The 283,117-nt window shown below is 54.3% G+C and overlaps 2 protein-coding genes and 1 pseudogene across 9 annotated transcripts in view; 2 read left to right on the top strand and 1 right to left on the bottom strand.

Annotated features, from left to right (window-relative positions):
* The window catches only part of PEX14 (peroxisomal biogenesis factor 14), a 146,692-nt gene extending 100,119 nt beyond the window's left edge, over positions 1–46,573 (top strand). For both annotated transcript variants that reach the window (XM_081225850.1, XM_081225849.1), the window contains 6 exons: positions 18,577–18,705; positions 35,563–35,648; positions 38,962–39,064; positions 40,230–40,327; positions 43,544–43,635; positions 45,373–46,573. In XM_081225850.1, the coding sequence (XP_081081976.1) occupies positions 18,577–18,705; positions 35,563–35,648; positions 38,962–39,064; positions 40,230–40,327; positions 43,544–43,635; positions 45,373–45,820 (956 nt within the window). In that variant the 3' untranslated portion in view covers positions 45,821–46,573. The remainder of the gene's footprint in view (positions 1–18,576; positions 18,706–35,562; positions 35,649–38,961; positions 39,065–40,229; positions 40,328–43,543; positions 43,636–45,372) is intronic.
* A 6,245-nt stretch (positions 46,574–52,818) lies between these two features.
* On the bottom strand, positions 52,819–202,737 carry CASZ1 (castor zinc finger 1). Of its 6 annotated transcripts, XM_081220862.1 has the most exons (22): positions 202,604–202,737; positions 169,562–169,716; positions 120,442–120,493; positions 108,289–108,327; positions 79,978–80,454; positions 76,233–77,067; positions 74,768–74,836; positions 72,683–72,773; positions 71,740–71,904; positions 70,651–70,823; positions 69,542–70,389; positions 66,966–67,101; positions 66,663–66,726; positions 65,177–65,331; positions 64,912–65,034; positions 63,619–63,957; positions 61,907–62,105; positions 60,951–61,122; positions 58,958–59,109; positions 58,662–58,803; positions 57,742–58,029; positions 52,819–55,923 (listed from the first exon to the last, which is right to left on the bottom strand). In XM_081220862.1, exons 4-22 carry the CDS (start codon positions 108,302–108,304, stop codon positions 54,818–54,820), a joined length of 5,550 nt encoding a protein of 1,849 aa, XP_081076988.1. In that variant the 5' UTR covers positions 108,305–108,327; positions 120,442–120,493; positions 169,562–169,716; positions 202,604–202,737; the 3' UTR covers positions 52,819–54,817. The 6 variants fall into 6 exon arrangements, with proteins under 6 accessions (XP_081076988.1, XP_081076989.1, XP_081076986.1 ...); XM_081220863.1 differs by lacking the exon at positions 108,289–108,327; XM_081220860.1 differs by lacking the exons at positions 120,442–120,493; positions 169,562–169,716; positions 202,604–202,737 and adding an exon at positions 108,766–109,068.
* A 67,507-nt stretch (positions 202,738–270,244) lies between these two features.
* LOC308612040 (large ribosomal subunit protein uL18-like) lies at positions 270,245–271,459 on the top strand (annotated as a pseudogene). The gene has a single exon. The product of its transcript is annotated as a large ribosomal subunit protein uL18-like (transcript).
* The last annotated feature ends 11,658 nt before the right edge of the window (positions 271,460–283,117 follow it).

The following is a 283,117-nucleotide window of genomic DNA, read 5'->3' as shown; positions in this document are numbered from 1 at the left end:
CCCTTGATCATTATGTAGTGTCCTTCCTTGTCTCTAGTAACGTTCTTTATTTTAAAGTCTATTTTATCTGATATGAGTATTGCTACTGCAGCTTTCTTTTGATTTGCATTTGCATGGAATATCTTTTTCTATCCACACACTTTGAGTTTGTATGTGTCCCTTGGTCTAAAATGGGTCTCTTGTAGACAGCATATATATGGGTCTTGTTTTTGTATCCATTCAGTGAGCCTGTGTCTTTTGGTTGGAGCATTTAATCCATTCACGTTCAAGGTAATTATCGATATGTATGTTCCTATTACCATTTTCTTAATTGTTTTTTTTGGGTTTGTTTTTGTAGGTCCTTTCCTTCTCTTGTGTTTCCTGCCTAGAGAAGTTCCTTTAGCATATGTTGTAGAGCTGGTTTGGTGGTGCTGAATTCTCTTAGCCTTTGCTTGTCTGTAAAGCCTTTGATTTCTCCATCGAATCTGAATGAGATCCTTGCTGGGTAGAGTAATCTTGGTTGTAGGTTCTTCCCTTTCATCACTTTAAGTATATCATGCCACTCCCTTCTGGCTTGTAGAGTTTCTGCTGAGAAATCAGCTATTAACCTTATGGGAGTTCCCTTGTATGTTATTTTTCGGTTTTCCCTTGCTGCTTTCAATAATTTTTCTTTGTCTTTAATTTTTGCCACTTTGATTACTGTGTGTCTCGGCATGTTTCTCCTTGGGTTTATCTTGTATGGGACTCTCTGCGCTTCCTGGACGTGGGTGGCTATTTCCTTTCCCATGTTAGGGGAGTTTTTGACTATAATCTCTTCAAATACATTCTCGGGTCCTTTCTCTCTGTCTTCTTCTTCTGGGACCCCTATAATGCAAATGTTGTTGCGTTCAATGTTGTCCCAAAGGTCTCTTAGGTTGTCTTCATTTCTTTTCATTCTTTTTTCTTTATTCTGTTCCGCTGCAGTGAATTCCACCATTCTGTCTTCCAGGTCACTTATCTGTTCTTCTGCCTCAGTTATTCTGCTATTGATTCCTTCTAGTGTAGTTTTCATTTCAGTTATTGTATTGTTCATCTCTGTTAGTTTGTTCTTTAATTCTTCTAGGTCTTTGTTAAACATTTCTTGCATCTTCTCGATCTTTGCCTCCATCCTTTTTCTGACGTCCTGGGATCATCTTCACTATCATTATTCTGAATTCTTTTTCTGGAAGGTTGCCTATCTCCACTTCATTTAGTTGTTTTTCTGGGGTTTTATCTTGTTCCTTCATCTGGTACATAGCCCTTTGCCTTTTCATCTTGTCTATCTTTCTGTGAATGTGGCTTTTGTTCCACAGGCTGCTGGATTGTAGTTTTTCCTTTTTTTTTTTTTTTTTTTTGTGGTACACGGGCCTCTCACTGTTGTGGCCTCTCCTGTTGCGGAGCACAGGCTCCGGACACGCAGGCTCAGCGGCCATGGCTCACGGGCCTAGCCGCTCCGCGGCATGTGGGATCTTCCCAGACCGGGGCACGAACCCGTGTCCCCTGCATCGGCAGACGGACTCTCAACCACTGTGCCACCAGGGAAGCCCTGTAGTTCTTCTTGCTTCTGCTGTCTTCCCTCTAGTTGATGAGGCTGTCTAAGAGGTTTGTGCAAGTTCCCTGATGGGAAGGACTGGTGGTGGGTAGTGCTGGCTGTTGCTCTGGTGGGCAGAGCTCAGTAAAACTTTAATCCATTTGTCTGCTCATGGGTGGGGCTGGGTTCCCTCCCTGTTGGTTGTTTGGCCTGAGGCCACCCAACACTGGAGCCTACCTGGGCTCTCTGGTGGGGCTAATGGCGGACTCTGGGAGGGCTCATGCCAAGGAGTACTTCCCAGAACTTCTGCTCCCAGTGTCCTCGTTGTTCTCACGGTGAGACACAGCCACCCCCCGCCTCTGCAGGAGACCCTCCAACACTAGCAGGTATGTCTGGTTCAGTCTCCTATGGGGTCACTGCTCCTTCCCCTGGGTCCTGATGCACACCCTACTTTGTGTGTGCCCTCCAAGAACGGAGTCTCTGTTTCCCCCAGTGCTGTTAAAGTCCTGCAATCAAATCCCGCTAGCCTTCAAAGTCTGAGTCTCCGGGAATTCCTCCTCCTTTTGCTGGACCCCTCAGGTTGAGAAGCCTGACCTGGGGCTCAGAACCTTCACTCCAGTGGGTGGACTTCTGTGGTATAAGTGTTCTCGAGTGTGTGAGTCACCCACCCAGCAGTTATGGGATTTGATTTTATTGGGATTGCGCCCTTCCTACCATCTCACTGTGGTTTCATCTTTGTCTTTGGATGTGGGGTATCTGTTTTGGTGAGTTCCAGTGTCTTCCTGTTGATGATTGTTCAGCAGTTAGTTGTGATTCTGGTGTTCTCGCAAGAAGGAGCGCAAGCATGTCCTTCTACTCGGCCATCTTGAACCAATCTGTGAATTTTAAAAAATATGTATCTAGCCATCTCATTAAACCTTTTTATGGTTTTGATTGATTTTTTTAGATATATAGTCATATTGTCTACAGTTGATTATTTTGTGACCTTCTTTCTAGTTCTTAGACATTTCAATTTTATGTCCTGCCTTATTGCATGGGATAGAACTTCAGAAATAATGATAAATGTTAATGGTAAAAGTGATAATGAGTTTTATTATAAATAAGTCTTTTTCAAAAGAAATAAAAAGGGTTGTCACCAATTGTTACAAGTACCTCTTTCGAGTTACTAAAAATCTGCAGTCTGCTAAAAACGAATATGCTTTATTCACACTTACATAATGAACAGATACTCATGTGTGCCATTTCAAGTCAGTCAGTGTTTTAGGCTTCGGGGGAAGCTGCAACGAATAAGGCAGACAGTGAAGTTCAGCAACATTAGAAAGCTGTACGAGACAAAAGAAAGGTTACAAAGCCATCTGTGTTTGACAACCAGAGAAATATTATATAGATAGTAATCACTGTAGAAAAATGCTTCTGGCTGGGGTGATCAGAGAAAGCTCTGGTGGTGGAAGAGATAACCCAGAACAACTGACAAGCTCCGAGAAGCCCTGGGAGAAAGCTACTGCAGTGGGTGGAGCCCCAGGGGCAGAAGACTGGAGAGTGCAAAGCATGTCATGGGCTGAAGAACAGAAGAGTGTGCCTTAGCACAGGGTGAATATATGGCAACAGTTTGTATGCTCTTTTCTGGCGCTCCTTGGAGGTTCTAAAGAGATGCTTCAGGGGCAAAGAGGGGATCAAGAAGGTGGGACTCTGGGTTTTCTCCATGCTCTACCTGGCTCTCCCAAAACCTTAGCAGCATTACTTTTATGTGTTTTGGATATCAGGTTTCTATTTATTTATTCTTTCTACATAGTTTTATTGAACATCTGCCAAGTACTGATAGAACCTGAGCACTGTTCTAGGTACTGGGAATATAGCAGTGCATAAAATCACCTCAAATCCCTGTCTGCATTGAGCTTACATTATAATGTCAAGGAAGAAGAGAGAGAGCAATAAGTAGAATAAAAGGTAAATCGAGGAACTTCCCTGGTGGTCCAGTGGTTAAGACTCCACACTCCCAATTTAGGGGGCCTGGGTTTGATCCCTGGTCAGGGAGCTAGATCCCACATGCCACAACTAAAGATCCCGCATGCCGCAACTAAGACCCGGCACAGCCAAAGAAAGAAATAAACATTTAGCAAACAACAACAAAAGGGAAATCGAATCTAAGTGGAGTAAGAGCAATAGCGAGTTCTTGAACGGTTGCAGTTTTAAATGGAGTGCTCTGGAAAGGCCCTACTAAAATGAAATGTGAGGAAAAACTTGAGGAGGAAGCAAGCCATGTAGATTTCTGGGGAGAAAGAGTTCTGGGAAAAGGGAACCATTTGTGCAAAAGCCTAAGGAAGGAGCGTGTCTGACAAATTCTAGGAACAGAAAGGAGGCTCGTGTGTAGGCAAGGTGGGTGGGTCATGTTGAGAGGTAAGGTCACAGCGTGGACAGGAAGTGAGTATTGATCCATGTGAGAACTTCGGTTTTACTTTTAGTAAAATGAGAAATCATTGGAAGGTTTTAAGCAGAAGAGTGATATAATCTGATTTAAGCTTTAACAGGATCACCCTGGATGCCCGTGTTAAGAATGGACAGTTGTAGAGGCAGGGTCGGAGCTGGGAGAAGTCCTCAGATCCCTGGATGTTATTTGGAACATCCTGATTTGTTAGATCTGGAGCCTGAAAGAGAAGCAGAAGTTAAGGATAACTCCAAGGTTTTTGGTGTTGTGACTAAAAGGATGGAGTTACCATTAACTAGGAATGGAGCAGTTTGGTGGAGCAAGACTAGGAGCTCAGTGTTAGACATACTAACCTTGAGATGGCTATTAGACATCCAGGTGGAGGTATCCGGTGGACACATGGATTAGTATGAGGAGAGGTCTGAGTGACAGGTATAAATTTGACAATGTTAACTCCCTGATTTTGATAATTATACTGTGATTATGTACGAGCATGTACTGCCCCCTCCCCAAATCAGGAAAGGAATACTGAAATATTTAGGGGAAAGGGGGCATCATGTCTGTAACTTAGTCTCAAACAGTTCAGGGAAAATAATTATATAGACAGACTGATAGAGAATGATAGTACAAAGTGATAAGTTTAAGATTTGAGGAATCTGGGTGAAAGATATGAGAGTTCTTTCTACTATTCTTGCACTTTTTCTCTAAGTCTGAAATTATTTCACAATAGAACACTTTTCAAAAGTGAAGGATACATTTCTAGATAAACAAAACTGAGAGAATTCATGGCCAGCGCATCTGCACTGAAAGAAACACTAATGGAGTTTTCAGTCAGAAAGAAAATGATCCTACATGCAGACACAAATATAGGAAGGGCAAAGAGAAATGAATATAGGCTGGTGAAAGGGCAAAAAGAAATGAATATAGGCAGTGTAAAATAATGTTTAAAATACATGTATGATTGAAATGTATGGCAATAGCACAAAAGGTGGTAGGAGGGAGTGAAAGTGTTCTGAGTGTTAGAATTGTTGGTGAAGTGGTAAATTTCTCATTTATATGGAACTTCAGTCAGGGATGTACGGTGATACCTAGGGCACTGCTTCTTACACACCTTAGTCTCAGGACCCCATTTACTCTGAAAAATTGAGGGTCCCCCATCAAATACCACAGTAATTATCACTGCAGACCAGATCATCTACTGACGTGCTAAAATTAGAGGGTGAAAGTTCGAAGAGAAATAGCCAAGTATCTCCCGCCTCCAACCTATCTAACAACTACAAAAGGGAAGGTAGTAACTTGACGGTGGAGAAATCCATCAAAACCCACCTCAACTACAAGCTAGTAGAGGGAAAAACTGAATTTTAAAAGGTTGGCAAGAAGAGCGAAAAGAGGACATTAAACGGGTCAAAAGGAAAATGAACTGTAAGATGAAAGATATAAACTTTAAAATTTTAATATTCACATTAAATGTAAATAGACTTAATACTCCATTAAAAGCAGAGTTTGTCAAGATTGGATTAAAAAAAACGCAAACAACTAAGCTCCATTCATCAAACACACCTTTAATGAAAAGACAAAGGGTTACAAGTAAAATGATGGGGAAAAATACCATGCAAACATTAACCAAAAGTAACCTGGTACTAATATCAGACAAGATAGACTTACACGTGGAGTGAGAAATAAAGAAATTTCAGAATGGCCAACCACCAGGAAGATTTAACATTTCTACGTCGGCTTGTCCCTAGTAACGTAGTTTCAATATACACGAAGCAAAAATGGACAGACTGAAAGGAGAACTAGACAAATCTATCATAATGGAAAGTTTTAAAACATCATCCTCAATAATCGGTAGTACAAACAGACGAAACAATCAAGATTCTAACAATCCAGTTAACAAACTTTCCATATTATATATAGGTAAATATACCATACTTATATGGTTGTATATAAATATTATACATACATATATATAAAAGACACTGTACCCAATAAAAACAGTAAATATAAAAAAAAAGATGTTCAACCTCATTAGTCAACAGAGAAATGCAAATTAAAATCAGAATGAGATAACACTTTACACCCACCAGAACGGCTAAAATTGAAAAAAAACTGGGAGCTTTGGTGTTGGATGTACTCTTGGTCTAAGTGTGAGTTGGTGTATCCACTTTGGAACTGTTGGCAGTATCTGTTAAAGCTGATAATATGCATACCCCCTATGGTCCAGCAGTTCCCCTCTAAAATATATGTATAAGGATCTTGATAGCAGCACTAATTATATAGATCGTTCAAAACTGGAAACAAATAGATAAATTGTGGTTCATTCTTATCCTATATAAGAATACGACACAGTAGTTAGAGTGAAAGAACCATGGTTGTGTGCAACAGCGTGGATGAATCTCTCAGGCATAATGTTGAGTGAAAGAAGCCCTTTGTAAAAGACTGCTTCCTGTGTTATTCTATTTATATAAAGCTCCAAAATAAGTGAACTTGACCTGTGGTATTAGAAGTTAAGTGGCCACTGGGAGGGAACAAGAGGAATGCACCTGAAGGGGTTCTAGTTTTGATCTGAGTGGTAGTTACATGGATGTTTCACTGTGTGAAAATTCATTAAGCTGTACACTTAGCATTTGCATGCTTTTCTGTATGTTTATAGAACACCAAGAAATGTTTATTTAAAACTACAGTGAGAAAAAAATAAAAATAAAACTACAGTGAGACCATCTTTTTACCTTTCAGAATGACAAAGATAAAAAACTTTGATAAGATCACGTAGGCAAAGTTGTAGGAAACAGACGCGCACACACTGGTGGGAATGTAAGGGGAGATAACCTCTAAGAAGGGCAGTTTGTCAATATTTATCAAAATTTAAACGGCACCTGTCTGAGTCTACTTCCAGGGACATACTTGCACATGTACAAATGGCACATACAAGCCCTTGTATTGGGGCTTTGTTTATAACAGTAAAAGTTCAATAAGGGACAAGTTAAGTTGTGGTACATCCATATGATGGAATACCTTTTAGCTGTTAAATAGAGTGGGAGGGCTCTATAGATACTAATAGTATGGAATGCTCTCTAAGATATAGTAATTAACAATAGCAAGGTGTAGAGTAGTATTTATACCATGCTATTATTTGTACTAGAAATATATATGTATACACATAAATACACACATACGCATGTATAATATATAAAATATATGAATATATGAACGCACTTTCATATTCATGGACTACCTTTAGAAGGTATATAAGAAACTAGCAGCAGTGGTGGCCTCTGGAAGATATAACTAGGTGGCCTGGTTACAGGAGTGGGAAGGAGACTTAACTTTTCACTGTTGTGCATTTTAGAATACAGAATTGTACTATGGGAGTATATCTATTAAATATTAATTTTTAAAAGAATGTCCAAAATCCCTTAGAAAGATGTGATGCGGGGGACTGGTGTATTACCTTTCAGTAAGGCCAGTGTAGCCACATTTTCCTTCACAGTGAACTAGACCTTTGGTTTGACACCAGATGAGATGGCTGGCTTTGCATAGGGGTGCCAAGATGTATGGGGAGAAAACACCCTGCAGCAGGGTGCTCAGACCGCCAGGGTGCGTGGGAATGAGCTGATGAGTGGACAGTGGATTCAGACCTCCTGTCTCATGCTGACTTGAAGACACAGCACGCGTTGAATGGCAGTGTGGACCCCTCTCCACGGCTGATAGTGTAACGTTTCCTTCACTCCTTCCTTCTGAACGGTATAAGTTGAATTCAGATTAAGTTAAAAATGATGCAAAACTGCTTCCTTTTGTGCTTTTTAAAAAATGTATTATCATTGAGATCATGCTATGAATATAACAACACCTGCTTTTTTATGTCTTAATGTATCAAAAGCATTTTCCCATGCCATCAAAAGTTGTTCATATGACTGTGAGCATTTGAATAATATTACGTTACTGAAATATGTCATAATTTGTCTAATCATTCCTCTTTGGACGTTTACGTTGTTTAAATATTTTGCTGTTATTCAAAATATGGTGACAAGCCATCTTCGTATATTAGTCTTACACTGTGTTACATTATTATTTCTTAGGAGTAAAATCGTCAAAGGGTGTGAACATTTTTAAATACTCTTGAGATCGAGTGCCGAATTGTCTTCTAGGAACTGCTCAGTTTGCTCTTCCACAGCACCCTCGCCAGCTTTGGGTATTCTCATGCAAAAATCATTTTTAATTTGAAAAAAATTCAGTCTTAATAACTTGACCAATACATGTGAGTGATATGCTAGAGGTCAGGGATATCAGTGTCCCTTTCAACTGGAACAGAGATTTGGACTGTTTCCTCTTGAGTTGTGTGGAGTTGTGAGGAAGAACTCGGGCTCTGAAGCCTGCTCCCCGCCCGTGGCACCAGGACCTTCGGGGAGTGACTTTACTGTCCGTGCGCCTCGCTTCCCCATCTGCAAGGTGGGGAGAATAAAGCACTGTTGCCACTTGTGGCCACTTGGGTTATGAGCTGCATGGGTCCACGATGCCACAAACACAGTGGTGTGGGGCCTGGAGTTGTGCATCTCCATGGCCCTGCAAAGGGTAGTGTTGGGATTCAAAGAGTTAAAAATGTTAAAAAACTCCTCAGGAATTCCCTATCCCGTGGTTAGTGGTTAGTGGTTAGGACTCGGGATGCTTTCACTGTCGCGGCCAGGGTTCAATCCCTGGTCGCAGAACTAAGTTCTTGCGAGCTGCACGGCACACCAAAAAATGGTGAAAAGCTCCTGAAACTCTTTGACACTTGGTTTTAGTCAATTTTGGCTGTTATTATGGTTGGAGAGTGGAACTATGAGTGATTTTTAACTTTTCTCTATGCTTTCCTTTATTTTCCATTTTTTCTGTAGTTGATGTGCTATTTTTATCAATAGATAGATATATCTGTGTATTATATATCATATGTCTACATATCATAATATTACATGTGTTATATTGTACTTAGAAGATAGACAAAGTACTCATCCAATGGGAGAAATTGGGGCAGAAGAGGGAAGCTGCCATTTAACAGGTCGAGAAGATGAGGTCTTGGCTCTCTCACATTGCCTAGCAAAATAAGCACTCAAATATTTATAGATATGGTTGAGTACTTAATATTTATCTCTGCACTAATAATGTTGACAATAGCAACCAATACCAGATTCATTTGGAGCTACACAAATAGGCGGTCACAAAATAATGTATTGACCTATTAGAACATAACATGTTTTAATGTGTTCATATCAGATTAATATGAGGACTTTAAAAAAAAATCTGATAGCTGCATGGTAATTTAAAACTTCAAGAAGTAAGTTGAATGCCAAATAAAAAACCTTCTGATCATATGTTTAAGATTCAAGATGTAAAAGAAAACCCCACACGAACATTGAACTTTTGTAGCATTCAGCTAAGTGACAAAGCGTACCTTGGTGCGTGGAACTCTTGTGACGGGGTTTTCTTTAAGGAACAAAAATCTCCACCTAGGTTTGCATCCTACAGTAGGGTTGTTTCCCAAATCAGGCTGTTTCAAGTAACATATGAAACGGCGTATGGCTGTCCCTACCATCCCAAAGCAAATGTTTGTTTTGTTGCAGTGATGGAAACATTTCCATTGGTGAAGCAAATATTTAGAGCTGAAAGAAACATTTGGGCAGCCAGGATGTGTCAAAATAGAACAGATGCCTGCCTTTTAAAAACACAATTAAAAAAAAAAAAAGCCACCTTGTACTTGGCTGCTGGTGGTACAGCCACAGTGGGTTAAGCAAGAAATTAGATACTGCGGATGTCATTCTAATCCCAGCTCCTGGGTACGTCTCTGCACCTATTTCTGTCTTGGTTTTTCTCTTCCACAAAATGGGGATAACCATTCTAAGTGATTTTGTTCACGATTAAGGTTTTTTTTCTCCCTCCACTTTATTTTCTTTGTTCTTAAAAATTAACTTATTCTTTTGAATCAGAAATATGTTCACATCAGGGCTTCCCTGGTGGCGCAGTGGTTGAGAGTCCGCCTGCCGATGCAGGGAACATGGTTCGTGCCCCGGTCCGGGAAGATCCCACATGTCGCGGAGCGGCTGGGCCCGTGAGCCATGGCCACTGAGCCTGCGCGTCCGGAGCCTATGCTCCGCAACGGGAGAGGCCACAACAGTGAGAGGCCCGCATACAGGAAAAAAATATATATATATATGTTCACATGGGACACAGTTCATAAGAATATACAGTGAAAAGTCTGCCTTCAGTCTGTGTCCCCAGCTACCAGTCTCCTCCCACCTGGGACCAGCATTACCTGTTTCTTGTCTGTCTTTATTTTATGCACGTACACACAACTACATAGATGTGTTTGTGTGTGTGCATACATAGATTCTTTTATTTAACACAGAGGTCCCATATACCCTTCACCTAGTTTTCCCCATGTTCCACATGTCCTTTTCGTTTTTCCTCGTCTTTGAGGTGGTTGGTTCTAAGAGTTTGCTTATTTAAAATGTGCTGTGTCAGGTAGCAGAGTGGGGAGCAGGCATGTCAGGCCACCCTCTCGGGATCCCTCCAGAGCAGTAAAAAGAGTGCTGTGTTGGGAGTCGGGTTCTGCCCCTGGGCTCACCATGGCTGAGTAAAGTCAGTGCCCCTCTCCGTGTTCTCTTATCTTGATCTGTAAAACAGAAGGAAAGGAAAACAAAAAGAACAGGAGATAGACTAGATGAGCTTCAACTTTTCTTTCAGATCTGAATTACTTTGGTTGTCAAAGGTGAATTTTTCTTTTTCTTTAAAAAAACTTCACTGCCTCTTCTAAAAGGAGCAAGTTTCAAGTATAGTTAAAGGTATCTATTTACTTGGCTTTCCCACATACGTACAACCATACGTTTGGCTTTCCTGGCCTTTGGCATTCAAGTAGCAGTGATTCCTGATTATCCTACTCCTCAGTCTTTAAGACACAGCTCCTTTCCCTAGGGCTTGTTCACTGCACTGTGGGAAGTGCTGACTTCCCCGCCTGTTGCCAAGGACCTTGCAGGGTTAGACGCTGCTGTCCCGGACAGCCAGCAGCAGTGTTTGTCGTGCCTTGGAATTGATCAAATATGAGGAGCAACTCCTCTTTGTTTTTGTTTTTAATTTAGCAGAGAGGGATTAAAAGGAAAAAAAAAAAAAACCTTTAGACTATAGATGTAAAAATAGACATCACAGATGCTGATTGGAAACCCTCCCAGTCTTTCACATGAGAGATCTCAATTTGTGTTACACAGAGGGGCAGCTCACTTCTGTCTTGTTCACCAGTTATACTACTCCCCAGAGAAGCTCAATAAATTTTATAGGGAAGTTTCCTCCTTATGCGGAAGGAGCTAAGCTCAGTGAGTGTGGCTGAAATAATTTAGGGATCCAAGGGAGTCCATCTACCTTGTAGAGTAACGTATTGGAAGTAAATGTGCAAAAACTTTTGATCTTGGTTGATTTGACCATGTCATTGATAGTACTGGGCCCTGGCTTCTGTGACCCCATCCTGTCTGACTTGGAATAAAACTGCTCCCTAGAACTTGCATTTAGTTCTCTGCTAAAATCGTCCTTCTGCGCGCTTCACTGGTAGTGGCTGCGGAGCTTGCCTGCTGATGTTCTGCCGTTTTCACCACTAACCCTTTGAAACGTGGGAACTCAGACTTGGCTGAGTTTACATCTCTCTTCTGCCTCTCTGAGCGGCACAGAGATCCTCTCCCACTGACCTTAGGAAAGCAGAGCTGCCTTCTCTTTCAGACTGATGGTGGACCAAGCCTGGCTGGTTGCTCAGTCTCTGGGCTAGCACTGCAGTACATTTTGCGCTGGCTTTTTACTCGGTGATTTATACTCCACGTGGCTGGGTGATATCCAGTGTCCTTTTGTCTTTGTGTTTATTTTTCTTGCACATTTAATGTATTTAAAGGATATAGTGTCTTTACGGTCCCCTGGGATAAGGAGGGGTTGGTGCAAGTTTTAATGAGAGGTTCCTGGCTTTCTGTGTTGAGATGAGAATTATATTCTTTTTTTGTTTGTTTGTTTTGTTTTGTTTTTTGTGGTACGCGGGCCTCTCACTGTTGTGGCCTCTCCCGGCTCTTCCAGGCTCCGGAAGCGCAGGCTCAGCGGCCATGGCTCACGGGCCCAGCCGCTCCGCAGCATGTGGGATCTTCCCAGACCGGGGCACGAACCCATGTCCCCTGCATCGGCAGGTGGACTCTCAACCACTGCGCCACCAGGGAAGCCGAGAATTATATTCTTGATTAGATATCTTTCTTGCCTTAGGTGGCAGGAGGCAGTGTTTTGCTGCCTTTAAAATTTTAATTTATTGATTGATTGATTTATTGGCTGCGTTGGGTCTTCGTTGCTGCACGTGGGCTCTCTCTAGTTGCGGCCAGCGGGGGTCTATGCTTCGTTGCCATGTGCAGCCTTCTCATTGTGGTGGCTTCTCTTGTTGCGGAGCATGGGCTTCAGTAGTTGTGAGGATGGGCTTAGTTGCTCCGCGGCATGTGGGAGCAACTAAGGGCTCGAACCCGTGTCCCCTGCATTGGCAGGCGGGCTCTTAACCACTGTGCCACCAGGGAAGTCCCTGCTGCTTTTTGAAATAGCATTTCTGTCTAACGATTTTTAGAGGACATTCTGTTTCAGGGCATCATCAGCAACTTTTTCTCCTGTTGTTTGAACTTCCTTATTTAAGGAGAGGGGAGAGTGTCAAGTCTTGTTCTTGAATTTACATATCAACATCCAGATGGTGGGAACAGGGCCCCACCATCAGATCAATTTTTATAAAAACTCATTCAGGGTGATGATATTTGGAACTGGTTTTCTCAAAAATGGTTTTTCCCGCTTGGGAAGAGTCAGTCAGCAGAGAAGAAAGCATTTGGCTTATTTGCTTAATATTTTAACCAAGTGAATTAGGTTGGGGGGCTGGGGGGAGGGGATAAGAAAGTGGGTGGGGGAGGCCCCATAAACAAGGTGATATATAATATTTTTTTTGTTCTCCTTTTAAATAAATACCGATCAGCTTTATGTTCAGAGACAATAGGAGCCGTTGGCTTAAATTTGCAGTTTACTGTATTTATGGCTGTAATATCAAGGTGCTGCCGTCGTAATTTCATGCCCCAATGAGAAGAGCAAGGTCGAAGCAAATGCTTCCATCGGCATCTGCTAACACACTAACTCATAAACAAGGCCCGGCTGGATCAGGTGGCACGGAATAATACAGGCTAATGAAATACAGCACAGCTTTCCATTACTGTTAGTTTTTACAGTGTCGTCATTACGTGTAATTTATGTTTAAAAAATTCAATTTTATACAAGGCACTGGGAAATAGGGGTCTACAGGTCATCCAACGACTTTTAGAGGCTCTGAGAGTCCTTATTGTACTCCACTGTTCCAACAAAATGTTAATAAAATAAAATCAAAATACTTTTTCCCTTTCTCCTCCCCTAACCTTTTCTGAGAGAGTTGATTTTTCTTTTAATTTGGGGAGTATTTTTAGCCAGCTGTCTTCTCTGCCTCATCTCCTCCCAGAGTGCCTGGGTAGATAACTAGCTGTGTTCCGAGAGAGGTGACCCTGCTCAGTCTCCCTGCGTCCCAGATGAATCTCCCAAGTCCTGTACATAGAGGGACTGCGACGGGGCGGGGAAGGAAGACGGCCGAATGGCCAGCCCATACCTGCTGCCCGTTGCCACTGGCCCTCTGGCCCTGTTCCCTAGTCCCCGTCAGACTTCACATTTTTATTATAATACTCGGACTGGGCCGGGAGGTGCTGTCAGGCGTTCACTACCTTGCTTATATCCACACTATTCCTAACCCTGCTGTCCTGGTGGTGGTTTGACCTGAGGGATACGGAGAACACTGCTGTCTGCTGTGATCTCTCTTTCTTCTTCCCCTGCGTGGAGCCAGGCCCTGGGGCAGCGCCCAGCGGTCACTGGGGAGAGCGTTGAGGCTCCTTATCCTGAGAAGCCCTTGCACCCACTGCCAGTCCCCCAGAAAAAAGTCAGCCCTTCCCGGTGCCCGGTTTGTCTGAGCTGAGTGGTGGGAAAGGACCCAGCGGCACTGTGAGCCAGTTGGCTGCAGCTTACACAGTCGACTGGTTTGGTTTTGTTTGCATTTTAATAGAAATCTTTAAACAATTTTGTTTATCTTCTGAAGGATAAAAATAAGCAGGTGTGGCAGCCCCGAGGCTGTTGACTTCAGCTGCTGCAGCAGTAACACGGGGCTTTATTAATCAATAGAATGTAGCTCTCTTGTTTCTGTTCTCTTAAAAGAATCCCACCCTGGAGAAAGTGATGGAAGAGAAGTCCTTGGCGTGGCATCTACACAGGAGCAGTCTCCTGGGAAAGGGAACTGTTTGGAGAAGTAGATTCCAGAGAACCGAGGGAACTAGCAGTCCGTCCTGGCTCCTGGTCTTCGTCTGCACGGCTTGCTTTGAATTGAGCGCAGCTTTGCAGATCAGGCAGCTGTGGTCTTAAAGGTGAAATGATAGAGGCAGGCGTCCTGCTCCGTCTGGTCACCTTGGACAAGTCCCTTCGTCCGTTTCTCCTCTTGAGTAAAGCTAGTGAGTGGATGGAATAACCGAGCAGGACTTCCTTAGTTTTGCTCTCTATCAATAACAGTTTCATTGTCAGTGTCACAGGCTGGGGGAGGGGCTGGTAGCTCCTGGAATCACCAAGTAGTAGAGGTGAAGTTACCGAGAGAACATCTAAATGCAAAGTGCTAGTGCTAAAAGAAAAGTTTAGGCTTTCTTAAAATTGGCTAATTCTTCCAAAGGCAGCAGCTAAAGGACATGTGAGGCAGGGATGGGAGGGGAGGAGGTTTGCCTGCCCCAGGACGGTGACACTCCTGTCTCTTCTCTCCTCAGCCCTTGCTCAGTCCCTCTGCGGTTAGATTGCAGATAGCAATCAACTGGAAGGAAGTATGTGTGTCTAATTTGCATGAGATTATTTAAAACAACAAAAAAAAGGTCTGCATTAGTCAGGGTGATGGTAAACAACGCAGAGCTGCCTTTTATAATATAGCCTGTGCCTCAGCTTTCAGAGCCAAATATAATTCACTTACAATTGGCAGTTTCCTTTATTATTCCTTTTAACCTTTTGGATTCTGCAAGGTCTCAATCTAAGTTCTCCACTGTTTATCTCAGTGGGGGTGGGTGGGAACCTGGCTGTCTTATGTGTGGGCCCTAAGGCAGTACCCCATCCCTAAAGGCAGGGTCCTTTCAGCGCCAGGAGCTGGTGAGGGGTAGATACCTGCTATGTTCTGAGAGGAATGACACTCCACCCCACCTCCGGCTCTGTGAGTCCCAGATGAATCACTTGAGTCTTGTAGAGTCAATCTTCCCAAAGCTGGGGACACTCCAGAGGAAAAGGCCACTAAGGGAAGCGTAGGCACCAGTCTGTGAGAGGCCTTTGGATTTATTTGATTAGAATATTAGAAGGAGATGAGGTCGCTCTATCCTTGTCACTCTGGTAGTGTTCAAACAGTTGTCCAGGGGTCATTTGCAAATAGGACCCAGGTGTTAGGTTCCTGTGTTGTTTTGGGATAGCCCCCAAACAGCATTCACTGGCTCTTACCTATGGATGGGGTGCCGGTGAGGGGGGGTGCTGGGGGAAGACAAGTTAGTCCTCATATTTTCTTTAACACGATTGAAGACTTTAGACATCATTTTGATGTGTTGTAACTCTGTGCTGTAGTGGGAAGTCACCAGGCTGGGGTTTCATCTGGCATCACCAGGCTTTTACTAGTATGATTTGAGACATAGTTTTCACCCTCCTTAGCCCTCAGTTTTTTGCTTTTTGTTTTTTAATCTGTTAAATAAGGGCAATGGCTAGGATAATGGCCCAGCTCTGAAATTATCTTATTCAGTGAGATCGTTAAAATGCTTATTTTTTAAAAAAAAAGAAGAAAAGTGATTCATTTTCTGTAACTAAATCAAAATCCTGACTCTCCAGAGAACTAGGGATATCAGAATTCCAGCCAATGTAAATTTAGAGCATCAAATGATAAGGTCTGTGTAAAACAAGAGCTTGGAAGGAAGTGCTGATGCCCTTTAAACCGGGGCTTCACTAGTGGGCTTGGCTGCAGTAATGCAAGGAACATGTTTTATTAGGAAAATAGGCTTCGTAAAAGCTCAGGGCCAGAGGGCAGGACAGTGGTCAGGGAGTCCTGTCCCTTTAACCAGCTCCAGCTCTCAGGGCTGCAGCACAGCCTGTAACTTGCTGTATATTTCCCCAGCGTTAAACATTATCGTACTTGTTTATATTTGAAAGAGCCAAAAGGGAAAATGAGAATGCAACCGAATGCTCCTTTTGGGAAAATTATCCTCATTTGCAGCCAGTGGCTGACAAGGCACACGAACCACCAGCTTTATGAAGTCCCATTGTGTACCAGTGACCAGCAGCTCGTGCTGATGCCGCGTGTGCCACTGTCTTCTTTCGTGGCTGATTATGACTGGTTAAAACCGTGGCTTTCCTACTAGAACTCTGAAAGGGGTTCCCCTTTCTACCGAGGAGTGACTGGCAGTCAGTACCTGGGCTGGAGCCTGGGAGGTGCTCGCTCAGCGAAGCGTGTTCTCTGGGTTTGCCCAGCTCGTCTGTCTGTCCTGCCCCTGTCCTTGGGAGGTGACATCACAGTAAAGCGGTCCTTTTGCAGCAAGCTGGGGGCTTAGAGAGGAGGAACGTCCCCTGGCTAGCGCCACGTATTCAAATTCAGCTCTTGTATTTGAAGGTGCCAAGCGCCAGTAAATGATCCTCTTTGCCCCCTGCCAGCCTCTGCTCTGCCCCGTCAGTTTGTTGAGAGGATGGTGTGCTTGCTCGGGCGACCCAGCAGCACTGAGACTCCACGGAGGTGTGGCCTCGCCCCACCACTGGCGGGCTCTTTCGTGTGCTGAGGGCAAAGAGGGAAAGGGATGCAGTGTTAAGTGGGGAGGGACCTCGAGTGCTCGGTGCAGAGAGGAGAAGAGAGGGTCCAGGGCCATTTAGAATAGTTCAGGAATTCTCTCTTGACCACTTGTGGTGGGGCATGAAGAGTTTGAGGGGCGGCTGCAGCCAACTCACATGCCAGCGTGGTGTGGGGCAGCACTGTGCTTAGAGCATTAATGGGCTCCGCTGGCTAGCCCCTTGGCACAGAGCTCGAGGCACCGTGCTTCGGGAGGTGCTGACCCTCAGAGCCTCCTTGTACTTCACCTCCCCCACGGACAGATGGACCACGCTGCGGGCCTCCGATGGAGAGCTGCCGGCCCGATGTGGAAGAGCTCTCGGCTCTAGTTTAAAAGTTCTGTGTTGTGGCTGGACTGGATGTCGGGATTCCCAGAACAGCTCGGGCCGGCCAGAGTGCTCTTTTGCAAAGACTAGCAGTGACCTCCCACCTGCTTCTCCCAGTCGCAGCACTTGGAGCACTTTTGTGCACACGGTTGCTTCCCCTGCGACACAGAGCTGCCCTGTGGGGAAGTCTCTCTCACACCTGTGAGCCACTCCTCGTGCAGATGCTTTGGATTGGTCAGTGCCCTCGTCCTCTCCCCCGAGAGCCGGTGTCCCCGGTCTGCCTCCGACCTGTTGAAATATTCCGGCTGTGCGCCCACTGGAAATGTCGTCTTCCTGGGTTTTTCACTTGCCTTTTATTCCTCCTTGGGCAAAGCCTCTCCACATGTCATAACCACTGCAGATGGCGCCCTGCAGTTTCCTGATGTCCCAAGTGCACTGTGGTTTAGAGTGTTGGGAGGATTTAAAAAAGAAAAAGGAGGGCCTCCCTGGTGGCGCAGTGGTTGAGAGTCCGCCTGCCGATGCAGGGGATACGGGTTCGTGCCCCGGTCTGGGAGGATCCCATATGCCGCGGAGCGGCTGGGCCCGTGAGCCATGGCCGCTGGGCCTGCGCATCCGGAGCCTGTGCTCCGCAACGGGAGAGGCCACAACAGTGAGAGGCCCGCATACCGCAAAAAAAAAGAAAGAAAAAAAAAAAAAAAAAAAAAAAGAAAAAGGAAAAAGAAAAACTAGCCAAAGGCGATATAGGCAGCCTGTGATAGTCTAGAGTAATAATCATCTGAAAGTTTGGGCCTGGCCTTGTTTTGATCTGTTTTCTTGTTTTATTTTCTTCTTTACATTCTATATCCCATTCATACTAATCACAGTCAGTCCTGATTTTTCTTTTTATTTCTGCATTTGTCATAAAATAAAGCAAATTATTCCCGTCTTCAGAAACGATCTAGACTAATTAGTCGTCTCACCCAATAATTAGTTTTTTGTTTCCCTGTCTGTTTTCATGCATTATTGTTAGTTTTCCCCCCCCTTTTTTTTTTTTTTTTTTAACACCATTACAGATTAAAATGAGCCACATTTGCAGTTGATGGTATCTGTTTTCGGGGAAGAATGGAGAATTGCAGTGTGGAGAGACTTCAAAAGCAGCAATAAACTCAAGGATAAATTAAGGAAATTGAATGAGCCACATTTGGAAGCAGTGTTGAGGCTAATATTCTGTCGCTTAAGGTTAAATTGCAGCTGAGATAGGTTCCAGAGAATCCGAAATCAGGGAAGCAACTTACCAGGATGCTAGGCGTCCTATGACTCTAAGGTCTTTTCTCAAATGATTTCGTTGCAGCCATGGACGGTGGCAAAAGGTACTCACCTGCAATTATGTCCTCTTCTTCCCCAGGGCTGACGGATGAAGAGATTGATTTGGCTTTCCAGCAGTCGGGCACGGCTGCCGATGAGCCTGCGTCTTTGGGCCCAGCCACACAGGTGGTTCCTGTCCAGCCCCCTCACCTCATTTCGCAGCCATATAGTAAGTCACCCGCTCAAACTCTGGCTTTAACCTTGACTGGGATTCAGGACTCTGGCCAAAGGGCAGCGCTTCACGTCTCCCAGAGTCAGCAAGCGTGGCAGGGGGGGTACTGGGAGTAGGAGATGGCTCTTGGGTTTTTCCAAAAGAGTGTGACACACCCAAATCCTCTTCCAGACGAACTTTTAAGTATGTGACAGAGGTTTAAGACACAAGGTACCAGAATAAATGGGATTATTGTATTGTTTCAAGTATTTTGGTTTCAAGCAGGAATCTGTAAAAGTATTTATTGGTTCAGTTTCCGTTTTCTTATGTCAGTGCTTTTTGCATGTTACTGTTTCACTAATAAGAACATAAACATCTGATTTATGGGTGCATTCTTGTTTGGTCACTGAAATAACTTGTCTCCTAGTTTTATCTTTTAAAGTTAATATTAGTAGATTTAGGCTTCCTCGCCCCACCCTCCTTTTCTTCCTTCCTTCCTTCCTTGTCCTGGCTATACCATGTATATTTATGTAGTAGTGATCTGTTAGAGAATTTCACATTAAATGTGAAGGTCCTTTTTGAATGCAGCTTTTAATTATTACATGAGAACATGACCCATGAGAGGTTTTTGTTGTTTTTAAATGAAAGCTACTTTTAGCAATAAAGCTTCTTTAAGCTAGTAATAAATGTACACTTCCAAAATATAGGCAGAACTCCTTCTTTAAGTCACTTATGAAAAACCTAAAAAGGTTAAAATTGACTCCGAAGCAATGGAAAATTGCTCAGTTTTGTGTGTTTAACATAAGACTTCAGCCTTGGATCTGCTGTCTTTCAAAATGCCTTTTCTGTAATTGTCTTCATTTTAATGGTCTATCTCGGAAGTTTTCTTTTTTTCAAAACATGATTTTAAAGTGTCAGATATCAGATTTTAAAAGGCACAATTTAAAATGCCAGACTTGTTTTGATCCCCACCACGTGGCCTGGAACTGCCTTCTGGCCCCCACTTTGCCGTCCTTCCCACAGCTAGGGAAGTGCAGTCTTCCGTATAGACAGCGCGGGGGCCAGGCAGCAGGTTAGAATCTGCTTTGTGTGTCACAGGTCTCGTTTAGATATCACCTTTCTTTTGCTCTCTGGAAAAGGCTGAATGGGTGAGGCCAGGTAGCACGAACTCAAGTTGATCTCATCCATGGTCATCTTGTCTAACAAACCACTGGTGTCCTGTGACCTCTGAGACCAGTGCTCAGTGATGAGCCTTGTACTGGGGCTGCTGAGTCAGTGGCAGCTATTTGTCAGCCTGGGACTCATTCTCGGTCCTGGCTGACGTTCTTTTCGATCCATTGTGTTGCTTTGGGTCACTAAACATAGTCTCTGTGTTTCTTTTAAACCAAAGGCTAAGTCTCCACACTTTTTCTTCAGGTGTGTCCCTGGGCCCAAGGTTTGATGGGATTTGTTGAGGACGGGCAGTGGCAGCTGGGGTGCAGAATTTTCTAAAATGCACATCTGTTCTATTCCAGCTGTTTCCTCCATGGCTTAATACCAAACAGGTCTCTCCGCTACTTGGAAACTTCTTGCTCAGAACAAATTGTTCTGTTGGTCACAGAGTTGGCCTAAAGCATCATGCGTTTGCCTACTTTCAGTGGGCACAAAGGGTTAAACTGCTAGTCTTTCTGAAGAGGCAAAAGAATGGGTCTGGGAGGGGCGATTCAGTCATTTAAATCACTCTCCTGCCCAGATCTCTCTGAGAAGAAGCATTACGCGTTTAGGTATTTAGGTAGGAGTATTTTTAAGAGTCTCCCAGCCCTAAAAATAAAATACATCTTCTTAGAGACAGACTCCTTCCTGCTTTGACGCTAGTATAAAAACAATGGTAATGGTAATTTTAAATACCTGGAGTTTTTTAGTTGTCACCCTCGAGCTTCATTCTTCTTGTACCGTTACCCCACTCCTCTCGGCTTGGGGGTGACTCCACCGCTTCACTCCTGTACTTTTGCCAAGAGGTGTCAAAACTACTCCAAAAAAAAAAAAAAGCTTGATTTTGATTAATATAGAGAAACAAGACTTTGCCTGACTGATAATAAAACTGATAAATGACATTTGAATTACTTGTAGCGGTAATTTATTACATAAAATATCTTTTATTTGACATGCGATTAGTTGCTGGAAGCATCACTCAATCTGACTAGTTTAAACATGCTCTAAAATGAACCCCAGTAAAAACCAGGGCTGTCTGCTGCTGGCGTTATGAAATATACTAATCCTGGAGTGAGGAAAAAAATCTGACTTTAAGTATTTAAATGATTAATTGGGTTTATATATTTTTTTTTACCTTTCTAACCCCCTTAATTACAAGCAAACTCAGGGGAGTTTCTGAACTAGGTGTGCAATCTGCATGCTTATCACCGAGGCATTGTCTGCGTCCTGGGAGGGATTTATGGCCACCATTCATGTGTGTTCCTGCAGATTTTACATCTGGAGCTCGGGCAGCCCTTTCCTTCCCATTTCTTGGCTTTTTAAAGACATTCCATCTCTGAGCCCAAGCCTAGAAAATGGGATTTTCTGGGCTCAGCCCCAAATGCTCAAGTCTCCAGGAAGGGTGGCTTTTCCAAGACCACCCCTGGGAGGCCAGTGCTCGGGGATCGTCACCTCTGGACTTGCCCGCCCTCCTACTTGGTGGCAGGTGTCCCACTCGGTGCCTCTTTCGATATCTCTGCTTTTTGGTGAATGTGGTTGACCTTGAGATGTTAGTGAATGCCAGCATCAGCAAAGAGAACATGGAGACCTAGCAGAAATGGTACCAGTTCATCACTGTTTATTAAGAACCTGCTATTTGCTCAGTACAGTATCATGAGAGATTCAAAACATGATCTTTAAGAATCTTACAGGCTCTCTGGGAGAGATAAGATAATCTCTTAAGAAAAAGATAATAATATAAGACATTGTGATTTAATGCCAAAATTAATTATACAGACAAGAAACTCCACAGGAATACAGAAAAGAGAAAAATTAATGTGGGCTCGAGAAGTCAGAGAAGGCTTTGTGAAAGTGGGAGGAGGTTGACACCAGGGGAAGCTTGGTGTCACCTGGTGTGAGAATAAACCAGAGTAGTCAGCGCTTAAAAGAAAGTCGGGTAGAGCTCAGGAAAAGTCAGGCCGGGATGCAGGAGGAATGCAAGAGGAAATTTGACATCTTCTGTTTCTCGTTTTGGTTTCTTTTTGTTCGACTTTGAAGCAGGAATCAGTGTGCGTGTCTATGTGCAGAGCCTAACGCAGTCCTGAACTAAAGTCCTTGTAAATGCTTGACTGATTCATTCATTCTAAGATGACTTTTCTTCTTTCCTTCCAGAGAGACAAGAAAGCAAGGTAGCTTTGAAATACAGGCAAGGCCAGTGTGAATTTTGTACGATAATAATTTTTCTTAGGCTTAAATATTCCCCCCCCACTGTCTTTGGTAAACAATTTAGGCTTTTTCAAAGACTGACCTACAGCTTCAGTTGCCTCTTCTTAAAATAGGATGTAAATGTCTGAGGTTGGTGAAAGCCTTTGACATTTCATTAGAAATCCTGAGAGAGTGTTGTGTGTTCTTTCTCAGTTTGTTTCTCTTCTGGCCCTGTTTAGTAACATAAACTTTCCCTTGATTGTCTTAGGTCCCTGAGGGAGCATTGATTACTGAATGCCTGCTGTGTGCCAGGCACTGTGCCGGACCCCTGGGATGGGACGATTAAGGCCTGGCTGGTCTCTCTCTCCAGCCCTCCTGTCCAGTAGGAAAGTCAGTTAAGGGAACACAGCAGTGCTATGAGGTCAGCCCAGGATGGTGGCACAGACAAGGTGAAGGGACACCTCAGAGAGCGGGAGATGCCTAACTGGACCTGGGGCATGATTGGTACAGTGACCAGACAGGATGGACCGGAGCATCCAAGCTAAAGCAAAGCCACATGGACGTGAAACCATGTGATGGTCAGAGCGGCTGCAACACGGGATAGGAATGTCAGAAGAGACGACCCGAGGGAGTTGGCCGCCAGGTCATCACCCTGACGGAAGACAGTCAAAATCACATGGCTTTTTTACTTTGAAATGCATTGTGTAATTATTTTTGAGGCTGTATTACCTATTTGACTGTATTATTCTTAGACTATTATTAAAATTATTTGTACCATCGGAGCAGATGCTGTGTGGGGAATTAGAGAAGACATGCTGGGCGTGTGCTGGCTGCGACAGGGGTCCAGATGCTCTGCCCTTAACTCCCTTTCAAATGCCTCTATTCCAACTGGGATGGAGGTTCCCCTTGCCTTGATCAGCCCCCTGCTCGCCACCACACTACACTGAAATATTTACTTACTTCCTGTTAAACTGTGAGTTTCTTGAGCTCAGAGGCTTTTTTTTAAATCTATGGCCCGAGGTTCTGACTTAGCAGGTTTTCCAGAAACACTTGTTGAATGAATAAATGATGGTGGACGTGTGCTTGAGAACTGCAAGGCTGCTGAGTAATACCATCAACTCTTGGGGTTGATGCCCAGGTAGCCAGTCAGTGAGGCCTCCTCTGTGTGCTCTGTGTGGAGCAGGCCGCGGAAGTCGGGGACAGGCCTTGCCTCAGGAAGCCCCGGTTTAATGTAGAGGGAAGCCCCATGCTTGGGGCAGGACAGCAAAAGCTAACCCATGCCATCTTGTATGGTGTGAATAGTGAGAGCTTTCAGGAGTTAAGAACAAAGAAACCCCCAGGGTGCTGATCTCAGGCCAGGCCTTCTGGATGAAGCAGGTCCATGGAGACACCTAGAAGCTGGGGGGGGGGGAGGGTGTAAGTGACTCTGGAGGTGAGTGTGAACGGAGGTGGCGCTGTGAACAGCCTCTCTGTTCCCACCAAGAACTGAATGGGGAGGGGAAGAATCTCTCCCGTTTCTCTCTCTCTTTCTCTCTTCCATTCCTCTGTCGGTTTAGCACACAAATCTCACTTTTTGCTACATAAAAGTTACTGGTTTATATATGAAGGAAACATTTCTCTAATTTTGAGGCAATGGTACTTTTCTTCTTTTGTCCATGTGACTGGTTTGGAATAGCAGCTCGTCAGAGGCCAGCACCTGTCCGTTTTGTTTGCTTTGTAGAATGCCCAGTGTGATGCCTTGTGGCTGCTGAATAAATGCCATGTGTGGATATTGAAGAGGGCAGGCGTTACAGTCTGAGTGGAGACATCCTTACCTTAGATTTCTTAGACCATTGAAAGAGCCTTTGGTGTTGGTGGTAGCTAGGATCATGGCTGTGCTGACAGTGCAGCCTGTGTTGGTTGTATAAGATTCTGCAACAAATAACAGTGGTTTAAACAAAACAAAGGACTCTTTTTCTAAGTAAACATAGGCAGTCCAGGCTGCCGTACTGGCCCTGTGGTCCTCAGGGACCCCTGCATCGCTCACACCTGGCTGGCATCCAGCTTGTGTTCCAGTGTGACTGCTCCAGCACCAGCTGTCCTCTCTGCTGTCCAACAAGCAAGAACAGGGAGAAGGAAGGAAAACGGCAAGTCACCTTCTAAGGACACCTCCTGGAAATCGCCCACATCCCTTCCCCTTTCTCCCCATTGGCTGGAACTCAACCATGCGGCCATACCTGTCTGCAAGAAGGCTGAGAAATGCAGTCCTTGTTCTGGTGGGCATGTTCCCAGCTTTTATATCCCATAGAAAGTTTGAGTTGGAATTAACACTAAATTCAGGTTAATGGTTACCTCTGAGTGAAGAGGAAGATGTGGCTAGTTTCCATGGTATTTGGAAAGTTTTAACCGGTAAGGTAGGTGGGTTTAGGATTGCATCTTATTATCATCTTTCGTAACTTATCTAAATGTTACATTCTTTTGTAACTATCAAATAATACAGGGTCCTTTAAAAAGTTGAATTAGAAATCTTACCTCTTGCTTCTTCCCTTGGTCTCAGCTGCTTAACTGAGCAGAGAGAAAACTTAGAACCCACCCTGCTGGGTATTGTTCTCAGTCACTGCTGACTTCTTTTAGCTCTCTGTCTTCTTTTAAAAAAAAAAAAAAAAAAAAAATCTGGGCTTCCCTGGTGGCGCAGTGGTTGAGAGTCCGCCTGCCGATGCAGGGGACACGAGTTCGTGCCCCGGTCCGGGAAGATCCCACATGCCGCGGAGCAGCTGGGCCCGTGAGCCATGGCCGCTGAGCCTGCGCGTCTGGAGCCTGTGCTCCGCAACGGGAGAGGCCACAACAGTGAGAGGCCCGCGTACAGCAAAAAAAAAAAAAAAAAAAATCTGAACAGACTTTAAAAACAACAACAACAAAAAAACAGCTTTATTGAGGTATATTTTACATAAAGTAATGCATCCATTTTAGTTGTACAATTTGAGTTTTAACAAGTGTACACTGCCCTGTAGCCATCACCATTGTAGAACATTTCTGGCACCCCAGAAGATTCCCCATGACCTGTTCCCAATCAGTGCCAACCTGCCCTGACGCTGGGGCAACTCCTGGTCTGCTTTCTGTTGCTGCCCATTAGACTTATCTTTCCTAGGGTTTTGCATGAATGGTACAGTATGTCCCCTCTCATGCCTGGCTTCTTTCACTCAGCATCATGTTTTTGAGCTCCATCCAAGTTGTGCATATCAGAAGTTGCCTCCTTTTTATCACAGAGCCGTATTCCTTGGTTAGGACGCGCTGTGGTTTGTTTATCCATTTACCAGTTGATGGGCTTCTGGCTTTGGGCTGTTCCCAGTATTGAGCTGTTACGAATAAAGCTCTTTTAAACATTTGTGTACAAGTCTGTGTCTGTTTTTATTTCTCTTGCGTAAATGTCTAGGAGTGGAATTGCTAGGTCAGAGGTTAAGTGTAAGTTTCACCTTAGAAGAAACTGCCAACCTGTTTTTCAAAGTGGTTGTACCATTTTACATTCCCATCAGCAGTGTATGAGTTCTGGTTGCTGCATATCCTCACTAACGGTTGGTATTCTCAGTCTTTTTAATTTTAGCAGCTTTAATGTGTGTGTAGTGGAGACTCAGTCGTTTGAGTTTACATTTCTGTGAAGACTAATAATGTTGAGCATCTTTTTATGTGCTTATTGTCCATTTACATATCTTCTTTTGTGAAGTGTCTGTTCCAATCTTTGTCCTTTTTAAATTATCTTCTTATTATTGAGTTGGAAGAGTTCTTATATATTCTAGATTCAGGTTCTTTGTCAGGTGTATGCATGGTTAGTATTTCTTCCCAGTCTGTGGCTAGCTTTTTCTTTTGCTTTACGTTGCCTTTTGAAAAACAAAAGATTTTAAAATTGATGACATCCATTTATCTTTTTTTTTTTTTTTTAACAATTCATGATTTTTGTGTCCTACATGTGAAGCCTTTGCTTACCCCAAGGTTGGAGAGACTTTCCCCTGTGTTTTCTTCTTGAAGTTTTATAGTGTTAGCTTTTATGTTGAGATCTGTGATTCACTGTCAGTTAACTTTTGTGTGTGGTGTAATGTGAAGGTCAAGGTTCATTTTTCCCTAATGGCTGTCCCCTGTGCCACCACCAGATGTTCAAAAGATTATCCTGTCCCCAGTGAGTTATGTGTCCCTTTATCAAAATGCAATTGTTTATATATACATGGGTCTGTTTCTAGCCTTATTTAAAAAAATTTTTTAAGCTATTGAAGTATATTTTACATACTATAAAACCCGCCCATTTCAAGTGTCCAATCAAATGATTTTTAATAACTTTACTGAACGATGCACTCATCTATCAGTTTTAGAGGCCTGTCATTCTCCAAATAAGATCCTTTGTGCTCATTTACTGTTAATCTTACCTCCAGCTCCAGGCAACCACTAAGCTACTTTCCAGCACTGTAAGTTTACCTTTGCTGGGCATTTCAGGTAAATGGAATCATACAGTATGTGATCCCTTGTACCTTCCGTCTTTCACTTAGCATGTGTTTGAGGTTCTCCATGTTGTATCATGTAGCAATACTTCCTTCCTTTTTATTGTTGACTAGTACCCCTTGTATGGATGGGCCACATTTTGTCTGTCAGTTCACCAGTTGGTGAACATTTAAGTTGTTTCCAGTTTTGGCCACAGGGCTCATGCTGCTGAGCATGTGTGTGGGCAAGTGTGTGGACGGACGTTCTCATTCCTCCTGGGTAGCCATCTAGGAGTGCGATTGCTTGCTCATATAGCAGTTCTATATTTCTGGCTTCTTAATTTTTTTCTTATCAGCTTTTTAAAAAATTTATTTTATTTTTGGGTCTTCGTTGCTGCACGCAGTTTTTCTCTAGTTGCAGCAAGCGGGGGCTACTCTTCGTTGCAGTGCATGGGCTTCTCATTGCAGTGGCTTCTCTTGTTGCAGAGCACGGGCTCTAGGTGCGTGGGCTTCAGTAGTTGTGGCACATGGGCTCAGTAGTTGTGGCTCGCAGGCTCTAGAACACAGGCTCAGTAGCTGTGGTGCACGGGCTTAGTTGCTCCGCGGCATGTGGGATCTTCCCGGACCAGGGCTCGAACCTGTGACCCCTGCATTGGTAGGAGGATTCTTAACCACTGCACCACCAGGGAAGCCCTCTAATCAGCTTTTTTGAAGTATAATTTATATACAATAAGATTAATCCATTTTAAGTGTACACTTTGATGAGTTGTACATACTGTAACTCAACTCGTGTAACCAGTACTATAGTTTCATGTACTATAACGAAAGACGAAAATTTCATGTGAATGGGATCATACAGCACATAGTCTTTGGTATCTTAACGTAATGCTTTTGAGATTGATCCAGGTAGAAAATATTTTAGACTTTGTGAACTACATGTTTCTGTCACATATACCCCCCCACCCCCCATCCTTTAAAAATATGAAAGCCATTCTGAGCTCACAGCTGAAAAAAAAGCAGGATGAGGTGGGACTTGGCCAACTGGGCAGAGTTTGCTAACTCCCGTGACTCCGATGTACGGTTATTTCACAATTTGTTTATCCATTGACCATTGGTGGCTGTTTGGGTTGTTTCCAGTTTGGGGTTATTATGAATAATGCTTCTATGACATTCATGTACAAGAAGTCTTTGTATGCACAGATATTTCCTTTCTTTTAGGTAAATACTTGAGAGTGGAATGCCTTAGTCACATGTTAGGTGTATGTTTAACTTTGTAAGATATTGTATACCTATTTTCCAAAATGGTTGTGGCATTTCATTTTTTTAAACTTTTTTCCTATATTATTCTTTTTAAAAAAATTATTTTTATTTTTATTTTTTGGCTGTGCCACGAGGCATGTGGGATCCCAGTTCCCCAACCAGGGATCGAACCCTCGCCCCCCTGCAGTGGAAGCGCGAGTCTTAACCACTGGACCACCAGAGAAGTCTCCTGGTTGTGCCATTCTACATTCCCATCAGCAATGTGTGAGAATTTCAGTAGCTCCACATCCTTGTCAACATTTGATATTCTCAGTTTTTAAGTTTAACCAGTCTAATGTGTAGGTAATAGAATCTCATTGTACTTTTAATTTGTGTTTCTCTAATGACTAGTGATGTCAAGCATATTTTCATGTGTTTATTGGCCATTCATGTACTTTTGTGAAGTGTCACTTTTAAAAATCACCTTGTTTGTCTTTTTATTATTGAGTTGTAAAAGGTCTTTGTATATTCTGGTTACAGGTCCTTTATCAGATATATGTTTTGTAGATGTTTTCTCCCAGCCTATGGAGATATTTTCTTGACAGTGCCTTTTGAAAAGCAAAAGCTTAAAATTTTGATGATGTCCATTTTGTCATTTTTTTTCCTTTTATGGTTCATGCTTCTTTTGGTTTGTTTATGTTTTGTTTTTTAAAGATTTTTTGACGTGGACCATTTTTTTTAGGTCTTTATTGAATTTGTTACAATATTGCTTCTGTTTTATGTTTTTCGATTTTCTGGCCCCGAAGCATGTGGGAGCTTAGCTCCCAACCAGGGATCGAATCCGCACCCCCTGCACTGGAAGGCGAAGTCTTAGCCACTGGACTGCCAGAGAAGTCCCTGGTTCATGCTTTTTGTATCTTAGGATGTGTTTGCCTACCCCAAGGTTGCAAAGATTTTCTTCTGTGTTTTCTGTTTTCTTACAGTTTTTTCTTTTTTGTTTAGGTGTGTGATCTGTTTTGAGTTAAGTTTTATGTATGGTGTAAGGAAAGGGTCAAGGTTCATTTTTTACCCCCCTACAGATATCCAGTTGTCCCAGCACAATTGTTGTGAAGATTATCCTTTTCTCATAGAACTGCCTTGGCTTCTTTGTCAAAAATCAGTTGACCACACAAGCATGGGTCCATTTCTGGACTCTTCTGAATTCTTACAGTTTCATTAGAGCTCATATTTTTTAGTCTGTGAGTGAGGATATGGATATGCCTCTCAGTGTCCTTCCTGCCTAAAGATGACACTGCTGATAGCATTGCAGCCCATGAGAAGTGGAAAAGATCGTCTTTCACAGGACGTTCATGTGAAGACAGGCCTTGGGTTTTCAAATGTTACTTCTGTTGGGCTGCTGTGGTGCCTTTGCCTTCCAGGCTGTGCTCTGGGTCGGTTTGTCTTTCTGGCCGCCGCCAGCCATCCACAGCTCAGCCTGTGGTACCTTTCAGCTGGTCACCAGTCTCCCTGTGCATTTAGCCTGGCAGTCCTTTCCTGTAACAAGCACTGATCTGGCGGACTGGCTTTATTCCAGTACCTCACTGTGGATGAGCCTGTCTTATCATTCAGTTTTCAGCGTGCCTTGCGAACAAAGCTGATGGGATGATTTGAGAAGCTGCTGCTTTGTGGAGTCACGGCTCCAGCCTTGAAGAGCCTGGAGGGGACCGCAGCTAGGCTTGCCCAGTGCCTGCCACTGCCCTGCCCTGTGCTCAGGCTGCCGGCCTCCCCAAGGACTTGATAGTGTCTCCCTGTTGTCAGCCGGTACATCACTGGGTCCAGATCGTCTCAGCAGGATGATTTCATGACAGCTTTCAGCTCTCTTTTGTTGATGATTCTTTACTGGATTGTGGGATTTCCTTGGTGTCCGAGAGCCCCTGAGTCGGTGGTTTCATGCCGTGTTGTGTGCGCGATTCCCACTCCACATGTGTGTCCTTATTTGGTGATGTCTGTTCTCGCCTGCTAGGTGAGAGTCTCTTGGTAGGTTGAGATACAAATAAAGGAACTGAGTAATGTTGGTTTAGCTGGTGTTCAGTGAAGGGTTAGGGAGCCCTAGGGTTCAGCTTTCCTGCCCCTGAGGCGGCTGCCATACACCATGGATTCCCCGGAAGCCCTAGCCTTTTGGGCAGGCAGGGCCTGTGGGCACTGTCAGAGCTGAGGCTAGTTGATGGAGTCCTTGGGAGGGTAAGGAAGGCGTTGAGCTCCAAGGAACCTGACGCTCTTCCCCCTACAGTCGTCTGACCTCTGACCTCGTTGCAGCCTCAGACGCGAAGGCAGTCCCAGAAACGCGCAGCTGTGCAGGATGAGAAATGCTGCCGCAGTCGACTGCCTGTTCATCCTCAGGAGAGGCCAGCCATGAGGTGCCGGTAAAGTGCTGGGCCTTTCGACGAGTTGGCGAGTCAAGCCCGTTGGGCGAGTGCTGGAGACAATTGGAATCTGAATGACAGTAAAAAATATCATTGTCCCTGGGTTCTTCATCTTTTGTTTTTTATGTTTTGGGGATTTCAGTAAATTTTTATTTAAGTGGCCAGAAGTATAGAGAGTGGTACTTGAATAGAGTTCTACCATTTCAAGGTCCTTTGATGATAAATGTGTAACAGTGGAAAGTGTGCTAGCTTGGGATTCAGAAGACCCAGGACCTAATTTGGCACGGACTACCTGTTAACCTTACAGGCATGTACATAATATCTCAGAGTCTTTGTTCCCCATCCGTCCCTTGAGAGATTTGGGCTAGAAAATCTTTAAGACTCTTGATATATCTGATGAAACTTGAGTTGTCTTTCTTTTCTACCTCATCGAGATAGGCAAGGGACAAGATGTAGAGAGATTATTCCGGGCACTGAATTGCCACAATTATTACCAAGACAAGAGAAGTCAAAAAAGCCGTCCTGTGAGTGAGATTACTGATTCTCTTCATGCAGTGATGCTGACAGGTAGGCCTGGGTAAACGGTGTGAGTTCACAAACTTGTTTATTTACCTTGTTGTTCCTAAGCCTGTGGGAAAATGTAGGCAGGCACCCAAGGCAACGCATTCTGTATGTCCCAATTTCAAGGCACCCTTTTTTGCTTAAACCCTTCTCTGTATATTCTAAGTCATTTTTCTCTGCCCGTACACCTCCCACACTTCACTCAGGTTCTTCGCTTTCTCTTGTTGTCCTCAGAATGTCAAAATTATTGAGTCTTTTCATGTTTATTATGCTGGTGTCTCTGAGACACTCGCTGACAGACACCTGTTATGACTGATGTATTAATGTTCACTGTCCCTGGGTTCTTTAAATCTAGCAAAGCTCTGCCGCCTTCAGTCAAATGGTCTGTGCTTGATGAGAAGAGAAAACTGTCTTTGGGACCATCTGGTGGTGGTGTGGAACCAGGCCTCTTGCCAGCTTGGCCCCCAGTCTGCCTTGTCTGCAGGTGGGCGTCTTTGTCAGGCTAGAGGCTCTGAAGCTTTTGAAAAGCCCATTCATTCCACTTCCCTTGCCTTTGAGCTGGAGCAGAAGAACGACTGGCCCTATCTTCTGCCTCGACTGTATTTTCTGGACATTCAGGAGCATAGTGACAAGAGGCTGTAGCTCCGAGGTGCCCTGGGTTCCCTCATTGGGGGTCTGCACTGGGCTTGGAAAAAATTGGCCCCAGGGTGGGCAGCGGGGAGGGCTCCAGGTGGTCGTGGCTGGGGTCTGAGCTAGTTTGGGGTCATGCCGAGTGCTTTCTCAGTTGCCCTGGTCTGTACCCCTTGAAAGGCGTGCCACGGATAAGAGTTAGCTCCGTCTTAGTTTTTCTCTTTTTTCATTTTGCCACAAGACAGGATTGTATCACACATCTCCAAAACGAGTAAAATGGCATTTCAGCTTCTTGTCTTTATAGACTCTCTGAACTTTAGGAAAGATCATTCTGGTCCCTTTTCATTAATAATGAAAACCAGGGGGCAATAAAATGTTCTTAACGTGAGCACGGCAGAAACAAGGAGCGGTGCGGGGGTGAAGGTGCGGCTGGCAGGGAGCCACAGGTGTTTCTTGGTGCTTGAGGAGGTCAGGCTCCGGAGAGCGGGGAGCAGCGGTAGGAGGGGTCCTGGTTCTTGGACCCTTGACCTGCCAGCATCTGCTCAGCCTCGGCTGTGTTACCCGGAACGAGAGGCTGCACTTCTCAAGGCATGCACTGTGTGTTTGCAGGAAAGAAGAAGGATGCAGCAAACTCTGGGTTCTGGTCCAGTTTTCAGGCCAGTTGCAACTGTTTTCCTGTAAGATATTTAGTGGGTATTTGAGAAGTCACTGGTGAGTAGAACTTTCTGGACATGTGCCCATTTTGAATACTGGGGATTTTCGCAGCACAGATGGATGTTCTGGGTGTGGATTGAAGCCCCACGGAACAGCGTGGGGCTGCAATCCACAGCGACTCTTTTGAAAAGTGGCAAGGTTACTCTGTCTTTGATTTTTCCTCCTAAAAATGAACTTGCACCAGATGTTGGAATCAAGGCAGTCAGAGCAGAGCAGGCGGAGCCAAGAGAGGTGCCTGCTTGGGACCTGGAGCCTCCTGGCTTCTCACCGTCACAGTGAAAGGTCTACCTCAGTGGTCTCGTCTCAGAGTTTTCCATTTCACGATCAGCGGTCGCTTCTCTGTGTCGCTCCGCATCGGATGGGGGTGTTCACTGCAGGTCAAAGCAGCAGAGCTCCCTTCTGGAGACAGTGTGTAGACGTGAACCCTGAGTGTCACCGTGCAACCGTGGAGAGGAGTGGGGAGTCTTGGCTCGCCGTGACCCAAACCCCAGAACCTGTAAAAGAATAGATCGATATGTTTACGTAAACATGAAAACACTCTGTGCCACAAAAAGTAGACCATAAGCAGAGTCAAAAGAAAAATATACTAGGAAGAATTTTTACAACTCCTTTCACAGACAGAGGGCTAATTTCCCTGTTGTATAAGAAGTTTCCATGAATTGGGGAAGGAAATTAATAAAGAAATTGAGTAGAAAAGTAGGGAACATATAGTATACCAAAAAGGAGATGCAGATGAAAAGATTGTTCAGTCCTCACTTGTAATAAGGTAAATGCAAATTAAAGCTAGAGGGAGGTACTGTTGTTTTGCTCTAGTACTGGCAGAAATCTGTGCGTGTGCTTAACCCATTATGTTGGGGTGGCTGTGAGGAAACAGGTGGGAATGAACTGGTTCAGCCCCCATGGAGGACAGTTTGGCAGACTATCTCAGACTGCTCTGGCCCAGCCTCCTAGGAGTTCACGTTTACAGATGGACTTGTACATGTACATGAGATGCCATATGTACAGGCTCACTGATGGCAGCGTTGTGTGAAATAGGAAAAGACTGGAAATCATCTAAATGTCCATCATTAGGGAATTGGTTTAATGGAATATTATGCAGCATTAGTAAAAAAGAAGAATGAGAAATGGGGGAAAAGAGAAGGAAAATGATGCCCATGTGTGTTGCCTCATACTTGCATAAAAATTCTCTGCAGGAGGGCTTCCCTGGTGGTGCAGTGGTTGAGAGTCAGCCTGCCGATGCAGGGGACACGGGTTCGTGCCCCGGTCCGGGGGGATCCCACATGCCGCGGAGCGGCTAGGCCCGTGAGCCATGGCTGCTGGGCCTATGCGTCCGGAGCCTGTGCTCCGCGACGGGAGAGCCCACAACAGTGAGAGGCCCGCGTACCGCAAAAAAAAAAAAAAAAAAAATTCTCTGCAGGATAAAGAAGAAACTATTAATACAGTGGTTCTTGGTGGTGGAGGAAGCCTCTTTGCAGTAGACTGACGTGTGCTGTGTGATGTTTAGACCATGTGCGTGTATTACCTATTCAGAACCTGTAAGCTCAAGAAGGGAGTTGATCACAGTCTGTGCAGGAGACTCCGGGCTGGGCCACATTGGGAAACTCGTGTGGAATCCACAGGCAGGGGCAGGGTCGGGTGGCCAGGGAGAGACACTCTTCCAGGCTCTCCCATCACCATCGTCTCTGCCTCCTGAGAGCCCCCTTCAGCAGCTCAGGGAAGAGGGAGCATCCTCCCCGCCCTCTTGGAGGTCTTTGCCACTTGGATCCCCGATCAGACTGCATGCCAGCAGCCCCTCCTCCCCATGTGCTCACATCCTGCCAAGGACTTTAAGAACCGCCCCTCTCCTGCTCTCCTTTGGTCATGAAGCGCCAGGACGTGGCCAGTACCTGCAGGCCCAGGGGAGGGGGACGGCTGGAGTCACAGGCGTCCGTCTTGGAGGAGATGAGGCGCCCGGCCGCGTGTGGAGTGCGGTGGCTCTTCCTCCCTCACCTTCTCTCATAGATCCACTTCCAGATCCCAGGTCCTTGTCGCAGCAGCGTGCCTTGGGTGGGTGCCTTCTGGGTCACTGTCCTGGCACCTGGTCTGAGTCCACAGACTGGTGGTGTCCTGCACCACGGATGGTTCTGGAAACAGTGGCCCACGCACCCCTCCCCCCGCCACCCCCTGCCCAGTGGCTGGTCCCTTGAGAGGAGGCAGCTGGGTGGCCTGGACGTGGCTGCTTCAGGTAGACGTTCCAGAAGGAGCTCACGTGCTTTCCCGTGTGCCTGACAGAATCGCTGGGCGTCACATCAGGTTATGGACATGAAAGCCCTTGTAAACAGTTCGTGGGGAAGTTTATGAAGTAGAAAACTCTCCTCTCCTCCTCTGGCAATAGAAGTTCATTCAGGGGTTGGAGGGGACTTTGTGTTCCGAAGGGCCTGATCCTACATGAAGACCAGCTGCCTGTGTCCGGATCCCCTGAGACGGTCCGTCCTGGGCTCAGTCCCTCTTGCCTTTGGAGGCCCCTTGCGGTAGCCTCTCCCTGCTTTCTCGCCTCCACGGCCTCCCACCTGTAGCTGCTCTCGGTGCTCCCTGATGTTCTCCCAAAACACAGAGCTGACCATGTCACTCCCTGATTCAGAGCCTTCAGTGACCCCACTGCTTGTGAAACGATGGGCAGGTTCCTTGGGAGCGCTCACCGCCAGGCCAGCCTTTCCCACCTGCCCCCCACCCCGCTCCCCCCACCGCTCCCCTCTCTGCTCTTGCTGTCTCTTGGCCAGCAGTAACCCCGTCACCCTGGGTGAAGCCCACGGGCTCCCCCGTCTGCTTGAGCACAGGTCAGCCTCAGCCTTTGCACTTCTTGTCCCCTGCCTGGAGCGCCGTGCCCGGGACCGCACAGGTCTCGGCATCCTCCTCCGAGGCCCTGCCATCCGCACTCTCTCCTGGTCCCGTTTGGTGTTCTCGATCGCTGTCCGGAGCCACCTCGTTCGGTTGTTGGTAGGCTGTCTCCTCTCCACCAGGCTCAATGTGAGAGCAGAACAGGGCAGGGGTCTCGCCACCACTGTAACCCGTGCCTACGGCACTGTCGTGCACCCTGTCAGGGCTTCATCAAGTTGAATAAACAGGTGATGCAGACTTTGCCCTGCTCTGAGGTGGCTCCAAGCTCACGTAAGAGGGTGTGTGGGCGTGTATTCGTGCACACCTGGGTGTGGTCATGGCAGCCTCACTGGATCCTTTAGTCCTCGAAGTGGAGCCCCTGCCCTAGGTCTTCAGATCGCCTCTGCCGCCCACCTCCCACCCCGGGCCTCAGCCCGTCTAGACACCAGCCCACGGCAGCTGCACAGTCCAGGGGCCTGGGAGGAGGAGGGAGACGCAGCCCAGCCGCATCCTGATGCTCACCCCCCATCTGAGCACGAGACACACCCCCCGGCTGAGATGAGGAGCCTGAATCCACGTGCTCTCCTGCCTCAGGGGGGTGAGTGCCAGTGCCAGTGCCTCTTCTCCTGACATGCCTTTTCCCCCGACCTTAGGCCCTGCGGGTTCCCGGTGGAGAGATTACAGCGCCTTGGCCATCATCATGGCAGGGATAGCGTTTGGCTTTCACCAGCTCTACAAGGTAAGCTGCCCCTCCCTGCACTCCCTTGGCGCTGCCCTGAGCCCGGGGGCAGCAGTGGCCTGCCTGCAGAGGCCGAGCGCCCTGATGATCTCGCTCGCTGAGGGGTGTCCAGGTCAAGTCCTGGTCCTGTTCCCACCCGGGTGGGTGCGCTTGGCAGGTTCAGACCCGCCTCATCTACTGGACTCGGCACCTCCCCTCCAAGTCCCTGCTGCACAGGGTGATGAGGCCCGTCGATCAACGAGCCACATCAGATACTTAGAACAGTGCCTGGCACTTAGTGAGCAGGCCAGACCTTTCTGAGAGACAGAATGACGTGTGGTTAAGGGCACGAACGCTGGGGCCCAGCTGCCTGGGTTGCACCCTGGCTCTGCCACTTGGCAGCTGTGTGACCGCAGGCTCAGCGGTTCTGTGTGTAACATGGGGACAATAGTACCTACCTTACGAGGCTGTTGTGATGCTGAAAGGAGTCAGTGCTCCCCTGGAAGGTGCTCTGTGCCCAGCACACAGGAGGCGCTCTGTACGCTCTTGAGAATCTCAGTACAAACGTATCTACAGGATCTACCTTCTCCCCCTGTGTATTGTGTTGGCATCCGTGTAAACCTAGGGCTTTACATGGAGTACGTAGTCAGCCCTCAGGATCCCAGAGTTCATTGCTTACAACGGAGCTGCAGGCGTGAAGTAACGTTTACTTCCTTGATACCAGATACTAATCAGATACTAATGACCAGCTACTAACTTTGATTTGAAGCAAGTTGAGTCTTTTTTAGAAGTTGCAGAGCCAGGGTAGGTCCTTAGAGACAAAAGGTAAAAGAGTGGCCGGCGGACTTACTCTCTGCTGGTCCTGGAAAGAGAAGCCCCCTTTCCTTCTGAGGCCACCTGCGACTCCATCTCTGATTTGGAGATTTTTAAAAAAGAATCTGAATGACTATCCAGACTCATGTTGTACCTTTTTTTTTTTTTTTTTGGCCACGCCACGCAACTTGCTAGATCCTAGTTCCCCGACCAGGGATCAAACCCGTGTCCACTACAGTGGAAGCACGGAGTCCTAACCACTAGACCGCCAGGGAAGTCCCCCCATGTTTAACTTTTAGCACATGAAACATGTTTCAGCATTGTACTCTGGGATTCTTAATTTTTCACATAAGTGCAAAAGCTAATGACAGAGTTGTAGCAGAATATAATCTTTTCAGTGTAGCATTTATTCTTGAAGTTGGGAATCTCCACGTTAGAAATCCAGAAACAAGATGTTCTGGGTCCTGGGACTTCTCCCTCTGATGCCACTGTGGCCTGAAAGCCTATTTCCAACCACTGACTGCGTACAGTCACCAAGAAGAAGAATATGCTAAGACAGGATTCTCACATCAATGTCCCAGCTCTACTGAGCGGTACCTGATAGTCACATGGCTCCCCTTGGACGGCCTGTGATCTGGTGGAGACAGAAAGCATAGCTCCCCTTGGAGCAAAGCAGAGATATTATCAGTTGTTTTCACGAAGCTCTGATCTTTAGTCTCTACTTTAAAAAAGAAGAGACATTGGGGTTTCCCTGGTGGCACAGCGGTTGAGAGTCTGCCTGCCAATGCAGCGGACACGGGTTCATGCCCCGGTCTGGGAGGATCCCACATGCCACGGAGAGGCTAGGCCTGTGAGCCATGGCCGCTGAGCCTGCGCGTCCGGAGCCTGTGCTCCACAACGGGAGCGGCCACAACAGTGAGAGGCCCGCATACCACAAAAAAAAAAAAAAAAGAGAGAGACATTGAGAGATCAGTCACGATGGTGACAAGAGAATTTAAAAAACATCTGCTAAATTAAAAAACAAAAAGGAGAGGTAAGCTGTTACCTTGTTTTATAAATATGTAAAGATTTTGGCTGGGGTAGTGTATGTGTTCCTTTCCTTGGCATTTTTGATCTTAAAAATGGAATTTTTAGTCCATTACACATGTAAGAATTTCTTGACTTTTATACTTAGGAAATTTTCAACCTGGAATGTAAGGCTCCATTTTATGAGTTTCAGCTCAGCTGTGGGTAATAACTCACACGATGGTTGAAAAGCACTTTGCAAAATAGAAAATGCTCCTATACGTATGCTAAATGGTGGTCTTCACTTAGGAGTTGCTCTTGAAGTGAGTTCTCTGACAGGCCCCTTGTGAGAGACCTCCTATCTTCCCCAGTACAGAAGCCTTAATGGAGAAGTTGCTGTCTTTTCCCCTCTGGGGCCCGAATGGAGTAAGAACCAAAGTCTCCTTTGGTCACACCTGCCAGTTATGACACCTGCCAAGCTTGCACTGTGCCACCCCTGGTGCCACCCCAGTAAAGTTGGTGACTGGTGTCACGCTCCTAAGATGGGGGGCTCCACGTCCAGAGCTTTTGGAGTTTGGAGCCCATGTTCTTTTGTCCAGCTCTCCCAGCGGGCACCTTGCCGCCCACCTCTCTCTATCCCTTCACACCTCCAAGCAGGCAGTCAGTTACCAGCTGCGCCCCGTCTGCCTTCCTCCCGAATGTTCCGAGGTTCTCAGAACATTCAAGATTGCCCTGCAGCATCAGCTTCCTTTTCCCCCACGGTCAGTCTCTCCTGGTTCTGCACCTTGCTCCCCCTCTGCCCCATGTCTCAGTTCTGGGAGGGTCTGGCTGCATTGAACTCTTATCTGAAGGAAGCTTGTTCTGAGGATTCAAGGCTTTTCGAAGAAGAATGGGCGTGACCTCCTTAGGCAGCCTCGGAATACCCATGTTATTATCCCCTCCTAGTGGAAGAGCCAAAGGTCCCACAAATCTGTTGTGGATTTTGATCTTGTTTCTTGAATAATTTTTTTGTTTATTTTTACTTGTTTGTTTCCGAATGGAGAATTCATTCACGTGGTTCAAGACGTTAAAGGTTCAGAAAAGTGTACAGCAAACTTCCCTCCCACTCCCCCCTGGAAGCCACCAGTGGCATCACTTTCTTGTATAACCTTTTGCATTTTTATGATATACAACTTTTAAAGTAGAATTTTGAGTATTTTTGGACACAGAAGTATTGTATACAGCAACATTTAAAAATCTAAAAGAACCAAAAAGTGCTCCATCATAGTGGGTCAAATTGATTTTTTGTGTCCCTGTTCCCTGGTTCTGGTCCTGATTCAAACAGAGTTTTTTTTTTTTTAATGTGGTTGTAATCACAGCCTCATAATTTTCGGATGTCTTGTTCATTTACGGTGTTGGCGTAGGGTTTCCGAAACCCAGGGTTGATGGAGAGAAAGTTGGTCGGCAGAATTTGAGAGGCTGTTGAAGAGTATCCCAAGTACGTACCCATTGCTCACGTGCACCCTGCTTCTTGCAGAAATACCTGCTCCCCCTCATCATGGGCGGCCGGGAGGACAGGAAGCAACTGGAGAGGATGGAGGCGAGTCTCTCAGAGCTGAGTGGCAGCGTGGCACAGACAGGTAAAGATTAATGACTCCACCAAGTCACCCCTCAAAGCCTTCTCCGAGCAGCCCCTTCTTTGCCCCCTCCCCTCTCCCCTCCGTCTCCACTTTATGTGGTGACTTCATTTATCTGCTCTGAGAATCTGTTCACATTTGCAAATGAAGCCGCCGTCATTTCGGTTTAATTTGAAATTGCTTGTTTACTGTCGGCGCGGCCTCAATTAATTATGTTTTTACGGAAAGGCTCCCAACCTCAGAATATTAATAAGGGGAATAAAATGACAGCCTTTCTAAGGGCTGTAAAGTTCATTTTTAATTTCTGCTTCTATGAGGTTTTCAGGGGGGTTTTCAGCAATTTTCCCCCTTCCCTCTAAGAATCCAACACAGGGTCAAGAGAGGCTGTAATTACTGCGGCTCCAGGGACCCTGGCCACCTCCTCTGTCATCGACTCCACGGGGCTCACGTTCATTACCCGGTGCCCCAGTGATGGCCCAGATTAGCTGGGACCTGTCGCACCGGAGGTGGTTTTCTCCTTTATAAACTTGTTTACTAGATGGAGCCTCTGAATCTAAAAACTCTGGCAAACTAGAGAGCTGCCTATCCCAGGCAGGAGTCTGTCCCTCGGGGGCATGTTTGTGAAGCCCTCGGAAACCCTCTGGAGCACATGCCCTGCTGGCATGTCTCCTCGGAGGCTGACGGTGGGCCGGGAGCTCCAGCAGCCTCTGGGTTGGGTGGGGAGGACAGGAAGGAGCGTAAGGAAATGGGATTTGCAGTTTGTAACCCTCTGGGCCGTTGTGGACTGAGATGTCTCTCTCCCAGGATTGGAGACTTTCCATGAGATCTGCAGTGGCGTGGGGAGGCCCGGGAGATGGGGGATGCAGGCAGGATGGAAGTTGCAAGAGCCAAGCGAATCATAAACAGATAGAATTAGAGGGGAGAGGTTTTGGACGGACATACTGTTGACCACGGACAACTACACAATAGAAAGATAAAGTAGAAATACTAGAGGTGAGATACAGTGCAGGTAGATGCCCCAGAGTGCAGATGAATTATGTGGATTGCACGGGCTGGGGGGGCGGGGGGGAATGTCTGCAGATAAATTAGATGCAGCAGCTTATAGGTGTGTGGACAGAAGGAAGAATCTGTATCACTTAACAGAGATGCACCTGCTCTTTCCTCCCAGTGACTCAGTTACAGATGACTTTAGCCTCTGTCCAGGAGCTGCTGATCCAGCAGCAGCAGAAAGTCCAGGAGCTCGCGCACGAACTGGCCACAGCCAAGGTACTTGTCCCCGACCCTCTGGTCCCTCTAGGTCCGGGTCTGCCCTGCACGGCTCTTCACTCCTGTCCTTTGTGCCCAGGTCACGGCATCCGCTGGGGTCTGATGTTGTCTCTTCTGACACTGGTGACCCTGCCCTTGTAGAGACAGGAGGCGGTCACCGTGCTGGTGGTGTGGCATTCAGGGACGGAGGCTGTCCTTTCTGTCTCCGTGTCACCTCCCAACAGGAGGGAGGAAAAGCAGCTCTGTGCCTGTGGCCCTCCCGTGGCAGCACACGCCCCAGATCTGGTGGTGGCCAGTGTCGACCCGGGGTGGTCTCCACCGCAAGTTAGGTCAGAGGTCCCGGCGTTGCCGAGAGCGATCGCAGGGAACAGGGTGGGGGGAGTGTGAGCCCAGACCTAGGCTGAGGTGCTGCCGTGGGTGGGTGCCCCAAACCCAGGCCTCGGGATCCGGTAACCCCCAGAGGAGTGTAGACCCACCTGGGGTCGACTGAGGCGGCTTCCGTGCCTCACTTCGCACACCTGGAGCTGTCTTGGCAACATCAGACCCTAGGATCAGACCACCGGGGTTCAGGCTCTCCTGTGCCCCGTGCTACCTGTGTGACCGCAGACAAGCGACTTGCTGTCCCCTCGTCTGTAAGAGGGAGCTGTACCGCACCTCCCTCGTTGCCTGTCCCCACTGAGGACGGAGCCTGGCTCCCGTCAGCCCCGGCGTGGCAGGCTTTGGGTCTGGGTTCTGTGCGTGTGTGACCGGGTGTTCCCGAGACAGACTGGGCCCGGGAGACAGCGGTCCAGTGGCTCCGGGGCGTCCACTGCCCTCCCCACTCCATCCCCGCCTCCCGGGTTGCCTTCTGGCTGCTTCCACGCCGCCGTGCTGTAAAGGATCTCGCTCCGAGCAGCTCTCCCAGAGGGAGCCCCACCCCAGTGCGCGACTCCGTGTGAGCCGGCCCTCCCGTGAAGAGGGTCCCCGAGAACCCTCTCGTGGGGTACCCCACCCACGGAGGCCAGCGGCCACCGCCAGCCACCGCGCATGCGCCCCGCGGGCGGGCGGGCGGCCCGTAAAGCAGCCGAGGAGGCGGTCACGGGCTGCGACCACCTCTCCTCCACTGTCTTCCGGAGCGGCAGCCTGCCAGTGGCCAGAAGCCTTTCCAGAAGTTGGAAAACTGTTTTCAGACCTTAAGCATTAAGATTAAGACCACATGTTGCATTTTAGGAGGGGTGGGGGGCCCGGGGTAGCGTTTGAGCGCCGCCTCTGAGGGTGTCTCGTGCTTGTTTTTCTGATGCCCCCCCACCGCCCGCCCCCAGCCCCTTTCATTCTCTGCTGTGCTGAAGCCGTGCTCACTGGTGTCTAAACCCATCTGTGTGAAGGCTTCGGTTACCCCATAAACCAAAGACTCAGAGCTGTGTTTTCTCAGCTGTAATGTAAGTTTTTATATCTGGCTTCCAAACCCCTACTGCAGCACTGTAAAAAATTAAAAAGAAGAGCATTCAGTAATTAAAAAACCTACATAAAACTGAAGGCTGGGAATTTTCTACAACTGTTTTTTAGAGACTGGCTAAAAAGCCCCAGATGTCAGATTTTATTTCTAAATCCTGGCATCTGGCACCATATGCGTTTGGAAATTTGAGTCCTTTGTAGGCCGGTGAGTGGAAATTGCTCCCTTGTTAATGGGCTGCTATAGCTTTCAAGGTCTCAGAGAGGCCAGAGCAGTGGCTCCTGGGTCTGCGCTGTCTGGTGGTCTGGAGTGGGGACCCCGAGGGGATGTGTGTGAGGGCGGCCGAGCGCCTGTGTGCGCTCAAACCGAGGCTGCCCGGGGTTTCTTTCCTGAGGCCCGCAGCCCCCGCGGGGGTGCTTCCCGCTGCGGAGCCGGGCTGGGCTGCCGGCCGACGCGGGACCCATAGCACCCCTCACCCCACCTTAGAGCCCCGCAGGCTGGTGGGAATGTGCGGGGCCCCTCCGCGCTGCCAGCCTGGGGCTCCCCACGCTCTCCTGAAGTCAGGGCCCGGGTGTTCTGTGGCAGGCGGCGGGGGCCTTGTACCCGTAGGCAGAGGCCCACGCACCCGAGGCCATCACACCTGGGACTGGCCCGTAAACACTTCGCAGGCAGCTTGGCTGAGGCAGCTGCCGTTTGGGGGACCTCCTCTCCATCTGTTCCAGCAAGATTGCCAAAGAAAGGTGTGGTCGTTTGAAGTTTACAAAGAAAACAGTGTCAAAGGGGAAGGTGTGTGGGGAAGGGTGGCGTTTGTCTGAGGTTCCTGTGGCTGCTTCCCCTGTGGGCCCTCCTCCGGGACGTCTTCGTTCTCCCTGCTGAACCTTCAGGGTCATCCCGAAGAACAGCTGCAGATGGGCGGCCTGGCCCTCGGCTCCTGGCTGTGCAGACAGCGGGGCCCAGTGCGTGGCCTGACGTTACAGCTGCGTGGGGAAGGGTATCCTGGGCGAAGCCTGCCTTCTGGGCATGATTGAGAGTAGAGCTGGGGGATGGGCCAGGCAGGTGCTCAGGTGTCTCCCTTGACCCTCCAAGGTGGCTCCAGGTGCCAGGCTCCTGGTACCTGTGGTTGAGGTGGCTGCCTGTCCCAGCCCTAGAGTTCCCGTGTGTGTGTGTGTGTGTGTGTGTGTGTGTGTGTGTGTGTGTGTGAGATCTCTCTGCAGGGAGAGGGACTTAGGTGGAGGGAGTCGTTGTTGTAGAGATGGAATTTATTTATCTTAATAGTTTTGTTTTAATGGAATGTTTCAAATACATCTGGAAATGGGGGGGCTGCACAGCAAGCCCACACGTTCTGGCTACACAGCTGCAGCCGCTGCCTCGGGCCCGTCCTGCCGTACCCCTACCTGCAGGTGATTTTGAAGCACATCCCAGAGAGCATATCATTTCATATTCAGACACTTCTATAAAAGATAAGGGCTCTTTTGTTGTTGATGTTTTATTTTACATAACCAGGATGCCACTATCACACCTGAATGCATGTCATGATTCCCTAATATAGTCAGCTATCCAAATAGACTTGTGGGAATGTTTGTTCTAAGGGAGTCGTCACTTAAACAGAGATCCAGGCAGGCAGACCCCTGAATGGGCCGCAGCAGAACCGTACCGAGGGGGTTCCCGGCTGGCACTCAGGACACGGAATCCCCCTGGGGTCTTCCTTGCCACCCCAGCAGTCTGAGCTCCAAGGGGTGGGAGGAGGTGCCGCTCTGATCCCCTGTCCCCTGTGTGACTTTCAGGCCACCACTTCCACCAACTGGATCCTGGAGTCCCAGAACATCAATGAACTCAAGTCGGAAATTAACTCCTTGAAAGGACTTCTTTTAAATCGGTAGGAACTGAAAAGGCGCGGGCTTCTGTTCTGCTCTCTGACTTTGACTTGGGGGAGGGAGCTCTTGAGGCCCATCCAGCTGCCAGCCATTGGGGGTGGGGGGGCACGTCTCCCTGGGGGGCCCCTGTGCATCCCACCCCAGATTGAGCTGCATGATTCAGGCATTGAGTTTGGGAATCTCTTGCGCTTCCACCTTCCCTCCCTGGTTGGCCTCTCCCTCCCCGCTCTAGGGGTGACAGCCTGTAGTGCCCACGAGTTTTGAGATACAGTCACTTGGTCCTGTCAAGACCCAGTCAAGGGCAGCTGGAGCCAGAAGCAGGGCCTTGAGCAGAGGAGAGAATCCCCACCCCTCCAGATAGGGCCATCTCCTCCCCTGTCCTCAGCCCCGGCTGGACCTCTCAGTGACGGCTTGGTCCCAGAGAAGGTCCCCCCAGGGGGCCAGGCCAGGGGTCTCTGTTCCTGCTCAGTTTGAAGAGCCCTACGATTCAAGGCAGAGGCAGATGCAGTGCCCGCCTCCCCACACCCCGGCTCTTGTGGTCTCACTCTGCTGTCCCTCCGCAGGGACAGCACCAGCGCAGCCCTGACAGGAGGGTGACCAGCTTGTCCGGGCTTGCCTGGGCCCATCTGTTTTTAAAACTGAAAGTCCTGTGTCCTGGGCCGCCCCTCCTGCAGGGCGCCCGGGGGGTTAGTGGGGGCTGAGCAAGGCGGGGGCCTTCACTCCAGGTCAGTGATGGGGGCTGGCAGTGTCTCGTGGTCCCAACCAGAGGACCCAGTTCTCCAAGCCACCCACTTCCAGGCTGTCTGTGGGGAAAAGGGCACGGCTGAGCTCGGAGCACCAGAGGGCTGTCCGCTGGGGACGCGGTGAACGCCGAGGCACCGACTGTGCGCTCTCCGTGGCAGGGTCTGAGGTGGAAGGGCTGTCCGGGGCCAGAGCTGGTGCTCTGGTGGGCAGCCCAGGAGGCGGCAGACCTTTGTCCTCCCAGCTCAGGCAGGGGTGATCCCGCCTGTCCTCGAGCTTGATTTCCAAGCCCTTGCCAAGCGGACCTGACATCCCAGGTCTGGGCTGGGCTGGCTGCTGGCCCAGGACCCAGGGCAGGGACGCAGGAGTGGGAGGGAGAACTGGCTCTTCTGTCAAGTGTCGAGCTCGGAGGTTTTCTAGAAAAGTGCTAGTTCACCAGCCCTTCTGGTTCTGATGTCTCTGACCCCGAGACCAGTGGCCAGGCTCTCCCACAGCCCCTGCCTTTGCCCAGGCCACAGGCAGGTGAGAGTGGAGGCCCAGGGGTCTTGGCTTCCCAGGCTTCTGGCTCCCCACCGTTGCTCGCTGTCCCTCCCAGGCCTGGAGGCTGGGACAGTGCTGTAAGGGTGGGAGGGAACGGGCGCCAGGGCGTGGCAGGGCCCCCGGAGCCAAGTGTCCAGCAGCTGCCAGGGAGGGCGGGCCTGGCCCCAGGCAGAGGGGACCCCAGGAGGCACCCTGAGTGGACTGGGGGCTCTGCAGGCAGCCCTGGTGCCTCTGGCTTCCGTCTCAGCTGCTCCCACCTCAACGGGCCAAGAGGCCTTGTTTCCAGAGGAGGGGGAGGGAGGGGAGGTGGGCATGGGCCGCGGAGCTCCAGCCTGTCCCCTGGCCCTGTCCCCTGCTCAGTGGCCCTGGGGTGGCTGCTCAGCCTCCGTGAGCATTCTGGGTCGGGAGGGTGCGGCTCTTCTGTGGGTGACCCTGCCGTCTTCTCCCTCCTCGGCCAGGAGGCAGTTCCCCCCTTCCCCTTCGGCCCCGAAGATCCCCTCCTGGCAGATCCCGGTCAAGTCCCCGTCACCCTCCAGCCCCGCGGCCGTGAACCACCACAGCAGCAGTGACATCTCGCCCGTCAGCAACGAGTCCACGTCGTCCTCGCCCGTGAAGGAGGGCCACAGCCCCGAGGGCTCCACGGCCACGTACCACCTGCTGGGCCCCCAGGAGGAGGGCGAGGGGGTGGTGGACGTCAAGGGCCAGGTGAGGATGGAGGTGCAGGGCGAGGAGGAGAAGAGGGGGGATGAGGAGGACGAGGAGGACGAGGACGTGAGCCGCGTGGACGAGGAGGACCGCCTGGGGGTGCAGAGGGAGGACCGCCGGGGTGGGGACGGCCAGATCAACGAGCAAGTGGAGAAGCTGCGGCGGCCCGAGGGCGCCAGCAACGAGAGCGAGCGGGACTAGGCGCCGGGGTCAGGGTCCAGGTGCAGGGCGTGGCCTTGAGCCCCGCGGGGGCAGGGCTGCCGCAGCCTCGCCGGCCTGGGCGGCATGAGGGCCGAAGCCTGTCCACCCCGCCCACCGCAGACAGACAGGCCTCTGACCTTGTTCTCATGTCAGGCCGAGGGCTCCGAACTCTCTGGGCGCAAGCCCCCCCCCCAGCCCCCTCCCAGGCAGACGTCCCGTCCAGGGGTGTCTGCTGGGCTTCTTAGCCAACCTAACGCCGTGCATGACAAGAGGTAGTTTTATTACCTGACTCCTGACCCTCTGGAGGAGGAGCCGCGGGGCCTGGCGTCTGCCGTCCCTTCCCTCCGCCCCGGCTCCCTCACTGCTTCTCACCAGTGACCAAGGGGGCCGCGCTCTCGTGATCCCCAAAGCAACGGCTCTGCGCTCCCCTCTGGGTGAGGGCCCCCCGGGCCCCCCAGCCAGTCCCTGCCCGGACGATGCCACCCTCATGTGCCCGTCACAGCCGCAGCCCGTCGTCCGCCACCCACGACATCACGCTGCTCCCGACCGTTCGCTTGCCGCATCGTGGCCCAGCTACTGCCGTGGCGAGATGTGGTCCCACCTCCACTAGGAGCCAGGCACAGGGCCTTCCTGTCTGTCCCCTGCCCCGCCCTGCCCCCCAAACACGTGTTCTTTTGTGTGATCAGGTATAGGTTTCAGAATATAAGATACGACTGTATATAATTGTAATAAATATGAGTTGCCACTATTTAATTCCTGCCTGTGGCTCCCTGTCTGCTCACGGCACCCCGTGCCCAGGGGTGGATCTCGGCCAAGGCCGCACCAGGTGGGCCCGGGGAGGGGCCGCGGGGGTGGCGCCCGGCAGCCCTGCGGTGGGCCTGATGGGGGCAGCCCCTGCTTCCCTCGGCCAGTCTCTCCCCTAAGGCAGGTGTCGCAGCCGCTCACCCACAGCTGGAGGGTCTCGTCCTCGGTCCTGAGTGGCTGCTGGAGGGCGACGTTCTGATCCAGGAGGAAAGGGACCTCACGCTACTGTATATAGACCTGGTGTGGAGTGTGATGAGCTCACCTTCCTTAAATGGATGCATGTGCTCCCAGGAGAGTGTGTCTCGTTCCCTCGTCCTCCCCCGTCTCGTCTCCCTCTCACCCTCCCTGTCTCCCTTTACCCTTCACACAGCATTTAGCTAAACCCAGAAAAACGGCATGGGACGCTCCTTCCCGGGACCACTCGGCCCCCTCGAGCCCCCAGTGCTGTGGCCCAGTGTGCGGGGGTCAGAGGGCCTGGTCCCGTCCGGTGCCTCGTGTAGACACGGGCTTTGGAGACAAAGTGCAGGCACCCTGGCCGCCGCGGAGGTGGAGCTGCAGCGGGTATGTACCCTCCGGGGAGGCCCCGGCCTCCTGACCGCAGCGCTGGCCTCCCACCCGCCCGGCCCTGGGGAGGGAGGAGGCCGCTGGCCGAGGGTGAGAGACTTGGCATGGGGGCTGTTTTGTCTCAGAAAACATTTCCACGCCTGCCCAGGCCCCTTTTTCGGGCTCCCGCAGTAAACTCCTTCCTGGCTCTCAGGCAGGGGGCCCTCACCCTGACTCTCTGAGTATCTGGCCCTCCAGCCTGGTTTCCCAGGTTTTGTCTTTGATGCTCATAACCTCACGTGATGTCCCAGCTCATGCTCCCTAGGGACAAGCAGAGACCCACCCCCCACCCCCCACCCCCACCCCGTCGTTGAGTCACCTCTGCCTCTTGCCATCCCTGAAGAAGCCAGGTTTCTCCATCCACAGGGGCTCCCAGCCTGGTCTGGACGAGGGGCCCAGCGTCCGGGAGCCAGGCAGGCAGACGGACCTGGGATGACAGGCAGCGAGAGGGCTGGTGACTCGGTTGGAAGCACCCCTGGGCCTCGGGGGCCGGAGACAGGGTTGACCTGCTCTGCCCTCCTCAGGGAATGGAAGCCCGGGTCTCGAGTTAGCCGTCTCAGGGTGTCCCCCTCTACTTGGTGACTGTTTCTCGCGGCCTGTAACTTTGCAGAGGTCCCTCCTGCAATGGGACCAGACTGGGGCGGGGGGGTGGGGGGGCAGAGGGCAGGTGGCCTGGGACGGGGACGCGGCCAGAGCTGCTAACACGGGGCAGCGGACACTCGGGGGACCTTGTGGGGCGTGTCTTCCCCAACCTGGGGTTCGGTTGTCGCGCAGGTCCCCGGACTCACTGCGGGAGAAAGGGATGAAAAGCTGGGCCCGGGGGCCTTTTGCCCTGCGGGTCCTGAGCGCCCGATTTCAGCTTTTGAGGACAGAGAGTCTGGCGTGATTCCAGGGAGGGAAAAACCCCTCCCCAAAACGGCGTGACTGCTGCCTAATAAAGGCAGCTGCTGGACGGAGGGAAAACAGCCCTTTGAAAAAAAAGCCTTTCATTAGAAAAATAATGCATTTCATCCAAATAAGGTAAAAATATTTGGAATGGGGCAGAAGTGAGCAGCAGGCAGCGCCTGTCAGGCCCTTTCTGGAAGGGGGAAGATTATTAAACTCAATGACAAAGTATTTTTGTAAAGTGTCTTTAAGACAGAACTCGCCCAGCGCTCGGAGGCTGCAGGATGGCCCTCCGGCCCCCGAGGGCTCCCAGCTGGCCCCGGGAGGTCCTCGGGCTCTGCCTTGGGCAAGGTCCTCCCTCAGGCAGCCCCAGCTGCCCTGCTCTTCGAGACGCCCCGGAGTGCAGCGGGAGAGGCTGCTGCTCCATCTGCCCGGGCCGGGTCGGCCTCCTTCCGCAGGAGCCGGGCGGGCGGTGTCCTGGGACACCCTGGCGGGGAAGGGCGGCGTTGTGGGTCGGGGGAAAGGGATGCTGAGTTTGTAAATGGTCTTTTTTCATACCGTGGGAGCACATATCAGTAGTTTAAAACATCCAATCGCTGTTGAAGGGGCTAGAGGATACAGAAGTCCTCTCCCACCTCCACTCGGTTCACAGGTGTGCACACGTCATCTCTCTCTGTCTCTCTCTCTCTTTTAATAAAAACGGGAAGTTCCTCTTCAGTGTTGTGTGACTTGCTTGTCTCACTGAAAGTAAAGCGTGTGTCCTCGGGGGCCTCACACCAGGTGGGAGGAGAGGGGTTCTCTAGAAGGCGCCTCTCCTGGCCTCCCCCTGTGCTCAGCCAGGACAGCGAGGTGCCGGTTCTCGGCCTGGCCCAGGACCTCCCTCTCCTCTGGTGACTGTCCCTTCCTGCCCCCGGCTCAGCTTCTACCCCAGCCTCAGCCCCGCCTTACACCACCCCTGCCTCAGACCCAGACCGGCTCTGGCCAAGGTGGAGGGAGAGCTGGCCGACAACCTGATTCTCAGGACTTGACTTAATCCTTAGTGTTTCTTCATCTGTTTGCTTAAAGTTGCTTCTGCCAAGGCACCCAGAGAAGAGGGTCGGAGTCTCCACACAAAGCAAGCGAGGAGGCGCCAGTGAAACCCCAAAGGTTGCCGTGGCTCCAGCTCACCTGAAGGTGGACCCAGTCCTGGCTGACCCCTCCCTGCCCGGATGCCTCCCTGGCCCCTGCTCCTTCAGGCTGCACAGGTGTTTCCCACCCCGGGGATGGGCCATCCCCCCCCAGGGACAGACACCTCCAGGGTGCCCACGGTGCTGGTGGGTGACCGCCACGTCCTCCACTGAGAGTTGGCACGTCCTTGCCCCCCCCTCCCCCCACCCCCGGCTCCCCAGCCCCGCCCTGGGCTCCAGGCACGCGCTCTAACTCAGAGAGGAGTTTAAGTGTCCTGTCGGGTGCTTTTCTCTGAATGGTGAACAAACCTTAATAGTTTACTTCCATCAAACACTTTAAAGCTCATTCTGCTCTGAAAGAGGAGGTGAGATTTTATTATCATTTCATGAGGACGCCTGCAGCCTTTCCTTGCCCAACAGATCCTAGGAGGATCTTCTTTATAGTGAAGGGGTCACATTTTAAAACACATCTTGGAAACTCAGGTGCCCAGCCCTCCACGTCCTGGCCCGGCAGCTCTGGGAGGATGTTTCCAGGGCATTAGTTCCAGGGCCCCCTGTAGATCCAGGGTGTGGCAGCCGGGCCTCAGGGAGGCTCTGGGCAGGGCCTTGGGGCCCTTTGATGGGGAAAAAGCCTTGGACTCTCCGAGGTCCCGGTGTCTCCCCGGAGTGGCGTGGGTGCAGGGCTCACAGGAAGAGAAGCCGCTGGGTCTGGCCCTGCGCTGGCTGTGCACCCCTGGGAGGTGCTTCCTGTCTGCCTCCATGCAGAGGGTGGGGTGGCTCCTCCCGGCGAGGGTGGCACAGGCCTGGCCCTGTTCAGTCCCGGCCAGGTCCCCAGGACTCCAGCTGGTCCGAGGGGCCCTGCTTCCTGGAGGCCTTCCTGAGGGCAGCAAGCAGCACTTCCACTACCCCTGTGCCCTGGGCCAAGGCCGTCTCTCGTGGAGGCGTGCAGAACGACAGGCTGTCTGTGCCCGGGGTGACGGGACATTGTGGGCCACGCTGCCCGGAGGGCACTGCCCTGGTGCGGTGGGTCCAGGTGGGTTGTGAATGCCGAGGCCCAACTCCCTTGGGTGACTCAGCTGCTGGTAGCACCCAAGCCGGACCAGGTGTGTGGGAGGTGGGCAGGTGACTGAGCTCAGCGCGAGCCTGTGCGCGGGTTCGGGCCCTTTCCAAGAGGTTGCCAAACTCTTGAATTTGCCCCAGTTGGGGCGTAGGAGCATCACACCACCACAGCTAATTAAATTCCCGAGTGAAAACATGTTTTACCGCGATTCCTACCGAGCCCAACAAGCCACAGGGAGCAAGCACGGTGTGGCCTGGGCCCACTCCGCACCCCTGGGGTGGGGCACGGCCGCCGCTGCGGGCCCCGCCCTCCTGGGGTCGCAGTGGGCTCCGGGGACACGGAGAGCTACAGGCTGGCCTGCACAGCGTGCTTACGTGTCACAATCCCTCGTCTCCCTGAGGCTCGGCTGAGGGCTGCCCTGAGACCCAGCACCCCCTTCCCTGGGCCCCGTCTTGTCCTGAGCTGAGCCTGGAAGCTGGCCCTGCCCTCAGCTAGGCTGGGCCTCCTGTTTACCACGTATGGGTCCGCTGAGGTCCATCCGGCCCCAGAAGGCCTGGGGGCTCCTTGGGAGGGGACAGTCTTGGGGGTCTCCCTGGCCCTGCAGCAGTGCCCAGAGGGAGCCCTGTGTTAGCACCACCCACCCAGCCAGCGGTGGAGGGCTGCGCTCTGGGCCTGGCTCCCTGCCTCCCCTCAGGCCCTGCGGGAGGGCCTGGGAAGCTCCAGTAATGGTTTTAATTTGTTGAACTTGTGTTTTATCCCATAAATTAGTCACCGTTTTATTTAACAGAATCGAGATATCCACAAACAATAGGCGAGTTCCAACTTGAACATTTTAATGAGACAGAAAAGAGTATATATGTTCGCGTCTGTTACAAACATATTTATGTAAATAGCCTGTGGGCTGCGTGCCAGGAGGAAAGAAGAAAGGGAAGGGCCCTCTGTGCTGGGGGGGCGGGGGGGCTGGGTTAGAAAAGAGGCTTTTGTGGTGGAAATGACATTGAGCAGGGCCCCGGGGAGCGGTGCAGCCCCTGCACCCGCTCGCGCCCACTGCTGTCCCGGCGGTGACACCTGGGGCGCCGCTGGTGGGACTTCACCTCCCCAGCCCCTCCCCAGGAAAAAGGGGTGTGCTCCTTGTGGGGATGTGACATCCAGTGAGATGCTCCGCGAGGTGGTGGAGGGTGCAGGGCCCGGCACACACATCTCCTCCCCAAGGCCCTGGGCCACCTGGCCGCCTGGAAGGAGGTTAGCTCAGGGCAAGGCTGGCAAGATGGCACAGATGAGGAGGTCTACTGAGGAGGGGGTCACCACCTAGAAGCGTCAGGGCAGACGTGCGGCCTGCACTCTGGACGGGGCCTGGCTGTAGTGCGAGCCACCCACGTTTCTGAGGGAGCCCCAGCCGTGGTGCCACCGGGGTCGGCAACTCTGGCAGGCCCGGGGCTGGTGGCTACGGACCCAGGAATTGGCCCCCGCTGGCTCTGCCCCTGCGAGCTCCGGGCAGGAGCCGAGCCAGCATCCGGATCGGATCCGGGTACGCGCCGTTCCCAGCCCGGGCAGGTCCCTGCAGGAAGGAGGAAGGAGCCGAGGGAGGAGGCAGGGGGATGACCCTTGCCAAGCGCCTGCCCAGTAGCCCTGGCTGCGCTGGGAGAGAGCCGGCCGGGCTGGGGGCCTCTGGAGCCCTTGCTGGAGGCCGGAGGCGTCTGTGCCAGGCGGCTCCTGAGCCTCCGTGGGGCCTTCAGGCGGGGCAGGGGCGGGAGGCCGGGCGGGGCCCAAGCCCCCTACCATCTGTTCAGGAGGACGTGGCCCCCTCCCAGGGGTGAGCCCTGTCTGCCCCCTTCCCTGCCAGGGCTGAAGGGTGACCGACACCCTCCTCCCCTCCCTGCCTTGGCACATGGAGCCCGGCTGGCCATGGCGGCCCTGCCACCCTGCACAGCTGGGTCCCCGCCAGCCGCTCAGGACTGACTTTAAAAATAAAAGATAACTTGATAGATTTTTTTCCAGTTTTTATTGAGTGAAAATGTCAAACCTTGCATCAGTCATGCAAAAAAAAATCAAATAAATAAAACACATATATTAAATTTCTAATAGCACTAAATTCAAGTGGAAAAATATTCAGTTCTTAATAACCAGGTGCCGAGGAGACCAGATTCAAGTAATCAGAGCACACGCTGTTCAGTTCGGTTTTCACGTTCTGCGTTTTCGTCTCAAAACCTTTCTATATATCTCTATATATCTATATATGTATATACATATAGATATATACACACACATATGTGCATACATATTATTTTATATTTATATATATACACATACATAGTTATAAAACATTAAAAAGAGCATTGGTGGATCAAGCATTGTTTCCCCCACAGAAAGAAAATAAAACAAAAGTTACACATTAAAATTTAAAATGAGCTAGCAATGGCTTATAGTCCTAGTGTGCAATATGAAGGTTACAAAAGGCTAGACTTCGCACTGTCGGCATCTTCTTTTTTTCTTTTTTTTTTTTGTTTGATTTTGCTACATTGAAAAAAAAATTTTTTTTTTTTTCCTTTACAAAACTCCTTCCACAGACTCCCCGGTTCTGTGGTCGGGCACAAAGTCTGGGCGAATGCTCAGCAGCAGCACGTGGTGCCCACAGAATTCAGGAGGCTCTGGTAGGGGCTGTTCTAGAAAACCATTTGTTTCCTGCTGAATCAGGTACACTCCTTCCGACCACTCCTCCCTCCTGCTCCCTCTCCAGTTCAGATGGTCCTGGCTTTCTGGCTGTGGGCAGCCAAGAGGACAAAAAAAAAAAAAAAAAAAAAGAAAGAAAGAAAAGAAAAAGTAAACCACTGCCCCCTGCAGCTGGTCAGGATCCCCTTGGAGACCTCTGGGGAGGAGGCTCTGGGTGACGGCCCCTCCCCAAGGCTGGGCCTCGCGCTCTCCCTGTGGCCATGTCACAGGGCCCAACCTGAGACGGCTGGTGGCCCGGCCTGGAGTGAAGATGAACAGGAGCGGCCTTGGGCAGCCTGCCCTCCGTCCCTGTCGCCCTCAGAGCCATTGGCCGGGCACGTACCTGCCAGGTGGGGCCCGGCTGGCTCTGGGCTCGGTGACCTCATCGCTGAGGGAGGGTGGCAGGGGTGGGGGGCTGGGATTTGCAAAAGGAACCAAATCCGGGTGGGTTGCACCAGCAAAGAAGTATCCCAAAGAAAATAAAACAAACTGGGAAGAAAAAAGCCCTATAAAGCCACACGCATAACCAATAGAGAAAAACTCAAATGTTAAATTAACTACAAACTTGTATCAGTAATAAGTCCTTTTTTCTTGTCTCTACGAAATTCAAGTTAAAAGTTGGAATCACGCAGCTCCCATCAGTGCTAGTGTAAAGACGGACAGCCTCAAACTGGTAAGGCCTCTAAACGCTAAACAAAACCCCACGTGAGCAATTGCACTCGGGTCTCCAACCTCAGGGCTGGTCCGGAGGCGGTCTGCGCTCTAGCCGCCCGCCTGCCTTTTTTTTTTTTTTTTTCTTCTTTTGTTCTATGTAGAATAACCTTTACAGGAAAAATACTGTACAACTTTCTCGTATTTTTTTCCATGTTGACTATTAAAGCCCCAAACAGTCGCATCCTTCCTGTTCTCACCACCTGGGTGGCAGAGACGCCCTGCGGGCCCAGCAGCCCAGCACCAGCGAGCAGACGCACCCCTTCCCAGGCCCCAGCCATCGGGACGGACACCCAGACCAGGCCCCGCGCTGGGGGCAGACTGACGCAGAATGACCCGGAGCTCCCCGCTCCGCCGAGTCCAGGAGGTTCCCTCCGCGGTCCCTGTAGTGTCGCCCGCCGGACGCCTCCTGCCCCGCCCTCCCCCAGGACCGGGAGGGAGGGTCTTAGCTGCACGAATGGGAGGCCCTGCCAGGTGCCACAGGTGCCGGCCCGCCTCTGGTGGTGAGGGGCGGGGGTCGCGGCGACCCCCGGCGCCCGTCCCAGCCCTGAGCAATGAGGAATCCCACCGGCGTGCTCGGGGGGCCCGGGGTCCGGCGCGGGGAGGGCGCGTGGGGCAGCCGCCCGGGGTCGCCGCCCTCCTCGCCCTCCGGGCCTCCTGCCCCTCGTTCCCACCCCGGACAAGAGCACCTTCTATTTCCCTGAAGAAGATCCCCGAACTGCGGCTGAGGAGGGTCCCGGGCAGCCTCTGTCCTTCCGGCCGCCCAGCTGCCGCGCGGGCGGGGCGGGCGGGCACGGGGGCAGCCCCGGAGCACCAGAGGGAGGCCCCCGCCTCTGTCCTGAGACGGACTCGGGGTCCGGAAGCACCGGCGGGGCGGCCCCGGGCCCGGAGCGCCTCCCGACGCCGGGGCGCGGCGAACACCTAGCTCTGTACAAGGGAAGCTTTACATATAAATACCGTTTCTTACAAAATTGATAATAATAACAACAATAGAATAAAGCGGCGAGAGCCCCAGGGCGCCGGGCGCGGCCGGCCCCCCACGCGCCACGGGACCCGCGGCTACGGGGAGGCGGCGGCGGCAGGCGCGGGGCCGGGGGGCGCGGGGGCGCCGAGGGCCGCCAGCTCCAGGTTCCGCGCCCCCGGCCCCGCCGCCGCCGCCTCGGAGAGCGACTCCTCCGAGTCGGTGCGCAGGTCCTCGTCGTCGTCCTCGTCCTCGTCGTCGTCCTCGTCGTCGTCGTCGTCGTCCTCGTCGTCGTCCGCCTCCTCCTCGTTCAGCTCCAGCTCCTCCTCGTCGTCCTCCTGCGACGACTCGCCGGCCGCGGGGCCGGGCGCGGCGGGGCCGGCGCGGGGCCCGGGGGCGTCGGGCGGGCGGGGGTCGCCCGCGTCGTCCGCCCCCCGCCCCGGGCCGGGCAGGAAGAGCAGGGCGGCGGCGGGCTCGGCGGCGGGCGGGGGCGCGCAGTCCAGGCTGGCGGCCGGGCCGGGCGCGGGGCCCTCGGCGCCGGGGGAGGCGGCGGCGGGCGGCTCGCCGCGCTCCTGCTTCTCGTGCTTGCGCTTGTGCGAGTCCATCTGCGACATGCCCACGACCGTATGGCGGCAGCCAGGGTAGGTGCAGTGGAAGTGCGAGCACTTGAGCTTGTACTTGCAGTCGGCCACGGCGCAGTCGGCGCTCGAGCTGAACTGGCAGAAGCCCGCCGCGCTGATCACGTCCTGCTTGCCGTGGTGCTTGCGGTGCGCCGTGACCTTGGTGCTGTCGGTGCAGCGGAAGCGGCAGCGCAGGCAGTGGAAGTGCGTGCTGGTGCCCGAGAAGGGGCAGTCGGCGAAGTGGCAGCTGAGCGAGGCCTTGAAGCGCTTGAAGTCGTCCAGCACGAGGTTGTCCACGCGGTCGTGGTGCTGCGCGTGCTTGTACATGTGCGTGCGCCCGCAGAACTTGTAGCCGCAGTTCTCGCGCGTGCAGTGGTAGTGGGTGACCTTGAGCGAGAACTGGCAGGCCGCGTCCTTGCAGTCCTCGTAGAGGTCGAAGCGCCGGAAGCCCTCCAGCATCATGCCCTCGTCCAGCATCTTGCGCGAGGAGGCCGTCTTGCGCCTTTTGCCGAACGGCGACATGTCCTCAATGATCCAGAAGCGCTTTTTGGCTCCGGAGGCTGTCGGCATGGAGATGGTGTTCCCTGGGGAGGGGGGCTTGGTCAGCGCCCACGTGCGCACCCTACCCAGGATTACACCCACGCGAGGTCCCCGATCTTGGCGCGGTGGGCAGGAGGGCGGGCTGCCTTCGGGGACAACTCCGCTTCCCGTCGCTCTGGGGGCCTCTCCCATGACCACCCCTCCCCCCCCCCCAGGATAGCTGGGGAGCCCCAGGCTTCCCCCTTCGTCATCCGCATCTGCAGGCTGACCGCACCGGCCTGCCCTGGTGGGTGGCGGAGCAAGCAGCTCTGGGGGATGTGGGTGGGAAGTGAGGACACGTCCTGGCGCTAATTGAAGCTGAAGGGGGAATCTAGGTCGCCAGAGTGTAATTACCCAAGTTGGACGGGGGCCAGGACGCCATCACGCACCCGCCTCTAATGAGGGACAGGCCGGCTCCTTCTCCCGGCCGGCTAACCAGTTTCCCGGGCTGCCGGCCTGTCTGCGCCTGGGGCCAGCCTACTCACAACAGGGATGCCGAGCGCCCTGGGGCTGTTGGGGGCTGTGACTCCCTGCCCGGAGGCGCGCCTTCTCCTTGGTACCAGAAGGTTCTTTCAGGTCTTGGGGTGTCCCGCCCCCAGTGGACTGGGAGAGGGCAGCTCTGCTGCAGGGCCAGGACTGGAGCAGGGGCTCGGCCAGCGGATGGGCTCCATCTGTGCCCTCCCCCTCCTGGTCCCAACTGCTTCCCTGGGCTTAGGGTGCCCCGTTGCCGGGGCCGCTTAATCCACTGCGTGGTTGTGCTTCCCGTTACTCCCTTTCTGCACAGGCAGCTGGGGAAGGGGTGGCCGTCCCGGGACTCCCTGCTCCACGCCCCAGGCCTAGCCCTCCCCAGAGTGCGGGGTGGGCACCCTCTGGGCTTCTCCCACGCGCTGACCCTCCCGGCCCTCCCAGAACCTGCCGAGAAGGCTCAGCCCAGGCACCAGCCTGCTGTCCCATCCACCTGGGGAACAGACCTAGTCCCCGCCTCAGCACGCGGAGAGAACAAGGACTGTGATGGGCTGGGGTACCCAGCAAGGGGCAAGGAAGGGTCTGGGGCCTGGGGATGCAGGTGGGTGAGGAGTGGCTGCTTTGGGTCGGAGGTCACAGGGCTCTGGCTGGTTATGCCAGCGACAGAACAGGGGCTGAACTCCCTGAGGAGGAACCCTCTGCCTTGCTCCCTGCCATCCCCCTGGGCTGGCCCAGTGCCCGGCATTCGGGCAGAATGTGAGGTAAGAATGCCTGGAAGGAGAGGCGGAGCCGAGGTGGTGATGGCACCAAAGGGCAGGGGAGGGCAGGTCCCGTGCCTGCCAGGCGGCAGGTACAGGGTGGGGCTGGGAGGCACCTCTGCCGTGGAGCACTGCCCGCGGCCTGGGCCTCTTCCTGCTTGGCTCCGGGGCTGGGGGTTCAGGCTGGTGTCAGGATCCTGCAAACCTGCGCGGGTCCCAGGCACCAGCAGCTTTCCCAAGAACATCTCTGCCCCGGGTGAAGTCCTCAGAGCAGGAGGACAGGCTCTGCCTTGCCGCAGGGTTAGGGGGGTGGGGCGGGCACGGCCATCTTGGGGCTCGGGCCAGTCGCTGAGCTGCAGTGAACCCCAGGGAGCCCTGGCAGTGATGTTCTGGCCTGCCCAGTGCTGAGCAGGGGCCGAGAGGAACTGTCCTTGGGACAGGGACCAGGCTCTCTGGTCTCGGCGGGGGCTGCGCTGTGAGGGGTGCAGAGTGGCCCTGTCCTTGACCCAGCAGGCCACAGGAAAGGGTCAGGTCCTGGACCGTGGCCTCGAGCCTCGGCCAGGGTGACAGACAGCGGTGGAGAAGGCATGTGTGAGTTACCTGCGGCGTCCTGAACTAGGGGGGCGTCACTTTTTACTGGAGTTGGAGTGGCAGTGACGGGCGGGAAGCTGGGCGGGCTGCTGATGGGGTGGGCCAGGCCCCGGGTGGCTCCGAGAGAGGCACTGAGCAGAGAGTATGAGAGACAGGGTGGAGAAAAGAGGCATGGGAGGGAGGGGAGGGGCGCCCGGAGCACGGCCGCAGAGAAGGATGGGGTCAGTGGGGGCTGCGGAGCCACGCGGGCGGCCTCGTCAGCGGCGGCGGCAGGAGGAGGAGGAGGAGCCGGGCAGCCTGGAGAGGGCGGGGAAAAGCAGAAAAAAAAAACCAAAACAAAGAACAAACAGAAAGAACCAAAATGAGAGACCCAATGGCAGAAGCGAGTATGATATGAAAATCCGTGGACAGAGAAGGAGCGGACGGATGCCACGAAGAAGAGAGGGGAGGAGGGCCAGAGCAGAGCGAACGGGAGGGCGAGGCGGTGCAGGGCGAGGGCGAGGCGGGCTGCGCAGGGCCTGCGGCGGAGCCCAGCCCGCGGAGGACCCCGCGCTGGGGCCCGGGGACCGTGCTGGGGACAATGGCAGAGGGGCCGGAAGAGGGACCAGGGCTGGGCGGGGCCCACCTGCCCCTCAGGCTGGGGGCTGTGCTGCTTTATTCTGTAGCTCACAGCTCAAGCCCGGGCTCTCTCCTGGAAACGGAAGCCGAGGGCAGAGTGCTGGGGAGATGGGCAGGGTGGCAGCCGGCGGGGACCCACGTCCCACAGAGCAGCCAGCGCGGCCACACCCTGGCCCGTCCTCCTTTGAGGCCACTTGACCATCAACCTCCTGTCCTAGGCCGGACCCAGCACTGCTGGGCCTCGGAAGGCGGGGCCTGTCCCAGGCTGGTGCTCCCGGGCCCCCGCTGACCCTTCCTGGCCGCCCGCTCACCTGCCGCGGTGCTCTCGTTGCCCACAGGGGTGCTGGAGCAGCTTCGGTCCATGGTGGAGGACTCGGAGGACATGGCGCCCGGGCTGCAGCCAGTATAATCCATGTACTCGTCTGTCTCGGTGTCCATCAAGCTCGGGGGGCCCTGAAAGGAAGAGGGGGGACCTGAGGAAGCTGGGCTGGGGGCTGTGCTGCCCACAGGGGCGGCCTGGCCCACCACCTGGAAGCAAGAGCGGGACACGAGTGGTGCCCTCTTGCCACCCCGGGTCGGGGAGGGGCAGCCTGCCCGCCAGGCTCACCTGGGAGGAGGGCACACGATCGAAGTTCTTCCCCAGCATCCTCCTCATGTGCTTTCGGGCGTGGGAGGTCATCTGGTGCTTGAGGAGGAAGGAGAACTGGCAGCCCTCCCGGATGCAGTGGAAGTGGCTGTTCACCTGGTTGTACTTGCAGCCTGTGGACACAGCCCCGCTCAGCCGTGAGCCTCCCCCGCCGGCCAGTGCTCATGGCACCCCCTGCGTGTCGGGCACTGTTCTGGGCACGGGCCTACGTGGCCAACCAGGCAAATGGCTTCTGGGGAAAGGGCGCGTCCCCTGTGGTGGTGTTCCCGTGAGGAGGGCTTCTAGCAGCCTCTCACCCCAACCCCGGAAAGTCCCAGGCCCCCTGGCTGTCCAAAGCCTGGCTCTCGCCTCCAGCCTGCATGCCCGGGACAACAGCAGGCTGGCCCCCGGCCCCTGCTCCACTGAGAGGTCCCCGGCCCCAGGGCCGGGGACCCTAATGACCTGTCCACTAGATCAGCCACCTCCCAGCAAGCCACCTGGCCCCACATCTTCTCTGCCTGCCCCCGGACCTGGTCAAGATGGCTGCGAGCCGGCTGGCCCTCTGCCCCGCCCCGCCCCACCCCACCTCGGCTTTGCTCTGGGCGGAGAACAAATAGAGCAGCCGGCCTGAAATGGCATCAGCAGAGGGCAGGTGAAGGCCTGCCCGTTGCCATGGCACCTGAGCCGGCCAGGTGTCTTATATCATCCCCCAGCTTTGTTTGGCCCCAGCTACCACCCAGAACACCCAAACTGAGTAAATAACGGCGACTGCGGAATACCCTGACACCTGTAAACTGAGCCCAGGGACAGCACAGGCCACCGAGGGTTGACATCGGTTGCCGTGATTCCCAGCCCTCTCTCAGGCCATTAATGATTTCTGAATGAATTCTTGAAGGAAAGGTTTGTTCCCGTTCTTTTCCGGCAGTTGACTTTTGACTGCCTCATCCTCCCCCTATGCAATGGCTGGTCGGCTGCAGGCAGCGGCCCCACCTCTGCTCTCCCTGGACCCTGCTGCCATGACCACCTGAATCACAGCAGGCCTTAGATGCAGCCCAGGTTGTCTGCACCCAGCCTGCCTGGCTCCCACCTGCCTTCCGGCTTCTGGTCTCCTCGTGGGCAGACTCCTGCCCCACATCTGCAGGCCCGTAAATGCGTGGCTCCATCCTGAGGCGGGAGGATGGGCTCTGCCCTCTGTCTGCTGGTACCGGAGCCCCCTCCCCACAGCATCCCCAGGGCAAGCTGGGGCCAGCAAGCTCCTCGGGGAGGCCTTGTTCCAGGGCTGGGGGGCAGCTTCCCTACCAAGGGCTCAGCTCTCAGCAGCAGAGTTAACTCCGAGGCACCTGCCCCTGAGCTCAAGGCCACTTCCTTGCCCCGTGGCCACCTTCTTCAGGTCACCCCAGGTCACAGATGCTCTGGGCTGAGCCCACAATGTACCTGCTGGTCCTACCAGATCCCCAGCACCAAGCACAGTGCTGGCCACAGTGGACGCTCAGAAAAGACCATAGCTTCCACTTCTACCCGCCCCTCACCTCCTGCAACAGCACAGAGCCTGGCACACGGCTGTTCCTCCATAAACGTCTGCTGAGTGAATGAATGAACAAATGAACAGACCACGGTCCATTTGGGATAAAACCCTAGTAACTTCAGGAGCTCTTTAGACTTACCTGCAAGGCTCTCTTGAAAAGAAAAGGAAAAAAGAACCAGGCCTGGGTGCCAGAGACGAGGCTCCGGGCATTTTCACTGGGGTGGGTGCAGTCCTGGGAGTCACCCTCACCCCTTTTCCTAGGCTCGGGGGGTTCTGACTGTTCTCCTGGTTTGACAGTGCCTGGCCTGTGATATCGTGACATTTTCCAAAAAAAAAACCAACATGGAGCCTGATGTGCGGGGACAAGAAGTGGGTCCCAGGGCCTCAGGCGCCAGAGCCGCGGCCCTGCCACCTGCTGCAGCTCCCTGCCCCCAGCCTGGCCCTCGGTACCTAGCCTGCCGCACTCCTCACGCTTGGTGAAGTACTTGAATCCGTTGGCTGCCCGCCGCTCAGCTTTCTCATGCTTCTTTATGTGCCACGGCAGCTTGGTGGTGATGTTGGTCACAAAGTAGCAGCCGGTCCTGAGACAGTGGTAGTGCCCGCGCATCCGGAACTCGCAGTGCTGCAGGGAGGGACAGGAGTCAGGGCCAGGCAGGCGACTTCCGTTAAGCTCCCACCTGCTCCAGGCCTCTAGAGGGCTGTGGCAGGCGTGCGTCCTTCCACGCTCAGAATCAGCAAACACAACTGTGTAAAGACCTTTCACGTGTTAAAAAGCAGTAAGTCCCTTCTGTCATTTGATTAAAACATCCCACCTGGTATTGTTTCCATCTCTTTCTAAACCCACACCCAGCACAGACATCACTAATCTATCTGAGCACTCTTGTCTGTGTGCCCAGACCTAGGCAGACATCACTAATCTATCCCAGCACTCTTCTCCGTGTGCCCAGATGGAGGCTGACTCCTTCTCAATGCACTCTGCCAGGCAGCCCCTACAAGTCTTGGGAGTAGGCCTTTATAATGAATCTGACCTGCCCTTCCTGTTTGGGTCATGGACAGTTCAATCTCTTTATCTGTCTAATGGGCCTATTTTAAAATCCTAGGCCTCTGGGGAAAGGGAGCATAGCTGTTCCAGGACACGCAGAAGGATGCCAAGTGCACAGTGGCTGCCCAGCATACAGTCATCATTGAGGGTTAGGATGAAATGACAGACCTCACCAACTGAGCACCAAGCTGAACTCCTGCCTAGGGGTCTCCAGGGACCTAGGGGCAGATGGTGTCCTTTCCAGACTCTGGAGGAGGCCACTTACAAAAGGGTGTGAGACACGGAGCCTCGGCCAGGAGGAGCTGGTCCAGGGCCCTGCGCCTCCCTGCCCCCGCCCAGGCCCCACCCTGCCCGCGTTGCTGACCTGGTTAGGACAGAGGCACTGCAGGGAGTAGTACGCAAACTGGTCTCGCACGTTCACCAGGTTGTTGTTGGGATTGATGTGGTCCAGGCAGTGGGACTCGGCCTTGCCGGAGGTTTTGCAGACGTACTTGCAGTTCCCAAAGAGACAGTGGAAGTGGAACTTGTTGGCATACTTGCAGTCCGTTGCGAGGCAAGGATCGCTGGAATGAAACCACGGCCCAGAAGGTCATTGGCATTCCTGGTGCCCTCCCCGCCGGTGTCCTGACATTTGCTCATGTTGGGGTTCCGCTCCCCACTCCCCTGTGGTGTAATCAAGAGGAATGGCCCCTGGGCTGCCCTCCTGCTCAGCAGGATGATTCAGCCAGAGACTACAGATCCCAGCATGCAGTCTTGCCTTCTTTTTAGAGCTCTGATGGTGGCCGGAGGGACTGAGGTATGCAGGCTGCCCAGAGCACTGCATGCTGGGACACGTAGTTTCCGTGGCCACACCCCAGGATTACAGATAAGGATGGCTGCAATCACTTCATGGATATGAAAATGAGCGATGGTGCTGCCAGGCCTGGTTGATGTGGCATGGGCAGTGCCCTGGCTGTGGCCAACTGACAGGGTGCAGATGGGTGGGCAGCCCTACCAGGAGGCTTTGCCACCACGGGGCCTCGGCCAGTGGGAACGTGTGCCTGGCTTCAGGTCCTGCTGAGGCTCAGCTGCTGGGGCTTCCAGGGTCAGCTCGGGGCTCGGGGCTGCCACCCACTCAGAGAACCTCACAAGCCAGCTGAGTGGTGGGGCGGCTGGGGTGGGGAGGGGTGCTGGGCGAGCCCCCATGGCTGGCCTGCCCCGAGCAGCAGCCCCGGCTCCAGAGCTCTGCCTTCCAGGCTCCAGGCAGGTGCGGAGGGGCTGCACCCGGCTTCTGCCCTGGCTGACAACACAGCCGCCCCCGACATCCACACTGGACCTGGGGTGGGAACTCCGACCAAGGCCAGGATGCTGAGAGGGCTGCCACTTTGGGGAGGCGAACAGAGGAAGGGAAGCTGGGAAAGGGGCAGAGAGGAGCGCAGGTCCCCTTCCACGCCGTGGGCCCAGCCCCAGGTGCTCAGAGAGGGAGGACAGCTGCCACTCAGGCGGTGTGTGTTCACGTCCAATTTATTACTTTTATTGAGAACAGGAAGCCGCACGTATCATGATACAGAGTCACCGTTCTCGCCGCAGGGAGACACCACCATCCAGCAAGGAAGGGCCCTTCCACCCCTGAGAGCTCAGACCATTGTGCAGGTGTCGGGGGGTGGGCGCCAAGAGGAGAGGGCCTAGCCCCCTCGCCGCCCACCTGTGACTTTGCTTGCCCTGCAGAGACTCAGCCATGGGTGTGAGCCAGAGAAACCAACAAGGGGACCCGGAGGGAGACGCAGCCCGCCTTGCCGGGCGAGGACCACCACTCCCAGCCCACCCAGGCTGGTCCTCGCAGCGTCACCACTGGCCTCTCTGGAACAGTGGCCACTACCTCCACCATCTCCCCCCACCCCGGCCACCTGCTCCGGGAACAGGCAGTGAGGTCTGAGCAGCAGCAACTTTGGCTAGAAGGACATCACCCAGTGACCGTGTCCCAGGGAGGCTGGGGACAGCCAGGGCTACTGCAGGGGAAGGAGCAGCTGCCCTTACTAGCACCTACTCCCGAGACACACGGGGGACACAGGACTCCCGGCTCATCGAGGGACTCACTTCTCCTGGAACTGGAGGAATCCGGGTTTGACCTGGGGCTTGGCGTTTTCTAGAGAAGTCGTTGCCAAGGGCGAAGTGGGCAGGTGAGGCACTGACGCTGGAATCTGAGGCATCTGGGGTATGGTGGAAGCCAGCTGCTTCCAGGCGAGCAGGGTGGGGCTGGAGGGCACGGCAGCCAGGCTGGGAGTGGGCCCCTCGAGAGAGGAAGCCGTGGCCGTGGTGATGGGAGGCGCTGGAGGGGATGAGGGGGCCAAGGAAGGTTTGGTCTCAGCAGCCGAGGTCGGGAAGGAAGCCTCCGCATTTCCTTTCACTGCTCCTCCCTCTGTCCGGAAGTGGAAGCTACGAGAGACAGGAGAGGGGTCTCAGGTAGGGGAGGAGAGAGCCCTTCCCTGGCACGCCTGCCTGCCTGCCTGCCTGCCTACGTATGACCCCATCACAAGCCTAGGGGCCCAGCGTCCCCATCGCATCTTCAGTGCCAGGTGCCAGAGGCCTCCCACCAGGAGGGAAGGACTGAGAACACACTGCTTTGTCCTCTGATCTTGAACTTGGGCTCCTGGCTCTGCCCTAACTACACCTTCCTACTCGTGACCTTCCTGATGTGCTGTCCCTAGCTCCTCCCTACTCGGGAGGGGTTGCGTACAGCAGGTCCTGGCTCAAGAAGCCCGTCCTTCCGGAACCTGCTCCGACGTTTAAAGGGGGGGGCTCTCAGACCAGCAGCTGGGGCTGCCTACGCAGTGAGAAGAGCCTGACCGGGGGCTTAGAGAGCGGTGAAGATCTGCTGTAAATGTTTACCAGTTCTGGGTTCAATTACAGTAGGCGGCTGGGCTTGCTGCTCAACGAATTGTACAAATTAATTTCATTATTTTTAGGTCAGAGAGAATCTACAAATGCAGTACTGTGGCTTGGAAAAGCCTTCACTTAGGGTCCCTGCCGGGGTCAGAGCTGGGTCTCTCCAGCTGCCTCTGCAGGAGCATCTGTGGGAGGGAGGGCTGAGGGCTGCATGGGCCCGGCGGCGGGGAGAAGCAGCTCTTACTCGAGGCGGGGCCTGGGTGGGCTCAGAGGACCCGGCTGGGGGCTGAGCCAGTGGGAGATGAGGAAGCCTGCCTTTTGCCAGGCAGCACCTTCTGAGAAGCCAGCTCAGCTTCTGAGGTCTCGTGGGAACCGCACACAGGTCCTGCTTGGAAGGCTGCTAGAGGCCTGTGCACCCCCCAGCCCCACCCCGGCCCACCCAGCCCCGAGCCAGGCTGGGACAAGTGGGGCTGGGTTTAAACGGGCCCCCGGACCCCCACTCACTTGGCGTGCTTGATGGCCCCGTCCAGGGTGCTGAACAGCGCGCCGCACTCCTCCACCACGCAGTGGAAGTGGGCCTTGTGGAGGAAGTCACACTGGGCGTTGCAGAAGTCCTTGGTGCCAAACCTGGCAGAGGGGCCGGCTGCTCAGAGGAGACCCTGGCGCTCTGGCGAGGCTGGGGGCACAGCCTCGTGCGGGGAACACGTGCCCCCGGGACGAGTGGGCGTGGCCCTTCCCTCCCCCTTTGCTCACGCGGCAAGCCCCTCACCTGCGAAGGTAGACCTTCCAGGGCTCTGACAGCTTCTCCTGAGCCCGCGCCTTCACGGCCTCGCCCAGGAAGGGCGAGGACTCCCCGGCGGGGCTCCCCTCCGCTTCTGTCTTGACGTTCAACAGGCCGCCGAGGCTGCGGTTGCCCTGAGACATCTGCGAGGAGGACAGGCCCGTGCTTCAGGCTGGGGACCTCAGGACACCTGGCCTGACTGCCCTGGGAGGCGTGGCAGCTCTGGGCCGCCCTGGCCTCTCCAAACTGACCAGAGCATCGCGGTGCTGGCAGCCGGGAGGAGAGGAGGCCCGACCCCACGCGGCTCTGGCTACGGAAGAGCCCTCACTGAACGGACGCTGCCGCGGGCGGCCTGCAGTGCTGCCCCGACCCCATGGAGCTGCCGGGGCTCTGCCACACAAACCCCGTGCTGCTCGGAGCCACCACTCAATCTGAGGCCGAGACTCAGGGCGCACACTCCAGCCCAGCTTTCCCCAGACTAAGCGGCTCCCTGGTTATTCTCCTGCCAGGTTTTCAAAAGAAGTGCAGGAGGAGGAGGCACAGGGTGGGGGGGGGGTGTGGAACCCACACGAATTCCTTGAGAACAAGAGAAGGACACAAAAGGAGCAGAGAGGGAGGGAAGGAGGCTCACGGGGTGAGGCCGAGGCAGGCTCGCTGCTGCTGGCAGAGGAGGGGGCGGGGGAGCCTGCGGAAAGGCTCGACCGACCCACGTGGGGTGTGGGTCTCCGACAGGAAGGAACAAGGGGGCGCAGGGAGCAGTGACCCAAGAACGGAAAAGGGGAGCAAGAGAGCGAGCAGGGGAGGGCGGAAGGCAGAGGGCACGCGCACCGACCCGGGCAGAGGCCAGTGGGAGGCCGTGGGCCCAGCAGGAACCCCACTCCGTGAGGTCCGGCCCGGGCCCAGCGCCCTCCTCAGTAGTCACTTGTGTACGGTAACCTAATTAATCTTGCCGTAGTCAAATTTATCATGTGAAGGGGGAAAATATATTTGCGATGATGAATAATTTACAAAGACCCTGCATTATTTAAAATAAATATTCTGGAGCGACCTCTGCAGAAGGCGTCCGAGACCATTACTCAACCCGAAAAGTGGAAATTGATGCTTTGCTCCCACTTTGGTCTCCCCCTCCACCTCTTTAAACAAACAAAAAAATATATAAAATTAATAAAATTAATAACCAAGAGTGAAAGAAGTTCTCTGAGGGCTCCAGAAACGCTTCTGGAGCCCTCCATCTGAAGGGAAAAGAAGGGTGTCAGAGGCTGGAATATATTTCTTCAGCCAGTTCATTAAATTAATTTGTAAGCAGTGGCTCTGAAATTATATCCGATGAAAAATGGCCTCAAAATTTAAATGGTACAAACTCATCTTATTAGAGGCAAAACATTAAAAAACAAACACATCCCCCCCACCCCCCCAGCACAGCTTTAATTTCTCTGGGTGGGGGAATGGGAGGCGTGTGATGGATGGTTCTTACCTTATTCATAAGCGAGGATAAAAGAGATGAATTTGCCGGGACTGCGTGGCCATTTGATTCATTACTGGAACACACAAACCAAGGGGCTTTAGCTCAGACAGTACGTGGGACCGGGCCCAGAGACTCACCCCCCCCCAGCCGGCCCCTGGGGCTCTGGCCCCGCCTGCTACATCTGCCTGGACGGGAGGATGACCCCGTGTCAGGAAGGGTTGGCCCCTGGCCCCATGGAGTCTGGCTCCGAGGGTGCTGTCCCCAGAGCCTCCTGCAGGGGGGCAGAGCTGGGAGGCCTGGGCCTCGCCTCACCTGGGCTCCTTCAGAGTCAGGTCTAAACTGCGGTCCTGGGAGGCCTCGTGGGGACCTGGGGCGCCAGCACTCTCACCGGGCTCCTGCTTCACCGGGGCTGGGGGGAACCTGGCAGGGGTGGCCTGCTGCCCATTTCCTAGGGGGGAGGGGGAGGGAAGATGGCGTTAGAGGGACCGAGGGCTTCATGTGGGCACAAACCGGAGCCCCCCGAAGGGAGGGCAGCGGGCCGGGTGGGCTGGGGTCCCTGGGGAGCCCTGGCTGCTGGTCAGTGGTCCTCCCCACTGACATGATCGCTTGTGACGCTTCCCCCCGTGTGGCAATTCTTCAAGTGATAATTATTGCAAAATTATGTCAAAGTTGTCCTGGCTCAGGGCCTCCTGGAGGAGACGGGCGGGAGGATGGGGAGGGGGCTGGGACGGGGGCGGGGGCCCTTCCTCTTCTCCACTGACTGTCACAGTCAATTTGTGGAGCTGCCGCTTAGGCTTTTATTAAAGACTCTGTTAATGCTGAGGGAAAGTGGCAGATCGAGACTGGGAGCTGCGCCCCCTCCGCAGGTCCCGTCCCCACTGTTGCCGGGGCGACAGCCCTGCCTTCCACTGAGCATGCCCAGGAGGGGCATCTGCTGTGTCAGGGCTATGGAAGCTGACAGCCAATCAGAGCGGTTCAAACTATGTGACCTCGCCCGTCAAGCTGTCCAGGGCAGGGATATGAGGCCCACCCTGGCCAGGCTGGGCTGGACGGGGTGGGTGGGGGAAGCTGGCGGGGTGTAGGCATGGCGGGGAAAGGCTGGAGCTGAGCGGGCAGAGGATTCGGGAGGCCAAGCAGAACAGGGCAAAAGAAGTTGCTGACAGGAACATGTCCACCGAGCCTTTCCCCACAATCCCCAAGTGACTGAAATATTAATCTGCCCCAAGGCGCTGCAGCTGACGGAGAGCTGCTTCACAGACAGCAAGTGGCATTTTATTAAAAAATAAAGGGAAATGGCCCCCTTCCCTTCACTTGACCTTTCTTTTCGGGGAAGGAGCTTTTTCTAAAGAAAAGAAAGTACTTGACAGTCTGGCCACGGAGCCCAGCGTGGTCCCAGCCTGCAGGCACCTCGCCGGAGGCGCGCGGCCCGGGCAGTCAGGCCTGACACCCACACTTGGAGTGGAAGGTGGGTCAAGCTGATAGGAGCGTCCCACTGGGAACATGACATTCAGTTTTCAGAATTCAGAGTCCACATTCCAGGAGCTCCCCAAAGCCACTTGCCCAGGGTCCCTAGGGAAACAGGGCTCTGACCCTCCTGCCAAGCACTGGTCTCTCTGGGGGCACTGTGCAGAGCCCTGGGTGGGCTGCAGGGACCCTCAGTCTTGGCGGGTCTCGAGACAGTCTCACAGAGGAGCAGGGCGCCCGGGCTCAGAAGCCAGCTGTTGAGGTCCAAGTCTCGACTTGGCCACCTCCCAGGGGGTATACTTGGGGACAGACTATGCCCCACACTGTTCCATCAGCTCCACAAGGCAGGAGTTTGTCTGTCTTCTTCCCTGCCGTGTCCCCAGCACTGGCTTGGTGCCTGGCCCACCAGCAAGCTGCCTTCAGTGAGCACCAGTGGTTGATGGATGGATGGATGGATGGATGGAAGGAAGGAAGGAAGGAAGGAAGGGAGCCATGTCCCAGATGGGAGCCCAACTCTTCTTAAGGATCTGACTAATACTAATTACCCAGATGGGGGAAAACAGAGGGAGAGAAGTGAGGGAAACAGAAAAGCCAAAAAAAAATCCAGAGAAAAAGAGTAAAAAATTTTTTCAAGAGCGGGAAACTTGGGAGAAAGGAGAACCTCTCTCCACGATGAGCCAGAGGAAGGACACAGATGTGACTTGGCGACTCTGACATGGCAGCCAGCGGCCGGGTCTGGCTCAAGTGAAAGAAATTCCAGTTGAAATCCAGGTCCTGGGTCACGCTAGCCAATTTCAAGCACTCAACAGCCATGTGACCCGTGGCTACCACATTGGACAGTGCGGAACAGAACGTTCCCACTACCACAGAAAGTGCGACTGGAAAGCGCTGATGGACAGGGAGACCCTGGGAGGGCATCCTTGGCCTTGACGGGCTGTCCAGGCACGAACCCCCTGAGCATCCCTGTACCGCGGCCACCCTGCCACTCGGCTGGACTCACACGCCCTCCCAGTCACCTGGAAGAGGTCCCAGGGAAGCCTGGGACTCTGGGACTGTGCCCACTAGGGGCTGGACTAGTGGGAGCCCCTCCTGGTCCAGGGTGGCACGGCAGGGTGGGGGGAGCCAGCGGTTGCCCCGGGATGCACAGGTACCCCGGGAGGCCGGGACTACTGCTTCCCCTTCACAGATGAAAAAAAACAGAAACAAGAGTTGCCTGGGGCGGGTGGGCCAGAAAGAGGGGCCCCAAATAGGAAATAAAGAGGATGGAGGCAGAGGCCAGGCAGAGAAGGGGGCAGGGGTCTCGGGGCGGAGAACAGAAGACACTTCTGCCAAACAAACACCCGCTGCTCCGCTCTGCACCGAGGCCAGAGAGCTCCTGGGGTGGGAGAGGTGCTCGCTTCCCAGGCAGGGCCCAGCCTGCTCACCTGGGTCAAAGGTGGCAGAGGGCTTGAGGGCGGCCGCAGCCAGCCGGGCCATCATGGGCGAGATGAGGCCCTTGCTCGCAGAGATCCTCTCCATGATGGAGGCAGGGGGCACCGGGACAGGGGCAGCTGCCGCTGCGGCCGAGTCGCCAGCTCCCGAGGCAGCCAGGGCGGGTGTGTCGGGGGTTACTGAGGCTGCTGTCCCTGACGACATGGTACCCATGAGGCCGGGGGCGCCCACAGGCAGGGAGGTGTTGCCCCGGCCCGGAAGGATGGGGAAGTAGGGCGCGGCGCTGGGCAGGCCCGAGCTGGACAGGGCCAGCGCCAGGGGGATGGAGCCAGGCAGGCCCTGGGCCAGCAGCCCCGAGATCTTGCTGTTGGGAGGCTTGGTGGCACTGGGCCCAGCCTCGGAGGTGGCAGTGGCGGTGACCAGGGAGGCGGAGGACTGCTGGCTGGTGGGGGAGGCGCTGAGGCTGGAGTTCTTGCTGCTCAGGGCAGAGAAGTCAACCAGGTCGTCGTTGCTGGACTCCTCGTGCTCCGTGTCCTTGGCGCCCAGCAGCGAGGGCGGCAGCCCCAGCACGCCGGAGCCCGAGGCGCGGACGTGCCGGCGCTCGTGCTTGCGCTTGTGCGAGGTCATCTGGCTGGTGGAGGTGAAGGTGAAGCCGCAGCCGGCGCGGATGCAGTGGAAGTGGTTGGTGGCCTTGCTGTACACGCAGCCCTCGTACTTGCACTCCTCGTACTTGTAGAACTTCTTGAAGCCGTCCTTGGCGTAGGCGTCGTCCTTGATGTGGTAGCTCTTGTGCTTCTCGATGTCACACTTGTTCTTAAAGGTGAATGTGCAGCCGGGGCGCCTGGCAGGACATCGGGAGGCTGTCATGGGGCCTCACGGGGCCAGGGGGAGGCCCTGCCCTGCTCCCACGGTGGCCCTGGGAGGGATGGGCCTCTGGATGGAAGACCAGGCCAGAAACTAAGATGCCCGGGGCCTCCGAGCAGCCCTCCGCTCCTGTTCCTACTCCCCTGAGGAGGTGGGGCCCCAAGCCACCCACGGGCCTGGTGCCCTGCCTGCCGTCCCTCCCCGGGCCAGGAGGCCTCCCTGGCTGCCCCCCGCTCACCTGCAGTGGAAGTGCGTGGTCTTCTGCCCGTAGAACTGGCAGTCGGCCGTGCCGCAGTCCTCGGTGGCTCGGAAGCGCTGGAAGCCGTCGTTGATGAGCTGGGTGTTCTTCTTATGGAAGTTTTCGTGGGTCATCACGTCCGACGTGCTGGTGTACACCTTGTTACAGCCCACCTGCAGGGGCCGGAGTGGCAGTCAGGGGAACCGAGGCCAGGCACCCCGGCGAGCTCAGAGCGGCTGTGCTGCTGGGTGCAGCTGAGCCTGCTCGGGGGAGCCTCAGCACCTGTAAACGTCCGACTGGGGGCACCGAGGTTAAGGTAGGACGACCCCTCAGGCCCCCAGGGCCTGGCCCGTACTGGGCGTGGGTCGTCCTCATGGAGAGCCCTGGATACATCCCCACACAGGCGTGGGAGTCCCATCCTGCAGGAGGTGGCTTGGGGGTCCCCAGTCTGTGGCTCTACCTCTAAAGCCCCCGGGGGGTGAGCAGGGCTGGACCCTGGGGCCTGGCGGTCACCTGTAGGCCGGGGACTCGTCTGGCGAACAGTTTCTGGCACAGGGCCTTCCCTACCCCACCCTGGCTGGGCCAAGGCAGGCAACGTTGCCATATTGAGTAAAAACCAGTGGAATCTGAACACTCTTGAGGGCTGGACCGTGCCAGTGTCTGCACCATCTCAGAGCCCAGAGAGCGAGCCCCCCTCTCCTCCTGGCCCAGGTTGTTTCACGGAGGCCATAACAACCCCCTGACAAATACCGGGGGAGGCGCAGGGCTGCTATTTGCAAACCAAAGTGGCTCCCCCCGGAACCTGACACCTTGAAAAAGCCCAGACTCTGCGTGGCATTAAAACAAAGAATTAAACAAAAACCTCCTCAGGAACCATTCGCAATGCTGCTCTTGGTGTTAAAGGCTGAAAAATGTTGGTCTGTATAAACAGCTCGCTGAATTTCACCCGCACCAAGTATGGCCATGGGGAAGGCCCCACCCTGGCCCACCGGACACTGCCCAAGCCTGAGACCCTGGGAGGGGACAAAGGGAGGGGCCCTGCCCGAGGCAGGCCTGCCTCTGGGGGTGGGGGGGGGGAGGGCGGGGCACCTGCATGCAGTGGTAGTGGGTGCTCTTCCCGTTGAGGTGGCAGCCGTGGTAGTAGACGCTGCAGTCGTCCAGCGGGCTGAAGCGCATGAAGCCGTGCTGCAGGGAGTTGTCCCGCTTCTTGTGCATGTTGTAGTGGCGGATCACGTCCTGCTTGCTCGTGAACCTCTGCCGGGAGAGGGCCTGGTGGGCAGGAGGCTGGGCCTGGCCCCAGGGCCCTCCGGTCTCCTTATCAATCATCCTGTTGGGTCGAGGCAGCCCAGACTGCCCCAAGGCCAGCACCCTGGACTTTGGAGGGAACAGTTCCAAAGGTTCCAGAGCCACAGACCCTTCCCTGACCTCCCTGTAGTCTCCCCATCAGCAGGCCCAGAAGCAGAGGAGATAAACCGGGCCAGGCCTTTCAGGGAGGAGCTCTGATGGGTGACGACTCATTCTGTCTACTGCCACCTGCGGGCTCTGCCAAGCTGGGCTCCCTGGGGAGACAGAGGCAGTGGCCTCAGGCAGAACACCCACACCCACCTCCCGCCTCTCGCTCACTTGCTCTGCACCTACCAGAGGGTGGCTTTGAATGTAAGGGCCGATCTGTCTGAACCTCAACACGACCATCTATAAAATGGGGCAATAATACCAGCCTCTTAAGGACACTGGGAAGACTCGATTAGATAAGGTACGCAGGCTGTCTGCGCAGTCCTTGGTGCGTGGTAGACCCAGCGAATGGGAGCTTGAATTGTTACCACTGGGGACGCAGGTGGCTCCAGACCCTATCAGATGCCTGTGGGCAGCAATCTGGGAACGAGAACAGGCTGGGAGCTTTTCTGGGCTCTCTGCCTGCCCAAGTCAAATTCGGGTGGCCCAAGCAGAAACGAGTAACCTCGTCCTGCTTTCAAGAGGCCCCTCCGCGGCTGTGCCAGCCCGCAGGAGCGGGGCTGGTGCCCGTGGGACATACCTGGTAGTTGCACTCGGGGTCGAGGCAGTGGTAGTGCTCGCGGTACTGGTAGGCGCAGTGGATGTGGCCACAGTGCTGACTGCCTGAGAACCTGCAGGGAAGAAGGCGTGGGCTCAGGCCTCTCTGGATGCCAGCTCCAGGGTCCTCGGCCTGAGCGGCTGAGCAGAGTCCGTGCCCGTGATCCAGGGAACTGCTGCTGCGGTTCAGGGGCCCTGGGTGGACACGTGGAGGGGCAGCGGTGGTCTGCTGGGGTGAAGGAGCAGAGGCTGAGAAGGCTAGGGCGAGTGACGGGGCCGCGGGGAATCCCAGACCCACTGAGCGGCAGACCCAGCCTCATCTACCCCGGGAGGGAGTGCCAGGTGGGGCACAGAGGCCTGGCACCAAGACGGGAGGAGGAAGCTAGGCCAAGCCAGAAGCCAGAGCAGGGTCAGGGGAAGAGCCCTGGGATGGGATGGCATGGGATGGGATGCTGAAGGCACGAGCCCCCGAGGTGGCCCAGTTGCCATTTCTGCAGGTGCTGCCCGCCCACCCCTGACTCAGTGCTGGGCCAGGTGCTGGGGACTCCAGCTGCGCCAGCCCAGGGCTCTGTTGCTAAGAGGTGTTAAAGGGCTCTCCCTGTTCTGGGCTTTCCTGACACTTGAAACAGTCCAAGAGTTATGAATTTTTAAAGCGCAGCATCTGTTTGGCTTCCCGTGGCAGGGAGCGCGCTCTCCGGCCAACTCCGTAGCCAGGAGCCCCGTGCTGCCTGGCCACCACCTGCCCTCCTAGAATACCCCAGGCCTTCTCCAGGCCCCGACGCTGCCAGGGCGGGGGTCTCACAGCCTGGACGACGGCCACCGGGGACAGCACCCCGTGACAACTGTGGACAAGGTGGTGGGGCTCAGCCCGCCTGCCCCACTGCGCTGCGCCTGGCGTGGGGCTGCGGGAGGGAAGCCCCTCATGAGGGGAGAACCTCTTGCAAATAAATATTTAAGCTGAAGCCGCCGAAAGGGCCATCTGCTGAGGCACTAATAATAATGGTAATAATAATAATAAAGAGAGCAAAGCAAAGCTGAGTAGACAGGGAGGGACAGGGGAGGGAGACGCAGAGAGTGACGGCAGAACTATGGGGGATGAGCAGAAAGACGGCTGCCAGGGCACAGCCCGGCCTTGCGCTGCACCTCCAGGGGCTGGGTGCCGGGGGCCTGAGCGGGGCAGGGGGGGATCTGAAGGTTCTTCACCTGCCAATCCCACTGCCTTAAGGATGTAAAGGGGCAGGTCTGGAGCCAGGTGGTGAGAGGGAGCACCCTGAGGCCACCTGCCCACATCCCTTCTCATCCCCAACCGCTCCACAGGAGCCTGCCACCCCGCCTGCCACGCCCCCCACCCGGCCCCAAGGGGAGCCTTTTTTAAAAATCTTAAAAAATTGTTATTGTATTTATTTATTTATTTATTAAATTTATGTATTTTTTTGCTGTGTTGGGTCTTCGTTGCTGCGCACGGGCTTTCTCTAGTTGTGGTGAGCGGGGGGCTACTCTGTTGTGGTGCGCGGGCTTCTCATTGCGGTGGCTTCTCTTGTTGCGGAGCACGGGCTCTAGAGCGCAGGCTCAGTGGTTGTGGTGCGCGGGCTCAGTAGTTGTGGCTCACGGGCTCTAGAGCGCAGGCTCAGTAGTTGTGGCGCGTGGGCTTAGGTGCTCCGCGGCATGTGGGATCTTCCAGGACCAGGGCTTGAACCCTTGCCCCCTGCATTGGCGGGCGGATTCTTAACCACCGTGCCACCAGGGAAGCCCACAGTGAGCTGTGGAGGGGGGCACCTGCACTCACCTGTGGCCAGGCCCTGCCTTCGGGCCCTTTCAGGTACCCCAGTCCTGCCTGGGGTACAAGCTGCTTAAGGGCATGTGGCCTGGACCACATCCAGGGGGCGGGGGCTCTGAGGTGGGGCAGAGGGCAGGCCTGGGGAGGGTTTGGAAGCAGGAATGCATGGGGGCGGGGAGGTAGCAGGCACCTTGGTACTGGTGGGCACACGGACGTATGGTCCCATGGTCCCCAGGCATTCCTGCCCCCACCCACCTTCTCTCCATGGCAGTCTCCTCCCCAGGGGCCTACCTGGCAATATATTTCTGGTAAATGTTTACATCTTCAGTGACAGCTGGTTTATCTGTGGGCAATCCGTTCCTGGTGAGAGACACACAGGGCACAGCTGATTAGCAGACGAGGTGGCCTCATGCCCCAAGAGTGTCTGGGGGCAGCTGCCTGCTCTGGGGCCCTGGCCCTTCTCTCGCTCACTGTGTAGTGTTCTGGGCGCTTAGGGTGGGACTGGAAAAGTCTTTCGGCAGAAAACTAGCACAGGTTCAATTAGCCCACCTTTGGCAAGGGCTGGGCCGTCTTCAGCTGGCAGGGCTGGAGGGCCCTACCTTGGGCGTGGATCTGACCTAGAGTCCAACAGCATAGGAAGCCTGGGAAGCTGGGGCCTGGCCGCCTTGCCCACAGAGAGTCAGGATGCTGCTGGCTGAAGAGGGGTACCAGGTACCACTGGGCAAGACGCCAGGGGAAAGGGCAAGAACAGCACCAAGCAAGTGTGGCTGGGGGGTTGGAAAGGCCCCCCGACGCCGAGGGCAGCTCCCTAGATCCACTCCCAGGTTTCTGGACCCGCCTCCAGGAGGGATGGCTGAGGGGAAGGGTCTCACTCAGCCCCACACAATGATCCATCAATTATTTTGCCATTGTCTAGGGCTTTGCGCTGGGTGTACCCACTCCACCCCAGCCTCCTACCTTCTCTTGCTGCCTTCCCCATGGTGCAGGCTCTGAACCTGGGAGCCCTGGCCACCAGCCTGGAACCCAGAACCCCCAGCCCAGAGTAGGGCTTTCCCAGCCAACCATAAGCCGGCAACTGGCCCTCACGGTGGCAGGCAGAGAAAGCCTGTCATGGGCACATGGGGGTTACAGTACCCTGTGGCATGTGTGTTAGCAGATGAGCACGTGCACAGAAGTACAGGCAGACCCTGGAGATACTGCAGGTTCACTTCCAGACCACCGCCATAAAGTGAATATCGCAATAAAGCGAGTCACACGAATTTTTTTGGTTTCCCAGAGCATAGAAAAGTTACATTTACACTATACTGTAGTCTACTAAGTGTGCAATAGCATTATGTCTGAAAAAGCAATGCATATGCCTTAAATAAAAAACGCTTTATTGCTAAAAAATGCTGACCGTCATCCGACAGTGCAGGGTTGCCACAAACCTTCAATCTGTAAAAATACGCAATGTCTTCGAAGCGCAATAAAACAAGGTGTGCCTGTACCCGCTGTGAGAGCGTGTGTGCACGCAGCAAGATGTATAGTGTGCGGGTCCACAAACTGAGTCTGAGCGATTATGTAGGCAGAGGAGTGTGTGCGTGTATGTGTGTGTGTGCGCGTGTGCGGAAGCATGTGAGAACCTGGGTGCACAGTGGATGTGCATAAGGTGTGGGGGGGTGTGTCCATAAGTGTGAGCTTCAGAGGCAGGAAGTGGGCCTCCGGGCCACTCCAGTCCCGGGTGCAGGGCTGGCAGTGAGGGTGGTGCACGCCTTACTTGACAGTGGAGACGGTCCCCGTGGTGATGGAGTCTGTTTTGGAGAAGGTTGACTTCAGGTACTCGGGAGTGTTGAAAGGCAGGGAGGCAGGTGGCTCAGGGCCTGGCCCGGGGGCACTGGGAGCAGTGGGCACGCTGGCGAGGGGTGCAGGAGCCAGGCTGGGGGTGGGCGGAACCTTGGCGGGGGCCGGCTTCTGGATGGCCCGGACGTCGTACTTGGAGGGGCGCCCCACCTTGCCCGTCTTGAAGGCGATGGCCCCTCCCATGTCGGGGCTGCCCTCCCCGGGTTTGAAGAGGTGCAGGTACTTGACGTTCTCCAGGTCGTACTTAGACGGCTTCTTGTAGGCGCTGCCGTTCTGGGGCCGCAGGTTCTCACCCGTCTTCAGTTTCTGGATGAAGAAGTCGTACTTGGAGGCACGGGCCACCAGGCCCTGCATGGGGACGCTGCTGTGTGAGGGCAGGGGCAGGATGGTGGCCTTGGTCTCCAGGTGTGTGGTGCTACTGGGCAGCCGCAGGCCCGGCAGGGAGCCCAGGGCCTCCTTGCCGGCCCGCCCCTCGGCTGTGGTGCCGTGGGCCGGCCAGGACAGCTGCTCGCCGGCCTTGAGCTTGCGGATGTACTCCTCATACTTGGAGAACCGCGCCCGCTTGCTGAGGGCGTCCTCGGAGGTGGGCAGTGTGGAGGAGGTGGCCGCCTCCGGCGTGGAGCCCGCGTGCAGCTTCTCGAAGCTGATCTTCCTGGCCAGCTCGTCCCGCGTGTTCTGGTCATCATAGCCAAACATGCCAAGGAACTCGGTCATGGTGGAGGCCGCGTAGTCCCGCAGCGAGGAAGCCTCTCCTACAGCAGGGAGGAGAGGGGCCGTCACCTCTGGGAGGGAGCAGGGTAGCCCAGGGACAGGACCTGCCCCCCCCCGGCCCCCCCCCACCACCCTGCCCACAGAGGGAGGGGGCCGGCCTGGGGAAGGGGCGGAGCGGGACATGATCTATGGACATTTGGCTCACTTGTTAGGTTTTACGACTCTTAAATTAATTTGTTTTAAAAAAAAGTAATTAATACTGGGGTAAAATAAAACGAGTTCATCAATGCCAGGAAAATCAATTTCCTAAATGTTCTGGCCGATGGCTTTTCAGTACATTAAACAAAGTTTCATAAATGTCTCCGCTCTCTTGCCTTGGCCTAATATGAAGGAGAAGTCATTTTACTGGAAGTAAGGCCAGATCCCAACCTGCCTCCCAGGGTGGGGGTGGGAATGGGGGCTGGGGACAGGTAGGGCCGTGAGCCAGTGGCTGGGCAGTCAGGAGGGACCCCAGGGGCTGAGGGAGCCACTGGGGATGGGGTCAGGGGCGGGCCTGGCTGAGCCTGCCTGGAGGACCCTCCCTGGCCCCCACAAATGGACACACAGGCCCCTTATCCCTGGGAGGATGAGAGGCTCGCCCCAAGCCTCCTCAGGACCTGTCCTCTTGGCCTTTTCCAGCCCCCCAGGCTGCTGATGGCCCCAGACGACGGGGCGGAGGGGCAGAGAGCCTGCGGATGTGTTCACTCAAGACTCCCTGAGGGCCCGCCCACCCCAGCCAAGACTTATGACGTAGAGAGTCCTTCAGACCTCCCTGCCACCTTCTGGTCACTTGTGCTCACGCACGAGGGTGGGCCACCGAGGAGAGTCAAGGCCGTAGAGGCAGTGGCTGAGTCTGGTCCACAGCGGGGCACACGGAGAATCCCCCGAAGCAACCTCCCCACAGGGACATGCATGCACGCGTGCACACTCAAGCTCGCAGCCCTAGCGACCTTTCCTGCCCACACACACACGTGTACACAAACCACTCCAAACTCCACAGTCAGCTCCCCAGGATGAGTCTCAGGATGGCGGGGGCAAGATGACCCCTTCTGCCTGGGGCTGTTCACTGGAGACAAACCCCTTCCACACACAACCTTCCGCCACAATAGGCCTGCGACTCCCCAGCACACGCCTTCCTGCCCAGAACGCTCGCTGAGCACCGACTATGTGCTACACCCTGAATCAGGAGTGGGTACACACAGGCGGGTGGGACTCACCTGGGCCCCAGGGCACATGCGTGTTCTCTCCACTCACGTCTGAGCCTGCACACCCAGGCACACAGAGCGGCAGGACCCCAGGCTGGGGGTCCTAAAAGCACGGCCAGGGGAAGGCGTGGCCGAAGCAGGGGTGGGAGGACCAGGACCCAGCAGGGCAGCCGATGAGGGCTTTCCTCCCAACCACACCTGGAAGTGGTCTGAGAGCGGGGCTGGGCTCTGGCACAAGAGAGAACCTAGCAGCATGTAGAAAGAGCCTCTGAGCTCCTGGGAGGACAGGGAGGAGGGCAGTCCTGTGGGGACCGGGACGCGCCAGGTGGGGAGAGAGGACAGTCACGGGCAGCACCTGGCACACAAGGTGGGCAGAGCGACTCAAGGAACCGACGGACAGCTGCTCCTCTGGGCGGGATGGCCGGCGGGCTGCTGTCCTGACCTCAAGCTACTTGGGGTTGGGGACCCAGTCTGGGAGGAGTGGGCCCTGGCTGCTAGATTCAGTGGCTCAGGGACCAGGGAAAGGGGCTAAAAATAGCTGGAGGCAGCTGAGCCCTCACTATATATGGCAGAGAAACAGAAGGCTTTGAAGGGCAGGCGGCTTAGAGCAGAGAGGGGGCCAGGCAGGGGTCCCAGGGGCAGCCCAGAGGCCTGCATTCCCAAGCCCACGGTGGGCAGCCTGGGCTCCGGCTGCCTGGCTCCAGTGCCCGGGCCGAGCAGGCCGCCTTGGGTGTCACCCTGCAGTCCCACTGGGCCTCAAACCCGAGGGGCGAGGCCTGCAGCCACGAGGCCACTGGCAGTTCTAGCCCTGCCTCCTGCCATCCTAGCTCTCCACCCCCCCGGGAGGTGCTGGGGCGCTGAAGGGACAGTGGCCCTTGGCCCTATCCCTCCCCTCTCCTCAGGCCCAGCGCAATCACCTTGCATCTGGGAACGGCAAGGGCTTTTCCTATCAGAGGAAACTGAAGGTCACACTTTTCCTCATTGATCTTGCAATGTTTGTTAATTACTCTGTCACTGATGTGGCGAAGGATAATTAAACAGCTCTGTTTATATCTTATATGCATAATTATGTGGCTGCGCAGGGCTCCCCGCGTAGGGAGGAGATGCGCCCCTCACTGCAGGGGAAGGGGATCGGGAAGCGGGCAGGGAAGGCTCGGGACACCAGGCACAGGCTGGGAATGAGGCTGGGGAGCTGAAAAAAGACCCCAGGCCCAGAGTTCCAGTCCTAGCGGAGACGCCCTCCCTCCCCAGAGCAGAAGGAGCTCTGCATCTAAGGACAAGCAGACACCAGAAAAGCCGGCTCTTAGCCATCTCGTGGGAGAGACGTCAGCCAGGGGACCGCATCTGGGGCAGGTGGGATATGCCGGCTGGGTGTCGCTCCCCACGTGCCTGTCCAGGTACTGCGCCCCCCAACAGGCTCCTCCCTAGGCAGGTGCGTGTGGACAGTCATCTACCCACACGCCATCCGTCCATCCGTCCCTCCATCCACCCGTCAGCCTGTCCCAGTCCATCCGTCCATCCACTGCTTCCTGAAGACCCACTGTGTGTTTGGCAGCCCACCCCAGCCCAGCACACACGTCTGGGAAGCTGCCTGCTCGGGCCCTTCCCCCCTCTTCCCTGCACGCTCTGTGGACACACACACCACTCCTTCCCCGCTGGGCCGCCCTCCTCGTGGGGTTATGTCCCGTCCGGGGCTTAGACACCCACCTGAAGCCTGCTTGGCACGGGGGCCACTATCATCCTTGGAGGCTGCGCCGTCCGAGTCCTTCTCCTCCATGACGCTGCCATCCTTGGGGGGCTCTTCGCCGTGGTCTTCCTCGTCGCTGCAGCCCTGGGGCTGCACCATGTAGACGCCCTCGGGTGGTAGCTCCAGACCCTCCCGGGCAGTCCGCCCCAGCACGGGCGTGGGTGCCGGCTCCTCGCTGTACTCCCCGTTCACCCACTTCTCGATCACCGCCCGCCTCTTGTCCTCTTCGCTGCGGGGGGCCCGGGCCACCCCCGACTCAGGGCCGCTGCGCTCTTTGTCCCGGGGCCGCAGTGGGCTGTCCTCGGCCTCCGCTCCCTTCTCCACCACCACCTGGCGGCTCAGCTTGGCGCAGATGGCGTTGAGCTTCAGGCCGCCTTTGCGTTTGGCCGCCATCGCGGGCTTGCCTGCAGGCGGGTCGGGGCACCGGGTGCCTTCAGCTGCAGGGATGGAGGAGAAGGGTCAGAGGCGTGTGTGCCAGGCCCGGCCACCCACCTCGACAGCCGGGGCGGACGCCCTGCCCCCGCATCCCCCATGCCAGAGGTCTCTCTCTCCCCATGACAGTTCCACCGCCCCGCCCCAAGGCCAGGGTGCGTTTGCCCCCTCACTAGACCGTGAGCTCTATCCTCAGAGCCTGGCGCATACTAGGGCGTTCAGGAATATTCTGTAAACGAGCAAACGAATGAATGAACGAATGACTCTTCAAACGCAAGGGGCAGTCTTCTTCCCAGCACCTGGCTTCTGGAAGCATTTCCTCCCCTTGTTTGGCCCCAGGAGGCAGGACAGACATGCCACAGGACCTGGCTCCGCCTTCTCTGCCTCAGCCAGCTCCTGCTGCCCTGGAAGGCCTGGCTGGTCCCACGAGGCCCACTTTCCAGCCCTGAGAAGCTGGGACAGGTTGGGATTCCTCAGATCCCCAGCGGGAAGCCCAGAGGCTGCAGTTACGGGGCCTAATCCCTCAACACGACAGCCCAACGCAACCGGCCGGGAACTGTTAACTAGGCTGCCCCAGCGCTAGCCACCTCCCTCACGGCTGCTGAGCGGGGGCGCCCAGGGTCCTGGGGGGTAAATGGCAAGACCACTAACCATACAGCCTGGGACCCGCCACAAAGGCCAACAAAAGTGGACACACCTCCACCTGTTTATTTGTATGTCCTGTCTGTCTACCCATCCACGTACTGAGCTCCTACTGTGCGCCAGACGCCGAGGTGGTACCAGGGGTGCACAGGGAGCCCCACTGAATGCTCTCAAGGCAGGGCTCCTCCGTGCGGCCCTCAATAGAGACTCGTGGGCATGGCCGAGTCCCCGCACAGGTCAGAGGGCTAAGCAAGGGGACTCTGCTCCCAGATCCATGGTCAGAAGGGGCTTCACTCTAATGGATCGAGACCCTAAAAACCCACATGCCTGGAACGCACCGAGAGGCTTACTCAGACAGGGACGGCCATACCTGTGCCAGGACCTCATCTACAAGCAGACTTGGCTTGTACACACAGATGGTTGCCCCCCGATACAGACAATGCCCAGCTGCCCCAGACCCTTGCCTCGAAGCCAGCTGCCCAGGGACCCCAGCCCAGCCCAGCCCAGTTCTCCCAGTCCTGCAATCCTGGCTCTGCCGGGCCCCACCCTCACCCCTAGCTGGATGCCCACTCTACCCACGTTTGTCCGCATCTCCAAGTCTGTGCTGCCCACACCCAAAACGCCAAGCATCATCATGGGTTCCTTCTCAAAGCTCAGCGATGGGGCCCCTCATCATGCCATCCCACCCGGCCTCAGGGCCAGCCGCCAGGCTCCGTGACACCAAGTTTCCTCCAGCAGGCCTATGGGGAGCTGGCCTCACCTGGCCCCCTTTGTCCCCGGCCCTGGTGGAGAAGGGAAGGGTGGGAGTGGGGAGCCTGCTCTATTTTTACCGGGAGGTAAGCAGCCAAGTGTGTATGGCAGACGGCAAATGAATCTATAAATATTTATCCCAAGGAAGAGGGAAGCAGAAGCTCCCAGGGCTGCACTTGCTGCTGGGGACACCCCCTCCCCGGGCCCCCACCCATCCTGGAGCCTCCTGGCACTTGGGCCCCCCCAGCCCCGCCCACCCGCTCCTGATCTCGGCTGTGTGCCTGCCTCAGTCCCTCACGGGCCCCCGCCAGCTGCGATGCAGCTGTGCCCCCAGGGCCCAGCCCCGCCCGCAGGCCCCCCGGCTCCGCCCGCGCCCCCTACACCTGCCCTCCAGCTGCTGTTCTGCTCCAGCCCACCTGCCTTCCAGATGTTGCCCTCCCTCTGACTCTACTGCTGGTCCCAGGGGGTGGCGGTGGAGAAGGGGCGTGGGCCTGGGGTGCAGGGCAGGAGGCAAAAGCAGGCCTTACTCAAAAGCCCAGACGCGTGTGAGTCTGGGGCTGCGAGCTGGGGTGTGTGTGTAAGAGCTGAGGTCCAAGGTGCCTGCCCGCCCGCCTTCCGGCCCACCCTGTGGGGCCTTCTCCCCTCCCCCTCCATCAGGGCCCTGGGACCTGCAGACTACCCCCCTCGTGGTCTGACCCCAGGCTCCCGTCCATGTAAACATTCCCTTGACTTTCTTCCCTAAAATATAAACGCCGTGGCCAGGCCTCAATGGGAGGAAGCCATCCGTCCCCGGCCCTGTCACTGCCCCTTTCATCTCCTTCCCGCCACCAGCCTGCCCGCTGCTCTATTTACACTGGACACTTCCTCTGGGAACAATACTGCCCAGGAGGCAGGCTTGGGCCGGAGGGTGGGAAGGCGCGGGGGCTGCCGTACTGCTCACCCAGGGCCCGGCTCCAGAGAGGAGGAGAGGGGCGGGGCGGCTGCAGGGAGCCCAGCCAGGCCTGGGGAGAGGAGCGGGTCAGCATCTGCACGCAGGCAGCCAGCCCAGGGCTCCCCCAGCCTCCTGCCTCGGGCCCCAGTGATGCCGGATGGGCCGGGGCGAGCCCTGGGAGGTGGCACAGCACCATGGTATGGCCTGGCTTTTGGGGTCAGACAGTCGTGAGTTCACGGCCTGGCTCCAGCCCCTCGCTAGCCCTGGGCCCTGGTCGAGCTTTCTCCCTGTGAAAAGGGCTGCAGGACTGTAAGATGACAGAGGGTTCTTGTCTGTGCCAAGCACAGGGCCTGACAGTCAAGGACCTGGGGAAAGGCAGCTGAGCCCTGGGAGCGGACAAACAGGCAAGTGTGGTGCCACATCTGGGCACGAGATCCCTAGACCAGGAAACCACACCTGGCCCAGAAGAGGCAGAGGAGACAGGAGAGGCTGGAGGGCCGGGCCGCGGGCAGGCTGCCTACTCAGCAACGAATGGCCCCTCGCCGGCTCCCACAGTCTGAGCCTCCCCTCCCGGGGCTCCAAACGCAACAAGCCCCCAGCAGGCAGGCAGCTCTGTCTCCAAGCTGAGCGGGTCCTGCTCAGGGTGGAGAAAGGGAGGGGCGAGAACTGGACTGTCCCTGCACCTGTTGGACGCTAGCTCACGACCTCTCACCATCATCCCGTGAGGCAGGTACTGTCGTTGTCCCATTTGACAGAGGAGGAGACTGATCCTAGAGCCGTGAAGACACTCCAGAGCCCGAGCTCATGAAGGCCGGGGCTCAGCAAGGTGCGGGGCCGCCACCGTGTCCCCACAAAGGCTCCAGGCGGGCTCCAGGAAGTCCCAGGCTTCCCTGCCCACCTCCTCCTCACCCTCACTCCCGGTTCCCATAACACGGAGCCCCCTAAAGTGTTAACTGTGATGGGTAAAATGGTGCAGCAGATTGCTACAATAAATAATTTACTGATATTTATAAATATGCAAATCAGCCAGCTTCAGAAATCGAATGAAGGGAGGGCCTCGGGAGAAGGGCCCGCTATGGCAGGAATCTCATCACTCCCTCCAAAGGCTGGGGAAGGCCAGGGCTCCTGCCAGTTCCGAGGGAGAGAGGGGGGCTCCTGTAGCTGCACCTGGGCCCCTCATCCCTGATCCCTGGGGACTACGGGGGTGGCTGGAATGGCCACTTCCTTGCCTGGTCAGGGCCAGGTCCTCCCCTGCCCTGGGCAGCCTGGGCTCAAGGGGACCAGAGGCTCCAGTGCCCACTGCCCACGGCTGGGTACCTCAGAGTCACTTGTCCTGCCTTGGGGGTGGGGGTTAGTCCCCAGGGGCTGGGCAGGCCTGGCAGCCCCTCCCCACCAGTGAGTAATGTGTTTTGGGGCCGGGCGGACTGTCAGCTACCAGGCTCCGGGTGCTTTATGGGCTCTGCCTGGTGGCTCTGAACTCCCTGGTAGGAAATAAAGTTCTCCCTGCGTGTCCCTTCTAAACATTTCACTCAGTGGAAACGGTGTTTAAGAAAAATGAGGACATATTTCTTCCTAAGGATGCAGTGTCCCCTTTGGGCGGCCTAATGCCCGCTGTATATCAAGAAGCGGCGAGGCAGGGGCCAGGCACCCGTCCCCTCGGGTTGGGGTGGTCTGGGCCCTACTGCCTGCTGCCAGGCGGCTCGGGGGCCATGGGCACCGCTGGGTCACTCTGGTGGCCGCCCTGGCCCACACTGCCTAGAGCAATATGGCAGCTGGCACCCTCTGAGCACTACCCCCTGTGCTGGGGACAGTGCTGGGCAACTCAGAGCATCGCCTCAGTGGTCCCCCAGCATCCCCATACGGCCGCTGTCCTCTCCCTGTTTCTGGGTGAGAAAGCAGAGCTCACAGAGGTTGTCACCCAGAGAGTGTGCCAGAGCCGGACTCCCACTGGGCTCCGATGTCGCAGCATCTGAGACCCCACACATACCTCCCACAGCCTCCCAGCTAGGGTGGCAGCAACGTTGGAGCTTCCCTGCAGCCCCTAAGAACTTGAACCTGACAGGCCACGAGCCCCAGTGCTGGGGTGCTGCGCCTGTGTTCAGGCTCTGGGCTGAATTCTGAGGATATGAAATGAGCAAGCAGACTGTCCTGCTATGACGGCCTGTTCAGTTTAGACGAGGGGGCAGACGTTCAAGTCATTACAAGCGTGATCACTGCGGTGAAAAGTCTCGGTGCCACAGCAGCGGCGAGTCTGGGAAGCCAGGAAGGGTTCCTAGAGACATCTGCTCCGGCCCTGCTCCCCACGAGCTCCCTCAGGGCACCCCCGCCCCCCTCCCCCTCCACACAGCCCATCTCCATCTTAACAGCCCCATCTCCCCAGCCAGGACCTGTCCCCGAGGAGAGGGGTGTCCTTCTCTCTTGGGCCCAATCCCATGCCTCGTTTTTGCAGGTGGGAGGAGTGGCCACTGCCCCTCAGGGCTCTCAGCTGGGTCCCCTGGTCCCCCACAGCTCCAAGTCGGGAAGCGGGGGGCCCAGCCGCTGGGGGCCCTCCTCACCCCACTTTGTTTATTTATTTATTATGATTTTTTAGTCCAGTTAAAAGGTTTACTATCCAGACGCGTCTAAGTGGCCTCACTTAGCGTAAGTAACTCTATAAATCAGAGGAGCCGTTAGCATCCACCGCGCAGGCCGGCTATCAATCTCCCCCAGGTCACAGCCAAACAGGAAGGGGAGAAGAGAAGAGTTACCGCCCAGGGGAGATTTAAAACACACACACACACACACACACACACGCACACTGCACACACAGACCGAGCGCACGCACACACGCTTGGGCGTCTCTGTATTTGTACAATCATATTATATTCACACGTGCACACGAAGAGCGGCCCGGAAACCGGCTGTGCTGTGTGTGTCATAACAACGCACAAATGTGGCTCCTGCAGCCTGAAGGGGACACAGTCAGAGGGAGGGGTGAACCCCCGGGGCCAGGCTCTCCGTGCCTGAGCTGCCCTGCCCAGACAATCAGCTCTGGAGGGCGGCAAGGGGGCTCTGCTGGGTCCCCTCCCCTCCTGTGGCCCCTGCCTCTGCCAAACCCCAAGGGACCAAGCTTTCCCCTTTTGTGCGCCGGGGGCAGGGAGGTGGAGCCCAAGGACGGGGCAGGGAGGCTGTCAGCTGCAGGCCGCTGACAGGTCCTCGCCCACCAGCACACACAGCACAGGACACCAGAAGGGCAGCACCATCCAGAGGAGCAACCAGCCGCTGTGCAGAGCCCTGGAGGGTGCCCAGGCGAGGCGACCTTTCCGCAGCGGCCTCAGGAATGCCTCACCTCTGCGAGTAGGTGTGGCTGTATGCACACAGAGCTTGGACACAGGCTCCCACCCCGTCCCCAGAGAGGCCGTGGTCCTAGAAGGCCCCACTAGGAACTGGGGTGGAGAGGCCACTCCTGGGTGCTCCTCGGCCTCTCCTGGCATCCCCTGGGGGTCCCCAAGGCCAGGCCAGACAGCCCGAGGGTGGAAGACCCGCCCAGGCCCACCTCCTCTCCCGCCTCGCCCAGAGGCCTCCCCGGCTCACCCGCCCGCCTGCCCGTTGCATCTCCCCATGAACTCTATTTCTCTTTCCTCTCTGAAAACAACTGAGCTGTAAATACTGTTTAACCTTCTCCCCCCCTCCCCCCCACCCCCTCCCCTCCGCACTATAAAAACACAAATATGCCATAACTCAGCCGGCCGGCCGCCCAGCCTCCAACATGCCCTGCGCCCGGGCCTCTCAGGAAGGTCATTACAAACGACTTTCCGATTCACTGCTCCTGAAATAATTTTGTGTATTAAAACCTGAATCTGCACTTTCTGGGGCCGAAAGCCTCGCTTAATTATGGCGGGTGTCCTTGGGACGGACAGTGATCCTTCACTCGCCAGCCGCGCTCCAGCCCTCCGCCCGCCAGCCCGCCCCCCTCCCTGGGCCCAATCTGTTTTCAAAGTGTGTCTGTCCTTTATTAAATTGTTTTCTTTTCCACATTATCAGTTGCCATGGAGACCTCATCTCTCGGATTATTTGAATTTCATTATATCTATTGATTTGGGAGCATTTCATCTTTTTTATTGTTTTTCTGTCAATTTTCAAAACGAATAACCATCTAATTTGCGTCAGTGCTGATTATGTTTGTCCCTCAATAGAGGTCGGCAGCTGCGCTGGGGAAACAAATCAATGAAAAACCATCATAAAACTCCCCACTCCAGTCTCCAGGATGTGTGGGTGACATTCCACGCCTGCGAGACACACACTCATCAGCTCCAAGTTCGGCTACGGTGGCGGCAGCTCCGCTCCACGTCCGCCTCCTCTGGCCTTAATATTTAATTCCGCGATTTGGGGCATTATTAGTGGTGTTTTTATTAGTGCGTGTGCCTGTGAGTGTTCGGTGGTGGGCTGGCTGTTTCACTAATTTGTGGGTGAGGCAGGGAAACCCCAGAGGAGGGCAGGGCGGACAGTGTTGGGGGTGTAGTGGGAAGCGGAGGAAAGGGGGGATGCCCCGGGGAGCGGATGGGGCTCGGGACCGGGAGGTCCGCAATGAGGGGTTGGAAAAGGGGGGCCACAGCAGGGGGGCCGAGCGAAGGGGAGGAAAAGAGGGAATTCAGACTGCTCACTTTGTTGGGTTTTTTTAAATAATTTATGCAATTTTAAGCATTTATGTATAAATTTTTTAATAAGCCACCCTGGAGCAGGATGGCCATTAACATCCCAACGTCCTTCTGTCCAATGGGCTGGCGGAGAGGATCAATTTCTGAGAGTACTTTCCCTTTTTATGACATGATAAAATGCTTTTAAAGCAACTTACACAAATACGGAAAATTTTTTTCTTTTTCCCCCCGTCCCCTCTCCCATCCCCTCACAGCCTTCTCATCCACCAGGGAGGGGGGTGCGCGCGCACGCACACTTGTGACCGCGCTCTCTCTCCTTCGGGGGAGGGGGCTGGAGGGGAGGCTGGCCAGGAGAGAGCCCCAGTTCTAACTGGAACTGGCCGCCTGTCCTTCTAACAAGGGCATAAACTTTCATTACCCATGCACGCAGTCAAAGACAATTTAGGGAAACTCGCTGCTCGGAAAAGGAAAACCTCAGCGATTCGTGGCCCACGCTGCCGCTGCCATCTGGGGGGCTGCTGCCGTCTCCAGCGTGAGGGAGCGGGACCCTGAACCTCTGGCCCTGCCCGGCAGGAGGCACAGAGGGGCCCTCGTGGGATGCAGCCAAAGAGGGAGAGGAGGGACCAGACGGAGCCCTGGGAGCACCCAGCCTTGGGCAGAGGCCAGGCCCCCTGGGTCCCGCTCTCCCCCGACACCCCTTCGCTAACCCCAGCCGGGGGGGGGGGGCGCGTGGGCCCTCGAGGGCAAGCACAGGACTCGTCATTTCTGCCACCCAGTGCTGCCGCGGAGCAGAAGCTCAGCTCTGTGGACGGATGGTCAGACAGAGGGACCAAATGAAGATGAAGTAGGAAACTGGGCCCAGATGGCCTGGGGTCCGTGCAGGAGACCCACAGGTGCTGGGGAAAGGCTCCCTCTCCAGGGGTCACCTGCTTTTTTGGAAGTGGGTCTGGGGCAGGAGTACCTCTGGGTGTAAAGGATGGGGGGCACCAGAGCGAGAGGGGGTGGCCTGGCCACCATCACCCCAACCCTGGACTCGAGCCCCTAACGCCCCGAGACGGAGCCAAGCCCTTGTGAGGAAGAGGGTAAAGGCCCGTGCCCAGACTTGGGGACAATCCTTATTTCCATGTCCCCTTCACCTCGTAGACCCTCCTCCTGAGAGGGGTGGGGGTGTAGGTGAGGGGCCTGAGGGGTGAGCCCTGCCCCAGGGCTGAGGGGGATGATCCTGGTTCCCAGGGTGGGCCCTTCCCTGCCACTACGGGACAGCATCCAGCCCGCGGAGACCACGCCTGGGCAGCTGGACTTTGGCAGCTTCCAAATAAGACAAACTGACATTAGGAACTTGGCCGCCCTCTTAAAAACCTCCCACTTTAAGCAAGTTACATCTCTGCCCCGGACATCAGTGTCCTCACCTGAGATGTGGGGTTGTTGAAAGGAGGACATGGGGTGACATGTCTGGCCCAGAGCCGTGCAGCACGGTGCCTGCCACCGTACTGGATGGGGACTGTGGACAGGGTCCCCGCCTCAGTAGCAGGAAGCGCCGGTGCAGTCAGGGCAGAGTCCAGCCCTGCACGGCCCTGCCTTTGCCCAGGGATCCGGGAACCCTCAGCGTCCTCCTACTTCCCCACCTGCCACAAAGCCCTACTTTCTCCTTGGGCCCTCCCACCCTGGAGGCCCCGAGCCTCTCTCAGGACGCATCCCACCCTCTGGGCGAGCCTGAATGTGGACAGCCCAGGACGGGCCCCACGGTGTTCTAGGCGCTCAGCAACAGCAGCACGGGAGCACCCTGCTAAGGCCAGGCCACCCCCAGCCCTCGCGGGACGCAAGCCCACCCCCCCAACTGTCATTAAAATAACAAGTTTCTGTTACAATCTAAACATTCCCACATCGCATAAAGGGTTATATTACACCCGAGTCACTCCCGGGCCCGTGTTTGCACAGAAAAGCTCACGGCAGGTCCCCCCTCCTGACGAAGTGACTTATTAAAGTTTAAACAGTAATTAACAGAACAATAAAAATAAAGGGATGTTTGGGGAGTCATAGCGCACACAGGGTTTTTGGCAGTGCCAGCAGTTTTTCAGTGCCCTGCGCTGGCAGCAAAATGTGACTGTGAAGCCAGGGGGCACGGAGGACCGGGCCAGCGTTGGGTCGGGGAGACTCCAGGCCTAGAAGGTGAGAAACTGAGGGCAGACGGGAAGGAGGGGAGGAGGTCCGGGAGGCCCTTCTGGAGTCTGTACGGGGCCACCAGCCCCACTGGGATCCGGGGTAGCAGGGTGGGCACGGTGGGAGCAGGAGAGGAGGTCTGACACTGGCAGGAAATCCGCCGAACCAGGGTGCGGAGGCTCTGCGATGCCAGAGCCTAGCTTGGCCCCAGGCACTTTCTGGGAGCGCAGTGCCCTGGTCACATCCAGCCAGCTCCGGCATGGACCTGACTGGGGGAGGCACTGGGTACCCAGGCACCATGAGCACCACTAGACCCTGCGGTTAATGATTCCTGGGCCTGGACCCCAGCCACTCTGGGCTTCTCTCCCAGTGGGGCAAGTACCTCTCCCTGCTCCCGTGGCCGGGGCGGTGCAGCGTACACCCCTGAGAACTCTCCTGAAGCCACTGGCCCCTACTAACAAGCATGAGTTAGGACTCAGGGGACAAGCCTGCCTCTCTAGCCTCTGGGAGGGGGAGACCAGATGGCCCGACTAATGCTGGGCCCCACCTGAAGGGAGGAAGTACCCGGCTCACTAGGCCAAGGTGGGCCCCACTGGTGGAGTCCTCCTTTGCGAAGGTCCACAGGGAGCCGGGCCTGGGGGGCTGGCCTAAGGCCAGGACGCCCTGCAACTAGCAGGCCAGGCCTCTCATCCTTCGCCTCTCCTGTTCTCCCTGCACAAGCTCTACCCAGAGGCTGAGACACCTGGGCTGGGGGCGGGGGTGGGGGTGGGGGTGGAGGCAGGGAGGAGCCTCGGGGAAAGGAGGGGCTCCACCTGGACGAGGCCAGCGCGCTCAGTACTTTACTTTTCCCCGAAAGCCTTGGGGGCCGGAGAAGAAGGGACAGCAGGAATGCTTGGTGGCAAAACAATGCACGTGTTTTATCTCATGCCAGCCGGGTGATGGGCACCAAGGTACCGCCGGGCTGGCCCTAGACTTACCAGCTCCCCAAGCTGCCCTCTCACTTCTTCCTTCTCCCAGACTCCCTGGGCCCCAGCTGTCATAGGCTACGTTGGTGGGGTGCTCTCCCAGGGCCGTCCCCTGACCTTGCACCCCAGAAGCCATGGCCAGCCTTGGTGCCCTCGCCTGTCCTTCCTCTCCAAGGACAGCCTCTGTAAAAGCAGTGTTCCCTCCTCACCACAGGACATGAGTCCCCAAAAGTGTTTTTTCAGTATAGCATCCCCAGCTCAGGCTCTCCCAAGTAGGGCAGAGCGAAGGGTGCGACACGGGGACACCGCGAGGACCATGACGGTGCCCTCCACCTTCCTCTTGGCCTTCTCCATCTCTCTCAGTGCCAACCTGCCCGGGCCTGCCTGGGGATCCTGGTTCTGCCGTAGCCTCCCTCTACCCTGGTGCCTGCCGCTGGCAGCCTGGCCCAGTGTCGAGTCCAGAAGCCAGCCCCTGGCCCAGGTAAGCAGCCCCACCAGATCCCTGGCACAGGTTCCCCTGGTCTTTCCTCCACGTCACAGCTGCAGGGGCTGACGTGAGCAGCTGCAAGCCACGCGTGGAGGTGAGACGCTGGGCTGAGGCCAGAGGCTCTCTCTAACCTCGTGTCTCCTAGGATCTGGCTCCTGGGCAGCTGGTGGGCACAGAGGGCAGGAACTCGCTTTGGCTGGGCCTCCACGGTGCCCGCCCATGCCACTGCCTCTCAGCAAGGCCCCTGCAGGCACAGTCGGCCAGGGGAGCACAAGGCCCCAAGGACCTGGGATCTGGGCACAAACTTTGCTTCAAAGACGTGGAGAAGAGCTGGCAGCTTTCCTTTCCCTCTTTTCCACGCAGAGCTCGTTGGGGCTCCACCCCCTGCCCCGAGATGAGGGACCCTCGGTGAGGGGAGGGTAGAGAGTCAGGCAGAGAGAGCTCAGGACGGGGGCAGGCGATGCTTCCCAAGCACCCAGCTGCTCTGCTCGGGAGCCAGGCTGCGAAGAAGACCGACAGGAGCTCCAACCCCCTCGCCAGAGGAGGCTGACTGAGTCCCCCGGTGCCCAAGGAGGGCAGGCGGGGACAGAGTTCTTCTAACTGGTGTGCTCTAAGGTGGGCAAACTGGGAGCAGGCTGCTCATCCTAATCTGCCGTTTCCAGAACCCCCAACTTCTCCCCTGCCCCCATGGCACGGCAAGGAGCTCTGGCTGGACAAGGAGCTCCTGCGGGTGGCAGCTGTCAGGGTCATGGCTGTCCTAGATTCGTACAGAACTTTAGAACTGGAAGGGGTCTGAGGCCCGAGAGGTCGAGAGACTTGTCGAAACCCCACGTCACTCACACGTCAGGACCAAACAAATCCAGAGGCCCATTTCCTGACCTAGGCCCTGTCATGACCAGCAGATCAAATTGCTCCACGTCTGTGTTTTAAAAGGGAATTTTCTGTGACCTTGGAGACCGCTCCAGGGCCCATCAGCCCCGAACACCCCACGGATTCCCTGCTGGAGAGGCTTCAAGCTCCACATTTGCCCACCTGGGCAAGGACCCCAAATGGTTCTGAACCAGCACCCCGAGGGTGCAGGGCCTGGGATTCAGGCTCCTCAACTCTCCCAGGGAAGCACAAGTGGCATCTGGCTCTATGATCTGGCTTACCCCCGGAAATGGGTAGGACACGTGGGTGGCTGACCATGTGGGAGGGAGCGCCTGGGCACATGGAGGGCGCTCCGGTGTTGGCGGGAGGGGCCTCCTCTTTCAGGGACTGAGACCTTCAGAGCTTGTGAGCTGTGCTCTGAAGGGGAGACAGGGCAAGCGCTATTCTTGGATTAGAGGAAGGGCCTGGGAGAGGCAGGCCCCGGGCAGGTAAGCACAGCCTCCAGGAGCCCCAGGAAAGAAGGCGGGGGTGGCAGCAGGTGGCAGAGAGGTGCTATGGACGACACTGCCACCCCACCCTCCCTACAGCCCATCTCCACAATCCCCTTGCTGAGGCCAATGACGATGACATGAGGGGCCTAATTTAGGAGTATTTTTAAAACTGTGGCCCTGGTGGAGGGGTTTAGCAGTTGTCAGCCATCTGGAGTAAGGAATTACCGTCACCTCCCTGATCCTATAGTCCCTAAACCCAAAGCTGGCTATGGCTCAAGGGGGGGGGGGCAGCAGGTGGGTGGGGGACGGGGCCTATTCCAGGGCGGGGCTTCCCACAGGCCAGGAGGCACCTCCCCTCACCCTCAGAGGGGGCCTGGGGCAGAGGGGGAGGGGGCCGGAGAGCTCCGTGTCCTCTGTGCCCACGCGGGCTCTCCCACTCGCTCACGCACGCGCACTCCCTGGGCCATGCCGGCTCGCGCAGGGGCCGTCAGGTAAATTAGATCTGAAAGCTGACAATTTCTGACCATATTTCCTTGATTATTTCAAACAAATGCACAGCAGCCGCTGTAAGGAGATTAAAGTGACATAAACGTCCCGGGTGGGAGGGGGGAGGGCAGAGGATTCAGGTCACCCCCATCCGTCCCCCGCCTGACAGACGCTATATCGCTATCCAATCCAATAAAAAATCCCCCCCTTTTGCTTTAATTAATTTTACAGCTAGCTTGCTTAATTACTTTCAATCAAAATCCTCCTGCCATCGCAAAATTAGAGATGGTTGAGCTCCATTAGCCTAAATTCTTCATTTCCATATAGAAAAGAGGCTGTCTGCATAGCCAGCCTGGGCCCCCGGCAGGACAGACGCCCATGTGCCCGCCCGCTGCCAGCCAGTCCACTCCTGGCTTCCGCTCCATGGCTATCTCTGGCCTGTGCACTTCCCCTTATTCTCCTCCGTCCTTGCTCCTTGGGCTGAAAGAGGTGAGGTCTAGAAGGGGTACACTCCCCCGCTGCCCCCAACTCTTCCCGATTCGTGCAGGGACTGCAGAGCTGGGCTGGACTGCCAGGGTTGGGCTGCCCCTGGCAAAAGGAGGGATGATCCTGGGATCCTGCGACCCTGCTAAGGGGCCTCTGCTGCTCCCAACCCAGGGCAGACAGTTCTCCTGGGCTCTCTGCCTCATCCCTCCTCACGGGGCAGAGCTCCCAGCAGAGCAGGACCACTTCTAGCCTTGGACTTAGGCCCAGTAGGTAAAGACCCCTGGAACCAACATCATGCAGGGTCACCTCTCTGCTGCTTCCTGGCTAAGGCCCTGCTCACTATCAGGGCGACCCCAGGGCCAGCTGTCTCCATGGTGCTCACAGGCAACACGGCGGCCCCCACAGACTCCCGTGTTCTCCGGGGGCCCCATGTGGGCCCCTGCTCATCCTTCCGTATCCCCGGTTCCCAGCCTGCAACAGCTGCCCTGCTCCTCCACGCCCAGCCTGGGTCGGGTGGGTGGCAGGTCTGGGCTCTGTCCACATCCTGCGCCTGCCCCCGCTCCCTTCTCTCCCCTCCACCTCCTCCTCCTCGCAGCCCCCAACCTCCACTCCGGAAGCTCCACTTCAGGTTTTCCAGGCTACAGCCCCGAGTGTCACCGCAGGGTCCAGCCCAACCTGGGCTCCAGCTGATTAAGGATCTGCAACAGGATGTAAGGATTACAGTAAAACCTGGCTCCGGATCTACAGGGGCAGTGGGCCAAGTCCGGGCTCTGGGACTCCCCTCGCCTCCCCCTTCGGCACGCCCCCTTTCCTCTGAGATGCTGAGGGCCAAGAAAGCCTGGGCCTCTGGGCCCTTCGCGGGATCTTGGCTGGACGCTGGGAATTGGATGACAAGGGGCAGCATGTGGGACTCAGGCCAAGTCTGGCAGGAAGGCAGGACTGGCATGGGGTGAGGAAGGGGATTTATGGCTGAAACCTGCCCTAGACCCTCTATGGGGACAGGAAGCCAACCTGGTCCTCCCTCTCAGGGGACCCGCATGGAGGTGGGGTGTCCTGGGTCTGACTTCTGGGAGCTCTCAGTGAGGCCCTTCCAGGGAGCAGGCTTTAGGGCTTCCCCATCGCTATGGCTGAAGGATTCTGGGGTTGGGTGAGGTAGCTGGACCTGGACCTGAATCTGGAGCCAGTCTTCCTGGACACCAGGGACCCACGGTCAGTCTGCAGCCTCCTCGCGGATCTTGTGCTAAGGGTTATTTAACCTGAGTCCTCCTCTTCCTGGGTCAGTTGAGTTTCTCAAATACATCCCAAGTACCTTATGGGCACTGTCCCCGCTGGCCCTAGGGATCCAGAGAGAACGGTTTCAGGTATCAGGGAGCTCAGATTCTGATGGGGAAGAGACACCAGCTCCAAAGCATTCCCCACGCCACTGAGGGCACAGAGGGGAGGCCAACTGTGAGTTCCAGGAAGGCTTCCTGGTGTCCAGGCCCAGGCTCTGCCTGGGAGGCCAGCAGGTGCAGAAGGAAAGGGGGGCGGTTCCGCTGGGCTCGGGTTCCTCCAGCCACTCTTCCCTCCACGTAGGGCTGCATCCTCTCTCCTGCCCTCTCTTCCGTGAGTCATCAGCAGGGTAGGCTGGGAGCCCAGGAAAGGCAGGAGCAGCCCCAGGCCTCGGGGGCACTTAAAGACTTCCTGGTCACTCTCCCTCCCCCTGGGGCGGAGCTGAGCTGAATTCTGGCTCTGCCCCTGATGCACCACCATGCCTGGCACAGACAGCCGAGTTGGGAGAAGGGTGGCTGGCAAAGCAAGTTCCAGGTCAGCTGCCCAGAGCTCGAAGGGGCACAGCCACAGTGGGGTGGTGAGGCTCCCCCCATCTCCGGCCTGCCAGCCAGCACCTGTGGCCGGGAGCACCTGCCTCTCGCCCCCCTCACTCCTTCAACTCAGGAAACACTCCTTCGATTTGGGCCTGGCTACCCCTCCTCCTATGCATCCCTCAGGGGTCCCGGTTGAAATTTTCCTTCCTCCGGGAAGCCCTGCAAACTGCAGGGCCCCCTTCCTCTGCCCTCTCATCACACCCGGCTCCGTCAGATGGCACTTCTGTAATAACTTGGTTAATGACCCCTCTATTTCACTCAACTGCAAGGTCTGCGGGACGGGACCACTGTTTTAGCACAGCGCCTGACCCAATAAATATTGACTGAACGGATACAGAAAACTAAGTGCTTCTCAAGTTCATTAGGGGTAGAGCTGGGATTGGGGGTGTGGCCTGACTTCTGTACCAAGCCCTGTGGAGCTCCAGGACCTTTCCTATCTGCGAGGGTAGGACTGAGTCTGAAACCCCTTCTCTTGGGTCTCTGGCCCTCTTGAGCCTCAGGCTCACCTCCAAATGCCCTTCGCAGGGCTCTGCTTGGAGAACAAAAGAGGCCCCAGTTGTTCCCACATTTCTCTGGGAGAGGAACAACTGTTGCCGGCCAGGCCCTTGCTGAATAAATCCAGCAACTGTTTGTAGTACAGCGCAATTCTCTCCCGCTACTCCTGTCTCTGTCCCAAAAAAGGAGAAAAGGAAATCGAAAAAAAGATGGGGGAAAAATCCCATCCCAAGCCCCACGATCTCCCTTCCCCCGCTATCAAGTCCGTCTGAAAATGTTAACACACAGAGGGCACGGGGACAGCCACCTGCCATTGCAGACAACTGGGACAGCCGCAGCAAAGGGTGAGGCTGTGAGATCAGGACCCAAAAAAAGGAGGTGAGGGAGTGAAGGATGGAGGGGGGGGGCATGGGGCAACAGGAGAGATCAAAGAAAATGGAGAGACTTGGAGGGCAGTGAACGCCCAGCCCAGCAGTCGCGGGAAAGGGTCCTGAGGACGAGTGGAGGGAGAGGCCAGAGACCTGCAGAGACACCCAGAACCGGAGGGCCCATGAAGGCTTCAGGAGGCCAGGCTGGATGGGGAGGCAGGAGGTTTCTGTGGGAGCAGCAGGTACAGTGAGGGGAGGTGAGGGAGGGGAAGAGGAGTTGACTGGGTAAGAGGGAGAGAGGTCTATTAAAAACCTCAGTGCATAACACAAAATGTCAGGGTTTATAGCTTCATTCTTGGCATTGCCGGGACTGAGAACCCTGCACAGAAATGTCACCGCTTGTCATGTTTAATCACCTGCTGTTTGTTAACACCTTCCCTGCAAGGAGCCTGTCTCAATCTGCCCCTGGGCCCCCAAGGGACCCGGAAACAGAAAACATCCCCATCTCCTTCTTGGTCCCGCCTCAGGGTCTCAAGGGAGGAGCTCCATTTGCCATCCACCTGAAGGTCTCCCAGGAGCCCCACAGTGACCCTTCCTATCAGGCAGGCCAAGGAAAGGGACCCATATGGTCCTGGCAAGGGGCTAGGACCTCTGGCCGGGGATGGTATGTTTCAAGTGGCCAGAGCCAGGGTGCTCCCAGGCTGACTCCCTTTCTCGTGCTCCTTCCACCTGCCTTTCTAGGGCTGCCTGTCCCTTCTGTCCAATCCACTCCTGTCCCCCCACCCTGGGTGGAAGAGAAGATAAATAAAAGAGGGCCCGCTCAGAATCCCTGCAGCCTGGAATCCACCGATCTGTCTGCTTGAACAGCAACTGCCACACAACATCTAACATTCAAAGCCACCATCCTTCTAGTCACAATCCTGCATCACGCCATCTGTGTTCTGACGTGGCTCTCTCCCGGAGCACGCTTTGCTAGGTTGTTTAGACTAGGAATTCTCAGTCTTACTGCCCCATAATTCCTCTCTCTGGGGTGGGAGGGTGGAGTAGGCCACTCAAGCAGCGCGTGTCTTCCCAAGCACACCTGGCTGTTCCCCACCCCTGAAAGCATGGTATGGTTAACACCAGGCAAAGGGCTGGGTCCTCTCTCAAATGACACCTACACAAACTCAACACAGCCCCCAGACGCAAAGCCCATGCAGGGACAGCTAGCTGTCTGCAGAGCAGCAACTTGATCCTGTACAGTTCCCGAGGTAGCCCCGTTACTTCTAGAAGCAGTGAGGGCCAGTGGTGAGCTGAGCTGCAAGGGTCTCCCGATCTTTCCTTCCAACAAAATCCATGCTTACACAGAAACGTATCTGACAAACATGCATCCCAGGAGAATGCCCGTTCATTCAGACTTTCTTCCTGAAGAACGCTTTGTCCAGTCCATTCATTCCCATTTCAATAGAAACAAGTCAGAATGTTTTTCAACTCCCCTTTGCTACTTCCCTGCAAACAGACGGGAGCACCCCTTTCTCAGGAGATAGGCAATAATGAATGCTTTTAGAGGAGGCTTCCTCCAAAAAGTTCAAAATGCATTTGCATCAACAATTGCCTTTTACCTCGCAGGGAAGGCCCGGGGATGCGTCCACGTGTTACGGCTGGGATATAGGTGGAGCCCAGAGATGGGGATGTGGGCCAGGCAGCACAGTCAATAACCAGGGCTGAAAGCGGCCTCCACTGCACGCTGCCACTGGAACGGTCCTTGGGGAAGCCCTACTCTGGGTCTGTCTCCCTGCATTTGGAAAAAAATCCCTAAGTGTCTCTGGGCCACCTGTTTCCCCACTGGTGAAACGGGACAACTCCCTGTGTCTTTCTCCGAGGGAATTGATGAGAAGAAATGGATAGTAGGTGTGGTGTGCCTGGAGTCTCTTGGAAGGAGGGCACTGGGTAAACTCATGGGGTTACTGCCGTCATGATTCTGCATGTTGCACCCCTTCCACTACGGGGGGAGGGGGCTCAGTGTTACAGGGTGGGGAGGAGTGGGGCCTCAGCTGCAAGACCTTTCCTACGCCCAGCAGAGGTTTTCAGGCAGTGGCCTGTCGTGCCTGGGGAGGTGTGTGTGCACACCCGCTCGAGTCCACATGCACCTGGCTGAACGCAGCCCACGGAGCCGGAGCCAGGCGGTTTTCGGTGGTGCCAGTTGTTAAGTAACCCATCCTGGACTGAGACTATCCTAGTTCAGGTGCTCAGGCTCGCCAGGACCCTGAGGGAGGGGCTGCGTCAATAAGCCCATCCTTCCGCCTCCAGGCCTGAGGGGGTTCACGGGCCGTGGGTCTTTCCAGTCCTGGGCAAACCAGGGTGAGTGGTCACTGCATCGCTGACCACATGGAGTGACAGCTGGAAACTGCTCCCGAAGCCCCTCCTTGGGTGTCAAGAGAAGCGCTCCACGTCCTGGGTGCACTGCCCACGTGGGGCGGGAGGTCAGACTGGAGCCCCTCCCACCTTGGGGATTTGAAAAGCTGGTCCCCGTCATTGAAGGGGACCCTGAGCATACATGGAACGTGTCCTCCCAACTCAGCAGGCCAGGGCGGAGCCCCAGAGGAGCCAGGAAGCAGGGCCTGGCCTGAGGTTCAGGGGAGCCCCCTGGTTCAGAACTGCTTTGTCCAAGCCACTTGGATTTATCAGATGAGCACGGCCTCCCGGCCAGGCCCCCTGGTATAATCCTTTCATTAATTTACTATTGGATGGGAAATTACTCCTTACCCAGGAATATAAGTTTTCATCTTATTTTAAGTTAGGTTCTTAAAGCAATTACCCAGGCATCTGGCGATGACTTCACCGCTGCGGCCGGGCCCTGGAGAGGAGAAGGGCGGCCCTGAAGCTGCACAGACCCCGGGCTCCCGGCCCCGCAGGGGAGTTCAAGGAGAACTGGGAGCCCCTAAACAACTGTCCTGGGTCCTGGGAGGGAAGTGGGGGGCACACCGTCATCTCTGATATTTGCTGTTTGTGAAAACACTCCTCTCTAGCACCACCTGCCCCGTGAACCTACTGGTGACAGTTGCTGAAAAGCCTCAGCAGCTGGTGCCGTGGGAGCATTTTCTATTTTTAATTGTTTGATCGGAATATTAACTCATTTAGGCCTGTTCCCAAGACACACTTCCCAGCCAGAGGGTTTCCCCCATTCCCCAGACCTTCTTCTCTCCCTGTCCAGTCAGAAGTCAACTTTGAAATTAATAACCAGATACACAGACCTCTGCAAGTTTGCACAGGATCAACACACCGGAGAGAAAAAGAAAGACGGTCCTCGCCGGCCACAGGGTGGCCCCGAGCCATCCTCTCAGCCACCAGGCGGGGGAGGTGGCTCAAGCACCTAAATGCCCCGCTGCTCCTACCTGACCCCACTTTTCCTGGCCAGCCTCTCCCTGTCCCCTCCGGTCAGCCCCACTGACCCAGTCTGCTCACTTGTCGACCTCAAGGGCGGGGACGCTCAGGAGGCTCCCAGGGAGGGGGCGCCGGGAGGGAGGCACGTGGCCCTGGGCTCAGAGGGGCCGGGCCAGAGGCTGACTTTCCTTTCAGCTTCCACTTCCGAGAGGGAGGGAGAGAGGGCAGCCTCTCCACGGAGCCACAGGAGAACGTGCCAGCCAGTCCTCCCCGGGAGCAACACCAAGGGCTCCAGGCCCAGCCCCGATGGGAGAGTCACCCTGCTCATCCTGAGCTAAGTGTTGCTCCCCACGCTGCTGGGGACAAACCTAACCCCGGTGGCCCCCTTACCTGTCCTCGGAAGGCCCTCGACCCAGCACTGGGGCCACTTGGCCTCTTCCCCCTACATGCCCTTGGCCCCCCTGCCGTGCTCTTCCCTCTCAAGGTCACAGGGCTGTCCACACCAGGAATATTTACTCACCAGACTGGCCCTGTTAGCAGCACTCACCACAAATATGCTTTCTGATAAAGTTGGCAGAAAAAAGTTCTAGAGCTGGAAACAGTGTCAGAAATCATCCCCCACCCTCACAGTGTGAGGCTGTGAACAGGTCGCACAACCAGCCGGCCAGAGTCCTGGGGGAGGCTTTTGTTGCTCTCACTTTTCTTCTTCCTGTTTTACTTCCCAACATACAGCCTGTTGCCAGGGGACCAAGGGCTGGGGATGGCTCTAAGCTCGTACTGGGTCTTGGCCCCCAAAGGGCGCAGCCCAGAGGCAGGGGCGTGGGGAGCGGCCCTCTGTTTCCTCCTGCCAGGAGCTCTCTCAGTGGCCTCTGGAGGACAAGGCCGGGCGGCCTCTTACCTCTGCTTCTCTCTGGGCCGTCTCACCTCGCTGAGCCCCCTTCCCACCCGCCCGCCCTTCCTCTGTGCACATGGGCTTTAATGTTTTTATTACCTGTTTGACTCACTGCCTTATTGCTTCTCCCCTTAATGGGGCCGTAACCGTGGAAACAAGGAATAAACGGCCACCAGAAAATGAGATGATTAAACAGGTCACCCTGGCAAAACAAACTCAGCCAAGGAAACTCTGGGAGTGGGGAGGGTAGGCTCCTCCTCCCCTCACCCTTGGCCAGAAGGCTTGGACCAGACCCCAGACCAACGTCCCTGTCCCTGGAACTGGGGCAGATGCAGTGGGGCGCCCCCTGCAGGGCAGTGGGACACCTGGTCTATCCCTCCCCAGGCTCCCCTATCTCCCAGGCAGCCCTCCTGGCTGGCCTTGGGCCTTGAACTCTTTGGCTGAGGGGTGGCAAGGAGGAAGGCACTGGCCTAGAGGGAGGTGAAGAGCAATGCCAAGGAGAAGATGCACTTCCTGGTGACACGACGTTCTAGAATTCGCTCCCTGCTGGCTTCCTGGATGCCTCCTGCTTTCTCACTGGGCTGGAGTCCCCCACCCGATGCATCTCCTGCTCTCACGCAGCATATTCCCCACCCCACCCCCGGCCTCCAGGGGTCCCTTAGTTCATGGAGAAAGCCCTATACTAAAAGGCCAATGTACGTCGAGGTTCAACTCGGGAAGCTTTCTCCTGGGAATCCCTGGTCTTTGGAGCCACACAATGTGTCTGTGTGGCTCCAAACCCACATCCTGGACCAACCTGCTCCCACAAGCCTCAGGTCAGAAGGCTACAAGAGACGGCCCTTGTGACTTCAGGAAGGACTCCTTGGCCCCTTGGCACTGGCCAAGACTGTGGGTCCAGGAGAGCCCCCAGGAGGCAGCTCATGGGAAGCTCTAAGAACAGACCCCACAGCCCGATCAGGAGCAGCCCAAACACCACGCCGGGGGGCAGAGGTCCAAAGCCCTGGCCACGTGGGGCAGGCCGTAGTACGAGCCACCCCCTCCTTCTGGCCTGACTCCCTGCACTGCGTCTACCCAGCTGGAGGGGTCCTGGGAGTGTGAGCAGGACCTAGAAAGGAGGCGCATGCCATGGTGAGGTCTGCTGCGGGGAGACGGAGACGGGCACGGGAGGAGATAGAGCAAAGTCGGGGACCACCCACTGGTACTGCCCCCGTCCCCTCCGGGGCAGCAGACTGCGTGTGCAAGTGTGACCTCACGGCAAGACCCCCCGCCCCCGAACCCGGTCACGGTTAGCAGCTACTGGGGCCCCATCAACCACTCCCACCCACCTTCGTCCTTATGCCCACTTTGCCCCTTCGTGTCATCCCTCATCCCAGCCCCACTCCTTCCTGTAAACCAGGCGTAGAAAGCTCTCGAGGAGCGAAAGCCCAGGTCCCAAGGGAATCACCAAATGTTTCCTGCCTGCCTCCTGCTAAGAAGCTGGCGAGGCAGTTGGCGAAGAGGCACAGGAATCAATCAATTCCACCAGCGCTCACAGTGGGAAGGCGCGAGACCAGCCCTGTACCGCACACGCGGAGGAGATGCGAACCCAGAGCCAACTCTAATAATGGTCACCATTACAAAAAGCAGTAGCGGAAGAAAGCAGGGTTCCCGGCCTTGGTCTCTTGGGGCAGGGTACAGAAGCCTGAGTGCCGCCCTGACACACCAATGTCATGGGTATAACCAGATGCTCAGAGCAGCAGGCCCCCAGCCAACCTCTGACCTCTTGTCTCTTTCCAGGGCCAACTGGGTGTGAGGTGGCAAAAGGGGAGGGGCAAGAAGGTAGGCAGGAGGGTCTGGCTTTAGGGAGCTGGGTGGCCTGGGCCAGAAGAGGCAGAAAACTGTGGTTGCACAATGGGAAGCAGCCGGGGCGGTGGGCTGTGGGGTGGAGGAGGGAGAGGAGTACAAGGCAAGAGAGAGAAGAGGCTGGTGGAAGTCTAGAAGGTGTGGGTGATACAGGAAACATCGTTTGTCTATCTCCATCTGTCCCAATACCTCCCATCCTTTGTCACGTTCAAAGGCCACTCCTTCACAAAGCTCCCTGGCTCTCGGCCCCAGCACGCCCACCTGGTGCGACAGATAAACACACCTGTCTCCCTCCACCAGGCAGACCCCAGAAGCCTGGGAAGGACCAGGCGGCCTTCATTTCTGCAGCTCCTACAGCGGGTGCTCCCCAGTGCTTACTGAATTGCAGACCTCACTACTTGCATGGGATTTCCTCCCCTTCAGGGCACGATATGTCCTGATGAGCCTGGGGTATGAGGATGCTATGCTGTGGTGAGGCAGCCAGAGGGGTGAACGCTGGACCACCAAGTTGCCACTTTTTCCAATCAATCCCAGAGAACCAGCCTCCTCTCCTCCGCTCGCTGGGACCACCAGCCCTCCTCCTCCGCCCCTTCCCTGGCTCCTTGCTCTTCCTGCTGTCCTCTGGCCCAGCTAACCCGGAACGGCTGCTGCTTGCCTTGGGGACCCACAGGCTGTCATTACTACAGAGCAACTTCCTTCCCCCCTGAAGAGGAGGAGGAGGAGAAGGAAAAGGAGGGGCAAGAAGAGACGTGGTAGCAGCCCGGGTGGTCAGGGTTTAAAAACCAGCTCAGCGGGGCTTCCCTGGTGGCGCAGTGGTTGGGAGTCCACCTGCCGATGCAGGGGACACGGGTTCGTGCCCCGGTCCCCCGGTCCAGAAAGATCCCACATGCCATGGAGCGGCTGGGCCCGTGAGCCATGGCCGCTGAGCCTGCGCGTCCGGAGCCTGTGCCCCGCAACAGGAGAGGCCACAACAGTGAGAGGCCCGCGTACCGCAAAAAAAAAAAGAAAAAAAAGAAAGGAGGGCTTCCCTGGTGGCGCAGTGGTTGAGAGTCCGCCTGCCGATGCAGGGGACACGGGTTCGTGCCCCGGTCCAGAAAGATCCCACATGCCATGGAGCGGCTGGGCCCGTGAGCCATGGCCACTGAGCCTGCGCGTCCGGAGCCTGTGCCCCGCAACGGGAGAGGCCACAACAGTGAGAGGCCCGCGTACCGCAAAAAAAAAAAACCAGCTCAGGGAGGGCAGTGTAAAGGACAAGCCTTGGGGCCTGGGGTGGGAGAGCGAGGGTGGGGAGCAGGGGTAAAGAAATGGCCTGACTCTTCTAAGAACGGTGGGCCAGGCAGAGGAGGCTGACGGGGGGGGTGGGCAGGCGCATCACTAACCTGGCAGGGTCCAGGAAGAGGAGAAGCCTGGGCCCAGAGCCTCCTGGGTCCCACCCAATCCTCTGCCCAGGGACTTGAGCCAGGGGCAGCAGCTTTAATGAGGAGATGCTGCTGCCGTGACTCAGCCCTCCAAAGGTGCCTCCATTTATTTTATTTTTCCATCATAAAAACCCAAGCTGCAACTCAGCCAGATTCCCTGGCTCTGGGGGATGGGGGAACACCAGCAGTGACGGCGAAGCCCTCAGAGAGGTCTAACTGGACCCAGTGCCCTTCTTAGACAGGAGAGTTAATGGGTTCTCCTGGTTGATCCCCAAGGGAAAAAGGGCCCGGGATGGGGTCCCTGTATGGATCTTTCAGACCTGCCCTCGCTGCCTCTGCCTCCTGTTGGAGAATGGCTACTGCAGGCCTTACATCCAGAGTTTTGCTCTGATATCTTATAACCAGTGCCAGGGCTGGTTCAAGGGGCCACTTCGCAATCCAGAGCTGCCTGTCTCGAATGCTTTGTTCCAAAGAGAAGGTCCAAATGTGTGCTTCTCACCTCGTCCACTCAACCCGTCCTCCAAGATGCCCCACTGAACCCTCTCAGTAAAATCAGGTTGGGAGCTGGAGAACCAGAGACCTTAAAGGTCATCTGATGCTCATGCCCCTCCGAACGTCACAGCCAGCCTCTGTCTGAACGGTACCAGGAAACTCGCGAGTTCGGAGACAGCCCATCCTGTCCTTGGCTCTGACTCCTCCTTCCTGCCAAGATGGCACCGAAGCACCTACCCCCTGCAGCAGACTGGCAAAACCGGTGCCCGACCTGACCGTAGGGACTGGCCCCAGCTTCGACTGGTTGAATGGGTGTACCTGGCCAAGTAAAGGCTCGAGGAAGAAAAATTGAGGACAACCTGCTCTGGCCCAAACTCGGCATGGACACGCTTCCTCCAGAAACAGCACAAGAACCTTCCCAGGCCCCAGTGTGACCAGAGCCAGCAAGGTTCCTAGAAGCCTCCACTCCTGGCAAGGCCCTGGCCTTGAACCGGCGGCTCACAGCAGTCCTGAGAGTCTGGAGGTGGGCTGACACTCAGAGCAGCAACTTTGGGTTGGGGAAGGCAAATTCTTTGCTCTCTGGGGTCAGCTACTGCCTGGAAGAAGCCTGTGGCCTTCCCTCTCCCCTCCTCGAGACTGTGTGTCCGCGAAGCATGTGGCCAGCATGTGGACAACCCACTCCAAGAACCAGGCCACTAAGCCAACACGTCTCAGCTCCCTTGACCCCATCATTCCTGGCCTCGTCCACAGCCGAGGCTGGGGCCAGGCTACAATGTGGGGTGCGGGTGGGGGGGTGGTCTGTGTGCAATGTAAGGGGGTCCAGGCCTGGAGTCCCAGCAGAGCTTATCCCAGGGAAAAAGAAGCAGGCCTGGCTCAGTGAGCAGCACTGATCCCTCCCCCTGACTCACCCTGACAACACAGCTACAGCCACAGTGCCCAGTGCTCAGTGGTGCCCCTCAGGGCTCCCCCTGTGGTCCCTGGTCAGCCCTTTGAACTTGCTCTCTTGCCTGTTTGGCCCTTTACCTGGCAGAGCCTACCTTGGATCCTCTGATGGACAGCTCTAGCCCTGGACAGCCCCTCCCCCTCTCCTCAAGACCTCCCTAGGGAGAGTGGGGGCAATTACAACCAGATCCTCAAGAATCAAGGGCAAGTTCCTTCTCAAAGCTCTACTGCTGTTTCAAAGCCATTTTCCGCCCTGGCCTCCAGTTTTTATCAGGGCCTAGGAATCAGCCTAGCGGGGCCTAATCCTGGGGAGCTTCCCAACTGCAGCATGGATTTACCTGTGTCTGAAAGCTTCCTCCCTCCTCCCTTCCCCCTCCTGACTCCCTCCCCCAGGGAAATCACTCTAAAAGGGCCTAATGGAACCATGTCCCCCTCTCTTCGTCTCTCTCCTCCCTCCCTCCCTTTCTTTCTCTTTCCTTTTTTTTTTTATTAGCATTTGTGGAATTTATTCCCAAACTCTCCTAATCTTCCGTACACAACCATTTGATTTGCATAACCCAACCCCCTCTCGTAAAAACTGGCTGCTAGTTTAATTAAAAAATGTAAATTTGCTGTCATCTCGGGGCCTGGTGAATTAGGACGACATCGGCATTTTTTATTGCTAAAGACCTCCAGATTGATCCAGCCCTTGGCTGAACTATGGTGGAAGAAAAGGGGTCCACATGGCCCCTGAGGGTCTTGAGGTTCTGCTGTCCCCTCCTGAGCAGCCCTGGTTCTCCCACCACTGAACTGCTTATGGCTGCAATGTTTCAGAACCTAGAGTGATCACCGGAGTGATGTTAACCCACGACCCAATGCTTACGGGGTCCCTGGTGCCAGCAACCCTCTGGGGCCTGCGTCTCCAGCCTTGTACTGTGCTAGAGAGGCCCTCGGCAGAAGCTGCCTGTGGTCCCCCAAAAGGAGAGAGCCCCTCATCACATCTGCAATGAGTCCAGGCCAGAAACGAGGCCCCTGGCCCTGGCTGTGTGCAGAAGTAACATCCCAGAGGTTGAGGAAAGATGAGCATGCAGTGAGCCCAGAGACAGGCTCAGAGGGGGATCTCAGAGCTCCCACCTGCTTCCCTTTTTTTGTGAAGAGGGGAAAAAGTGCTTTTCTTCTGAAGTTCTGAGATTAAGGGAAACTTTCAAGTTCGAAGAAAAGGCTGAGATGGTATCACCAGATGATTTCTCCAGGAAACAGTCAGAACTTTGACACCTTGGACCTCCCCTCACTGAGTGGCCAGAGTCCAGGCCTGGGTCCTGCTGGGAGGGCCCTGCTCCAGCTACGGGAGGGACCAGCTGACCACAGGGGCCCTTCTAACTTCTAGGAAAAGTTTCCAGAGCCTGTCCCTAGAGGGCTGGGAGAAGTAAGTGCTGGGAAAGATGCTACAAGAGGTTCTGCCACCTGCAGGCCCAGGAGGCCCTCTCTCCAGTCGGGGACACCCCACAGAAGGGCTTTGGAGTCGTGCCCCGACAGCAGGTGGGTATAGGGCAGGAGGATGGACTCCAGCTCCAGTTGGCATATGGGTTAGAAGGAGGAAGCTGAGGGCCCGACTTCCAGCCGAGTAATGCCTAGGTTCCCTGTGCCTGCCCACAAGCAGAGGCTCACCTGCCCCAGGTAGGGGGTGGTGCGTTATCACCACCGGCCCATCTATAAGGTCTGCTTCTTAGCTGGGATGGGGGGGGCGCATTTCTGAAGAAAGGGGGTGGGGCCTGAGAGGGAGGCGATGAGACACCTGACTGGAGGTGGGGAGGGCTGCTTCTCTGTGCGAGTGAAGGGCAGGGAGGGGCAGGGTGGCAGCAGTGGCCTTAGACACCTTACCCACTTTGCCCAGTAGGGGCTGTTGCACCCTTCCTGGGCACAGAGGTCCCCAGGACCTCCACGTCGAATTCTCCAAGATCACACCTGTCTGGACATAGTATTAATATTCCTTCCCCAACAAACACACTTCCCTCCTTCCCAAAGCTGCTGCCATGTCCTGTCACCCATCCTGGGCCCCCTAGTGCTGCCTCCTGCCCTCTCTGCCCACTCCCTTTTGACTTCAGGAGGTCAAATGTCAGTCCATGGATCCCAAGGGGCAATGCCATGAACTTGGGCCGTTATAAACAACCACTCTAACAGCCACTCATACCACCTTCTATAAATGAAACAGAAGGGTTCAGAGATCAATCTCAATGAATTATGAACCTGTTTATCACTGACTTCTTTTAAAGACATTTAGCAAAAAAGACAGCGCTTTTGTCAGCCTAGGATGAGGGTCCTGGTCAAAATTCCATTTCAGTACAGAGGGCTAAGGGAAAGCCTAAAGAACGTAAAGTAAACCTCACTCTGGACTCAGATTGGAACCTCAGATAGGAAGAGAAGAGGAATGTTGAATACAATTATATTAAAACCAATGACACACCAAAATCTCAGCATAAACTCTGCTCCAGGCCAGCACTATGCTACGTGGAACCCTAACCTAGGCGCCATGCTAGGCGCCCCAAAACCCATAGGTCCAAATTCAGTCGTTTGTCTGGTCTACCCTCTCCCAGGGTAGAGGCTAAGGGGGATGGGAGAGAGTCCTGGGCCCCTCACTTTGAACTGATAACAGCCGCCTCACCCCACGGATTCTCAGGTGAAAAATACTCATTAGCCATAATAAGCAGCTTGATCATCCGACACAGCCTTGTCCCACATAAATTAAATTCCTTTACCTTGAGAGAGTCGCCCCGAAACCAGACTAACCGCCTTTCCCAACAGGACGCTGCTTTCAAAAACTAAACCATCCCCCACTAAAAAAATAAAAACACACCCCCCACAGCCAGACACATAGAGATCTTTGCTGGAGAAGAAAAAAAAAAAAAAAACAGAAAAAACACGCAGCCGCTCAAAAAACACGGAGAACAAAAAACAAAAACCCCACGAAAACCCCCTAAATCCTCTCTCTGGGTGCCCCCCAGCTCCCTCTCCCCTAGGTTCTTTCACAATGACAAGCATCAAATTAGTCACAGTCCCTAAGCAAGTAACAAATAATAACAATAATATCATCGGAAGCCTCACAATCCAGAAACTCAGGCAAGAAGCGCAGCCCGCACCGGACCCTCTCCAGACCAGCCCCCCCCCCGCCCCCCCCCCGCCCCGCTCAGCTGCTACCTCATTGGGCTAAAAATAATAACTTCCGTAAAAGAACCGAAAGAAAAGTGAAAGAGCCACCCCTGGTTCCCACCGGCCGGTACCTGTACCAAGATCCATTCTCCTCTCTTTGGTCCCAAACTCTTCGAGGAACGCCAAAAAAAGAAGAGGAAAGAAAAGAAATCTGTTTAGTCTCTCGCAGTGCCCCCCACTACCCACCCCAGCTTTCCCCCTCCGCTCTCCGCACCCTCCCCCCATCGAGGGGCGGTCAAGTCCCCGGGCCTGGGGGAGAAATGAGAAGGGAGACCCGGAGGGAGAGCGAAAGTTTCTCCCTCCCGCCCCTCTCTCTCTGGCGCTCCGGCACGGCACACTCAAAGCAGCTCCTCTCTGCTCTCGAGTTTATTAAACTAAAAGAGAAACTATTTATAGACGCGGCCCGGGTCGGGGGGCCCGGCCGGCCCCCGAGGCCGGGGGGCGCCCCTGCCCGCGCCCGGTCCCGCTCCCGCCGCCCCCGCCCCCGCGCCAGGGTCGGAGCCCCGCGGCGGCGCCCCCTGCCCTCCCTGCCCCACTCCGGTACTCACCATAGTCGGAGAGTCGAAAGCCGAATTCACTTAAATAATCAACTTTCATAATACTTAATTAATGCCTAATTGCGACTGATTACTCCCCGAATAACAAGTTGTTTTAAAGCCCTGATGTCATTGCTCCTGACGGTAACACTCAGGGTAACAGTTTGGCAGGAGGGAACAGGCGGGCGGGCGGGAGCGGCCGGGGGCGCTGCCAGGCGCCGAGGTGATTGGCAGGGCGGCCGCGGCACCGCCTCCTCCCGGCCCGGCCCGCACCGCCCCGGCAGGTGAAAGAGCAGATCTCGGCCCGCCCGCGCGCGCGCCCGCCCGCGGGAGGCTGGAGTGAATGGGCTCGCGCTCGCCCACCCCGCGCCCGCTCCTTCAGGCGCGCCTCCGTCCGTTCCCTCGCGCGCGCGCGCGCTCCTCACACGCGCGCCCTCGGCCTGCGCCCGCTCCCTCACGCTCGTGCGCGCGGCCTCAGCGCACCGGCCCGGGCGGCCCGCCTTCTTGGCTCAGCGATTGCCCAAACCTTAGACTTCGGAGGAGGGAGGCGGGGACTCGGAGCCCGGGGACGGGAGGGAGGGGAGGCGGGAGAGGGACGCGGCGGTCCGAGAGGACCCGGCGGCCCGCGCTCGCGCCCCCGCGCCAACTCTGGCCGGACGCCGCGGGCGGGCGCGCGCTCGCACGCTCTCCTCGGCGCTCCGGCCCCCCGAGCGCGACTCGATGGCGGCCGCGCGGACTCACTCCCCGGCGCCGGCCGTCCGAAGGCTCGCCGCGCGCGCAGCCGAGCAAACTTTTCCGCGCCGGCGGGCGCAGGTGTGAGCGCCGCGGGGTCGCGCCCACCGAGCCGCGCGCCCTGGTGCGCCCCCCGGGCTCTGGGTGCTGGGGTACCAGGCGTTTTGTTTCCTCCCCATCCCTGAATCTCCTCCTGTTGCTGTGGGTGGTGGTGTTTTTTAGCTCTGAGGAGGAAAGACTCTGGGGCCTTGGGCCTGGGTGTCCCGGGGAACACGCGCATCGGCCTCGCGCTGTTCCTCACACCGTGCCCGCCGCAGGCTTCACGAGTGCGGGAGCCCCCAGGGCTCCGCCACTTTGGTTTGGCTTCGCCTTTAAATGCGCCCTGGCTCCCCCGCCCCCACCCCGATTCCGGGTGGACCCCGGCTCCGCGCCACATCACTGCTCTCCAGGCCTTCCTCCTCCCGCTGCCCCGCAGTTCCGCCCCCAGCCCCGCAGTGAGGACGGCACCTCCTTCCTCCCTCACCCTGCCTTGGCCGCCTGTCCTCCAAGGGCCCCCACCACGGATCCGCGCTGTCACTTGGGCTGCCAACCGGCCCTCTTGCCTCTGCCACCTCCCATGCGGGGCCCTGGCAGACAGGGCACAGACAACCCTCAACCAAGGAGCCAGCGTCCTGCCACCTGCCCCTCTGACATCGCCGCATTTCCTGTCTGCCAGTTCATCGCTGGACCAGGGCAACTTCTCTCCTTGCCCTCCCTTCCCCTCAGAGAAAGCACTTTGGTGTATCTTTCGGTCCCCAGATGTCCCTGCTGCAGCCAGATACGTTGAGATTCCTTAAATTTTAGTCATCTAAGTTACCCACTGGGTGGGGGGCAAGGAAGGAGGCAGGCGAGCAGGAAGGTGGGCAGTTCTGCTTGTGAGGTACCTGGATCTCACTGTCCCCAGCTCTCTGTCCCTTCTGCAGCCACCCTGCTGCCTTCCTCCCCTCTCCTGTTTCAGGGGAGGCCACACTGCCTTCAATGAGGGGAGGAGACCAGAACCCAGGCTTTCTTTTCTCTGGTCTTCCGGCAGCATTCAGCAAAATGGCGCTGGACTATTTTTGCAATGGGAAGGGCCCAGGGAGGCCTTGGGGCACGTCAGGGAGTTAACAATCTACTCTTTTTCCCATTTTCCCCTTATTTTTCTTCTCCCTTTATTTACTTTTTTAATTGCACTTGAGTTCCAAATGGCCCCACAGGGAGATTAGCATCCCTCCCCCACTCGACTGCTCTCCCTGTTGCCTTCTTGGCAACCCCCATTCCTGGTTGTCACACAACCCTCTACCCTTCAGACCTGCCCCATGCCTATGGAGGACGAGTAGCTGGAGAGGCCCAGGAGCTCTGAGTGTCCCCCAGTCCTAAAACCCTGAACAAGGGAGCACAGCTCCTTAAACAAGCCAGGCCCTGTGCTCCCCGGAGGCTGGTACAACTGCTGGCACAGGGCAACCAGGCAGCAAGGACCGTGAGCTTCTCCCCGGGTGGGATCTCAGAGAGGGCACTGCGGCGTCCAGGACTGCTCTGGGGTACACACATGCCGCTGGGTTCTCCCACCCGTGACTCCCCAAAGCAAGGCTTACAGCTTTGGGTTGTAACAGCAGTCAGTCAAACCCAAATCCCAATCCTGAAGTGTCTGCTGCCCCATCTGAGCAACTGGGGTGTAGAAGGAAGCCTGAAGACACAGGGGAGAAGGGTGATTTCTGGGTGTATCTGCAATGTGCACATATGGGGAGCTCCCTGCATATGTGACCCACACAGCCTAGGGGCTCCCTATGATGTCCTTCTGGGCTTCTGCTGATGGTGGTCAGGGCATGGGAGGGCATGCCTTCCAGTCACTCACGCAGGACCAACAGGATTGGCTGCACAATAACTTGGGGGCCTCTGGTGGACAAAGGCTGGAGAGGAATGGCTGAAGGGATAGAACTGGAAGAGCCGGACGGAAGGCGGAAGAGGCAGGGCGGGCGAGAGGGGCTCGCCAAGCACAGCCACTGGTAGAGGGAGGCGTGAGCTGCCCGGAGAGCCTCAGCTCTGCCAAGACGATGGCCACAATCAGCCACTGCAGGCTTAAGAGGCTCTGCCCAAGAGCGAGGGGCCTTCCTGAGAGGCAGAGAAAATGAGGCCATCTTAGCATGTTATGATTTGAGATTTGAGAAGGCTGAGGCCGTGTCATGGAGGGGTCCCCCGATTTCTCTTTCTCTCCGTGTGTGTACTCATACCAAGGCCCTGGCACCTCTGAGTCTATGGCCCATTTTGCCTTGAGAACCCTGACGTGGTAACACCTCTTTGACCCTGAGGCCAGGCCACAGTTTCTGTGCCTCGGGCCCGGGGAATGGAAAGCCCAGTGCCACAATTCCTCCCGGTCTCGAGGCCCTGGGCCCAGAGCCACCAGCTCCTCCTCTCACACCCCACCTCCAAGGGAAAACGTGGAGCCCTGCCCAGCAATGCCACCCACCGGGCCCCTCACACGGGTCCAGGGGAACCTGTCAGCTGTCCCAGGACAACCTTCCCTCACTGGCTCCCGGCGCCCTCGCATCCCCAGTTTGCCCACTCATTCCCTCTCCCTCCCGAGCCCGGGGCCTTCTCACTCACCAGCCTATTTACACACCAGGTATCTCATGCTTTATCTGCTCTCATTTTGAATTTGTAACTTTCACATAAACTTGAACAAAGCTCCTTTTGTTCCTGCACCCCACCCCAGGATCCCAATAAACTGGTTCCCTCTGAGGCGACTGGGCCAGGACACAGGAGCCTTGGCCAGACGACTGCGGGTACGTGTGAGCAAGCATGTTCGCACCTGCGGGGAGTCTGTGTGCCTGCGTGTGAGTGCACTCCCCAGGCGGGCGGCGGGAGGGGTCAGGGGGAGCCTTGAGTGAGCAAAGTGTGGATGGGAAGGATGGTGGGGATGGAGGGCAGAGCCCAGATGCCATGGCACGGGGATGGGATAGCCTGCCCGTAGGGCACGAGAGGTCATGGGCCCCGGATGGGTGGGTATCGGGGCAGGGGATCAATGGGGATGAAGAGGAAACAAAGAGCAGAGAGGCACAGCAAAGTGGGTGGCGGAGTGAGGGGCTGAGGCCAGGCTCGAGCTAAGTGTAAGGCAGATACAGGGATCGCATTATGGCGGTCTAGGGGCTGGCACGGCCGCACGCTCAGCCCCGTAATCCTGTTAGCCAGCAATCTCCATTCCGAAAGAGCTTCATTTCTTTGTGAATATTTGTAAACTAGATATCTAATGGAAAATTATAGGAAAATTATAGTGAAATTCATGACGGAGAAATCCGATTATCCCTAATTCAATTATGCCATCTTAGCCCACACAGCACATTTCCCATTTTTTTCCCATAAATACCGATGCCAGGGGTCCCGGTAATCAAATAAAATTGAAAATCATCTTCCCATTAAATTCAATTAGCCGCAATTTCTAAAGCCTATCAGAGATTTTAATTACTAAATTATAAAATTCTCCAATGCTAAATTGAAACCAAAAAAATTGCACATCCTTATATTTCAGAGAAAAAAAAGGGGGGGCCAGCAAAATCCTCGGAAAATGCCCTACTCTCTGTGCCCAGCTCCAAAGCAGGTTCCCCACCTGGAGGGACAGCACACCGCTGCCTACTTGCCAGGCTGAGGACCAAGCCAGGGGGGCAGAGGGGAGGGCCCTGTCAGGGGAGGGGCTGAGGTATATTAATTTAACAGAGGGGCAAAGCACACCTCCAACCCCAAGCAGCTGGAGCTGGGCTGGCCCTTAGAGAGGACTCGCGTCCTCACTGGCTGTCCTGGCTCCTGAGATGCCCTCAACTTTGTCCCCCACGGAGAGTGAGGTCTATAACTGCTACCTTCTTGGCCCGTGGACATGGCTCGGGCCCAGGTCACAGCTTGGCCTCAGGGCAGCAGACCAGAGGCAGCCGGCTTCTTACTCAGTTGCTGGCTCTCTGACCACCCAGCCGGGCCCCCAGACGGCCTGGGCTGGGTCAGAGGTGGGGAGTAGGATGGAACCCGATGTTGAGGGTGGCCAGACATCATAGGAGGGTTCCGTGGCCCTGAGCCTTCTCCAGAGCATTCCCAGGAGCCATGGGTCCTGGCTGTGTACCAGCCTCCTGAGAGAAGAGCTGGGGATGGACATGGCCCAAATTTGGCCTTTCCCTGTACTTCCAGCTCATTCCTTGTTCTTACCCTCTTCTGGGAAGCTGACCGGCTGAACTGGCCAGAAGGAATACCCTTGCCCCGCGGGAGAGCTCACTCTTTTGCCCCCATCTCCTTTTAGGGAAGTGCTGGCCATAACCCCAACGGTAGCCCCTCCTCTCCCCGGCCCCCACACCCACAGGCCACTTACCCCACTCTAAAGTCTGCTCTAGGAGTCAGAAGAGCCTGGGGAGGTGGCACCGGTGGTAGCATAAAGGGACCCTAGATCTGAAACCCAAGGTGGGTGGCTGGGTGGGCAGCTGCTGGGCCCGGCAGTTTCAGGGCAGCCAGGAGCCAAGCTGCCAGCAGCCAAGCTGCCAGCAGCCCAGCACCCAGGGAGCAGGGAGCAGGTTTAATTTGCCAGGCAGTCAGGAGTGCCAGCAGGGGAGGCACCCGCAAACAAAACAAAAACAAAAAAGTTAATTATCTTTGGCTTTTTCTTAATAAATATCCAAACTGGCCCGGCCGGATCCTCCGCTTTGGAGGGAGAGAGAAGAAGGAGGAAAAAACCCCAAACCAAATCCAACAGACTCATTCTCTACCTTTCCCTTTGTCTCTCATCCTTGTATTTATCTCTTATCAGAGGCAGTAACAGTTTCACATTAATTGCCAAATTTTGCAAGTGCAAGAGTGTGGTCACAAAAAGTTGTTTTGGTTTGTTTTGTTTTGTTTAAAGTTTTGGGGTGGGAAAGTGGACATGTGAAGAAGAAAGAGGCAGGCAGGAGGAAAAAAGGCAAGAAGAAACAGGACAGAAGCAGAGGGAGTGAGAAGAAGACAGAAGGAAAGAGAGAGAAGAAAAAACAGAGAAAGTGTGATGCGGGGAACTGAGCTCGTTGCATTGCCCCCAGGGACGCGGCCCAGCCTGTGGCCCCAACCTGGGCAGGGACCTTTCCTGGAATGTTATGTTGGCATTTTATTTCAGTTACAATGATCAGCTATAGGAGATAATGGGGATTTTTCATCTTAAAGCTCCAAACCACCTAGGTCTCATTGGCCACTTGGGCTCCCCTGCTGCTGCGAGTTCGTGTGGCAGCCCCCCCTTCCAGGAGCTTGGCTGGGGAAGAGGGGAGGTTGGCTGTCCTTCTGAGGCGTGTGACTTTTTCTATGTGGAATCCCAAGTATACCTGGGGAGAGAGATGCGTGTTGCCACCTGGGCCTACGTGTTTGGATGGTGCTGATACATGCCTGAGCCCACGCTGTTAGAAACATCTGGTAGGGCACGTGGTGGGGGGTAGGCAGCCAGGACATCGGGCAGTCCCTCACGGAGCACGGGCACTGGAGTCCCACTACCTGGGTTCAAACCCTAGCTCTATCTCTCACCAGCTGTGCAACCTCAATCAAGTCACTGACCCTCTCTGAGCCTCCATTTTCTCAGCATCAAAGTCAATAATAATTAGTGATTGCCGAGGGCTGAGGGTAGGGGAGAATGGAGAGTGACTGCTAATGAGTACGGGCTTTCCTTCTGGGGTGATGGAGATAGTCTACAATTAGATAGTGGTGATGGTGGCACAACCTTGGGAATATACTAAAAACCACTGAACTGTACACTTGGTGTGTGAATTATGTCTCAATAAAGTGGTTATAAAAAAGTGGGGATAAAAAGGGGGAATGATAACAGCACTTACTGCATCGAGCTGTCATAAGGGCATACGGAGCACATCGCCTGGCACAGAGTAACGCTCAGTAAGGATTCACGAGTAGTCACTCACATGGATCGCGGAGGATGGGCTGGCATCCTGGGGCCTGGGCTGGTATCCATGAACTCATACTGCTGGGGCTTACAAATGTCTACCTGGGGCCCTGGGGCCAGGCCAGCAGGTTGTCAAGCAGCTGAGCTGCCCGCCCCCAGTACTTGGTTGGGGCTCCTGGGCGACTGGCTCGCTGGCAGGGATGGGAGAGTGCATGGCCCTCCTCCTGCCTCCCCGCCCGCGTCCCCGGAGATGAGGCTGCCCACCGTGGCAGGCCGGCTCTGTGCTCACTCTCCCCGTCTCAGAGCACTCATATTTTCCATGTGCAGCAGACCGTGAATTCACCTTCATACTAGTTACAGGGTTATTTAGCTTCTCCTGACACTGACAATCACCAAACTTTAATTCGCTGCTTAGTTTCTCCCTGCTGCGCCCTCTGCCCACCCCCAAAATCACTGCGAGAGGATGGGAGGAACCTAGGTCTGGCCCCCTCTTGCCAAAGCCTGCTCTTCGGAGTGATGGAGCGATGGGAGGAGGGGGGTTGGTCAGAAGGAGGAGATGATGGGCAGAGGGCGGAGAGAGAGAGCAGGACGGGAGAGGCGAAGTACCACCAGGGCTGAGGGGAGCTTCCATCCCACTCCTCGGGCCTGACTGACACTAATGTATTCAACCTGATGTCCATCCCGTTACGAATGAAGACTCAGCTGACTGGGCTGCGGGTCTGAGGGCTGGCAGCCCTGGCCAGGACCTCCGGGGCCAGGACTCACTGAGATCCCAGGACCAGGCAGCTGGCACGGGCTGGCTCCTCTGCCTGATGCTGGACGAGCAGGTGCCCATCTGGGAACTCACCAGAGGGAGCCCATTCTTACCAACCTGAGAAGCCAGCTCTCATTTCCTCCCGCCTCTCCCGTGCCAGTCTCCTGTCAGGCCAAGCCCTCCTGCCCTGTAGAGGTTTCTCTCTGGCTTACAGCCCTGTTGCCGGGATCACGTCTCTCTTCCTTGGATAAAGCCAGGAGGGTCTGCTCAAAGCTACTGTCAAGCATCAGATGAGAAACAGAGACCGAGACATCGCCCACCAAGGATCCCAATCACACAATCCTGGGACCAGCGTAGGAGACAGGGCCCAAATGCGGCCACGAGTCTGCTTCCTCGCCCAGTGGGAGGGGCCGCTGCTGCCCTGAGCACCCAGGCCAGCCCCAGCAGGGTCTCTGTCTCTCTTCCCTTGCCTTCGGCAGATCCCTTTCTTTCTGTCTCCTCTGTACTCCCACACCTTTCCAGGAGTGGGCCCAGCTTCCAGAAGATCCAGAGAGGCCTCTGGTTAGCTCGGGGGCCAGGCAAGCCCAGAGATCTCAGACTCTTCCTCGTAGCGACTCTTCATCTCCTGAACTGGTCACCATCACCTTTCCCCAAAGCCTCCCGGGCAAGCGAGGTTTCCTCTGAGGACCATTTGGTGGAACAAGGGGACTCTCTTATTCGCCACATCCAAGCTGGCTCCATCAGCCACTCATTGGGCGGAGAGTCCCAGGAGCAGAGAGACTCACAAGGCAAGGACCTGGGGGGCTTGCAAAAGCAGAGGCAGGGCCAGGGGCAGAGGCAGGAGGGGAGAGGCAGGGAAATCCACTGGTGGGTCCAAGCTCTGCCTGCTTCCTCCCAGCCCTGCTCCACTGCCCCACCCCTGCTGGCAGGGGAAGTGGCCATGGTGGCCTGGGCAAGAGAGATGTCAACGGGAGCGATGGCAGAGATGGGAGAAGGGGCTTGTTGACGGCAAACTGTCCATTATGGCTCAGATTATAAGCATATTGCGCAGGGCTCTCTGCACGATGCCGAGGAAATCCAATACGCTGAAAGGTTAATGCAATCAATTAGGGTGACAAGGAAGTAAAGTAAAGCCTTCGGAGTAGATGAAAAGGAGAGAGAGGGAGAAAGAAAGAGCGCCATGGAGTTGGGGGTGGCAGCACGGGCGGTGGGAAGGTGAAGAGGAAGAGAAACTAATGGGATGCAGAGAGAAGGCTTGGAGGGGAAAACAGATCTACAAAAGGCCGGGAGCCCGCGGAAAGAGGCCAGTAAGAGAGACGGCGGCAGAAACAGCAGGAAAGGGCAACTCGTGAGCTGTGCGGGGACCCGGCTCCCAGCTCGTCTCAGACCTCTGACTGCTGCACAGCTTCAGTTTCCTTCCCGCTCCCCCCTTCCCCCTCCCTGCCAGCCTTTCCTCTAGGGCTCGGAGCCTGGCTCCCAGATTAGCTCACAGCGCTAGTAACGTGCAGCCTTGGTCCCTGCCCCTGTACTGAGCGTGTGCCCACCGTGTAACGTCCAGGGCCTTCTCCACAGAACTGCAGAGTGGGTCCCGACTGCCCCAGAATGGGCCCAAGTTCAGACCCGGACTCTTCCCTTGGCTTGCTTTGCTCTCAGCAGACCCCACAGCTTTCCCCTATGCATCCTAGTTCGTACTTGCAACAAGCCTGCAAAGCAGAGAGCGTGGTCGTCAGGGCTCCGTTTTACAGATAGAGAAACTGGTGCTCAAGAGGTTATGCGACTTCCCAGGGCCCTGCAGCAGACATGGAGGACCCAGGACCGACCTGAGAATTCCAGTGACTCCCAGTCCACCACCCGTGCGGCATTTTCTTCCACGACCCTCGCTCAAGCGAGGAGTCTCAGCTTCTCCAAGGTGAGGGACTCAGTGGTCCCGGGGCAGGGGTGGGGGACTGCATGGAACCTGCCTAGGGATGACTGCTGGCTCCTACATGCATGGCGGAGACCCAGGCTCTGGCAGGTGAAAAGGAATGAAGGAAGGTGGGAACGCAGGCGCTGCCTACCTGTCAGGCCCCGGGCTAGACACCTTCGGCCCCATTCACTCACTCGCTTGTCCCAATAACCCTGCAAAGTAGATATTCTGCTCACCTTGCAGAAGAGGAAACTGTGGATCTGAGAACTTGCTAAAGGCTACAGGATGGAGACACAAGGCTCCTGGATGCCGGGAGCAAGAGACCTGAGGAAACAGTGGCTGTTTCAAGGAGAGGACAAGCCGGGACTTCTAGGTAGGTGGGACTGAGCAGGAGATGAGGTCCTACAAAGAGTAGAGAGAGAAAGGGCAGCCCCAAAGGGACCAGGACTGCAAGCAGCCCCGCAACCTCAGGGACAGGGCTCCCTGACAACTTCCCCGGGCCCCTCAGAGCAAGACACGAGCACGGAGCAGGATGATGGCTGCACAGCACTGTGAAGGTACTTAATGCTAGGGAACTGCACACTTAAAAATGGTTACAATGGTAAATTTCATGGTGTGTATATTTTACCACTGCCGGGAGAAAAAAAAGAGCAGAGGGCAGGAGCCAGAAACCCCAGAGGGAGAGACAATAAACTTTTCCTATAAAGGGCCAGATAAATATTCTAGGCTTTTCAGGCCAAACGTGCTCTGTTGTGGCTACTCAGCTCTGCCATCATAGAGTGAAACCAGCCATAATTGATATGCACATGAGTGGGTGTGGCTGTGTTCCAATAAAACTTTATTTACAAAAACAGGCAGTGGGCCAAATTTGGCCCTCTGGTCATACTTTGCCAAGCCTTGCTCCAGAGAATGGAAGCACCTGGGGCTGACTTTCAGGACAGAAGTAGCCAATCTGAACCTTGTCAAGTGGAAGGAAGGGCTGGGCAGAGGGCTCAGGAGGAAATCAGGTTCTCATTAGCAGCAGAGGGTGGAGAAAAAGAAGGGAAAGAGAACAAGGGCTGGATGGGAAACAGATGTCCAGGAACCGGTCCGTCCCAGCTCCCAGCATCCTAAGCCCTCCACTGTGCTTCAGAGTCTCAGGGATGCTATGAAGGGGCGGAGAGTTGAAGCTCTCAACATGCTAGGAGTCTTGATGCCAGGAGAGAGGTGTTGGGCTCTGGCTAAGAGAGGACGGGAGTGGGGCAGCGGCAGGGTCGGGCTGGCCAGAAGGGATGCCAGGGGAGAGAAGGGCGAGGAGAGAGGCCCGGGGGGCAGAGCTGTAACCAGGGTGGTGCTGGCGGCAAAGGGAGGAATCCACAGGCCCCAGTGAGAGCGCAGGGCGCGGGCCGGGCCTGCCCTACACCGGCCGCCTCTGATCACGTTTTCAGGGCCACTGCCCGCCGGCACAGACAATGCTGGGGGAGCCTTTGAAGTCCGAAAGGGATGCCGCGGTGGGAGCCTCGCGAATCTCCTCCCTTCCCCCGTCCTCCCGGGGGAGGGGGCCAGCAGGACAAAACCCAGAGCCGGTCACAGCCGGGCCCCCGAAATGCGTGAGACAAAGGGAAAACAAACAGGTTTGGAGCCAGGCGCACGGTGCCGTGTCTGTCCCCCGCCCCGCAGAGCACGGATGATGGATGGCTGCAGCCAGCCAGCTCGCCCGCCGGGCAGGCCCCGCTATTTACATAACACTGGCGTTCCACCGGTCACCTCTGACACGGCGCTGCCTGGGGCCGAGGCCTGGTGGCCCCGAGGTTCCTCGAGCCACCCGAGAACTGAGACAGCCTGTGAAGGCCGGGCCAGGCCAGGGGAGCCCAGTGCCTGGGGAAGGGAAGGGTAGCAGCCTGATCTGGGCTCAGGGCCCGGGGCCTCCTCCCTGCCAGCCTCCCACGGAAGAAGGAGGAGGCCACGGGGCCGGCAGCTTCCCAGGAGAGAGGACTTCTAGGGCTTTCAAGTCCACGCGGTTCCCCAAGCACGAGCTACAGGCAGAGCTTCCAGGGAGAGCTGGCAGCAGCCACAGCGGGCAGACGGCACTGCGGAGAGCTGGGCACGGTACTGCCGGGCGGCTGAGCCCTGGCACCACAGATGCCCCTCTGCCTCACGCTGCCTTGAACGCATTCCACGCCCAGAGTCAGCGATCCATGGCTCCCCAGCCCATTTCCAGCCTAAGAACGCATCTGAGACCCTTCTACCGGGGTCATCTTTTCCTGCCAGGTTCAAATGGGCAGTGTGGTTCCAATTCCCTGTCTCCATCTTCCAGACCCACCCTGGGGGCTCAGCACGACTGGGCCCAGCCCAGGGTGACACGTGTAGCAGGCGCGTGGTCACCACTGGGGGGAAGGGCTCAGGCCTTACCTTGTAGCGGGTCCTAGAGGCTCCTCTCTCGCAGCGGGGGCGTCACTTCATCCTGGGGAGGGACAGAGAAGAGCCTCTTAGCCTTTCAAGGCAGGATGCGTACAACTCCCCAGTGTGTGCCCAAGGGCTCCCTGCCACCCCCAGGCCAAGGGGCTGATGCTCCAGGGTGGCCAAGGGTGTCAAAAATTCAGACGCGCGGAGCGGGCACTGATTTTGGCCCATCTGAAAGGACGTGCCGACCAAAATTTGAAAAACTTCAGAAAGCAGCAGGGGTTGATCACAGTGGAAATATGGTCCTAACCAAAGAGAGAAAAGTCAGAGCATACTGCACACACCTCCGTGGAGGCAGAGATGCGGGTGTGCGGGTCGGGGTGCTCTCCTGGAGCTGCAGTGGCTGAGCAGCAGGGCCTGGGGACAATGACAGGATACAGCAGCACCCATCCCTCACTCTCTTCCCTTGGCCCCTGAAAATCTACAGCACATGGGTGACTGAGGGGCAAGGGTGGACCAGGGGCCAGGGCACCAGGAAGCCTCAACTCCCAGGAATAGGCTGCAGACAGCACCTTCCACCCTGGGGTCCTACTGATGAGTCACAAGCCATGCCGGGGGCCCACGTAGGGAGAGGGAAAATGGCCCAGCAAGGTAGGGGGTCTTTAGCCAACACGTGACTCAGCCCAGCTTGCCAGGCCCAGGCCCTCCTGCCCAGCACGTGAGTCTGGGGAGCCAGGTTCAAACGGGACAGACGCCTCGTGTGGACAGAAAACCCAAGGAGCCCTCTGCCTGCTGACCTGGGCCCACCTGCCCTTGCCCGAGCCCGCCCCGCTCCCACCCCGTGGGCCTTCAGAACTCCACCCATATCGGGAAGGATTTTCTGCTTATTAGGGTTTTTTTCTCCCTACTCCCTCCTTTGTGGCTTATCAATGATGCAAGAGGAATAACACCAATTTCCTTAGGCTGTGTAATCCCCAAATCAGATTGGGGGGATTGCGAGAGGTGAGGTGACCTTGTACAGGGCTCCGGGAATGCCACCCAGTCCCGCTGCCCGCCCTCCCGTTCCCAGGACATATTTAGACAGATAATGCTAATTGTACTTGACGCATCCTCCTAAGGAGGGCTGGGTCCTCTGCCAGCTTTCGCTGCCTTTGCTGGGCTGCCTGGGCGGAGGGTGCCCACTGAGGCAGAGCCCACCCTGCTGGACACCGGGCTCTGGTGGGCATCGAGCAGTTGGGGGGGGTTACCCCATGGGCCTCTGATGCCCATCTGACCCAGATGGTAGGAAGCTAAGATTCTGCAGAGAGCTGGGCAGACAGAGAGAGGGGGCAGCAGAGCGGAAAGGGGAGCCCTGCTGAGATGGAAGAGGGGGCCGAGGTGGGAAGAGTGGACAAAACAAGCAGTCGGAGAGGAGAGCTGGAGGAAGTGGAGGCCAAGCAGGGCTGGGCCACGGGGCAAGGGAGAGAGACCCTGGGCCTCCGCTGAGAGGCGCTGGGCAGGCTTGGCTGTCAGAGCTCACAGCCCAGCCAGCCCGCCCATCGGCCCAGCAGGGCGTCATCGCTGTCCGGTCCATCCCACACCCGCCCGCCTGAGATCTCTCAAGGCACCCCGGCCAGCCTCCCTTGAACCTCCAAAGCCCCCCAACTCCACAACTCCAGTATCTCTCTTCCACCACCTTTTTCTCCCCTTCCATCCTCCCCAGCAACTGTGCATTTATTAATTCATGAGGCACTAATTAGTTCTTTGTTTAATTTTGTGTTAAACAGACTGACCAGAATGATAACGACTCGCAGCGCGGTGTTGCCGTCCCCAACCACCCCTGTTTTCTGACAACAAGGGAGCGCGGGAGACCGGAGCGCTGAACCTAAATCCCTCAGCAGTTGCACTTCATTAAGTCAAAATGTGACAAGAAGCTTAGAGAGCAACTTGCAGATCTGATCACACAGAACAATCGGGGAGGAAACTTTCCAGGAGTTGGCTGGGGGTGGAGGAGGGATGGGGAGGGCGGAGATGCTTACCGTGCGGGGACCAGGGACGTGAACTGGGGTCCTGCCCCTCACCTGGCCCTGGGGCAGGCGGCCTGGCAGACGGGAGCAGGGAGGCTGTCTCTGGGTGGGATCTGGGACACTGGGTGGATTCTGGAACCCCCGTGGGGACCTGAGAAGTTCAACTTTCTCTCTCCGTTCTGCCCGGGCATCTTCCCCTGTCACTCTCTGCCTCTCACTGTTCCTGCTGTTTGGTTCTGGCCTGTGTGAGTGAGTGACTGGGCACACCCAGGGCCTGGCAGAGAATCAGAAAGCTGCTGCAGTTAAGGAAGGATTCTGCAAGGCCGGGGGGGAAACACAGAGGAGACCAGGAGCCCCAGCACTTAGGAAGGCTGAAGTTAAGTGCAACGCTTCCAGGCTAAGAAACAGAAGTAACGTGCTCAGGGATCCTGGCCACTCTCCGCCAGCTGTCCACCCATCCACCCATCCTGCACTCATCCAATGTTCTTCAACCTGAGTACTCTGACCAAAAAACTGAGGACCAAGAGGTTGAGTTCTATGCAGAGGTACATGGTAAATCAGAAACAGAACCAGGTCTGCTTGGCTACCTGCTCCCTCCTGTCCATGTGACAAAGCAAGATCTTGGCCCAGACGTGTCAAGCTGCTAACCCCATAGGTCCACAGGGAGGGATCGGAATTAAGCCCTGTCCAAGTCTAAAGACAGGGCCCCTGCTCTCCTTCTACCTGACCCTAATCTCGGAAGATGTGGACAATGTCTTACGTAAATGAGAACGTGGAGGGGGATATGAGGAGGAGAATAAGCACAAAAGCACACAGAGAAAGTTGACAGACCAGAGCCCCGATTGTGTGTGAAGATCCTCCTGCCTTCTTCCCATTGGCCACTGTGCCAGCCCAGGTGTGGCCTGACCCACCCCCTGAGAGCCGGGGCCTGAGGCAGAGTCTGCAGGTCAGCCTTGCCCCTGCCTTCCCCCGGCGGGTGCCAGTTCGGAAGTGCAGTGGTCTCTCACCCGAGCCTGGCAGCCCTGGGCTGGCTTCTGTTCATTTGCTGTCAGGCTGCCTAAGCAAACCAATGAAAACTAATCATTAATTATAAAAGAGAGCAAGAAGAGTAGACGAGAGGGGAGCGGGTGAAAGGGCGAGGTGGGAAGGAGGAGAGGGAAAGCGGGGTAGAGAGGGAGGACGCCGAGGGCCTGCAGGGAGCTCCGAGCGGGGAACCGTGGGCCTGGGAGCTGGAGGGGACCAGAGGCACACGAGGTGCTGGAGTTGAGGGAGGGCAGGAAGGGCGCCAAAGGTGGTAGGGAGGGGGCTGCCCTGGGCCGGGGTCGGGGGTGGAGGGAAAGGCTGGAGAGGAGGGGAGCGGGAGAGGGAAGGGTGAAGAAGCTGCTGTGACCAGCGTACCAGGACCCGAAGAGGCCTCATCCGCCTGCAGTCCCCTCTGGCTGGAGCCACCGACCATCCGGGATGTGGCTTCCGAGCATCTCACCCCGGGCTCCCCGGCTCCATATTTATGAGGCTCAGCTGATTACGCAGCACCAGGCCAGGCTCCTCAGCCCTGCCGCCCCTACCTGCTCCCCAGCCCTCGCAGGCCACAGAGGGGAGGCTCGGGGCAGCTGTCGCGGCCCATCTACCCCGCCCCCCCATGCTGTCTCCTGCCCCCTCCGGCACCCGCACACACCCCGTCCGTCTCCAGGCCGGGCCCTTTCACAGGGCTGAGGCCGTGTCAGCGGGCAGCTTGAGGAGGGGGCAGCACAGACAACAAGGGGCAGTGTCATGGAAACGGGCACTTTCCCCGAGAAATATTCTGTTTGGCCTCCGTCCTGCATTGAGGAGCTGTCAGGAGCCTGAGTGAGAGCCAAAGCACCCCGGGACCAGGCGTGACAAAACCTATTTTCTGCCTCAAATTTGATTGATTAAAAAACTTTTTAGGAAAACCATGCTAAAAGAGTGAAGAAAAAAAAAGAGAGTGAGAAGGAGAAAGAGAAAGAGAGAAAGAAAGAGAGAGAGAGAGGGAGAGAGAGGAACGAGGAGGAAAGAAAGAAAGAAAGAGAATGAAAGTGCTGAGGGCTCAGGGCCACGGGCAGGGCCCGCGCTGTTGCCCCGGCAACGACGCCAGGGCCGGCGTGTCAGCCCGGTGGCCGCCGCATAACCAGGCACAACGGAAAGGTCAAAGGAAGCCCCAAACTTCTACACAGTGGTTAGCAGACAATGAGGGGCCGAGGCGGCCAGGGCAGGTTGTCCATCCGTGTAGGGGAAGGAGCCCAACAGCCGCAGGCAGGCCAGGGACAGCTGGGGTCAGCGCCAGGCCTCCGGATTGGCTCTGAGGAGGCGGGCAGTGGTCTGCAAACACAGTCTGGGCTGAAATTTGGCCAGACTCCTTAAAACCCTGTATAGGCTCAAGAGGAAGGATCTAGTAGTCTGGGGGCAGGAAAGGGGTTTTCCCACCTTGTTCTCGAAAGTCCTGGCTCAGAGAGGTACCCAGCTGACCCGCCCATCCTGCAGGGCCGAAGCCTCTGCTGGTCCAACACCTCTAGCTTGCTCTCTCGGTCTCACACCTTCCCTGCCCAGGCCCTTAGTTCCTTTACTGGATGCTGCCCTGTGTGGTCCTCACGTCTGGCTTGCCCTCTCTCTTTTCCCGTCTCAGAAACTGACACAGGCCCCGCCATGGGCTAGGACTGTGATGGGAGGCCGTACTTTACTCTCTCAGGGCTGCAGGAGAAAGGCCAGCCTCCCCACCTTTCTTGAGCCCCCGAAGGGGGAAGAAACTCCTCCATCTCCCAGAGGCCCTGCCTGACCACTCCAGGCGGAGGTGGCTCAGATCTTCCTGGTGGGACCCATCCTGTCCCCAGGAAGAGGGGTCCAGGTGAGCGGCTGGGTTTGCTCTTCTCCGTCTAAGGGCCTCGGAGGTCAAGGTGAGGAACAGATCTGGCGAAGATGTCGGCAAGAAGGTTTCTCTGGGGTGCTGGGAGCGGTGCGTCCAATGCGGTCTTTGCAGCTCAGGGCTCAATGTGGGTGAGGCAGTGCCTCCTTGGACAGATGGCGCGTGCCACCAGACAGATATACGGAAAGACAACACCTGCTCCGGGCCCTGCCGAGCCCTCCTCCAGGTCATTGGCTTAGATCTCTCCCCGTCCCTGCTCCACAGTGATCGTCAGGATGTACACTGAGTACGTCCTGTGCGCATGACACCGAGCTAGGCCCGAGGAAGATAAAATACACAGCTTACACGAGAAACGACAGAGGAGGTGAGACCCAGGTCTGAATCCTGCCTCTGCCACTTACCCTCCATGGTGTCTGCCGGGCAGGCTGCTTAACCTCTCTTGGCCTCAGCTTCTTCAACTGAAGAGGGGGCGGTATGAGCCCTACCTCAAATGCATTTCATTCAGTAATTCTTCTTTTCTTTTTTTTTTTGCGGTACGCGGGCCTCTCACTGTTGTGGCCTCTCCCATTGTGGAGCACAGGCTCTGGATGCGCAGGCTCAGCGGCCATGGCTCGTGGGCCCAGCCGCTCCGTGGCATGTGGGATCCTCCCGGACCAGGGCACGAACCCATGTCCCCCGCATCAGCAGGCGGACTCCCAACCACTGCGCCACCAGGGAAGCCCTCATTCGGTAATTTTTCTTGAACACCTACTATATGCTGGGTACTGTCCTAGATCTGGAGAACACTAGTAACCAGAGACAGTCCTCACGGAGCTTCCGTTCTGCAGTTGTGGTGAAGACCCGCTGAAATAACACACAGCACCGTGGTCTGACACACAGTAAGTGCTCAACAAATATGACCTTTTACTAGCTTTCAGGGGCCCTGCCTTTAATAAACTGGGGAGAGGTCCAGCAATTCCACTCCTAGGTATATACCCGAAAGATTGGAAAACAGGGACTCAAACAAAAACTTGTACACGAATGTTCGCAGCGACTCCACTCACAATAGCCAAAAGGTGAACACAATGCAGATGAACGGGTAAACAACACGGGGTCCCCACAAAACGGAATATTATTCGGCCGTGAAAAGGAACGGAGTTCTCATATGGGTTACAACACGGATGAACCTTGAAAACGTGATGCTGAGTGAGAGAAGGCAGACGGAAAAGACCACATATCATACGATTCCCTTTATATGAAACATTCAGAATAGGCAAATCTGTAGAGACAGAACACAGATTAGTGGTTGTCAGGGGACGGGGGAAATAGGGAGTGACTTCTAATGGGTATAGAGTTTCTGTTCGGGGTGACGAAAAACTTCTGGAACCAGATATTGGGGGTGGTTGCACAACACTGTGGATGTACTTAGTGCCCCTGAATTGCGCAGTTTAAAATGGTTACAGCAGTACCTTTTATGTTGTGTGCATTTTACCACAATAAAGTAAAGTGATACAGCTGAAGAAGGAGAAGGAGCAGCAGCAGCAGGCGAGAAGGCTGTTCCCAAGGGGCAGCTCAGCGTGAGCATTAGACGAGCCAAGCAAGGGGGCGGAAGGTGAATCCTCCTCATTTCAGACGGGTCCCCTCTCCTTCCTGTCCTCAAGAGCGGCGTGCGCTCCCGCCCGAGGCGTTCCTAGGCCTCACAGATGCGCTGAAGAGAAAGACAACATGGGGGCTTCCCTGGTGGCGCAGTGGTTGGGAGTCCGCCTGCCGATGCAGGGGACGCGGGTTCGTGCCCCGGTCCGGGAGGATCCCACGTGCTGCGGAGCGGCTGCGCCCGTGAGCCATGGCCGCTGAGCCTGCGCGTCCGGAGCCTGTGCTCCGCAACGGGAGATGCCACAACAGTGAGAGGCCCGCGTACCAAAAAAAAAAAAAAAAAAAAAAAAAGACACCATGGGAAGGCTAGGGTGCCTCCAGAGGTGGGGGCACACATCACTCCAGAGCCCGCGATGCCGTCCCCCCAGCGCCGCCGTTCCTCTGCGCACACGTGGTCTGGCTCCTCTCGCGTGTGAATCCCAATACGCACGGCCCACTCCATCCATCTCTCCGCCAGGCTCCCCAGACAACTGGTGCTGCTGCCTGGCACCTTAGTGCAACACGCTGTCCCCCACGTGGGGAAAGAGGGTCTGAGTCAATGACTTCCCCACCCACAGGGCTCTCAGGCTCTCCCCAAGGACGGGGAGTTCCACCCTGCAGGAAAAGCTGAGGATAACCAGGGAGCCAGGCCCTCGGGACAGCCCTCCCAGCCCTCAGCCTCTGCCCTCCCAGCTGCTCCCGAGCGTGTGTGCGCACAGAAACCCCTGCCTTGGCCCGGGAACTGTCAGGAGATCAACAAACAAAAGCTGCTTCTTGACAGGGAGTCATTTATATTTTAGCTTCGTTCCATTATCCTAACGAATCCTTCATCAGCAGATGCAATATTAACAGCAGAAAATCAGCTCATTACATCCGGGGGGATTTCATCAAGACGGCAATCATGTATGCAGCTCCCCAAGCCTTCAAGAGGCCAGTATGGCTGTTATTTATTTATTTTGTTACTTATTTATTTAATTTTTTGGGTTCTTTCCACATAATTGCACCGCATCTCCGATCTTTAATAAATAATTTGTAGGTCCTGAACTGCAGACAGCTTTGCTCTCTGCCATGAGAGCCTGCATTAGCCAAAATATTTACCAATATTTGAAAGCCATTAGAATCAGGAGGGAAGTGGGGAGGGGTACTCTGTTCTTCTAGAAACAGCCTGCTCTGGGGCTACGGTGCTAGGTCCTCACTCCAGTCCCCCAAGCCGGTCTCTTGGGATGGGCAGCGGGCCTGTGTTGCTTCCCTGGGCTCACTTAGTTTCAGCAGGGGATTCCGGGGAGCTCTTCGAGAGGGATGCGGCCATCTCCAAGGATTCCTGCGGGCTTCTCATGGCTGACGTGGGCTGGTTGCTGGAAGGGGCCCCCTTGGTGAAGGGGCAGGAAGCTTCCACACGCTGAGCTGGAGCAGTCTGTCGGGATGACGCTCCCTGGGTTTGCCCAACCAGCAAAGGGAGCTCAGCGAGGGAAATCTTCATCGTGCTACAGCAGGCCCTGGCTCTGCTGCGGCGGAGCGTGAAGAAAAGTCTGACCCGGGAATTCCCTGGTGGTCCTGTGGTTAGGACTTGGCACTTTCACTGCCATGGGCCTGGGTTCAATCCCTGGTCAGGAAACTAAGATCCCGCAAGCCACGCAGCGAGGCCAAAAAAACACAAAGAAAGAAAAAAAAAAAGTCTGACCCATCCCTCTCGGCTCCCCAGGGTTATGCCTCCCACTTCAAAGGAAAGGAAGGTTTAGTGGACCCAGAAGGCAGACTTAGTGGGCCCATTCTACAGACAAGAAAACTGAGGCTCAACAGTGACGCTTTCTTCCCAAGGCAACACAGCTAGGGAAAGGCCCAGAACCAGGATTTAGACTCAGAGGTGGCTCTGCCGGGCCTCCATTCTTTCCACTCGGCCAGAGCCTTCCAGTGACACAGCCTAGCCTTCCAAAGGCTCCTGGCTCCGACCCACGAGCCTGGAGTGGCCACTAGGGCCGACGGGCAACCCCTGCCACCACCACTGGGCTGGCCATGCTTTCACAGGTTTTTCCCAGCGGGGGCTGGATTTCTGCCCAGCCAGGAATGTGCTCCCAGGATGTCAATTCTAATCTCCCCAGCGCTCTGACAGAATTAAGCTCCAGTTTGTCCGACAACATCCCAAAGTTTCAGAAATCCAGGGCAGACTCTCTAATCAGGCTGCAGGACAAAGGTCTGGCCTGACCCTGTCACTTCCATTTACTCCTCCTGTCTGTCTCCCAGTTGCTGCCTTTCTGCAGCTTCCTCCACCCTCTGCCCTTCCCTGGCCAGCTCAGCCTCCGCCCTCTCCTCCGAGCTCCCCTGTTTCTCCGCCCAGAATGTCCCCTCTCTGAGCAGCTGGGCTAATCCCGTTGCTCCACTATCTAAAGCCAAGGAATTCCTGTGAGACTGACCTGCCGCTAGCACTAGGCCTGCTGGCCTCACCTCGGCTGGGGCTCCCTCTGGTTCGCCACCTCTAGGGAGCGCACAGGCTCAGACCTCCTTGGCTCGGGAGAGGGTGCAAAGTTATTCTCAAACTCTGCTTTACCCTTGCCTTCGGTCAGCCTGACTTTGGGCCCCCTAACTGCCCCTGACGCATTCTCTGGCCTTGCCCAGCTTCCATCCTGTTTGAGGGGTCAGCTCGTGGGCTCTGGAAAGCCTTGGCCCTTCGGCCATGCTTGGGGACACCCCCCTGGGCAGAGGCCTCCCTTCCTCAACAGAGCCTGGGGGGCCCCAAGAGGAACACTGGGTGGAGGGACAGCAGAAGCAGCCCTGAACATGGGGTGGGCAGGGCCTGCGGGGAGAACGCCAAGCCCCTGGCTCTGCCGGGCTGTGGAGCCATCAGAAAGGGTCGAGGAGCACGGGAGCTGGGCAGCTGGGCCAGGAGAAGCACTCGTGTGCAGCCAGCCAGAGGACAGGCGCCCAGGACGCCGGGGAAGCAGAGGGGCCTCCTTCTCCACTACTCACCACGCCCAACACCCAGCTTCCCTTCTACACGGCTCTCAGGTGGACCCAGAGCGCTGACGCCTGACTCGGTTTCCAGAGGAAATCATAGGCACAAGCTGGTCGGAAGAGGCAAAACCTTACAGCACGTTCAGAGGGGCATGGATGGGGGACCGTGAGCTTAAATTTGTTTGGTTCACATCCAAAGACTCCCGGGGAACAGAGGGCACGGGGAGCAGTGTGGACAGTCAAGGGGAGCAGCAAGGGCTGCGGCACTTGAGCCTGTGCTCTGACCATAGGCCAGATCAGGGGATGGGGCTCCTCCAGGGGCAGGAAGACACACAGGGGGTGCAAAGAGAAGGCTCAAGGCGGACAACAGAAATGGGAACGTCGTTCTCCTCTTCTGTTGACCCTCCAGAGGCACAAGAAACCTAGAGTGGCCAGGGTAGGGGCGCTCCCCCAGAGCCGCCCAAGTGGCAGGAAAGTCCTGGAATGTGGCAGGTAGGCGGGGCCATGCCACAGCTCCTCCGCTTCCCCTGTGACCTGGGTGGAGACCTCACCCTGGGCATGGAGTTCTGTCCTACACAGGCTGTCTCACGCCCTCCCCTCCCCGGCTTCCTCGGCCACGGCCATGTGGTACGGAGTGGGGATCACCTTCCCCAGAGCTGCAATGAGGGGCAGCCCCTCACCCCCTGATGGTCTCTCCTGCACCCTGCCTAACATCCCCACCGCCCACCCCATCCCAAGGCTGGCCCTGCCTTCACCAGCACAGCCAGCCGGGAAGCCTGAAGGATTCACCTAGAGCCTTGGGTGAGCTGGGCTGGTGGAGGGACAGGAGCAGGAGATAAACGACACGTCTCTGTAATCAGCCCTTTCTCTAGAAGATGGAAAATAATTACCGTCTTTTTTACTTAATAACAGAAAAATCTACAAAGGTCACCGGTGGAGAGTAGAGGAAGGCGTGCCCATCAGTCCTTTCAAGGAAGTCCCTGCAGTTTCCGTGCACCCGCCCCACTCCCCACAACCCCACAACCCCCCGAGCTCCCAACTTTGCTTCCCTGCCCCTTCCTTCTGCCTCGTCTTTCCTTTCTTGCCGCGCTGGGTGTTGGTGAGATGTTGGGTTTTTTTCTTTTTTGCAATTTATCAGCAGATTGTGTGGAGCTGAGTGGTGTGAGCCTCACCCTGCTAAATAAAGCTTTGGTATTTCTGATAAAGCCATCAAATTCCTTATCACACTGACACAAAGTGCATTTAAAGAGACAGACACCCTGTCCCTCCCTTCCCACCAGCCCCTGCCCCCTCCACTCAGTTCAGATTTCCAGCTGCTCAGGCTCTTGTGGATCAGACACCAAATACGGCTCTGGAGGATGTGGGGAGTGGGGGAAACCAAGGGGCGGGCTGCCCTCTCCAACTCCCACCCACCCACATCAGAGCCACCGGCACCCTGACCAGGAGCTCAGGTCCACAGGGAGGTGGTATGTGCTTCCTGCCCCAACTCGGAACCAGAGGGAGCAATCAGTAGCCACGCCCTGCAACAGGGGATGTCCTCACAAACAGCACAGTCCTGTGTTAGGACAACACCCGGCAGCTGCAGGAGGAGCCCCCAGTAAACTGCTGGGCCTACAGGGCTGCTCACTGCCGTGAACACCTCTGGTGGCTTCAGCCACTGCAGTATCCACGCGGGGTACGAGGACGGGGCCGAGAGGGGCCACTGATGCCCACACAACCCGGGGCCGACCAGTGTTCCCATCATGCTCGACCACGGGTTCAGCAAAGCCCTGACTCCTCACACGGCCCTGCAAGGTGGGCGGAACTATCACCCCATTTGACAGCTGAGGAAATCGAGGTTGGCCTGAGGCCACAGAGCCGGTGGCAGGCCCAGCTGAGGCTTCTGCCCAGGCTGGCCAACAGCTCTGCTGAAAGACTCTTTCCTTAATTGATTGCAGAGCTCATGCCCACCTCCCCATACAAAGACAGGCCTTCCTGTGTCCCAGTGCCCCCTCCCCCCTCCCCGGCCCTAGCTCGTCAGTCCAGCCCCTGGGCCCACACACAGCCTGTTGGTTGAGGGATCAAATTTATTATTTTTAATTATTTTGATTTATCAAAGCAGCAGCTACAATCATATTAAACCAACTTGGCTTCTTGGCATTAAACAGATACAGCTGCCCAAGGACCCTCCCACACTCTATAAATGCCTGGGCTGTCCGTGTGCTTCCCAAGGAGGGCACCTGGGGCACCTTCTCCAAGGACCCCAAATTTGAGGACCACTAGGCCTCCCACCTGCCCTGCCAGAAGCACATGCAGCCAAAGCTGCCGAGGTCCAGAGAATGGGAAGGAACACGCTGGGGCCAAGCTTCCAGATGCTTTGGGAAACAGTCACCTCCGTCCCCCAGCCCGGGAGACCCTTCCAGAGTCCTGACCCCCCGGGGAGTCACATGCCCCTCAGCTGGCATTTGCAGGGGCCTATTCTATCCCAGGCCGGCAACTGGGAACTCAACACAGATGAGCCAGATCACTCCTCAGACCCTGCCCACAGGAATGACTGCCCCCTTTTTGCAAGGGAAGAAACTGAGGTTCACAGCAGGGAGGTGGCCTGCCCAAGGTGCACAGCTAGAAACACAGCCAGGCTGGGATCCAAACTGATTCATTCTGAGTGAAAACTCCTTTCGACCATACCCCTCTGCTTTCCCCTTAGATCCGGGAATAGTGTTCCTGCCCAAGTGCCGTGGCCACTGGAAGAAGGTGGCAGAAGAGGAAGGACCCTGAAGTTCAAGGTGAGGGCCCTGTAGGGCAGTAGCACCAAAGCAACGAGTTTCCACGGAACGCCCAGGCCCACCCCAGGGCATGAAGTGGCCCACCTGCAGGGCATGGGGTGGGGGGCGGGGGGCACAGGTGAGCAGACGCACAGCTTAGCCAGGGAGTTGGGCCATGCCCTAGGGTACAGCCCAATCCCTATGCCTCCAGGAGCCTGTGGCACTGCAAGGCAAGGACCAGCATTAGAACCCAAATTCTAAGCCAAACTGCACACAGAGAGCATGGGGGATTCTGGCAGGTCTGGAAGGGGCACCTCCAGGGTCCAACAGCCCACAGAACACACTGCAGTCGGCTCCCCACCCCCCAGGGAAAGGCAAATCTTGGGAACATGGGCAGGGCTTCTTGGTGGGGTGACAGGAGGCAGCAGGGTGCAGAGATAGAGTCTCAATGCAAGTCCTCGGGCTTCATGGCCGAGAATTATAGCTGGCTGCCACCAAACCGGGATCCAGACTCCCGCTGGTCCCCGTGGCCCGGAGACCCCGCAATCTGGTGTGAAGAGCTTGGCTCTGACTGCAAGTTCTGAACCCTGATGGACATTGATAGGCACGTCGTCTGGCCTCCCTGAGGTCGAGTTTCCTTATCCATCAAATGTATGCAAAGATAGTGCTGATCTCGGAAGACTGGGGTGAGGATCTGGGGACACAATGAGTGCAAAGCTCCTAGCAAAGTGTCTACACATTTTCTATGTGCAAAAAGTGGTGGCAGTTGTCATCATCATCGTCACCATCGTCACCATCATCACCTAAACACCTCTCTAACTGGGTTACGGCACCTGGGATTGTGCCTTTGGAGCGGGTGATGGCAGAGAGACGGAGGAAGCTCAGAAATGTCTAGGAGACGCCTTGTCCGGCACACTGGCTAAAGCAGCCGGCGAGGGCCTACAGTTCAAGGCAGGAGGGGAAACCAGGATGACCTGTGACAGTCACATTTGCCTATCAAAAGCATACATTCACTCAGCTTTCCATGGGGACTCATGCCCTAATATGGGCCCAGCAGCTTTCTGGGTTATTTCGAGTGTGTGTGATAATGACTCCAGGCTTCGTGTCTGCTGCCCCCAGAAAACCTTCCATCTGGGGAAAGGGATGACGGCTGGCAAAGACTGAGAAGGGCACAGGGAAGTCCAAGGTCAGAGAGTGTGCAGAAAGCAGGCGCAGATGGGTAAGCCGAGGGGAAAGGAAGAGCAGGAGGCGGGAAGAGTGGGCTGACCCAGGGGTCAAACTGAGAGAGGAGGGACGGAGAGCTGGGCAAAGCCAGCCAGAGCTCCAGGACACAGCTGGGCCTGGACCACTCCCAGCAGGACAGCAGTGGGGCCTGCAGCCCGTCTCGTCACCCACAATGCCAGTGGGGACCCCTTTAGTACAAGGGCCAAGCTGGGCTCCTGGGCCCTGGGCAACCACTCGATGCCTGGGGGCCCCTGGCTCCTGGATTTATTTACATGTAAATGATCTTCTGCCCAAGCTTGGCCCATCAACTCCAGGCTGCACAGGGTTAACTCCAGATGGAAGGGCTGGCTGGCTTTGCCTTCACTCTACCTCAATTTCTACTGCTCCCATCACCTACCTCCCCCACCCCCTGATCTTAGGGAAAAAAACCCCATCAAAATAACTATTTTATGTCTCCAAATATGCAGATCATTTTCTTTAATGAAAGATGCTTGACGTCTCCGATCCAATTAATATGCAAATGCAGGAGAGGATTTATTTGTGACATTCTGTCTGGGTGAGAGAAAACAAAAAAGGCCTGTTAACCAAAACACTAATTGCTGTGACTGATTGTCACATATCATCATTTTCCTAGGATCTCCTCCATCCCCGGCTCTCAGGGAGCCTGAAACCAGGACTCACCCACAAGGCATCAAGGAGAAACAGGGCGACCAGCTACCGGGAGGCGTGGCCCCTCCCACCAGAACTGTGTCTGGGGCCACTGACGGTGGAGGCTCTGACTGGTTTTGGTCCCACACGCGTGGTCCCGACCATCTACAGAACTTGCCGGTTCATCTCCCTTCCTGCAACGCACTTCACCACTTAGGCGCCGATGTCCAGACCGGAAGGGAAGAGGCCTGGTCTCCACTGGATCTGATAGGCTGGGGGAGGCCTCAGCTCACACACCTTCCTGCCCCATTCCAGGCCAACTGCTTTTTTGCCGCCTGCTCCTACCTGCTAGGAGGTGGAGGCCCGCCAGTGTTCCAAGAAGGAGAGAAAGCCTCTTTGGGTGCTATTGGTTACTGCCCTCCACTGCCTTGAGGTCCTTGCAGCACTTGTTGAGAGAAGCCACCTGGGGAAACTGAGGCATGCCATGGCATCCTCTCCTTAAGACGACACAGGGACTCTATGGACATGTTTGAAGACGACCAGGGAGCCACTGCAGCTGGGCAGATACCTTCATGTCACCCCCAGGCCCCATGACTGCACTGAAGTGGGTGGGTCAGCTGTCACAGCCTCACCTCCCTGAGCAGCTCAGAACCCTCAGTAGCACCATGGGGTCTCCTTTAGGGAGAGAGGGGAGGGGAGTGAGTGTTGATGGATATCTTTGTTCCCAAAAGCCAAGGGGGAACTGGAAAAGATACGTTTTGCTCAAGGTACTGGGCATAGGACAGGAGGGTTCTGGGTGCCACACAGCTCCAAACTCAAGGCCGAGGGGCAGAAGAAGATTTGCTAAAGCCGCTTTCTTTTCCACACAGGGGCCAGCGGACAAGAGGAGACCGGAAGGCACAGACTTAGGGCCCTAGTAGCTTAGAAGGCTGATCCCTTAGCACTTGAGCACAAACATTCTGGGTGCTCAAAGAAGGCCTCTCTACCTCCCCGTCTCCCCTGTGGAACTCCCCAGAGATTCCAGACACTGAAAACTGGGGGCTGGGGAACCAGTGTGGCAAGGCCAAGGAGCCATGGGGGTCCCTGAGCTCCTCTGTGGGTGCTGGGCCCAGCTGAGGGCACAGTGAGGGCTCTGCATCTTTCAGGAAAAGTCACTGAAGGTCAGTGAAGCAACAGCGATCTAGTGAACACCAGTGCACATCAGCCCAGGGGCCAGAGGCTGCCACCAGCAGGGCCATGGTGGTGGCAGGAAGGTGGCCTCATCCCACTGACTCCCATCTCAGATGTCCCCAATCTCCTGCCCTGGCCCAGCTGTCTCCCTCTGGCAACTCCACCACGGCCTCCAGGGAGAGCTGGCGCCAGGGCCGCACAGGGCAGACACTCTCCCCCCCAGAAGGCCTGCCCCCGCACCCCGGGAACAGGCTCAACAGGATGCCATGCGGGGGAGGTTGGAAGCCTTCCGGGAAGAGTGCAGCCCTGGCACCAGTCCCGCCGGGAAGGAGGTGAGCCGGGTCTGCCACTCCGTCTGCCGCTCACCTGACGCGCACCCACAGCGGCTGAGCACCAATGGGGTGTGTGTGGGTGCAGACGGGAGGCGAGCATCATGGCGCCAGGAGCCAAAGGGGGAAGGGTGGGCAGCTGGGGAGTGGCAGCAGGTTGGCTGGCCAGCTGAACGGTGCTCCGGCTGTAAGCTCCAGGTGTGAAGGCCCCACCCCCAGGGTGGGACCAGAAGACGGGTCCTCGTGGAACACTGAGCCTGTCTTACGCAACCTGCAAGTACCCACGTTCCCCAGGCTTCCTCGCCACCGTTAGCCGATGAGAGCAGGCAAGACTTGCTCCTACTTAGCTTGTGCCCACCTGCGGGCACTCACAAGCACAGCCTATGGGGCACCGGGGTTCGGGGAACATCGAGATGGTCCCAGCATGTCATGATTTTGAGCCCCTTTAAAACCAACCCATCTGTACACTACACCTCCCATACAGCAGAGGAGTAAGTGGCTGTGGCTCCGAGTGGTCTGTCAAAGCCCGATGCCCGCCCCCGCTCCACTACCTCCTCCTCCCCCTGGTGCCAGCCTGGGGCAGCACAGGGCGGCCCGGGCTATGGGAGGCGTGGTAAGCAAGGTCAGGTGGGGTGAGACCAGCTTCCTAGCACTGGGTAGAGAGGCCCTGCGCTTTGCAGGGGCCCCTTCACAGCTTCGAGGGAAGGCCCGGACCCCAGGGCATCACATTGGAGGCTCTCTACCTCCTTCAGTCTTCCTTGGCCCTCCTTCCCCGTGGTACGGCTCCTCCAGGACCAGATGCCTAGAGAACACATCCCATTGATGCATCTCCTGGCTGCTCTCACAGTCAGCTTTACTCTGGCCATCTCAGGTGGCGCGGCCTCAGCATCATGCACCCCAACCCCAAAGCCCTCCTTCCCCTGGACCCTGGGGTTCTCCCTAAGTCCAAGCCACACGAGCATGGGTCAGCCCCCAACTCGCACCCAACCTTGCACCTGCCCAAGTCTCTCTGTCCATTCCAGTTCTGGGTGGGGACAAATCTAGAATCTGTTTCCCAAATCCAGGACCTCGGAGCTCTTTCTCCATGGGGTACTTCCAGAAAGCTGGAAGAGTTCTCCCATCTTGGCGGAAAGGGGTGTAACGTTAACGCCACACCGGCTAACGCCACACCGGCTTTAAAAATACCCCAGCATACAATCCACAGGGTTAGAGCAAAGGCCACGTGGTCAGCGCTGGACTATAAATAACCGGCCAATCACATCCCAGAGCCACAGCCCCTCCCCAGCACCAAGAACCTTTCTGAGGAAATCAAAGTGAGCACAACTGTTACCAAGTCACTACTAAAATATTTACCAGCCTGGCGAGGTGCCGAAGGTGCTTGGCACTGAGTGTTTGCTTATTTACAAGGCTGTTTTAAAGGGTAGAAAGCAAAATAAGGTAACCTGAGCTGTTAAACCAAGGGGGCCAGGTGGTACCTACCAGCTGTCAGCTGTCCCAGGCACACAGGGAGCTGGAACAGCACTGGTGTAGGTTCCCCCCAAAATGGGTCAGAAAAGGGAACAGACAGGCCTTGGTGCCCCGGATTATCCCAACCAGCAGGGGCGGGGGCTTGGGCAGCGGGAGCAGAGAGAGTGCTGCAAGTTAGAGGTGCTTCTCCTCCAGCTGCCCCTGGTCTTCTGCATGCTCACTCAGAGGGGCAACCTGGGACACTGCCCTAATCCAGAGGTGGGGGCCTCCGGTAGGGAGAGGGGAGGCACAGAGGAAGGCAGGCCCCCAAGGATGACATTAGGGGACACACGGGACCTGAGAAGGAGAACGCACTCGAGTGTCCTTTTCGTCCTCCTCTTCCTCTTTCTTTGGAGTTCCCTTGTGGTTTGAATTTAATTTTGATTTTCTCAACTTTAGCAGATTGAAGTTGAAATAACCTACAAATTACTTAACGTGTTGTAAATCTGGGGGAAGCCAGGAGTAATGGGGACCACATGTTGGCAGGAGGAAGCCCACCGAGGGCTGAGGGGAGGCGGCCCCCTCGGACACGCAGGTAGCTGTCCCAGGCAGGGACACTGATGCCCGTGCTCCCCTGGAAGGAGGGGGCTTGGGCTCCCCCAGGGGAAGGAGTTGGATTCCCAACTGGCCAGGGAGCCCTGGATGGACACAGCGAGAAAGTGTTAAGACGGTGGACGGACCAAGTCGCCGCCCGGGGCAGCCTGGTGACCGTGGACGGGGGCAGCCAAGTAGGCCGTGTGCCAGGCGCCTGCCAGGCCCCTCAGCCGCGCCAACGCCGCAGCGCTGGCCCTGCTCCCCTCTGGCCTCGCGCTGCATGTGTGTGGCTGTCAGCTGAGCTCCCACCTCCCTTCTCCCCCCTCCCGCCCTCCCTCTTCAGCAGATTTCTCTCAAGTACTAAGCCATATGGTTCCAGTTAAGCTCCATATTTTTCCTTGTCGATTGAAGAGACACACTTTCCTCTTTGCCAGACAGTTTGCAGATTGCTCTGTTGGCTCAATTTCTTATTGGATTTCTCAAAAAACCTGACATTTTAAATTAATTTATAGCCACAACAAAAAGAGTTCAGAATTTTAATGGTGTTGTAAGTAATTTTTAGGTAATCCACTCCAGATTTTGATATTAACCTTTGAAACTGGAGTTCATTCAGCTACTATGTTACAATAGCCAGTCAGATTCCAGGCCTGGGGGAGGCCAGGCTGGGGTAGGAGGCAAAAGCAGTGTTCCGGGGACCCCATTCTGCCAGGAAACCCCAAAAGGGTGGTGCCTGGGGAATCCTGGACCGGTGAGTGACAGTGACAATGGGGCGGGGAGGGGATGGCAGGGGGCCTGTAAGACAGCAGGGCAGGTGCTGGAGAGTAAATGTGGCGGCAAGGGGGCCTGCTGAACATTCTAGAAGGACAGGCAGGACTCAGCAGAGGGCAGCATCCCCAGGTCCCTCAGTAGCAACAGCAGGGCTCAGGGCATGCGTGAGGCTCCACCTCAGCGCACCAGGAAATAATAATGATAACAGTAATAATAACGACGACAGCTAACACTTGCTGAGCACTCACTGTACGTCAGGCAATGTATGGGGTGCTGTACACGCATTATCTCACTGACACCTCACAACCACCTAGGGGGGACTTCCCTGGTGGCGCAGTGTATAAGACTCCGAGCTCCCAACGCAGGGGGCCCGGGTTTGATGCCTGGTTGGGGAACTAGATGCCACATGCATGCCGCAACTAAGAGTTCGTGTGCTACAACTAAGGAGCCCGCCTGCCACAACTAAGACCCGGAGCAGCCAAGTAAATAAGTAAGTAAATAAATAAATAAATGTGTAAACTTAAAAGAAAAAAAACCCATCTATGGGGTAGCTACTATCACCACGACTACTAATACTAACCATATTAATTGTTAACATTTTTTGAGGGCTTACCCTGTCCCAGGCATTAAACGGTAACAGAAACCATGTAAAGAAGATATACTATTCTTATCCTCATTTTACTTAGGAGGAGATGAGGCTCAGAGAGGTGAAGTCAGGTCCCTGGCTCGCCTCACACCTTGTTTCTCCTTTCACAAAATGCTACAAAATATTTACTGCCATCGTGGTCCTTCTGGCTGGAGCTAGAGGGAGGTGGTGTGGTCCTCCGGGCTGGCCAGGCCGGGGCCTGCCGAGGATGCCACCTCTTCCCTGTGCTGCCTTGGGCTCGGCTGAAGGCCGCACGCCAATCCGGACAGAGGAAACTCCGGGCGTGGGGAGCGAAGCCCTCGCCAGCGTCTTTACTAGGCTCTGGCACTAAGTGGCCCCTGCCTGGGTACCGTGCCAGCTTACTACAGCAGCAGAGTGTTAGCATTCCTTTCCTGCAGCAGCTTCCAGGGCACCCAGGAAAGGAGATGCAGAGATGGGGCCCCGGCCAAGGCCGTTCCAGTCCCTGGAGGGTCCTCACTCCAGCAGGGATCCAGGGCTCTGAAGGGAGGCCAGAGAGAGGCTGGACAGGGCTGCCCTGAAACCAGGGGCTGTCCTTGGCCTTCTCCTCATCTTGGGGGCAAAGGGTTCTGGGGGTTAGTCAGCCCCTGCCAGCCCACTGAGATGTCACGTTAAATGGCACCGGATGGGGCCTCAGGCCAGCTTCTCCGCCATCGAAGCAGGGACAAAGGAGAGAGTAGATGGCCAGGAGGAGGACGGGAGCGTCACCAGAAAGGTTTTGACTTGACTCGCTTTGGAAGTGAACAGAGCCTCCGAGCACGCGAGTGAGAAGGACTGACGGCTGAGTGAGGGCAGCGGGGGCACCTGTGGGAGCCAACGTCAAGCCTGAGGCCCGTTAGGGAGGGCGGGGCGGAAGAGCACGGGCAGAGGGAGGGAGGGGCCGGCAGCAGCTCTGGGCCGGGCAAAGCTGGGCAACCGGGGTGTAAGGCAGAGAAGTGGCTGCAAGACCACGACCCCATGTCTTTCAAGCCTGTTCTATAGCCCTCAGGACAGGAAGTGGCCCGGGAAATGCCTACTCTGGCTGGGTCATCCGTCCGTCTATCCATTCACAGCTATCTGCCGTTTGCTATTCTGGGTGTCAGGTTCATGCAAGGCCTTGGAAGTCCAGAAGAAAATCCAGCCTCCCAGAAACTCACAGACTCAAGAATCTCAGCCCCTTTATCCCCAGGGCCTGGGGATGCAGCATGGCCCAACAGTGCCCGGGAGGACGCGATCCCAGTGCCTGCTCTCTGGAAGGTTCTGCTCTAGGGTCCCCTTCCTTACTCCCCTCAGGCCTCAAGTCGGATTCCTTGACTCCATGAGTGAGATAAACCTCCCCCAAGGTGCTGGGAACCATGATGGGAACTCTGTCCCCCCGACACTTCCATGGAGAAAGGGAGCCTGAGCTCTCAATTTCAGGTGCCCGCAGCTCTGAGCAATGAGGGCTGGGCCGAGAAGCTGGCCTTCACCTCCTTCCTGATCCGAGCTCTCAGGAGGGCCCGGCAGCAGCTGCCAGGCTGCCCGCTGCCATGCCCAGATCGTGCCCGTGCCCAGACCGTGCAGACCTCAGAACCTGTGGAGCCTCTGGCTAGCGGCCAGACACCATGTATGAGTGCCAGGGGGTGGGGGGCATGCTCAGGCTTGCCATGCCCCCGGCACCATGCCAACGTGTGGAAGGTTGAACTCACCCCTGGCGGGATGCCACGTGCCCACGGAGTGGGCATCTGCAGGCACGGCATCGTATGAAGAACAAGGGGTCCCGCCATCGCCTGTCACTCTGGGCTCCCCCTGACACGTCACGGGGGTACATCCACTCCTGCCCCGCATGGCATGGTGCGTGGGGGCCCTCAAATGTCCCCTTGGCACCATGCCCACCACATACTGCGGGCCATCCCCACTGGCACCGGGCTGCACATGCAAGGACTCAGACACTCTACTGGACTCCAGCCAGGCTCTGAATGGCTCTCCCCGCTGGCTTGAGGCCATGAACTGGGCAGCTCTGGGTTTGGGCCCATGGTACCATCTATTCACTATAACAGCCCATAGGACTTCCCTCCTTCCCACTCTGCCCACAGACAACCACGATCCATCATTTTATGGACCACAGGAAAATGCCAGAAGCCTTCGCAAAATGAGTTGCAACGTGCAAACTATATGTAAAAATTAAAATGAACATCCTTCCCCTCCCGTCACTGGGACAATCCCATCTGACTGATTAAATTTTCATTTGTGTTCCAATTGATGAAGCCAACCCCAGAAACTTTCTGAATTGTTTCCCTCCCCAGTTGTCTACTGGCCTCTCGCTCTCTTTCCCAGTCTTTCTTTCTTAGCTTTTTTTATTTTTTATTTTTTATTTCCCCCTCTTGGTCAGGTTAAAGCGCTCCTGAGGGGTGATTGACGGGGGTTGCCATGGAGACCCTGGCTTGAAAAAAAGCCTCGTTAGTTGCCAACTCTGTGTGTTGTTGTTTTACAACTGTGACCGACCGTCACATGAGAGGGGGGACAGCTGGGGGCCGGGCAGCACAAAGGGGAATGGCTTTTTAATGGAGTGCCTGGCCGGCGCTTGAAGACTCAATAAAGAGTAGCTGGTGAGTCCCCTTGCTGGGCCCGGCCCAGCACACGGGGGCCGGAGGCCCTTTGTTCCTCGGGAGCTGGGATGGGAAAGTTGGGAAACCAGCTGAGAGGTGAAAACAAGAGGCCTTCCCCCACCGCTAACCGGACAGCTATTTTCTCTCACTCTCAGGGTGCCCGGATCGAGGGGACAAAACCCAGTGTCTTGGACAGGCTACCATGCTGGGGGGCTGGGAGGCAGCTGGGGGAGCGGAGTGGGGAAGCAGAGGGAGGCGGCAAGCCCGCCTCTGGCTCCTGCCCCTCCACGGCCCTCAGCGTGAAGGCAGGTGGCCGACAGGAAACTGGGCCGAGCGGGGCAGGGGCAGCCAGAGCCCAAGCTCAGGACAGGCCGAGCCCTGATGGAGCCAGAGGCTGCGGGAGGGTTTTCTGGGGGAGGTTTTCAAGGCTCTGCAGGACAGACTCACGCCACGGGCCAGGAGGAGGCTGGTGCCCACAGAAACGGGCTGCCGGGTGGTCTCGCCCCATGGCAGCTCCTGACGGGCCCTGCACCCAGACAGAGGCCAGAGCAGCCAGGAGGAGGTGCTGAATGAGGCCAAGAACTTAGCCTTTCTGAGGACAGAAACCAAGTGCCAGAGCAAAGGCTTTTCTCTGGCCCTGACCAGAGAGAGAGAGAGGGAGAGAGTGTAGCGGTTCTCAAAGTGTGGTCTGCGGGCCTCTGGGGTTCCCGAGACCCTTTCGTGATACTACCACGATGCAATTTGCCTTTTTTGCTGTGGTGACATTGGCATTGATAGTGGAAAAGCAATGGGGGGTTAAACGGCTGGCACCCTAGCACAGATCACAGCGCAGCACTGGCAATCACCGCGTTCTTCAGTGCCATACACTTGCAGTTAAAACAAACAAACAAACCCATATTCACTTAAGAATGTTCTTGATGAAGCTATAAAAATTGTTAATTTTTATGAAATCTTGAGCCATGAGTACGTGTCTTTTTAATATTCTGAGGGATGAAAAGGGAAGTACACATAAAGCACTCGTGCTGCATCCCACAGTCTAACGCTTGGGTGACTGGGCTGAGGCTGAACTAGCTGCTCTCTTCACAGAGCCCATCTTTACTCGAAGGAGCAACTGACAGAAAAACTACGGTTTTCCAGATCTGAGTATTCGGCAGACATCTTCTCAAAAGCGAACAAAGTAAGACTGCGACTTCGCGGGGGTAAAAAACTGACAATATTTGTTGCCGGTGCTAAGCTGAGCTTTCAAGTGAGAATCAGACTTTCGGAAAAATACTTGCCCCTGTGACTCTGACAGCGTCTTAAAACTGAACAACTTTACTGCTGAGACAGGTGATGACAGTAATGAACATCATTTTTTTTTAAATGTCGTGTAATGAAATGTGTCAACATTTGGAAGATCTGCTTTCCTCAGTGAACCAGTATTTTCCAAATGACCCATGCAAGAGGCTACAAAATATCACGCGTGGGGAAATGATTCATTCAAAGTGCAAGACAGACCAATGGGTTTTCACATGTAAGAGTACACAAAGTTCACTGATGTGGTTTCAGATCCCACATTGCAGCTAACCTTTGAGAAACTATCACTTGGCGAGTTTTAGCATAGTATCAAAGGAGAATATCCACAATTATCTGCAAAGACTATTAAAATAGTCCTCTCTTATCCAACTACACATCTGTAGCAAACTGGATTTTCTTCATAGGCTAATGTAGACAATACATCAGCAAGGACTGAATGCAGAAGCATATCTGAGAGTCCAGCTGTCCTCTGTTATGTCAGACATTGAAGAAACTTGCAAATATATAAAGCGATGCCACTCTTCTCACTAAAATTTTGTTTTGGAAAATGCAGATATTCTCATGAAAATATGTTCTTAATATTAACATGTAATGGATTTATCACTGTTATCTTTTTTTTTTACCATTTAAAAAATTCAAGTATAGGGCTTCCCTGGTGGCGCAGTGGTTAAGAATCTGCCTGCCAGTGCAGGGGACATGGGTTCGAGCCCTGGCCTGGGAAGATTCCACATCCTGCGGAGCAACTAAGCCTGTGCACCACAACTACTGAGCCTGCGCTCTAGAGTTTGCGAGCCACAACTACTGAGCCCACGTGCCACAACTACTGAAGCCCGTGCCCCTAGAGCCCGTGCTCCACAATAAGAGAAGCCACTGCAATGAGAGCCTGCGCACCACAATGAAGAGGAGCCCCCGCTCGCCGCAACCAGAGAAAGCCCACGCACAGCAACGAAGGCCCAAAGCAGCCAAAATAATAATAATAATAATAAATTTATTAAAAAAACCCCTCAAGTATAGTTAATTTATAACATTGTGTTAGTTTCAGGTGTATGGCAAAGTGATTCAGCTATATATATATATATATATATGTATATACACACGCACACACATATATACACATATATTCTTTTTCAGATTCTTTTCCATTATAGGTTATTACAAGATACTGGATATAGTTCCCTATGCTGCAAGTCCTTGTTATTTCATTATCTTTAAATGAATTAATATTGATAAATACGTTTTTTTAAATTTCTGGGTTTTAATTTCTAATATGGAAAGTATCGATCGCAATAACCCACATAAGCCAAAGCTCTTTGGGATCCTCAGTACTTTTTAAGAGTGTAAAGGGGTGCTGGACCAACAGTTCGAGAACCACTGGCTTGGGGCAGTGGGAAAAGGGAGAAAGAGGGCAGAGAATATGCCATTGTCGGGCTCTATGGAGCAGGGCTCGGCAGGGATAAGTCTCTGCCCTTGCAGTTGGCCTTGGACTGGGTGAGGGCTGCCTGCTCAGCACTGCCAGGACATTTGAGGAGAATTACACATCACATCCTATGGCGAGAGATATAACAGCAGGCAGGATGGTGACTGGAGAAGGCAAAGTCTGAAGCAGGGTGAAACGGTACTGGCAAATGTTGAAGGAACCACCCAGAGGCCCTGGAGGAGCAGAGGGAGAGTGAGAGGAGGCGGCCAGTTTCGCCCTTGGCTTGAGAGGGCCTAGCCCCGTGGGGTGGTAGCCCAGGGAGGTAGGCGAGGTAATGGGGGCCTGAGCCCCACTGCCCCATCAGAACGTAAAGAGGAGCTGGTGGAGGGGACGCCTAAGAATTTAGAGCCGAACAGGGATTCTTGTCACCAGTGTGCAATTCACAGGATGCTCTGGGCCCCTTCCCAGGGACATGTTAATTATCTTCCCCCACTGGTCCCCGTGGGCAACCAGGCTGGAAATGAGCAAAGGCCGGCTCCAACTCACTTTGCTCTGTTCTGCCTGGGAAAACCAGTGGTCCTCAGCCCCAAGCTTGGCTCTAGTGCAGAGATGTGGAATTTTCCAGGAAAACTTCAAAATCATCACTGAGAGGGGAAGACATCTGAAAACTATCTTGAAGAGGAGAAAGAAAAGAAAGGGCAGGCCAGGCTTCCCAGGGATGCCTAGGACCCCAGGGCTGGGGAGGCGAAAGCGGAAGCTGTGTGTTTTCATCTCATGCACAGAGTCCCCAGAACGGCACTCAAACTTGACCTGGGGCCCCAGGTCATCCCTTCCTCCTGGGATTTGAAGCTCAGGGACACCCAGGCCCTGTGGCTTCTGCTGAGGGCAGCATCTAAGAGGGCATCTCTGGACGTCCAACCAGCCGAATGTCTACATCTACATCGAGTTCCTACCACCTGACACCCCAAGTGGAGGCTCAGGGTGCAGCAGCCTACCAGACACACCTGCAGGTCTTCCTACCCCACAGACTGCACCGAGAGCCGGCTTTGTCCAGGCACCAAATTACATGCTAGGGGTCCATCAGAGACGATGGCAGAAGCCCTCTGCCCTCACTGGCCTCTGCTCTTAGAGAAGCAACTGGGGACAGTGGGACAGGTGCTAGGACTGTGAAGCTGTGGGAACACAGAGAGAGAATGCTAACTCAGTCTTGGGCAATCTGGGAAGGCTGTTGGGAGGAGGTGGCATCTGGAGGACCTAGTAGAAGAGACAGTACAGTATAGGCAGTCGGAGCCTGGGCTCCGGGGACAGACTTGGGTTTGAATCCTACTTCTTAGCTCTGTGATCCTGAACGTTGGCCGCCTCCTCTATAAATCAGAGATGTTATTAGTATCTGCCTCATAGGGTTGCTGAGGGATTAAGTAAAATAATGCAGGTAAAGAGCATGACATGGGGCCTGGCACGTACTAAACACTCAATAAATGTTGTATTTATAACCATGCAAAGCTATATTCTCACTCCTGACAGGTCCACCCTGGTCAGACCCCCAGACCAGCCCGTACCAGTTGGAGCTGCCAGCCCAGTGCAGGAGCACTGATAGACCCCTGGCCCTATCAGCCTCAGCCCTGATCCTCTCCACGTATACAGGGAAGAGGGGGAGGGCCACCCCCAGAGCCTAGCCCAGCAGATGACAGGCAGAGGCGGCGCTGCCCACCTCTCCTGAGCCTGTGGGGTGCTGAGCATGACTCAGTGTTGATCTTGAGGAGTATCTTCCAGCACAGAAACTCCAAGTCACCTGCCTGGGAAGAAGCAGGGGAAGAAATCCCACGGCCATGCCCTCCCCTGGAAAAAAAAAATTCTAGGAAACAAAATACAACGACATCTTTTTATTTTGTTTTTTTTCGGTAATTATACTAAAGATGAAAAACTCATAATAAACATCTCCCAGTCCCCACCTGCTAACAGTAATTATAATAGACTCAACAATAAATGGTAAAGCAGGGCAGAGCTGCATCTCGAGAATTCTCTAGGGCATGTGGATTAGCTAGGAAAGCCTGAATGATTAAAATACACTAATTAAAATTTTGTGTTCCTTGGTAACTCGTCTGCCTGGGCCCCTGGTGTTGGCAAAATGGGAATTAACGTGACAAAAGCAACACAGAGGGTTTTTGTTTTAAATAAAGAAAAAGAGAGAGAGAGAGAGAGAGAGAGAGAGAGAGAGAGAGAGGGAGAGGGAAGATCTATATAAACAAGTTAGACACCAGGAGAAAAGAAAGACGAGGTGGTTTCCTCTCTTTTTCTAACTGGAGCACCACAATGCTTGGGACAGGAACGTGTAAGAGAGAGGGTCCGGGTCTTGGAGGGGAGGCCCTTCGCCTGCCCTGGGGTCCTGTGGGGGGCAAGGGGAGCATGTGTCCAGGGGTCATTGTTTAAAAATAATTACGGGAGAGAAGAGGATGGGAGGGGGAGAAGTGGGGGGCAGCAGGCGCCCACCCAGTCCGGCTTTCCAAGGGCATTCCTCCAGGGCGGGTCACATACCCCCAACTCCCCGCCCCACGGCCAACGGGACCCTGGGAGGACGCAAGGGAGCTTCTACCCCACTGCAGTTGCACAAAAGAAATTGAACACTTTTGAGTTGCCCTTAGCAACCTAATTGCATCAGTACATTGCACACAGGAGCCAAAGTAACTGAATTTTGATGAAAAGACGGCGGTAATTTACGGCATCACAAAATTAGTTGTCATGGCGACGGGTTAATTACATCTCAAATTAACAATGCAAGTGTGGTGAAATTAAATATAAATCATATTTTCTGCATAAATTATAGGGGTTGATTAGACCGGGGCTCTGGGAGAGAGAAAGGTTGAGCCGCCACGGGCCCCAAGCTGCATTCTGAGCTGACGAGAGAGGCGCCTGCAAGCTCGGGCGCGGATGGGGAGCTCTTGGAGGGGACGGGGGACCAGCGGAGTCAGGCACCAGGGCTGTCGGGGCTGCCTCCCTCTGTTCCCGCTGCCACTCTCAGGCTCAGCTGGCTCCACGCAGCGCCAGGGCTGTCCCCAAAGTTTGCTTCTGTTTGGATCAAACTTCGGATGGGGGAGGGGGTGGGCACGCAAGAAGGAGGGACGGCGGCTGGTGCCTCTTAGCTTCGTGCCAGGGACAGAAGTTTTACCTTCACCCATCCCAAATGACTCCCGGCTTCTGTGCCCTGAGCCCGCAGAGAACCCACCACAGATGGCCGGCTTAACCCTGCTCTCTTCAGTTAAATGGGGTCAAACGGTTTCTGAGTCACAGGCATCTGCCTACCAGGGGACAGGCCCCCTGCCACATGACAGGCAAACAGCACATGGTCAGGGCTGCACCAGGTGGGCAGGGTGCATTGTAGGTGCCCAGGGTATCCAGGGGCAGCAGCTTACGGCCTCAGGTGGCGGCAGGCACACCTGGCTGAAGGATGAGCTTTCCCGGCTAAGCCAGCTCTGATCAGGCAGCTACACTACTGACGTCGCTCCCTCCTAGCCAGGGGCAAGGTACTGTGAACTGGCCTTCCTTGAATGGGGAAGAATTGCAGAGAGCCAAAGGCCAAAGAGACCCCACAGAGCACTATGTCTGGGCCCTCTGGGGCTCTGCCTGGCACTACCCTGCCCAAGTCATGGGAATACTGAAGAGGCCACAGCTGGAAAGTGGGACGTGCCCCAAATGCCCTTGCCCTGGTCTCACCTACCCGTCGCTGATGGGCAGTGCTGGCAGTACTTCTAGGCCCTGACATGGAGCACTACTGGACCAAATTCAGCTTGGTCAGGCCAGGCAGCCTCACCAGAATGCCGAGTCAATACATGCTTCAGAAGCATGCCTCTCTCCTCACGCTCCTGGCCCCGTTTCTTGGGTTCTGGAGAACACAGAGGAGAACCCCATTTGCTACCCGGACACAGGTCTCATGAGGCGATAACAGGAGTTACAAACTTTAGTGAGCAGCGAATCACCGGAGAAGGTCACTAAACCTGTAGAGTCCTCAGGCCCCTGCTTCGGAGATTCTGATTCTGGATCTGGAGGGACCCAGGATCCAAGTTCTTAACCTGCTCCACCAGGGAATCTGATGCAGGCAGTCCCAGGCCCACACTTAGGAAGCACCAGCAACTCTGTTATTAGTCCCACTTTGCAGATGAGGGAACTGAGTCCCAGGGAGGTTAAGTCACTTTTGAAGACAGGGCAGAGCTGAGATTCAAAGCCACCTCTGAGTTGTTATCCATCCTGTGCAATGCCTTCTCAAGGCTGTCAGGCACCTTGCCAGGCCATGTGGGAAATAGGGACCAATGAACCACAAACTTGTCCCTGAGGATTACATGGCCTAGTGGAGACACAGAGTGTCAAGCAAACAGCAAGTTTGCTACCTAATACATCACTAAGGGACAGGGACATGGGAGCACGGGAGCAAAGGTGGGGACAAAGGAAAGGCAGGGGCCGGTATGCACCGGCAGCCAGCCCAGCGTAGGAGGCGCTCCCTCAGGGTCCCCGGGCCAGCTGAGTGCCCAGCAGGGCTGTGCCACACTTCACCTGGCCCAGGTGGGAGGAATTTCCTGAAAGGCTTCTGCAGAGAGATGGGGCGAAGGAAGGAAGAGAAGGCCCTTGGTGGTCCCCCTGACCACGGATGTGCATGTGCAGCTCATGAATATTTTAGTGGCCATTTATTTATCCCTGCACCATCCAGCTGCTGGGGCCACAGACCCAAGGTGGATAAATATAGCCACTGGGCGATCAATGAGGCATCCGCTCCACACCGCCCCCCACCCCGCTCCCCCCGAGCCACATCCATTAGGCCCCTTGTTCCCACAACCTGCTGGCTGGGCACCTTGTCCTGCTCAACTGGTTTCCGATTTTCATTAGCGGTGCAGGCACAGCCCCGCTCCAAGCCTGGGCGTCCCCCTCACCCTCCTAGGCCCTCCCTGCTTGGGCTGGGCATGGAGCCCGAGGCTGCCGTCAGCCTGGAGGGGCCTTTCAGAGAGCCCAGCCGACCAGAGCGGTGAAGTAGAGATGTGCAGAGCCCGGCGGCCAGACCTCACTTCCCTGGCTGGCCCCTGCGCAACGCAGAGAGAGGTGGGGTTTCCTTAGGACTCTGCCCCCCAGATCAGGGCCAGCCGGCAAAGGTGATGTCGTTACAGAACACTGGGGCTGTCCTTTGCTCACCTGGAAATTTCTGGGGGCCTCCAACGCCTTACACCTGGGGGAAGGGTGCCAGAGAGGGAGTTCCATTGGCTGTAGCATTGGGGTTCCTGAGGCTGCCACAAGGGGACCCCTGTTCCCCTGGGCTGGAAGTTACATACAAGCCACCCTGGCCTCCTATCCTCCAGGGCCAGGCCTGGCTCCAACCTACCATCCAAAGGAACAAGAGTGAGCTGCCGCACTCTCTTTTAGGGCCTCAGATCAGACTGGAAGGCGCTGACCAGCTCCTGGCCTCCGCTCCTCCTGCCAGGCTGAGGGCATCCCAAGCAGGCTGGGGCTCAGTACCTGGAGGCACTGTGTCCAGCCAGGCAGTGACTCCAGGGGCAGTCTCAGCCCTGACAGGGGTCCTGCCCCCGCCCCCCTCACTCATTTAACAACTAGTTGCTAAACCCCACCACGTGCCAGACATTGTCCCAGGTGTACAGCTGTGAAAGAGGCAAAGCCACCCAAATGCCCTGCCTTCAGGAGGTTTAGCCTTGGCGGGGGTGGGGAACTAAACAACTAAAGAGTTCTAGAGGACAATAAAACAAGGGGCGTAATAGAGAGTTACAGAGGAGAGAGGTGGGGCTACTTCAGCAGCCTCTGAGAAGGTGACATTTGAACCAGAGATAAGTGAACGGGCCTTCCTGCTGAGGAAGGTGGGAAGGGGGTGGGGAAGGTCTCAGTCCCAAGAGCCCGACACAGGGGAAGATGCCAGAAGGAGTACCCACAGACCCCCTTCCTTTGGTGCCAGGTGGCCAAGGGCTCAGGCCGGTGGCTAGCAGGACAGTGCCCCTTGGCAGGCTGGTACAGCATCAACATGGCCTGGGGAGGGGTAAGAGAGGAGAAAGGACAATGGCTGGCAGAGGACCAAGGGCACGAGGCCACCTGCCTGCTGGCTGTGAACACAGGCCCCTCCTCCAGAGCCACTGCCATGACATAAGGGAGCCCAGCCAGGCCTGCATGGGGTCCTGCCTGCCCTGGGAGCTGCAGGGCCATGGGGTGACCAAGGACCAGGGCTGTCTTCAGCCCCTCGACTCCGCCCTGAGCTAGCTCCAGAGACTAGGGCCTTGACTCTCCCATCCATGTCCATTCACAGCAAGGACACAGAGGGTGGGGTGGGAGGTGAGAAGAAAAGATCAGGCATAAATCCCAGAGGGAGATGAAGAGGGAGGCAGGCCTGTGCCTTTAAAAGAATTTTCATTTAAAGGCTCTTCTCTCTTCCACCATTTCAGTGATCTATATGCAAATATGCTAATGAATGCAAATTAAGACACCACTTTTAGTCCCAATTTAATAGAAAGCATTAAAATACCATTTTTTTTTCCAAAAAACTCCATATGCATGAAGGAAGGATTTTTTTTTTTTTTTTTTTTTTTTTTTTTACTTTTCACTAAAGTCACATTCCGGCAGCTATTTTATGCTGTCAAAATGTTCTCAACAAGGGGAGGTTTGACTGGCTTCTCTGAGAGCCAGTCATAGGAAGCTCAGGCTCTGTTTCTCGTTGAGTTTTTCTTTTTCTTTTCTTTTTTAATTTTGGGGGGAGAGGAAAGAAAGACAGAAAAAAACAACAAAAAAACAGGACACCCAAGAGTCTTTTGAAGGGCGCTTTTATTTTCAGGCCAGGCGCCGATCCCCTCTGTGTAAAGTGTGTGTTAAACCTACAGCTGGGCTTCCCTGGTGGCGCAGTGGTTGAGAATCTGCCTGCCAATGCAGCGGACATGGGTTCGAGCCCTGGTCTGGGAGGACCCCACATGCCGCGGAGCAACTAGGCCCCTGAGCCACAACTACTGAGCCTGCACGTCTGGAGCCTGTGCTCCGCAACAAGAGAGGCTGCGATAGGGAGAGGCCCGCGCACCGCGATGAAGAGGGGCCCCCGCTCACCACAACTAGAGAAAGTCCTCGCACAGAAACGAAGACCCAACACAGCCCCAAATAAATAAATAAATAAGCTTTCATTAAAAAAAAAAAAAATCTACAGCTGCGGGAGATGCACGCGTGCGATCTGGTTGGGTGTGCTTGTGGTCGGTCACTCCTGCTCTCTGGAGCGGGTGCAGATGAAGCATGCGGGGCCATTCTGTGTGTGCCACTGGCGGGAACATCCTCCCGGGGGCCTGAACCGCCTGGGAGGACAGTGCCCTTGGTGAGGGTGCAGGAGGGCAGGCGGGCACCAGAGTGGGGGTGCGGTTGGGGGGGAACGCGTGGCTGGCATGGCCAGGGTGGCCCAGCTCAGCAGCCCCAGGCGCGCATTGAGGGCTGTCTATTTTCACTGCATTCGCCGTGTAATTAAGCTCACTGCTCCCACTTGGGCTAACAGACCTTTTCCAGAGGGCGCTCCCCACCCCCACTGGGCCCATTCCCCCTTCTCCCAGCATTCTTGGCCACTCTGTCCTCCCACAGACCCTTCAGGAGACTTCAAATCTTGGATCTGAAGGGCCTTTGTCAGAACAATGGCACCGGCCCTTGAACTGCGCTGCAGTCCACCCCTCCCCTTCCTCAGGGCCCTCTCTTTGGGGTTACAGTTCCTGATTAGACCTCAGTACTCCAGCACATGCATTTGCCAACTCCTCCACTGTTCCCTGACTTTCCTTCCTGGCTGAAGTTAGTCAGGGCCTGACCTCCGGGAAGCTGCAAGGTGCTCTGATCCCAGCCAGGTTCCTCCCAGAAGGGTGACAGGCCTCTCACAGGGAGAAAGGGGCAGGGCAAAGGCAATCCTGCCACATGGGTGTCGCCTTTGTGGGCACGGCTCAGTCCCGGGTCACAGCGAGTTGCTGTTTCACAGCCAGGGTGAACACCGACCACCACCAAATTACGGGGAAGGGCCTAGGAGCTTGTCATGTGTTGGTTCATTTACTCTTCTCAGCGACTGAGAATGACCAATTCCAAGTCACAAATACAGAGACGCAAGGCTCAGAGAGGTGAGACCACTGGCTCCAAGTCTCACAGAAACGGTCGCTGGGGGGCAGAGGGAGGTCTGTGTGTCGTCCACGCTCCCAGAACGAGCGGAAAGTCAGGGGGCTGCGCCTCCCACCCCAGTTTGCCCCCCACCATGCACGAGGAACCCCAGCTGCCCCACTCGGGGCTTCAGCTCCCCATCTGTAGAATGGGAGAGGGCGGGCACAGCCATCCACGGCTCCTTCTGGCTCCATCTGTTCCCGACTGTGAAACAGATGGAAGAGAAACAAGGGTGGGGTGGGGGTCTCCCCGAGCCGGGCAGGGAGGCAGACTGGCTCCCCAGGGCCGCCCCACACTGCGGTAGAGGCCCTGCAGGCAATGGCCAGGAGGTCAAGCAGAGCTCAGGCAAGCGGGGAGACAAATTGAATACTGGGGGTAGAAGGTAATCAAAGAAATCAGAAAAGTACTTAGGCTGGGCCTTAAGGAACGAGAGCAGAAGCCCCACTCCACGGAACCGTTCAGAGGAAACAGAGCAAAGAGAAGAAGAGAGAAGACCCGCTGGCCCGTGGGCCCCGAGGCTGGCGGTGGGTGGAGGGTGGGGACTTGGGACAGACACAAGGGGCACAAGCTCCGACTCCCATCCGAGGCCTGGAGCTTGGGCTCGGGGTGACGGGAGGGGGCTTCGCACGCACATTTCTCCAGCGAAAATGCGAAGGCAGGAGAGGAGAACAGTGCTGGGCTGGCAGGACAGGGCTCATCTAGCAGAGCCCACGGTGGAAAAAGAGAGATTTAGATATTTACGGGAAATACATTTGTTGGTGCCAAATGCCTGGTTTTACTGTCGGGGGAAAAAAACAAACCCAACCACCGAAACTCGTCCTCAACTGAGAATCCGCACGGAGGCAAACGATTTCCCCATCAAACCAGTTTTATCGGATATAAATATCTAATTATTCGTACCAGGCCCTGGAATGCCAGACATTTTACAGCTTTTACAACATGTGTAGGAGTCTTTATAAATGACATATATACACACATACACACACACATATATATAGTTATATATTAACAAATCTGATTTGAATTTCATCTGAATTATTTTTTGCTTAGTGGGTAGTTGTTTTTTTTTTTTTTACAAATCCAGAAAAGCTAGAATGTTTTCGGTGCTGCTCACACCCTCTTTCTGCGGAGGCATTTTATGAGCCTTAATGTGCCTGACCCAGAAAGCTCCGGGGAAAGGGACCCCACCCCACCGCCGCCCCGTACCACTTTGCAGTGACCCACACGTTCCCCCCACCCCCCCAGGGCCATTCGGAAATGCACACATACTCACAGCACTTTACAACCACAGGACCCACGGCTGCATGTCAATACCTCACACGTGACACAAACATGAGGTCCCAAACAGACACACAGAAGTACTGACTTTTCCAACGTAAAGCACATATTCCCCGGGTCAGCGTCCACAAGCCATGGATGACGACAAAGCGCTGGGCAGAGGGGGCGGGAAGGTGGGAGGGGGAGGAGGAGAGAGGGGAAGTTGTCTTATGGGGAATAACGTGGATCAGCCTGTCATCTGGAGACCCATCTTCATCCAGAATTAATGCACTAAAGTTCTTCCTCTAAATGGTTTTAAAGAGACAGTTGATTCTCGGCCCGGACGTGGCGGCTCGGTGTGCAGCTGGTCCAGCCTCCGCAAGGGGAATGGACAGCCGATTCCAGCCAGGCTGAGTCCGTTACCTGCCCACCCCTGCCCCTGCCCCAACCTACGACCACTGCTTTCTCCCAACTCTCCCAACTTTCCAAGTCGGTGGAAAGAAGTTTAAAAATCTCTGGTTTATCACGGCTCCTGACCCAAAGGCTGTGTTAGACAGAGTGAAGAATGCGAAAGCCCTTGGCTGGGCAGGATGAGGGGCAGGAGAGGAAGAGGAGTGGGTGGGCGAGGACTCGAGACCTCTGAGCAAGGTGCTAGAGGTGTGCGGCTCGCGCGCCGCGGTGTGCGGGCTGGCAGCAGCCCCCTGGAGGCAGTGCTAAGACGGCGGTGCAGTGAGCCCCACAAAGGCCCGAGTTCCCCAAACGGGAGCCCCTAGGCTGCTGAAGCCGAGGGCACAGGGGTGGGGACCCTGGGAAAGGAGCTTGGAACCAGAAAATCCAGGAGGACCCTCGGGGAAATCAGGGTCAGGAGAAGCTGTCCCTTGAGGCCCAAGGGCCGAAGGAACCATTCTAGTTAGAGTGGTATTTGGAGAGACTCTAGCCAGGGGCTGGCTGTCCGCACGAGAAGGAAAACCAACCACATGTCCAAATGCCCCCCACCCAGACCTACAGATGCACAGGGAGAAAGGGCTTGAGATTAAGGAGGGTCCCGGGCCTCTGCCGAGAACCTTCTAAGAATGCCCACACATCCTTTGCTCAGAGACCCGCACTCAGGGGGATGGGCTGGGGGCCGGGGGAGCTGAGAACAAGCAGCAGCAACAGGAACAGAGTTGAGCCATTTCAATTATTCATATGCCAGATGGATTCTTTTCCTGCCTTTTTTTTCCTATAAAAATAAGCAGGGAGGGAGAAGGTCTTATGACCGTCTCCAAAATGGGAGAAGGAAGGGGAAAGGGAAGAAAAAAATAGAAATCAGGTCCCCCATTCATACCCACCCCGTCCTGGAGACCCCCGACCTCCTGACAGGAGGGCAGGAGGGACGGAATGCCCTCTGTTGGGCAGGGACCAGAGGTGTCATTTAGCTTCTCTATGAGCAGAGAGCAAGAAGCAAGGAAAATTGTCGAAGAAAGGGAGGGCGAGAGAGAGACGGAAGCACGGAGCACGGGGTGGAGCGGGGAGGCAGGCAGAAGAGAGTTCCGACCTTCTGTGAAGGATATAAAAAATCCAGCTGCCTCAGGGGACACCCAACTATCTAGCATATTGCTGTTAAAATGTCTGCAAAATTTAATACACTTGGCATGCCATCTAATCAGTCCTTGGAAACTCGGGCACTCTCTCCCTCCTATGATCAAAGCGCCTCAGAACTTCTGCCTATGGGATTCCCACCCCCACCCGTCCCCCCCATTTTAGATAAAGTTGATCCCCCCCTTATAAAAACAGCTGCTGTGGCTTTTAGGATGCATTTCATCCTGAAGTTCACCCAAGGTCTAGAATCTAGAAGGAAGCAGAACAGCAGGGAGAGCCGGGGGTCGGGTGCTAGCTCCAGGACTTTGGTACCCAGGCTTCTTCTCCTTCTTAGCCGGAGAGACGCAGGGCAGGCATGCACTGACAAGGTCCGCGGTCCCGAGATGGGCAGGCAAAGGCTGCTCCTTCCAGGGAAGCTGGCAAGAGCCTGACAGCTCTTATTTAAATAGCTGCCCAGCACACAGAGAGCCGTGTCCTCACCAGAACGCAGACATATGCCAGTGTACCCATGGACACACGCCCAGCCATTTGCTCCATCAAGCCACCCATGGTGGGGAAACTTCTGAGAACCCCACAAGATTCCGAGGCTACTCCAAGTCCCCAACAGCCAGCTAGGAAGTTTCCAGGTTAGCCCAATGATGGCTGCCTGACCGTCTACCCCACACACAGCAATTAGAGCCCTGCATGACCTGGATACTCGGGCAGGTCACCTGACGCTTAAGCTTGACAGAGACCTTGTAGAATTCCTGAGTGGGACTGGAGGGACTGATCTCCCCAAATCTGCACCCTCCACCCAAGGAGAGTTCTCGCCAAATCCTCTTTGTCCTTTTTTTGATTTCCTCACCTCTGACTGACCTAAAGTCTCAGGCGGCCTTAAATAGGCCTAGAGGACCCTAAGAGGCTCAGGGAACCCCAGAAAGCCTGTGTCATGCTAAGGTACAGTGCTTCCTCAACAGGCCAAGACCGGGGAGGACCTGAGCGCTGCATCTGCAGGGAAAAGCCGCAGAGGCCAGGGAAACAGAACACAGGTGGCCCCTGTGTAACTTCCCTGCCCCTCACCACGCAGGTGGGAACAGAGGCAAACAGGTGAAGGGGATTCAAGGGGGTGCGGGCAGGGCCAGCTTGCTGGGCGGGCAATCCACGCAGTCACACAGGGCCCCACGCTCAGAAGGGCACGTGCTTGGTTCAGTGTCCTACAGCTGCCATCGTAAAATTCTTAATTTTAGCAAGAGGGGCCCTGCATTTTTATTTTGCACTGGGTCCCGCAAATTATGCAGCTGGTTCCGGGTGTGGGTTTTGGAAGATCAGAGGACCTGGGTTTGAATCCCAAGGCTTGCTCCCTTATAAGCCAAGTGACATCAGAAAAGCCACTAATTATCTCTGGTTGCAGGGAGCCTTGACTATAAAGTGGGGGTGATCGCGCTGCTCTCAGGGTGGCCGGGAGGACGAGGAGGGTAAAGCGGGGAGAGAGCTTGGGGAACACGATTACATGCTCCTATTCCAGTACACAGCGTGCTGACCGGCAGGGGAAAGCATGGCCTGTTGGCATTGGTGGTTGATTCCCACACCCCAGGGATGACCTACTCCACTGTGGCAAGAGGTCTCCTTCCAGAGCAGCACAGCAGGGGAGCCTCTGGCGGGCCCAGCCCGGCTGTCCCCGTTCACAGGTGAAGAAACTGGGACAGAGTCAGCAGCTGACCTGCCTGTTGTCACAGAGCTGACTCCAGGCAGGGCGATGCTGAGGACATACTGTTCCTGCTGTCCAGGCTCGGCCTTGGCCGCAGGACACTTGAGATGGGGACGGTGAGAAGGAGGGGTAGGAGGTAGGATTTGGAAAAGGGGACGAAGGAAAGGCCTCTTTACACTCCGTCACACACACATGCGCATACGCACATACACACGGCAAAATTAAAGCTGAGAACTTGGCTAAAAAGAAAACTCCTACCCCTGCTCCATCGAAACTTATTTTAGGGCAGGAGGTAATTGCCAAAGACCCAAATAAAAAGCCAACCGAAGGCTGTAAGTGGCTCCAAGTCTTTAATTAGACCCCAAGAAAAAATAGTGGCGAAAAGAAAATGAAAGTAGGTGAAAGCTCCCTGAGGAAGGAATATGCATGTGGTCTCCTCCCTCCCCTCAAGTCCAGTGGCTTCAGATGAAGGCTACCATTGCCTGTGATGGGCATCAGAGTGCTCCCTGAACAGGCAGGCACTGCCCATGTTGGGGGCTGGCACAGAGCCAAGAGGGCACTGTACACCCCGAGCAAGGGCCAGCCCAGGTCCTGGGTCCTTCTCCCAGGGCCTCCCTATGCTCCAGCCCACGGAGGCTGGCCTGAGGTCAGAGCGCCGTGGGCCAAGGGGAAGGTGAGCTGTTTCTACCAGCCCTGCAGTCAAGGGAGCAAGGAAAGGAGAAAGCTTTGGGTCTGGAGTGGACTTGGACCCACTCAAAGATCTGCCCATCAAGCCACAAGGCCCAGCTCCTTGGCCACTGACCAACCTTCCCACTCAGCAGCACTTTACCCGCTCCCCGGAGCTGTCTTCAGGCTGCGACCCCCTCCCCAGCCCCTCTCCTGTGCCCGTGTGGAGTTGGGTGGCTCTGAGATCCTGTGGGCAAAGCAGGCTTCTCCCTGCAGGGACCCTCCTAACCAGAGGTGCGCTCTCAGAAATCCTCTGAGTGACAAGTGGCATGTGACAGAAACCCCCAGCCGCTGTGCCATTCCACCAAGGCAAGGAAAGCAAGGAGGCACCAGCCACTCCATGACCCCCTCCCAAGTCCCCGTCCGGCCTCTGGCCTTTGAAGAACACAGGCGACCTTGGACTAAGGATGGGGCTGGGAAGAAAACGATACACTGTGCTTGGGAAGGTGGCGGCCTGCAGAGGGGGTGTGTCCATGCTCTTGCCTCTCATACAAACAGAACCCCGTGGGCCAGTCAAATCCCACAGGTGGGGGGGACTTGCTAAGTGCCAAGACCAGCACGTGCCAGGTGCGGCGGAAGCAATGGCCTCCACTGATGTTATAACAAAGGCCAGGTCCCAGCGGCAGAAGGGAGGCATTCTACCCAGAGTCTGTGAAGGAGCCCGGGAGGAGAACACATCCCAGCCCACGTGAAGGAGGGAGCAGACGCTGGCGTCCCGGTCCTTGCCTTCTCACGGTGGCAGGATGGTGAAGTGGGCTCACAGCCAAAGGCCAGTGCGCTACAAGTGGGCACAATCAAGTCGGGGAGAGGGAGACCCTGCCTCCCCACAGCTGGCATCAGAGGCAGCAGGGGCAACCACGCTGAAGACCCCTGTCCTGCTCCCCACAGCTGCCTGCGACCAGTGTCACACTCACATGTGGCTCCCCTTTAGAACGGGCACTCGCTGAGAGTGGGGTACACTGCGCTCCCCTTTCACGGGCTCTCCTCCGTTCCTGCCCCTTCTAAGCCGAGCACAGGAGGACAGGCTCCAGAATCCCCACTGAGTGGACTGGCCTCCCAGTCAGAGTGGCAGGCCATGCCCTGCTGTATTACACATGGTATTGTTTAGCCATTTCCTCTCCCCTTTCTCAAACAGAACTTTAACACAACAGATTAGGAGTAGGTCTAACAGCAATAGGGGGGCAGCTACCCCTCATTCGGCATCTAAGGGTCCCAGGCACTCTAGGGACAACATTCCTGCACAGAAGGTACTACCGTGCCCATTTTACAGGGGAGGACGCTGAGGCTCAGCGTGGTGAAGTGACAACCACACATCGACAGAACAGTGGACCTGAGTGCAACTCAGGCCGGCCTGGTTCCAAAGTCTCTCTCCATCACACATTGCTCCCAACTAGTTCTCCCGTCTGACCACTAGATCTAGGCAGGGGCAGGCCTGGCTGACCTCTTTTCCCCTGCTGCTCTGTACTGGGTTCTCTGGGCGCTGGTTTAACGTACGCCAAGTGTAATGTAGGTGACACGCGTGACCCCGTTCCCAGCCACCTGCCATGCCCTGCTGTGATGTCTGAGGCCTGCACGGCCACAGCAAGCTGGAAGGTCTTCCCGGGAGGAGAAGCAGGAGTGAATCCGACCTTCCGAGGCAGTCCCAGTTATCATGTCAGTCAGGAAGGGCCTCCTGCCCGATCCCCTCCTGCTTGCTTTGCTCTGCGGGGGGTGGTCAGACTTCCAGCCACTGGGATAAGTGGAATTCCTCTTGGATGAGGAGCCCTGTGGCTTCTGCTCACCAACTTCCTTCCCAGCTTGGGAATGTGTTGAGAGCAGCAGTCCAGGCCCCTGGCAGAGGCTGCAGGAGTCCTGCTAATTAATTAGCTCTCCATCCTCCCCAGGTGCTCACCAGACACAACCAGATGGTCCCGGCGACGCGCCCTCTACCGCCATCCTCCCCTTGGAACCACACGGCATCTTCCCCTCAGGCTCCCCTCCATCTTTCCCTTCTACGCTGCAAAACCCCGAGAGAGGCCCTTCTCCCCTTCTGCCAGGCCTGGGCCCAGACAGCCCCAGATGGGCAGGGAGGACAATGAGAAGCCTGGTTCAGGTTTGCAGGACTGAGAGTTCTAGGTGGGGCCAAAGTTCAGACAGGTTCCAGTTTCTCCTCCTGCCTTCAGTCAGTTCAGTTAGGGAGCTGGGGTGGGATCGGTGCGGGTAGTGCCCCTATTTCTTGGAAGTGTTAAGAGATGGCTCTACGTCCAAGAGACTCCAACTTAAAACTCCAAACAAATAAGGCCTGGCCGGTACCCCCTCCCCCGCGGGAGGGCACCACATAGAAGCTGCTCCAACCAGAAGCAGAAGCCCACTGGGGCCTCTACAGCACCACGGACACTCCACTAGCTTTCTGTTGGCACCTCTAGGTCCTAGGAGGGGTGATGGCCTGCAAGGTGCATGGCTGTGCCCTCTAGACGGCCAGCCTGTGCAGGCACACTGGGCCCAGGCAGGGGTGTAGAGTAACAGAGCAGTGGGGTCCCAAGGGCAAGGAGTTGGAGTCAAGCAAGGCTGGAGCCGCAGCTGAGAAGCCCTGGAAGGTCCGAGGCCCAGGAGGCGGGATGGCCCTCTGCAACAGGTCCTGCTTTAGGGGAGACTGCACAATGACTGGAGCCCAGCATCGCTCGGCAGCCCGTGCCCCAGTGCCAGCAGCTGTGTGACGTGGGCTCTAGCTGGTGACCCTGCTTCACTTTTCTGGGCGTCGGTTTTCCCACGTCAAAAATGAGCCTGAGCTGGACGACCCTCGGGGTGGCCGGGAGCTGGTGCATGTGGTGTGGTGGGCAGAAGGCCTGCTCGCAGTTACGCTCAGGACACGTTCGCTGAGATCATGACTGCTGTTATTTTCATAAGCATCAGTCTTTTTGATTCGAAATATTCTATAAGCTTCCTTTCAGACAGCGCTACAAAGTCATGGGGAAGTTCTGAGCTTACAGCCCAGAAAGCCACATTTCCTGAATTTTTTATGCCCAGGATCAAAACTAGTGAGGAGAGGGTAATGATGATTTGATCAGAAGCTGTGAGGGGTTTGGCCGGGTTTCGTGAGCCCGAGTGACCCAGGATTGGCCTGCCCAGGATCCAAGAGGCACTGACCTCAGAGCTGTCAAGAGAATGCAGACAGGTGACCGGCTCTTCCGGGCCCATCTTCGCGGGGATGATCTTTGGGGTGAAGCATCTTTATCTGGGGCAGCAAGGGTTAATGCAGGGCTGGGAGAGGCCAGGCAGCACGGAGCACTCCCTGTTTATTAATAAGCTATTTATCACCAGCTTTGCTTTTAATGCCATTTGGGCTTAATGTCGTTAATGAAATATAAATACCCATGCTAACGATGTCGGTCAGAGGCAGCATGGGCAGCAGACGGCTTGCGAAACAGGGCCAAACCGCGGGGCACGCTGGGGAAGAGGCTGAGAGCTCGGGAAGCGGAAGAGGTTCCCCCAGGCTCGGCACCCCTAGCCCCCTTCTGCTCCCACCACAAGACTCCCCAGCTGGCTGTGCCGGGAAAGGCTGGGAGGAGGGCAGCCCGGGGCTGGGGGAGAAGAGGCCTCTCTACACAGGATGCTGTTAACTCCCAGAGAACACAGCGGGAGCCAGAGCTCGCCCCTCAGGGGCAGTGCCCACCTGGCATCAGGCCCCTTGGCTGCAGGAGGCTGGACGACCACCATTTGGCAGCAGGCCCCTCTCGCCGCCCCGACTTCTCTGACCCCTGGGAATGGAGCCCGGGTGAGAGAGGTCATGAGAAGGAGCAGTGAGGATGCCATCACATTTTCCAATAAAGACCCCCTCCCCACCCCTGGAATGACATCCCAGGCAGCCTAGTCCCAGTGGATGGCACACCCTCCCTAAGAAGCTGGCAAGGGGCTGCTTGGCAGCCTTCAGGGTAGCTCAGAGAGGTGGGCAGACGGGTATTTCTGGTCAGTGCCCCGAGGCCTCACAACATGGAGGTGGCCCTGCAGGGCAGGCTGTTGTCCCTGACCTCGTGGCGGACCTGGCCTGGCCCCCTCCCACACAGGGAGCCATCCCTCCGGCCTCTCCCTGGGCTCAGAGCAGATGCCTTTAGCGGATGACCACCTAACCCAGATGACCCCAGGAACTTCAGGCCTCAACCTCAGGAGATGCCACGGACTGATCCCAGACGACAGCCTCACCTGGCGGAAGTGGCCCTGGGACTTGCTCCCCAGCCCGGGGACCACAGTGCCTTTGGAGGGAAATTGGACTCCACTCAGCCAAGGGCCACCTGGGCCCAGAGGTTGGAGACGTTGGCAGGTGGCTGACCTTCGCTCCATCCTCCCCTCCCAGTACCGTGGTGAGCGGGTCGTTGTGCCCCAGCCCCACCCTGCTTGCCAAGTCCCCAAGCAGCCCCCCAAGGGCGCTGCCTCTTCCAGAGGGAGCTCCAGGCTGTTCCAGGGAGGGAGTCCCACAGCCTCTGGCCCCAGGTGCTCAGGGTTGCCTGAGAAAACGCAGGACCACCGGCAAACTCTGATTTCAGTTAAACGGCGAAAACTTTTTTTTAGTGTAAGTATGTCCAAAACACGGAACATGGAACATACTTACACTGAAAATGGAACATACTTACACTGAAAATGATTTGCTGTTTGTCTGAAACTCAAATTTCACCGGGCACCCTGTATTTTTATTCGCTAAATCTGGCAATGTTCTCCCATTCCTCGGCAGGTAGCACCTGGCCGGTGGGGACGGTTTCTGGTGGGTGAGCAAGACTGGAAGGGGCAGCGAGGGAGAGCAGAGACCCCCGCCGTCTTGGGACAGCGGTCTCCTTTCAAGGGGCCCTGTTCACAACTGTCCCCACCTGCCCTCTCCCCTCACTGGTCACTACTGCACTGCCCAACACCATGGCTCACCTGTAGGGGTCCCGTCTCCCCGCACCCCCCAAAGTCACCTCCATGTCCCCAAGGAGTACAGGACTCATTTGCTGGGGCTTGGTGGAGCTCGGCTCAGCGGCTAATCCCCTGGGTGGCTCCTGTCAGATTATTAATTAGCTAAAGCAGATCGGTCGGGGAACAACATGCGCTTGGACTTCAGATAAAGCAGGCCAGGGAAGCCGGGCCGGGGGGCAGCTTAAAGCGACAAGACCCCGTTTCTGAACTGCTCCCCGAGGTGGGGCTGTGCCGGCGGCAGGGCTGGGGCAGGGCGATTGCTCACAGCCCCTCTGCACTCCTCACGTCCGCTCAGGAGAGCCCCTCGGAGGGGGCTCGGGGGTTCGTGCAGACGCACCTGGACAGGGGCGCAGGCGGCCCGTGAGAGCAGGAGCCAGCCACAGTGGGTCTTGCTGTTTAATAAAGAGCTTGTGCCTAAGCAGATCATGTCACTCAGAATTCTTCAAAAAGTTTCTTATTCCACTCGGGGCAAAAGCCTGAGTTCTCACGATGGCTCCAAGGCCTGCAGGATCTGGGGCCCCCCCTACCCGACCCCCTTGACCTCACACGACATCTCCCCAACTCCAGCCACACCAGCCTCCCTGCTGTTCTCCAACGTGCCAGGGGCGCTCTCGCCTCTGGGAGCTCACACTTGCTGTCCCCCAACAGGGACCCTCTTCTCCCAGATATTAATTAGGGTGGCTCGCTCCCTCACTTCCTTCTCTCCTACCCAAATGTCACCATCCCAGGGACGCCCTCCCCAGACACCACACCTAAGCTGACAGGCCATCCACCGCCACACACACTCCCTATTCTATTCTATTCCCCAAACGTGCTTCAATTTTCTCCCCGACACACGTCCCATCCAACATCTACTTTATTTCTTTATCTCATTTATCATTTGCCTCCCTCCACAAAAATGCTGATGCCACAAGGACAGGAATTCTTGCCTTGTTGGTTCACTGCTGCAGTTCCAACCCGGTCTGTAGTGTCACCAAGCATCAGTAATGCTTGAAAAATAGACGAAAACGAAAAATGAATGACCGGAGGTTAGAGGTCAGGATCTGGACCACCACCTCTTCTGGCTCTGAGTCCCATGTGGCTGAGCCCTGGCCGACCTCAGTGGGCTCCCCAGACACCCATCTTTCCCCCACAACCCTATTCGAGCCCGCCCTCCCCTGGCTCTGCAGCACACCAAGTGTTACTTGTATCCTGGTCCTAGCATCCCCTAGATGCCTTTCCACGTTCTGGGCCTCCCAGGGATGTCCTAGGGGACCCATCTCCTCGCCACCCCAACCCTGCCCTACCAGCTGGGACTGCTACTCTCTCTGCCCGGGAAACAGCACGGGGTGGGACGACGGTGACGAGGGGGAACACCAGGGCTCCCAGCTGCTGCCCGGGCCCAGCTCTGCTGCCGGCAAACTCCTGGGCTTGGATTGTTTTGACTTGAGTCGGTGAAGCTGAAATATTGAGTCACAACGGCCCTAAACTTCATTACCAGCTCTCAACACAGATTACTAAGGGAAAAAAGTTACTTTTAATTGCTTTTCCCGATTAGCATTTCTGGAGAAGAAACTAGTGATTAATTACACCTTCCCTCCCCTCAACCGCCCAGGGCCGCAGGGGTCCCAAGCGCAGGCTAGCAGAAGGCGGCTCAGGGTCAGAAAAGGCTCCTGCTCCTGAAGGGCCAAGAAACCAGACTAAGCTGGGTGGTGAGCGGAAGGTGGGGACCATCCCCAAGGCTGACTTAATAGAGGACCAGCAGCTGACGGTGTGGGGAGGCCCAGGGGGGCGGCCTCATGCCTCAGCGTGGTGTCCTCTGGGCTGAAGGACTTTCTCCCGGACCAGGACTATACCTGGGTGGATTCTAGAATCAGAGAGGCCAGGGAACCTGGGAGAAGACAGAACGGGGGAACCTGAAGGTCTGCCAGGGAAGACGACGCGTTCCCAGCCACTGGGACTCCCCTCGTGTGCAAAACCTGCCGTCACTTCTCCAACGCCAGCATGTTCTCCCCGTGGAGGCTCCAAGGTCACAGGACGGAGGCAGAGCAGAGTGCTTCTCCCCTCGTCCACGAGATGTTAACCCTCCCAAAGCCGCGGGCCGCTGTCCCCTTTGGAGCGAGTGCATCACCCTGGGTAGCTCCAGGCGGGCAGGCGCTGCCAGCGTTGCCCAATCCCTCACCCCTTGGGTCTGCGCCTGGTGGAACCCAGAGGCTTCCAACGCTGCTAGGAAGGCGGGAGGCACAAGGGAGAACTGGGGAAGGAGGCCCAAGGCAGGGATGTCGGCAACACCAGGCAGAATCCTCACACAGATGAGAAGCCAGAAGGATCAGTAACTCTTCCCACACCGTCTCCCCATCACGTCTCTGCCCAGCACAAAGTGGCTGCGACCTTGGAGTCCACTGATCCAGGGTGTCACCGGGCGGGGGGGTGGAGGACAGGGGCCCCCGCTCCCCTCAGCCAGCACCTCCCTCTCCAGATCCCGCCCCTCCACGCCTCCACCCCAGCTGCAGGTTCTGGAGCGGCCAGCCCCACACCAGATCAAAGCCCTGGAGGACGGAGTTAGAACTGTCCAGTCCAGTTAGGAGTGAAGGCCATGGATCTAGTGCAGGCCACGGAGGCAGAAAGCAGAAGAGCCTCCCATGCATGCACGGACACACACGCCTGCCCACCCAGACGCACCCTCCCCCAGGGCTCAGCCCAGTGTTTTGATGCCGGCAGACACACCCAGGAAGACTGGCTGACACCCCCGTGGAGCCAGAGGCACCAGCTGCGCGCCTGGGACATCCCCATCACCCCTCCCATCACCCCCCGCACGACGTCATCGCCAGCCCGCCCTTCTGCTCCCTCCTGTCACTCCCCCTGGAGGTCAGGCCTCCAGAGCTTTCCTGGAGGGCTGAGCTGGCCCATACTGCTGCGAATATGTTGCCAGCATGGGCAAGTCCTCACTGGGGCCTCCGCAGCCGGCCGGGACAGCTTCACACTCACTCCACAGGCTCTGGTTGCTGTCTGGGCTACGCAGCGCCCACCCAGGGGGGTCGGGGATGGCTTGGCTGTTACAGCATCGCTGCTGGGACTGCCTGCCTTGTCCTGGCCCAGGCAGATGATACCAGGACCCAGGAGAGTGGAGCCTCAGCTCAGGATCCCTGGAAAAAGGGACAGTGGCCTAGGTCAAGTCTGATGAGGTACCTACGGCAATTCACACTGTGAACTGTGGAAAGACTTTCCATGTCTTTCCATGGCCAGGATCCCTGCCCATGAGTTGGGGCTGGAGACTGTGCTGGCCGTCTGGAAGTGAGGGGGTCTTAGACAAACCCATTTTTCAGCTCTCAAAGCTGATCAACTGAGGTTCTGTGCATCCAGGCACAGAGATCACATTTAAAGCCACAGTGAGAGGAACTATACGAGCTTCTAGGCCCAACCTCAGACCCAGTACAGAACCCGTGGAGCCAAGGCACAAAACAGGCTTCAGTGCAGCATCTTAGGGCCAAAAGGACAGGGAGCTGGAAAGTCCCTGCTGAAATTGGTGCTAGATGCAAGCAGGCCTTAGGCCTCCCCTCCACATGGTGCTGACCGAGGGGCGCCTAATGCACTCCAGCAAGCTTTCTTAGCAACGAGCACAGCGCCCAGGGTGGTGCTTCTCCCCTTGGCACTGTCAGGTGAGAGAGAGGAGATGCAGGGCCAGGCATCGGGGGCCTGGAATGCCAGTGTCACCCTGGGGTCTGGTCTCTTCTTCCCCCACTCAATCCATCAGCAAGACCACTTTACTCTCCCTTTAAACACACATGGACCCTGCCCCCTTCTCCCCATTTCCCCCTTCTGTCTCAGCCACTTTTACTGATGTCAAATGGAGGAAAGGAACAACAACAACAAAAGCCTGTCTGTGGGACATTCCCAGGGTGAAGAGAAAGCGTCCACTTGGTTCCTAAAACCACCAAAAGCCCCATCCCAGCATTTAACCCGGTGGCTGAATCCAGACTCTCACTCAGGCGGCTGCCTCCTCGTTTCTGCTCATGCCACCGCCAATCCGTTCTCAGCACGGCAGCCCCAGCCACCTTTTAAAAACAAAATCAGATCACTTCACCTCCCTGCTTGAAACCCTCCAGCAGCTGCCTGTCACCCAAAGAATAACGTCCCAACTTCCCCCGGCACATCACGTCCTACCTACCCCAGCCCCACCCCATCCACCTCCCAGCACTGGGGCCTCTCTCTGTCCCCTGAGCTCCCTGAGCTCTCGGCCTCAGCTCCTCCAGACTAGTTCTCCCCTGCTGAAATAGTCCAACGCTCTTCGGATGGCTACCCACTTCCTATCCTTCCATCTCAGCTAACTGTTGCCTCCTCTAAGGAGCCTCCTCTGACTGCCCAGTCACTTCCCACCACCTCATCCATTTCCATTCCGCACTAATGATTTCCTGGTTGTTTTCTGTGGGTTTGTTTGTTGTCCGCTTACCCAACCAGCACTCCGTGAGAGCCGGTCGTCTTATCACTCTGTCCCTAGTGATCGGAAGACACCAGGCCCTCCATAACTGTTGAATAAACATAACCAGATCTTCTGTGGCGTAGCCAGAAGTGGGGAGAATCCGAGTCAGACAGGATCAGGCCTGCAGACCAGGCCTGAGCACAGACTTGCCCCAAGCCCACACTCTGGTGTGGTGAGGCAGGCTACCTCTGAGACCACGGGTCACCCCTGCCACACAAGACCCTAGCCTGTGACCAAAGGGCTGGGTGAGTGAGAAGGGGCTCGGCCATGACATTCCCACCTGGAGCCCTCTGAGTTCCCAAGCTTCATTATCAAGCCCGAGACGGCCGGTGCCAGGATGCGGGAGTCCCAGAGGACTCGTGGAGCCCATACCCCATGCCGGGTGCAAATCCCAGCTGGCACGGCCCCTGGGAGTCAACAGTGAGTGGAAACTTCAGAAAGGGAAAAGCTAATGGGCATGTTTTGCCGAGGGAATGAAGAAAACAGAAAGCCTGCCATTGAGGACAGAACCGGCAAACACCGCCCCCTGGAAAGGGGCTCCACAGGCACTCTGGCAACCTGCTCGCGCACAGGGTACAGGGAGCCAGGGAGACCATCCAGAGGCTCAAAGACGCGTGGGCTTGCCATCCCAAGACCCGTGATCATCAAGGAAGTGGAGTCGAGTGAGAAGAGCCCAGGAAGGAGCAGAGAAGTACAGGTGCCGGTGCTGACCCGGCCAGAGGGCTGCACAGCCAACAGTCTACACGGCCCCATCGCCATCAGGGGACAACAGCCGTACATCTTAAATGCGGATGGACCAATTCCTGGAGGGTGATCGCATTCTGGACACCAGGAAGAAGAGTCTCAGACACATGGTTGCTCCACCACAACAACCCAAGGCCACATTTACATCTGATTTGCAAATCTCTAGGCCTTATCCAGGGCTTCTGCTAGTTCCCGAGGTGGCATGGCCCAAAATGACCAGGCCTGCAGCTCTGGGGACCACGCAAACCCCAGTGGGCACCAAGGCACCCATCTCTGCAAGTGCTTCCTCCCTGCAAGTTCAAAGTCCAGAGTTGCAGCACTTGGCCACTGGAGGGAGGGGCAGGACACGTCTGCCCTGGGCGCCCATGGGAGGGAGAGCACAGGTGGGTGAGCCGGGGCTGTGGACTCCGGCCTGACACACGCAAGAGAAGCAGCCCCCAGCCCTGCCCTCCCAGCCACACTCTAGGCCCTCAGCCTCAGCCCCCACCCTTAGATGCTGTCTGTCAACTTTACCAACGCCCAACCCCTCTGGGCTGGTTCCCTCCGGGTCTTAAGAGAATACTGACTAATGATCAATACGTGGTAAGTCACCTGCTGTGTGTCAACCCTCCAGCCCAAGAACTGCCAAGTTTGACACCTGCAGGTAAATATCTGACAGTACCAGCCCTGTAGACTACCCAGCTCAGGCGTAAGTACTTGCCTTAAGCAAGGGCTACTTCTGAGCCGGGGTCAAAAGATACCTGTGGCCTCTTCTCTAAGGAGGGTCCTGCCTGGGCTGGCGGGCCACCAGGAGAGCCCCAACAAGTCACGCAGGAGCTCACAGCAGAGCAGGAGCCGCTGGACACACAGACAGGCTGGACTTACCGCTCCCACAGGTGATGTTCAGAAATGACCTGACACGTAGCTCCAGGAGCAGTGGCTGCCAGGGCACAGGCCTCACCCGGAGCACCTGCACGCCGCTGGCACCATTCAGTGTCATACAATGGTAATGCTGGGAGGATTCTTCAGGGTCAGTTATTCCAACCTCTTTATTTTACAGGTGGGGAAACAGAGGTCCAGAGGGGAAAAAGCAGCGTGTCGACAGCAGAGCCAGGGCCAAAATGCAGATATCCCGTCCCTAGGCCCCGGCTCTTTTCTCGAACTTGCAAATTCTCACTTTCACTTGGGGTGGCTAAGCTACCACCGCTGAGAAAGGCCTACGCAGTCCCTCCCCTAAGAAGGAAGCCCTGACCTCGTCAATCACAGCTCCCACCCACGTTTCCCAGTGGCATCTTGGGAGTGGGGAGCAGCTACCTTTGCATCCCAAGAAGCCGGGGTCCGAAGTCCATTCCAACACACACCACAAGAGTTGCAGGACCCCCTTCTACAGGACGGGTCGACGCCGTAACAGCGGGAAAGGCAGGTGGGCTGGAGAGGGTCTTTGCCTTCACTCAGCGAGGTCTGTTTACCTACCAAAAGGAGAAAGGAAAACAGATTATTAGGCTACAACTGAGACCCACAGAGCTACTCAGAGAGAAGGACAATGGAGGGTAAGGTTCGGACACCTTGCCCGGCAACAGGCCAGCGAGGTAAGAGATTCTTGGACCTTGCCTACCAATCTGCAGATGGCATTGCCGTGGTACGTGCCATGCCTGACCCTACAACAAATGCACCCTTTGCACAATTATTAGCCAACTGCTATGCAGTCGTCGCACCTAATAAAAGAATCAAACAGGTAGAAACAAAAATAGGCCAATCAGGTGCCACCCCAGGTAAAAACAGAGCGATCACACCCTAGATTTGGCACCTGAGGTGAAAGGTCAGCCTGACAATGAATCAAGCTGACGCTGGAAACCAGATTAGACCCATGCAACCAAACTAACCCTTGGCCTCCCCAACCTCCTGCTCCCTCCAGACTTTCCCTCCACCAGCTCCCAGCTGCTCCCATGACCCCCTGATGGCCTTATGGGAAGTCTCTAAAAATGGAATCAACAGGTGTCCCTGCAGCTACCAGGATGGTGATTTTGGCTACTTCTCTTTCCTTCCCCCTCTCCATTCTGGTACTGTGCCCTTACATCTCATAAAAAAGAAAAGAGGGTGAGATTCCATTGTGATAGGTGTTGGGCCAAAAAAATGTGGCCAAAGAAAGTTGGTGCCCTGCTACCGGCAACCTTTGTGTCAATTTAAGCAAATATTGTGGTGTTTCCATGGTGATTCCTGTTTTGAATATCCACTACACTCACTTTTTAAAGGGCTTTTCCTGTTTGCGTTTCAACTTCAAACCTGTAAATATTTTCAGCCTTTTTAGAAAAATTCGCCCACGTGCGTGCAAACACAGACACACCGCCACCAACCTCGGCACACAACCTCCCAGGCCTGGAGTCTCAGCCTCACGGATGTGAGAGTGGGGTGCAGGAACCCCGAGGGCACTGTCCGTCTGCTCTCACACCCACCCTGCGTACAAGGCTGGCATGAGGGAAGGTGGCAGCTGAACCGCCAGTCCTTTCCTTCCCCCTCTGCCAGGGCACTGCAGTACCCACAGCGCCTGGCCTGTGTATTCCCAAAGCCTGTGAGTGGGCTCGGCCCTGATTCCACAGTGTGGCACGGTGTGGGCAGCTGCCTGGCAGGTTCTCCCACTTGGCCCAGCCCCTGGATCCCCTGGGGCCTCCCTGGAGTGCATGAACCCCTCCTCTCTTGCCTCCCAAGGTTGGGCCATGAGTGGAAGGGGGAGTTGGTGCTTCGAAGGCAGGAGCTTCCAGCATCAGCTCCACCCTACCTCCGCTCTGGGCAGTGCCACCGAGACCAGCTCCCTGGGAGAAGCATCGGGGAGGGCCTGCAACAGTGGTCCCGGGCTTGGAGCAGCCCAGGTCCCACCCCACCCTTTAGCACCATACAGGGTTAACAGCGGGTTTCCTGGTTTCCATGGATTCCCGCCAGGCCCCTAATGTGAGTTTCGTGTGATTTGGGGGAAGTGGATTTCCTTTGTTTTCCAGTTTGGGAATATTTTTTTCTTTAAAAAAGAGGAAAAAACACTTTAATGGGAACTTCAGGGCCACTGGGAGACTCATTCCTCTGGGCTGTGACACTCCCCTGACTGTTGGTCCAGAATCCCCAAAGCCCGGGGCAGCCCACCCACCGACCAAACATCTCTGAGCTGGAGGAGGGGTGATCACCTACAGATCCCCACCCCCAGAACACACTGCTGCTGGGGGCGGGGTGCTCCACCCCCACATCGCATCAGAATGACCGCTACCCTACCTGACAGCCAGCTGCTTATACAGCCCGCTGACACGCCTCCCCTTCCAGGCACACACGTTTCCCCAGAGAAAAGGCAAAGCGCTAGAAAGACCAGAGTGTGACCACATATAAATGGTGAGCATGAATGATACCAGGGCCTTATGTCCTAGCTCAGAAGGGGGTTCCAGTTACAGGGGAAGGGGGTCTTCCAGACCCTGGTGGGGCCCTCGTCCGGCCTCCGCCAGCTGACAAGGGGCCTGCCCGAGGCAGAGGGACCTTCTCAGCTTTGGCATCAAGGGCAGCTGAAGAAAGGGCGCGGCCAGGCCTCCTCTCCCTCCATCCTCCTCACTCCTGCCACCCTCCGGCCCTGCCAGGGTGCGGCCTTGCTCCAGGACTGTCCCCAACCAAGCAGCCTGACCCAGTTGCCAAACCAGGACGCAGGCCACAGGGCCTGTCGTGGACAGGGCCCTCCCACAGCACAGGCCCCAGGGCCACGGCGGCAGCAAGAATCCTGGTCAGCAGGTGCACAGCCCAAAGGACGGAGCTCTCTGGCCAGCAGCTCCGGGGTGAAGGGGTGAGAAGCCAGGTGCAGGCACGGAAGTAACACTGGGCCGAGAATCAGAAGATAGGGGTCTGAGTCCCAGTTCTGCCGCTTAAGTCACTGTAGGCCCTGGGACAAGCCATGTACTCTCCCCAGGGCCCATTTCCTCGCCCGTCCAGTGGAGATAACACCTTCTTCCCTCCTACCTAGCAGACATGGGGGATCCACAAGAGACGCGAAAGGCGTTAAGAGTGCTCCAGAAACGCTCCCGGCTGGCAGCGCCCTCTTCTTCCAAGTCTCTTCAAGGTAACCTTCCAGAATCTGCCCCAAGCAGGCCCATACGCCCCTCAACTCCTCATGCAGCCTTCCCTGTGGCATTTAAATCCATACTGGACTCAAGTCATTTGTTCACAAGTCTGTCTCCACCATTGATTTTTAACTCCTCAAGGGCAGAGACCAGGTCTTAATTATCGTTGCGTCCCCGGCATTTAGCACAACAGCTGGCCCACGGTGTGCAGCGTAAGTGTTCGTGAAACTGAACTAGTTCCTGATTTTATGTCAGAATCAGATGGGCCTGGCTCAGCTTCATCCCCCTCCTCTGACAGAAAACTTCATCACCTATTTTCACGCTCCCTTCTGTTTAGTTTCCCTGAGTCCCAACCTGTGTCCTGGGCTCTCCCGTCTCCTCCATCAACACCATGAATTAATAACTTTCAGGTTCAAGGAGACCGCTTGGTTACTTGACCCTTCTCCAACTGATTCCAGTAAGAATTGACTGAGCACCTACTATGTGCCAGAGAACATGCTGGGAGTGGAGGGCACACCCTCTGCCAATAGGCCTATGTGAGAAGTAATGATATTCTTTTTCCGGACTCCTTCTGTTCGCCAAGCAGTGGGCTGAGTGCTGTATGATATCATTGAATCTTTACAACATGAAGTAGGAAGGATTATGATCCCTGTGGCTAGATTAGGGAGGGCAGGCACAGAGATACGAAGGGACTTGCCAAAGGTCACACAACTCGCAAGTGCTGGACCCAGGCCTGGACTCGGGCTGATGGACTCCAAGGCCCACCTCACTTGAAAGTTCCTCTTCGTCCCCACCCATGACCTCAGCACCCACCCACACCTCATGCTGTTTCCCCTCCTGAATCTCAGTTCTCCTGACCTCCAAACAGGTCTCCATCAAATCCCCCAGAGCCAACCAAAAGCACTCAGAGATCACAACCAGAGGGAAGGCAAAGGCCAGGCTTAGGCGCTTCCTTCCGGCTGGGCGGCAGGTTGGAGGGAGGTGAGGCCTACGGTGACGCACCTGGTGAGCAGGAGGAACCCCTGGATCCACCTGGTAAACAGGGTCCCAGTTGTGGGCGTGACCTCCTGGCGCAAAAAGGGGCTGAGCCACCCAACGCTGTCACCTGATGGGATAAGGACAAGGCAGCCAGTCGGGAGAGGGCCACTCTAAGTCAGGAGGCCCTGTGGGCACGGGACAACTTCTATTTTTTCTCTCCAGACAAAGGGTATGCTAAGGGGCTTTACCTGGGGGGTGGGTGGGTACACAGAGATTTCGGCTACCTCCCCCAAAGCGGTACCTCCTACTGCAATGAACACCTGCCTCAGAGATGCAGGACTGAGAAGCAGGGCCACAAGATCCCCTGCTTTTCACTGGATGAATGTGCAATGGGGGGGGGGGGAGGGGCGGGGTGGCACCCATCATCTCCCCAAAGGCGAGAAGACACTGGGGGGGTGGCAGGAAAAGATCTACATCCGAGAGGATAAAGGGGTGGAAGATCAGGCTGGGCGGGGAGAGGACAGAGCCCTAATGAGCAGATTTCATAAACCACCTGGAGTGAAAACAAAAGTGCAGACGTGCACATTGCCCAACTTCAGGGCTGTATGGAAAAGGGAAAAAAAAAAAAACAATAAAAAAATCCACATCTTAATACAAAAATCCTACATGATGTGTTGTGGCACGAAAGTGTTTTTCACTGCATTTTTCATCTGTGATCTCACACAGCCTACGATGGGTACGCCCAACGCGGCAGGTATTTGATGGTACACAAACAGGGCAAACACAAACACAACGAAAGCAAGGGCAGCAAATATTCAAATTGGTCCAAGCTGGCATCTCATGGCTTCAAGTGGCCTCTGGAGATGGCTACGGTGGCTCCGAGAATGGGCCCCTTTAGATTCCTGAGGGAGGAATAAATGGGGCAAGGACACAGCTCAAATGGAAAGAAACATGTGGAGTTGTGAGTTCTCAGAACTCCACCAGCAGAGCTCCGGGCCAGCTGGTTATGTGGCTTTCTGCACTTACGGTGCTGTCCTGCTGCTGACAGGGGCCAGAGAGGGAACCCACACACCAGAGGCCCCTCCTGTGTGTCACTCACCCCACAGTTACTGTCTGTCTCCTTTTTGCCCCACCCCTCCCCCTTTTTAATTGTTGGATGAGTTTACAGAGCTGTGTGCCAAAAACAATCAACTCTAGGGAACAGAGTTATACAAAAAAGGGCGTGTCACCAGAGGGAGAGGGATATCCATGGAAACCACCACCTTTTCACAGTAGCCTAGGTAAAGCCAGGGGGAGGGGGGCAGTGTGGGCGTGGGGTCATAAGCTCCACACAGGACAGGGCCCCCTCAAATGCTGGGGTCACTGAGGAGCCAAGGGAGCCACGTCTAGTACAGAGGGTCAGGAAGTAGGGTCAGCCAGAGACCACCACCAGGGCAGGGCTGTCGGAACTCAAGTGTGCACACACGCACTCGTGTGCACACACGTGCCACCCCACCAGATCACTGGGACAGCAGTGGTTTAGTGTACAAGCTTGGGAGCCAGGCTGCCAGGTATGAGCTGCCATTTACAAGCTGTGTGACCCTGGGCAGACAACTTTAACTTCTCTGTGCCTCAGTCTCCCCATCAATAAAATGGAGATAATAATAGTACCTCCTACATACGGTTATGAGGATAAAATAATGTATTATGTGTAGCATGCTGAGAAAAGTAACTGGCACATAGTACGTGCTATAAGTACTTAATAAATAAAATCAATCAAAAGGGCTAAAGGAAGAGAACGGGGGAAAGGTTTCCAGCCTCTGCCCCTGTAGAGGAGGAAAATAATAATAGTTCACATTTATTAAGTACTATGTACCAAGGACCTTAATACATTAATGCATGTAATCATCACAAGAATCCAATGAGATAGTTTATTATCCCAATTGGACAGTTGAAGAACTAAGACTCAGAGAGGGATGTGACCCACCCAAGGTCACACACCGGGAAGTGATTTGAACCCAGGCTTGTCCAACACCTGTGCAACATGCTGCTTGGCAAGGAGAGGGAGAGGGAAGCGGGTGGGGAGGAAGCAAGGGAGGGAGGATGAGCTTCCAGGAGGTTCTCTTTCCAGAGTGGACTTAGATGCACAGCAAGTGCAACCCAGACGCGTTTTTCCCAAGCTTACAAAGGAAAACGAAAATCCTCCAAGCCAGTGACTGCCGATGGAAGGAACATGAAGTAGGGGAAAGCTGAGATGGCCAACAGGCTCAGGTATCCACATTCCTCAGGAGGTCCTGTCCCAGTCCTGACCCCAGGAGACAAAAGGTGCTCTCCAGAATCCGGAGGCCCTGGAGGGGAAGCAGCAGAGTTTGGGGCCCACCTCCCATCACTGAAGGCCCAGAGGCTGGGAAAGGTCCTATTTCTGGGTCAGAATCCTGTGAACAACCCAAGCGTCTGCCTTCTAAGAACTTAGGCAGATTCCTGGAGGGGACAGGGCACAGGCGAGGAGAGCCTAGGCCTCCCCTGTTGCAAGGCCGGGCCCACGGAGGCCCAGGAGGCCTGGGAGGCTGAGAGCTGCTGTCAGAGGCTGCCCACCCTGAGCTGTCTGGCTCTCACCCTGCTCGGAGACAGAGGCCACACAGGCTTGGTGGCTCAGCCCTTTCTGCCATCGACCACCCAAACTCATTCAGATATTTCCTCTCTCCCTTGCTTTTTTAAAAAAATTTAATGTTCCCTATAATTCATCCGTCCCAGAAGATAATCGATAGAGCCCGTAATGAAAATCTGAGCCATATTTTATGATCCACTGCAAGCAGAAAGGGCCACATCAGCAGGTCCGGTTTCGGCTCTCCCTATCTGTCTTGCCCACTGCCCCGGGGATTACTTATCCAGCTGGCCCTGCCCACAGCCCCTCACCCAGAGCTCTGCCCTTGGCCACCCAGGAGGGTGTGGACCGCCCAGCTGGAGGAGAGGCTTGGGCCACCACCCCGGCGGCACGCCGGCACCCCAACGCTCACTCCACGAACCCCAGTCACAGGATGGTCACCCGCCATTCCAGGGTCTTTCTGGAGCTGCCCCCCACCTGGGACCCTGGCACTCCCACCCTGGAATCTCACAACCCTCTTCAGTCAGGGCCCTTCCAGAAGCCTGAAGACCCTCACCAGGACCTGGAGGTCTGCGCCGGCCTCAGGGAGCCAGGCCAGCCCCGACCATGGCATTCGCTCCCCATCAAGAAAGGCCACCCGCTCCCGGGGGGTTCCCCGGGGGTGCTCCTAGGAACACCTGGGACCCTTGGGTCAGTGGCGGCGGATCATGATTGCTCATTATTACTACCTCGAGCACGTCCCTCCTCTCCCTGGTCTCCGCCCTGTGAGGTGAAGGGTGTGGATGAGCCTGAGGGGACGGACGCACAGGGGGCCGAGGGGGGCAGCCCCCTCCTGCTCTGACAGGGACCACTGGGGGGAAACAGAGCCCCGCCCCTTGACCTGGCACCACCACTGGGAGCCAATCAGCAGGTGAGGCCCTGCTCCTCCCAGAATGCCTTGCTGCCTGGCACCAATCAGAGAGCAGCACATCACCAGTGCTGGGAGGTGCGACCCCAGAGGGCCCAATCAGAGCCCAGAGGATGCTCCAACATCCCAGGAACAAAGACTGAAACCAGTTAGAAGTGTGACTCGGCCATATCGTGGACCACTATGCAGCCATTAACAGACATGTACAGAAAGCAGGAAACTGGGGAGACGGAACTCATATGACTATCGTTTAGAATGCTGTCCAGTAGAACTTTCGACGCTATCCAGTACGGTAGCCACTGGCCGTGTGTGGCTATGGAGCACTCGAAATGTGGCAGGTGTGACTGTGGAGCTGAATTTTTAATCTTCTTTAATCTTAGTTTAAGTTTAAATGGCCACATGTGCCTAGAGGCTACTGCATTGGACAGCACAGGTTTAGAGAGAGAATTTCATCGATGTAAAAAAAATTCTTAATAAAAAATCTAAAAGCCTATTATCCAAGGCAGTAGAACAATCATTATTAACTACAATAACAGAAATAGTTAATGTTCAAGTATGCTGTGTGTCAGGCTCAGTGCTCAATATTTCATACGGATCATCACACTGAATCCTCACCACCCTCCAAGATACATACGATCGTTATCCCCACTTTATAGATGAGGAAACTGAGGTTGAGCAATGTTACGTAAGTTACCCAGAGTCACAGCGCTGGGGGGGGCAAAGCTGGGGCTCAAACCCAGGTCACTCTGTTCACCTAACCTGTACTTTTAACTACACTACATGTTTAAAAATTATTTTCTTCACAGTTTTTTGTATTTTCCAATGAGCCATGAGCATGACTTACAATCAGGAAAAACATGTCTTTTTAAAAAAGACCTTAAAAAGAGGCAAATCCTTTTTCCCCAGGAGGGAAGTTTATGAAGAGATTACTGGGGCCCCTGGCCAGCTGGGCCTCCAGCTTTTGATCAGAGAAAGGAGAAGGCAGTGTGGTCGCAGGTCCTCTCTGTCCCTGACCCTCCTATTGCCCAGATGCCCGGTACTCAGGAGGCCTCGGGCCCACAGACAATGCTGGGCCTAGGATCCTCCAGCAGCCAGGCTGCCAGTGGGATCCAGTTTCCTCCCAGCCCCACCCTGGAGTCAGTTCCTGACAGGTTTCTCAGCAGTTTTGCAATCATCACCCAGGTCTGCATCTTAAAGAAGGCAGCAGGCCATGGGGCTGTCTGCAAAAGGCAACACACACCATTCTTACCATGGACCACCCTTTCCCACTGCCTTCTAGAACAGCCAGGAACTCGGCCAGCAACCAAGCCTGGGACATGCTGTCTGCCCCCTGTGGGCATGGAGAGGCTTGTTTTTCCCAAGGGGGGACAGTCATTGCCCCCATTCACCCACTCTTGGGACTGTATCTCGGTTCAGAACAAGGGGGATGAAGAAATTCCCCTTGGGACTTCCCTGGTGGCGCAGTGGTTAAGAATCCGCCTGCCAATGCAGGGGACACGGGTTCGAGCCCTGGTCAAGGAAGATCCCACATGCTGCGGAGCAACTAAGCCTGTGAGCCACAACTACTGAGCCTGCGCTCTGGAGCCCACGAGCCACAACTACTGAGCCTGCGCACCACAACTACTGAAGCCTGCGCACCTAGAGCCCGTGCTCCGCAACAAGAGAAGCCACCGCAATGAGAAGCCCGCACACCGCAGCAAAGAGTGGCCCCCGCTCGCCGCAACCAGAGGAAGCCCGTGTGCAGCAACGAACACCCAACGCAGCCAAAAATAAATAAATAAATTTATTTTTTTTAAAAAAAGAAAAATTCCCCTTGAAAAGTCCGTGATGAAAGAAAAAGGCCCAGCAAGTACTGAGCCCAGCTAGAAATGGAATCAGGGAGGATTCTGAGTTGTTTTTGCTTTTTTCCATAGCACTAACCTGGAGGGTGGGGGACAGGGAGCGATTACCCCACTTGATCTGGTTTCCATTTAAGCTTTTTATTTTCCCTGAGATGCACAGATTGTTCTGGTTTTGGGGTAGGCAGGATAAATGTCCTTACTTAGAAGGTTTTTATTATTATTATGGATTTTTGGTTCCATGCAGTCTGCAGTTCTCTGTCATTTCCAATCTACCTTAAGTTCCCCCAGATTTATATATTTATTTTGGGGGGTTGGTTTCAGGTGCTTCTGGTTTATCAAACAATCAGCCCTGTGAGGTACACTGGGTGTTTCCAGAAATTACATCACAAAAAATCATGCAGTTAAAGTGTAAGGGGAAAAAAAAACATAGCTGGTGCTTAATTTTGTATTTTAATTAGCGACTTACTGTAAACCTAGACTTTTAAAATGGAGGCGCCTGAGCAAAGCCAGTAAACACGTTTTTCTAATGAATTAATTTCACCTCTTCCCCCGCCCCTCCTCCTCCTTCTCATCCTCGTGGCAAATGTCATCTTCCAGAGTTTCTTTGCCCTCCTTTTTTTCTACTCCACTTCTTAGTCTTTGCCCAACACATATTAGAAAAAGAATACCCTGAAATAACATCAGGAACCCTGGCACCCAGGACTCTTACAGGAGCCCCGGCTCGTATGAGCACGGAAGAAGCCTTGATGGTGAGGGTCCTGGCTGAGGACCCAGCGTGAAGTCTGCTGCTGTGCCCCTTGCTCTGGCCCCAGCCCTGCTTCACTGCTGCCAAACCCCTCTCTGCTGGGTCCCAGAGATCCCGCTGCTCCTGTCAGTGCCCTAAGCTCAGGAAGGGAGACGGAAGAAAGCCCAGTGCAGTGCTGAGCGCCAAGGCAACAGGAAGAGGGTGGAGTCCCCGGCCACCTGGAGCCTGAGCAGGAATGAGGTGAAGAGACCTGGAGAGAGAGGGAAGCTCCCGGTGTTGTGAAACCCAAGAGACCTCTGGTTGCCTGGAGGAGAGGGGGCACGGGAGGGAAAAGGAAGAGGGAACACGAAGCCAGAGAAAAAGAAGCCGAAACTAGAAAGGTCTGTCCAGGTCACGTGGCAGCTCAGAGCAAGGACACATCCGTCAGTCCCAGGCACCCCCTGAAGGCTGCTCTACCACTCACAGAAAGTTCCCAGCTTGGGGGATAGGGGGCAGTGAAGGAGGCTAATTTGCCTCCTTCGGTCTAGTTTCTGGGAGAGAAGGCTGAGGATGGGGACGGAGGTCCCTGCTCCATCCCAGGAAGGGTAGACAAGCCTCAGATGTCCTAGAGAAGGGAAGACCCCCGGAAGCTGCTTCTGCTTATCATCACAAGTGGATACCACGGGGCGCCTCGATGTCGCTGCTCACTGGGGCACATCTGAGCCCTCCTGTCACCCCAGAGGCCAGGCCAGCTTAATGAGGACAGGTGTCCACCCAGAGCACCGGACGGGAGCACGCCTCCTTCTTAGCGCTCCCAAAACAGCGCAGAGACACCGTGGAGAAACAGGTTTGCTTTGCAGACTCTCTTCTGGGGCAAGTCAGGGTGTTCAGTACCGTGGGCAAAACCCCACCCTGGCTATTTTTATTTCAAGCAGGAAGAACTGTAACACTGGGCTCGGGAAGGGCTGTCATTTACCTGCTCCTGCCTCATGACCACACTGGTAGGGGAGGGGGGCACTCAAGAAGGCTCTAGAACACCTGGTGGCAGAATCCTGACTCCTACTCCCTAAGATTCCCAAAGAAAGGAGGGAGGAGAGGAAGGAAGAACCTCCTTCCTCCAGGGAGGAAGGGGCTGGACCTCCATGTCATCCCGCCCCGGTGGGAACCCAGACCCAACCTCACGACAGATCCTGTTCGGTTCAGCTTCAATCGGAAAGGAAGGCTCCCATCAAACAGGGGCCAGGCAGGGATGTGGGCACTGAGATTAGGAATTTGGAAAACCATCTGAGGAACCTGGCCCTGGGAAGACAGCAACAGGATTTAATACCTTATCCCGGCTGTCTGGTAAACACCCTGAAGCATCCCCACACTCCGTTAGGCAGCCTCGGATTCTCAGGTGTGCCGGCGACGGGCAGGTAGAGACAGACGTGGGCAGAGACAGGAAGGGGGGCAGTGTAGGCCTGAGGGGTGGAGGGAGGGAGGAGCTGGCCTGGGAGGATAGGATGGGTGGCAGCCAAGCCAGACAGTCAATGAAACAGCTGACAGGTGCAAGGCAGGGGGGCAGGGAGAAGAGAAAGGTGAGCTGGGGGTTCACGATACTTGGGGATGCCACCGTCACACCCCAGGGGGCTCAGCGGGATGAGAGGCAGAATCAGAGGCTTGTGGGCCAAAGCCCTAAGAGTTCTGGCAGCCTTTTCTCCCACCTAAAGGAGAAACCCAGGCCACAGGCTCCTCCAAACCAAACAGGACAAAGCAGCAAGTGGGGGGCTGGCTTCCAGGGTTGACTGGCCACCCGTGAGAGCAATCTGCTGGTATCCTTTACGGTCACCCTCTCCCCAACACAGGCATACATACACCCCATGCCGAAAAGAATGTCAAATCAATCAGAATGGAGCTTCCTTCTACTCCAGGCTGGAGCTGACACGTGACAACAGGCGTTGAGAAGAAGCAGGGAGGGTGGGGAGCAGCCCTGAGCTGCTCAGAGGGGACCCGGCTCCCCAGAGATGGCTCAGGGAGAGTGAAGAGTAGACCAGAAGAGAAGAGGTAGCCGGGCTGTTCCCCGGGGTCGTCCGGGCCAAACCACCTTTGCTGTGATCCAAGCACAGAGGTCAAGCCTGCCACCTCTACCACCAGGCCCAAGCAGGCCACGCCACGAATCCTCTTTTCCCATTTCCATCTGCTCCTCGATGTAATTACAGTTTTGGATTGAAATCCACCCGAAGTGTGACCCCCCCTGCCTGAGGCACTCTCCCTGATCTCAGAGAATCGGGAACCATTTCCAAAGTTAAAAGACGCACCACTTTTCAATGTTTTCATCTCTGGTTTCTTTCAGCAACACTCTCAAAGCCGTCCTGGCCATCTCCACCAGCACTGGTCCTCCCTCTCGGCCCCCTCAGAACCACAGGGCCTCCCGTGTTCCCAGCAGTGGGAAGGAAGAGGTTCCTGGCCTGTTACGGGTCCAGGCTTGGAGTCCCTTGCCTTCTGAATATCCTCTAAACCCCACGATCCTAAGAAATCCCATCCATAGCCCCTTGATCCAAGAGCCCCAGATGGAGAAATTTCCTACTCCAAACATAATCACATGGAACGCTGGCCCTGCTGCTGGAGGCCAGCCTGACCCTCAGACATTTCCCACCACCCAAGTCAATGCAGACCTCTCTTCTCCAAATGCGAGCCTGCAGGCCCTCGAGGAGCCACCAGGAGAGACTGGGAGCCTGTGCCCACCCTCCCCTGCCCCAGTGCCAAGTTCCCTGCAGTCCAAGAGCAAGATGCTAACACCCAGAGCTCACACCACCTGCAGTCAGGGGAAGCCTCAAGTGTCTTCTGCCGCCATTTCTGCTCCAGTTTTTCGACTCTGGCCTTGCCGGTATCAACAGTTTGAACCTTTGCATTAAACACACACGTGCGTGCACACACACACACACACATCACTCTCGAACAGGGAGCGAAAACACATAGAGAAAAACCCCACAAGACCTAGGGCTGGGGCTGGAAACCAGCGTCACTGGCTCACCGTTTCCCCCGCACCAGGCAGGCAGCCAGAGAACCCAGGGCAATACAAGCTACAGACCTCGCCAGACATTAGAACACTTGTTCGGATCCCTACCCTTTGGAAGCTGGTCCCCCAATGCAGTGCTTTGGGCCATTGCTGCTGATAATTTTTGAGAGATAAACAAACCGGTTTGGATAAAACAAGAACCAACCTGAATTCTCTACCCAAAACTCAAAATGAAACTCTCTCATCACCCCTTTCCCTCCCTTCTCCACCCTCCTGGGCTATTATCCAGTTCCCTAAAATTCAGACAACTTGGTTTTTTAAAAAAAAATTCAGTCCTCTAGGCTTTTTTGTTCATGGACACTACCATTTGGTCCAACTTGAAGAAATGCTGGCTTATTGAAAACATCCTTTGTCCAGTTTCTCAAGTATGCCCGGGTCAGAAAGAAGAATGGAGAAGGGGATTGTGCCGGGGAGTCTCTGCCAGACTGATGTCTGGCCTGGGTCTCTTTCCCTGGCTCTTTTCAGGCTCAGTGTCTTTCTTTCACATTCCCATTGCTCCCCTAAACCTGCAGCCCCTTTAAAAAGGGTGTTGTGTGGACTGGACACCTGGTCTACCCCTCCTTTTGAGTAGCAGAGGAAAGAAGTTGCTCAGTTCCCCTTGGGGGTTCACCAGGTTAGCTGAGGCTCAGTGTCAAGACAGGAAGGAGGCCAAAGGGCAGAGAGGAAAGACACAGCCCTGAGGTCTGAGGCCACGTGTGTCTCCCTGCAGGCTCAGGGTGTGACGCGTCTGCTGACAACCATTGTCATTCATGCCTGACACACCCTCACCCACCACCCCGTCCCACCCAATCATACCCCCCATGTCCCCCCAGCCCCTCTGTGGGGATTCTGCTTTATGCCCTAAGCTAGTCTGGAACCTCTGCCAGGGCTCCCGCCTCCCAAGTCACCATCAGTGGGGTCTGCTCGGTCCCTGTAGCTAATTTACACCCATCAGGGTATAAAATAGCAGAGGCATAAATGAAAAGTCCAATTTCTTCAAATTTGCATTGTAAAACCATCCTTCAACTTCCTTGAAATAAATTTTACTATTTTATTAGTGCAAACAAAATGGTAATAAAACACTAATACAGCGCCTTGTATCCAGGGGAAGAGCTAAAATTAACATAGAGCGAGCAGTGTTTGCTATTACATTCAATTACCTTTTTACTTGAGATTTACATTCTCATCCCCTTAATCTCCATAGTAGTGGCTTCAAAATCATCCCTCCCAGGCTCTGCCCTTCCGGAGCCACCACAGCTGGAAGCCAGGCCTCCCACCCAGATGGTGCTCACCCCGGGCATGGCGCCTGCCCCTTTCACCACAGCTGCCTCTTGTCACAGGGTACCACTTCTCTCCCCTGCTCTTAATTTTCTCACGTCTCAGCCTCTGAGTACTCAAACCAAAGGGCTCTGACACGAGCCACATTCAGACATGCAGTTATCAGTAAGCAAGTGCACAGGGCATGGGCCGGGGGCATTGCTTGATGAGCCTGTAAAGGCTGTCCCCGGCACAAGAAAGGGGCAGGGAGCTAGCTCATGGGAGCCCTGGGAAAACTGGCATCTCTGGTTGGACAGGTTGTGGGAGACGGTTTGCTGCATGGCGCAGCTGGGGACTCTGGATTGTGGCAGGAAGCTCCGCCGTCCAAAAGTAGGAAGGGATGAGGAACCACTGGGTCCAGGCTCTTACTCTATCCATAGACAGCAAAGCTGAGGTCTTGGGAAGTAGCTGCTTGTGGGTGACAGAGGTGGGGCTAGAACCCCCTCATCCTGTCTCACCGTCCAGCACACGTTCCTCAGCATAGACAGTCCCTGACACCAGAAGTCCAGTCACCCAACCACAGCCACAGAGCATCTGACCCACCAGGAGGGTCCCTTTGTTTCCTGTAAGTGGACACAAGCAGGATTCCTTGTCCTTGGGGACTGGTCAGCCTTGCCCTGAGCCATCGGGAGAGATGACCATGTTTCCAAGTGGCACAAAGACTCAGTCCTGGTTCCAAATCTGTCACTGACTAGCTGTGTGATCTTAGACAAGGTACCTCCCCTCTCTGGGCCTCAGTTTCTTCATCTGTAGAACAAACACAATCATCCCTGTGCTGCCTTCTCAGGAATGGTCACAGTGACTGAAAGATCAGGAAGTCATATTAAAGCCCACGTAGCCTCGGAGGTTTGACAGCAAATCCGCTTCCGAGATGGCCTCGGCAAGGGCGGACGGGAGCCCTGGAATAAGGCCGACAGCGCTGGGATCCTCATCAGTGTCTCACACTGGGGCATCTGAGTTCCAGGCCAGGCCACCTCAGACCGCTGTGACTCTGCCTTTAACCCACAAGCCTCCTTCTCTTACTGGTCACCCTGTTGCCAAAGACCCTGGATTATTCCTACAAAATCCTTTGAACGGATTCTGAAGAAAGAATTGCCAATCGGGCTTCCCTGGTGGCACAGTGGTTGAGAGTCCACCTGCCAATGCAGGGGACACGGGTTCGTGCCCTGGTCCGGGAAGATCCCACATGCCGCGGAGCGGCTGGGCCCGTGAGCCATGGCTGCTGAGCCTGCGTGTCCAGAGCCTGTGCTCCGCAACGGGAGAGAACACAACAGTGAGAGGCCTGCGTACCGCAAAAAAAAAAAAAATTGCCAATTAGCCCAGGGTCCGGGCTGCCTGACAGGTCCACTAGGAGAACTGGTTTGGGGAAAGGGGAAAAGGTAATACGGGAAAAAATAGATGTAAGCCCCCATAAATTTTACTTGGCCTGGCTATTACTACTGGGGGAAAAAGTGATTAAGACTAAAGGGGACACACGTACACACAATCACCCACAATCATATCACAATCACACAACCACACATATACTTACACAATCATTCAATCTCTCTCACACACAATCACACAATCAATCTCACATACACAGTCACACACATTCATAAAATTTCACACAACCATTCACACAAATCACTCACAATCTTACACACAACCATATACAATCACTCACACACAATTTTACACATGTACAACACATGCAGCCACACAACCATTCACACACACACAACTACACACACACACACACACCCATTCCCAACTCTCTCCTCCCAAGGTCTTTCTTCCTAAATCTTATTCTTAAAATGTCTTCCAATCACTGGGAGGAACATTCTGGTCCAAACTGGTACAAGGCAAACTTGTCCTCACCCCTGATTCACATGAAATTCTGAACACTAGCACAGAGTTGCTTCTGGGACACCAGGAGGTCGGAACCTTCTTTAAACCCAACCGGAAGTGAGGGCAAAGGCTGTTGGCAGTTGGGCGGTACTGGCTAGAACAGCCAAGTGAAATGTTCATGTTCACCAGAGCCCAACCTGGCCGTCCTTGCTCCAGCCCTTTCTGCCTGGGTCCCTCCACTCCCACCCCCATCAAGTTCTAGCCCAGAGATGAGTGTCACAAAGTAGCTTTCATGTTCCACAAACAAAAGGCAAAACCCCCTGCAAGAGGCAACCCCACGCACAAAACGTGAGGCGTTTTATTCGGTTCAAACTGGTCCTCTGCATTTTTTCCTCCTTATTTTTTTCTCCCCACTGGGGAAACAAAAGAAAGTTTGTTGCTGAGGCTCAAACGTTTCTTGGGCCTTGTCCGAGTTCTACCTTGTTTTTCTTTTCCTTTTTGTCTGCCCCCCACCCCACCCCGCCTTCCCTGCCTCCCCACCTTGAATAAATAAAGCACCCGAAGCTGGCACAGGCTGGTAAGGAAAGTACAAACTATCTCATAATTTTATAATTTTTTTTTTAATACACTGGCCTAGGGTTTTGGGCAAAGGACAAAAGCTATTGTTGAACAGCATAACACGAAGGTCTGAGTCACCGATACGCCTCGGCTTCTGGAGATCTCATAGGTTTCTGTGGCTGGCACAGCCGTGGGTGCAGGCACCCTCTTGCCTGGCGCTGTCCCGCCCCCTCGCCCTCCCCAGGGCCCCCTACTGGGCCCCCTACTGGGCCGACATGTTGGCTTTGTTGGTTTTTAATCATGGGGGGAATTTAAAGAAAATGTTGTGAAATAAAAAACAAATCACCGTCGTCCCATCACCCTCACTCTATCATCGTCATTTCGGAGGATTACCTTGCAAGCTTTGTCCATACGCATTTGTGATTTTTATATAGTTTCTATCATGGCGTTCACAATACTTGGCCTTCAGTGTGTTGTTTTGTTTTTTCACTCAGGTAATAAACATTTTTCCATGTTTCGAAATCATCTGCAGGATCATTACTTGCATAGGTGACAGTATTTCTTCTGCCGTGTTATTCTTGGGCTGACGCTATGAGGCGAGATGGGGAGAAGAGGGCCAGGGAAGACCTCTCCTTGAACTGGATCATTTATCCACATGATTCGAACCAAGGTGGGGGCTTTGCCTGAGTGATCCGGATCACCTTGACCCTGGGGGCCTGGACTTGGAGTGTGTACCTGGAGGAAGGTGGAGGGAGCTCCACTGAAACCCTGCCCATCCTGTGTGGGGGCCCCGAACACCCGGGCCCCCCGAACACCCGGGCCCCCGGGCCCAGAGAGATGCTGCTTCTAGCAATGGCCTTCATCCCCATGCTGACCTTCACCCGCCCCCCACAAACTGCTCTTCCTCTTTATAAAGCGCCCTGGCAGCAAAAGGCCCATGACAACACTCGGCTCTCCATTTTTATATCTGAATATCTCAAAGCACTTAGCAGAGACTTTCATTTTCTCATTACCCCAAGGAGAGGAGGTCATTCGGGAAAATGGTACAAATATTCCCATTTGTCAAAAGCAAGAAGGAAGTGAGTTAAAAGGAACATTCTACCACTTAACTGAGCAAAACCAACCCAGGAGGGAATACAGGGGTCTTTTTCACCACCCCATTCACCCAGTTTGCTTTCTCCAGTGCAACTTCAGGAAGCTCATTACCGAAAAGATGGCTCCGGGCCAAAACCAGGTTTCCATTTTGCCGAGAATCAATCACTCTCCAGCGGCCCCAGCTCAGGAGACCCTCCCATCTCATCCTGGGTCTCAACCTAAATGATATTCTCTTATGATTATAATTATGTAAAATGTATATTACATACATACACACACACACACACACACACACACATATATACAGTCACCAAAGGAAAAAAACACAGGAAGGAAAAACACTAAATACTAAATGAAGTGGTGTTACCATAGTTCAATTATGGGTGAATTTTTTTCCTTTTATGTATTTTCAAAAACCATTTAAAATAATAGTTGTATTTTCCCAGTGTAAGGAGAAAAGCATGCGTGTCAGAGTCGCATCAACCTGCATTCAAACTCCGATTCTCCTTTAACCAGCAGGGTGAACTCAGGTAAATTACTTAACCTCTCTGAGCCTTATTTCCTGATTGGGACAATGGGAATCGGACCACTAGCTGCCTGTGTCCTTCAATCCCACAGAAAGTCACAGCACAGCATCTGACACATAGTTGGTGCTCGGTAAATGTCTACTTCCTTCCTCTTTTAATAAAATGAAAATGTACAACCAACTCAGCTTGCTTGCTGACCCTCGGAGACAAAAGCAGGACGCTTTACCTCCCGCCCGACTCCCTCCACATCCTTCATCCTTTCACGTGTCTCCCCTTGCCCCACCCCCCAGCAAGGTCCCAGCACACAGATCTGAGGATGCTGGTCCTGGTTCTCCTGTGACTCACCTGGAGGGTGAGGAAGGGGGCTCTGGGACGAGAGGACGAGCCCCTCTCTGACCCCCTCCCCCAGGACCGGCCCAGGCGAGTCCCTCTGGGAGCAAACAGGCCTCATGCAAAGGACCCAGAGGACACAGAAGGTGGTCCCCGGGTTTGAACCTTTGCTGGCAGCTGCCCTCCAGGAACAGGTACCAGGCTGCAAAGGCCACCTGCACCTGGGGGAGAGCAGGGGCCACGCTCCCAACTCTGAGGAGAGGCCAAAGAGAAGCAAGATGGTGCCAGCATCTGGGAGGCAGTTCCTCTCTGGGCCAGGCAGGCCAGGCCAGACCAGGGGCTGCCACCTTGCGGATCCAAGAGTCCAGCCCTGGGCATGGCAAGCCTCCTCCCTGCTCCCTCCAGGGCTCCATACTGGACCAACACGTTTGCTTTGCTGGTTTGGCAAGTATGCTTCAGCAAAATCCCAGGGGCCACAGCCACTGGGCCGTGGCTCCAGCCTGGCCTACGGTGTCCTGGAGCCCGAACACCGGGACAGGCCTGAGCCCTCCCGCTTCCTGCCTTCCTGATGACAGATGGGGAGCATGGAGTAGTAACAGTAATAGTAGCAATAATAGCTCCCTTTTGTTACCATGTGCCAGGCCTTGTGTCAATGCCTTACCAGCATTATTTCATTTAACCCTTGTAGCAACACCATACTGTAGGCACTAGCCTTTAGGGAGGCACCTTAAGTCACAGCACTGATAAATGAGGGACTAGGGATCTGAACCTGTGCCTCTGACCACTGTTCTCGGTGCCTCCGCATGGGGGCCTCTCCCAGCACAGCTGCTAAAGTAACGACACTCCACCAGGCCTTTTCCAGAAGGGGGCTCCTGGGAGGCATCCCCAGCCATGGGGGGATACATACACCCCAAAGAGCAGGCTGGAATTCTGCCAGAAGGAGTGCTTCTCCTTGCCTCTTGCTCCCCAGGAAGAGGAGAGATGCCACACCTCCACCGAGAGAGGACAGTCAGGCTAAAGAGATGCCATTTTACAAATATGGGGTGACTGGAGGAGCATTTGCGAGGTGGCAGTATTTTCCTCCCTGGCTCTCTTGCTAACGTTTAAGTGGCAGGGGGGTGGGGGTCTAGGGACATGGGACCATTGGCAAGAGCCAGGTAGAAATAAAGATCTGTCGGCTGATGTACCGGTGTGGACATGGTGGAGACGGAAAATATGGGGGGGCAGGGCCCACGGCACATACGAACCCTCAAAATCGCAAGCCTCCCTTGCAGACCAGGGATGATGCCAACTCCAAATGGTGCACCTTTTCTTTTCAAATTAAAACACGTCTCTGATGGGAGGCTGGCCGTGGGGAGGGCACCAGACAAGATCCCTGCAGCATGGGCCACCAGCTTCCCAGCTGCCAGCAGCAGGTCCATGGAAGCTGGTGGAGCCCAGCAGGGTGGGGGCCGGGTGGGCCACCCGAGGCAGACAGTCTCCAATCGTGCTGAGCACAGCACATCGCTTCATTCAGGAACCCAGAGTGAAATGTACAGCTGGGTCTAGAGTTGATTCAGCCCTTAACTCGTTCGGGATCGCTGGCGGAGCCACGGAGGCGAAGGGGAGTTTGGGGTGGGGTGGGGTTACAGCAACCTGGGGGAGGGGGCTAGGCCATCCCTGGAGAAGGGGGCAGGAGGCTGCGGCGGAACCCCGGCTGATGACGTTGAGACACACCAAAAGGAATCATCATTATTTTCAAACCCCCTCTCAAAACCAAACAAGCCCTGGGAGTTTAGGGAGGGCAGGGCGAGTGTGTGTTAGGTGGGGGGCACGGGCGGGGGAGCTTGTTTTCTACCCACTGCCAGATTTTCATTTACCGTCAGCTCCAATCCATTCGGAACTCACTGACTCAATTGCCTTTTCACGGGGAAAGGAGCCTGCACAATGCAGGGGACTTTTCAGCTCCACATTAGCACACAGGGCACTGGGCAATGTCCAGGAATAAACACACACGTCCCTCCCAGAGGCCACCAACCCCACCTCCACCCGCAAACAACCCAGCTAGCCCTGTCAGGGCCACATCTGCTCTCCCCTCTTTTCCCCCCAAAACTATTTTTTTTTCATGTAGTTTGGCCCATGGAGAAGAGTGTGGGTGTGTATGTGTGCGTGTTTACACACACACACGGGCACGCTTATACATGTGTTGGAAGGGGCAGGGGGTCTAATTCACATGTATAACACAAAGGCCTGCAAGAGTTAATTCTGGGGCAGTTTCAGCTCTTCCTTGTGCTGGAAAAAGGAGGGATGGGGAGAGATGCAAAGAAGGAATCCAAACTGGGATCTCAGAAGAAAGGGGTCTGGGAGGGGGCTCATTTAAAGTGTTGATTATGGAGAGATCAGCATTTGGTCAAGCAGTGTCCCTAAGAACTTAGCAGCCACAAAAGCTATTCAGTAATCATTATGAAAATAATATCAACAACTATAATTATAATGATTCTAATAAGAGTGGTTCCCATTTCTCAAGTGCTCGCTATGTGCCCGGCACTAGACTAAGTGCTGACACCCATCAGCTCAGTTAATGATCGCAAGGACCCAATGAGACAGGTACTATCCACTGTTAGCCCAATTCCACAGGGTCAGAGAGTTAAGACCCCTGCCCAAGATCACAAAGACAGTACGTGGGAGAAGGACTTTAACCCTGTTCTGCTGAACTCTAGCCCCACCTGCCCTGGGAGAGAGGAAACATGCGTGGAATCTACACAGAAGGCAGCCCCAGCACGACAGAGGCCTTGGCTCCAGACGGGGAGGTCCCTTTGACATGTGGGTACATCCCAGCAGACCATCACCAACCTCCATCGCTGTCCCTTGGGGGCTCATCCGTTTAGCCCAGGCTCTGAGGGAAGCACCTTTCTGTCCAATAGAACTTTATGAGACGGAAATGTTCCTTCTCTGTGCTGCATGCTATGGAGGACTTGAAATGTGGCTAGCTCATGGAAGAACTGAAGTTTTGTTTTTGGCTACGCCGCGTGGCGTGTGGGATTTTAGTTCCCCCGACCAGGGATGGAACATGGGACCTCGGCAGTGAGAGCCCGGAATCCTAACCACTGGACCGCCCAGCGAATTCCCGAAGAACTGAATTTTTCATTTAACTTAATCTAAATTGCCACATGGGCTAGTGGCTACTGTAGTGAACGGTACAGATCCAGAATCCCTCTAGCTAGCCCTTTCCTTCCCAGCCCAAGAGCTATGTTGGAAATACATGAAAAGTAACCGAAGACAGAAACCTGGCCCACCAGGAAGACCCCCACCTTAGCCACCAAGCTTCTCCTCCACTCTGTCATGGCCTTTCAAAAACCACTGGTCTGCCTCCCTCCCTCCTTTCCTTCTTTCTTTCTTATCTTTCCTTCCTTCCTTCCCTTCTTCCCTCCCTCTCTCATTCCTTCCTTCTGGTCCTCCATTTCTTTTCCCTCTCTCCTTTCCTCCCTCCCTCCCTTCCTTGCTTCCTTCCTATCTTTCTTTTCTCCCTCCCTCCCCTCCTTTCTTTCTTTCTTAGAAAAAAGCATCAGTTTAATTAGATAAATCCTCGGAGCACGTGGCCTGGAGTTCGTCATGGAAATTAACCTGCTCCCAGATCTCAGATAGTGAAACAAGAACCAGGGTGTTTGGGCATAGCACAGTGAAATGGGAGAGGCCCATGGAGTTTCATACACCTCATCTTCCATAAGTGCCCCTCGCCCCTCCAGTGCTCCCTGCTTCACAGCCCCCATGCCCTTGCCTCCTTAGGTCACTGCCACCAGGCCTCCTCTGTTTCTGCTCCGGGCCCTTCCCTCCCCACCTCCACCCATGCCTGGGGAGTGCCCCCCCGGAGCAGGATCACCCAAGGGTGGGCTTAAACCTTGGCTCCATCCACATAAGGCCCCTGCCCAGGTACCCTGGCTAGGCCCTCTTGCACTCCAGTTAGCTCCAGGTCATCCAGGGACGCACCGGATGCTTGGCCCGAGGCTGGTCTGTTAATCGTCTGGTCCCTATCCCGTGGTCCCTACTGTGTGCTGCTCGCTGGGCTAAGCTCGGTTCATGAAAGAAAACTTGACGACGACCCTCAGCACGTGGCAGCTACAATCACTATCCTCTCACCTAATTCTCACAAGGTAGGAACTCCAACTCCCATTTTACAGAGGTGGAAACAAAGAATTAAAGGAATTCATTTGCCCAGTTGAGAGAAACAAAATTCACACCGGGCTCAGCCCGACTGCAGCAGCGGCTCTTAACCCTCTGCCAGCCACATGTCTCCACCACAGCAGAGTCTCTGCACACTCGCGGACCCTGGGGACCCCCGGCCTTCAGCACTAGGCCCCCGGGACACAGGAACACAGGTGGAGGCCACCGGCACCCGGACTGAGCTCCCAGGGTCTGCCCCAACCCTACCCCTCAAGCTCCAGGAACAGCCAATCTGGCCACAGTGGAAAAGAGAGACCAACGGCCCCTGCCCCACTTGGGCTCTGACTCTGAAAGTGGGCACAGTCTTACTTCTCATCCCCTTCTGATTCATCACCAAAAATACCAAGGCAGCCCAGAGAGGTAAAACACAAAATTCTGCATTTCCAACCAACACCATCGTGCACCACCCCCACCAGGGTCCCAGCCCCCAGATACATAGAGAGCGGCTGCCCCACGCTCCCATCCACAGCAGTCCCTGGAGGGCAGTAGATACGACCACACTCACCCCCACCTGGGTCTGGAAGACACTTTACACGTCGTACCTTATCTAATCCTCACACCAACCCCACGAGGTAGGTCCTGTTATCCCCATTTTACAGGTGAGAAAACTGAGGCACAGGCTAGTTAAGTAACCGATGTAAGGGCACGACTTTGACCCCCCAGCTAGCTGGCTCCAGAATGCATAATCTACAATATACACAGCTCCTCACTGAATCCATGGCTCAAAACAGCTAAGCACACCGCACATCCTGCATGGGCTCCCCCATACTGCCTGAAAAGCAACACCCACCCTCAACTCAGCCCCAAGCTCCCAGCGATTTCTGTGACTTGTTTGGGGGCTTAATATTGTGTTTTTGAGATTCATCCAGGTTGATACATTTAACTGTTCATTTTCTAAAGATTGAATTACACAACTTATTTACCACCCTCCCCCCCAAAAAAAGAACCAACTCACAACCTGGTACAAAAATGCAACCGCAGCACCACACAACATCCAGGCTCAAAGCTTTCTGGAATGGAATTCATAGGCGTCCCCTTTGAGACTAATACCATATTATATAAAACGGGCTCATCTGACATTGGGGGCACCCTGCACTTGACAACGCGACCATGATAAATTCTTCATCACGCTTAATTATTTCAAAGGACTTTCACAGCTACAAGCCCAGCCAACGGTCAGGGCAACCCTGTGAAGGCAATAGTGTCAGAGGCCATTTGATAAGAGAAGAAACTGAGGCTCAGAGAGGTCGAATGACTTGCCCAAGGCCACACGATGATTTACTGCAGTATCAGAACTGGAATGGGGTCTCCTGATGCTTATAAGTAGACCTCAGGGGAGCTCTGGACCACCTAAGTCTTACCCTGTCCCCTCATGCCAGACCAGGGAGGCTGGGGCTTGGCCCATGGTCACCCCACCCACCAAGGATCAGATTTCCCTGAAATTCCCAAAGAAGCCTCCAGGACTAGTGGGCCCGGAAATGGCCCTCACATAGCGAGCTGCACAGCTGAGCTCCCCGGGGGCGAGGGGGGCGGGCAGAGCTGGAGACGCTGGCACAACCCCCGTGGGTACTCTGCCAGCAATTAGTGCTGGGGAAGGGTGCCAGCCTGGCAGAGCTAATTCCCCCACCCCGTCTTCTCATTTACACACACACACACACACACACACACAGGCTTACCCACCCCGAGACCAGCAGCAGGGAGGCAGCGCAGCTTCCTTTCGGTAAATCTCGTCAGCAAGGCACACGCAGGGCACGCAATTTGGTCATTACTGCTTTTAAACAGCAGAAAAGCAGAATCCACCCGCCATTAACCCGTCCTGCTCTCCCTCCGGGCTTCACCAGCTCAGTCATCAGCCTTCATCTCTAACTCCCACGCACCCCCTTTTGCATGCTCCCCAGAAGTTACTCTCCAAAAGAAAGAGTTTAAAAACACACACACAAAACCTGACTACAGTAAGTCAAACCTGAATTGTGTCTCCCTGCCCACCACTGTCCCTAGAGAAAACAATCAGTGGTTCTGACATGACCTTGGCTAAGACCCTTCAAACACCCCAGGAACCCGAGACAATGCCAGCCGGATGAGGGGGAGGTGGGCTTTGGCCCAGAGAAGGGCAACTACCTATCAGGTGTGGTGCTTCAGATGGGCGCCTGAGCGTTGGCCCTGATCCACCTGCGGGGGCCCAGTGGGTGTCACAGTTTGACATGGCTCTGCTCTCCAGGTACTGAGGCCGGCAGGGGTGGGAGTGGCCGTGAGAACTGATTTTGCCTCATCACTGCCCCCCTCCCCCCTATAGTCCTGGAGAATTGGAAAGAAGTCCACCAGAGCAAGGGACCCAAGAGGGTCCTTGGTTGGGTTTATAAGATCTGTGAAACCCCTCCAAGTATGAGCAGTATTTATGCTTATGAGATTTTTTTATTAAGAGGATTCTCCAAGGGGGCACATGAACTCAAAAGGGGAAGAAGCAGAGACGCCCCCCCCCACCATGGGCTCAGCAGTGCCTCATGCCCAAGTGGCAGAGAACACAGGGCTGAGCTCCAACTGGCCCCTCCTGTAAGTGGCCCAGACCGGCTGCCTTCCCCCCACGGAAGCTGCCCCTGGCCTCCTCCTCGCCTTGCCTGGAAGCTGCTCATTGGGAGTGCCGGCCGCAGGAGCCATGCCATGGCCCCTGGGCCCGTGCCCACTCGCCCTCCTGCCAGTCAGCCAGGGCTGCCCGGACCCGGCAGAGGACGGGCACAGCGGAGCCCACCAGCAGGGAGGAGAGAGGAAGCCAGTGGCTGCTCGTCCTGGAAAACCTCGAAGATCCTCTCAGCCACCTAGTGTCCGGAGCTGAGCAGACAATGCAAGGGAGCCAGAACGAGCAGGACAAGACCCCGGGGCCTCCTCCGGGAACCGAGGCCAGCGGGCAGGGGCTGAGCTGGCTGGGGAGAGCATGCCCAGGAGGGAGCAAAGGCCCTGCGGCCCCTGGCCTCCACCCCAACCCAAAGCAGGGCGGGCCCAGGGTAGAGGTTCCCATCACCCCTGCTCCTTGTCCCAGCAAGTCACCCTCTCCTGGAGGTCCCCAGTGTCTCTGACACCATCTCACTGGGGCTCCTCTGGGTGTCCCCACCCCAGCTTCCAGGCCTCCTGCAGAGCCCCCCAGACCCTGGGGCTGCCACTCCCCAAGGGCTGCTTGGCCCCCTCCCACCCCCTCCTCTGCTCTCTCTTTTCTCTGTGTCCTCAAGACTCCTCTCACCTTGAGAAGTGTTAGGATTACCCAGCATTTACACTCAATGCTCTCCTTTATTCCTTAAGACTTATTAAGAATGATAATGAGTTCCGAAGGAGCCACGCGTCTCCCTCTCTCTCTCTCTTCTCCATCCTTCCCTCTCTTTCTCTCTCTCTCTCTCTCTCCCCCCCCATCCCCCTCCTTTGCTCTCTTTCTCTACGTATCTTTTCCACCAAAGACACACAGGACAAATCCAGACCAAAAGGAAAAAAAAAAAATTCCAACAATATGGAACAAGGGCATTTGAGGATTTATATTCAACAAATCCCTCTCTTCTTCCCTCCCTCTCTCCAGTTGTTCTCAATTATCCAGATAAAAAAAACAAAAACAAAACACAAACTCCCCCTTCCCTTCCCACCGTCCCGGCCACCCTGGCTCTGCTGGACTTTGAACAGGGGGAACAGGAGAAGGCCCGGCCTGCCTGTACACCCTTGTTAACGTGCAGCTCTTAAACAGTTGATTAATTTTTGCAGAATTTACGACAGGCTTTAGCTTCCCCCCGGCTCCCCTGATACTGTGGCCTCCGAACCACAGCAACTTAACTTGGTGAAGTTGAAGGGGGCAGAGATGGGGGTGCCCACCCTCTCCAGTGGTCTCACGTGGCTGGAACCACGGGCCACCTGGCAACAGAAGGAAGACGCACTGATGCCAAAGGCCAGGCAGCAGACAGACACGCTCATGGAGCAGCGTGGCACCCACAGGGGAGACCACCAGGAAGCCAGAAGCCACGGCTAACTTTTGGCGATTTGGGATTTTTAAATTCCAAAATGAGGAAGCCGGCAGAAAGTAGGCAGAAGGGAAACACACGCTCCTTCGGAACTGAAAAGGATGCCCACGCTCGCGCCCACCCACACACCACGCATCCCGGCAGAGGGACCGGCCTTATCGGTCTGCCGGGCTGCCCTTCAGAGAAGGGGAAGAACAGATCCTAATGAAATTATGGTTTTTAAAATGTCTATAAATTAAATCTCTCTCTCCCTCTCTCTGTGAATCTCCCCCTGAGCTCCCTCCTCTACAAGGCTTGTTTGCCTCTCCTCCGTTCCCTCTGCTCGTGTCTGTTTTTCTGATATAGACATCAAGAGGTTACGGGCTCAATTACAAGTCCGCTGGAGTCTCAGCATCAGACTTGCCTGGCCTTCTCTTCTCCTCTTCAGAAACCAGATACCAAATAAATCTCTCTTCTGCTTTATATTTTTATTTTTAATGCCAAAAGCCTAAAGATTCATTCAGTTGACTCACAGCCTTTTTTAACTTACTTCAGATGGGGGAACTATCCTTTTTCATTGTGTCCAGGTATAAATATAATATAAATGCTTTTCTCTTTATTTCATTCCCCTTTCTTAAGGACACACACAAACCCTTGGTTACACCTGAAATTTCAAAAAGAGGGGCAACAGCATATAAATGTGCCTGATTAATGCATGTCTGTTGCAGGGCTGCTGGAGAATATCAGTTGGACACATAGGATATTTCTAAAGTTACTGGGTGACATCATAAGGCTTATTAGCAAAAGGTCCATTTGAAAAGGGTGGAACATAAATGGTGATTTTTTTTTTAAGGAAAACATTACTTCTACCCTCCCCGATACGGAAGAGAGATGGTCCATCTATATCATTTTACATCCTCAAAAGCTGCCCATCCACCCCCCCCAAAAAAGAAAAAAGTTTAAAAATCCAAGTCATAATCAATCATCATAGCTGTTGATTCCTGAGAAGCAGAAACCAGCTCTGAGTTGTAGGTCTAAGGGGAAAAAACAAAAACAAACCCCCGCTATAATGCTGGAAATACTAACCAGAAGGGATTCCAAAAGGTACTTTTCTAGGAAAAAGCACTTGAAACAAAGGCTGGAGAAAGCTGAAGTTCAAGGTGAATTGAAAAGAAAAACTTTGTCTTTCCAATTAACCAGACTGGGAAAAGGGGGTGGGGGGGTGGGGACGACGACGACGACGACGACATTACTACCGACTCATTAATTCCTTCCTGTACACAATTTAATTAAATTCTGCTAAATACAGGAGATATACTCATTTTGGAGTGCCTCCCCCCCACCTCAAAAACAAATTCCTTCAGGTTACTCCCCCCATGCCAGCACTTCCCCTGCTGTACAACCTTCAAATGGATTTCCTACCCACGCGTGGACTGCACTGCTCTAGGCTGCAAGAATGACAGCCTCATATGTCTGAAAGCTGACACTTTAGCTTTTAAAAGAAATGGGGGAAAATAAGCTGTTGACTTCTTGGTTAAAGTATTTTCTTGTTCTAACTCATGTTCTTATGTCATTGGGCTAAAAAAGAGAGAGAGAGAAAGAGAGAGAGAGAAGAGAGAAGAGAGATATGACTTTCCTTGAATGATCTGTTTAACCTAAGCCAGAGGAAAAAAAAGAAAGTCATTAATTACTTATGTGAGCTATTGCTTCAGAAAGACAATAAACCTGCCCGGTCGCCATGGATATGACATATTTGCTCTGAAAACAACACAATAATTAGCAAAGGGGAAAGATACAAGGAGAATATGCAAACTCGTGAGTTTAAAGCCACAGTGCTCTTTTCTACCGGTAAGCCTGTTCTGTTTGCAATCCAAATCAAACACATTTTTAAAATATAGCAGAGAGGGAAATAACAGGAATGGGTCCTCTCTCCTCTGAGCTGAGAAGTAACAACCACTCCACCCTCTTCCAAAATAAAATAATATAAAAGAGAACCAGGATGGCAGAAGGAGAAAAAAAAGTCAAGTATTGCCTCTGTTTTATTTCCTATAGCAGGGGTGGAGTCGGAGGTTTTTTTTTTTCTTTTTTTTTTCTTTTTTTTTAAGTGTGCTCTTATTTAGCACTGGATCTTCTAGCCAGATACAAATTTATTTATAAAAGCCAAATGCCCTGTGTGCGCATCCCTCCCCAGAGTAAGTGGAAATGTGAAGGGGTGGGAGGTGGTGGGCTCTAGCTGAAAAAGCAAAACAGTACACTCAGAAAGCATCAGCTCCAGAGAGGGACATCCACTCCCCCACCTCCAAGAAAATGGAACCCAGGCCTTACTTTAATATTAAAAATGCATTAAATGGTTTTACCTACAACTCAGTCCCAGAGGATCATTAGGAAATGCAATCGCTTTGTATCATATCTGTCATCATGATAAATATCTGAGTTCAGAGTGGGTTTGCAATTTTTCAGAGTGTCACAAACCAAGATAATTTTTTTTTTTGCCTTACTTTCTTAAGTCACTGTACCCACCCCCTCAAAGTCACAAGTCTACAGAAAAATACCTGAGGAGAGGGAAAGGGAGGAAAAGTTGATATGCTCTCATACACCAGAGGTTACTGATATTCCCCTAAAAAGTAGAAAAATTGAGACTTTAAAATATTTGGGTGAGAATATTTTTTAAAAATTTAAAGCACTCCATTAGGTTTGAGTAAAAACTCCTTTTCCCCTCTTCCCAGAGGCTAATTTTCCAAAAACAGATGGTCAGGATCTAAAAGAGAAGCAAATATACCTCAACCCCCGCAGGCAGAGAAATCTAACTTTGAACTTCTTTTTAAATTAAAAAAAGTGTGGGGGGGCAAGATAAACTATTAATAAGTATGAAAAATTAGCTGAGCTACAAGTTTTGTTTTTCTTACGCAAAAAATTCTTTAAACACAAGGGGAGCAGATATATAGGAGAGGTTCACATTTGACTGACTTCCTTTTTTTTCACAACAGTTTGTTGTTTTTTTTTTTTTTAGATTGAACTCTTTGATCTTGAAAGAATTTTGCTCTTATATTATGGGGGAGAAGGGGGTGGTGGTGAAATGATCTGTTTTAAATGATGATGCAACTTAGGGATCAAAGCCTTGGCTTTCTTCTAGCCATAATAAGCTGTACTTGCCACAAAGCGTGAGTCTCCGGGCTTCTCTCCTTCGTAAGAAGGAAATAAAATGCACCGAGACTCAGAGAAAGACGCAAAGTGCCTGCAAGGTGCAAAGTCTAGAAAACAAAACAAAACAAAAGTCAGGGAAAAAGAAAAAGGAGAGAGATACTGCCCCTTTAAACGTTTTAGTGCATATGGAGTTTGATTTCTGAAAGAGATCAGTTTAACATCTCCATAGAAACCAGCAACAGATTATCATCAACAGAATAAATAACTAGTCTAATAAATTAAACAGGAGGCATAAGATCGCTGGAAACCTGATTACTGAAGTTCAACAATATTCCCCATAAACTCTCGTTAACCGCCTCTAAGGTGGCTAACAAGATGGAGGGGGGGGGGCAGTCAATCTCTCCAATTCGCCGGATTCCGGGCAGAGAGGCCGTGGCCGCTGCCGGGAAGGGAAAAGTTCCCCACCCTGCCCTGGAGAGGGTCTCAGAGCTCGAGTGAGGTGAAAACCATAATGCCGAAGTTTGGGAAGTGGGAAAGCAGCTGGGCGTCAGCGGAGGCAGTGCGAGTCGCCGGAGGTGGCGCGGGACGCGACGCCCGCCCGGGACGCACCGCCTCGCCGCCACCAGGGCGCAAACCCGGAGCTTTGCGCTCGGGCGCCGAACGGCCCAGCGCCCCCTCTGGGCACGTGGAGCGCAGCCCGGGCGCAGCCCCCGGGGACCAACTACCCCCCTCACCACGCCCGGCGCAGCTGCTCCTGCTCAGCCCGGACAGCTCCCTTTAGGACGGCGACGTGTGTGTGTGTGTATATGTGTGGCGTGTGTGTGTGTGTGTGTGCGAGCGCGCGCGCGCGCCGTGGGGTGGGTAGGCGGGCAGGCGCACCAATTTACCCGGTGATCTGTTTTCCAGTCTCCTCGCGCGCTCTCATCGCGCGTCTCTACCAGCTTAGAGACGCCCTAAATTTACCAACTTTGCCCGGCGATTATCCTGGCCTTTTCCCCCTCGCCGCCCCCATCTCTTTGAGAGTACGGGGTGTTGGCGGGACCACCACACGCTCTGAGGGTCGTGGCCCCAGGCTCCGCCCGGGCAGCGACGCATAACCCCGGGTTGCCCCTTGATCCAGCCAGGTTTGGGGGAGCTCCAGGCACGATGGAGGGGTGTTTTTGCTGCTTTGCTGGTGGACAAATCATACACACCGCACACGCGCCCGCCCCCTCCCCAGCGTGACTGGAAGGAGGTCCTCGCCGCACCCAGGGCCCGCTTCCCAAGCTGAAGCCGGGTCAGGAGAAAGAAACTTGTGTGGAAGGGTGAAGCGTCCCCCTGCCTCCCTCGGCACTCCATTCCTTCCCCAACTCCGGACCCGGGTCGGGGATGACTTGTAGGAAGAATCTGCGCCCACCCCCTAGAGAAAAATCTATTATTATTATCTTAATCTACGCCCCCAAAGTGTCCCTCCCGCCGTGATTGACGGCGCATACACCTGTTCCCCTCGCCGAGGAGCTTCCAACGCTGGGGACAGACATTCGCCCAAAAGCTCTGCAGCGGCCCAGAGCCCGCCCGCCGCCCTCGCCCGGCCAGCCCCCGCCCGCCGCCCCAGAGCGCCCCTGCCCGTACCTTGCCAACCCAGGGCCGCCCCCTCCCCTCCCAGGCCCTGCTCCCCAGCCCGTCCGCTGCCGGCCGCGCTGGCTTCGGAAAGAGAGAAAGAACAGAAAGCAAAACTTCCTGGCGGCCGACGGCCATCAGCTGCACATTCTGCAAATGCCACCGAGTAAAAATAAACCGGCCGCCGCTCCGCCCGGCCGGCTCACCCCGGGCGCACAACTCGGCCCCCTGCCCCGGGGCTGTCGGTCCGGCCGATCCCCCATTTCCGTGCGCCCCCTGGAGCCCCGCTCCCCGACACTCCTCCACCAGCCACCACGCGCTCCTTTGCCCAGAAACTCGACCCCAAGTGACCGGGGAGCCCGGCCCTCTCCCCTTCGGTGCCCCTCCGTGTTCCCACAAGCTACCATTCTCTGTCCTCCGCCTGGTGCCTATTTTAGCCGTGCGCCCTGGATTCAGGGCTCCCTTTCCCCAACTGTTGAGCCCCGGGGTCACCCTCAGCCCACCCTTGGGGGCACAGACCCCACCAGACCCTCGCCCACCTCGGCCGAGCCCCCTGAGAGTGCACGGCTCCACCCGCCCACCGGCCCGCCAGCCGGGCATCCCACGTCCCCGGGCGCAACTTCTCTCCCAGAGCACACGACAACCGCGGCAACTCCCCCGAACTTTTCCCGGGACCCAGGCGGGCTCCGGCCGACAGTCACACGGCCCTGAGCCGGCATCCCGGCTCCCTGTGCCCAGCACTGCCAGCCCTGCACCCGGAGAGGCTGGGGTGGGGGTGGGGGGGCAGTGAGGAGCTCCACTTGCCGCGCCCGGAGCAGCGCACTTGAGACAAACTTCCCAGGCACAAATGAAAAAGGGGGCGCCGCTCCCCCCAGCCAAGCAACCTTTGCCTTCGTTTTCCCACCAGGAGGCACCCCCTGACACCCCGCGCCTAAGTGAACACTGCCTACCTCTGCCGGTAGCACCTACACCCTGGTACTGGGGCACAAGAGTCGGCTGGAGGGGTTCCCCACCCACCCCCTTCCCTTGAGCAAAGTCTTGCAAAGTCACCCCAGGCGCCCCTCACCCCTGCCTCCTTCTCTGCCCTGGAGAGCGCACGAACCCCTGCAGCTCGGGAGGTTGAGGGGGGGAGCGTAGGGGGAAGGAGTGATTACTGGGTATTGGCGAGCACCTGCCCCCCCCCGGAGCCCGCAGCGCGGGGGGCGCCCCCACCCTATTTGCAAAGTCCTGCACTCGCGCCTGGCACCTCCCCCTCTTCTCCCTTACCCCGCCGCCCCTCAGTTGGAGTAAGTGACCCCCAGGAGCAGCAGCCCTCCCCTTCCCCGGAGCCGCGCGCTGGGCATTCCCTGGCCGCGGCGGGCGACGCGCCGCCCCGCTCCCGGGTGCCAGCCCTCCGTGCCCCCTGCCTCCCGCACGGCCGGAGTGGGGTGGCAGCCGCCGCTCGCAGGCTGGCTGGCTGGCTGGCTGGCTCTCTCGCTCGCTCGCTCGCCGGCTCCCGGCTGCAAGCGGCAGCCCCGGGGGTGGGGGGCTGCACCCGGACAGGGGGCGAGGCGGGGAAGCACCCCCGGAGGCCCGCGGAGCTGAGGGGCGTGGGGGGGGCCGCGGCGGAGGGAGCGCCGAGTCTCTTACCTGCACTTGGGGCGGCTTTGGGTGACTTTCCAAGTCCGGGGGAAAAATGTGTGTGTGTTTGGGATGGAGCGCCGCGGGCGCGCATGCGCTGCCCAAAGTTGCCGGATCCCGGATTTTTCGCTCCCAGTCTCTGCTCTCGCCCGCTGTGATTAAGGAATTCTCCGCGGCCGAGCGGGCGAGTGGGTGGCAAGCAAAACCCGGGCCGGATCGCGGGGCCGGGCTCCGCTCCACCCTCACACCCCCAGATCTTCCCCTCCCGGTTTCTTCCCACCCACCGCCCCGCGGAGCTCGGCGGGCGCGCGCGGCGAGACGCGGCCTGCGGAGCAGATCTGAGCGCGCGGCTCCCTTTTGCAGCTGGAGAAGCTTTCTCCACCCCGTACTGAGTGGAGCAAAGGCGGGGGAACAAGAGAGGAGAGACGGGAGTGGGTTACTTTTCACCTGTTCAGAACCCCGGGAGCCAGTCTGCTTGCCACTTTTCCTCTGAAGAACTAGCTCTTTCCTGCAAGTTAGAATGTTAGAACTGTCGAACCCAAAAGAACGTGATGTCCTCACTGTTTTGATATCCGCTTTGCACTTATTCTTTGCAAGGGAGTTTTTCATTCAGTCCATTGTGCAAGAAATAAATCCTTAAGTGAACAAGATAAGCCATGAAGAATGAACCTGGGGCCGGGCCGTGGGGCGGGGGTGTGTGGGGGGGTACCGATAATGAACATTAAAACAAAAGAATAATATTATTTCAGAGAGTGAAAGGATCATGAAGAAAATAAAACAAGGCAGTAGGATAAAGGGTATCTTGGGAGAGCTGATTTCCCCTGCCCCGGGTGATAAAGAAGGCCTCTTTGAGGGGGGACCTGCATACTCCATTGGAGATCAACCTCCCTTTTCTCCCTTTGCCCACCCTGCCCACCTCCCAGGAGGTTTGAGTTGGCCACGCCAGGCTGAGCCTGGAAGTCAGCAGCGATGGCTCTGGTCCTGGCTTTCTCAGCCTGGCCAGTGCCCATCCCAGGACTGACCAATCACTGTACCTGTTTTCCCTTCTGAACAAGGACAGAATGGAAATAGACTTGAAAGAAAGGAGGAAACACTCTGATGATGAGATAAGGAGAAATTGACCACAATAGTAAGCAAATAGCTAAATGACTAGTTGAATAAATGAATAAAAATTGAAAGTATGACCAGCAGCTTTGAGAAGTGTTCAACAGAATGCATTAAACTAGGAGGAAATGCCACAGGCTGGTAAGCACTGTTGCAGGCTGGTAGACTTTGGGGCCTAATCTGCAAGGTTTCAGCAAAGCCTCTCAGGACTAGTGAGGGGTAATGACCTGAGAAGTGGTGTTCTAACTTTTTTTTTTTTTTTGCGTTACACGGGCCTCTCACTGCTGTGGCCTCTCCTGCTGCGGAGCACAGGCTGCAGACGCACAGGCTCAGCGGCCATGGCTCATGGGCCCAGCCGCTCCACGGCATGTGGGATCTTCCCGGACCGGGGCACGAACCCGCGTCCCCTGCATAGGCAGGAGGACTCTCAACCACTGCGCCACCAGGGAAGCCGCGGTGTTCTAACTTTTGATTCTGGGCTCATTCCACTCCTGGGACAGTGTAAAGACGTGGTTAACAGCTTGGGCTTTGGGGTCAGACCCCAGCCACTTACCAGCTGGGTAACCTTGAGTAAGGCATTTGACCCCTCTGTGTGTCGGTTGCCTCAACAGTAAAATGGGGATAATAATTGTACTACTGCCTGTGTGTGTTGAGAGGCTAAAATGAGTTAATGCAGGAAAAGTGCCTGGGCCAAGACAGTGATCGATAAATGCCAGTAATTGTCGTCGCTCCTTGGGACATCCAGTGTTCCCTCTCCTCATTTCTTCCTGCCCTCTCTCCCTTCCTTCTCCTCTTCTGTCCGTTTTTTCTCCAGCAACAGTGCTGTACTCATTCATTCATTCCCCAGGCATTTGCCGAGCCCCAGTGAAGAGCACATCCTCACCGGGGCTGGGGAGACAAAAAATGAACCAACAGGGACTTCCCTGGTGGCACAGTGATTAAGAATCCACCTGCCGGGCTTCCCTGGTGGCGCAGTGGTTGAGAGTCCGCCTGCCGATGCAGGGGACACGGGTTCGTGCCCTGGTCCGGGAGGATCCCACATGCCGCGGAGCGGCTGGGCCCGTGAGCCATGGCCGCTGAGCCTGCGCTTCGGGAGCCTGTGCTCCGCAGCGGGAGAGGCCACAAGAGTGAGAGGCCCGCGTACTGCAAAAAAAAAAAAAAAGAATCCACCTGCCAACTCAGGGGACACGGGTTCGAGCCCTGGTCCGGGAAGATCCCACATGCCGTGGAGCAACTAAGCCTGTGCGCCACAACTACTGGGCCTGCGCTCTAGAGCCCATGCTCTGCAACAAGAGAAGCCACTGCAGTGAGAAGCCCGCGCACCACAATGAAGAGCAGCCCCCGCTCGCTGCAACTAGAGAAAGCCCGCATGCAGCAACGAAGACCCAACACAGCCAAAAATAAATAAAATTAAATCTTAAAAAAAAAAAAAAAAAAGAACCAATAGGCCTTGCCTCTGAGAAGCTGGTTGAGGAGTTTGCTGGTCTCTCCCCTCCCACCTTTCCCACTATAAGGCTCTGCCCCCCACACACACACCCCAACAACTGCATCTCACCCATCACACTTTTATTAAAACATTTATTCTTCCCTCCATTTTTTCTCAGATGCTTCACAATCCTTCCCCGACCCCCGCCAAGGAGACTTTCTACCTCCTGTGAAGGAAACGCATCTGGGGTGGGGGAAGCTGGAAACAGTGGCAAGCCTGGGAGGGGGAGGAGGACATTGGCATGAGGTGAGAAGGGAGGCCTCCTCTTCCTTTCCCAACCATCACCCCCCACTCAAAAAAAAAGAAACTAAAACAAAGCAAAAGGCTGGGAGAAAGCACCACACCCAAAAAGTAGCCCCGGCCTCGAAAGCCTCTAGTGCCTTGTTCCTCACACTCAACTCGCTTTGCAGGGACTGAAATCAGATGGTCTTTTCCTCATTTGCTTCATTTTAGCATTTCCTGAGCTTTCCCTAAAATAAAATACAAACTCTTTCCCATGGTCAGCAAGATCTTACCACTGCCTGCCCTTGGACCTCACCTCCCTCCACCCTCCCCTAGGTCACATTGTCCTGACACACTAGCTTCTTGCTGCCCTGGAAATCACCAAGCCTGTCCCTACCTCAGGGCCTTTGCACTTGTCCCCTCTGCCCAGAATGCCCTTCTTTCGGCTGCTTCCTTGCATCATTCAGGCCTCTGCTCGCATGTCACCTCCTCAGGGAGGCTTTCTCTCTAAAGTAGCTCCCCAGCCTTTCTCTCTCACTTTACCCTGTTTGAGTGTCTACAAAGATTTTGCTTATTCATTTGTTTCCGTATTTCCTGTCCAGCTGCCCCTGCTAGAATGGGAGCTCCTTGGAGACAGGGACTTTGTTCTGTGTCCCCTCGTGTCCTCCACACCTCAGCCTGGCACCTAGTAAGCCCTCGCTCTCTGTGGTGAATCAAGATAAGCCTCTGCGGTCCCTGCCCTTGAGGGACGTAAGCTGTAGGAGAATGAGTAGAAAGTGTCTAGGACAAAGTTTGGGGGAGGGAGGAGGAGCTGGTACAACCTGGGAGTCGCCAAGAGTTGCCAAGTTGAAATGGTGGCTTTGCCGAGTTTTCCACTCCCTGGCTTTTGGCCAGGGGTTGACAGTGGGGAAGTAGATGGCTCTGGTGACTTGTGCCTCAACAGAGGAGGCTGCACAGGCAGGCAGGGAGGTGGGGTCAACTAAGGACCCTATGGAGGCCATCCTTCTAGCCCCCTCCCTGCGGGTGGGCTGCATGTGATTAAGAGCCTCTCCCATTTCTAAGACTCCAGGGAAGTCCCTCCCCACTAGACTGTGAGCCTTAGGGTCTGTGTCTTTGTCACAGGAGCCGAGGAGCCAAGCACAGTGCCTGGCACCCAGGAGCCTCTCAATGATTGATTTTGAACAAATAAATTTAAGTCTGTCTCAGTCTGTGTGACTGGGACAGCCTTGAAAGTAATCACAGCTCGGCTTCCTGGTCACAGTTTTTTGGTTTCTGGTCCTCTACAGTGATGGAAAGCAACACCTAATCGTACGTCAATAGCTGTTATTTACCGAGTGGTTATTATGTGCCAGGCAGCACGCTAAACACTTGTACGTATTATCTTATTAGATCGTCACAACAACTGTACCAGGTGGTTACTGTTATGAATATACCCATTATACGGATGAGGAAACCAAGGCACAGAGAATAACTTTCCCAAGGCTGAACTAGGCTGTCTGACTCCAGAGCTGATGCTTTTTACCCCCAGGACCAGCTGCAGGGATGGGGAGATGACCAAAGCCTCACTTCCCGACTTACCCGAGTGCAACAAGCATTTTTACCTTTACTCTGAGATGAAACTTGAATGTGAGTGCGTTGGGAGAGGAGGAGGAAGGAAGTAGAACAAATCTGCTTTTTAACCATAAATCTTATTTCAATCTAATAAAAGACAAAAGGAATCAAAGAAATCACAGAACCAAGCACCAGGCTTTATACACATGAAGCACTCAATCAGTGTTGGCAAACAATCACAATTTTTAAATTAAAAAATTACAGACTATGTACGTGTTTCCCTTTTTCCTGAGCTGCTCCTGGGTTTGAGGTCCTCCTTGGGTGAGGTCTGTGTTTTTCGAGTTCACTGGGCCTCTCATGGTTCTGGCATCACAGTGACTATTAGTGACTGAATAATTAAACAAATGCCCAAGATAAGTGATTATGGTGATTACTGGGCAAGTTGTAATTAAAAATAAAAAAAGCTGAGTGCATTTTTTTTTTTTTAGGAATGTCTCCCTTGGGAGTCCTGGGAAGGGAGTATGGGAGAGGGGCTTTTTCCCAAATCCCATCCAAGTTGACAGATTTGACAAGCCCTTCCACCCCCAAATTCCCTCATTCTTTTTGCAGAGTACATGATTATTTGTTTCTGACAATATATATAATATGTGTTTATTGTAAAAAATTTCAGAAAATACAGATAAACAGGAAGAAAAAATTTTAATCGTCTGTAATCCCACCACCCATGGATAATCACTGTTGATATTTTGTTGTATTTCCTGCCAGTCTAGGGTCTTTGTTTGTTTTTTGCTTTGTTTTATAAAGTCAGCACACTGAACATTCTGGGGTTTTTTTAAGCCGGCTGGCTATGTGTACGTAGCATGGTTTTCTCACGTCATTAAACACTCTTCTACAACGTGATGTTTTGTGGACCCACGGTAGAGCTTGATCACAATTTACTTAACCAGTCCCCCACCATTGGAAATTTTGAACATCGAACTCATTTCCAATTCACTTCATTATGATAAAGAACGCTAATGAATATCCTTGACCCTAAATAATCACGCACATTCCTTAAAGTGGAATTGTGAGTCAAAGAGTGAGCGTGCATTTCAGAGCTTTGACTCCCGTTGCCAGAGTGCCCCCTCCCCAGAAGGTGTATGAACTTGCCCTCTGACCAGCTGTGTGTGAGTCAGCCCCATCTCTCCAGTCTTCGGTATTCTCACTCTTTTTTTTTAAACCCCTGTTAATTTAATGGGTGAAAGAGTCTGTGATTCCAGTAATGAATCCTTATTAGAACTGTGCTGGCCACAAGCAGGGGCTGTTTCAAGGTTTGAGCGGCCTTGTTCAGACCTACCACCTCGGGCAGAGATGAGAAGGACAGATGCCTAGGGGCCGGGAGCTGGAGTGGAGAGCAGAGCCCTGTTACAGATTCTGGGGGGGCTTCTAGAACATCTACCTGAGCCCAGGCTTCTAGGGCATCTGCTCAGCTCCTGGGGGCAGAGGGGTGGGGTCTATCTTCGTCTTTCAGCCTCAACCGCCGATGAGCTCCTGCCCCCTCCTACCTCTCCGCCCACACCTTCCAGAAACCTCTGTGGACAGAGGAGCCTTAGGGATTTCTATGCCATAAATACTACCTGTTTTCCGAGTTCAGGATCCACACTTTGTACCTCCTTTCATTTCTCTGTCTGAGCTCTCACCCAGCTCCAGTCAAGGGACAGGCTGTTTTACTCTCTGGTTCAACCTTTTCCTTTATCGAGTTGGTTCTAATTAATTCACTTTTTTGGTATGTATGTTTACCCCTACCTGGTAACAAGAAAGAATTGCAGGTGACTAATTTTTTCCTTTTAGGGAATGTTCCCTAATCCCAGAGTCTCTGACCTCTCTATCCCTTTCAGCTTTAATATCCTCTGAACATCTCTATTTCTTAAATAGCTTTAGGTTTCTGGGGGAAAAAAGGGTAATTCGCATTCAATGCTAACAGTTTAGGAAACACAGAAGCATACAAATATAAATATAATGCAGAAAATTTCAAAACACCCACAATCTGAGAGTGCTGTATTTGGGTTTGAGTTGGACTTGAAAAATTAAAAGAATGAATGTAAGTGAAATCCACCAGGCACATCTTTTTGAGCCCATCCCAGAAGTCTGCCTGGGAGATTTAAGGATGTGTTTGGATAGGAGTGTCTTTCATGGCAAGTGGTGAGGTATGTGTCTGATTTTATCTGTATGGGAGTGTGTGTGTGTGTGTGTGCGCGCGTGCACGCGCGCACACATTTGTGGGACACGTATCTATGCAGGTATAGCTGCGCTCTATTTGCACACTGGAAGATTATGCCCATGCTGTCAGCAGACACCTGAATACAGAGAAGTACAGCCAGGTGAGGGGCAGGGCTGACTGCTGACATCATCTCTTAAAAAAAAAGATCCATGGGCGATACCTACCCCCTCCCATGCCTGTCAGGGAGGGGCAGGCCTGGCACCAGAGCCCTGTGGAACAAGGGAAACCAAGTGATGGAGAAGTCAACGGGACCACCTGTCCTCAGAGCACAAGCCACACTCCCGGGGCCTGGTGGTTCCTGCCACGTACCGCTTGGGGCCATATCTCAGCCCCAGCCCCTTCCTCCTTCCTCCCACGTCTCCCAGATCTGAAATCAGCACAGACCTCCGAGGGCAGAAGCAAAATGGACTAGTCATGGCTGTGCTGCTCTGTCCCAGGATGCAATCCCGCCTGAGGTTGGCGTGGCCAGGCCACGGGCAGAAGGAACCCGCCGTGAGACTCCGGAAGTGGCCATGCTGGCTCCCGACCGGCACCTGCGCAGGTGCTGGCCGCCGCCCATGGCACCGTGTCTCACAGAGGGCGGGGCTGGCCGGGGAGGCAGGAAAGAGCTGTTTTGCTGATGAGGGGCCCTCGTGTCACACGGACAGGCGTGCCAGGTAGCTGACTGTGGGTGGGGGAGGGCTGTCCCGCTGTGCCAACCTGGCCCGGATGAGAGCGACAGCCCTGCCCAGCTCTCCAGCCTCACCTCTCAACGCTCCCTCTGTCACACCTTTACACACCCTCTGCTCCAGCCACACGGAGCTGCTTAGAGCTCCAAGCATACCCTGCTGGGTCTCACCTCCAGGCCTTCATCCAAGCTGTTCCCAGAAGGCCATTCTTCCCCTTCTTTACTTGTCCTCCTCCCACTCACCCATTAAGACCAAAGCAAGTATCACCTCCTCCAGGGAGCCTTCCCTGAAGTCCTTCTGACCCAAACTGGGTTAGATGCTTCCATGTGGGTTCCCGCAGCGCCCTTGTTTCCTCTGTCAAAGCACTAATCACACTCTTTTATATGTATCTTAGTAGACTATGTGTGTGTGTGGTTTTTAAATCTATGTTTAAATAATTGGCATATTGAAGCCTGGATTTCTAATTGGGTCACATGGGTTCGAGTCCCAGCTCTGGTACTTACTAGCTGTATGACCTTGGGCAGGTTCCTGACCTCCCTCAGCCTCAGTGTCTCTGTCTCTAAAATGGCAACAAGACAAGTATCTACCTCACAGTGAAGAATTAATTGAGATCATTTACGCAAAGCACTTAGCCTGGATTCACACATAATAACCATTGTTATTATTAGTCCCAGCATCTAGCGGAATGCTTAGAAAATGTCAAGCCAATGAGCAGTATCTATGTGTGTGATGTTCATGTGTGTGTGGATGTGTGGTATGTACCAGAGGGAGACCCAGCCTATACAGGGAGGCAGGTCCTGTGTAGGTGTGTGTGTCCACTCCGAAGGGTAATGCACTGGTTATTTATGGTCATGGCTTAAAAAAAAAAAAAAAGAAAAGACAAACCAATGTTCAGTAATGACAAAGTTATTACCTTTTTATTATTTTTTCAATAAGATTCAGAGGGAGTGTAAGGCTTGGCCATGGCCAGAATAACCAGCCAGGCTTTGAGAATATCCTGATGCTTTGAGCTACCCCCATTTCAACTGTCCCACCAGGGAAAAGGCCGGAGAGGGCTGAGCAGTGCTCCTAAACATGGAAGGGCTTAGGGACAGAGGGAGAGGGGCTGCCCAGACTACAAAACAGGATCTCCAGAGGTAGAGCTCTTCCAAGCTCTGGCTGAGTCCTCCACAGAGCCCAGAACATTTAACAGAGAACATTTCAGAGTGGGAAATTGAGGCCCAGAGAGAGAAAGTCTCTTACTCACCCATGACCATGCAGCAAATTAGTGGCAGAGTGGGAGCAGAGCCTGGGTCCCCTGACCCCAGGCCAATGCTCTTTACCACCACATGACTCACTTGACAATGGGGGCTTCCCTGGTGCAGTGGTTGACAGTCCGCCTGCCGATGCAGGGGACACGGGTTCGTGCCCCGGTCCGGGAAGATCCCACATGCCGCGGAGCGGCTGGGCCCGTGAACCATGACCACTGAGCCTGCACGTCCGGAGCCTGTGCTCCGCAACGGGAGAGGCCACAACAGTGAGAGGCCTGCGTACCGCAAAAAAAAAAAAAAAAAAAAAAGAAAGAAAGAAAATGGGGGTCTGCCTGGTCCTTGAGCTTTGTCTCAAATTTCTACCTGAAAGGGCTCTGACTTGTTAGAAGGTGATTTTTTTCCTGGGTCCTTCAGGGGACTGTTGGAGACATAATTTCAAGGCATCAGGACCCCGGATATTAACTAGACTACACTATGATAAGCATTATCTATCTAGTGAGAGCTAAGGGCCAATGAGGGCACCAAGTCAGCTTTAGCCTCTTATTTGTTCATCTATCCATCCATCCAATCATCTATCCCTCCAAATTTCTGTCCATCCATCCAAACTTCCATCCACCCATCCATCCACCCACCCACCTATCCATCCAACCATCCATCCATCCAGTCATCCATCCATCCACTCATACATCCATATATCCAACAAACATCTGAATGAGTGCCCCATGTGCCAGGCACCTTGCTAGAACCTGACAGTCTTGAGATGCTGAGATGCGTGCAACAAAATTTTGGGAACAGCCCATGAAGAAAATTTTCATGACATAGGAGACTTCTCAAAGACACCTAGAGATAAGTGCAGGTAGATGAGGGTGACCTGACAGGGAGTCAAGCTCCTGGAGTTCCAGGTCCAGCTCTGTGACTAGCTTACTGGAAGGTCTTAGGTATGTCCCTTCTATTCTCTCTTTGCTATGGTTTCTTCCTCTATCAATTGAGAGGGTCGGACTAGCTCAGAGGGCAGGTGGACACTGTACAGAGAAGATTCCCTGTATGGGTAACCTTTTGAATGGAAGGTTGTAAAGTTCCAGGGGGGCAGGGGACAGAAGTTCCCGTGGTTTACAACAAGAGGATGAGGTCCAGAAGATTCAGGAGGAATAAGAACAAAGAGATGAAGGATGGGGAGTCTGTCCTACCTCCACTCCACTGTGAGGATCTTCAAACCATTGATCTGCTTTCTTTTTTTTTTTTTTTTTTTAATATTTTTGACTGCGTTGGGTCTTCGTTGCTGCATGCGGGCTTTCTCTAGTTGCAGTGAGCGGGGGGCTACTCTTTGTTGTGGTGCACAGGCTTCTCACTGTGGTGGCTTCTCTTGTTGCAGAGCACGGGCTCTAGGTGCGCAGGCTTCAGTAGTTGTGGTACGCGGGCTCAGTAGTTGTGGCTCACAGGCTCTAGAGTGCAGGCTCAGTAGTTGTGGCACACGGGCTGAGTTGCTCCGCGGCATGTGGGATCTTCCCAGACCAGGGCTCGAACCCGTGTCCCCTGCATTGGCAGGCAGATTCTTAACCACTGCGCCACCAGGGAAGCCCCTGATCTGCTTTCCTTAACCTGCTGTGGATCCCCTAGACCTGGATCTCTGACTCCAGGTAACTGACAAGGCCCCTGTCCCTTTGTCATCCCTTCCCTACCTCTGAGCTCTTGTCTCCCGAAGCTGTGATTACCCACACGTAGCACTCTGCCCTCTGGAATTTATTTTAAGGTCTTAGCTTGTTTATTTATTTTATTTAGAGATTTCTCGGTGCTTTGTGGGGAGGAAAATTTGAATGGGGTGATTATGGAATACTATTTCACCTCGCTGTTCATTCACAACAAACAAAGAGAAATGATTGGTGATTAAAAATGCATTCTCTCTGCTTGTTTTCTTTTGTTTTACCATTATGGAAATATTATAAATACTGAATACTAATCTGGACCTGCAGGGACCTCACAGACCTTCCAGAAACCAAGGCTCCTGTTGGTCCCTCTGGCAACCTCATGCTGTCTTCTCAGGCCCCAAACTATGGCTCAAACCCTCCCAAAAGGGTTCTAGGCCAGAAGGCCCCATCACTCAGTCCTTGCTGGTTGGAGGTAGAAGTCTGCCCACTTCCTCGTCCTGGTTCCCTGCTTCAGCAAATGGAGTCAAGGAGAGCAGAGCCATGAACGTGGAGAGCGCTTGATTAGCCCAAAAGTCACAATCACACAGCTTCACTCCCAGAGTGAGGCTGCCTGCGACTCCCTGTTCTACCACTTCCTGGCTGTGTGACCTTGGGCACATTGCTTTGTTTCTCTGAGCATCCATTTCTTCCTCTGTAAGATGGGGATGAAAATGGTACCACCTCATAGGGTTACCTTGAGGATCAAATGGGATCCTAACATCTTATCACAGGGCCCAGCAAACAGAAGTGCTCCCTAAATGTTGACTCCTGTATCGATGAATACTCCCTCTCCCTCTTCCGGGTCTCAGTTTCTTCCTCTGGAAAGTGAGAGAGCTACGCTAGCCGCCCTCTAAGTTCCCCCCAGCTCCGGTGGGCGAGGCTCCTGCCTGCAGGACGGGGTGCAGTGGGGGCAATCCTCACCCACCTTGACTCTCTTGGAGACCTTGGCTCCTTTCCGGGAACGCAGCCTGTGCCTGCTCGGGGCCTCCTAATCAGAGCCTGCTTTCCATGGGCTCTTTTTGAGCCATAAACCCTGCACTTCCCCATTTATTTCAATCACAAACAAATAAGTAGGAGCCAAAGGGCCCGATCCAATTCCAAAGTGTTACACCAAGTCCAGATAAACAGCAAGTTCCGTGGCGTCTGCGTTCCTCTTATCTTTCACTTTATTTAACCAAATTAACTGCTCTCATGTCCCCTGCGTGTGAGTGTCTCTCTGTCACATAAAATACAATCACGCTTGCTTGCTACATGTTTCAGATACTTTATCATTAACATCAATTCCAGCCAAATTAGGAGTTTCTCCCAACATAATTGCCCTTCCCATTATCCAGCACTTTATTTTTTCAAAGCACTTTCCGACCATTAATTAGTTAACCCTTAGGACGCCCCAGAGTCCGCGTTCAATGTCACCCTCCCTGTCTCCCAGCTGGGAAGGGGGAGGCAGTGAGGGGTCAAGTGCTTTGTTGGAAGTCACCCTGGATGTGGGGCTGGGGGCTATGCTAGGACCTTGGTAACCCTCCCTCCAGCCTCAGACCCTCTGTCTGGGCCGGGTCCAGGCCTGGGCTGGTGGGGAGGCAGGGGTGGTCCCTAACACTTTTAAATCCCCTCACCCCTGATCCTCTCTTTGGCTCACCAAAGGAAGAAGGAAGTGGAATAAAAGATGGGCTGGGTGATGGCACCTTCTTTGTTATGGGGAACCAGGGCAAAGGGAAGCGGACAAAACACCCATCGGACAAAGGGACAAGCAGGTGCCATGCTTATGGCCCAAACCATTTACTTGTTCCCGCCACTAATAAGCACCCACTGAGTGCCAGGTAGGTGCCAAAGTAACAGATTTACCACCAGAATGTCTAGTAAGTGAGGTGCTTTTGGTGTATGGTCATGACAGCTGCCAAGCCAAGTAAGGGAAGACTTGGGGGTGGATCTCTTGGGCACCCATTCCGGCTACCAACTGGGACCCAGTCCCCTCCATAACTCTGCCAGTACTTTGTCCTTTCCTGGCTAGGTGCAGCCACAGTCTTGGTCGGTCCCAAGCTAGGTGGGCAACTTAAAACTTTGGAGTAGACATCCTAAGGATTCAGGGAGAGCCATCTGGGGAAAACAGAATGATTTACTTCTTGGACAGGGTTCTGGCTCATCCAGAGGAACTCTGCTTGCAGCTGTTAAGGATACACTGTCGAACCACCAATATTTTTCATTTATGGCCTCTCCACAGTCCTAACTTCTTTAATGATTTTTTTTTCTTAAAATACATGAGCTGGCTCCCACAGGGACATTGCCAGGAACCTTCAGAGTGGTTTTCCAAGCTGTCGTACACTTGGAGCACAGCGAGTTTCCCAAGCTCTTCTCTTTCAGCCTCTCTCCTTCCTTCCAGTTGCCTCAAGGATGGGGCCACCCATGCTAAGGCAGCCTTGCAGATAGAACGCCAGCTACCAGGCTGGGAACTTTCCCCTGCCTTCTCCCTACTTGTCCCATGCCACCACTCTGTATGATGTCAGACTGCAGGGAGCTTTTGCAAACCCAAGGCATAGGCTCACCTGGGGAAGTAGAGCTCACACTGGCCATTTACCCTCTGCAGTCACACACCCTGGGGTCTGAGTCCCAACTCTGCTACTTACTAGCAAGTTTGACCTTGGGCAAGGTGACCTCTCTGAGCCTCAGCTTTTCAATTATTGAGTGTTTTTGCGAGGACCAAGTGAGATAACATAGTGGAAGGTCTTAGCACAGTTCCCAGCTCCTGGTGGGTGCTCACTGGACGTGAGCTCTCATTTTGGTCCAGGAGCAGATTGTAGACTTTAGTATGACTTTCATTCTTCCAACCTCCTGCTTTTTATTGTCTCCATCTCATTTCTTTCAGGCTGTGGGTCTCAATATGTAAGCAAGGCGAGATGATTAGACAACACCCTAGTTCTCAAGCTCTTCATTTCACAGAGGAGAATAGGCTTAGAAAGGTGGTGAGACCTAGTTTGTCCCCAAGCCCCCCATCTGCTGTCCCAGTTGTGTTATCTTCCACACGGCCCTCAAGTCTGGCTCCATTGCCAGTTGCCATAAGAACCATGAGGGCAGGACAATGTCTGGTCCCTCCAGGGTTGCATCCCTAGTTCCTATCCAAGTCCCTGGCATGTAGCTGCCGCTCCACAGAGACCAGTGAATACTCAAGTTGTCCTTAGAACTACGCTCTTCCTTCTGGGCTGGGATTTTTTTTTTTTTCCATCTCTTTTATACTTCCGGGGCTCTGTGCAGTAATAGGTAACAGCTCAAGACAGACAAAAGCCATGGGGGACTCTTTCCTCACTGCCCCTGCCTTTATAGCTTCACTAAAAAGGAAGATCCTACTCATTCTCCCCTAAGCAACTATTATCCTGTAAACATGCATGCATTCGTTCATTTGTTGACTCAACAAATGTTTGCTGACTGTCAAGTGCAGCTGACTTGGGTTTGAATCTTGGCTTTACCACTTACTAGCTGGGAGATCTTAGGCAAGTGACTTAACCAAGCTGATCCTCAGATCCCTCATCTGTAAGAAAGGGTAAGAGTGCCCAGCCTGTGGATCTATTGTGAGGAGTTGATGAGACTTAAGGAATGCCCACACTTAGCACAGAGCCTGGCACATCGTAGGCCCTGCATAAATGGCACGTATTTTTATTACAGGCAAAACTCGGTATGAGGACCATAGATGGTGCGGCTGAATTTGAGGCTCTGCCTGTAAAGGTTTCCACCGTGGACAAAGGTCTCTGTAGAACCATTAGCCAGTTCTGGTACCTAAATAACACAATCCCTGAAGTTTTATGACATGATGTCAATTCACAGAGCAATCAGCTGGAGATACTGTCTCCTGCAGGATTGTTATCCTCATGTCACGTGAGAAAATCAAAACTCAGAGAGGTTGTGTGGCTTTCTTCAGGTCACAGAGCAGAGCACATTTTAGACTGTGGCCAGTCTAAAAACCTCAGGCTCAATGTTTAGCACTTTCTTTTTTTTTTTTTTTTTTTTCGGTACGCGGGCCTCTCACTGCTGTGGCCTCTCCCGTTGTGAAGCACAGGCTCCGGACGCCCAGGCTCAGCAGCCATGGCTCACGGGCCCAGCCGCTCCGCGGCACGTGGGATCCCCCTGGCGGGGCACGAACCCGTGTCCCCTGCATCGGCAGGCGGACTCTCAACCACTGCGCCACCAGGGAAGCCCAATTTTTAGCACTTTCTTCTACCATTCACTCTACTCTGCCTTACCCCCCACCCCTTGAAGATAACTTGTACTTACACAAGTGTGGCCTGGGGCCTCCTCCGGCACCCTTGAATGGTCAACTGGCACTCTGCGGGGCTGAGATGCCCCATGCAGGCCCATCATTAGAGGGGCCTTACGCCGGAGACCCCGCCAATGCAACTTCTGTGACAGCAACAGCGGAAACCACCCATTTCTGGGGCCCAGCTTTTCCAGGTGATGCTGAGGGAGTGTGAACAGGCCAAAAGTGTTAGAAAAAGAAGGGTCACATTTGGTCTTGCCTGCCCTGTGGCTCCCCCTTTAAGGACCCATTCAGACCCTCACCTGGTGTCCCTGAGTCCTAGCACTGAATGGGGGAGCCCTCCATTCAGGTATGACCTGGGCAGCCAAGGGGTGGAGCCACATTTCCAGGTGGGTCCTGTGAGCGATGCTGGGCCATGAGCCAAGGAGGGGGCGCCATCCTGTGTGCTCTGCAGTCCCCAGTCCGGTTCTGCTGGGGCTGCTGCTGCTGCTCCCACTAATAACCAGAGGTCGGTGGGGCTCAGCCTTTGACCTTCAGCATCTCATTTAAGCCTCATAGACAGAGTCTGTCATCATCCCCATGGCATAGGTGGTCAGACTAAGGTCAGACATCATCCCCATGTCATAGGTGGTCAGAAAGGTGGAAAGACAGCTCTGTGCTCCCCCAGTACCTGGGCCTGTGCCCGACAGGTACATAGTAGACACTTGATAAATGTTTGTGGGATGAACAAAAACATGACTAAGAGAGTGAATAAATGAAAGAAAATAGCTCCTATTAATGGTGGGTGGGGCCCTACCACTTGCCAGCCATGTTCTTCAGAATTTCAGTTAGCTTGTTTACTGTCTGCAGCAATCTGATGGGTAGTCACCACCTTCATCACCTTTATACATGCAAACCAAGACTCAGGGGGATTAAGTCACTCCCTCAGGAGCACACACGTAGCAGGCAGGGGGGCTGGGAGTTGAACCCAAGCAGCGTGGCTGCAGGGTCTGTGTTTGTTACCCCTCTATGCCGCGGTGGATAAGGTGAGGGGGTGGATGAAGGTATGGGGGTCCAGGAGCTCTGCCCCCGTGGGTGTCTTTTCCCTCTGCATCACTAGTGCTCCCAGCCAGCATCCAAGCCAGGGGAAGCGTTTCCTCTAAGTCCTGACCGCTCTCCCTGACACATTCCCACCGTTACCTACACAGGGAATTAAGACTCAAATCCTCGTTTGACACGATGCAGGAGGATGCTAAGTACTTAAGCGCTAATTAATTAATGAGCTGTACCCGCTGCCACCAGCCGCTGGAGGAAACCTCAAACAGACCCCCAGAGCACCGGTGCCTTCCCTGCCACGGAGGCCAAGGCACCAGCCAAGCACAGGGGGACAGAGAGGAGGGGGCTGCCCAGGAAGTCCCAGGCCCAGCCTCTGGTGAGAATGAAGTCCAGTCAAGCTCTGACCCCTGCCTTCCAGTCCTCAGAAACCTGCAGGGGCTGGAGTTCTGGGACCCTGACTCAGCCAGGGCTCTGGAAGAGACTGTCCCATGGTGAGCAAGCCTGGGTTTGTCCGATGCAGCAATAGACTCTCAAGACAAGGCCAAGTTCCAGGGGCGGCGCTGACCTCCTATGTTGGGGGCAGTTTCTGGGGCCCTTGAGACAAGAATGGGGCATCTTCTTCCCCCCAAGCCCAGCTGTAATGTGTTTTCCCGGGCTAGGCCAAGGGGCAAATGGGTCTTCCGATACTGATGGGCAGAGGCACCCTAAAGCTGGCTTCACTGAGGGAACACCAGCTTGAGGTTGGGCTCTCCCCACCTCTCTTGACCTTGGTCTTACCATCTGTGGCTGGCCAAGGTCAATCTACCTCATGGGGCAGAGGGTAACTGAAAGCCAGGGCTTTGGAATCAGGCTGGGTTTGACTCCCTATTCTGCCACTTCACAGCTGCGTGACCACCTGCACCTCAGTTTCTGAGCCTCAGTTTTCTCATCTGTAAAATGGGACTCACAGTTTCCCACAGGTCTGTTTGTGGAGGTATGTGAAGTGATACACGTCAAGCACCTTGTGTGGGGTGTCCGGCACATAGTAATCACTCAGTAAATGGTGGGAGAAGTCTTAGCAGATATTGTTAGCATCATCGTCGTTTAAGGAATCTGCCCACTTGACTCTCAATTCGTTGACCCTGTAGTGTGATCGATCATCCTGGTTCACTCGAGACTGTCTCAGTTTTAGCACTCAAAGTCCCTGGTCACGAGAAACCCCACAGTCCAGAGTAAACTGGGACAGCCAGTCAAACCCCCTGTGCCCTACAGAGGTTGGAGAGGGGGAGGGGAGAACTGGCAGTGCTGGGCAGAACTGCTCTCCATAAAGCCTTCTCTCTAGTCAGGACGCCCTCGGACCCTAGACCCTGAAGCCCCCTCCTCAGAGGTGGCTAGGCTCGGGAAGGGCCAAAAGTGGCACCTGGAGTCCTAGGCAGAATCTGTGGGTGTCAGGGCCCTGGGCCCTGGGGCTGTAGCTCTGATAATATCCCAGCCTGCGTCAGCTCTGGGGCCCGCCTCCTGCAATATTTGCTTAACAATCAGAAACGGCAGAAACGGCATTGTTCAGGACAAAAATGAAAAACATTGGCCTGGGACTTGTTGTTTTTTCTTTGCCTTCCAAATTCCTCTGGGCCCTTGGGAGGGGAGATGGTATCTTGGCACTGCCACCTCAAGGACAGGCAGAAGCAAGAGTTGGGACACCTGGCTTCTGTTCCCCATTTCCACCCCCCAGGAACTTGGGGGTAGGTCTTCAGTGTCTCCAGGTGCTCAAAAGGGGAGACTTCAGGCTGGAAGCTGAATGAGACAGGAGAATATTTGGTTAGGTTAAAATAGCTATCACGTTATGGTGCTTTTATTGAAGCCTCCCAACTCTCCAGGAAGGAAGTCTCATCCCCATTTTACAGATGGGGAAGTTGAGGTTCAGAGCACTCACCTGAACCAACATCAAAACCAAGGCCAATCAGAGGAGGTGAGAGAGAGAATTTCTATTTAGCATCTCGGGGGAACCAGATTCTTCCCAGAAATGAGCCTTCTCTTCAAACATGTGTTTGCTCATTAGACACCTTTATCAAGGGCTGAGGAAGTGGGCTGGAGAAATGAGAGCAGGGCGGCTTTGCCCCTTTCTCCAGAACTCTTGGGCCCTCAGAGAGTGTGGCTGCCTTTTGTGCAGGTACTTCCTTTCCCCCAACCCCATCCAGGAGGAGGCCAGCCCCCACCAGGGCAGCCCCACAGGAGGGGCCCAGCTCTTTCCCCACGATGCGCAGGAGGAGAAGGGCAGGAGGCAGGCCTGGCTCGCCTGCCAAGGCTGGCAGCTTGGCACGCAGATGGGCGTGGGGCAGAGACTGAATGTGCCTGGGGAGGGGTGCAGGCAACCAACAGAGGCCAGGCAGGGCGAGGGCTGGTGCTCCCCGAGCCCACTCTGTGTTTCAGGCACTTTAAATGCGACACCTCCTGTGTCCTCACGGCAACCACTTGAGGTCTTCTCGTCCTCATCCTCAGGTCCTGGGAAGTGAGGAAAGGAAACTGAGATTCGGAGAGGTGGGTTCAGTGGCTCAAGGTCACATAATGGCAGTCTTGAACCCAGTCCTGACTCTCAACTGGGCATAACCAGGGCTGGCCCTCCAACATTAAGAGATGGTTCTGGGGTCAGGCCTCTTGGATTCAAATCCTCAATCTCTGACTCACAGCTGTCACATGAATGACATCACTGGTCTGTGCCTCTGTTTCTTCATCTGTAAGATGGGGCAATAACACAACCTCCTCACAAGTTATCGTGAGGGCTCAATGAAATAATGCCAGGCACATAGGAGCTGTTTGACAGATGGTGGCCATTGCTGTCACCACCTGCAGTTAGAGTAATAACCTTCTTACTTTATGACTCAGGCAGGGGTCCCCCCAGGACTGGGGGCTCTGTAGGCTCAGGATCCTGTATCATACTAGAACCTGGTCCTCCAGCTGCTGCCTAACCCCTGCCGCTTGGAAGGATTCGTTTCATCCTCAGCCCTCAGTTCTGGACCATTCTAAGTGCCCTGGTCTTGCCAGGACCACTCAAGACTGTCTGCCTGTGACCTGAGCAGGTATCTCCCAGTGGACCCTTGCCTTCTTAGGTGCCTCACCCTTCCCTGCTCCATGGTGGGGAGGGGCCTCTCTGGCTTGAGACCCGGGCCCTGGATTCTCACCCCAGCTTGTTCTCAAACTCAGGCAAGGCTCTCCCCAGCTCTGGGCCTCAGTGTTCCTAACTGAAGATAAGACCAAATGAACCCCAAGGGTCCCCAGAGGCTAAGATCTGGGAGCCCCAGACTCCCTGAGCTGAGGAAGGAGGAACAGTAAATCTGGGCACCCTCAGCCTCCCCTGGAATTCTGCAACCGCTTCCTAAAAGGGCACTGGCCCCAGGCTGGTCCTGCCCACCTGCTGTCCACGTAGCAGTGGATTTGAGGCCATCAGGGGTCCAGACTCCTTCCTATGACTCACAAGGTCCCTCCAGGTGTGACCCTGCCACCCTCTTCGACTCTCCCTGCCCCAACACACCAGCCGTCTGCTTTCCCTCAAAAGTGCCATGTGGTCTTGGCTCTGGCCTTTGCTTGTGGCATATGGCATTTTCAGGAATGCTCTTCTTGCCTGGTCCCTGCCCCTACCCCTCTGTTGTCAGGTCTCAAATGAGACAGCATTTTCCTGACCACCTGCCATAGTCTTGGTCACATGTCCCTCCTCTAAGCTTCCAGAAACCCTTGTTTTTCCTGAGTGTGAGACCACCTGGTCCCTGCCCTCAAGCAGCTTAGCATCCAGGGGAGGAAATGAGGTAAGCCCACAGGTACTGGCTCATTCATTCATCCATTCATTCAATTCATTCTTTATCCAACCAGTATTTATTGGGCACCTACTCTGGGCTGCCGACAGGGCTGAGCGTGGGGAGCCTGCACCCCTGGGGACTAGAGAACTGGGGACCTGGGGTGCATGGGCAGGGAGATCATGCTATTTAGCAAAGTGCTAAAGGAATGTATGATGTGATCCCCCCTGCCACAGGCCTGAGCGCACCCACAAGGCCAGGACTGTGTGTTAACAATTTTTTCTCTCCCTGCACCCAGTCAAGTATAGCACAGGGCTTGGTGCACAGTAGGGGCTCAGTCGGTGTGGGTTGAAGAGAACTGAAGGCTGGTGTGTGTCCTACATAAGGGCTTTGTGAATTCCAGGTAGGAAAGGGAGATTACTGTGAGCTGCAGCAGTCAGAGAGGACTTCCTGGGGGAGGTGTCAGGAGCAGGGCCTTGAAGACTGTGGAGGCTCAAAAGTTGGCAGGGAGGCTGGGGGATACTTTCCAGGCATGTTGGGGGCTAGGATAGAGGTGGGAGGAACAGGGGTGTGGAGTTGAAAACAGGGTGGGGGCAGATGGGGCATCCACACAAACCTGGGGGGTGAGGGTCCTGTCTATGAATTTCATTTCGGAAAGATCCAGGCTGCCCATCTGGTAACCACCATTCCTGGGACCCCCTAAGTCCTGCTCTGGCTGGTGGTGACTGGGAGTCCCGGTTCTTGTGCTCAGGGAAACTAATGCCTGTAGTCAAAGATGTGGGTGCCCTGCCCCCAGCCCCAGAACATGGGGAGTGCCCTGGGCAGGGCTTGCCCAAGCCTGGCACTCAGAATGCACTCTCCACCCTGGGACGTCCTGTACCAAGGAGGACCTATTAAAGGGACAAAGGTCCTCATGGGGTGCAGGCACCCCAGCTCAGCCCTGGCAGCTGGCCCAGGCTGGCTACACAGGAACCCCTACTCTCAGCCCTGCCAGCTGAGACCTCAGGGCAGAGAGGAAAGGAGCAGGGTCCTGGGTCTGTTTCTCTTGGGGCAGGGCCCCCCAAGTTGTGTGAGGACAGGATGCTGCTTGGCAGGTGCTCTCCACCTGGCAGGGCACAGACAGGAGGCAGGAGGCAAGGCACTTGATAGTGTGGACCCTGGAGTACAGTAATCTTGAGTTTGAATCTTGACTCAGCCCCTAACCCGCTGTGTGACCTGGGGCAAGCAACTTGACCTCTCTGAGCCTCAGTTTGCTCACAGCTGAGTAAAACAGGGTTAAGGATAATACCTATTATTCATGATTCCTTGAGAAAATGCCTGAAAACACTACCACAGAACCTAGCACAAAGTAGGTGCTCAATAAGGGTAGCTGTTACGTGCTGTGCTTTGGAAAGAGGGCTGGACAGATGGACACCGCAGGTTGGTCTAGAGTCCGCTCTGCAGGTCCTGGTGAAAAGGAAGCAGCTTTGAGATTCTTGGAGAGATGGGAGGCTGCATCCTCTCTCCAGAAGATACCCAGGGAGTCGGCCAGCAGCAGGAGTGATCAAAGTGCCCTGTAGACGTCGTATGGGTTAGGGGCAGGGTGGTTGCTTCATGGAGGTCTCCTCGGGCCAGCGCAAGACACAGGCTCCTATCGCTGGATCAGGGCGTGGGGGCAATCAGCTGTTAGGAAGTGGACCCGGGTTTTATTATTGGTGAATGTTATCATCCTTGATAAGAACCAGATTAAAAGGAAGGAGGGGGAGGCAGAGGCGGGGGTGAGGGGGTGGGGGAGAAGCAAAGGGCAGCGTTGGTCTTGCTGAGCAAGCCCTCAGCTGCTCTTGGGGCATTGGCCAGGACCCCGCAGCCAAGCCCCTTCCTTGGTGAGGGGGGCCTGGGAGAGGCGGGGATGCAGAGACTGGAGAGGAGCTACCTGGGGGAGCAAGGGGGCAGGAACTCTGCAAGCTGAGGGCTCCCACACGGGGACATGGTCCTGCATCTGGTCCTCTCTGCGGCCAGCTGTCACCGGGGGCGGCCTGCTGAAGTGACCAAAGGGAGGGACAGATGTGAGTGCGGATCCACCTCTGCCACTTATAAGCCAGGTGACCTTGGGCCAACGACTTCAGCCGTGCCAGCCTCGCTTTTCCCATGTGTAATACTGATCGCTGTGCCCCCTCCAAGGCTCAGGCTTCCATGCGGTGAAGGAGGCGGAGTGCCTGCCACCAAATCCCTCCTCCATCCTCGCACCAGCGCCTTTGAAACGGTAACTGTTTTGCCTCCCTTTCCCCTGGTCTCTTTGCCTCTCCCTCCTGCCCTCACAGGGCCCTGGGCCTGGGACCTGCTGACCCTCTGCCCTATTCTCCCCAAAGCTTTCCCACCCTTCACCACCATGGGAGGCACGCAAGGCCCGATAGTCCCATTTTACAGGTGGGGAAAGTGAATTTTAGAGCCAGATAGTGGCCTGCCAGAGTTGGAATCAGGGAGTCCTGGCTCTCTGTTCAGGGCATTTCCACCTTCTTGGCCAGCATCCCTGTCCCTGTGACCTGGCAGGGGTGGGGGCCTGGACTAGAAGGGCTTCAGAGCACTGGGGTGTCAGGCCGGCATGGCTGCGGGGGCCCAGCCCCCGGAGGTAGCTCGGCCCAGGAACCAGGACTCCCCAGGATGGGCCCCACTGGCATTCCTTGCCATCAGGGAAGGCTATAAAAAGCAACACTTTTCAGCCCCAGAGTGTGACCTGTGCGACTTCGCAGAATCCAGAGAAAAACAGAGATAACCTTGGGGAGGCCCGACCTTCAGGCGGGGCAGGGGTGAGAAGGGGGCACCCCACCAAGCTGTAGCTTGGCCTGGGTTTGAGGTGGGGCGTGGGGCATGGTGTAAAATGAAAAACAGAGCTTCTTGGTGGTAGTTGGAATTATTATTATTATTAATTATTAATTTAATTTTAAATTATTATTGTTAGAGCCACTGAGGATTCAGGCCTGGCCATGGGCTGGCCTTGTGCATGGATCCCTGGGTCCTCCCAAGTCCCGATGAGGTAGCTCCTTTTATTATCCCATTTGACAGGTCAGGGAACTGAGGCTCAGAGAGGACCAACAGCTTGTGCAAGGTCACAGCTAGAAAGGAGAGGGACTGGGCTGAACAGCCTCCACCTCACTGCGTCCCACTCAGCACACTCCAGCCACATTGGCATCATCTCTGCTCTTCAAAAACTCTGGGCTCTTCGCTCAAGACCTTCACACACGCTGACCCGAGGGCTTGTCTCTTTTCTCTCCACCTCCTCAGATTTCAGCTGGAACGTAACTGCCTCCGGCAGGCCTCCCCGGACAGCCTCGCTTATTCATTCAGGTAACACCTATTTATTGAGCACCTACTATGTGCCAAGCACTGTTGTGGGTGCTGGCGACACAGCAGTGAACAGAACTGACAAAGTCCTCTGTCCTCAAGGGGCTGGCGGCCAGAGTGGATCAGTGAACCCTGAGTTTCTCTAGCTGGGGGAGATATTGCCCCGTGTTGGGGGGAGGTGAAGCCGCAGGATAAACCTGGCACGTCTTCTCAATATGTCAATTTCTTTCTTAAATTTGGCGGGAGCGGGGTGGGGAGAGAATTATCTTTTATTTAAGCAACACAGATCCATTATGGGATAGCACATCACACTTCTGTAAACTGAGGGGGGCCCCCAGGGTTCACCACCAGGCCACCCTGGTGAGGGGCTGCCCTTAGCAGCACTTTGGGGGAGAAGGTTTGAGACTTCGTGCCCCACGATGGAGCTATCCCAGCCTGAGAAAGCCAGGTGTCCAAAGGACTGGGGCTAAGTTCCTCCTGCCAAGCCCAGAGCCAGGGAGGCCAGGTTCAAGGCAGGCTCTGATCCTGCCTGCTGTGCAAGCCTCCTCCCCAATCTGGGTCTTCGTTTCCTTGTGGGTAAAATGATGGGCTTGTGTTAGAGCTTCTCTAGGGTCCCAGGAGCCCCGAAAAACCTGTCAGACTCTAAGGCCAGATTTGGTTGACCAGCTTCATCTGGTCCCATCCCATCTTCCCACAGCCTTCCCTGACACCGCCCCTCCCCTGTCCCCTTCCCCACCCTCAGCATCTGTCCTAGTGGTGCCTCCAGCCTGAGACCCAGCTGAAAGCAAAGACCCTGCCCCACCTTACCCCCAGGTTCAGAGGGAAGAGAAAGGGGAGGCAGGAGGAAGGTCACATTTCTTACTTGGCCCGCTGCCTGGTTTTCATTGGGCCTGCTGCCTAATTTTCCTGGGAGGCACTTGCTGTCTTGGCGAGTCTCTCTTTCTTAACCATTTTGGAGGAAACAGACGTCACGCCCCGTCCCCCTCGCTGCTGGTATTATGGCCTGAAGTTCTTCCTGTTGTGTCACCTGGGTGCCTCTTGCTGCCGTGTCAGCCCATATCCCCTTTTCCTGGAGTCCCCAGGGACAGAGAGCAGCAGCTCAGATGTACCCAGACTTGATTAATAATCACACTAATTATGACCATTAGCATTTATCGAGCACTTACCATGTGCCAGGCCCTGTGAACCCAGTAACTTCCCCCCAACAACCTTATGAGGTATGGACTATTATTATCACCCCCATTTTATAGATGAGGAAATCGTGGCTCAGAGATGGCAGGTTGTGGGACTGGGAGCCCAAAATCAATGCTTCTAACCACTCTTCCATTTGGACTCAAAGAGCCTATGAATGCCCTTCTCCTGGCTAAATGCATGCCCCACCACACACACACCCTTGTCTTCTAGACCTCTCCCTGTCACTTCCAGAATGGTGTTTTTTCCTCAAGTGCAAGGAACCAAAGCCCCAAACACAATGCCCTTGGGGTAGTGGGCGCTGAAGGATCCAACCCATTTTAAAGGTGCGGGAGGTGAGGCTGCCCCAGCAGGACTTCTGGGCCCAACAGCTGGTTTCTGGGGACCTCAAGGGCTGGGCCTCTTTCTGGGATCAAGATCAATTAATGATGGGGTCAAGGAGAAACTGAGCCATCTGGGAGAGGGTGAGGAGAGGCAGGGTCTGCATGGGGACCCAAGCCCCTGCCCCCCACCCCTGAATCTGGGATAAGCAGAGCCAGAGAGCTGATGCTGAAAGCAAATTAGCCCCCCACCCCGTGGACTGAATTCTCCTGTGGGCAGAAACAAGTGGAGGGAAGTCAGGGAAAGACTACTTGGAAGTCTAGTTGGTGCCCTAGCTAGACGGGGGAAGCACGGGCCCTTTCCAGTCTGAAGGGGGAGGGAGCGTGCTGTTACCACCAACCATGCCACCGTATGCCCTGGAAGCCAGCCACCCACTCCAGGAAGAGATAACCAACTTTGCCTCAGACCCGGAGCTCAGCTGGTACTAGTGGGCTGCCCAGCTCCTTGGGGCCAGGCCGGCAATAAAAATCCTGCAGTGGTGATTGCAGTGATCAGAGTCAAAGAGAGAGAGGGAGAGAGAGAGAGGAGGGGGAAAAAAAACCTCTAGTGCCTGACATTCTTTTTAGGATGCCCATTAAAGATAATGTGACCTGTAAAATCTGCAAGCTGCTTCCTAGCCTGTGGTGCCTGGGACCCACGCCCCACTCCCACCCCCAGCTCCACTCTCCTGCCCTCAGGCCGAGGGCACTGCCCTGGGTGTCCCTTGGGGCTCAGGCCCAGAGCATCAGGGACCCTTGGGCTGAAGGAAGCAGCCGGCCTAAGCCCCTACGGTCTGGTCTGCCAAGGTGGGTGGAAGTGGTGTGGCCTCCTCCTCCCCCTCTTCCTCTGAGCCCCCATTTCCCGGGCCCTCGGGTCAGCAGGGCTGCTGCTGCCAGGTCAGGGGGCAGAAATGTGCTGGGGCAGATCCCGGCTCTCCTCTCCCAAGTGAGTCACCCCTGTGGGAGTGTGTTGATGAGTCTGAATCCCTGCTCTTTGTTTTCAGTTCCTGGTAATTCACACATTGGGGCAGATACCGTATGCCCTGGAAGCCTGGGTTCTAGTCCCAATATTACCACCGACCAGCTGCTTGAAATCATGTATGTTCTGAGCCACTTTGGGCCTCAGTTTCTCTACCTTTAAAATGGGCATAAAAATCCTGCCCTTTGTCATTTTGCAAGAAAGTGATAAAGCAAAAGAGAGGGTCACAGCGTGGGATGATGACAATAACCATCACTTATTGACTGCCTACTATGCGCCAGGTGCCCAACTAAGAGGTTTATAATCTTCTAACCACCTTATGAAGTCTGTGAGATTATTATCCCTTTTTTTTAAGGCAGAAACTGAGGCTCAGAGAGTTTAAGCAACTCTCCTGAGGCCACATGACTTATACACCCAACCATCAGGCTCCCTGGCCACCCACAGTGGGAGTTAAGGACATCCCTGCAAATGCCAGGTGCAGTGACCACTGTGCTGACTGGGCCTTCCCCCGCCCCCCAGGTGGGGGCCAGTCCTAGGTGCTCCCCTCACCGGCTTCGTCTCCAGAGGGCCCACCCCTGCCATGGGTCCTGATGGAACTACCAGCACCCTCCCGTGGGCGGATGGGGTTGAACTCTGTGTCCCCAAACTGAAAGGTACACTCGTCACAGCCAGGAAGCCTTCCAGATCTGTAGATCTGCCTTGGGCAGGCACCGCCGGCTGGGTTTCTCAATTTCCCAGACTCCACATCTTCACCCCAGCCTGGGGAGCAGGCAGCTCCTTGGGACCCCAAGGCCTCCTGAGATCAGTCCCTGAGATCAGACTTCCTTTGTAAGGTGCAAAAATTTGAGTTCCAGTCTAACCTCCTCTCAGCCCCTTTCCTGGGGTTCATCTGACATTTCTAAATGCGTCAGTTGGGCAATGGGGTAAGGCAGGAAATACTCCCTCCCCAGGCCAAAGCCCTTGGCCCGGTGCTTTTGTCCCCCCTTCACATTTCTCTAAATCCTCTCATTCGCATTTCCCAATTCCCTCCGTGCCTTAGGAAAGCCACTGTCTCTCTCTGTGTCCTCATAGTGACACAACAACAATGGCAACAGGCGTCGTGTGTCAAGCATGTGCTGTGTGTTAGGTGCTCTCCATACGGTCACTCATTTCACCCCCTTTTTACAGATGAGGGAATTGAGACTCAGAGAGGTCCAGTGACTTGCCCAAGGTCACACAGCTAGTCAGCGTTAGAGCCAGGATTCAAAACCCACATCTCCTGGACACAAAGGCCCTGGTTCTCAGCCATCAAGATTCTTCCGGCTCTGCCAGCTTGTGAGGCTTTTGCTGATTCTGTCCACTCTCAGAGCGGCCTGGTACATAGCAGGTGTCCAATGAGTGCTTCTACAGTGGATGAACTTTCTGAGTGATTTTTTTTTTTTTTTTTTTTTGCGGTACGCGGGCCTCTCACTGCTGTGGCCTCTCCCGTTGCGGAGCACAGGCTCCGGACGCGCAGGCTCAGCGGCCATGGCTCACGGGCCCAGCCGCTCCACGGCATGCGGGATCTTCCCGGACCGGAGCATGAACCCGCGTCCCCTGCATTGGCAGGCGGACTCTCAACCACTGCGCCACCAGGGAAGCCCCTGAGTGACTTTGGAATGTGTGAAAGCACAAGTGAGAGAATAATCAGCAAACAAATGAATGAATGAATGACCTCCACCCTCCCCATAACCATGAAAGATGGGCAGCATTATCCTCATGTATCAGATGAAGAAACTGAGGCTCAGAGAGGGAACGCAACATGCTTGAGGTCACACAGCGCGTTGAGGGCAGAGATGAAAATGCAAGCCTCTTGACTCCTATCCCAGGACGCTTCCCCCTCGACACCAGCCAGCCACAGGCCCTTCCCAACTCCTTTATCCCCTCATCATCCCAGCCACACTCTGGGCCCCACTCTGCCTCGCATCTCTGAGGGTAGCTGCGGGCGCAGCATCTTTAAGCTGCCCTTTGAGGGACGAGCCAAGGAGGGGGCTGGGGAGGGGGGGCTCCACCCAGCACGCAGGGCAGGGAGCCCAATCCCGTCCGTCTGAGATGGGGTCAGTGCAGGGGGTCTTTCTCTGCAAGCACTTACGGCACAATTGATGGGAGAAGCGCCCATCAAACGAGGGACAAATCATAAAGTTCGGGAGATGGAAATTAGGCACCGACAAACGATCCAGGTGCAGGGGAGATTTATGGGGGAGGCTGTATTCTAGCTAATGATTTCTGCTAATGATTCTCCGAAGTGTACAGTGGCACGGAGCCCGCGCTCCATGGGGTGACATGAATCCTGCGGGCCGGATGAAGGACGTTCCTGGGGAGACAGTGACGGCAAGGGGATGATGAAGAATGACGGACGGAGGGGGCCCCCAGATCCCCGGCCCCCTGGGGGTGGCTGGAGGAGACGGGGCTCTCGGGGCGTGAGTAGGTTCTGCAGAGATTTATCGCTCAGCCCGGCTATTTGGCCCTTTCTCCACTCGCCCTGAAAGCGCCTCCCTGCCTGGCAGCTCTAAGTGTTGGTGGGGTCTGCCCACTGCTGACACACACATTTTCAGAGCCCACCACCATCTTTCATTCCACCAGCCCTGCTCACAGACACAGGCTTCTGGCTGCAAACGGTCCCTCCCCGCCCCCTTTCTTCTCTCCTCCCTGGTCCTCCCCTCTGTAAGAGTCTCTCCTCCCAGATGCTGCTGCCCTACTCCGCGACTGTTCTCTTCCCCTCTCAAGTTTCAGTGACCCCAAGGATGCCACTTCTGAGGACCCCAGCCAGGGACTCCCCCAGCATCTGGCCCCGGAGCACCCAGTTCCCCCCTGCTCCCCTCCGTCACCTGGCTCAGGGATGCTGACCCTCTCAGCTGGGACAGTCCCTCCTGAATCTACCCTAAATTCTACTTACTGTGGACCAAGTCCAGCCTCCTGGCTCTGTAGTGGAGGACCCTTGCAGGACGGGAAGGCCCTGCCTTTCAAATCCATGACCAGAAAATGTTCTCAGTAGTTAATTCACAAGGGTCGAATGGCCAGGGAATTACATTTGCTTCTTAGAATCTTTATGTGTTGTCTGATTTCTCCACAATGAGCGTGTGTGTGTGTGTGTGTGTGTGTGTGTGTGTGTATGTGTGTGTGTGATTTTTTAAATTAATTTTTATTGGAGTATAGTTGCTTTACAGTGTTGTGTTAGTTTCTGCTGTACAGCAAAGTGAATCAGCTATACATATACATATATCCCCTCTCTCCTTTTTTTTTTTTTTAAATTTCCTTCCCATTTAGGTCACCACAGAGCACTGAGTAGAGTTCCCTGTGCTATACAGTAGGTTCTCATTAGTTATCTATTTTACACATAATAGTGTATATATGTCAGTCCCATTCTCCCAATTCATCCCCCCCTTCCGCCCTTGGTATCTATAGGAATTGGTTAAATACACCATAGAGTAAGGAATTTTATGGCGTCAGTGAATGTAGCTTTCAATATGTACTGACGTGGAGAAATGTTCAAAAGACATTGGAAGTAAACAAGGCAGTTTCCAAAACAGTTTGAGGCGTAGCATCCTGTTTTTCCTAGTGGAGAAAGATCTTTGTGTGGATACATGCATAGACACAGCTGAGTTTCCCCCCAGTGTCTGCAATGGGGAGGGACGATCTGGGAACTTCTCTTCCATATGGTCTGAGCCTTATAGAGCAAACATATGTGCCTTTAATAGTTGGGGGGCGGGGGGAAGACAGCAAAGCTATTTTCATTTAGAAAACAAAACAGGAGCAGCTTCAAGAGCAGGCCAGAAGCAACGCCTAGGTGGGAGCCTTGCTGTCGGAGTGCCAGCTTCAGGCTGCTTGTCATGTATCCTCAGAGCATCACTTCTGACAGCAGATACTGGTGCATGTCCAGGGAGGGGGTGTTGCCTTGGAATCCACTCTCCTCTCCACTCCTCAAGGCCCCTACCCCCACCCCTCCCTGGCCCACCCACCACCCCCTCTGGGTGTGATCAAAGGCCAAAGTGAAAACGAGATCTGAAACTTCAGCCTGGAAAAGCAGCGACGCACTGATGCCGGGATAAGGAGGATCACCGCTCACCAGCTGGGTGCGCATCACACACACACCCCTGGCTCCGCCCCTTCCCTCTCATCACCTCCCGCTTGCATCCCAGGCCCTGTCCAGGGACAAGGCCCTAGGTGTCCCTTACCCCAGCCACTGCCCTAGAGCAGATTGAGGAGCCTGCTAGTGACGCCCCTTGCACTGGTCTCGTTCCTTTGCCCTTAGGCAGCATCTCTAGAAGGCTCCTCTGATAGAGTTAGCAAGTTCCTGGAGAGACGACCTGTGAAACTGGCTGAACGAAGTGATTGGAGCAGCCGCTGGGAGAACAGAGCCCTGGTGGACTGGGATTGGGACAAGTCCGTTTCATGGGAACCAGTTGGAGGCTCCTGGGGCTCTGAGAAGAGGGAGGACCACTAGAGAGTTAGAAGAGATGCAATAAAGACAAACTGCACAAAGCATCATGGAAAGATCGTGAGCTCCGGCATCAGAGACACCCAGTGAAAATCCCAGCCTGGCCATTTCTAGCTCTGTGGCCTTGGGCAAGCCACTCACTTCTCTTGAGCCTCCTTTTCATCATCTGTAAAATGGGGATAATAGTAATAACTCCACCTGGCAAGTGGAGGGATTAGGTTTAATCTATGGAAAGTACTTCATAACTGCTACTGCTCAGCTATTACTATTGTCGTTGAACTTAGAGAAGAAGAGATAGTAGGCCTAGGAGGACCATAGACCTTGTCTAGCATAGGAGAGATTTGGGGCTGAGTGGCCCCAGTGTCAGTCTAGTTCACCCAATGACTAGACAAGGGGAGGAGAACAGGAAGCAGAAGGGGAAGGGGAGGCACTGGAGATGATCTGGGTCATCAGCTGCACCCCAGGAGTCATGATTCAGCTGGTGAGAAGTCCCCACCCAGAGACTGGTCCCACAGGCTGTGGCCCAGGCCCACGGGCACAGCAGGCAGACACTGGGAAGTCCCGTGGAGCAATGCCCAGACTCACCCATTAGCCCAAGGGCTCAGGCACCCCTTGGCCTCTTTACAACGCAGCCCAGGATGAGGACCCAGAGCCAGCAAAGGGACTCCCCCAAGGCAGGGCAGGCCCAAGGAGATCAGGGAATTTGCTGGGACCACACAGCAAGTCCTGTGAGGTTCATCTCCTCCAAACCCAGAGAGGTCAGGTCACTTGCCCAGGGTTACACAACTCAGACATGATAGAGCCAGGAAGCCTAAAGTTGGCCCATGACAGCAGGCTGCCCAGAGTCTGGCTGGAGTTGGTGCTACTGTGAGGTTCAAGCCTTTTAGTCCTAAAGCCCCAGAGCTGTGGAATGCTCATGAGGAGGGGTTCTGTGGGCCTGGGTGTTCGGGGGGCTTCCCTGAGTCTCCTGAGGACCATATGTGTGGGACATTTTCACAGCAGACCTTACCCCCAGGAGTGAGAGATGGACAATCCCACTTGCCCACGTGCCCTTAGGGACTCGCCTTGTCCTTGAGCCTCCCCAAGTACCTCTCCTTCCACTGGGAACGCCTCACCTGCATCCCAATTTAAAGCTCTGTGGCCTCCTCCAGGCAGACCCGCTGCCCCCTGTGTCTCCCTGTGCCATCTGGCCCTCTGCCCCGGGGCCCTGGAATCAGCATGCCTGACTCTGGGGGGCTGGGTAACTTCTCCAGTCTGTTTTTTCTTTCTCTTTGGAGTGCATCTATATGTGTGTATCCCCTTGTTTGTTACTTCATGGCATTTGTCACGTGTGTGCTTGTCTTCTCCCCCAGCTAGGCTCCAAGCTGCCCAAGGTGGGAACCACATCATCACTGCCCTCCGTTCCCACCCCCACTACCTAGAACAGGGCCCTAGGTAGTGGGGGAGGAGGGTCAGAGTGTTCCAGCACAGGTCAGGGCAGCCTGGCTGTAAATAAAAGTAACTCTTTTGACTTACTATCCCATGCCCAAGGCGGGTCATTTACTTTACAGAAAGTCTTTGCTTTGGAAAAGGATGTTCAGCAGGGTCCCTCAAACAGCCAGCTTTCCTGGCCTAAAAAATAGATTTGTCCACAGAGATCCAACTTGTCTGCCCTGCTCTGAGCATCACGGGCTGGGTCCACCGGCAGCCTGAGAAGCCCACATACCTGTCTGTTCTCTCTCCCTTTTTGGTGTGGCAGTCAAGGCCTTTCCCAATCTAGCTCCAACTTGCCTTTCATAATAGAAATAAAAGCTATGGTTAAAAAACAAACACAAACAAAGAAACAAAACCAATGGTGAGATGGTAATTGACATTCACCCAGTGCCTACTGCCTGAGGACACCTGACATGGTTGTCACTTCATTCATTCCTTGGATGACTCTGAGATGAGGTGTCAATTGTCACCCTCACTGTAAAGAGGACAACAGAGAAAATCTGAAATGTCCCAGAAAGGAGCTGGGACTTGAGCCCAGGTTAGCTAGTGCCCTAGGGCACAGCCCTAACCAACGAGCCACACTGTCCCATTTGTGGCAGCCTCTCCTGCTGGGTAAGCTAGTCAGCCCTGCCATTGCTGACCACCAGCCTCTACATACAAAGTTCTTCTGCCCAAAAGCTCTCACTCTGTTTGTCCTTGGGTCCAACTCCTACTTACCTTTTCAGACACAGATTTAATGTTACCTCCTCAACCCCACCACGCAGAATTAGTTCTGGTGGCCCTGCATTCAGATCTCTGTGTGACACCAATGACGTGATCTTAGGATTGTTGATACCTGTCACCCTTGCTGAACCAGAAGTCCAGCCACTCAGTTGGGATGTATTAGAATCATTCGCCTAGCCAACCAATATTTAATGAACACCTACTATGTGCCAGGACTCATGGTAAATGAGAAAAATGAGGTCCTGAGCTTATGGAGCACAAATCCGAGACGGGGAGAGAAATAATGTATGTGTTGACAGACACGTGAACAAGATAATTTCAGATGGTGACAATCCTATGAAGAAGCAAACAAGGTGATATTCTGTAGAGACCCTGGGCAGATGTGATTCTGGTCTTCACCAAAGTGAGTCTTCTCGTAGCCTGACCTGGCTCTATCTAATGATCTCTATCTGTCCCTCACTCACTCACTCATTCATTCATTCATTCATTCACTCATTTGCTAAGCACAGACCATGCTGGGTTCATCCTCCAAAGCCCTGGGGTCCCTTGGGGAGGTGAAACCAGGGAGACTAAGGCCAGGGCGGGGAGGGAGCAAGGTGGGGACTACATGGTATAGAACATTTCCACTCCCTCTGATCAGTCATGCTTCCTAATTCAATAAGGTGAGAAGGAGCATAATTTGATCATATTTGTTTTGCATCGCTGCAAAAACAGAAAATGAAGGGCTGCAGAACCGCACCAGTTTACTTCATCCGACCTTGATTAAAAGAAAATTAATTGTCGCATCTCTCAGGATATCACGGGCAGCAGCCAATGGCTCTCCAGGATACCACAAAGAGAGGGAAAGAGAGCAAGAGATGCTTCATGCCCTTTTCTCTAACACTTCCAGTCCAGCTGGCAGCAGAGACAGCCGCGCTGGGGAAGGGTCTCTCTGCACAGGAGGCTGTTGGCAGATAGGAGGGGGCCCTGAGTCCTTCCTCTTCTCTCCTACCCACTCTGGGTTTTGTGCCCCTTCAACCCCACACCCCGCCCACGGCCCAGAGAAGATTCTCTGGGCTGGGGCCCCATCCCAGAGCCCTCCGCGGGCTCCTCAGGGGCTCCCCTCCCCTCCCCAGGGCTGGCAGATGCCTCGTGGAGGAGCCCCGGGGAAGATGTCCCCCAAAGAGCCAGGCCCCCTCGAGCTTGCCCCACCCCCAGCCCAGGCTGCCCAGCCCAGAGGGAAGGAAGGAAGGAAGGAGGGGGCTTGGCGCTGCCCGGGTGAGCCAGGGCAGGGGGGTGGGGTGTCAGTGGGGAGAGCATCTCATGAAAAGTTAATGCCCCCTTGCAGGTTGTTGATTTTTGTTTGTTTTTCTCTTTTTGCCAGAAGAGAGGCCTCTTTCATTAGCCCAGACTGTCATTACCCGGCATTAAATTTTCATAGAGCGGGCGGGAGGCCAGGCAAGGGGAGGCATGCAGCGGGGCGGGCTGGGGGCTCCTTGAGCTGGGCCTGCTGGGGGCTGAGACTGGCTCCCCTGGGTTCCCGTCTGCACACTGCTAGGTCTTAGTAATAACACTCGCTTTTCTCTGTCACCCACAATATGTTAAGGATGGTCCGTGGACTACAGTCTATGATCTTCCCAATGCTCCTATGTGGTGGGCTCTAACTATCCCCATTCTACAGATGAGAGAAACTGAGGCTCAGAGAACTTGTGTCTCTTGCCTGTTACAGACAGTAAGAAGTCGCCTCACTGACTCCCCCCACCCCACCCCAGGATGTGCTCCCACGGGGCTGAGAGCCAAAGAGAGGAGTAGAGAGGTGGACGGGGTGGAGAAGCGGGAAGACAGACACGAGCAGGGTGGCGACTCGGGTGTCGTGGGTGCTCTACCGTGGGGGGAGCGGCAGAAGCCTGGCCCCCAGCCCCATCCTGGGAGGCGGGGGTGTGGCTCCTCTCAGCCAGGCAGGGCCTGCGCCCCGCCAGGCAGGTGTCAGGGCCTTCACAATGGTGCACCTGGTATGGGCACCAGGCCTGGCCATTCAGCCCCGAACAATCACTGCTCCACAGCCGCTGGCCCAGCAGCCTCCAGGGGCAGGAGGACAGGAGGGCAGCAGATGGGCCTCGGGTGTCAGATTTCCAGCCTGGGGCTGGGGGAGCAGGCAGCCCTGGAGGGGGAAGGGGAGGGATCAGGGTCCTCCCCGCCCCCCTATGGCCCCTCCCAGCCTCTGGTCCCTGAAGGAGGGTAGGAGGGACAGGGTGGGGGTGGAGGGGACTCTCTGCCCACCACCACTGCCACCTAGAGCAGAGCGGAGGGGAAACAGTCCCCAGGCCAGGACTGAACTTGTGGGCTTCTCATTGGGCTGGGGAGCCCTGAGAAGGCTGCACTCTGGCCCTACCACCCACTGGAACAGCTCACAGAACCTCTCTGGGCCTCAGTTTCCTCATCTGTAAAATGGGTGTCTACTTGCTAAATATTTACTGAGCATTTGCTATGTGCTGAGCGTGCCAGAAAAGCAGCAATGAACAAAAGAGATGCAAATCCCTGCACCTTGAAGCTCACATCCTCGTGTAAGAGACAGACAACAATCAAGATAAAAGAATTAAATACTTAGTGGGATACGGAGGGAAGTATAGGAAGTAGGCAAGGGGGTTACAACTTGAGACAAGAGGTCAATCCCCAAAAGAGGTTATTAGCCAGGCAGATGTGGGGGAAAAGCATTCCAGGAAGAGGGAACAGCAGATGGATGTTAAGAGTACCTGCCCTGTAGGATTCTTCTGGGGCTGGAGGAGGGGGCAGGTGAAGGGCTCAGAACAGGGCCCGGCTCACAGTCTGGGCTCACAAAGGATGCACTAGGAGCAGAGCTCACAGTGGCACTTATCACACTTCTGTGCCAGTTTATTTGTCTACCCCGTAGCCTCTGAGCTCCTGGAAGGTAGCATCCTTGTCCTCATTTTACACATGAGAACACTGAGGCTTGTGAAGGGAAGGGAAATAAGTCACACCTTGTGTGCTGGGTGCCAAGCTCTCCTGTTCCAGGTCAGAGGTGAGACATGGTACAGTCAGGACGCCATCCTGGCTGGGACTGCTGCCCATGTGATACCAGACAGGTGGAGAGTAGGATGGTGAAGTCAGGGAAGGAACAAATGCCCCACAACCGGGTCATACTTGGTCCATATTTGCAGGGTCTGGGGGAGAGTTTAGTGCCCCTGTGCTTCGGGAAAACTTCCTTGTCACTCTGAACTTGGCTTTGAGGCACCAGATGCGTATGAGGGTGAAGACAGGAGGCTCTGAGAAGGGAGGGTGGAAAGTTCAAACCCCTGATGTTACAGAAGTGGAAACCAAGGCTCAGAGAAGGTTTTCGGAAAAGCCTCTGCCCATCCCTGACCTCAGTGATTGCATCTGTGCAATGGGACTGGGGCTGTAATGGATATAAAATACCAACTGCCCCAGGGGTGGAAGGTACTCCCTCCATCCAAGGCCGGGAAGGGACAGCCTAAGAGATCAAGTGGGAAGACTCTTCTGAAGGGGCGTTCTGGCTCCGGACGCTGGCACACACAGGAGGGCCCTTGGGACAAGGAAGCTCTCATAAGTGTGTGAGTATGCCTGCAGGCCTGGAGGCAAACGGCGGTGCACCTGGCGGTGATGCAGATGGGGATCAAGGAGAAGCTGGAAAAGGTGGCCCGCCCACTCCTAAACTCCAGTGTGACTGCCTCATTTCCTTGGGTGATGCTCTTCAAGCAAAGTCTCCTTGGATGGGTGTCAAGAAGACTGTGGGGCTCTTCCCTGGACCAGGAGGGGAGATGCAGGCAGACAAGGGGTGACAGGCTGCTGGAGGTGGAACTCATGGGCCCTGGAGTCACAGACACCTGGGCTCAAACCTAGGCTCTGCCACTTACTAATGTGTGACCCCAGACAATCATACGGCCTCCCCATGCCTCAGTTTCCCCATCTATAGAATGGGAACTGGCCTCATGGGGTTCGGGGGAGGATTCAATGAAACTGCATGCAAGGTCCTCCTCGCAGCCTGGGCACAGGGTCAGCGCTGAGTGTGGGTACTGCCCTTAATGCCTGGGGAGCCTGGAAGGAGAATCGTACCTGCAGGTATGGGGAAGCAGCTGAAGCCTGAAGAGTTCAGGGACTCACCAAGCTTACACATCTAATAAGTGAGTCAGGATTTGGACTCAGGTCTACCTGGTTCCTGGGCTCTCTCTGGTGCACAGTGGTGGATTGGAAGGCCCAGGGGAAGTCAGGGATGGGGCTCGGGTGCGATGAAATGAGGTGGTTCCCAGCCCCCTCCAAGGCCCAGCTGGCTCCCCAGGGACGCCCCCACTGTGGGCTCGGGGACTGACAGGACTGCCTTACTCTTAGCAGCTAGTGGCACCTACCGTGCAGCAGATGAGGGATGAGGGCGCCGCGCCCCCCCTCCCAGCCACCCCCAAGCTTGGCTGGGTTCCTTCCCACCCATCCCCGGCTCCGCTCATTCTAAGAAGAAAGGCAACGCAGGCACAGCCCCACTTCCTGGTGGTGCTGATGATCTAATTCTCTACCCCACAATTACCGCTTCCTGAGGGAGGCATTATCCCAGGAGATCCTGCCCTCCTGCCTGTCCCAGGGGCTCTTGGGGGTGTTTATGGTAGGGGTCCCCATTCATACAGGGAAGCCCGCAGGAGGCCAGGCTGGGCCCTTGACCTTGCCTTCAGGAATTGGGCCCTCCAGCGGGGGCGCTTGGCCCGCCCTACGGCCCCACCCCCCTACCTCTCCCAGGATCCTGGGCTCTGGGCCTGGATGGGACCCAGATCCATGGGCTCTCAAGAGGTCAAGGAGAGGTGTGTGCAGGCATACGTAGGGGTGTATGTTAACACGTGTAAGTGATGTGCACATGTGTGAACAAGTGTGCTAAGGTCTAAGTGCATAAGAACGTACAAATATAAAGATATGAATGTGTATGTGTATACATCACATTTATATTTATACAAGTGAGAATGTGCAAAGATGAGTGTGTACAATGAGTCTGTGAGCACATATGTGAGCCGGTAACACAAATGATTGCATAAATGAGTGTGCAGATGTGTATAGATGTATATACATTAGTGTGCATTTGTGCATGGCTGAGTTTGTGTTGGACTAAAAACAGGTGTGAGAGGGTGTGACTGAGTGTGAACAGGGCCACCCGAGGCTGGGACAGGAGAAGGGGGGACCCCCACTCCCAAGCAGGGGAGCTAGCTGGGCCTGGCAGTGGTGAGGGGGAGGGGAAGGAGGGGCTGGCCCCCAGGCCAGCAGGCGGGGACCTCAGACCTCCAGCCAGAGGCCTGCTTCCTGCTGCCACTGGAACTCCCGTCCTTCCTGTCAACGGGAAGGAAGTGCTCACCTAGGGCAGGTGGAGCAGGTTGCAGATGCAAAACGACTCAGTGCTGATTTGCATCTTTCATTTGCATACATTTCCACAGGACGTACTGATTGGTTATTTGAAAGCCCCTATCCTTCCCAACTCCTGTCAGCTTGCAAGGGCCCTTCCTGGAAAAAAAATCAAGGTTAGGTTCTGCTTGACCCAGGGCTGAAGCTAAGTAACCCATGGGCCTGGCCTGGGTGGGACTTGGTGCTCACTGAGATACTGGCCCTTAGGGATCGCTCACTAGCACAGAGCAAATAGCATTCCTCAGGTCTTGCCTGACACTGTGAAGGTGCTTACTGTCTATTCCATCAATGAATAAGCAAAGTTGTGGATGGGGACAAAGCAGGTGCTAGCTACCTGGGCTTCTCAAATCTTCAGGTGGAGTCTTAGCCATGGTGTCCCCAGAACCTGAGGTGGGACCTGGTCCCCTGGGCCAGCGGGACCAGCCCTTAGGATGGATGTCGGGGAACCTGAAGGCTGCTAGTCAGAATCCTGACTCCAGAGTTTTGCCTCTCCGTCCCAACCATTCCTCCCCCGCCTGCCCCTGCCTCCCCACCACCTAAAATGGGATCCGGAGGCATGACCTCCTTTCTCTTCATCACGGCCAGATGCCCGGTCAAGCATTTTTGGAAACACCCCTGTTTCCCCAGGCCTCTGAGTCTCCCAGCAGCACAAAGTGCACGCAGCAAGAGGCTGCGTGAGTTCTCAGAGACAAGGAAAGAATTGAGATGCCCAGCAGAGGGGTGAGTGTGTGTGAGTGTGTGTGTGTCACTCACCACTGTGAGTGTGCATGGTATAGTCTCTGAACAGGGGAGAAGGCGTACATCCCGGGCCCGGAACGGATGTGGACCTGCAGGCCTGTGTGCACAGGTGTGAGTTTATGTGCTGTGTGCACATGCTCAATAATGTGTCAAGGAAAATAGAAGTTTCCAGTGTGAAAGGCCCATATGCTCCGCTTCCATTTGTCTTTTCACCTAAAGTACCTCATTTTCCCCTGCAGTACGGCTTGACAATGACAGAGCCTTTAAACTCTCCTTTTATCAGAAACACATCACACATACATACGTGTAGATACATACATGTGGGTGACTATATTATAGGGTACATGCACATAGGTGTGAGCACATGTTATAAATGCATTGTACATGAACATCCACACACAGCGACGGTAAACACACTCCTGTTAACACCCACAGCTCCTGTATCCATGTCTGGCACATGGTTGTCCGCATGTCCTTTTTGCCAGTGTGCTTATACATGGCTCCTGTGTGCAGGCATGATGTGTGAACACAGCACTGCCCTGGCAGATCCCTTGGTTTGGGTGTGCCTTGGGCCCCAAGGGGACACGTGTGCCCAGGGCTGTGCCCGCACCCATGTGGGAGCACATGGGGTGTGCGTGACCGTGTGAGGAGGTGTGTGTACAGGACAGCCTGTGTTTGCATATCGGGAATTGGGGATGTTTAGTAATTAAATCCCTTTTCAGCCTTCTGCACCTGTCTCCTTCTGAAAGCTGAGAGAACAGACGTCAAACGGGACGAGGGCTGGATTGAATACAGCCAATTCTGAAATATTTATTAGCTTGTGACTCCACTCAATGGAGGAGAAGGAATGCCAGCTAATCCACCCAGCAGTGCTCACAGCAGGGACATTTTTCAACAGGGACTTCTCGTATTTCAATGACAGCCCACTCTGTCCAAAAATGGCAGAGTTTTCATCTGGGCCCACGCAGGGTTCTCCAGAGCTCTGGTTAAGGACCTATATAGGGCAGAGATCAAACATGAGCTCCTGTTCCTGGGTTCCCCTGTCCCCTGCTCACCACTTCCTGGGGCCCTTCCTCAGGCAAAGTACCAGTGAACTGGTAGATAATCATGCTGGCCTGTGCCAGCCACCTTTTATGGGGCCCTTACTCTGTTGCAGGCACTGTGTGTAGGGTTTTTTATACATTCTCTTATCAAACCTTCACAAAAATTGAATAAGTGCCAAGTAGTACCCACTTAATATACTAAGAAACTAGGAAATTCAGAAACATTTAACAAATAAGGAAACTGAGACTCAGAGTAATGAAGTAATTTGCCCAAAGTCATCAGTGATTTAGCGGTGGAGGCAGGATTTGAAGCCAGGGAACAAGGCCCCCAAACTCAAACTCTCAATGGCTACACCCAATGCCTCCTAAGTGAACTAATAAGGGCCTACTCCATGCACTATGTGGAGAAGATCCATGAGAAAGAGTGCAGTGATCCATTAGTGATGTCTGCCACTGTGATAGGAGGAGATGGCCATATATCTGCTGTCCCTGATCCTCACCCCAAGCCAAACCTGCTCGTCACCAAGTCTTCCCTTCTTATAAATGGCAACACAATTCCTCTAACCGCCCAGGCCAAACACTTTACAGTCTTCCTGTACGTCCCTTTCTCTCTAACCCACACCCAAACCCTTGGCAAATTCTGGTGTCTCTAACCACTTCTCACCATCCGCATGGATACTTCCCAGTCTGAATCACCATCACTTTCCTTTGGATTATTGCAGTGGCCTCCTAAACAGTCTCTTACTTCCAATCTTGCCCCCTATGGTGCTGTTCTCCTGCCTGGGACCTCCATCCCCAGATATCCACGCAACTTGCTCCATCACCTCCTTCAGGCTCTGCTCAAATGTCACATTATTCGAACCACACTATAGAAACCAGCGTACCTCCTTCCTCTGGGTCTGGTACTCCCATTTCCCCTTATCCTGGTTTATTGCTCTCCATAACTTTTATTTGACATTCTATGTATGTGTTATTTTCATTCATTTCAATAATGACAAATATTTATGGAATATTTGTGCCAGGCACTGTTCTTTCATCACTGGTTCTCAGTAAGTTGACTGTGACGTTCCTAGGTGTGGTTTTCTTCAGGTTTCTTCTGTTTGGGGTTCATGAAGCTTTTCGGATTTGTGGGTTTATAATTTTCATCAAATTTTGTAAAAATGTAGTCATTATTTCTTCAAATACCTTTTCCATCCCCACAGCGCCTTCTAGAACTCAATTATACATATGTTAGACCTCTTGATGTTTTCCCACAGGTCACTGAGGCTGTGTTGGGTTTCCCCCAACCAGTCATATTTTCCCTCTCTATATTTCATTTTTGATCATTTCTATTGCATTGCTGTGACTTTAAGGTCACTGATATTTTCTTCAGCAATGCAATGTCTAAACTGCTGTTAATTGCATCCAGTGTATTTTTCACTTCCGATATTGCATTTTTCATCTCTAGAAGTTTAATTTGGGCACTTCTTATATATATTTTTAATTGGAGTATAGTTGCTTTACAATGTTGTGTTAGTTTCTGCTGTACAATGAAGTGAATCAGCTGTATGTATACATATATCCCCTCCCTCTTGGATCTCCCTTCCACCCCCCAACCCACCCATCTAGGTCACCACAGAGCACCGAGCTGAGCTCCCTGAGCTATACAGCATGTTCCCACTAGCTGTCTGTTTTAAACATGGTAGTGTATATATGTCAGTCCCATTCTCCCATTTCATCCCACCCGCTGCTCCCACCCCATGCCCACATGTCCTTTCTCTATGTCTGTGTCTCTATTCCTGCCCTGCAAAATAGGTTCATCTGTACCATTTTTCTAGATCCCACATGTATGCGTTAATATATGGTATTTGTTTTTCTCTTTCTGACTTACTTCACTCTGTATGACAGTCTCTAGGTCCATCCACATCTCTACAAATGACCCAATTTCATTCCTTTTTATGGCTGAGTAATAGTCCATTGTATATATGTACCACATCTTCTTTATCCATTCATCTGTTGATGGACATTTAAGTTGCTTCCATGTCCTGGCTATTGTAAATAGTGCTGCAATGAACATTGGGGTGCATGTGTTGTTTTTTTTTTTTTTTGGTGGTACACAGGCCTCTCACTGTTGTGGCCCCTCCCATTGCAGAGCACAGGCTCTGGATGCGCAGGCTCAGCAGCCATGGCTCACGGGCCCAGCCGCTCCGCGGCATGCGGGATCTTCCCGGACCGGGGCACGAACCCGTGTCCCCTGCATCGGGAGGTGGACTCTCAACCACTGCGCCACCAGGGAAGCCCCATGTGTCTTTTTGAATTACGATTTTCTCAGGGTATATGCCCAGTAGTGGGATCGCTGGGTCCTATGGTAGTTCTACTTTTAGTTTTTTAAGGAACTCCATATTGCTCTCCATAGTGGCTGTATCAATTTACATCCCACCAACAGTGCAAGAGAGTTCCCTTTTCTCCACACCCTCTCCAGCATTTATTGTTTGTAGACTTTTGGATGATGGCCATTCTGACTGGTGTGAGATGATACTTCACTGTATTTTTGATCTGCATTTCTCTAATAATTAGTGATGTTGAGCATCTTTTCATGTGCCTCTTGTCCATCTGTATGTCTTCTTTGGAGAAATGTCTATTTAGGTCTTCTGCCCATTTTTTCATTAGATAGTTTGTTTTTTTGATATTGATGAGCACTTATATTTTTTATTTCTCTCATTGTGTACATGCTTTCCTCTACCTTCTTAAACATGAAGAGTATATTAATAATCGTTGTTCTAAAGCCCTTGTCGGCCAGTTGTATCATCTGGGTCTATCTCTATTGATTGATTTTTCTCCTGGTTATGGGTCATATTTTTCGCCTTTTTTGTTGCCTGGTAATTTTTATTAGATACTGGACATTTTAAAAATAAACTTAAAAAAATTTTTATTTATTTATTTATTTATTTATGGCTGTGTTGGGTCTTTGTTTCTGTGCGAGGGCTTTCTCTAGTTGCGGCAAGTGGGGGCCACTCTTCATCACGGTGCGCAGGCCTCTCATGATCGCGGCCTCTCTTGTTGTGGAGCGCAGGCTCCAGACGCGCAGGCTCAGTAATTGTGGCTCAGGGGCCTAGTTGCTCGGCGGCATGTGGGATCTTCCCAGACCAGGGCTTGAACCCGTGTCCCCTGCATTGGCAGGCAGATTCTCAACCACTGCGCCACCAGGGAAGCCCTAAAAATAAACTTTAAACTTTGGAATAATTTTAGATTTACCAAAAAAGTTGCAAAGATAGTACAGAGAGTTCTTATACACCTCATACTCATTTTCCCCCATTGTCAGCATCTTCCGTTGCCATGATATATTTGTCAAAACTAAGAAACTGACATTGACATATTACTATTAACTAAACTTCAGACTACATTTTGGATTCACCAGCTTTTTCATTAATGTCCTCTTTCTATTCCAGGATCTAATCCAGAGTATTATGTTGAATTTAACTGTCTTGTCTCCACAGTATTCTCTGGTCTGTGACAATTTCTTAATCTCTTATTTTCTGACCTTGATGGTATTGAGGAGTACTTGCCAGGTATCCTAGAGAATACCTGGATTTTTAAATTGTTTTTCTCATGATTAGATTGGAGTTTGGGGAAAGAATACCACCAAAGTGAAGTGCCCTTCTCATCACATCATATTAGGAGTTAGATGATATCCACATGATATCACCAGTGATGTTAAGCTTCTTTACTTGGTTAAGGTGGTGTTCGCCAGGTTTCTCCACTGTGAAGTTACTATTTTCTCCTTTCCCTACTCTGTTCTCTGAAAACAAATCACTAAGTCTAACCCACCCTCAAAAGGATGGGAACTAACTCCTGTAGGAAGAATATCTACATATATTATTGGAATTCTTCTGTAAGACAGATTTACCTGTTCTCCCCCTTTATTTATTTATTCAATCACGTGTTTACATCAGTATGGACTCATTTATATTTATTTTATACTTTGAATTACAGTTCAGTACTACACTATTTTATTGTCCAAATTGATCCAGCTTTGGCCATTGGGAGTTCTTTCAGGTTAGTTCCTGTGTCCCTGTGATATGCCCCATACTTTTGTTTTTGGAGCTCTTCCTTACTTTATGGTACTGAAAGATGGTCTCGCTCATCTTAAATTTTCCCCACTCTGGTCCTAGATTTCCATTCCCTTTTTTAAATTGGAGAATGGTATTAAAAACCAAGGTCCAGCTGGAACCTTGCTTGCTGTTACTAGCCTATCATTGCTTCTAGGCCCTCTCAGCAGACATAACCCATGGATACACGCATGTCTATAATTGGTTCTGCATCTATCCATCTGTATCTACATTACACTAAACATGACTTCATACTGATGTCTCCAACTCTAATCCACAGAGTTCATTCTAACTTCCCCACCTTGCTTATCTGTAACCTCCCTCTCCAACCACAAGAAAACTGGCTTCCACCATCCACCTTCCATGTACTTATTTGTTCAACCAACACTTAAAATTGTACACTGTTGAGGACTGGATTTGGTTGTATTCCTTTAAATATTGCTGTCTTAGTTCCAAGAGGCAGCTAGGTTACATGGAATTGGCTGGATACCATCGAAGAAGGCTTGGTTTTTAACTTTATTAGCAATAGTTTAGAGCAGCCTTAGTCTAGAGCTCACTTGGCCCCTCTGCTAAGGCAATGCCTTTCCAAGTACTCTACCTAATGCCCCATGTAGTGGGAGGTCTTTCCAACTCTGGCTGGTGTTGGAGGGGATCCCTTCTCACATCTCTGCATGCATTCTCTGTGTAGCAACTTCCTCTTCTTTATTTTGCCCCACAAGTTCTGGTCACTTGGCCTCCCTGACCTCTAGTTGTGTCTCCTCAATTCAGTGAGTCCACCAGGCTCCACTTGCCTTCCTCTTTGCCTTCCCTTTGCTCTGGCCCGGTACCTTTCTCTAATTGGTAAGCTGGGAGCAACCGTAGGACTCACCTTATGTTTTCCTTCTCTTAGGGATCACTGTTCTCTCCTGCCTGTTGCCCAACGTTGAAAACCATTGTTTCATAGATTTTTGTCCAGTTTTCTAGTACTTTAAGGTGGGAGGGTAAATCTGGTCCTGTTGCTCCATCACGTCCAGCAGCAGACGTCCAAGCACTGTTCTAGATGCAGGGACCACAGTACTGAGTAAATAGACAAAAAGCCGCTGCCCCTGAAGCTTGCATTCTAATGCGGGGGTCAGCAAATTTCTGTACAAGGCTAGATAGTAAATATTTAGGCTTTGTGGGCCAAGAGGAAAAATCAAGTCATAACCACATTGCCACCACTTGCAGTAAGCCGGGCACACAAGCAGTGGGCTGCAAGGAGAACATCACATACATTCTCTGTGCTCACTGCTCAACTTTGCCCTTATAGCGTGAAAACAGCATAGACACACATAAATGAAGGAGCATGGCCATGTTCCAATGAAACTTTATTTAGGACATTGAAATTTGGGTTTCATATCATTCTCACATGTCATGAAATACTATTCTTTTTTTTAAACCATTTAAGAATGTAAAAACCGTTTAGTTCACCAGCCATCCATAAATAGCAGCGGGCCAGATTTGATGGGCCATAGTTTGCTAACTCCTGATCCAGTGGGAGAGATGGAAAATAATCAAGATAAATAAATTAAGAACATGGTATTTTAAATAAGTGCCAAGGAGAAAAACAACAACGACAACAACAAAGCCAAAAAGGGGAGGCAGGTGAAGCCTTAGATAAGATGTCTGTCCAGGTAAGTCTCACTGAGAAGGTAACTTTTGTGTCAAAACCTTGTGAGAATGAGCTACCTGGTGCTTACAGTAAGGGAGAGGTTGATTTGCTCTTGGTCTAGCATCTGCCGCCTGACCAGACTGAGCTCCTCCAGAGACGAGACTGTGCCCCTGGCACTGAGCCGTGCTTAGTCAAATAAGCGTGTGTTTGTGTGTGTGTGTGTGTGTGTGTGTGTGTGACATCAACAGACCTGAGTTCGAATTCCAGCTCAGCCACCTTCCCACGGTGGAAACTGGGGAAAGCTCCTTCGCCTCTCTGAGCCTTGGTTTCCTCATCTGTGAAATGGATGGTGTCCCACCAGGGGGTTGTGAGATTTATATGAGATGGCACATGGCTTGTCCTGATGCTGACTTACAGGCTGCTGTTTTATTGGAAAGAGACAGAAGCTCTGCCCTGGAGTAGCCTCTGGGTTGGCTCTGTGAAGCCAGGGATCTGGACTCTCCATCCCATGTCCATCACCTCTGTCCCAGGAGGCCTTGGACTCCCCACAGCTGAGCCCAGAGCAAAGGGACCCCACCACCACCACTTGCCATAACGTCATGGGCAGAGGACGGAGCACTGTGCCAAGAGCCCCGAGTTCCATTTCTGGCTGCATCACTGCCTCCCTTGAAACCCTGGGCAGGTCACACCCTTTGACTGGACAGTGATCCCAAAGAGAAGGAAAACAAACAAGCTGGGCCCTACAACAGCCCCAGCTGACGGCCTGGAGAGTTTCCAGACTGCAGCATGAGGAAGGAAAAAACTCGTAAGCAGTGGAGACAAGATTCAAAACCAAGCCTCAGTCTTAACCAGCACGCGGATCCACTTCCCACAGGGCCCAGCCAGCTTTGGCCCAGTGGCTCCCTAGAAAGGGATGGGAGCCCCCAGACACAGGTTCAAGTCTTACCATTGTCACTTCCTGGCCGCATGACCTCAGATGGTCAGAGTTGGAGGTTGATGCTGCCTGTAGGCAGGTCTCCTCCTTTGCTCTTGTCATTCAGACTAATGTCACCTCCCAGAAAGCCCTGACCACACCCCCATGGAAGCCCCTGGTTACTGTCGCTGTCCCCTGTCCTATCGACCTCACAGGGCTGATCACTACCTGGTTTCCCTTTCCTCGTTGCCTCACGTCTTCCCTACAGACTGTAATCTCCACGAAGGCAGCGCTCGTGTGGTTGTCTTCCATCGCTGTGTCTCCAGCACCTAGGGCAGTGCCTGGCAGGGACTTTGTGCTCAGAAGATACTAGTTAACTGGATGAAGCCAAAGAACCCTCTACAATCATTCAGTCAAGTGCCCTGCCTAGCCCATTACACAGATGGTGGGGAGCGGCTGAGGACCACAAAGGGGAGGGGTTTGCCAAGGATCCCCTGGGGAGTTTGAGGCAGAGCAGGGCTTGAACCCCAGACTTGTTTCCCTGCCACGCACTCCTCCCCCGCGAGCCTCAGTTTCCGCATCAGGACAATGGGTTTTTTTTGGTGGGCTGAGTGTTGGAGCACATCAACCGGCTCTAGTGAGATGAGGCTGGGAGGTGGTGGGGATGACCTCTTCAGAGCCACTGAGCAGGAGACCTGCCAAGAGGAGGGTGTCTGAGCCTCAGAAGACACTCATGTGTCTCCATGTGCCAGGATAAAGCACTCAGCACAGTGCTGCAGCCAGTGGAGCGATTACTATTACTATTATTATTTCCCTGTCTACCCTCAGGGTTGTTCTAAGGCTTGGGTGTGACAGCGTGTGTGAAAGTGCATTGTTCTTTGTGAATCTACAGCAGAGTGGAAAAGGTGAGGGGCCCTACTTTACTGTCACTACCAATAATAATGACATTATGAACTTGTACTCTTCATGGACTTCCTTCCAAAGGGTATAAATAGGATGGTTAAAATCCATCCACACTGACAGACAACGCTGAGAAATAGGAGAGCAGGGAGGACTCTATCTGACCTTCAAGGACCTAGAGAGGTAAAGCCGCTTGTCCGTCCTAAGGCTCATGGCCATGGCCCAGATAGACCCACCCTCAGGGCCCAGGGAGCCCTCCCTCTCATGCCCCCCAGGTCTCCTGGCCAAAATCCAACGCAAGCTGCCCAGAGCTTGGCTGATGCTTCCAAGGCAGGCCCCCGTGGAGCCCCCAGTCCCTGGGGTGAGGGACGATTCAAGGGCAGACATGGCTGGTTTGGGTCTGATGCTGTTAAATTCACGGTGCCAGCCCCTCAGGACAGAAAGTCGGAGCATGGAAAGGGGCTCAGCCCACAGGAGCTGCCCAGCTGTTCCATTCCTAGTCCCAGATCCTCTGTCTGCAGGCCCTAGACTGGCAGCTGAGCCAGGCCTGCCCACGTTCTGTACTCCCTCCTGAGGCCCAGCAGGTGCCCATGTGAGAGTTGAGTGGGGGTGCCAACTCTGGGGAGCTCTGGGGGGCAGCAGAGGGGCCTTGAGTCAGCTGGTGATCAAGGTCAATAAATCCGACATTTCCCGAGCACCCTCTGAGCCAGGCCCTATGCTGGGCCCCTGGGACTGGAGGTAAAAGGCGGGTTGCTGCCCTCAGTGAGCCCATAATTGGTCTAATTGTAGAGGGAGACAGAGGACCAGGCCACTACAACATGGTGCGCTCATCCCAGAGGAGATGGCCAACTATCTGAGGCCGGTCAGGGAAGCTTCCGGAGGAGGTGACCCACTGTGCTGGCCAGAAGGACAAGCGGAGTTACTAAGGGTAAAGCAGAAGAAAAAGGAGATCTCAGGGAAAGCGGCTTCCTGGTCTATAAAATGAATAACAGCACCCATCTCAAAGGGTGTTGTGTTTTACAAGAAGGGAGGGGAAAGTTCTTTGAAACTGGGAATCACAGGACACATGCGAGGAAGTATTCTTTAGGCCCTTATAGAGGTAGGGGTCTGAGGTCCCCAGGTTTCTCCATTAGACCACCCCCAGGCCTGAGTCCCTGGGTACACCCAGGACCCACATTGCCATGGCTCACGCCATTGTCCACCCGAGGGTCCAGGCCCTTCAGGAGTCCCCTAGGTCACCAGGCCCACCCCGGACCCACACTGGGTACTGGGCAAAAGACAATGCCCACCAAGCCCCCTGTCGACACCCTTGTACCTGGGCCCTAAGGTCCTCGCCTAGTCCAGCACCCAGTCCTCCTGGTTCGAGGCCTTTTGCTTCTTGCTATGTTTCCATCTTTACCTTGATCATCACTCTTGACACGTAGAACAAATTGTGACCTTGACGGCCCCTCACAGGTACGGTTGGGATCTACCACCTTCCTGCCTTGGTCTACATTGAGGGAAATACTCCTCGTGGTTTGATTCAGACATCACCAAGACAACCATCAATAGCATCACCACCCTTGATCAACATGACCACCGTCATCGCCATCCTCACCCCAGGCTCGTTTGCCTCTGTGTCCCTGCCCTGTCAGTTTCCTCTGCTTGGCGTGTTTTTCCCCTTGACACCTCCATGGGGATGACTTGGCTCAAAAACCAGCCCCCACTCCCAGGAAGCGTATCAGCCCCAAGTCTGGGTTGGGGTCCCCGTCGCTGCTCCCAGGCCCTGTTCTGCTCCCTTAGATGGGGAAACTCGGCACCCCGTGCTGCCCCTGTCTTCCTGCTCTCCCATCTGCCCCCTCGACGGTGAGCTCCCTGGGGGCAGGGCCGAGCCTTCTGCAGCTTTATGTTCCTGGCGCAGAGCCTGGCTCAGAGTGGGAGCTCCAGAAATATTTGTTGAATAGATGAATGCTTGTTAAATAAACAAATGAAATGTTGCAAATCATGAATCAGAGAGCTTTTGGCAGGAAAGAAGAGGGGGAAATGTTCTACTCCTCCAAGGAGGGGAGAAAATGGGGGATCAGACTGTGGAGGCGAATGGGGGTGCTGCTGGGTAAAACGTCCCTGGTGGGGGAAGGCCTGACTCAGATACGCTCTGTCAGCTGAGACGCCCTCTCAGACCATCGCCTCCAGCTGGATGTTTGGGGAAGTGGGGTCAGGGGTTCAACTGCCCACCAGCCTGGCCCTCTCCTTGAAGACCCTCAGCCTGGGGGAAGCGGAGGGGGAGGAGGCAGGCCAGCCCCCCTCACAGCCACACGCACCGTGGCCTCCACTCAACCCCTTTAAGACAGCCCGGGCGGCCTCCCTTTGCTGGTTGAAACTGTTCAGTTTTCGGACAGGACAGAGGAGGGGGGCGGGGGGGAGGTCACACCTGTTGTGGAACTTGAGAGAAGGCTTATTTATAAATGTTCAGGGCTCGGGATTCTTGCGGAGCTGATGTCCGGAGGGGAAGGTCACCAAAATGCTTGTTTATAAAAGCAACAGCAACTGGGAACACCATAAACGGGCTAAACGATGAAATTAACAAGCTACCCGAGGCGGGGCACGGCGGGGCATGGCGGGGCCTCCGCTGGCCTGGCACCACTGCTGGGCAGAGCCCCAGGCCTGCCTCCAAGCCAGGTCCCTCCCCTGCCCCAGCAGCCCTGCCCGCCCCCCAAGGTCCAGCCTCCCTCCATGACACCCCTACCCCACGCCTGCCCTTGACCCGTCCCCACCCAGGGACGCAGAGCCTGTGTGACAGCTCCTCCAGGGCACAGTCCTTGCTAAGCCACCCCATCAAGGGCCGTTCCTTCATCACCCCAAGGTGAGCACTTCTGGGCCCCCCAAACGTGCCACGTTGGTGCCAAGTTGGGAGTGGTGGGCTGTTTGTTTGGTTTTTCTGGCTCTCTGAGGCCGGATGCCACCCGCCAGCCTACCCCGCCCGACCCTACCTAGGGGTGAGCCTGGGGGCCCCCTGGAAGTGGCAGAGGGCAGTCATTTCCCCCATGCTCACCCCCTCCCGGGACTGTCTGTCCAATTCCCGGTTTCAGGAAAGCTGTGTTTTCCTTGGGTGACTGATGGTTGAACAGGTGGCTTCTGGGTTGGAGAGTGTCAAGTGAACAGCGGCCGGGAGAAGTGGCCCTTTTATGGCTCACTTTCGCTGCCCGCCGCTTCTTGGCTGCTGACAGCTCTCTGGCCTCCTCCCCCCGCACCCCGTGAGGGCATGTGTCAGGCTGCCCACCCATCCTGGCCCTGCAGCCCCCCAGCCGGGGCTGACAACACATGGAATCCTCACCGAGGGGGCGTGGGGACAGCTGAGGGGGGAACGGAACCCTGCCCTCCTGCACGTCATCACACACTTACACGCGTGCACAGGCCGCACGTGTGATCACAGGCACTCAGGAATAGTCCCATGAGGAGGGCACGCGTTCTCTTGGATGCAAAACACCTGCCTCCCCTACCACTCCATTTTCCATCAAATCCAGCAAGGATCGTCCAAACGACCCCGTGCCTGGCAGCGTGCTCAGACAGTACTAGACCCCACGTGCACAGGCCCAGACACGCTGGGCCCCACGCTCACTCCATCTCCCAGCCTGCCTTGCGCACACACAGGCTCCCCGCTGGCCTCCCCCTCCTGCTCTGTGCCTCGGTTTCCTCAAGCGTGTGTCTGAATCTGAGTGACTCCTAGTCTCTCTCTCTTTCCTCCCTGCCATCTCTCAGAGTGTGTCTGTTTCTGTTTCCCTTGTTTTCTCTTTGCTCTCTCTCTCTCCCTATCCTGTTTTAGATAGATCTGCCTCTTTTTGTCTCTCTCGCCCTCTCTCCTCTCCCTGTCTCGCCCCACTCCCTCTGGCTCTTTCTCGGGCACAGAACCCCCAGCCTTCCAGCACATCCTCCGGAGTCATCATTAGATCTGTGTTCTCCCTCAGCCTCACTACTCAGAATTGCTTTTCTTTTCTTTTGGCCACGCCATGCGGCAGGCGGGATCTTAGTTCCCTGACCAGGGATCGAACCCACGGTCCCTGCAGTGCAAGCACGGAGTCTTAACCACCGGACCACCAGGGAATTTCTGAGAGGAGCTACACTTCAGCCTGGGCCTCGCCCTGGGCCCTGTAAGGTGGAGCGGGCAGCTCTCTGGAGTCCCTGGTGTCCCCGTGGCCCATGGAGGACCCACAGGCCTTCCCCACCTGGGGAGTGGAGGCTGGCCTGGCTCAGACCCCTCTGGCCTTGGGCTAGGAGTGGGCTACTGGCCTCTCGCCTCTCTTCGGTGCCGGAGATGGGGAGGCCCTGGGTGTGAGATCTGGGTATCTTGGTACCCAGCAGACCATGGCCGTGGGGCAGGGGCTTGGGAGGGGGCACAGACAAAGCTTCTTCATCATCATCCTTGGCCACCATAATGAGCCGCCCAGGCGTGCCCAGAACCCTGTGAAATCTGCTTAAAATACTGGGCCCTGTCTCTCCCTTCAAGGGCTGCAGCTTCCCTAGGGAAGGGATGTCAGGTCTCTGTTTAGACCCTAAGGAGGGACAGCTGAGCCACCCTGGGGGTGCTTTAGCCTCAGGAGCCAGGGAGGTGAGGGGCCTCAGACACCTTGTGTAGCCTAAGGCAGTTGGAAGAGCCTGGGAGGGAACACTGGGGGCACCCAACCTGGAAAGGGCCCTCCATCCCACCCTCATACCTAGAGGGCATCCCAGCTCCTGAATCCACAGGGAAGCAAGAAAGGTCTATTCCAGTGACAGAATGGGGACGGGACCCTGGGTGGGCAGGGCTTGCTCCTGAGGCCAAAGACAGAGGTAAGGTGGGCCCAAGAGACCGCTCCCCACCCCGCGTGAACCCCCTATCCACATACCCTTGGCCTCCCACATTTTTGCCCGGGCCTCATTCAATTACTCATTCATTTGGCAAATATTCATTGAGCACCTACTATGTGTCAGGCACTGTTCCAGGTACCCTGATAGACCCACAGTCTAGAGACAGGAACAGACAAGAAGCAAGAAAACAAATATTTAGTTACAGTACATGCTGGAATAAGCTCAGTGAAGGAGGCAAGAGCATGCCACCTTGGAGATTAAAAGGAAGGCTCCTCGGAGGGGAGGTGACAGAGGCCTCTCTGAGGAGGTGACTTTGAGCCTCAAGACCCTCCTTCCATCCTGGAGGCACCTCCTCTCCAGGTAGGAAGCCAGGATCCCACACTCTACCTCATCACAGACTGAGGGCAGATCCACAGCGGATTAATAGTATAAAAACTTCAGCAACAAAGGGAGGGGATATGGGAACATATGTATATGTATAACTGATTAAATTTGTTAAAAAAAAAAAACTTCAGCAATAATTTAACTTGTTGAGGACCTAGGTGTGCCAAGCCCTCTGCAATTTACCTCTATGTATTATCTCTTTTAATATACAGAGCAAGCTAGAGGCAGATACTCATAAAATAAGACTTTTAAAGATGAGAAACCTGAGGCTCAGAGAGGTTAAGTGGCTTGTTTAATGTCACACAGCTTGTGGGAGGCAGAAGCAGGACTTGTGTGACCCCCACCTCCCCCATGTCCAATCTCCCAGATTCTCCTTCTCCTTGGGAACCATCTCTGGCCCCAGAAAAGAGGGAGTAGGTGGGGCAGGAGGAATTGGGGGAAGAAGAGTGTTCTGAGCCCCCTTTCCAGGGGCTCAGTCCCCCATCAAGCCCTCTAGACTGGGACGCTAGTCCCTCTCATCTTCTCCTCTACTGTGGACTGTGGGCCCACAGTCCCCCAGATGCTGCCAGCTGGCTCATGACTCCAGCCCCCAACCCCGCCAGGCCCCGCCTCCAACCTTGCTGGCAGGCAGTCTGGGTGGAGTGAAGGCCCCATCCCAGGCCCCAGTTGCCATTGTCTTCTCCAGACAACCATTAGCATATGTGCAATGCAATTACCCTTCAGCTCTCCTGGCCCTGGGCTGACGTGGAGGTCCCATCCCCAGTGATTTGGGGGAAAGGGGGGTTATTACAACTCACAAAACCTTAAATTAAGAGTGAATAAGGGAAGCGTCGCATGCCACTTCTGAAAGGCTGCCAGACAGGCTGGGGTGGGTGACGGGTGTATTATATGCCAAGCTGATGGAGGAACTTATGGATGTGGGGATGGTGGAGAGGCAGCGGCTCAGCTGGTACCCACCCATGGCACGGGCCCAGTGCCCACCGAGAGTCTTGCCTGCTGGGTATGGACCCCAAATATCCCCTATGGCTGTAGGATTTGCAAAAGGCAAGAGTGGGGCTTGATCTAGAGTGTACTGGGTGGGTGTAGAGAGTCTTCCTGGGGAAGCTGAAGTAGAGCCTGAGGGTTAAAGAGAAGTTAGGCAGGCGAAGTGGGAAGGGCAGTGATCCAGGCAGTGGGCCTGGCTTGTGCCAAGGTCCTGTGGTGCAGGAACCGCAGCACATGGCAGGTCAAGAGCCTTTCTAGACCATGGAGATCGGAAATGGAGCCGTAGATGAGGGGGTGACCCTGGGGAAGTCGGCAGGGTCCACTCTCCAATGAGCCTTCTTGGCCAGCGTATGATTTGGGATTTGATGGTAGGCGTCCATCAAATGTGGATGTGTCCATCAAATTTGGGAGGAGTGTACAATGTAACCATGCTGCTTCGAGCAAGGTCTCTCCTGCCACAGTGCAGAGAACAGACTGGAGTTGGTGGGGGGGCTTTGGAGACCCTCCAGGAGGCCCACACAGTACTCCAGGAGAGAAACAGTGGCCACTTGGACTGGAGGGCCGGGGGCATTGGAGAGAAGGGACCGCCCTGAGTGGTATTTGTGGCAGAATGGAGCAGTGGTGGTGATGGGGGGCGGTGAGCACACTGGAGTTGGAGCGTGTGCAGCTTGGGGATCCTGGATGGGCAGTTCAGGTGGGGATGCAGGCTGGAGGGTGGAGGGAGAGGACAGGTTTAGGTTTGAGTATAAACGTCACAAGCCACCTGAGCCTCAGTTTCCTCCATCTGTAAAGTGCTGCACGGTGCCTGGCTCCCACGCGGGAAAGTTGGGGCAGAGAGAACTAACAGGGGTGGGAGGTATGAGGAGTACAGAAGTCACCTGGGCGGCGCGAGGTGTTCTCACTCCACTTGTCCAGGTGGAGGTGACGGAGGGGACTCAGGGTGGGCAGGGAGAGGGCAGAACCCAGAGCTGCAGGGCAAGAGGCTGTGACCGCGTTCTGCTGCTCCCCTGCTGTGTGTCCATGGGTTTGTCCCCTGACCCCCACGAGCTCTCCTTTCCTCCAGGAGGGCCCGCTGGCACTGGTGCCCTTGGAAAAGGGGCAAGGCCCAAGGCCTGTTCCCAGGAAAGGGAGGGCCTCAGCCCAGGCTCAGTGGGGCTCTGGGGAAGGTTGGATTGGACCTGCCCACCCACTGGCTGGGCAGCCAGGAGCCAGGCTTTCTCTGTCTCCATCAGAGCTTGGGGTTGAAGGTGGGGTTCCGGAGGTCCCCTCCCTTCCAATCCCACACCCTCTCCTATACCTCCGGCAGGGCCCTGCGTCTCCCACGGCTCTGGGGTCCTCCCTCCTCACACACACCTCCCAGGCTGGCAATTCCACCCGGAGCCAGGAGAAGTAGCGACTCCAAGGTCAGCGGGGATGAGCTCATGGGCGGTGGAAAGATGGGGCTGAGATACCCCCATCACCCCCACGGGCACAGGGGGCAGAGAGGGCTCCCTCTGAAGCCCTGTGACCCTGGGCTGCAGGGGAGTGGCGGGGAAGCCGGAGAATTCAGCCCCTTCCCCCAGCCAGGAGCCCTGGGCCTCTGCTCGTATATCTGTCCCTGGATAATGTATATCCAGCTTATGGAAAATATTCATAATGCTCCTTACACCAAACTGGCCCCCTTCCATAGTGCGTGATCTAAAATTAAATCCATTTCAAATATACAGTAGATCGAGTCAAGCTAATATAAATGAAACATGATTAATAGGCACAATGCTGTCCTCCTTTGCAGGGACAGGGCGGCGGGGCTGGGGGCCACTCTACCTCTCCCTCCCCACAGCCCCCGGATCCCCCAAGGCCTCCCCGCCCCCGTCCTCATCCCAAACTCCCCTCCCCCTGAAGCTGAAATGTGAACCAACCCTGGAATTTGCCCAAACGGTGCCAGGCCATTAGAGCAAAGCGGTTAAGAGAGTGTGGTCTTTGGCGTCAGGACAGAGCCAAGCCCTTGAGCAGGTGACTCCGCCTCTCTGAGCCTCAGTTTCCTCATCTATACAATGGGATATTAACAACCCCTGCCTTGCTGGGTTGTTGTGAGTGGTGTTGTGAGATGATAAGCTGGTAAAGCGCAGAAGTAGCCAGCATCCCCGTAAAGACGGCAAGCATCGTTAGGTCGCCCCCAGAGGTCTGCTCTGTTGGCCCCCATGGGAGCCGGGATCTGTACGCCCCACCGGCGGGGCTCTGCCGATCAGCCAGAACAAGGGCCAGCCAGAATTCCTGCCATTGCAGTGATACGCCGGGTGGGTTATTTTTAGTTCGTTGGCAAGTGACTGTTACTGACCAAATGTTCCCACCACTGGGGACAGACTCTGCTAAGAGGGCACTTGTGTGCTGAGCCCAGGGTGGGGAGGGGTGTTTGTGGCCCGTCCCCAGGGGCTCCACGTGTGTCCCCCTTGCACACACATTTGGACACAGTTTCCGTGGCCACTGGCGGAGAGCAAAAGGGCCTGGGTGGAGCAGGCAGCACGCACGCCTGGCCTTTCTCTCCTTCCTCTCACTAAGGACGCTCCTCAGCGTGGAACGAGAGGCAATGTCACCCTTGGAGAGGTGTGGAGCTCGCAGCCTGCTGGCCAGCACACCGTATCCCTCCCTCCAGGAAAGACCCGGGTTTCCACGGGCTGAGTGTGTATGCGCACGCGTGTCACGTGCGTGTCTGGTCCTCGCCTTCTGGGCGGTGTCCTGCTCCAGGTATGGGTGCCCTTTCCTACCTGCCTGAACCCCCACTATCAGTATTCCTGGGTCTCTCAGACCCACACCACAACCCCCATTGCAGGTGATCTTCTGAACTTCCTTGTGTTCCAAAGGGGAACCCCGCCTTCTGTACAAGCCCCTGAGTCCCGGGGTGTTTTCATCCATCCATCCGGATAGCAGGCCAGTGCTAGTCCTTTCTTTTTCTCCCCGAGGGGTGGGAAGCAGGCAAGCCCTACGGGGTGGGAGGGGGTGCCACCGACTCTTTCCTTGTCATTGGCCATTTGCTGCCTGCTTCACCAGGCGTGTTTTGAGCATGTTTGCATAAAGTGGATGCAGGCTGCAATTCCGTGATGAATTCTATGAATACTAATCCGCTACTACCCTTGACCTTGGGGTCACCGAAAGATCAAAACCAAACCATTTAATATTTTCCTTTTGCAGATCAATAGAAGCATAAATTCCCCCTCAATGACAAGTATAATTTCAAACAGATCTATAGAAGGCATGCGTGCATTTCCAGCCGCAGACACTCACTGCCTGCCTGGCCTTTTGGGGAGCAGACGAGGAGTTTCTTGCCTTTTCTACCGTTGAATTTCTTTTTGCCTTTTTTTTATGGCTCTGAAATGCTATTTTCAGCAGCTGCTGTCATATAAATATCTCTTGTTTTTCTTCTCCTCTTTCCCTCCTGGTGAAAAGGGCAGGGGACCTATTGAAAATTCCGCTTTATCTCTTACAGTCGGGTTCAAGTACAGGTCGAATAATCGATCCCTCCTCCTTTTCTTTTTAAGTTTCCTGTCGTTCTTTTGGCCGGATCAGCAGTGGAGAAAATTCAGGAGGGCAGCTCTCTTATGCAGATCCTCTCAGAGGTCTATATTGCTGGGTTTGTGTGCGTGTTTGCGCGTGCACATGTGTGAGCTGCCCCTGGGTGTGTGTGTGGGGGGGTGAGTATATGAGTGTGTGTGTGTGTGTGTGTGTGTGTGTATGTACCTTTGTGTACATGACCATAAAAGCTCATGCTAGTTCAAACTCTCACCCAGAACTTGAGGAGGGAGGAAATAGAAAATCATCAAAGAGAAAAAGTGGAGGGCTGGAGCGGGCATTGTTAACCCCTGCAGCTCCCAGGCAGAGCCCGGGTCGGGCTTGGGAATGTCTCCCAGCTGGCTTGCCACGCGTGCGCCTCGTGAAAAAGAGCTTCTGAGTCTTTATGAATACAACTCCGAGAAAGGGGAAAAGATGCAAAAAGAAGACAGGGCAAAAACCAAACCAAAACAAAACAAAACTGGAGGCAGAGGGGGAAAAAGCAAAAGAAAAGAGAAAGAGAATTAAACCATTAATCTGCCCAGATTTTCCACTTCACAGAGTAATCAGTTTGGAAGTGACTGAGATAAAGTGGAAGCCACGACTGCCATTACCTCCTCCCTCCAGTCCACGTTTCTTATTTACAGAAAAATGGGGAGCCAGGAATGCAGCCTCCCTGCCCCCCCCACAAAGGCCCCCAGTGTCCCGCTCCAGAGAGGGATGAGAACCCCAGCTCTCAGCCGCAGCTGCCCGGTGCCGTGACACCCGGGCAACGGCCGCCCTGAGCTGGAGGTGCAAAGCCAAGACGATTTAATTTATAGAAAGGACAAGGATGTCGTGTAGCAGATTTAATCATCGGAGAGTTTAAAAAAAAATAAGGACCGGGCTAATGTCGTAATTTACATTTCAGGATAATAAAGAGAGAAAGACAGAAAAGGAAGGGCCCATAAGCCTGCAAGAGGCAGTCAGGAGGGGAGGCCAACCAGGGGGCTGAGGGAGCCCAATAGATTTGCCTGAAACACCAATAAATTTAAAAACAAACCCAGAAAGCTAAAGACAGCCCCTGGAAAGTGCTGGGAAAATGGACCATCGATTTTAGACTTGATCTGCATTTTGTATTTTAATAATGCTCTCTCTGTCTTTCCTTTTCTCTCTCTCCCTCTCTCCCTCTCTCGCTCTCTCTTTTGCAAAATATAAAAGCTGATCTGATAAATATTAATTTGAACCATCATAATGTATTTGAAAATTCCAGCTAAAATGTCACCACATGGAACATTAATGTAATATTTCAAGGCCCTGAGAGCAATACTCATATTGATTGCATTTATTTCACTCTAGGGAGGAGAGATAATTCTTCAATGTGGGACACATCTGGGAGCCAAGGAGGCAGGGGCTGAGGGGAGAAACGCGAAATTATATATGGTCATAAAAAATACAAAACAGAAGATCCTCCCCAAAACTGTCCCCTCTCCCGTGGCGCCCCACACCCTAACTTGGCTTTTTAATTTCTCAGCGTGGCGTGGGGCACGGAAGGCAGGAGCTCGTGTGCCTCTGGGGCCGGGGTTGCCGAGATTCAGCCTCCTCTCCCTGGGCCTCACCACGTGGGCCCTGTCTCCAGGCATTGGCTGCCTCCCAACATGGGGCATCGGGGCCCAGCTGGGGATGGACAGACAGATAGAGGGACTGGCTCAGCTGGGCCCCCCCCCCAGAGATGAGGGGTGAAACTCTGTGAATGCACAAGGGCTGTGGGGTCCTGTGGCGGGGTTGGGGGAGAGAAAGAGAAGAGGAGAGGAAGGGAAAGGAGGGAGACAGAGAGAAAGGCAAGAAAGAAGAGAGGAAAGATACCAAAACAGAGAAAGAGGAAAGAGGGAAGGAGGGAGACAGAGAGGTGTGAGTGAGAAAGGAGGGAGAGGGGGGAGAGGAGACAAGGAAGGGAGGAAAGGAGGGGAAGAGTGAGTGGGGAGGGGAGGCGGAGCGGGGGAGGGGAGGCGGAGGGGGGCGCCGACCGACTGGAGTCCCAGTTCCTTTCACTGTCATTAAGGATATTGATGTACTCAGGCGTCAACCAGTCTTTGCACAAGTGAAAGGAAATCCGATGCTGGTGATGACCCGGAGCCCACGCCCTCCATGCCCCCTGCCGGCCTGGAGCAGAGACCTGGGAGGCCTGGGGGGAGGGGTGTGGAGTGGTGAGACCCCCATACAGGGCTGAGATGCCAAGGCTCCGTGACTCTAAGCTTCCCCAGCCCAGGGCCCGCGCCGGGGTAGGCAGGGCACCCCTGGAACCCGCTCCTTTCAACACCCATGCCCACGGCTCCAGGGCTGGCTGCCTGGCCTCCTGCCTCCCCCTGGCCTGGTACCTGCAGCCCAGATGCAGGCTGAGCAGGGGTGCCCCCCTGACTGAGCCCTCAGCCGGAACTGGAGCCTCACCTTCCTCCTTGCTTCTTGGAGTGTGTGTGGGGTTGACCCTTATAGCACTCCTAGAAGGCCAGGGGCGGGGCAAGGAGAGGCTCCGGAGGCCCAGGGACTGGCCAAGGTCAGGCGCATCCTTGCCGTTCTTCAGATCTCTGCACAAATGTCACCTTCTCACAGAAGCCCTCCCTGGCCACCTAGACAGCCACTGACACACACTCCCTATCACGCCTGCGTGTTTTCAGCAGGGCACTTGTCAGTAACTGGGATTATCTTAATTTGCGTTTACGTGCTTTTTATCTCTCTTCCCCCGACTTGGAGATTAAGTTTTTAAGGATAGGGACCTTGCCTGCCCCGTTCACCTTTATATCCCCTACACCAGGCACAGAGCAGATGCTCCTAGGCGTTAGTTGACTTGATGGAAGGATGGATGGACGGTCGGAGGGACGGACGCTAAAGGCTCTGCCCTTACGCTCACCACCCCCTCCCGGCCTGAGCCCCCTTTGAGCCGTGTGACCCAGCATCGCCCCCACCCCCGGACCCCTCGCAGCCCCAGCTCCCTCTGCCGCCCGCCGCCTGCCGCCAAGGCTGCGCACCCCCGCCTCCCCTGAGCCGTCACTCGCGGAGCTGCCACAATATTGTGAAGGCTACGCGCTCCCGCTCCTCCGCGAAGCCCGCAGCCTGCGCCGGGAAAGCGAGGGAGGCGGCGGGCGGGCGGCTCGGCGATGAATAATGCATGACCAAGGCGCCCCCTACCGGCGGCCGCGGGCTCCGCGGGGACACGGCCCCGCCGCGCCCCGGACCTCGCCGGGACCAGGTGGACGCGGCCGGTCTCACTTCCCCGCCCAGGGCATCCAGGGAGGGAACTTCCCTCCCTGTCTTCCCTCCGGGCCCCAGCCGCCTGGTCGTCGTCCTCTCCAGGGCACCCTCCCTCCCTCCCTCCATGTCTGGGGAGCAGCTTCCACCCATCCCAAGACTGAGGGCCTCTTTTGGGGGCGTTTGGGGCAGTTGGGGAGGCTGCACAGAGCCTGGGGAAGGCCTGCGTGGTCTCTTAGGGATCCGATCCCCGGGTGGAGGTGGGATGGGGAAGCCCACTCCCTCTCACCCCAGGGCTTCTGCACCCTTATTTGGGCTGGGCCGGGAGTACAGCCTCAGGAAAGACCAGCTGGAAGGCAAGGGAGAGCAGAGAACGCGACTTAATCTGCTTATAAAAATTAGTGCAAATTATTTGGTGACATTTTGGTCTCTATAGCTCATGGTAAATATCTAAATATATAATTATCTGATTAAGTGAACGTTATCAAAAAATTAATGCCAACAATATCACAAGTGTTTCTGAGTTTCTGTAGAACATTTAGAACATTGAGATGCTTTTTTTTTTTTTTTTTTTAAGTTAAAATACAGGAAAGCCCACTATGTACATGTGGGTGTCTGTCATTTTAGAATAAGCGTCCTGGAAGTGTCTTCCTGGGAACCTCTTTTCGGGGAGGAATGGAACTTCTTGGCTGCCCTCCACCTGGAGATGCCAGGTGGCAGAAGGCACGGGTCAAGGGTGATAAGGCCTGGAGTGTCCCCAATGGCTGTGATCTCTGGGGTCCACCACCACGACTGCCTGTTCCCCAGGCCCACTGTGTCCTAACAGGCAGGTAATGAGAAGGGAGCCAGAGGTCTCTGCTGAGCTTGAGCAGCTCTCTTACTCCCAGTCATGCAGGCCCCTGGGGAGCAGGGCCTCACAGCCTCTCCTCCTTGAGAACAGACTCTGTTGTCACCCCCTCACACCCAGTCATTCCTCCTGTCGCCTGACCCATTGGACAGCCTTAATAAGCCAGAAAGGAGGGGCGACCTTTCCAGAGGCCGGGACCTCGGGCCCCTGGGAAGTGTCTCCAGCCCATCTGTTGAGCACCTGCTGAAAGGCTGGCACGTGTTAGGATCTCTAGTCCCAGCAACGCCCTGGGAACTTGGACTCTGAGCCCCATGTTACGGATGAGGAAACCGAGGCTTAGAGAGTTACAATCATGGGCCCAAGATCACACAGCTCAGATCTGAACCCAGGCTTACGCTTTTCAGAGCCTGAGTCAGGGGTGAGCCAAGAGGCCTGGAGCTGGGAGGAGGAACTCCAGCCTCTTCCCAGACAGTCCTCTTGTTTCCTGGACCCCACCCCCAGGAGATCTGACTTGAATCCTGAGCTGGACCACAGCCCTCCTTGTGGAATCTTGGGGCAGCACTTGGTCTGGGTCACTACAAATGGGTTGCAAGCTTAAGTGCCCCAGGGCTTGGCAGGTATAACCACACACAGGAAATACATGGTCCTCCAATCGTTTCCCAAATAGTTTTGACTCTTAAGAAAGTGACAGTTCAGGGCGATGAAACCTGACAACCTGCTAGCAACCTTCACCCTGGAATCTTGCTCCTTCAAGTGAGGCCTGGGTTCCAGCCCCTGTCTCCCTTTGCTTTGCTCTGTTGCCTCAACCAACAAGTCTGACCTCTGTGAGCCTCTGTTTCTTCATCTGTAGACTGGGAATAAAAGCAGTACCCATATCACAGGGGGCTGCATGGGCCAGGCGAGTGGAGAGATGTGCAGGGCTTTGTAGGGCAACCCAGGGTCCTCCCAGGATAATTCTTGTTAGTAAGTTGGGGTCCTCGTGTGGTGGCTCTTTTAGTTTGGGTCTCCCCAAAAGCAGACCAGGGATCTGGGTGTGTGCCATTTGAGAGGGATCGCCAAGGAGAACGGGGGTGGGGGGGTGGGGTGGGGAGATGACGAGGAAAATGTGTCAATGAGCAGTTGCCACTGTGAGTAGCCAGGGCTCATGACTCCTGCAGAGACTAGAGCACAGCTCAGAACTGTCCCAAGGTGAGAGTGTTGGGGCGGAGGGGGCGGGGTGCCATTTATCCACCAACTCCCATCTGTCACTGGTTCATCGGTTGAGTGAGAGTCACAGGGGGCCAAGCTTGCTCCTACGGCCAGAGAGATGTCCTTGGGGAGCTCAAGTCGGAGTGATGGGGGCTGTTGGTAGAAGCTTCAGGTGCCCTCTGGGGCAGGCGGAAGGACAAGGCAGGGCCCAGTGCCCACCCAAGTTCCCTTCCTTTTGCCTGCTACACTTGTCAACATCACTGCCCACTCTAGGCCACACCCAGGCTCAGGAGTCAGAGATGGGCCAGACTCAGCCCCAGCCTTGTCAAGGGAGAGGAAGGAAGCTCACTTTTCCACAGAATGAGTGCTAAGAGAAAGGTAGGTCTCCTGGCCTTTTTAGGAGCCCCGAGACTGAGTATTCAACTTAGCCTGGGGCTGAGAAGGCTTCCTGGAGGAGGGGATGTTTTTCTAGCAGAATCTTGAGCCAGAGACTCAATTCTCTGTCCTGGGGCCTAGAGGGACCTCACCCCCTACTGTCCAAACTTCCTTCCGGCCGTGGTAACTTAATATTGAATGGCTGGGCGGGGCTGGCAGCTCTGCCCCGTCCATCATCCTGGACTCCAGGCCATCTGTCCTCCAAACCAGACTTTGTCCTGCCCCTGGCACTGCTGGGGGGTGGGCAGCAGACAGTGAGGAGAAAGGGTAGTTCTGGGCCTAGGACCTGAGGGACTGCCAGAGGTTAGCCAGCAAGAAGTTCCCAAAGCTTCCAGAATGACTGGAGAGCTTGCTTTAAATTTGGATACAGGTTTAATTCAGACCTTCCGACTCAGAGTATCCGGGCGAGGATTTCAGCTTCTGCATTTTTAAGCACGCACCCCAGGGTCTCCTCATGCTACCAGTGGACTTGGGTTGGGGACCCACCTCCTGCTCTGTGCTGCGCTAGTGGTCACCTCCCCCCCACCCCCCCCCCACCCCGCTAGAGACTTCCTGTGGCTGTGAGCTCCCGGGAGCATCCCTCCCACCATAGACATCATCCCCATCACCTAAATCATCCCCCCGCGACCAGGATCTGTATTGCCAAGGAGAGGGGGTGAGAAAGAGGAGACTGTCTCCCCAGGGATGTCCTCTCTACCTCTGCAAGCTCCACCCTGCAGAGACGCCCCCCCACCTCTGTTCCCTGGAGAGCGTGGGGGAGCATGGGGGCTCCTCTGTGGCTGAATCGGTGACCTCCCGTTCATTCATATGCATGGATCAAATTTTGGAAATGCAATTAATTACCTGTTGTTGTGTCTGCTTTAATTATTGTCGTGTTTTCTATACACTTCACACAATTTAATAAACAGTTGGGGAAACAAGATCTTCATGGTGGCCAGGGCTCGGGAGAAGCTGGGCTCTGTCCCCAGCCCTGGGAAGCACTTTTCACCTGTCATTCATGGTCACATCCATTCATCCTTTCACGCGTTTGTTCACTCATTCTCCAGTCAGTTTGTCATTGATTCATTCACTCAGTCCCTCATGCATTCGGATACTCATTTACTCATTCATTCATTCATTTATCCAGTGAATATGTATTAGCAAAGCCACGTGACAGCCTCCAGGAGAAGTGCCAGGAAGGTCATGGTAAATAAAACAAGAAGGTCCCTGCCTTTTAAGAGCTGGCAATCTGGTGGGGGAGACAGACGATAAATATATGCGATGAATACAGATAGAGCCAGGATGACCAGGGAGGACTTCTTGGAGGAGGCAACATTTAAACCCACTCTCTGTTTCATTCATTTGTTTATTCATCCATTTGGGCAGAGCAGCCTCTATTCCTGGAGAGAGCAAGAGATAGAAGGCCCAGTTCTGAACCAAGACCTAGGGGGAGAGACAACTGGCGGCCGAATTATTACAACACAGTGGGAAACATGGTGGTAGAGGTAGGAACCAAGTGGGAGTGTGGAAGCTGGAGAAACAGCCAGGGAAGTTTTTCCTTGAGAGGAGGCATGGAGCGGGTCTTCCAGGACCCAGAGAAGGTGAGTAATCTGAGCCTCCAGGAGACAGGCTCAGGGGCCATGCACAGCTCCTCTGAAGGGATGGACCAGCAAGTCCCCGTTACAAGTGCTGTGCACGGTCGTGGTGGCATGGAGAAAGAGGAGGAGGAGGGGGTCTGGTGACTAAGACCTCCTGGTTCCCAGCCCCCCCAGGGCTTGGAGTCAGAGGGGACTGGATAAGGCTGGGTCTTGGTGAAGGAACAGAAGTTTATCAGCCAGAGAAGGACACTCCAAGTGTACCCCGCACGTGCAGAGACCTAAGGGCAGGAGGGAGCTGGCACGGGGTGGGGAAGCCTGGCTTCATGGCAGAAGATGGAGCCTTAGGCCCAGGAGGTGGGAGACAGGTGACTGGGTCACAGGGTCTATGGGGGGCAGCACCGAGGAGCCTGAGCGAAATCCTAGAAGTAATCAGCAGTCATGGGCGGTCTGCAGGCTGGGAGGTGACTATCAGAGCTGAGTATCTGTGCTTGTTTACAGACATGTTCAAGGGACTTCCCTGGCGGTCCAGTGGTTAAGACTCCGTGCTCCCAGTGCAGGGGGCCCGGGTTCCACACCTGGTCAGGAAACTAGATCCCGAATGCCACAACTAAGACCCAGCACAGTCAAATAAGTAAACTTTTTTAAAAATATTTATTTATTTATATATTTTTGGCTGTGCCGGGTGTTACGGCACACAGGATCTTTGTTGAGGCATCTTTTTTAGTTGTGGCATGCGGGCTCATAGTTGTGGCATGTGGGATGTAGTTCCCCGACCAGGGAACGAACCTGGGCCCCCTGCATTGGGAGTGCGGAGTCTTACCCACTGGACCACCAGGGAAGTCCCAGTAAATATTTTTTTAAAAATAAATATCTTGGGCTTCCCTGGTGGTGCAGTGGTTGAGAGTCCGCCTGCCGATGCAGGGGACGCGGGTTCGTGCCCCAGTCCGCGAAAGTCCCACATGCCGCGGAGCGGCTGGGCCAGTGAGCCGTGGCCGCTGAGCCTGTGCGTCAGGAGCCTGTGCTCCACTACGGGAGAGGCCACAACAGTGAGAGGCCTGCGTACTGCAAAAAACTAAAATTCCACATAACCATCTAAACATTATAGACACCTTAATAAATTATCTGCCATATTACCAATTTAAAAAAATAAATAAATAAATAAATAAATATCTTAACAGACTTTTAAAAAAACAAAAAAATCAAACAAATATGTTCCAATGCCTGCTCAGGGCCGGGGATACGGCAATAAGCAAGACATGGCCTCCGCCCGTGGAGAGCCAGTGACTCCGGTGGTGAAAGCGCCATCAGGGTGACCGTGCTAGGTACCCGGGAGCCCAGAAGAGTGGGTTAGGCTCAGGAAAGAAAAATTAAAAGCCAGTAACACCTAGTATTTATCAAGCCCTCCCTCCACGCCAGGTGCCTCCCATTTGTTACCCCATTAATAATAATAATAGTAGGAGCAGCAGCAGCAGTAATAAGTAACACTTATTTTGTGCCAGCTTCTTTCTGTTCTATGTGCTTTTACCCATATTAATTCCTTTAATCTTCACGACAACCCTGGGAGGTGGATATTATGATCAATGTCCCCATTTGACAGATAAGGACATGGAGGCTCAGAAGCTGAGTGACTTCTCCAAGGAATAAGTGGCTGAGCCAGGATATGAACTCAGACCCTCCTGCTTCCCCAGTCTATGCTGGCCTCTTCCTGCCCCGCCCCCCACTCCATCAAGGGATGGGCTGGGGGCTGAGGGGGCGGGGGCACTGCTGGCAATGAGCCGATGGCCTTGTCCTCTCCCTTCAGGCAGCCTCGGGCTGCTGCATTCTCCGACTGAGGCTGGTGTTTTATGAACCCAGAACCGCAGCAAGATTCTCCTATTAATTTATTGGTATTGCTAATTAAACATCATATTCGCAAATGTAAATTTCCTAATGGCCTCCCTTCCATTTCCGAAGTTTCCCAAAAGAGATTTCTTGTTATGGTTGTCAATTGAAATCAATTAAATCTCACCGGATGGGTGGGCTGTGGCTGGCTCAGGGGTCACCGAGGGGATCTGGGGCCTCTGGACAGGGTCTAGCTGGGGCCCTTGTTGACCACAGAAGAGGACTGGGATCAGGGAACTCTGGGAAGAAAGAGGCAGAGTAGGACCAGCCCCAAGCTCTTGGGTGTCAGCTGCCTTCTCTCTGACCTCCCCTAGTCAGGGATTGGCTTTCCTCTGGCCCTTGATGTGGTTGCTGGCTGGGCCTGTAGCTGTTTGCAAGGCTACGTCAGGGAGGCCAGGACTAGGATGCGGAGGGAGGAGGGAGGTGGAGGGAAGAGAGAATCTAATAGGAGGATCCAGGAATGAGCAAATGCCAGTGCTTGGAGGAAACTTAGAGATTTTTCCAGTCAAACCACTCATTTGAAAAATGGGGAGGGCTTCCCTGGTGGCACAGTGGTTGAGAGTCCGCCTGCCGATGCAGGGGACACGGGTTCGTGCCCCAGTCCGGGAAGATCCCACATGCCGCGGAGCAGCTGGGCCCGTGAGCCATGGCCGCTGAGCCTGTGCGTCCGGAGCCTGTGCTCCGCAACGGGAGAGGCCACGACAGTGAGAGGCCCGCGTACCGCAAAAAAAAAAAAAAAGAAAAATGGGGAAACTGAGACACCAGGGAGGAAGTGACATGCCCAAGGCCGCAGAGTGAATATGTGGAGAAGTTAGGACTTAAACAGAGATCTGCCTGTAATCCCTTTGAGAATTTGATGAGCTATGTGCCCTCACTCCAGAAACATGTGCACAGGGATCACATAATTGCAGGGACCTTGCTCTCTACCATGGCAATCTCCGACCCCAGTCAGTCATCGTGTAGTGCTTAAAAGCAATGGCTCTTGGATCACAAGTTACCGCTTTGAATCCCATATCCAGCAAGCTCTCTGCCTCTCTGGACCTCAGTCTTCCTGTCTGTAAAATGGAATGGCAGTCTCTCCCTCCCAGGGCTGCTGGGAGGGTTGTCTGACAAAGCATGTGAGTGCCCAATACCAGGATGGGCCTCATCATGTCAGAGCCCAGTGTGGAGAGGGCTCTGGCCAGTGCCGGCCTGGGCTGCAGGTGGACCCAAGGAGGTTGGGAGAGGGTGAGCCCACGCAGGCCGAGGCTTGGCTTCACGTTTGGAATGATGATCACCATTTACTCAGCGCTGAGACATCACATGCATCATCTCTGTAATTCTCCCAGCTGATGAGGAGGTGCTGTCTTTGTCTCCTTCACAGATGGGGAAACTGAGGCTAGGGAAGTCCAGGATTTGCCTGGACTGGGGTTCCCTGGGGGAAGGTCTCTCTGACTCCAGAGTCTGAGTTGGTAACTGCTCTTCCTTTGCTGAGAATGAAATGGAAGAACTAAGAGTGGACCAGCCGCCAGGACTTTGAGTCCCTGCTCTGCAGCTCCTTTGCTGGGGGGGCTTGAGCATGACCCCTGCACAATCAGGGCCCAGGACACACCTGAAGTATGTCAGAGAGGACTGATGGTCTCTTCAGGCCAGTCTAAGACACCAGGGTGCACACAACGGTCAGCACTGTCCTGTCCACTCCTGCAGCTACAGGCCTAGTGTCCCCTCCCGACACCCCTAAGCACAGTCTCTGGGGAGACAGGCAGAAAAGGGAACCTGTGGGGGAAACTAAGTCACAGGGCCAGGGCATTGGCAAGGACCCGGAGGATGCGGAAGACCCCTTCCCTTGCCTTTGTCCCTGGTACTTGGGCAAAGCTGGGGAGTGGGACTGGCGGGGAAGGAGATAAGTGAGGGACGTCTCCCAGATGCCAGGAAGCATCCACCTCGCCCCAGCTCTCCATGGCATACGTGGCTTTTGTGTGTCAGTATCTTTAGGGGACCAGTGGGTAATCTGAGTGTTTTGGTTGCTGCTTGGGAATCTCCATTAGGGAGAGTTTTAAAAATACACTCTATTGTTGTTTATTATTAATGGTAATGACACAGGGCGCGAGGCTGCTCATCAGCTTCCTACTGTCCCCAGCTTCTAATGTGCTGGGTGGAACAGTCACGACCCAGAGCCTTGTGTGGAGCGTGGGCTGGGCTCAGGGCACAGGACTGGACCCCGGGGTGTCCAGACATTAAAAAAAAATTTTTTTTTGCTTTTCCGCCCCCCGGAGCCGTGCTGGTTCTGCAGCTCAGTGGTGGCTAGGGTCTCTGTTCTACAGGATGGGGTTTGTTAAAGTTGTCAAGAATAATCCTACTTCAAGAGATACCAAGTGAAATTTAGAAGACGGCGAGAGGGCAAAACTGACTACTATGCTTGGAAACAATTGGTAATCCAAGATAAAAATAAGTACAACACACCCAAATACAGAATGACAGTTCATGTAACTAACAGAGATATCATTTGTCAGATTGCTTATGCCCGTATAGAAGGAGATATGATCGTTTGTGCAGCTTGTGCTCACGAACTCCTGAAGTATGGTGTGAAGGTTGGCCTGACCAATTATGTTGCAGCTTATTGTACTGGCCTGCTGCTGGCATGCAGGCTTCTTAATAGGTGTGGAATGGACAAAATTTATGAAGGCCAAGTCGAGGTGACTGGAGATGAATACAATGTGGAAAGCATTGATGGTCAACCTGGTGCCTTCACTTGTTACTTGGATGCAGAGCTTGCCAGGACTACTACTGAGAATAAAGTTTTTGGGGCCCTGAAGGGAGCTGTCGATGGAGGCTTGTCTATCCCTCACAGTACCAAATGGTTCCCTGGTTATGATTCAGAAAGCAAAGAATTCAATGCTGAGGTACACCGAAAGCACATCATGGGGCAGAACATTGCAGATTATATGCGTTACCTGATTGAAGAAGAAGAAGATACTTACAAAAAACAACTCTCTCAATACATAAAGAAAAACGTAACTCCAGACATGATGGAGGAGATGGATAAGAAAGCTCATGCTATAACATGAGAGAATCCAGTGTATGAGAAGAAGCCTAAGAAAGAAGTTAAAAAGAAGAGGTGGAACCATCCCCAAATGTCACTTGCCCAGAAGAAAGATCGGGTAGCTCAGAGGAAGGCAAGCTTCCTTAGAGCTCAGGAACGGGTTGCTGAGGGTTAATAAACCAAACCACAATTTCTGCAAAGATTTTTCAGATAAAGACAGTAATAAACTTATTGAACAAGTAAAAAAAAATTTTTTTAATGTGGTAAAATACACAGAACATAAAATTTAACATTGTAGGCCTTTTTTTTTTTTTTTTTTTTTTTTTTTTTGTGGTACGCGGGCCTCTCACTGTTGTGGCCTCTCCCGCTGTGGAGCACAGGCTCCGGACGCGCAGGCTCAGCGGCCATGGCTCACGGACCCAGCCGCTCCGCGGCATGTGGGATCTTCCCGGACCGGGGCACGAACCCATGTCCCCTGCATCGGCAGGTGGACTCTCAACCACGGTGCCACCAGGGAAACCCTGTAGGCCTCTTAAAGTATGTAATTCAGTGGCATTAAGTACATTTTACGTAGCTGTCTAGTTCTAAAACTTTCTCATCACCTCAAAATGAAACCTCATACCCATTAAGCAGTCACTCCTCATTTTCCCATCCCCCTGGCAACCACGAAGCTGCCTTCTGTCTCTATAGATGTGCCTTTTCTGGATTTGCCGATTCTGTATCCATTAAACATCAACTCCCCATTTCCCCCTCCCCCCAGCCCCTGGTAACCTCTCGTCCACTTTTGTGTCTATGAATTTGTCTATTCCAGGTACCTCATATAAATGGAACTATGCACCATCTGGCCTTTTGTGTCTGCCTTCTTTCACATAGCATCATGTTTTCAAGGTTCATCTATGCTGTGGCATGTACCAGTGCTTCATTCCATGTTATGGCAGAATAATATTCCACTGTGTGGATAGACCACATTTTGTTTACCCATCATTCATTGATGGACATATGGGTTGTTGCCACCTTTTAGCTACCGTGAATAATGTCCAGATTCTGAGCACACAGTTATCTGCGTTCTGAGTAGGGAGATGTCTCGATTCTTCTGCACAGATGTCCGGATAGCAAATAAAAGGTCATCCTTTTATACTGTACATGAGTGTGTCCAAGCTTCAAACCCCCAGCTCAGGGGCCCAAAGGACCACTTTGGTGCTCTCATTAGGTAGGTGGGCTCCCATAGGGCCCAGGCCCCCAGGGAAATTATCCACAGCTTGAAACAGTGCAGGTTCCTTCAGGTGGGGAAAAGAAGGGCAGGCGGTACCCCTTGGACATGTGACCCTGTGGGGCGGTGGGGGCTGGATGAGATGACCTTCTGAGGACCCTTGTAGGCTAGCACACAGGAAGAAGTCTCTGCCCACTTGGCAGACCTTGCGGCCTAGAGCATAGAACATGAAATGTCAGAGATGGACAGGTCTTGCTGTTGTCCAGTTCAAGTGTCCCACCCTGGGCATTTTAGAGATGGGGAAACTGAAGCCAGAGAAGAGACGAGACCTCTTCATTGTGTCGCCAGCACCTTCACAGCTCCCGTTGACTGGAACTGCCCAGCATGAGTTCCCTTAAACCATACACTTTAAGGGGTGTTCTAATGTCATTCCCATTTTACAGATGGGAACTTGAAGGCTCATGGAAGTGAACCCCTGTCTGAAATGTAGGGAAGGGACAGAAGTTCTCAGGTGTCCCCAAAGGAAACCAGAGGTTTTCCAGCTAAACTCGCGCTACTGCGGCCAGTGGCAACTGCCCTCGAGGTTGGCACTAAGTCATCCTCTCCCAGGGTGCTTAGCACCCCTGCATTCTCCTGTTGGCATCTCCATCCCTCAGCCAGAAGCTGGACATCTTGGGAGGTGGCATAAATAATGGCAAGAGCACAGACTTGAGTGAAAATCCCAACTCCACTCCTTGATAATTTACTTTATCCCACTGAGCCTCAGTGTGCCCATCTGTAAAATGGGGAGTCTTGCCAACACCCACTGCAGAGGGTTGCTTTAAGAGTTAAATGAGTTAATGTATCCAGGAGGCTCGCACAGAGCTTGGCACACAGTGAGTGCTCCAAAAATGTAGCCCAAACAAACCTGGCCTCCCACCAAGCCCCACGTGGGAAGAGCTGGACGGAAGAACATTGAACAGATCAGGGAGCCTGGTGCTGCCCCCGGGGATCCGTAGCTGAGAAGAAGTGGCACTCGTGGTCTCCCTGGGATAATCAGAGAGGACACCACCTTAATTCCACCTCCATCAGACCTCTGCCAGAAGACACGACCCTTTCACCTCATCAATATTCAAGAGCTTAACAAAAAAAGCTATAACTAGGGAAGTCAGAAATAATGGAATGCAGTATTGATTATTTTATGGTGCGATTAGGGGTAATTACAGCTCTCAAATTTTATTTTAATGTTACTTTCTACTACTTTTAGCCTTTTAAAATTATCCCAAACATCCCCATTTAATGGAACACACATGCCTTCAATTTCAATGTGAAATACTTTTTTTCTGCTAAAGTGTGACCTCAATATATTTGAAGACATAAATTACACCATGTATAAACCATAAAAAATGAATGATGAATTTAATTCTGGTGAAGCATGAGGGATTGAGGAGGCAGGCGGGCAGAGGTGCTGTTTATCCAGTGCAGAGGGGACAGTCAGAAGCAGGAGGGGGCAGTGGGGGCCAGAGGGGGTGCCTGACCTTCAGGGGCACAGGAACGGGGCTTGGCGCTCTCCAGGACACAGGCCAGGGAGGGACTGTCTGAGCTTGTGGCCACTTCCTCTGCCCACCTTCCCCGGGGAATGCGTTTCCAAAACCTTGCAGTTGCATGGTCTGACTTGAGTCTCCCAGCCTAACTCTGCCCATCATAGGTAGTGTGGTGTGGTTGCTAACATGCTGTTGCTCCATTTTATCTATTCCATTATACAGATGAGCAAACTAAGGCTGAAGGAACTCACCTAAAGTCACTTGGGGAACAAATGGGGGTTTTGGGTGCTGGCTGCAAAGCCAGAATTGGGTACTCTGCAGCCCAAGAGCTTCCGGCTGTCAGAGAAGAGCCTGTAGGAACTGCATTCCCATGGACCTCAGGGCAGTGAGCAGAGTGGCTGAGGACACAGGCTTTTGAGCCAGACACCCTGGGTTCAAATCCTGGTCCCCTTATAGTGCTATGAGGACTCTCTACCACTGTAAAGCCCCTAGCACGTTGTTTCTGATCTTCCCTTGCCCGGGGTCTATGCTGGGGGTCGGGGTGGGGGGCTTTGGGCCCAGCAACAGGGGTTTTCAAAATCTGGGTAGGGATTTCTCCTGCACCCTCAGGGCACGGCCTCCAAACCTCTGTCCTGGGCTTTCCTGGTTCCTGTACACTCCTCTTCCCCAGGTGACTGGCAGCTCATTATTTGGGGACCCTCTTGCCACCCCTACTACATCGTGAGCCCCCGGAGGGCAGGGGCCAGCTCTCCTTGTTTGTTGTTATATCTTCAGCAATGGCACATTGTGGGAACTCGAGAAAACTGCATGAATGAAATGCTCGGTTGGACTTCCCTTGTGGTGCAGTGGTTAAGAATCTGCCTGCCAATGCAGGGGACACGGGTTCGAGTCCTGGTCCGGGAGGATCCCACATGCCGCGGAGCAGCTAAGCCCGTGGGCCGCAACTACTGAGCCTGCGCTCTAGAGCCCATGAGCCACAACTACTGAGCCCACATGCCACAACTACTGAAGCCCATGCTCCTAGAACCTGAAGCTCCGCAACAAGAGAAGCCACTGCAACGAGAAGACTGCGCACCACAATGAAGAGTAGCCTCCGCTTGCTGCAGCTAGAGAAAGCCTGCACGCAGCAATGAAGACTCAACACAGACAAAAATAAATAAACAAAAACTAATGAATTTATTTAAAAAAAAAAGAAATGCTTGGTCAACTGGTCACTTTGCTAATTTCAACGGTCAGTTCTCAGCCCATCAGCAGCACTGGTCACGGGCGCCTCCCTCCTCCCTGGAACACTCTCTTGCCTTGGCTTCCGGGCTCCCACTTTTCCTCTAACGTCCTAGGTTGCTCCGTCTCACCTCTGGTACGTTTCCTCCTCACCCTCTTCACCTCAGGGGGTCCAGGGCCCATCCTTGGGGTTTCTCTCTCCCATGGTCACTCCCACGGTGACCCCATCCTGCTCGCACTTTAATGACCATCTAGACCAATGCTGTCCAATAGAAATAGCATGTAAGCTTCTTAGGCAGTTTAACATTTTTGGATACCTACATTTAAAATTTTTAATTAATTAATTAATTTATTTATTTATTTTTGGCTGTGTTGGGTCTTCGTTGCTGCGTGCGGGCTTTCTCTAGTTGCGGTGAGTGGGGGGCTACTCTTCATTGCGGTGCTTGTGTTTCTCATTGCGGTGGCTTCTCTTTTTGCGGAGCATGGGCTCTAGGCACACGGGCTTCAGTAGTTGTGGCATGCGGGCTCAGTAGTTGTGGCTCGAGGGCTCTAGAGCACAGGCTCAGTAGTTGTGGTGCACGGGCTTAGTTGCTCTGCAGCCTGTGGGATCTTCCCGGACCGGGGCTCGAAGCCGTGTTCCCTGCATTGGCAGGTGGATTCTTAACCACTGCATCACCAGGGAAGTCGTCCCTACATTTTTAAAAAATGAAATAAAAAAGAGTTAGGTAAACACTGTATTTTATCTAACCGAATATATCCAAAATTATTTAATTGTCATTTCAATATAAATGATCAGTATAAAAAGATCATTAATGAGCTATTGTACTTTTTTTTTCATCTAAGCCTGTGAAATCCGGTGTGCATTTTACACATACAGCACGTCTCCATTGGACCAGCTGCATTTCAAGGGCTCAGTAACCACGTGTGGCTCCCGGCTGCTGTGTGGGGCTGCAGAGGTTTCTACGCTGACCGTTTCCAACGTGTGTCTCCATCCCAGATCTCCTGTCTCAGTGGTGGACACTTACTCCTACCCAGTACCTCCATTTGGAGGTCTGAGAGGCATCGCAAACTCCAAACATCCATAGCTGAGCTCTTGTTCTTCCCTGCACCTGCTCTACCCACCGCCTTCCTGCCTCTATTAACGTCAGCTCCAGCCTTCCAAGGCTCAGATCAAAATCCTCAAAGTGACCCTTGACTCTTCTTCCCAGCCAATTCTGGTCCCCCATCCGATCCATCAGCAAATCCTGTCTGTTCTATCTTCAAAATACATCCAGAATCTGACCAGTTCCCACTCCCTCCATTGCTGCCACTTGGTCCAAGCCACCAATACTTCTCACCTGGATAACTGAAATCGCCTCTTCCCTGGTCTTCTCAAGCCCACTCTTGCCCTGGACGCTACAAACAATGTTCCACCCAGATCACAGAGTGGTCCAGTAAAAGTATCAGTGAGCTTCTGTCACACCTCTGTTCATGGCCCTTCAATGCTGCCGATCTCCCTCAGGGTGAAAGTTCAAGTCCATGAAGCAGAAAACACATAAAACATGTTCCTGCCTCAGGACCTTTGCCCTGTCTGTTCCCTCAGCCCAGATGGCCCTTCTTATAGATATCTACAAGGCCAATGCTCTCATCTCCTTTGAGTTTTTGCAGAAATATCACCTTTTCATTGAAGTCTTTCTCAATCTTTCTATTTTAAACTGCCATTTCTCTCCCCATCCCCTACCCCTCCTTTATTTTCTCCTTTCTTTCTAATACATATAATTTACCTATTTATTTGACTGACTGCCTACAAGGCCAGGAATTTTTTTTCCTTTTGTCTATTTTATTCACTATTCCACCTCAGCAGTGTCCACATGTATGGTGCCTAGCCTGTGTTAGGCATTCATAAATATTTGATGGAGAAATGAATAAACATTCACCACTAAATGGATAGCCATTTGAACCAAGACCATTTATTGAATTCTGTTTATTTGAAATGTCATCTTTATCATAAACTATACTTTCATATAAACATGCATCTGTTTCTTTCCATTGATTGATTTATCTAATCTCATTCCAATACTACACTGTTGTAATTATTATGACTTTATGTTTTGCCAACTGTTAGGGCTACTCACCTTTGAAATTTTTTTCAATATTATTACACATTTTCTTTCTCATACAAACTCTACAAGTGGACTATCATGTTTGATAACAATTTATATCAGGAATTTCACTGAGACTGCATTAGATTTATTAATTCTTTTAAGAATTTATTATATTTCCTCACATCCAAACTATATCTCTCCATTTTTTAAATATAAAAATATTAGAGGGCTTCCCTGGTGGCACAGTCGTTGAGAGTCTGCCTGCCGATGCAGGGGACACGGGTTCATGTCCCGGTCCAGGAGGATCCCACATGTCATGGAGCGGCTGGGCCCGTGAGCCATGGCCGCTGGGCCTGCGCGTCCGGAGCCTGTGCTCCACGACGGGAGAGGCCACAGCAGTGAGAGGTCCACGTACTGCAAAAAAAAAAAAAAAAAAAAAAAAAGATTAGGGGAAAATATTTTCACAAAATTGGGGTAGGAAAAACAAGACATGAAACCCAGGAGCCAAAAAGGAAGAGGGCTGCAATCAAAATTTAACATTTTTATGTCACAAAAGATCATCAACAGCCTGGGAGAAAGATGATCCATATCCAGGATATATAAAAATAGTCCATTAGAAAAATGGACAAAAGATATAAACAGACATTTCACAGTAGACGAAACTTAAATGGCCAATAATCATATTTTTTTAAAGTTCACACTCAGTAACAGGCAAATGAAAATTAAAACAACAATGGATTTTTTTGTTTTGTTTTTTGCCTGACAAATTGGCAAAAATTAAGGAGACTGATAATATCAAGAGTTGGTAAAGATGCAGTTAAAAAGCAGTCTCGGGCTTCCCTGGTGGTGCAGTGGTTGAGAGTACGCCTGCCGATGCAGGGGACACGGGTTCGTGCCCCGGTCCGGGAAGATCCCACATGCCGCGGAGCGGCTGGGCCCGTGAGCCATGGCTGCTGAGCCTGCGCGTCCAGAGCCTGTGCTCCGCAACGGGAGAGGCCACAGCAGTGAGAGGCCCGCGTACCGCAAAAAAAAAAAAAAAAAAAAAAAAAAAAAGCAGTCTCATACAATGTTGATGAAGGGTACATGAGTCAAATTTTCAGAGAACAATTTGTTAATATCTATTGAAATAAAAAAAAATTTCACCCAGCAATTCTACTTCTAGGGCTTTCTTTACCAAAAAGACTCACTTGGGTGCACAAAGATGTGTATAAGGATGTTTATTATCTTGTTTGCAATAGAAAACATTTTTGAAAAAACGTAAATGTCCATCAATCAGAGATTGGATAAATACTTATAGCACAGCCGAACTATGAAATCTTGAATAGGTACTTAAAAATAGTGAGGTAGATCTATAAAAATCTATAAAGATCATGGAGAGATCTCCATAGCATACTGTCAAGTACATAGAAGCAAGTGAGAACAATAAACATGGTGTGATGCCACTTAAGATAATTAAGATATTTGAAAAACTGGCAAAGGGTTTGAACAGATACTTCTCCAAAGAAGATATACTAATGTCTAAAAAGCACGTGAAAAAATGTTCAACATCATTAGTCATTAGGGAAATGCAAATCAAAATCACGATGAGGTCACCACTTTACACACACTAGGAAAGCTATAATAAAAAAGACAGATGATAGCAAGTGTTGGTGAAGATGCGGAGAAATCAGAGCCTTCATAAGTTGCTGGTGGGAATGTAACCGCGTGTATCCGCTTCGGAAAACAGTCTGGCAGTTCCTCAAAAGGTTAAACATGGAGTTACCATATGACCCAGAAATTCTACTCTAGGTATATACCCAAGAGAAATGAAAACGTTATTTCCACACAAAAACTTGTACATGAATGTATGTAATAGCATTATTCATTATGGCAAAAAAGTAGAAACCCATATGCCCATCAACCGATGAATGGATAAGTAAAATGTGGTATAGCCATACAATGGAATATTATTGGGTGATATAAAGGAATGAAGTATTGATGCATGCTACAGCAAGGATGAACCTTGAAAACATTATACTTAAGTGAAAGAGCTATACACAAGAGACCACCTCTTGTATGGTTCCATTTATATCAAATACACAGAATAGGCAAATCCATAGAGCTAGAAAGATTAGTGGATGCTAGCGTTGGGGAAATTGAGGGGAATGGAAAGTGGGGGCTAGTGCGTATAAGGATTCTTCTAAGGGTGATGAAAATGCTCCAAAATCGGTGTGGTGATGGTTGCACAATCTGAATATACCAAAACCCATTCAATTGGACAAATCATATGGCATGCAAATTATATCCCAATAAAGCTGTTAAAAAAAAAAAAGATAATCAAGATGCTTGCATTTGATACTTTCTAACTAGTTAACCATGATTGTGGCCATAGACTCTTGCCCACAGTCCCAGTAGCCCCTGTATCATTCTCCTTCAAAATCAAGGTGAACAAACCATGATGGACAAAATATCAACATTTTAAATAAAACAGGATCATATTCCTGATTTTTCATGTCACAGGCTCCAACATGGCTCAGTTCAGCGGTTACTGATCTTGTCTTTAAAGTGTTGATATTTTGTTCACCACTGAATTTTTGGCATTAATATTTCTTTTTAAGACTATTGCATTAAAGTATCATTTATCTTGGTTTCTGAGGGGTTTTGGGGGCGCTCCTTAAGTTTGGCACCCGAGTGCCTCATTCTCCCCACCCTTGTCTCTGTCCTGGGTCCCAGGACTAGTGCCCTTGGCCTTGCCCTTGTCCCCAGAGGTGCCACCTGGGACTCCCAGGCTCCCAGCGGCTAGAAAATGGAGCCTGGGGGTGGGAGGCTGCAATGCCACTGTCCCAGGCTGTGGACAGAGGCCACAGCCTCCCGCCTGGGACGGTTGACCCGTCCTCCCCAAGACCTGTACAGGGAGAGACGGAGAGACAGAGACCAAGAGACTCAGACCTCAGAGAGATAGGAGATGTAGGGGGAAACGGAACCCGAAGAAGGGGAGAGACAGAGAGAGCCGGGCGGGCGCGGGGCCGAAGGTCCACCGCGGGGCGCCCCTCCCCGCGTCCAGCCCGCCCCCGCCCCACTCCCAGCGCGGGAGGCCCCGGAACAACCGTCAGAGGCGCCCGGGGGAAGGGGGCGCTCCCGGCCGCCCGCCGCCTGATGCATATCGATCTGCGCCCGGGGTCGGCGCGGGGGCACCAGCTGCCGACGGGAGGGGCGACCGCACATTAGCGCGGCCGGGGACCACTCCCCGGAACGCGGGCCGGGCAGCCCATTAGACGCCCTGGCCGGTCGGCCGCACGACCACCGTGGGCGGGGCGAGGCTGGCGGGGAGGGGATGCAGCAGCCTCCGAAGCCCCACCTCGCCCCATGGACCGCTCCGAACAGCTGGTTTCCTGTTTCCTGAACTCTCCAGCCTCTAGGGCTTTGCACGTGCTGTGCCCTCAGCAGGGACCCGATCTCCCATCGCGCCTCTCCCAGCTGAACCTCGCTCATTCTTTGGCTCTTGCTTTGAAGTAGATTCCTAGGGAAGCCTAGATTCCTTGGGAACCCCCCAGACCCAGTTGGGTGCCCACCTTTGCACCGACCTCCTGAACAGCCCCCCCATGAAAGCTGGGGGCTAGTCACAGGGATCAAGGATTGACCTCCCCAGGTGGTCTGTGAGTCTTTTGGGGGCTTCTCCCTGTGTCGCATCTTGGGGATCCTGGCACCAGTAGGGGCCCCAACTGACACACCTGTAAATGAAAGAATAAACACCAGAGCTAGTCAGGAGGCAAAACCTGCGGAGCCCACGGGGACCTTTGACGAGGACCTCTTGTCCCCCTTACTTATCCTTGGAGAACGGTGTTGGGCGTAATTGGGGTCGAAATCTAGTTCTGCACTTAACGGCTGCATGACCGTGGCAGGTTATTTAACCTCTCTGGGCCTCCATTTCCCCGTCTGCAGCTTTATCCAGGTCTGTATTCTAATTCCTGCTCTTACAGGAGACCCCCAGAGATCTATACCCAAGCTGGGGAGGGGACTGGAAACCCCATAAGGGGTGGCTGCAAAGGGCATGAAATGCTTCACCGGGGTGTAGAGCATGCAGGAAAAACAGGCCATCGTCACATGCTGCTGTTGGTGGGGGTCAGGGAAGGGGGACTTTCTGGCCGCAGTGACTCTCCCTCTTAGGGCTCTTTCTCATCAGCCTCATTTTTCTCCCGTGCATCACTTTTCCCTTGACACCACTTCTCTGCCAACTACCACCCTATTCGCTGCCCTTTACCCAGTAAGATTCCATGAGAGGTGCCCCTGAGCCCACTGTTCTCTGGTTCTTCCCTTTCCAGCCTCTCTTGAACCCACCCCCACGCAACTGCTCTGGTCCAGAACACCAATGACTCCACAACGTGAAGTCCAACAACGGTCAGTTCTCAGCTCTCGACTTACTGGCCCCTCAGTGCCCCGGACCCAGGTGGTCCCTCTGTCCTCCCTGGAACCCTTTCCTTACTCTGCTGGTTCTCTCCCTTCTCCCTAGCTGTTCCTTCCTGTCTCCTCTGCAATATCAGAGGCTTGGTCTTCTGAGTCTTCTCCATGTACCCCCCTCCCTCCGTGATCCCCCCCCGCACTGCCATGGCTCTTTAAACGCCAATATATGCTGACAATTCCCAAATGTATATCTCTAGCTCAGCCCTCTCCCTAGAGCCCCGCGCTTGTCTGTCTACTCAACATCTTCACTTGGGTAATAGGCAGAGCTGCCTCTAACTCATACAGCCCCATGCAAGTTAGGAGAAGGTGCTTTTCTTAAGTAATTAAAAAAAACAAAACAAAACAAAAAAACACTTCGTACTACATATTATTCTGTCCAACTGTGGGCAGGCCAGCCAGGAGAAAGCAGAATGCACTGGCCCGCTCCCGGCCCTGCTAGGCAACGAATGCCAGGCTGGCTCTTGTATAAAGGAGGGGGATGGGAGGAGAGAGAAGAGAGGCAGGAGCCGGAGAGGTGGACGGGGAGAGGCAGAGGGGGCACTGGGTCTGGGGTTTAATCAGTAGCATCCAGCTTAAATTCATCTGAATGGCAGGTCCATAAATCAGACTTCTTGTTAAATCTGTGGCCAGAGCATATGCTTCCCGTTAGGAAGCAGTGAAGCTTCTGGAACATGGCTGTGCCCCCTTGCTCATCCCCTCAGCTTGGCCTGGATCTGCCCCAGAAGACTTTACTGGGAGCGACAGCCCTGGCTGGGGCTCGTATCCACACTCTTGCTCGCTTGTACCCAGGAGCTAAGGCAAGTCACACAGTGTACAGTCCTTCCACTGCCCTTGCTCTGTGAGGTGGCTGTTGCCTGTTTAGAGTTGAGTGGGGGTAGGGAGTGGAAATCAGGCCTCTGAGAGAGTCTGGTAAACAAGAAGAGCAGCCTCAGGGGATGCCCCGAGCATGATTGCAACAGGACATAGGATCTAGAAGTTAGACAAGTCTATGATCATAATGAAACCTCCTCGGAGATGCTGCCGTTGCACAGTGTACAACCTGTGCAACCTTACATGGCAGTCCTACTAACAGGTGCCTGTATTATTCAGGATAGGATAAATTATGCTGTATTAGCAAACAACATCTAAATCGCAAACAACATCTAAATCTCAGTGTCTTAGAACAACAAACATTTATTTCTTTGTGATGACACATGTCCAGGGCAGGTGGGCAGAGGGCTCTTCTCCATGGGTCACTCAGGGTCCCAGGCTGTTAGAGCTTCCACCTCGGCCAAGCTCTGGAGATAGCCTCGACAGGGGACCAGCAGAGCCGGAAGTGATTAAAGCCCCAGCCCGGAAGTTACACATATCACTCCCACCCACAACTCTCTGGCCAGAGGCCATCCCCTGGCCACACCTAACTTCAAGGGGGCAGGAAGTGCCATCCTCCTGTACACCCAGTGGAGAAGAACAGGATATCAGGCTGGCAGTGATGGCTGCCTTAGCTCCCCAAACCGAATTCCTCCCAGGGTTTTCTCAGCTGTGCTAAATGCATCTCTCCCTCTCCAGGGTTCAAGCTCCAGACTTCGGAGGCATCCTTGATTCCTCTCTCTTTTTAATATCCCATAGACAAGAGATTTGCAAATCCCGTCAACCCCATTTTCAAAATATATCCAGAAGGAAACCACTTCTTTCCAC

Source organism: Mesoplodon bidens (genome assembly GCF_964165515.1).
Source record: "Mesoplodon bidens genome assembly, chromosome: 2".
Lineage (NCBI taxonomy): Eukaryota > Metazoa > Chordata > Mammalia > Artiodactyla > Ziphiidae > Mesoplodon > Mesoplodon bidens.
The sequence above is the reverse complement of the archived record's forward strand: the minus strand, read 5'-3'. Positions and strand labels throughout refer to the sequence as shown.

Coding starts and splice junctions, on each gene's coding strand:
- CASZ1 (XM_081220860.1), bottom strand. CDS start 108,814: ATGAAAGTTGATTATTTAAGTGAATTCGGCTTTCGACTCTCCGACTAT. Junction 74,837..76,232: donor GGGACCGTCTCCACTGTCAA/GTAAGGCGTGCA, acceptor GTCTCTCACCAG/GAACGGATTGCCCACAGATA. Junction 70,824..71,739: donor CCCACTACCACTGCATGCAG/GTGCCCCGCCCT, acceptor CGGCCCCTGCAG/GTGGGCTGTAACAAGGTGTA.